Raw genomic sequence first — 239,317 nt, 5'->3', positions numbered from 1 at the left:
AGCAAAGTGCTGGCAAATGGAACTAAGTCATTTTGGGATGTTTGGTTAGCGTGGATGAGTTGGGGTGAAGGGCTGCTTCTGTGCTGAATGACTATGAATGTAGGAACTTGGGGGGTGGGCAACTAAAAATGTTCATAATTTGTCAAGGTTTTTTAAACTTTTCTTTCTCTCCTGCCCCCTCACTATTACTCAAACCATTTCAAGATGAATGGGTTTTGTCAATACCACATGGTATCCTGTGAGTTGGTCACTTTTTTTAATTGGTTATTTCTCTGTAGATGCATTCTTTCTAACTTTTTAGCACAATACTGCACTTCATAATGATCAGGCTGTCTGCTTCAAGAACTAAGGCAATTGTCAACTCATTCATCACTGTGGTCTGAATATAGATGGGTGAAGTACTGAGTTAAACAAATTTGAATAACTCTGCCTCTTCCTTAGGTAAACTTGAAAAATTTCCTCTGGTTGTTGCAGTGATGTAAAACTTTACACAATTCACACATACTATTTCTAATGTGGTTTTTAAGCCAATTCTGATTATCATCAATACTGTTTCAAAAAATATAGATCCAGGAAATCTTGCTACAGCTGCATTTCAGTAACACCTGATCATTACATTCACCTCCACTTAAGATTGATTTTTTTTTTCGTTTTTCACATTTGAGCAGTTTGCAGTATCAAAAGGACTATTGAATATAAACAAAACCTCTTACAAATTTTATAACTTCTCTAAACTCCAAGTTTTGTGGTTAGTTGCTTTATACGTTGTATTTTGAAGTATTGTTTAAAGGTCTGGTATTAATAACTGCTTTTCATTACTTCAAATCTTTCTTTGTCTATTTTGAATATGACATGATAACTCATGCTTGCAATATCTTTAAATACTTCATTCAAATTTTGTCTGAGGATATGATGATTGAACATGCTGCAGTATATCTGACTTGGAAAGGGAAGAGTCAAAATATGGTAAATTTTATCATGTCTTATCAAATGGACAAACATTTCTGCTCACACTAATTATCTTTTATCTTAAACCCTTGATCAGCTTTCAAATCCTGCATGTGGCTTGTCCTAAAGCAGCTGAGAATACGTTATTTCCAGATTTGTCTCGCAAAAAGCGTGAAAGTAAATTTGGAAATTTCAACAAATTGCTTATTTTTGCACTTAAGTGCTGCTGTAGTCATTGCAAATAACAGACTAAATAAGTACCTTGGATTATGGCCTCGGCCAAAATTGGAAGCCTGTTGCTCTGGTGTTAGTTAATTTGTTCTTCTCTCTATGCTGTTGTGCACCATTCGTTAGCCTACAGTTCTTCTGCCAGTTGTATTGTCTATTCACTTTATGCACTCGAAATGTGGGCATTATGGACACTGCCAATATAAATTGACTTCTAACTGAATGGCTTACTGTGCCATTTCAGAGGGCTATTGAGTCAACCAGATCTCAATGGGCTTGAAGTTGGTCAGATGAGGTAAGGACAGCAAATTTCCTCAAAGGAAACCAGTGAAACTGAATTTTGTGACTATTCAGTAGTTTCGTCATCATAATTGCAAATATTAACTTCTTTGTTTCAGATTTTTCTTAGAGTTTAAATTTTCTAGCTGCTATAGGATTTGAAGTCCAGTAATGTCAACTAGTATGCAAGTGTACCCACATCATTACTGCTGTAAAATTTGTATTTGAATGTTTACCTCCAACTAAGGTCATAATGGAATAGAATAGAAAAGTGGAATTAACATAGAAGCTTAATTGTAATGTTACTGAATAATGAAGTGGGTTTGAGGGCATTTATGATCTGCTCCTCTACATTCTGAAACATGGTAGTTGATACTGGTGACCAGCTACAGCTGTTTAACTGTGGTACTTCATTCAACACTTTTTAAAACAATGAGTGCTGGGTCAAAAATACAATTGATTAAATGCACTAACAGATAATTGCTGAAGAAATTCGGCAGGTCTGGCAGCATCTGTGAGAGAAACAGCATGAACATTGAGTTCTTCTCTTATCCAGTTTTAACTAAGACAGGAAGTATGATTAGTAAATTTGCAGCTTATACCAAAATTGGTGTAGTACACAGTGAAGAAAGTTATCTCAGTACAATGGGATATTGATCAGATGGGCTGAGAAATGGCAGATGGAGATTAATTTAGATAAATGTGAGGGGTTGCATTTTGGAAATGCAAATCCGGGTAGAACTTGGGGGTTCTGGGAAGTGTTGCCAAACAAAGGGATCATCGGGTGTAGGTTCATAGTTCCTAGAAGGTGAAGTCACCGTTTAAAACGGTAGGGAAGAAGGCATTTGGTATGCTTGCCTTTATTGGTCAGGACATTGAATACAGGAGTTGGGAGGTCATGTTGTGGCTGTACAGGACATTGGTTAGGCCACTTTTGGAATACAGCATTCAATTCCAGTCTTCATCCTACAGGAAGGATGTCATTTAAACTTAAGGATGCAGAAAAGACTTAAAAAGGTATTGCTGAGGTTGAAGGTTTTGAGCTATAGGGAGAGGTTGGTTGGGCTAAGGCTATTTTTTTTTTTCCTGGAGTGTCAGAGGTTTTAAGGGTGATCTTGTGGAGGGTCATTATAAAATTGAGGGGCAAGAAGGGTCTGTTTCCGTGCTGTACATCTCTGACTCTGATTAGAGTCTTTTTCCAGGTGTAGAAAAGACCAAAATTAGAGGGCCGAGGTTTAAGGTGAGCGGGGAAGGATATAAATGGGGCCTAAAGGGACAACTTTTTCATGCAGAGGGTGGTGCTTGTATGGAATGAGGTAAGGACAGCAAATTTCCTCAAAGGAAACCAGTGAAATTGAATTTTGTGACTATTCAGTAGTTTCGTCATCATAATTGCTATTACTAGCTTCTTTGTTTCAGAGGAAGTAGTGGAGTCTGGTACAATAATATTTCAAAGGCATCTGGATGGGCATATGAATGGGAAGGTTTTAGAGATTATGGGCCAAATGCTGGCAAATGGGACTAGATTAATTTACAATATCTGGGTGGTAGTGGTTAGCACTGTTGCCTCACAGCACCAGAGACCCGGGTTCAATTCCTGCCTCAGGCAACTGTTTGTGGGGAGTTTGCACATTCTCCCCGTGTCTGCGTGGGTTTCCTCCGGATGCTCCGGTTTCCTCCCACGGTCCAAAAATGTGCAGGTTAGGTGAATTGACGATGCTAAATTACCCGTAGTGTTAGATGTAGGGGAATGGGTCTGGGTGGGTTGCTCTTTAGAGGGTCGGTGTGGGCTTGTTGGGCTGAAGGGCCTGTTTCCGCACTAAGTAATCTAAGCATAGACAAGTTGGAACACAGGATCTGTTTCCATGATGTAAAACTCTGACTCTAAATTCATATCAGACTTAAAAATTATTAATTCTGTTACCTGCCCATGGATGCTACCAAATCTCCTGATTATCTTTTAGTGTTTTTCTATTTGTTCCAGATTTCTAGCATCTGCAGTACTATGCTCTCATGAGAATATGTACTATTTAATTATATACCCAATCCAACAGCTTTTGTACTGAGGTTCTGGGAGATCTGATGAATCCGTGAAAGTCACAAGTTTATTGCTAAAGTCTGAATTGCTGATAGATTACAGAAACCTTAGAAACATGCCTTCAGAATGAATCTAAGGTTTCTTAATTCAAATTTTTTTTTAAGAATAAAGTTAACTAACTTTTTTTATACTTAAGCTATTTATACATTTTAAAATTGAGCTCAACTTACATGGTGTCAACCACAGGTATTGAAGTTTGTTTTCAGTAACAAGTAGATACGTCCCATCTTTGCAGCTAATTCTCTGCAAATTTACATTACCAAACTGGGTTCTGTTCTCAAACATGTGGGCTGATAATAAAAATTAATTTGAAACCTGGGACCTTTATTATAAAAAGGCTAGTAACTGCTGACTATCTCCTGGGGGTTGGCTATTAATGTTCATTTGCTCAGCCAGTTCCACTTTCTCAGCATAGGGGAAAAATTAGGTTTGCTTCAATTTATAAACTTAAAACCACCTCTGAATATTCAGACAGTATTTTAACAGAATTAGTGTGAAAAAGTTCAGAGAACATAATATTACTGTACCCACATTCAGGTAAAAACAATGACTGCAGATGCTGGAAACCAGTTTCTGGATTAGTGGTGCTGGAAGAGCACAGCAGTTCAGGCAGCATCCAAGGAGCAGTAAAATCGACATTTTGGGCAAAAGCCCTTCATCAGGAATATAGGCAGAGAGCTTGAAGGGTGGAGAGATGAGCTAGAGGAGGGTGGGGTGGGGAGAAAGTAGCACAGAGTACAATAGGTGAGTGTGGGAGGGGATGAAGGTGATAGGTGGGGGGAGGGTGAAGTGGCTAGGTGGAGAAGATTGGCAGGTAGGACAAGTCATGGGGACCATGCTGAGCTGGAAGTTTGGAATTAGGGTGAGGTGGGGGAAGGGGAAATGAGGAAACTGTTGAAAGTCCCCATGGATGCCCTGGGGTTGAAGTGTTCCGAGGCGGAAGATGAGGCGTTCTTCCTGCAGGCGTCTGGTGGTGAGGGAGCGGTGGTGAAGGAGGCCCAGGACCTTCATGTCCTTGGCAGAGTGGGAGGGGGAGTTGAAATGTTGGGCCACAGGGCGGTGTGGTTGATTGGTGCGGGTGTCCCGGAGATGTTCCCTAAAGCGCTCTGCTAGGAGGCGTCCAGTCTCCCCAATGTAGAGGAGACCGCATCAGGAGCAACGGATACAATAAATGACATTAGTGGATGTGCAGGTAAAACTTTGGATGTGGAAGGCTCCTTTAGGGCCTTGGATGGAGGTGAGGGAGGAGGTGTGGGGGTAGGTTTTGCAGTTCCTGCGGTGGCAGGGGAAGGTGCCAGGATGGGAGGGTGGGTTGCAGGGGGGTGTGGACCTGACCAGGTAGTCACGGAGGGAACGGCTACCCACGTTAACCAAAGTCAGGAACAGAGGAATTTGTGTTCCTTACTGGCTATACAAATAATGCAATAGTTGAGTTGTTGACTGATCATGGCAATCAGTCTCTGTCAATTAATCCACAACACTCCTGGAACTGAACTAAGGAAAATCCCCTAGAGATTGCAAGTTCTAGGAACCACCCAAACTTGCTCTATTCCAATATATTCCATCTCAAATTACTCTTAAACTGTAGTCTAAAATATTACTTTCTAAAAAGGGTAATTATTATTTAACAGGTTGTATTTTCAGTTTTTCACTTTTCCCACAGAATATTTGAGTCTAGAGTACACCCACAACTTTCCAGAAGTCAGTCAAAGACCTGCATCATTCTTTAAAAGTAAGTTGAAATTATTTGCTTTGAGTACAGTGGTAAATTTGATATTAGAGTCAGACAGCATGGAAAACCATTCAGTCTAACTAGTCCACACTGACTGTGTTCCCAAACTAAACTAGTTCCACATACCTACATGGATAAGTTAGCAAAGATGAGTTGGAGAAGGTGAAACATTCACTTTGCTAGCTTCCAATAAAGAATATCAATCTGGCCAAAATGAAATAGAGAATTTGTTTCTGGGCAAGCTTGCCTAAGATCATCCTTGTAGACTTACAATCCAGGGTAGTTCATTCACTCACTGTTCAGAAAAAGTATAGACATAATACTCATTGACCTTATGATGAAGATACCTGTGTGTAGATCTGTAGGAATTGAAAGCAAATATATTTCCTTGGATATTATAAAAAGTAACTTTGTAGTACATTTATATCAGGATTTATAGTTGTGCCTTATTTACTGATTCATTTTTAAAAAAATTTCACTATCTCTATGGACTTAAATGTGGTGTGGGTGGAAAGTTCTTGTAAATCTGATTTTAGGGTTCAATCCTAAGACCATACCAAATGGGATATAGACCATTTAGCTCACAAGGTTTGTTCTGCCATTCAATGAGGTAATGGCTATCTGATGGTCCTTAACTCCACCTTACTGCCTTGTCACTTTGGTAGCAAAGGTGGAAGGCAGATCATTATCTAAACAGCAATACACTGGGAAAGGGGGAGGTACAATGAGACATGGGTGTCCTTGAACACCAGTCACTGAAAGTATGCATTCAGGTGCAGGAAGTAGTGAAGAAAGCATTTCCTGCAACTGTATAGGCCTTGAAGAGACCACATCCTGGAGTATTGTGTGCAGTTCTGATCTCCTTGTCTCAGGATGGATGTTCTGGCTATGGAGGGAGTCCAGACTGATTCCTGGGATAGCAGGATTGATGTATGAAGACAGGCATGATTGGTTAGAATTGCATTGATTGGAACTTAGAAGAATGAGGGGTCATGTGGAAACCTATAAACTTCTAAAGGACTATGTGTATGATTGATAAAGAAGAATGTTCCTGATGGGTGGAGTCACAGTTTAAGGACACTATAGATCTTAGGGCTAAAGGGATCAGAGGGTATGGGGAGAAAATGAGAGGAAGGCACAAGTTAGGAATTTTTTATTCGAAAACCTCTGGACCAAACGGTTTTCAGAGAAAGGATATTTTTGAATACACTTACCCTGTAATAAGTCTGTTTGAGGCACTTTGTGGGGGAGGGGGGACTTCTCTTTTAGGCTCATTTGAGCCCAGTCTTGATTTTAGGTCTTTTCAGTTTTTGGACTTGCGCACAGAGGATACCTATCCTGTACTGCATTTAATGATCAGCTATGACCAGATTGAAAGGCAGAGCAAGCTTGAAGGGCCAAATAACCTACTCTGGCTTTTATTTTCATGTTTGTCCCCATAATCCTGGATTCCGTTGCTGATTAAAATTCTGTCTATCCCAACCTTGTATATACTCCAAAAACTCAACTTCAGCAGCCCTCTGTGATAAATAATTTCACAGCTTCACTATCCTCAGGAGAGGTTTCTTGTCATCTGTCTTAAATGTGTGATGCCTTACTCTGAGGTTAAAGCTTCTGGTCCTCAACTGACCTACAAAGGGAAACTAACTTTCAAGAATTTTGTATGTTTTAATTAGTGCACTTAAACTTCCTTTTAAACTCCAATGAGTGGTCCCTCCATACCCAGGATCAACTTAGTGAACCTTCTTTGGAATGCCTTCAATACCAGTATATGTTTCCTTCACTAAGGTCAAGGGGTATGGGGAGAAAGTGGGAACAGGGTTACTGAGTTGGATGATCAGCCATGATCATGCTGAACAATGGAATAGGCTCAAGGGCGGAATGCCTGATTCTATTTTCAATGTTTCTGTTATATTGTGTTCTTGCCTATAGTTTTAGGAAGACCTCCATATCTTTATAACTATTTCCTTTGAAATAAAGGCCAACAGTCCATTTTTTTGTTTGCTGTTGCCTGCTGCACTTGGATGCTAGCTTTTCGTGGCTCATGCATGAGGATCTTCAAATCGATGTTGCATTTATCTGCAGTCTTCCTGTATTGAAATACTATTTAGGTCTTTTATTTTTACGGTTAAAATACATAAACACATTTTGCCACATTTTCCATTCAATCAACTATGTTTTTGCTGACTCATTTAACCTGTTTACATCCCTTTGTAGATTCTTTGTCATCCTTCCTTCTTGCCTTCTCACTCAATTTCTTTCATCTGCAAATTTAATGCATTCAGTTCCATCATCAAAGTTACCAATGTATATTGTAAGTAATTGTAATCCCAGCATTGATCCTTGTAATTACAGGCTGCTATCCTCAAAATGCCCCTTTATCTCAATTAGTTAATCAATTCCCTATCCATGCGAATGTATTACCGCGCCCCCCCCACCCTGCGCCCAACACAATGGACTCTATCTTAATAAGTAGGTTATATGCAGGACCTTAATGACCTTTTGGAAATCCACATTTGTGACATCTACTGGCTTCCCCTTTATTGCCATTACTTAAATGCTTTTGCTTTGCTAAATTCAGTAACTTTAAGAAAATTCAATAACTTTAATACAATCTTCTCATTTTAGTTCTGTTGTTTGAATGTTTACATTGAATCTGCACACATTCAGTTTTGTAATGAATCCTAATATTAATTTTATTAATGTTGCAATTGTGCAGTTTAGTTTCTCAGGAGGGAAGTCCATTTCCTTTTCAAACTTTGGTTTGCAAAGTCTCCTCAAATTGCATCAAATATAAAGACAGGCTTGTATGTATTTATATCTTTGTTTTAAAAGAAAACAGTAGAAATTGACTATTCAGTAGCAAGTGGGAGATTAAGAGCTGTAATCTAAATCTCACTATTACAGTTTAACATAAATAATATTAAATAGCTTAATGGCATAAAAATAAATAATATGGCCTGTTCTATTTGTACTGGTCATGTAGGTTTCAAAAAATAAGAAAAGTAAGCTCTACTGTTGCAAACATTATCTCTAAATTAATATTATTCTTGTATTTTACAGATGACGTCCAAATTTGATTTTGAAAGTAAATCTCTAATGTTACCTCGACTGGAAATATTCTATTTTTAACATTTTTGGAAATTTAAAACACTTGTGTGGATTTATAAACTAATCTTTTATACATAGATTTCAATAATCACAACTGAACTAAAGGTATGATTATGCAAGTTGGAGACCTATTGGTGTCACTAGGATTTGGAAGGATTACAATATATCTACCTCTTGGAGGTTTGCAGGTCAAACCTTCTGACCCTCACTGTTTAATTTAGTTTATTTGTTTGCGCACTATGCACTTTGAATCATTCTAGGTCTGGGTGGTGGTGTGTTGAGAAATTTTAACATTGAGGATCACAGGTTTAGGTGCAAATAGAAAATGTTTAACTTGTTGAAAATATTAGTGTCACTGAAAGGCCATGTCTGCATTCTGCTCCCAGTGAGATGAGCCATCAATTTAATAAAATATTTGCAATAGCCAAATTAGCCAATTTAAATTAACAGGCATTTAAAATTAGCAGTGTGTGCTGGACTCCATGAAACTCTGTCTTGAAATCAAGCTAAGAATAAGACAGGAATTTACATTCAAAGTAGTAGTAAGTACTCAGCCTTTGCTACCGCATTCTGACCTTGTACAGTGGGAAAGGATTTGTTCAGAATACTCATGGAAAGAGGTTGTTTTGTGCAATTTGGATACACTAAGTTCAAGATGGATGGTGATATGGCTAATGTGGATTAGACTTCTGATGAAAGCAGGATCACCATCAACAACAGCAACAATGGCCTTCACATGATCAGAGCAAGAAGCAGCAGAGGGAGAGACCTTGCATGAGGCACTGGCAATGTTAACAGGTATTCAGGTGAAGGCTTAGTTTTCTTGACTCAAGTTCAAATGCAGATGAAATATTGGGTGAAAGAAGACATTTGCAGCCTTGTAGAAGCAGACCTATTAGCAATGCATTACCAGGAGTTGTGAAATTGATCACTTTCCTCAACTTGTTTGCTTTCAAGATGTTATTGGAAAAACCTGCAGGATCTCTGATGTTGGTTGCATTTTAATGCATAAAGCAAATTATTAATGGATGTATTGCCAGGCAGAGAATGATGTCAGATTTGCTTGTGTTGATAACAGTCAAGATGAGCAAATACTCTGGTTTTTGGCTTTGTCCTGCTTCTAATCGGTCAGAGCATCATTGACTACACTTGACAATTGTTGCCATCCCAGATGAATCAGGCATATTTGTAAAACATGAGGGGATCTCTTCTATTAATATTTAACTAGTGTTCAAATGTTTTATTTATAAATGCACTAGATTCCCAGGAAGTTACCAATCTGCTTTCATCCTTTTTATTTGTTTATGGGATGAGAGTGTTGCTGGCTGGATTGGCATTTACTACCCATTGCTAATTACTCTTAAACAGGTGGTGGTGAGTTACTGCTTTGAACTGCTCAGTCCTTGGGGTGGAGGGACACCCACTGTACTATTTGGAAGGAGGTCCTAGGATTTTAACCCAGCAGCAGGGAAAGAAAGATAATACTGTTCCAAGTCAGGAGAGTGTGCAGAGGCAAACATGCCAGTTGTGTGGTATTGCCATTTATCTGATCTTTTCCTTCTAGGTGGTAGGGTCTGCAGGTTTGGAAAGTGTTGTTGAAGGAGCCTTTGAGTTATTTCAGTGTCTCTTGAAGATGGTATACACTACTGCCACCGTGATGAAGGGAGTGAATAAGTCCATATCATATTGGAGTAGAATTAGGCCATTCAGCCCATTGACCTGCCATTCAATCACAGCTTAAATGTTCCTCAACCCCATCCTCCTGACTTCTCTCCATAACCTTGGTCACCTTACTATCAAGAGCCTAAGTATCTCTTGTCTTAAAGACACTGCCACAGAGAGCTGTGGAGGTCAAGTTATTCAATCAGTTCCACAGATTGGCCACTCTCTAGCAGAAGAAATTCATCCTCTTTTCCGTTCGAAAGGTTCTCCCTTCACCCTGAGGCTGTGCTCTGGGTCCTTGTCTTTCGTATTAGTGGAAACATTTTCTCCATGTCCAATCTATCCAGGCCTCTTAGTATTTTATAAGTTTCATATAGATTTTCCCCTCAGCCTTCTGAAGTCTGAGTACCCAGGGTCCTTAACCACACTCATGACGAGAACTTCACTTATGGAATCATTCTTGTAAATGTCCTCTGGAGCCCCTTCCAAAACCAGCACATCTTGGATACGGGGCTCAAAACTGTTCACTATATTCTAAATGTGGTCTGACCATAGCCTTATACAGCTTCAGCAGTACATCTCTGCTCTTGTTTTTTTAGTCCTCTTGAAATGATTGCTAACATTACATTTACTTGCCTAACCACCAGTTGAACTTGCATTTGAACTTTAACAAAGTCTTGAACTAAGACTCCCAAGTCCCTTTGTACTCTGAAACCTTCCCAGTTTAGAAAATAGCCTACACCTATATCCTTCCTACCAAAATGTATCACCTCCACACTCCATCACATTGTGTTTAATCTGCCACTTCTTTGCCCATTTGCCTCACGTGTCCAAGTCCTTCTGCAGATTCCCACTTTCTCAACACTGTTGTGAGGCATGAGATGGGCTGTCAAACAAGTGGGCTGCTTTTTTCCTGGATGGTATCAAGCTTGTGTTGTTGGACTACACTCATTTAGACAAGTAGAGAATGTTCTTTCACACATGACCTGTGCCTTGTAGATGATGAACAGGTACTGGGGAGACAGGAGGTGAATTTCTTACTGCAGGATTCCTAGCCTCTGACCTGCTCTTGTATCCACAGCATGCTCCAGTTCAGTTTCTGCTTAACAGAATCCCCCACAATGTTGATGGTGGTGATTCAGCCATACAAGTGCTCTTGAGCAGCAAGGGGTAATGGCTAGATTTTTCTCCTGTGACAGACCAAGCTTGACCTCTTGAGACCAGCAGGCAAATTGAAGGGCTGCTAGCTCAGACAAAGGATACTCCATTCAATCTTGGTTAATGATACCTGTGTGGAATTTCACCAATGAAGACTAAGAGCCATACGACAACACCTGGATGTCCATTTGATGTCACTGAGCAAGTCAGGGGCAAGCTTCCAATGCACTTCAGTGTCTGGACATGTCATTTAGTAAGCATCTGTGAGTGTCCAATGTGATGACTAACAATTATTATGTTCAGGTCCTTGTAAAAAGCTTTATTTTTCATTTGCACTACTGCTTTTTATGTGTGGCATCCTTGTTGTGATATTTCAGATTCTCTAGGTTGCCATCCCCTTGGGATCACACTTTAAGACCCTGACACAGATTGCCCCGTCTGCATCTGTACAACACCATACATGGATATCAGGAGCTAAAGTAACAGGTTGGGAACTGAAGTAATGGAGGGGAAGGTAAGTCAACATGTGAAACTTGGGAGTGCTTTGAATGAATTTCTCTCTCCCATGTCCATTTCCACCATATTCCCCCTCATAGAACAGTGACGTTCATAAAGCATGGTACTGGAAAAAGCATAGCAGGTCAGGCAGCATCCGAAAATCAAGAGGCCGATGTTTCGAGCAGGACCCTTCTTCAGGATTTGGATCCTTTTCAGATGAAGAACAGCAGAGGTCCTTTGTACGTCTGGGAGAGTGAGGCCCTGAGCTGGGGAAGGGCCGACTGCAGAGTGTGTAGGTGCCGATGCATGGCTACGAGTGTGGAGCTGATGATTCAGAGCAAAAATCATTTCCAGAGGCTCTGGATTTGCTGTAGGTAGCAGTTGTCCTGGTGATGTACACAGGTACTGAGGAAGGAGACATGGCTACAGTAATAGAATTGTTTCAGAAAGTGGCTGAAGATATTCAAGGCGGGAGAAATGATCCAGGGGGTTGGAGAGAGACTTACTGAGATCTTTGCAGATGGAGGAGGAAATCTTCTTCAAGGTGGGCATCCTTCGAAGAGGCTTTGCAGTATGGTTTTCAACAACTAGGGGACAATGAGGACTGCAGATGCTGGGGAGTCAAAATTGATAAAGCGTAGCGCTGGAAAAAGCACAGCAGGTCGGGCAGCATCCAAGGAGCAATTGGATCCGAAGGGTGCTGTCTGCAAAGTCAACTCTTGCTCCTCGGATGCTGTCCGGCCTGCTGTGCTTTTTCCAGTGCCACACTTTGTCAACTCTGACTCTCCAGCATCCACAGTCCTTACTTTTTCCCTAGTCACAGGGCCATTTGTTCCCACCACCCTGCTAGACAGCATTACATGTTGATCAGGTATTCACTGTTAAGCCAAGATGTTTGCCATCCTAGCTAAGCCACCAAATACTTTGAAATGCAGGGTCTTCATATGCCCAAGGCCTACATAAGTTCACGTTGATCACTGATTCAGGTGATATTCCAGGGAGCTGCTGATCTTTTTGTGGAGGAGGATGATGTCCTTGTACATGCAAGTGCAATTCTCTCAAATTTGAACTAGCCTCCTCAATTGCTTCTGCCATTGTGGACAGTGTACAACATGTCAGTACATTACATTGCATACTATCTACTTTTGATTCCTTCTTCATCTATTTTTATCAGTAGCCCCTGGGTTATAACATCTGTATTTAACCAAACAGAACTTAAGGGAGAGTTGCCCTCCAATGTGCACTCTCCATACCTGTTTCTGCAACTTTTTGCACTTGCTCACTTATTAATTCTGATTCAACATGTGGATCCTAACTGTCTGTGTCTAACTGGACCTACAGGACTGAGAGTATCTCTACTGTTGTGCAGCAAACATGAATCCTGTGATGGTGCAATCCTGAAGAATTTGGCATCCAGGTGTGCCATTGACTGCTACTGAACGTGTGAAGGCTTGGGGAAAGAAAGATATGGAAGTTAGAATTTAGTGTTATCAAGATGATCACATTTCACTTGCTGGTGAAGTCAAGGTAACATGTCTGACATGGGTCACTAAGATTTATTTCTGTCACTAGTTAACTGCGAGACCATGCAGTTTGCCTTTTGACCAATGAGCAGATCTCCCATATCGATGCAGCCTCATGGTTCCTGAATGGCCTAAGCAGTGTCCATCTCTCAATTTGTTCTCCAAACCAGTAGCTTTAGGAGTTCAACTGTCAAACGTTGAGATGGTGGCAAATGCAAAGGTGGCTAATTAAGAGACTACACTGTAAGATTCTGCTGCTAATCTTGCTGCCAAAGTTCCAACTTGGGATAATTTCATTTTGGTTCTAACATTGGGATACCAAAACCCAGAGGAAAATCAGCTTAATGCTGCTGTTGACTACTTCAACATCTGCTTCCTTCCAAGATTTGGCCCATTGAGTCTGCACCAACAAAATATTATTCTAAATCTAATCCAACTTTCTAGCCTTTGGCCCTTGGCCTTGAATGTTATGACAATTCAAGTGCTCAATCAGTACTTTTTACAGATTGTGAGATTTCCCACCTCAATCCCCCTCCCAGGCAGTGCATTCCAGATTCCCACCAGCCTCTCGGTAAAAAACAATTTCATCAAGCCCCCTCTAAACCTCCTGCCTTTCATCATTTACTGACCATTCAGCTAAGAGGGACAGCTACTTTCTATCCATCCTGTCCAAGACCTTATAATCTTTTATACCTCAATCAAGTTGCCTCTTAGCCTTCTCTACTCCAGAGAAAACAACCTGAGCTGCTGCAGGCAACATCCTGGTGAATCTTCTCTGCATCCTCTCCAGTGCAATCACAGAACTGCACCCAGTACTTCAACTGTGGCCAAACCAAAGTCCTGTCCCACTCGAACATAACCTCACTGCTCTTATCTATGCAATGATCAACAAAGGTAAGTGTCCTGTAACTACCTTTATTAACCCATTTTGCCACCTCCAGGACTCTGTGGCTAAGCTTCCCAAGATTCCGCTGTTCTTCTGAGCTTCCTACCCTCATTTCTTACTCATTACTGAGGAAGAGCCTAATGCTCTCACTTGTTATCTATTTTTCTTCTACTGTATCCACAGTATATCAAGTAGTTCTTCAGTATGTTGAGACAGTCAATGACTGAATCCATGCGAAACTGCTAGTCTTCCAAATTCTACCTTTTGGATTGACCCTTGAAATATTCCAAATGAGACTGTGTTTCTCTCAGCTCTGCACTGAACCCAATAGTAAAGTTATAATTTGATTGCAGCATTAAAATGTGACAGACAGATTCATGGAGAGTTGTTTTGGATTTCCCACCTAGGGATCACCACCCCTGTTATGAACCCAACTCTGAGTTAACGTTGACGCCCAGGTCTCTCATTTCATATTTTAGGTCAAACAATATTTAGTGTGCTTGATATTTTATTCTGTGGTGAAAAATTGATTTTGTGTGAAAAGTTTTGTGTTCAACTTTGATTTTATATGCATAGTTTAGTTTGATCTATGCACTTTTATACTGATTGTGTTTAATTTTATGTTTTGTACCCTGTTTTGCAAGCAATCAAGTGAAAATAGAGCATTTCAGTTTTTTTTAAGGCACTGATCAATGCTGTAAAGCATGTTTATAATTCTGTATTTATCTTTGCTAATTAAAATTATTTTATAATGTTCATGACTAGTTTGGATCATTTCACATTTCCCACAAACCATGGGTAAAGGTGTGAAACAGAATATAATGTATTAAATATACTATTTATCATGGAGTTGATTCAATATGTATCATTAAATGAAATACTTTGGGGTCAATGTTATTCTGATAAGATGTGAAGACAATGAAATCAATTAAATTTCTTGTTGCAGCCTGTGAATAAAAATTCATAGCATTTTCTTAGTATGTTCTTATCTTCTGCAAATGAACGATATTTGATCCCAAATTCAGTGTGGGTTAATAGAGCTGATAATCTGCATTTGATGCAATTCCAATTCAATTCTGACAATACATTATCAGAAGTAGTGTCACATAATTTAATAGCATGATTTGTTATATTAAGCAAAGGATTCTACCATGTTGATGGTATCACTGCCTCCAGTTTGAGTTGGGATGAAAAACTATTTAAACAGATTAGTGGGCTAAGCACTTATTGCATCTGTTTGAGTTCACTTTTATATATTGGTGAAATATTGGAATATGGTCTCCAAATGGAATGGAAGATAGTTTATTTTTTAATAAATGTGAGGTATTACATTCTGGTAAGACAAACCAAGGCAGAGTTGAAAAGTGTGGCACCAGAAAAGCACAGCAGGTCAGGCAACATCCAAGAAGCAGAAGAATCGATGTTTTGGGGATGAGCCCTTCATCAGGAACCAAGACAGACTTGCACAGTTAATGATAGGGTGCTGGGAGTGTTGTCAAATTGAGAGACATAAGGGTACATGTACATAGTTCCTTGAAAGAGTTATCACAGGTAGACAGGGTGGTGAAGATGATGTTTGGCATGCTTGCCTTCATCGGTTAGAGCATTGAGTACAGGGGTTGTTATAGCTGTACAAGAGATTTAAAGGCCACATTTTGAGTACTATGTGAATATCCAAGGTCCTTTTCCCAGAGTAGGGGAGTCCAAAACTAGAGGGCATAGGTTTAAGATGAGAGTGGAAAGATTTAAAAGGGATCTGAGGGGCAACATTTTCACAGAGGGTGGTGCATGTATGGAATGAACTGCCTGAGGAAATGGTAGAGGTGGACACAATTTCAACGTTTAAAAGATATTTGGACAGTTATGTGGATAGGAACAGTTTAGAGGGATATGGGACAAATGGGACTCGTTCAGTTTAGGAAACATGGTTGGCATGGATGAGTTGGGCCAAAGGGCCTGTTTTCATGCTGTATGACTCTATAATTCTACAAAGACAGGTTGGGTGATCATTTTGTTGAACACCTCTGCTCACTCCACAACTGCCCTTGAGCTTCCTGTTTCTTTCTATTTTAATAACACCGCCTTGCTGTGATGCTTTCAGTTCTAACCTTAGCCTGCTATAGTTTTCCTGTGAAGTTCAATGTGCCTTTAAGGAACTGTATGTCATTTTCCGTTAGGGTGCTTTACAGTGTTTTAGACTCAATATTGAGTTCAACAACCTCCAACCATGAACTCTGCTATCTGTTTTAGGTTTTTTGCTTTGTCAAATTGTTGCTCTGAGAGAGAACTATTCAATATCCTGCTATTAATAGTCACTCTAGGTCATTGCTTTGTTCCTTTACCACAACCTTTTTTTTGTTGATTTACTCATGAGGGCATTGCTGGCTAGGCCAGTATTTATTGCCCATCTCTAATTGACCAGAGGGCACTGAAGAGTCAACCACATTGCTATGGGTTTGGAGTCACATGTAGGTGAGACCAGGTAAGGATGGCAGTTTTTCTCCCTGAACACCATTAGTGAACCAGATGAGGTTTTCTGACAATTGACTCATGACCATCATTAGATTCTAATTCCAGATGTTTACTGAATTCAAACTCCAACTGCCATGGTAGGATTTGAAACTGGGTCTCTGGATTGATAGTCTCACGATAATACCACTAGGCCATTGCCTCTCTTTAATACAACCTTTGTCCATATTTGTTACTTAATCTCTCTCAACCCTCCTCTAGGCCATCTCTTTTGTTCCAATCCCCTTCTTTCAACATCTACCACATTTCTCATCCCTTCAATTTTGAATAAAAATCATATTTATCCCACTCTGGATGCTGTCAGACCTGCTCGGTATTTCTAGCATTTTTTCATTTCAGATTTCCAGTATCTGCAGTATTTTGCTTTTCATTATATTGGAATTTTATTTTCATTTTCCATTTAAAATGAGAATGCATTATATCATTTGCACCATGCTCTCGGTAGCACATACTTTTGTAAATTTTCTAATAACTTATGATTCATGTAGGATACATAGCCCAGATTTTGCCCTGTACAGGAAAGGTAGGAATCTGAATACGAGGTTACAATCAGATCAACTATGATTTTATTAAATGGTAGAAGCAGTCAAGGGCTGTGCATGTTGACTCTGGGTGGATGTGTGATGGAGTGAAACTTTGTAGAAGTCAGGCCTAGGCTATTTTACATCATGGACCAGAATAATATTGCCACCGATTCACTCCCACCTTTTTGAGGCAAAAGTCAGCAGGAATTAAGGCAGCCATGTAGCAGAAATCAGAGCATTTTGTTCAAGGCTTTGTTCTCTGAGGTGGCAGAAGGAGTCTGGGGTAACCGATGCCTGACCATGTAGATCCTAAATGAGCATTCTTTGCTCCTCAAAAGGAAGAAAAACATCAATCCTTTTGAGATTTTCTGGGCCTATTTTATTGGAATAGCCTGTTAAGCCCTAGCATGTATACGTGATGAGGATCAATCAAGTATCCTTGCTAGGTGCAAGTGAGGACTGCAGATGCTGGAGATTAGAGACAAGACGAGAGACAAGATTAGAGTGGGGCTGGAAAAGCACAGCAGGTCAGGCAGCATCCGAGGAGCAGGAGAATCAATGTTTTGGGCAGGAGTCCTTCATCAGGAGTGAGGGTGGAGAGATAAACTGGGGCTGGGGAGAAGGTAGTTGAAAGTGCAACAGGTGGATGGAGGATGGTGGTAGGTCGGAGAGGAGGGTGGAGCAGATAGGTGGGAAGGAAGATTGACAGGTGGGACAGGCCATGAGGATGGTGCTGGGCTGGAAGTTTGGAACTGGGGTAAGGTGGGGGGAGGGGAAATGAGGAAACTGGTGAAGTCCACATTGATGCCCTGGGGTTGAAGGGTTCTGAGGCAGAAGATGACGTGTTTTTCCTTCAGGCATCAGGTGGTGAGGGAGTGGCAGTGGAGGAGGCCCAGGACCTGCATGTCCTCGGCAGAGTGGGAGGGGAGTCATAAAGTCATAGAATCATAGAGATGTACAGCATGGAAACAGACCCTTCAGTCCAACCTGTCCATACTGACCAGATATCCCAACCCAATCTAGTTCCACCTGCCAGCACCCAGCCCATATCCCTCCAAACCCTTCCTATTCATATATCCATCCAAATGCCTCTTAAATGTTGCAATTTTACCAGCCTCCACCACATCCTCTGGCAGCTCATTCCATACACATACCACCCTCTGCGCGAAAAATTGCCCTTAGGTCTCTTTTATATCTTTCCCCTCTCACCCAAAACTTATGCCCTCTAGATCTGGACTCCCCGACCCCAGGGAAAAGACTTTGCCTATTTATCCCCTCATAATTTTGTAAACCTCTATAAGGTCACCCCTCAGCCTCCGACACTCCAGGGAAAACAGCACCAGCCTGTTCAGCCTCTCCCTGTAGCTCAGATCCTCCAACCCTGGCAACATCCTTGTAAATCTTTTCTGAACCCTTTCAAGTTTCACAACATCTTTCCGATAGGAAGGAGACCAAAATTACATGCCATATTCCAACGGTGGCCTAACCAATGTCCTGTACAGCTGCAACATGACATCCCAACTCCTGTACTCAATACTCTGACCAATAAAGGAAAGCATACCAAATGCCGCCTTCACTATCCTATCCACCTGCGACTCCACTTTCAAGGAGCTATGAACCTGCACTCCAAGATCTCTTTGTTCTGCAACATTCCCTAGGATCTTACCATTAAGTGTGTAAGTCCTGCTAAGATTTGCTTTCCCAAAATGCAGCACCTCACATTTACCTGAATTAAACTCCATCTGCCACTTCTCAGCCCATTGGCCCATCTGGTCCTGATCCTGTTGTAATCTGAGGTAACCCTCTTCGCTGTCCACTACACCTCCAATTTTGGTGTCATCTGCAAACTTACTAACTATACCTCTTATACTTTCATCCAAATAATTTATATAAATGACAAAAAGTAGAGGACCCAGCACCGATCCTCGTGGCACTCCACTGGTCACAGGCCTCCAGTCTGAAAAACAACCCTCCAACAACACCCTCTGTCTTCTACCTTTGAGCCAGTTCTGTATCCAAATGCCTAGTTCTCCCTGTATTCCATGAGATCTAACCTTGCTAATCAGTCTCCCATAGGGAACCTTGTCGACCGCCTTACTGAAGTCCATATAGATCACATCTACTGCTCTGCCCTCATCAATCTTCTTTGTTGCTTCTTCAAAAAACTCAATCAAGTTTGTGAGACATGATTTCCCACGCACAAAGCCATGTTGACTATCCCAAATCAGTCCTTGTCTTTCCAAATACATGTACATCCTGTCCCTCAGGATTCCCTCCAGCAACTTGCCCACCATTGATGTCAGGCTCACTGGTCTATAGTTCCCTGGCTTGTCTTTACCGCCCTTCTTAAACAGTGGCACCACATTTGCCAACCTCCAGTCTTCTGGCACCTCACCTGTGACTATCGATGATACAAATATCTCAGCAAGAGGCCCAGCAATCACTTCTCTAGCTTCCCACAGAGTTCTTGGGTATACCTGATCAGGTCCTGGGATTTATCCACCTTTAACCATTTCAAGACATCCAGCACTTCCTCCTCTGTAATTTGGACATTTTACAAGATGTCACCATCTATTTCCCTACAGTCTATATCTTGCATATCCTTTTCCACAGTAAATACTGATGCAAATATTCATTTAGTATCTCCCCCATTTTCTGTGGCTCCACACAAAGGCCGCCTTGCTGATCTTTGAGGGGCCCTATTCTCTCCCTAGTTACTCTAATTGAAATTTTCAGCCATGGGGCTGTGGGGTTGATTGGTGCGGGAGATGTTCCCTGAAATGCTTTGCAAGAAGGCGTCCAGTCTCCCCAATGTAAAGGAGACAGCATCGGGAGCAATGGATACAATAAATGACATTTGTGGAAGTGCTGGTGAAACTTTGGATATAGACGGCTCCTTTGGGGTCTTGGATGGAGGCTGGGGGGATGGCGTGGGCGTAGGCTTTGCAATTCCTGCAGTGGCAGTGGACCGTAATTTCCACTCCCACAAGGTTGATGATGCCCTCCAACGCATCTCATTTACGTATCAGACCTCCGTTCTCAAACCCCACCCATCCAACCATAACAAGGACAGAACTCCCTGGTCCTCACGTTCCACCCCACCAACCTCTGCATAAACTGCATCATCCACTGACATTTCTGCCACCTACAAACAGACCCCACCATCAGGGATATATTTCCTTCCCCACCCCTATCCGCTTTCCGCAAAGACCGTTCCCTCCATGACTATCTGGTCAGGTCCATGCCTTCCAACAACCCACCCTCTCCTCCTGGCACATTCCCCTGCCTTGGAATTTGGAGACTTCAGAACCAATTCATTTATTTGGGGATTATTAACTGCCTGCCTGCCCAGTCTTAACAGGGACATTAGGTTTAAAAATGCCTCCTAATTGTGGTTGTAACATTGCTTTATCACAAAAGGGGGAGGAAGATCTGATTATGATGTCTTTAGCATGAATATTGTTGTCATGACAGTGCACAGAGGAAATGCTCTGAGCTTGCAGTGACTCAGACGGACTGTTTGCCCATCTGTTTCAATTAGTTTGAGATTCATAATAGAGGTTAAGATAATACCACCAAGAAACTATTGAGCAGATGTGTGCAGTGTATCAAGGGATCTATGATATTAAATTAGGTTCTAAATTCTGAGCATCAGTTGATACTACACCTGTGGGACAGTCACGTGGAGATGGTGCCACATCTAACAATTTAGAGAATTAAATGATTTCTTCCCATGTAATCACCAAAAGATAAGCTATATATAATTAAAGTTTGGATTGGATTGGATTGAAGGATTTAAGTTTTTTATTTGTTTGCATTAGTTTACAGGATATGAGCTCCACTGTCTAGGTCACCCGTCATTAATTATCCTCGAGTGTGGTGGTGATCCAGTTTGAACCACTACAGTCTAAGTTATTAGTTTCAGGATTTTGAGGCATTGGCAGTGAAGGAACACTGAAGTGGGCAGTCAGGATGATGTGTATTTGGAAAGGAATTTACAAAGATGTTTCTGTACCCTTTGTTCTTCTACATGATAAAGAAACCAGTTGGAAGGTGCTGCTAAAGGAGACTTAGTGAGATGCTGCAATGCCCCTTTGTAGGTAGTACCCACTTTCACTGCAAGTTAATATTTAAAGTATTAGTGCAAGGTAACATTTAATGAGGTGGATAGGATGTCACTTAAGCAGCTGTTTTGTCTTGGATAGTATTGATTCTCTTGAGTGATGTTGGAGCTGTGCACATTCAGGCAAGTAGACAGCATTCCATGACACTCCTGACTTATGCCTGGCTTTTGGGGAGTCAGAAGGTGAGTTCGTCAATGTAGAATTCCTGACCTCTGACCTATTCTTGTAAACACAGTATATTGCTATCAAAGCATAATATCAAAACTTATAAAACTTACCTAATGGATTCCCAAATATGTATTCAATTATATTGGTGCACTTCTTAAAGAATTGGTCCATTAAGTTTCTGGTCAAAGATAACTTGCAGGAGTTTATTGAAGGATATGCTTAAAATAATGGAATTGGATGACAAAGGAAGATGCTTAAATTCTCTATGTTGGAGGTGGTCATTGCCAGGCTTTCAGTGGCACAGATATTATTTGCTACTTCAGAGTCCAAGCCAGATTGTTATTCAGGTCTTGTTGTGTGCAGTAATGGATTGCTTTAGTACCTGAGAAGTTGCAAATAGTATGGAACACTGCAAATCATCAGTGAGCACCTCATTTCTAATTGATCTTAGAGCAAAGGTGCTCAAAACAGTTATGCTTTAGCCACCAAATTCTCACAGAATGAATTAGGCCAGGAAGGAATTTAAATGTAAGCATAAGAATTTAAAATGTTGAGGCAATGACCTATATTGCATTCAAGCTGAAGCTTTGAGCATTCAAGAAAGAAATCCCTTGACCCTAACCTCTACATTTAAAAAGAGCATATGCCCTCAGGCAATGATACTGGTCTTACAAACGTTATGGAAAATTGTACAACAATGTTGTGAATCAGGGAAATCTGGATAGGATAACATGAGACTAAATAATGAGCTTGATGGATTTGATCTACAGTGCATGCTAACAGTGACTGTCATCTTTTAAAATGCTAATTAAAGATTGCAAATTTCAAGTATCATATTGTAAAACACTTCTTCAGTAATGGAAAAAATGGGCCAAGAGTTTAGATTCAGGATCCCACCATGAGGAATATATCCTGGTCCCAGCCATGCAGGACACCTGAAGCCTGACACAGTTTTCACGAAGATAGTGCATTCACTATCCACATTAGGTTATGCCCAGGCTTCTGAGCTTGGAGGGCTGATACAAGGCTGCCCAGTACAAATGAATTAGCAAACGCAAAGCAGAGATTGGAAATACTGAAGTAGGAAGTCACAATGGCAGCTACAGGCATTTAAAAAGCAAAAGAGTACAGTCAGTTCTCTATTGAATAAAACTGAGATGTTAACAGTAGATAATAAGGAAATAGCAGATAAAATAAATTAAGTATTTTGCTTCTGATTTCACTATGGAGATTCAGGAAATATTCCAGTCATTGCTATATAACAGGAGGTAGAAAGGAGAGAGGAACAATCAAGGGTCTCCAGTTCCAGATGGACTTTATTCCAGTTTCTGAAGTATGGTGGCTAATGAGGGGGTTGATGCATTGGTGTTAATTTTCTAAAATTCCTTCAATTCAGAAAAGGTTCCATTGGACTGGAAAGAAGCAAACATAATCTTTCCGTTCAAGAGAGGAAGGAGACAGAAATCTAGAAACATTATTCTTCATAACATTATTTAACAGATAAGCTCCTGATTTGAGGTCTACTCAATGCACCAGTAAGAAAATGTAATTGAATTTGAGAGACTGCCCATTAGTTAATCCCTCAAGGAGCTTAACTAGTTATTTGCTTAATTAAAGATTGCAGATTCAACGATCTGGGTGGCAACATACCAAAGCTGCTGGGCTCTTTGGTTGCAGGAATTGTATTTCCACCTCTAAGTCAGTGGGTCTGGGTTCCATTCTGAATTGTTCCACGGTAATGTTATAACACATGTGAACCGGTTGATTAACATTTCTATAGAAATTGTTACCTTTTCCTTTTCCAAACAAAAAAAATTGTCATGTTGCTGGCTTTAAAAAAAGGTTTGTTGGAAGTTATCCTGAAGAGACCACATTGTGAGTACATGAAATGCACATATATAGTATTGTAGTTTTTAATGCACCAAAAAGTTAAAATGCATTAAAATAAATAAAAGACACTTTGTACAATAGTTAAGTAGGATTGGGTAAATTTTAACAGAAAAAAATTTGTTTTCACTTTTTTTACAATCAGGAAACACATTGAATATAAAATTGCTGAGCATAATAAAGAACTTTTAAAGTATATGTGCTGATGAAGGAATGTATAGTCCACTTAAAAATTAATTCTGGGATCTTGGAATCTGGCTCGCTTTCATACTTACGGAGGAAGGTCAATGATCTAACGATATCAGACTTTCAGAATAGAAGAGGATTTACCCAATGCACAATTATTAAAGGATATTTAAGATTGCAAGGGTTGTGCTACAGACAACATACGCAAATTAGATTTCAAGGATAAGGGAACTAAAATACTGAAACTTTGGTGCCATTTTATAAATTCAGAAAGCTTGGTAGAAGGAGCAAATTAATCAAACTGACATGAAGTTTGTTTGCGAAATACTATTATGGATTATTGTTTTGTTGTAGTATTGCTAGTCTTGACCTTTGATAAACAGGAATATCTAATATGATTTAATTTTAAGAGGAGCAAAAAGACAGCACTTAGATAACTGTAGTTTGGAAGCAAAGCAAATTGGAATTTTCAGATTCTAATAGCAGAATGATAGCTTTAATTAAAATAGAACTTAAATTCTGTTCACCTCCTTATAGGAAGGACATTATTGCTGTACAGATAATCACTGAAAATGATTTCACCTATCTGCACTTTGTTATGATGAAAAACTAGGCAAATTAAAGTTACCCTCTTTGGAAGAGAGATATTAAAATGACCTTGCTAATGGTTTTGATTTAAAGAAAAGGAAAATTAAATAAAACAATAGGAAAAGTAACTGAAGCAAGCAGTGCAAATCTTCTTTTAAGAGCAATCAGAACTGCTTCACAAAAAAAAGAAAAAGATTGAGGAAAAGATATTGCATTTTGGTACAACAAACAAGGGCAGGGTTTACACAATTAATGGTAGGCCTTGGATAGTGTTGTAGAACAGAGGGACCTAGGGGTGCAGGTACATAATTGTTTGAGTTTTTTTTGTCAGAGAGGGTGGTCAAAAAGACATTTAGCATGGTTGTCTTCATTACTCATTCCTTTGAGTATAGGAGTTGGGAAGTCATGGTGAGGTCATACATTCTGGAATATTGTGTGCAGTTCTGGTTGCCCAGTTATAGGAAGGATATTATTAAGCTGGAGAGGGTTGTATGGAAGGTTTGAGTTATGAAGAAAGGTTGGATAGGCTGAGACTTTTCCACTGGAGTGTGGGGGATTGAGAGGTCACCTTATATAAAACAATGAGCTGTATAGATAGAGTTAATAGCAGTTGTCTTTTCCCCAGGATGGGAGATTTCAAGATTAGGGGGCACATTTTTAAAGTGAGAGGAGAAAGATTTTAAAAAAGACATGAGGGGCAAATTTCTTACACAGAGGGTAGTTCATGTATGGAATGAACTTCCAGAGGAAGTGGTAGATGCAGGTACAATTGTAATCTTTAAACGATATTTGGCTAAGTACATGAACAGAAAAGATTTGGGATATGGGCCAGGAGCAGGCAGGTGGGACTAGTTTAGATTGGGATTATGTTCGGCACGGATCAAAGTGTCTGTTTCCATGCTGCATGAATCTATGACTCTATAAGAGTAAAGAGGATGTGTGAAAACAGAAAATATTCAAGATACTCAGCATCTGTGGAGAGAAAAACAGAATTGATGGGCTGAATTTTTTGAGCCTTACAATGTTGGTGATAAAGGAAATAAAGAGCCCAAACAGTGAGACTGCTGGGAATGCCAGATTCCTTGCTCTGTTCTGGACACTAGCCATTTTGAGTGACATGGGAATGTCGATTCCTTCTCAAGGCATACCTTCTTCAGTCTCATTTGGAAGCTTGTTGAGCAGGGATTACGGAAGATGATTTGGTTTTGATTTTCAGTCAATTTCCAGTGTCCTGACACACGTGCAGATCAAGGTGGGTACCCGGTGGCAGGCTGTGGTGCCAATGCCGTCTCTGCTTTCCAGGATGAGGATACACAATGCTGGGTTGGCAGCTTTTTGTATTTTTTATTCACTTTTAAAAAGTGGCTGAACACACCTTTTATGTTGGGTAAATCCACCCAATTCCATACCTTGCAGCTGGCTGTTCCTTTGAAGCTGTAAGGTCCCCGGTCCTCCAACTCAGAGAGCCTGTGGGCCACACTTCAGGCCAATTAAGAGATAATCACATGAAAATCTTGACCTCAACCCATATCTCACTGGAGGAGGGAGTTCAGAACACAGAAACAGTCCCACCTTCTGTTTCTTGCCTCTGGTGGGAAATTCCTTCCCAATATTTCAGGCTGAAAATTGAAAGATGTCATCAAGCTAAAATGTTAACACCATTTTTTTCTCTCTCTCTGTCTCTCTATGTCTCTGTCTCCCCCAATTTCGGATTTTCAGCATCTACAGTCGTTTGGACTTATTTAGAAAGCATGTTTTTGTAACATTTAATCTTTTTCTGCCCCTTCTAAAACCTTGCTTTTTGACATTCCACTGACATTCATTTAGAATGATGAAGCTGGAACAATCCTGAAAAAGCACCACAGAAATAAAGCAAATATATTTCAAGTACTGGAACCATCAAATAGGAGAGGATTGAATTTTAAACTAAGAGCAGTAATTGCTTCCTGCCTCAGGCGACTTGCCTGTGTGGAGTTTGCACATTCTCCCTGTGTCTGCGTGGGTTTCCTCCAGGTGCTCCGGTTTCCTCCCACAGTCCAAAAATGTGCAGGTCAGGTGAATTGACCATGCTAAATTGCCCATAGTGTTGGGTGAAGGGGTAAATGTAGGGGAATGGGTCTGGGTGGGTTGCCCTCCAGAGGGTTGGTGTGGACTTGTTGGGCCGAAGGGCCTGTTTCCACACTAAGTAATCTAATCTAATCTAATCTAATCTTGTATGATAGTATTACATGATTTCAGTGTTTTTACATTGTAATGACTGTGATGGGAGGAATGGTCCAATGATAGATGTTGTTACTCCACTCAACATCACCTCTACTATCTGTAAAATTGTAGTAGTGTGGGTGGGCCATTCATACCTCTGTATGGCCTATAAAAGTCGGTCCATAAAGTCAAAAGGTACACATGGCAAATTCACTGTAAGGTTTCAGATTCAGGCCCGGAAATTCTCATCAGCCGGAAGAATCCAGAATTACATCACCGCTGGCACTAGATATTTAGTTTCCTTTAACAATTAAGTCCTGTTAATCTGTAACATAATTTTTTTTATATCGCATTTGCAATGTGGAATCTAGGTTACTTTGGTCATATAGCAGTGGACTTTGAAAGATGCTGCATCATTTTTATATGGTGTGTGATATTATGTAGTAATTACCCTGTTGTGAAACTAGGGAAATGGTAAGAATCAATGCAGTTATAGTCACTCTCAAATAGTCTGTCTATGATTTCTGAATTCATGATAACATGATTGAGCGTCTACTTCAAAGAAGGTGTTGCTTTATTACTACAAGAATAAACTTTGATATAAATAAGAGTTTTGTTTAAAATTTCTTCCTAAATTATTCGAGCTAAGAAGTAATGGAACTTAGTTGGTAATAAATTTTAATGAATGTGCTACTCCTCTTTTAAATGGGGATGAAGCAATTTAACAAGCTTTGAAAACTTAAGTTAAACTCATCCTGAACTATTATTCAAACCTGATTGGTTGCTATGGGAACAAAGGCTTACAGGCAACATTGGGATTTCTTGGACATTGTTCTAAAAACTGGGAGCTGCCTCTTTTCCGGCTTCAAATGGAGTTTTGGATGACAGCACAGATTAAGCTATATAGGATCGTCATATGAATAATCCATCAAAACCTTGGAATGCGAAAGCTCCGAATTGTGCACAACTTAATTTGAAAGAGAGTTGCCTTAATACTGAAAAATTACTAATTTTGATAATGGATTTGTGGGAGGCTGGGAGGGCGCACAGTAAGCAAAATGTTATGAGATTCTATAATAGTGTATTTCAACATGATTTATATTGGTATGTCTCATGTTTCCAGATAAATCAGGTAAGATTTACGAAGCACTTTTCTTGGTGGATTTCATGTTTTTTTAATGGAAAATATTTCTCACTACCTCAGAGAAGTCTAATGCTGCATTTTCACAGCCATCACCACCTAGTTACTTTCAAATGATTTTGTTCAGTTCAGTGCACTGCCTGCTCAGAATTTCCCAATAGAAATTAATGCTTGGTATTTAATAGAGGTAATGGGTCTCACCACCATCTATCTCCACTACCCAGCTGGTGAGTTGGCAAGAATCCCCATATCAATGGTAATAAGACACTTAACTAGGCAGTGGCAGGCCTGCCTTAGGGTCAAGGACCCCGAGGTTGGAAATCTTCCGCAATGAGAGCTGTCTGCCAGTTGGCCTCAAGTTGCTTCTATAGGCAGCACTCTATTTAACATCAGTGGCAATGAAAGGGCTAGTGGTCTCTGCCAGAACACATCCACCCAAGAGCTAGTGTTGTTGCTGGATCCCAGACTACAACTAATCAGTACAGGGTGAATGGAGGAGGGAGCTGTAAGCAGGGACCACCACTTTCTTATGCTGAGTCAGGCACAGACTCCCTTTGAATGCAAGATCCCCTGGAAGCCTGCAAGTAACTTTATTTGCTTTGCTGCTTATATGCCATTTCATGGCAAGCTTCTTCCCCCACTGCTGGTTTAATATCTGTGGCAGTGATAATGGACTGTCAGGGCTCTGTTACAAACTTCATTGTGATAGAAGAAAAAACAGGAGAAATCAGAAACACAAACAGAATCTGCTTCTTGCAGCATCACTAGACCCCAAAAGTTAAGTCTGTGGATACTGCCAGTCCTGCTGAGTTTTTCCAGCATTTTCTATTTGTGCTTTTTGGGCTGGTGGCTGAAATGAATGAGATCTCCACCTGCCAACCTTCTGCCTGATTAAATGCCCCATTGCCATCACTGGCAGAGGGGGTTACATCCCATCCAATTAGTGCAATTCAACCTTGGTACTGTTTAACAACCATTTTTATATCTTTTCATTTTTTTTTTCTATGATACCCTTCCTAAATTCTACTTTTCTGAGGCAGTGATAAATGTTGGATATAATTTTCCAAACAGGAATAGCCTCCTGGACCTCATGTGAATTTGTTCGGTATTATTTCCCCATGGAAATCACAACTAAGTCCATTCCCGACATGCTATAAAGCTCACTGGACAGCAATTGAAGTGGGACCCATGGCTGATTCTGTTTTGTTCTGTTGTACTGGAACTAATTGTAGCACGTGACTACTGTCTCTACTGAGACTACATACACCAAAACCTATTAAGCAATAAGCTATAAGTTTCCGGCATTATATAATTCACTGGCACAAAATGCAGTTCAAATTCTCACAGAGTCCTACCAATAATGTTTTTAGTATAAAGGCAATTCCTTTTCAAAGTAAGTTCTGTACAATACAGAGCTTTTGCAATCCTAGGTTTTGATGGATGATACATAAAAATATCATCTACAATATAGTTTTCTCTGTGCTGCCTATCTTGCTGGCATGGTGACATGTGTACCTCCTTATATAAGGTATAGCTCTTTCACAACATATTCAGTATTACCTTTTTTAATACTTTGTAGTTTTTGGTAAACACCGGTTGCAAATTACTAAATAAATCAGTAGTTATGTATGAAACTTTGATCATTTTTCTACTCTTACAGAAAAGATTTCACATATATTTAATTACTTGAGAGTCCATTAAAGAATAATCATCCATTAGGTTAATCGTTAACTACATGAACAGGTTAACTCTTGCCTTCTTTATCTGTGACCAAAGACTAGTGAAACAGTTGCTAGGAAACATAAATAGATGCAAATCAAGAACCAAGATTCAATTTCACAAAGGCTTCCTTCTGTGCTCGATCACTCCTTTCACCTCTTGTTCTTTGGGAGACCAGCTTTAAGGTCAAATTAATGACTTTCAAATGCTAATGGTTTGCTGTATGTTAAACCTTTTCATTTCATAAACTTGGAATAGTAAGCAATTTAAATCAATTATTTAATAAAATAAGAATATTCCTGTTTCTGCAAAGATTTACTTGAGGTAAATCAAGAGACAAGAGATGAGGAATTCCAAAAGTGGAAAATCCTGTTTTTAAAATTCAATTAATGATTCAGTAGACCAACCAGTCAGAACTGGTTCTTTTCTGATTCTAACTGGGCCGTAAATACAATACTTAACACCGGATAGTTACACATACTGCAATCTAATAAAGAAAGATCCCAAAACTGAAATTTCAGGCATTTAAAATGGAAATTTCATAATTGCCATTTGTACAGAAGAAGATGTCCACTTTTGCAAGAATGTGATTTACAAGGATGATACTGGGACTGGAAAGGTTGAGTTATAAGGAGAGACTGGATAGGCTGGGGCTTTTTTCCCTGGAGTGTAGGAGGCTAAGGGTGAACTTCTAGCAGTTTATAAAATTTTGAAGGTCATAGGTTTAAGGTGAATAGCCAAGGTCTTTTTCCCCAGAGTAGGGGAATCCAAAAGAGGGCATAGGTTTAAGGTGAGAGTGGAAAGATTTAAAATGGACCTGAGGGGCAACTTTTTCACATAGAGGATGGTGTGTGTATGGAATGAGCTGTGAGAGAAAGTGTTAGAGGCGGATACAATTTCAACATTTAAAAGATATTTTGATAGTTACATGGATCGGAAAGGGTTTCGAGGGATATGGGCCAATTGGAGACAAATGGGACTAGTTCAGTTTAGGAAACTTGGTCGGCATGGATGAGTTGGGCTGAAGGGCCAGGCTGTATGAGGACTGTATGATACAAAGACTTCCATGGAAATAAAAATCATGTGGGAAATAAAAATGAGTGGCTGGTTTGCTGCTGCCATCATAAAGTATTAAAATGACCGTACTGAATACAACTGAATATTTGGCAAAACCCTGAAATTTGTTATACAAATAAACAGACAGAAGGAAATTGGAACAGTCAGTTCAATGGCATGCTGGTGAGTTCAGTTGGCTTTCTGATCAATAACTCTCAAGATGTTGATACTGGGGTATTCAGTGATGGTAACACCTTTTGAATGTCAAGGAGTGGTGATTAGATTGTCTTTTGTTGGTAATGGTCATAGCCTGGCATCTGTGTGGCATGAATGTTACTTGCCACTTGTCAGCCCAATCCTAGATATTGTCCGGGTCTTATTGCACTTGAACATGGACTACTTTAGTGTCTGAGGAGTCACAAGTGGTGCTGAACATTGTGCAATCATCTGTGAATATCCTCACTTCTGACATTATGATGGAGGAAAGGTCACTGATGAAGCAGCTGAAGATCATTGGGCCTGGGACATTACCCTGAGGAACTCGTGCAGAAATGTCCTGGAGCTAAGATGACTGACCTCCAATAACCATGACCATCTTCCTATGTGTCAGGTATTAGATTACTAAGATTACTTACAGTGTGGAAACAGGCCCTTTGGCCTAACAAGTCCACACCGACCCGCCGAAGCACAACCCACCCAGACCCATTCCCCTACATTTACCCCTTCACCTAACACTACGGGCAATTTAGCGTGGCCAATGCACATTTTTGGATTGTGGGAGGAAACCGGAGCACCCGGAGGAAACCCACGCAGACACTGGGAGAATGTGCAAACTCCACACAGAGAGTCACCTGAGGCGGGAATTGAACCTGGGTCTCTGGCGCTGTGAGGCAGCAGTGCTAACCGCTGTGCCACCATGCTGCCCACAGATATGAATCTAATCTCTGAAGAATTTGCCTTTGAATACCCATTGATTCCAGTTTTGTTAGGATTTCATGATGCTACACTGAGTAGAACGCAGCCTTGATATCAAGGGTTGTCACTCTCACCTCACCTCTGGAATTCAGCTCTTTTGTCTATGTTTGAATCAAGGCTGTAATGTTTGATTGGGAATATGCTGGGCCATTAGGTTACAGATTGTACTGCAGTACAGTTCTGCTGCTGTTGATGTCTCACAGCACCTCATGGATGCCCAGTCTTGAGTTGCTAGATCTGTTTCAAGTCTGTCCCACTTAGCATGGTGATTGACCTACACAATATGATGGAGGTTATTCTCAATATGAAAGTGGGACTTTGACTCCACAAAGACTGTGCGGTGGTCATTGTTACCGATACTGTCATGGACAGATAAATCTACAGCTGGCAGATTGGTAAGGATGAGGTCAAGTATATTTTGCCCTCTTGTTGGTTCCCTCATCATCTGTTGCAGACCCAGTTTAGCAGCTGTATCCTTTAGGACCCGACCAGCGTGATCTGTGATACTGCAGCTGAGTCATTCTTGGTGTTGGACATTGAATTCCCCCACCCAGTGTATATTTTGTGCCCTTGCCATCCTCAGTGCTTCCTCTAAGTGTTGTTCAACATGGAGGAGTTACTAATTTATCAGCTGAGGGAGGACAGTACATGGTTAATCAGAAAGTTTCCTTGCCCATGTTTAACCTGGAGCCATGAGACTTCATGGAGTCCAGAGTCAACGGTGAGGACTCCCAGAGCAACTCCCTCTGGATTGTATACCACTATGCCGCCACCTGCTGGGTCTGTCCTGCTGGTGGGACAGGACATACCCAGGGATGGTGATGGTGGTGTCTGCCACATTGTCTGTAAGGTACTATTCTGTGAGTATGACTATATCGGGTTGTTGCTTGACTAGTCTGTGAGACAGCTTTCCCAATTTTGGCACTAATGTAGTGGCTGAGGAAGGCAGCCATCTCCTTCTGAAAGGTTATTATGGCTGGTCTAGCCAACGATGTTCCTATCCTATGCATGAATAATGAGAAAAAGGCTGTAGTCACAAGGATGCTATGTGTGTTTTTGACCAGCAAAGTCATGATGCATAGATTGAGAGTAAAGGTAAGGGATTTAGAAACAGGAAGTGGCTGAGGATATGGTCGTTGATTTGGATAAATCTGACCTGTGCATGGCCTTATAAAGGAAAAGAAGAATGAAGATACAATAAATGAGCCATGACAGCTAAGTTCTTCAACTCCCTGACATCAGTTAGCCAGTGATATAGAGCACCTGGAACAGGTGGAAAAAATATTGTGTTTGAGTTCCTAATGCTATTTACTTTATTTTGCCTGCTTTACTTGGTCCTAGTTTATTTGCTGGCCGCCAATAATGGTAATGTAAATGAGCTGCTTTAGGCAGGATATCAGGGGTCTAGGAACGCCTGGACCATTTGTAAAAAAATCTATTTCCGATCACTCTTTATAGACTATATGCTAATGTCATGATGTTCATTCACTATACATCTAACCATTGAAGCAGTTTTAGTTTTAATTGGTTGTTTACTCAGAAAGGATACAAAACTTTCAGCATCATACAACACAGAAACAGACCCTTTGGCCCAACAAGTCCATGCCAAACATAATCCCAAACTAAACTAGTCCCACCTCCTTCCAAACTTTTCCTATTCATATAATTATGCAAATGTCTTTTAAATGTTGCAATTGTACCCACATCCACCACTTCCTCAGGAAGTTCATTTCACATATGAACCCCCATGCATGTATAAAATGTACCCCTCCTGTCTTTTTTAAAGCTCTCTCTTCTCACCTTAAAATTGTGCACCCCAGTCTTGAAATTCGCCCATTCTAGGGAAAAGACATGCAGTCCAAGATCTATGTTTAAAAAAGTTTAAGACAATAAAGCAGCTTAATACAGTTCAAGGTGGAAATAAAAATAATTCATTGACAAGATCAGAAATTAAACACAACGTAGTTTATGGCACCCCCTTATGGAGAACAGTGTAAATATAATAGCAGGTTGAGAATGATTGCATCCAACACTCTGAATTTGTTTGGTGTTTTTAGCATTTGGTCAACTTAAAATGAGAATGCTGATACTTTTGGAGGTGACCTTTGGAACTGGATCCATTTCTACCCAGTAATATCTGCGCAATAGTTTGGGTTGCATTTCCAGGGCCCTTCCGTAGTTTGCTGGGAAATAAATATCACAAATTATAATTGTAAGGAACCATGTTGCAAACTCCAAATCCAAAGACTTACTGCCCAGTTCCACTTGTTATTAGTGTAAAGGTACAAATTATATAGATTTTAGTGAGTTTTGAGAAGATTTGTAGCTCAGGTTGAAGTTCTGGATGTAGATTTGCTCGCTGAGCTGGAAGATTCATTTCCAGATACTTCATCACCCTACTAGGTAACATCTTCAGTGGGCTTCAGGCAAAGCACTGCTGATAATTCCTGCTTTCTATTTATATGTTTGGGTTTCTTTGGGTTGGTGATGCAGCAGGTTTTGTATTCGAACCTCTGGAGTGGAACTTGAACCCACAACCCAGTGCACTGGGCTTTAATTGCAATGAATAAATTTTATAAGCTACATTTATGCATGCATCGAATAAGTTTAAATTTCCCCAAAGTTACTTCATAATTTTTAAACTGATACTTAAAATCAAATCACCATCTCCTTTCTTCTACAGAAAAAAGGAGGAAGAAAAAAATCCAAGGTGCTATTTCATATGGCCCTCTCTTTAGCAAAACAGCATAACAGTTTAGAAACTATAAATTAATTTGTGAATTAGATTGTTTTGTTATGTTCTGTACACAAAAGAAGCAGAAATCCAATCCAGCCAATTACCACACCATCAGTCTACCCTCAGTCATTAGTAAAGTGATGGGACGTGTCATCAACAATGCTATCAATAACCCGCTCAATGATGCCCAGTTTGGGTTCTGCCAGGGCCACTCAGAGACATACAGCACGGGAACAACCCTTAAGTCCAACTCATCCGTGCTGACCATAATCCCAAACTAAACTAGTCTCACCTGCCTGTGCCTGGTCCACATCCCTCCAAATATTTCTTATTCATGTCTAAATGTCTTTTAAACATTATAACTGTACCCACATCCACTACTTCCTCTGGTAGTTCATTCCAAACATGACTACTCATGTCTTTTTTAAAATCTTTCTCCTCTCACCTTAAAAATATGCTCCCTAGTCTTAAAATACCCCCACCCAAGGGAAAAGACACCTGCCATTCACCTTATCTATACTCCTCCTGATTTTATAAACCTCTATAAAGTCACCCCTCAACCTCCTATGCACCAGTTAAGAAGTCCCGGTCTATGCAGCCTCTCCTTATAATTCAAACCTTCCATGCCCAGCAACATCCTGGTAAATCTCTTCTGAACCCTCTCCAGCTTAATAATGTCCTAATAACAGGACAACCAGAACTGGACACAATACTCCAGAAGAGGCTTCTGACCTCACTGCAGCCTTGATTCAAATCTGGACAAAAGAGCTGAATTCCAGATGTGATGTGAGAGTGACATCAAGGCTGCTTTTGACTGAGTGTGGAATCAAGGACCCATAGTTAAACTGGAATCAACAGGACTTAGGAGAAACTCTCTTTTGATTGGAGTTATACCTGGCATGTGGGAAGATAGTTGTTATCAATGGACGTTAGTCATCTCAGCTCTAAGACATGTCTATTGGAGTTCATCAGAAATGTGTTGTAAGTCCTCAGTTGCCTCATCAATGACCTTCCTCCATCATAAGGTCAAAAGTGGGGCTTTTCACTGATGATTGCACAATGTTCATCACCATTTGAGACTCCTTAGATATTGAAGCAGACTATGTTTAAATGCAATTAGACTTGGACATTATCCAGGCTTGGGCTGACAAGTGTGAATTAACATTTGTGCCACACAAGGGCTGAGCAATGACCATTCTCCAATATGAGACAATCTGACCACCATCTCTTGACATCCAATGGTGGTACCATTATTGAATCATCAACTATTAATGCCCTGGGTTAAGATTGATTAGAAATTCAAGTGGACTTGCCATGTAAATACAATGGTTACAAAAGCAGTTTGGAGGCTAGGAATACTGCAGCCAGTAACTCGCTTCCTGACTTCCCAAAGTTTGTTCACCTTCCACAAAGCACAAGTCACGAAGTGAAGGAATAACTCTCTGCTTGTCTGAATAGATCCCTAGGGTGGGGGGGTTCAAAACTAAGGTGGAATATCTTTAAAGTGAGAGGAGAAACATTTAAATGGGATCAGAGGGGCAATCCTTTCCACACAGAAGGTAGTTCATATGTGGAATGAACTGCCAATAGAAGCGATAGATGCAGGTACAGTTGCAACAATTAAAAGATTGGTACATGAATAAGAAAGGTTTAGAGGGATATGTGCCAAACACAGGCAAATGGGACTAGCTTAGTTTGGGAAACTTGATTGGCATGGACAAGTTGGACTGAAAGGTCTGATTCTGTACTGTATGCTTATGACTCAGTAACAATACTCAAGAAGCTTGACACCATCCAAGACAAAGCAACTCGATTGGTTGGTACCATCTCCATAAACTTTCGGTCTTTCCATCACTGATGTTCCATTGCAGTACTAAGTACTACAAAGTGCACCACAGAAATTCACCAAAGATCTTTAGAGAGCATCTTCCAAATCCACAACCACTTCAAGAAGCAGATACATGGTAACACCACTTGCAAGTCACCCTCCACATCATTCACCATGGAAATGAAAATATATCACCATTCCCTCATTGCTGGTGAGTCAAAATCTTGGAATTCCCTCCCTAAGGGCATTGTGGATTGCAGTATTTTAAAAAAGGAGCTCCCTCGCACCTTCTCAAGGGCAACTAGGGACGGCAATAAATGTTGGCCAAGCCAGCAACAGCCACATCAAATGAGTAAAAAAAAAATCTCAAAACGGGTATTTATTTAAAGGAAGTAATTGCATTTAAAATACTCAAAGAAAAAGATTGTATGATGTGGATAATTAGGAGAAAGTGAGGACTGCAGATGCTGGAGATCAGAGCTGAAAAATGAGTTGCTGGAAAAGCGCAGCAGGTCAGGCAACATCCTGAAGAAAGGCTTATGCCCGAAACGTCGATTCTCCTGCTCCTTGGATGCTGCCTGACCTGCTGCGCTTTTCCAGCAACACATTTTTCAGCTCTGATGTGGATAATTAAACAATATCAAAGCCAAAAGTTAAATAGATAACAATGCACCAAACTATACAATATCCTATATCCTAAATAAAAATAATTTATTTGAGTTGTTAACAGTTGAAGAAATTAATGCTAATCTCTACTTATGAATTTTCAATACAGAAATCAATATCTAAGGATAAGTGAACATGTTTTCATGTGGTTTTACAAACTAGGGTTTTCCTGCATTATAATTATAAAATAAATATATATTTTTCAAAACTAGATGAACTTATAATTTTCTTTAAATAAAATCCTGGTTGAATAAACTTATTTTTCTTGGCTTATTTAGTAAATGGGCTTGTGCTTTGTACTCTTTTATTAACATCAGCGATGCTACAGACGCAAAGGCAGAAGATAGAAGTATCACAGACAAGATAGAAAGGCAATTGAACTGTTTCCCATTGCCTATTCCTGTCCATAACAAGAGTTTAGATTTTAATATTTCCTGTACTTATTTTCTGTTCCCTTTTGAAAATAGGCAATGGCACGTTTCCACGAGTCCTATTTGTGAAGTCCAATTTAAAAGGAGTTAAAACAAAGTAAATTGTATTCAGTATCTAGGGAAATTGTTTGCATCATACATTCATACATACATATATGCATCCATGAAATGAAGGCAAGAGAAAAGAAAGGAGTTACAAATTACATCAAACCAAATATATCAAATTTAACTCATGAGAATTGGCAAGTCCAGAAAGTCAATGCTCAGTTGTCATTCTTTCATTTGGCTATGTTCAGATGTCCATCTTGCTGAATGTTGAATAGCATGTGCAACATTGTTTTTTTCCCAAAATTCAAACTTTGGAGATATTGAAATCAGAGGCAGACATTAGCTGAGCCTGAAGCTGCTTGTGAGGTGTTTTATTCTGGCATTATAAGCAGCCTGAAGAAAAACAATTAGAGCCACAAAATTAAAGGCGATTCAAATAAAACAGCAGTTTCAGTCACATGACAGGGAATTCAGGTTGGGAATGAGTTAGTTAATGCAGTGGATTTGATAACACTATATTTTCTAATGAAAGAACATGTAGTAAATAACAATGGAGTCATTTGTACCATAGTGAATTTGATAGTCTTCTTTGTTCAGAACTAACTGGACATATACAGGTCACCTATTAATCTTTTTTTGTATTGGCTTGGGTGGAATTTTCATATAATACCAGGATTGTCACATTCCAGTATACTTTTGTACTGATAACTTCCCAAGGCAATCATCTTGCTTATTCTGTGTTCAATGGCAACCATTATAAAATCTGGCAAAAGTCCATTCGAAAATTAAAATTTTAACAAGATAACGTTCCTTTTAAATGTACAGCTGACATCTCTGTTGTCCTGCCCTATGGGCAATACACAATGTATCATTGATATTCAACATGGGCGCAAGGAAAGATTCCCATCCATTTCAGGTAACACTCTATAACCAAAGAAACTTAAATAAATGTGAAAGACTTAAAAAAGATTATGATAACTGGAATTAAGTGACATTCCCATCAATCTCAAAGAATGTTTCATAAAGGTGCAGAAAAGGTAATGTAAAACATATCTGATTTAAGAAGAAATAAGACAATGTAATGGTCATGAGAGGAGTTTTATAGACATAGACATATATTCATATGCAAAAGTAAACCTGTAAGTTTTTTTATTGCTGCACAAAGACAATTTTATTGAAGCTTCCTAGCTTGCACTCAGGACAATTCACAATCAAGACTAAAATAAAGGGAGAACAATATGAAAAGAGAGTGCTGATCAGTTGTTAAGTAGACTCTGATTGGTAAACTTACTGTCATAGAGAACGCACCAGTTAATGTTATCTGATAGTTAATTGCAGAGCTTTATTTAATTATGGAACATGGCAGACAAACTCTGATTGGTCAAGGCATGGCTTGAGAACCAAACCAGAGAATGGTGATCATTTAGTTTTTTTGAGTTGAAACAGACAGTATGTGTGATGTTCTTTTCGCTTGAAAATAATAGGGAGCTACATATTAATATGTAGCTTCCAGCACTTTCCAATGCACCATACAGGGATTCCCATTGAAAATCCTAAATTGGTCATCAGAGTAGGTCTTCACACAATCAGGATTATTTAGCAATGTTGTCCAATCACACAATCACATCTAATATTGGACACTACTTTGAGTTTTACAAGTATTGAATGGCTGTCGAGTTTGTACTTTGCTGGGTGTGAACAGCTGTTTCACGTTGCTACTATGTAGATACAAGTGGTGTTCACCACCATTAGGATATTGTTATCAAGCCAAAATGACATTCTGCCTATCATACAACTGAATGATATGGTATATCTATATCAGTTCCAGCACAACGCATAATGTCAAAAGCACTGGTGGATTGAAAAAAAAAGCTTATACCTTTGGCTGTTCACAACAAGCAAGGTATTGACTGTACACAACAGCCCTGGATTTTATACACTTTGACATTCAGAACCCAATGCATCTCAGAGTTCTGCAATCTTTCATCATTTAGATAATATACTTCCTTGTTATTCTTCCTGCTGAAATGGACAACCCCTTCAAATTTTCTAACATTATGCTCTATTTGTCAGAACTTTGTCTGTCTAAATTCATTTGTGATTTTGGTCCCTTCATCCAATGTTAAGACTGCAGAATTGATTTCTATGGGAGACTACTCATTTTATCTTGCCAACCAGAAAATGACCTATTTACTCCTATCCTGGAAATCTAAGAATAATACTTCCACCTCTTTCCCTTTATCCACAGTATATTACATCCTTAAAGAACGCTATTAAATTCGTTAAACATGATTTCCCTTTCTCAAAACTGGGTTGATTATGCCCAAGTACCCTGAACTTTCGTAAGTGTTCTGCCTTATTTAATAATAGTTTATGACACCTCCACTATGATAGCTAATTGGCCTGTTGTTTCCTGCTTTAAACACCCTCCCATTTTGAATAAAGGAGAAATATTTGCTAATTTCTTTAACATTTACTGAAAAGTCTTTCCATCTGTTTTATTATCTTTCTCTTGTACTTTTAATTTTTACCTCCTGATTAATCTTTTTGACATTCACTACTCATTTTTATATTCTGTTCAATCTTCTGATCTGGCATCTATCTTTGTGCAATTATATGCGTTCTCTTTAAGTTTGATACTATAAATGGATGGGTCCACCCCTTGTAATTTTTTTTTCCTCAGAATATATCAATTCTGTCAATACACCTCTATTGGCTTGTTTGCTAGTTCACGTGAACTAGATCTGCTTTCATGCCTGCAGAATCAATTTAAATTTAAAATACTAATCTTGGACTCACGCTTCTCTTCATAATTCAGATTATCACTACTATATGGGGGTACCCTTACAATGAGGTTATTTAATTAATTTTATCTCATTGTACAATGAGGTCAAGCATAGGTTGCTCTCTAACTGGCTCCAGAACCTGCTGTTTTAAGAAACTATCCAGAAAACCTTCTATGAACATTACATCTAGGCTACCTTGGCCTATCTGATTTTTCTGGTCAATACCAGGCGGCACAGTGGCACTGCTGTCTCACAGCACCAGAGACCCGGGTTCAATGCCCGCTTCGGGCGACTGACTGTGTGGAATTTGCACATTCTCCCTGTGTCTGCGTGGGTTTCCTCCGGGTGCTCCAGTTTCCTCCCACAATCCAAAAATGTGCAGGTTAGGTGAATTGGCCATGCTAAATTGCCCATAGTATAAGGTGAAGGGGTAAATGTAGGGGGGTGGGTGGGTTGCTCTTCGGAGGGTCGGTGTGGGCTTGTTGGGCCGAAGGGCCTGTTTCCACACTGTAAGTAATCTAATGTAAATATGCTAAAATTGCTGGTGGTTATCATTGTATCTTCCGAACAAGTTGCAATCACATTTCTTCCTTTATACTTCAACCTACTGTGTGTTTATTGTTATGTAAGGGCTACAGGATCCTGAAGCAACAAAGCAGTGATGTCACAGAGTTGCATATCACTGAGTATAAATAACACAAAGTTAGATAAGAATATAATTCTCTCTTTGAATACTACCACTCTTCACTACATTCTAACAAGAGATAGAGTTTTGAAAGCACATGGACATGCACACATGAAGGTGGCAGATTAATACTTTCCTAATTCATGGGATATCTATGACGACCATTTATCTCTTTATTTGATATTAAAATGTAATAAATAGTGTTACTCTAAAGTCCAAACCTGCAGACTGTTCTTGTCTTTGCCTTCTCTTTTACTAGCCTGTTTTGGATCCAATCTCATTGTGAAGCATTATTTCACATGAATAAAGGATGGTGACAGCAATGAGATTCACTGCCAAGAAAAGTTGACCCAGAAGTGATCATCAAGAAATGGACCCAAGGTCCCCTATTGAAGAGAAGAATTAAAATAAAATTCAACAAATTGTCAGTCCAACTTTAAGACCAGCTAGCAGTCAGAAAGGCTACACGGTTTAATAGCTGCCATGAAGGGAACAGCTCTGAAGAGAAAACTGCTCCACAGAAACAACCAGGCTACCATAAGTTTCAAAGAGCTTTTTACAGTCAATAATTGTGGAAATGTGCCTTTAAAAAAAATAGCAAGAACTGTTACATTGCACTGGCAATAAATGGAGCTGACTACGAACCAAAGGAGGCGCATGACCAGATAACTAGGAGAAAGTGAGGACTGCAGATGCTAGAGAACATTCCTGATGAAGGGCTTATGTCCAAAACATTGACTCTCCTGCTCCTCGGATGCTACCTGATCTGCTGTGCTTATTCCAGCACCACACTTTTCAACTCATTACCAGATAACCAAAATAAATTTGAACCCTGAAAGGAAGGGACGAGAAGTTTTGTCTCCACCTGAAAAACTAGTTTGAACAACAGAGCAGACTTCTAACAACGAGTTAATACATTTCTGAATTGTTTATTCAACTGCAAAGTTAATGGAAAGTTAAGGTACTTCCTCAGGTACAGGCTTAAAAAAACTAATTTAAAAAATCAGGATTAAGTGTTATGATTGTAATTTGAATTATGAAAGTGCTAAATAAAGTTAGTAAAACTTTTTTTAATTTTGACAGTTTGAATGACAAAATCAAAGTTTTATTTGGCAATTCTGGTCTCCTTGCTATAGGAAGGATGTTGTGAAACTTGAAAAGGTTAAGAAAATACTTATGAGGATATTGCCAGGGTTGGAGGGTTTGAGTTATAGGGAGAGATTGAATAGAACATAGAACATAGAACAATACAGCACAGAACAGGCCCTTCGGCCCACGATGTTGTGCCGAACTTCTAACCTAGATTAAGCACCCATCCATGTACCCATCCAAATGCCGCTTAAAGGTCGCCAATGATTCTGACTCTACCACTCCCACGGGCAGCGCATTCCATGCCCCCACCACTCTCTGGGTAAAGAACCCACCCCTGACATCTCCCCTATACCTTCCACCCTTCACCTTAAATTTATGTCCCCTTGTAACACTCTGTTGTACCCGGGGAAAAAGTTTCTGACTGTCTACTCTATCTATTCCTCTGATCATCTTATAAACCTCTATCAAGTCACCCCTCATCCTTCGCCGTTCCAACGAGAAAAGGCTGAGAACTCTCAACCTATTCTCATACGACCTATTCTCCATTCCAGGCAACATCCTGGTAAATCTCCTCTGCACCCTCTCCAAAGCTTCCACATCTTTCCTAAAGTGAGGCGACCAGAACTGCACACAGTACTCCAACTGTGGCCTAACCAAAGCCCTGTACAGCTGCAACATCACTTCATGACTCTTGAATTCAATCCCTCTGCTAATGAACGATAATACTCCGTAGGCCTTCTTACAAACTCTATCCACCTGAGTGGCAACTTTCAAAGATCTATGTACATAGACCCCAAGATCCCGCTGTTCCTCCACCTGACTAAGAACCCTACCATTAACCCTGTATTCCGCATTCTTATTTGTTCTTCCAAAATGGACAACCTCACACTTGGCAGGGTTGAACTCCATCTGCCACTCCTCAGCCCAGCTCTGCAACATATCTAAGTCCCTTTGCAAACGACAAATGCCCTCCTCACTGTCCACAACTCCACCTATCTTTGTATCATCTGCAAATTTACTGACCCACCCTTCGACTCCCTCATCTAAGTCATTAATAAAAATTACAAACAGCAGAGGACCCAGAACTGATCCCTGCGGAACTCCACTTGTAACCGGGCTCCAGGCTGAATATTTACCATCTACCACCACTCTCTGACTTTGACCAGTTAGCCAGTTTTCTATCCAATTGGCCAAATTTCCCTCTATCCCATGCCACCTGACTTTCCGCATAAGCCTACCATGGAGAACCTTATCAAATGCCTTCCTAGACTAGGACTAGAATAGACTAGGACTATTTTCCCTGGAGTGTCAGAGGATGAAGGTGACCTTAGAGACGTTTATAAAACCATGAGGGACCTGGATAGGAGAAAAAGGCAAGGTCTTTTTCACAGGGTAGGGGAGTCCAAAACTAGAAGGCATAGTTTTAAGGTGAAGGGAGAAATTTAAAAGGGACCCAAGAGGCAACTTTTTCACACAGAGGGTGGTGTATGTATGGAATGAGCTGCCAGGGGAGGTGGTGAAGGTTGACATGATTACAACATTTAAAAGGCATCTGGATATGTATGTGAATAGCAAGTGTTTGGAGGGATATGGGATAAATACTGGTAAATGGGACTGGATATAATTTAAGATATCTGGCCGTCATGGGTGAGTTGGACTGAAGGGTCTGTTTCTGTGATATATATCTTCAGATTACTTTTCTATGAATATGCCATAATGGTACAGAAAAATGGAACTTTACATTGAAATTAGTGTTTAGAACAGTAGAAACTTCAACAGCTTTCAGTTTTAGTCCAATAATAAGAATCCTTACAACAAAGATTTTAAAAACGCTCATAAATTTGTACATGGTTCACGTAATTATCCACAGTTTGTTAGGTTCTACTTCCTAATTTGGTATCTTGAATCCACATTCCACCTTGTAAAACCTCTTTCCTCATCCTGCCTATGTTGTTGGTACCAATATGGTACATTACCATTGGATTATTTTCCTACTGTTCCCTACCCCCATTACATTCCTTTTTGCTCTCCTCTTTTGATTAGATTCCTCCATCATTCAGACAAGCAGAAAGAACTTCAGAACTGTTTGACATTTACAAAGTCTGATCCTTCTGAGCTTCTGCCCATGGGTCCCTTATCTCTTTACTCATTGACTCATCCTTCTTTTCTTGATGAGTGACCAAATAGAAGATCCTATCTGGGATCCTGAGCATGGAGGCAGAAAGGGGGTGGGGGTGGGGGGTTCAAAGGTAGAAATGAACGTCAGAAAACTAAGAAGCAAAAGTGGCAGAAACAACAAGGGTGAAAAACAAATGGAGTCATAGTGCAAAATAAAGCTGCCTAACAGAATTAAAAAGTCATCTAAAGGCATTGTCATAATACACAGAACATTCTAAAAAGGTGAAATGAATTAATAACACAAATGAAAGATTAAAGATGTGCCAGAAAGGGCACAACTGTGATCACTGGTGACTTTAACCTATATACAATTGAATAAAATCAACTAGCAATAATAGTGAGGAAAATTTCCTGGAACATTTACATGTTTGTTTTCTAGAGCAATATGTTGGAGGAATCAACTACAGAGCAGGCTTTCCCATACAGGATATTATGCAATGAGAAGGGATTAATGAATGATCTTGTTGTGCAGGATCCACTGGGGAAGAGCATCCAAAAATGATAGAGACATGTTGATCAAGACAGAATGAATAAATTGAATCCAAAACTAAGATCCTGAGTATTAATAAAGGGAGCAATTAGGATATGAGTGTGAGTTGACAACGATGGATTGGGGAACATTACTAAAAAGGTTGGCAGTGAATAGGCTAATATTTAAAGAATATATGCATAAATTACAATTATTCATTCAGTCTGATGCAAAAATAACACTAGAAAGGTGCCTCAGTCATGGCTTACAAAACAAATTAGGGATAGTATGACATTGTATTTCTGACAGAGCATCACTGACATGGTGGCTCTTAATGGTGTGTCTCTGTTGCTCTCTGCTTGTGGTAGTATCACTGGGCTAACAATCCAGAACCTCTGGCACGGAGACAGGCATTCAACTCCTACTATGGCAGATAGTGGAATTTGAATTCAATAAAACCTGGAATAAAGAGCTGACCTTAATGGTGATCATGTAACCACTGTCGATTGCTGTAAAAACACATCTAGTTCATTCATGACCTTTGAGGAAGAAAATGTGCTGTTCTCACCTGGTCTGGCCACATGAGTCTCCAGACCCCATAGCAACATGATTGACTTTGTCCAATTAGTGAGGCCTGGTCTGCGATGCCCACATCCTACAAATAAAATTAGCAGTTTTTGTTTGGTCAGAGGGTTGTGAATTGTTAGAATTCTCTGCACCAGATGGCTGTGGAAGGTCAGTACTTAAGTTATAGCTAATGCAAAAATTTTTGATTCCAGTGAAGTTCAGAGATTTGGGGATGGGGTGATTAAATGGCATTGAAGTGTTCAGTCAGCCATAACTGCATTGATTAGTGGGCCAGGCTCAACAGGTTGAATGACCTACTCCTACTAACTTCCTATCTGAGGTAGTGTTTTGCTTGATATCAGAAAAACCTCAGCATTTAAATAGAATGGATCAGAAGATCAGGTCAATAACTTTGCTCCATGCAATCAGAATCATCAAGATATACTGACGAGACAAGGAATGGATGACTTTATCTGCTTAGGAGGAAGAACTGCAAGTCTTCAACACATTTTAGTATCCATAAAAAACTTGATCATTCAATGGGCTAAATTTAACAAACAGACATAAAGAGATAGTCCATCGATCCCTTTTAGCAAGGACCTTTGCAGATTGGTAGTAAATAATGCATACAGCAGTCTAAAGAATGAACTGCCATGGGATCATATAGTCATTGGCGATAGATGAGGACTTGTCTCACCAATTGCAATCTTAAGAGGGAGGCCTTAAAAAGATGGTACACTTCATGAGAGAGACTGAGATCAGGAAGGAGAGTGATAGTATTCAAAGCTCCGTGGAAGAAGTTGAATAAGTCATGCATTTTGTAGACCAAAAGCAGGGAGCCCCCAAAACAAAAGCTCACCGAAATTAGTAAAAGTGAGCCAACTACCACTTTGAAATGGTTAAGATATAGTGGGAACAATGGTGCCTCTTGAAAGTCCCCCTCAATTCACTCACCATCCTGACTTGGAAATTACTTCCCTGTCATTGGGTTAAAATCCTGCAAATCCCTCCCTAACGACGACGATGAGGATGACGATGATGATTTCATTTATTGTCATGTGTACCTAAGTACAATGAAAAACTTTGTTTGTGCACAAGACAGGCAGATCATAGTAAGCAAAGACAGATAGATCATAGGATGAAAAAAAACTTGGACAGAATGAGGCATACAGATTACACCCCACAGGACGTGCACGAAGCAAGATCAACATTGTTTGAGGTTAGGGAGTCCATTCAGTCTAATAACAGCAGGGAAGAAGCTGTTTTTGAACCTGTTAGTGTTTGTGTTCAAGTTTCTGTATCTTCTGCCTAACAGAAGAGGTTGTAGGAGAGCATTACTGAAGAAGCTGGCAGCCTTTCTGCAGCAACAACAGGATGAAATGGAGTCCATGGGTGAAAGGTTAGCTTCCATGATGGTCTAGGCTGTGTACACAACCTTCTGTAGCTTCTTATGGCCCTGGGCAGAGCAGTTGCCATCCCAGGCTCTTATGCAACCAAATAGTATGTTTTCTATGGTGCATCTGTAGGGGTTGGTGGGGGTCCTTATGGACATGCACGGTGGCTCAGTGGTTAGCACTGCTGCCTCACAGCACCAGGGACTCGGGTTCAATTCCCACCTTGGGCAATTGTGTGGAGTTTGCACATTCTCCCCGTGTCTGTGTGGGTTTCCTCTGGGTGCCTCCCAGTCCAAAGATGTGCAGGTTAGGTGAATTAGCTATGCTAAATTGCCTGTAGTGTTAAGTGCATTAGTCAGGGATAGATATAGGGTAGGGTAATGGGTCTGGGTGGGTCGCTCTTCAGAGGGTCGGTGTGGACTTGTTGGGCTGAAGGGCATGTTTCCACACTGTAGGGAATCTAATCCAATCATGCCAAATTTCCTAAGCCACCTGAGGAAGAAGAGGTATTGTGCCTTCTTGACCATTGCATCTACATGGGAAGTCCAGGACAGACCGTTGGTTATCATTACTCCTAGGAACTCAACAATATCAACCTCCTCAACTTTGGCTTCATTATGTAGATGGGGGTGTATCTTCCTCTTTTCTTTCTGAAGTCAATGGTCAGATTAGTTTTGCCAACACTGGGAGGTTGTTATTATTGCACCATGTCACCTAGCCCTCTCTCCCCTTTCTGTACTCTGACTCATCTTTGTTTGATATCTGTCCTATCAAGTTGGTGTCATCAGCAAACTTGTAGCTGGCATTCATTCGGAATGTGACTACACAGTCGTGGGTGTATAGGGAGTATAGTAGAGGGCTGAAAACACATCCTTGGGGGTCTCCAGTATTGATGATTGTCATGGAGGAGGTGCTGTTGTCTATCTTGTGGTCTTTGGGTGAGGAAACTGAGGATCCAGTTTCAGAGGGCGAAGCTTAGACCTAAGAGTCTTAAGATCAGTCTGGAGGGGATAATAGTGTTGAAGGTGGAACTGTGGTCGATGAGCAGGAGTCTTATACAATCCAGGTGTTCCAGGGATAGAAGAAATGGCATCTGCTGTGGACCTGTTACATTGGTAGGCAAATTGTAGGGGATCAAGGCAGGCTGAGGCGAGAGTTGCTGTGGACCATGACCAGCTTCTCAAAGCACTTCATGATTATGGAGGTCAGAGCCACTGGACGGTAGACATTAAGGCATGCTGCACGTGCTTTCTTAGGGACTGGGATGATGATGGTCTTCTTAAAGCAGGTGGGAATTCAGCTGAAGATGTCAGTAAATACCTCTGCCTGCTGGTCTGAACTAGATCTAAGTACATGGCTGGGGACTCTGTCCTGCCCCGTTGCTTTTCTTGGGTTGACTCTCAGGAAGGTTGATCCGACATCTGCATGGAGACAGAGGGCACAGGTATTCCGGGGCTAGCAGAGCAGGTGACACCATCTTACTGACGTTCTGCTTAAACTGAGCATAGAAAGGATTGAGCATCAGGGAGGGATTTGTCTTTGCCCGCTATTTTACTCTGTGTCATTTTGTATTCCATCATGTTGTTTCAGCCTTGGCACATGTGGCTGCTGTCCATATGGTTGGTTTAGACACCTAACTTGGTCCAGTTGTGTCTCTTGGCATTTCTAATAACTTGTGGAGGTCATATCTGGATTTTCTTTGTAGGTCCGGGTCATCTGACTTGAACGTTACATGCCAGGTGTTCAGTAGTCAGCGGATTTCCTGGTTCATCCAGCGTCTACTTGCAGCACATGGGACTGCAGCAGTTCCACTCAACTAAGTAGTATAATGAAAAATCCATCCAACCTTATTAATTGATAACAGTCGAGCTAAATTGGCAAAGGCGACACAATGTTCACAAAATTATTAACAGTGGATACTGGACAAGCATTTTAATGACATTTATAATGCATTTTATTCACAATTGGTTCAACAGAATACTTTTTGGGAAAGTGTCTGTGCTGGAAATATTTCAGTTAACGAATCCCATTTACTTAGTCATAGAGATATACAGCATGGAAACAGACCTTTTGGTTCAATCCATCCATGCCAACCAGATATACCAACGCAATCTAGTCCCACCTGCCAGCACATGGCCCATATCCCTCCAATGCATATAACCATCCAAATGCCTCTTAAATGTTGCAATGTACCAGCCTCCACCACTTCCTCTGGCAGCTCATTCCATACACGTACCACCCTCTGTGTGAAAAAGATACGCTTAGGTATTGTTTATATCTTTCCCCACTCACCCGAAATCTATGCCCTCTAGTGCTGGACTCCTCGACCCCAGGAAAAAGACTTTGCCTATTTATCCTATCCATGCCCCTCATAATTTTGTAAACCTCTATAAGGTCACCCCTCAGCCTCCGACACTCCAGGGGAAAAAGGCCCAGCCTCTCCATATAGCTCAAATCCTCCAACCCAGGCAACATCCTTGTAAATCTTTTCTGAACCCTTTCAAGTTTCACAACATCTTTCCGATAGGAAAGAGACCAGAATTGCATGCAATATTCCAACAGTGGCCTAACCAATGTCCTGTACAGCTGCAACATGACCTCCCAACTCCTGTACTCAACACTCTGACCAATAAAGGAAAGCATACCAAATGCCTTCTTCACTATCCTATCTACCTGAGACTCCACTTTCAAGGAGCTAGGAACCTGCACTCTAAGGTCTTTTTATACAGAAACACACCATAGGACCTTACCATTAAGTGTATAAGTCCTGCTAAGATTTGCTTTCCCAAAATGCAGCACCTCGCACTTATCTGAATTAAACTCCATCTGCCACTTCTCAGCCCATTGGCCCAGATCCTGTTGTAATCTGAGGTAACCCTCTTTGATGTCCACTACACCTCCAATTTTGGTGTCATCTGTAAACTTACTAACTGTACCTCTTATGCTCACATCCAAATCATTTATATAAATGACAAAAAGTAGAGGACCCAGCACCGATCCTTGTGGCACTCCACTGGACCCAGGGCTCCAGTCTGATAAACAACTCTCCACCACCACCCTCTGTCTTCTACCTTCGAGCCAGTTCTGTATCCAAATGGCTAGATCTCCCTGTATTCTGTGGGATCTCCTTGCTAATCAGTCTCCCATGGGGAACCTTGCTGAATGCCTTACTAAAGTCCACATAGATCACATCTACTGCTCTGCCCTCATCAAACCCCTCTGTTACTTTTTCAAAAAACTCAACCAAGTTTGTGAGACATGATTTCCCACGCACAAAGCCATGTCAACTATCCCTAATCAGTCCTTGCCTTTCCAAATACATGTACATCCTGTCCCTCAGGATTCCCTCCAACAATGTGCCCACCACCGAGGTCAGGCTCACCGGTCTATAGTTCGCTGGCTTGTCCTTACCACCTTTCTTAAACAGTGGCACTACATTAGCCAACCTCCAGTCTTCCATCACCTCACCTGTGACTATCAATGATACAAATATCTCAGCAAGTGGCCCAGTCATCACTTCTCTAGCTTCCCACAGAGTTCTAGGGTACACCTGATCAGGTCCTGAGGATTTATCCACCTTTAGGCATTTCAAGACATCCAGTACTTCCTCCTCTGTAATATGGACATTTTTCAAGGTGTCACCATCTATTTCCCTACAGTCTATATCTTTCATATCCTTTTCCATAGTAAACATTGATGCAAAATACTCATTTGGTATCTCCCCATTTTCTGCTGCTCCACACAAAGGCCGCCTTGCTGATCTTTGAGGGGCCTTACTTTCTCCCTAGTTACCCTTTTGTCCTTAACGTATTTGTAAAAACCCTTTGTATTCTCCTTAATTCTATTTGCCAAAGCTATCTCATGTCCCCTTTTTGCCCTCCCGATTTCCCTCTTAAGTATACTCCTACTGTCTTTATACTCTTCTAAGGATTCACTCGATCTATCCTGTCTATACCTTACATATGCTTCCTTCTTTTTCTTAACCAAACCTTCAATTTCTTTAGTCATCCAGCATTCCCAATATTTACCAGCCTTTCCTTTCATTCTAACAGGAATATACGTTCTCTGGATTCTCGTTATCGCATTTCTGAAGGCTTCCCATTTTTCAGGCGTCCCTTTACCTTCGAACATCTGGCACCAAGCAGTTTTTGAAAGCTCTTGCCTAATACCGTCAAAATTGATCTTTCTCCAATTTAGAACCTCAACTTTTAGATCTGGTCTATCCTATTCCATCACTATTTTAAATCTAATAGAATTTAAGGGAATGACAGAATAACATGCCATGAATATTATTAAAGCACATGAGTGCTACATTTTAGATAAGATGCAAATGTAGAGAGTGCAGAAGCAAAGAAAAGAATGGTTCCTGGAATGGGAAATCTCAGTTGAGGAAAAATTGAAAATGTTCGGTCTGGTCCCCTTGGAAGGAAGGCGGCTGAAAAGAGATCTAATTGAGGCTTTCAAAGTCATGAGCTGGCTGGATAGAGTAAAGAGGAGAAAGCTTCCCGCTTGTAAAAGAAACAAGAAAGAGGGTATAAATGTAAAGAGATGTGTAAAAGAAGCAAGGATGATAGGAGAAAATACTTGTACACTCAGCAATTATTTAAGGTATGGAATGCATTGCCTAGAATTGTGGTGGAGGCAGATTCAATTGCAGCATTCAAGAGGACATTGGATGATTATTTGGATAGAAAGAATGTGCAAGGAGAGAAAGCAGTAAAACTTCCCTAGGGAACAATGCTCGTTTGAAGAGTGGTGTGAGTGCCATAGATCAAATGGCCTCTTCCTGTGCCATAACAATTCCGATTCTGAGATTTTAAAACCATAGACTGAGCCAGATTTGACCTGCAATCTGGAGGTTCCACAAAGTTAGCTTATATTATATTGGTAATCTGTCACTTTCAATAGATGAACAACAAATGGATAACTAGAAAGGGAAAGATTTACCCTTTTCAGAACTATTTAAGGGGGTTCCATTTAAAGTTATTAGCTTTCAGATTCTGTGCAAAGCCATCACATTTACCAGCTATAATTATCTATAGTCAAACGTCATTGCTTGAAGTACTTTTAAAATTATTGTTGCAAAAAGTGGCTACTTTTAAAATAACTCCGTTAGTGTGAAGAAATTTGTTCATAACTTGGGCTGAGTTCACAGTTTTGGAGGAGTTCTGCATTTACTCAGAAGTACTTAACAGGACGGAAAGCTGGAAACATATTTGATAAGAAACAATTTGGGGGGGGGGGGGGGGGGGGGGGGGGAAGGGAGGTGGAAAGAGAGGAATTCTCCCTCAGACAACCTATTCCATACCATGTAGATTAGAAAATTGTACTAATCCACCAGGTTTTCAATAAAATGAAATCCTTGTCCAAATTCTTATGTCAAAAACACAAATTGCTGGAAAAAGCTCAGGTGTGGCAGCACCAGTGTAGGGAAATCAGAGTTAGTTACTGTTTCAGGTCAAGTGACCCTTAGAACTGTTCCCTACTTCTGAGGAAGGTTCACTTGACCTGAAACATTAACTCTGATGTCTCTCTACAGATGCTGCAACACCTATTGAGCTTTTTCTGTAATGTTTCAGATTTACAGCATCCGGTCTTCTTCTGGCTTTTTTTTACGATTCCACATTCTTGGTGAACAGTTTAGATTTTCAGAGCTAAATAAAGGTTAAACTTTTCTGCAAGCCACTAGGATTATTCAATACTGAGGTGAAGGTGTATTTATGCTGGAGATGTATTTTGGTTTCACAAACTCTTTGTGCCACTTTGGTCTGTAAGGGAAATTATACTCTACAGGATGATATTTACAATGCATTTCCAGCAGCATTTGATAACCTTCATCAGTTTAAGTGTTTGGTTCTTGGAAGACTATTGCTTAGGGGTTCCAACTGTACAATGATAGCTCCTTCTGGTTATGAGTTACATGCTTGTTATGAAGGTGTAAGGGGTACTGTACCTTTAAGAGAGTTGAAGCACTTAGCAAGCAGAGTGCTGGAGAATTTACAACGTAACATTTGGTCCAACAGCTAGTAGTAATCAGGGTTGCAATGAGACAAAAACAAATTCAAATTTGGCCAGTTTAAATTGTGCCCCAATACTAAACCCCAATCAAGTTTCAATTTGGTATTTTGACAATATTAAAACCAATGAAATGATCCAATGCTTTGGAGTATAAGACTGGGAAAAATTGAACAGTTGGGGGAGAACTGTCAAGCCACCAACATATACAGACTGTAGACAGAATAGCTCTCTTAAAGGTACTTTTGGTGATCAACAACCTGTGAAACAGAAACCCTAAGTAGAAGACAGAAGAAGATATAAAAAGATGATTTGATAGCTGGCTGGTTTTGAAATTTGAATTTTCTGGTAAATCTTAATCGGGGGTTTTATCAGACCAGTATTAAAGAAGGGAAAGTAATAGATAGGTTAGAGAGAGGGGTTGTAAATTGTTAGTTAATTATTCTCTGTTAAACTTTAAAAAAATAAAGTTGTTCATATTTACTTTAAATAGTGACCTTTGGGATAGTGCTAGCCTCTCAAATTTTCACAATTACAGCATGGGGTGAAGATTTTCTGTGTGTCAGGTTTAAATTAGTAGAGGGGTTCACCCTGTGTTGTAACATGCTAGAGATCTCTTTGTCACTTTACAAACTTAGTGGCTGCCATCACTTAGTTTCATGAGGAGACTGTCTCTGAAAATACATTGATAAAATTCAGGTTGGTCCCTAGAAATGCTTTAAAGAAGACTCTTAGCTAGCAAGGATTTTCTTGCTATGAATCATCTTCAGCTTGCATCAATTGTTCTTACTTCAAGTGTTTCTTCTTTAACCCTTAGAGATAACATTCTGTACTTGTTACAGGTGAAAAGGTAATTTCCTGCAGGATGATAGGGGAGATATGGATGTGATCCTTGATAAATAAGAAAGTTTATACATTCTGAAGGATTTTGTTTCAACACTACAATGCAAATGTAAAAGACAATGTAAAATGTATTGATCCAAATGATCACAGAATTGAAGGACTAATAATGGCCCCTAGATGTAAGTTTTCAGCTGAACAAATAAAGATATTAAAAATTGTGTCATTCTAAAGAAGAACTCCACTATTGTCAGATTTGAGCAAAAGACTGAGCAGTAGTTTAGAATTATATTAAAGAACGTGAGGTGACTTGACTACAATATTTGTAAAAATACAGTGCTTTAGTGCATTATACATGGAGAAGAATTTATTTTCTGGTATTTGAATTACATGAGTGGTAAAACTTAGCAAAAAGGTTTGATCTTCCATTTCACTAGTTTTGATTTATGTCAATCCATGTGTATACTATTCTTAGTTGCTAGTGGACTAAACAGCAACATACTTGGACGGAATCATTGGTGTAAAATACAAGGAATTTATAGCTAATAGGCTGATAGACATTGTATATATGTGTATATATTTATGTGCATATTTGTCAGTGAGTAAACTGATATGTGACATTTCAGAAATACATTTTAGTTTCTTTTCCTTTAATGAAGAGTTGTGAACCTGAAATGTTGACAACTTACATTGATTTGTAACTCCTGGCTCATTACAGAACATTAAAAAAATGAAAAAAAAACTGTATAACAGTATGATACTGCCCGCAAACTAAGTTACATTATTTACATTCCAAAGGACAGTGCTGATAGTTTGGAAAAAAAACAAAAACTGCATACTTAAATGAATATTGTCCCATACTGCCAAATGTTAAATTACAGACTCAAGACATTTTTACTTAGCTAGTATGTGTGGAGGACAGACTGTATTCTTATTAACAATAATTACAGCTAAATAAAGTACGGCTGAACAAAACTGTTTCCAATCTAAGCTTTACTGTAAAGAAACTCAAACAATAAACATATAATTTTAAGTCCTAATTGATTAAGGAACAGTCTTAGATGGTGATATTTTCTACAATAAAGAGATCCTAAGTGTGGTTTAGCATCTGTGATCTACAGTACTTAAATCATTTCCAAATCACAGCACCCCTGGCTTAACACAGGTAATTTATATCATCACAGGCCTAAATACAGCTGAAAGGTTTCTTCCATTAGCAGAATTTCTTGCTTTATAATATATTTTACAGAAACAACTAGCTCATAGGTACACACCTCCATTGTCAGAAGGCCATTAAACACAACTGATGGAAAATGAGTTTATTTGTTTCTTACAATTCATTGTCTTTGAAAAGCTAAGCACCTGAATCAGTACTAACAGTGGAAGATATACAGGTTTGAAAACAGGTCTCTCATTCAACAACATTTTAAAGAGAAGGATTTTGTTGGAACTTTTTTTTGTACATACAGGGATCATACCTACACAGGATGAATCATTTCCAGTTTGTTTTACAAGCAACTGACTCTAAGCCAATTATAAACGTGAAGTAACTGAGATGAAGGGGCAAGCTGTTCAGTTATTAGGATACTGACTGCTGTAGTGCACTTTTATAAAAAGAAAATCTATTCTTTGATCAACTTCCCCATCCCCTCAGCAGCTTGTGAATTTCCACTGTTTTATAATACCATGATCTGAAACTGCAGTAGTTATTGCGTAAGCATTATCCTATACATTTTCTTCAATAAATTTCCACCAGTGTTCAGAAAAAAACACTCATGAAATGTCGCCTGAAACTACAGCTTAGCCATATTTTACAGCCTTAATTCATTGGCAATTTTGGAAGCAATATTTTTAAAAGCTATGGATGTTCCTGATATTCGCTTAAAACGAACTCCATTAAGTGACAGTCTTGGCAGTTTGCAGACCTCCATCTCCCATTGTACAAGGTTTTCTGCATGACCATCGCCATGGACACAAAAGAGCAAGAAACGCTCACGCTGTTCATAATCACAATTGTTTGCATCAAGAACCTTTCGGATCTCTCTCATCATGTCATTGGGATCCATGGAGCTGGTCGTTTTCATACTCCAGGTAAATCGGAGTGAACGGGGCTTTGCTTCTTTGATTTCGTCTTTTTGATCCCCAGATACATTGCGACTGCAGGAAACGAAAAGAAAATTCAGCAGCCAAATAATAAAACATGGAACTACACACTGCTGCTTCTATTTTTGTTCTCTGTTTTATAAATACATGCAGTCTGCCAAAAAGCATGCATGAAGTAGAACCTGTGTTGTTAGTTAGTTTCTCAATCTCTGCAGTGTGATATTTCTGAAAAATAATTTACCTGATCTCTTAAAACATGAACAGATACTTTATTTAACATGAAACTGAAATTTTAATTATGCTTTATTAATTTAGCATAATCTGCAATGTTACCTTTGGATTGCTGCATTTTTACTGCAAAAAGATTTTGGATAAATATTAAAAGTGGTGACATAACCTAAAGTCAGTGATCTGAGCATGCAAAAGCTAAGTGACGTGAGCCCAACTCAACGATCATCTGACACTACTTGAGCTCTGTGCGAGAATGTCAAACGCCAAAATGATGCAATGCCAATTTTATAAAAACTGCTGCAGCCATGGGAATATTATCAAACTTAGCATGGTGTGATTTTCCTGGGACAAAAAGTGAATGCTGCTTGCACATCCTAACATTAAAACATGAGGAAATGAATTCAAACGAAATACTTAGACGTGGAGCTATCTCTGCAGGATTGCAATGTAGAAACGTGTAACAAACTGCACACTTCAATCTGCAGATGCCCATCTTGGTTTTTATATATGCAGTATATCACCAATGTTTAATTTGCTAATGTAAAATTTAATGCAAAATCTCAGATTCATGTATAAAAAAATGGAATGCAGTTCTGCATCAATTGATTTGTAATATCCAACTGTCAACCAATAACCTTTCCAAACAAGTAACATTTTAGTTCTTTGTGTAAAGATTTTAAAAGCAAAAAATGACTAATCAGCTGTGCCCATAAGGTGGAATTGTGTTCTGAGTCACAGGTAAAACATATTAAAAAAAAAACTAGAAAGTTAGATGGAGCAAAAATTACATTAGCAAGTTTCAAATAGCAGTAAAATAAGGGCTTTTAATAATAAGATAAAGTTCCAAAATAATCTTTTTATCGTCACCATCGAAAATGTACAGAAACCCATAATAATCTTAGAACCTCTCCAAACCAAATTGTTGAGAAAGTCATAGAGATGTCAATTTTCATTTCAGGGATTCACCCTTTCTTAGCAAACATCAAAAGAATGGTATAAAGATAGTGTTAGGAAGAGAAAGTGAGGACTGCAGATGCTGGAGATCAGAGCTGAAAATATGTTGCTGGAAAAGCGCAGCAGGTCAGGCAGCATCCAAGGAGCAGGAGAATCGACGTTTCAGGCATGAGCCCTTCTTCAGAGCTGATTCCTGAAGAAGGACTCATGCTCGATACGTTGATTCTCCTGCTCCTTGGATGCTGCTTGACCTGCTGCGCTTTTCCAGCAACACATTTTCAGCTCAGATAAAGATAGTGTTAGTCAAGTGTGCAAGAATTTAACAAGCGAAAATTGTGCACCCTTCTTGCAGAGCACCCTTCTAGCCTTCCCACTGTTCATCCAGCTTACTCAAGCCTTACTTAGGGTTTCAGTTTGTAGAATTAAGTGGAACTGAGGTGAAGTGCCTACATGCTGGTGGCAAATCCACTTTTCAACATGTTGTTGAAAATCTAAGTTTGCTAGTCACTTGCTAATACTGCAATGGAGCAAGGCTTGACCGGTTTGACTCAGGTATTGGGCATTAGGTATGCATAGAGAAGATTCACTTGACTCCAATCTCCCATTGGCAGACAAGTCCTTGCTCCAAATTTCTCACTATCCTCCAAGGAGGATTGCTGGTTAGTGATCAGAAAACTGAAAATCGTGGTTTGAGCCCTTGTTCGGCAACCAACAAGTACCATAAACTGCTCCCAAACAGTAGTGATTCAGTATCGAGTCCACAGCGAGCAGTATACAGCTAATTAGGGGATGCATTACAATTGCTTGCTTTTTTCTGCAATCTAATTAGGTATGCATAAAATTCTGGATATATGACTGTGTTTAGGTCAAACTGTCAAGCAGCTAATGATCAATCTCCAATTTCATCCTCAACTATCTAGGGATAAGCACTCCTGTCTCACAACGCCAGGGACCAAGGTTAAATTCCAGCCTCGATTCCAGTCTATGTGGAGCTTGCACATTCTCCCCTTTCTGGTATGGGTTTCCTCCGGGGTGCTGGTTTTCTCCCACAGTGCAAGTTAGGTGAATTGGCCATGGTGATATTGTCTCTAGTATTCAGGGATGTATAGGCTCAGTGGATTAGCCATGGGCAGATGTGGGGTTACAGGATATGGTGGGGGTCTGGGTGGGATGCTCTTCAGAGTGTCGGCGTGGACCAAATGGGCTGAATGGCCTCTTTCTGCACTGCTGCAATTCTATTTAATAAACACTTACATTCATATGATGGAAGGACCTATTGTAATATTATAACAGATAGCTTGATGTTCTCAGCAGGCAAATCCTATGCCATGTACCATAAGAGTATTTTCAAAAATTAAATTTACGTCTTTCTGATTATTGCGTTGGCTGCATCCATCATGCAGTTATCTCACCTCTTGCTTATTTTTCACAGAAAATTTAACCTACTTTCTGTAAAAGAATTTTACAATGTATGTTGTGGGAGTGCTTGTTCTTTCTTGATCAATAAAAAGCTTATACATAAGATCAAAACTAATCAGCATCAGGATAAAGGTTTTCAAAATGGAAAACAGTATTTGGACAACTATATTGTTGGCGCATACATTGCCTAATATAGCATTGGTCAGCTGTACAGTTCTGCTACCCTTCCATAGTTTAAATACAAGTTTTTATACTTCATGCTCATTAGCATGATTGAAACATTACCATTTCTCTTTGAATAGATTGGCTCAGCGAGCCTCTCCCTTTTGAAATTGGCTAATTTGGTATAGGTTCCTGATAGCAAATGGATGAAAGACAACTTTCATCCGAAAAAATCAACCTAAAGTGAATTTGAATCTTGGGCTCAAGTGCTAAAAGGGACCCAAATTTTGGGCCAAAAGTATTAAACAAATTAACCAATGTTAACAATAAAATATTTAAAACCTACTGAGAGAACTATATTGTAATTTCAAAAGCTCTGTTGTTATTCTTACAATATTGCATATTACTATATATCAAATCTGAAACAACATTTCAACAACTTTATCAAAAGTATCGACACTCCCTGATATTATGTTTTCCAGGAATGAGACTACAAAACATTTTTGGTGGCGCAATATTTGGTCGCATTGACATAAACCTACTAAACATACAAGCATTCTCACCTTGAGCCCTCAAATCTCCCGTTTCTCTCAGGTTCAGTTGGGACCCTCAATGAAAGCAATCCGAAAGCACAAGGAATTAAAGAAAGAAGAAAATTCTTAAGCTTGTGTTATATAACCTACTGGACACAAGGACTAACCAATTCATCACTTATGTTGATGCAGACAGAAACATGCATTTCCTTACAATGGCAGAAGATTTTATCTAATTGCACTTTTATCATGAGCAGAGGCCACTTACAACAAAAGAAACCTTCTGAACTGTTTTCTACAAACCTCTACTGGTGTGGTTTGAAGAAGAAGTAATCATGTTTGTGTTTTGTAGGAAAGATGGTCTAAGGTAAACAAAATTGATGGGACTGTAAGTCTAAAATATTTGGACAGTAATTCATTGCTTAAAGTCCTTGCTGCATTTCTGCAAAGTGCAATGCTAAATGAAACACAAAGCAAATCAGATTTTCCGAGCAGAACCAATGTAAAAATCTGTAGTTAAGTTTTAGAAGATCTTTCCTGTCAGAAGAAAAAGCATTAAGATATAATATCGCTTTTCAGTTGAACAAATATGTATTCATACATTTCTACTCTTGCAAATGAAATAATATTTAAAATAATATAAATTTTAAAAAATAGACACAACATGCTAACTCTTTGTATAAAAATTAAATCCTGCTGGCCATGTCTTCCTGATCCTCCTGCTTGCTGACCCCCACCTCCCCAATCAACCCCATCCCTGGTTCTCTTTCGCCCACCATCTCCCACCTGTTTGATGTCTGAGATCTTGAGTGAGACAGTGAGAGGAGCTGCAAATAGGAATGTTAGGGGAAAAAACGATGAGCAGGGAGGTGATGAGCAAGATGATCAGTGAGCAAAACGGGCACCAAACAGGAGAGAGGCGGGAAGTGTGAGGGCTGTAGTCTTAATGCAGAACTGGAGGAAATCCCAGAAAGTGGGACAAAAAGTTGTCGATGATGGGTCAGGGAATGATGAATTTTGCAGCTAGAGTGCAGAAACAAAGTTACAGAGATGACCAGAAGCAATGCTGCATATACAAAATCATATTTGAGATTTGAACTTTCGTCACTGGGAAGTTGAGAGTAATGCTGGGCAGGGAACACGGTCAAGGATCACTTGCTTTTTATAATGGAAAAAAGTTGGGTCAAAGAGATTACAAGAATTCTGGTTTGACCAAAAAAAATTTTTACTTCTTCCACCTGTTGAAAAAGTAACCTATTTTAACAGACTTCTTGTCCACGTATGCTTGTAGAAGCATTGCTTTGACTTAGCACATAATTTAGAAGTTGGTACACCAAGAATAATATATTTGTATAGCTTCCAATCATACACACAGCATGCAAACAAATAACCTGTACAATTCAAAACTACACAATAGTGAGAAGTTTACTTAAGGTGAGCACCGGTAAAGTGCAAGAGAAGATAAAAGATCAAAGACACAAAACAAACTCGGTAGTTCTAATTAAAGCTTAAAACACATGCAAAACACTAATCGTTCAGGAACTAATTTTCTCTAAAAATCCATAGATTTCAAGGTAATGCATCACTCATATGGTGCTTCATTTCCAAAGTCTCCTCTTGAAAAATAAGCATGGATAAAAATGAATCAAAACATGTTGGTTCCAAAGTAAACTATTAAATCTTGGATATTTGGATTTCAGTGGTTTTAACACAGGAAATGAGAAAGAAATATAATTTTCCCAATGTCACTCAAATAATCCTTTCTGTAAATCATAACAACACGTCAGGAATTAAGACAATCACGGCAAATTCATTATTTGCTAATGTACAACTAACATGTTAAAACTTGATTTGCCATAGCAATGAAAAAGTTGCTGTAAAAAACCTGTTGCCTGATCTGTATGGTAATTAACTTAGAAGTCATCAGATCCAATGACATAATCTGTGCAACAACATATTATCCCAAATCCTCTCCATCCAAGCACAATGTTGAAATGAAAGCCCTGTTTCCAATATCTAATGTCACTATTATTCTTAACATTAAATAGAACCGGCTGCCAAAGCCAAACACAATTAAAACTCAAAGTTTAGAAGTCTAATAATTTTATCTAATTATGCACTTGGCTACTTTTAATTGATTGAATACAGTCATCTCAGAACTTAATAAGATAGTAATGTAAACAGAATACTTCTTGGAAAACTAGCTCAAATTTAATTAGAATTAAATAATACTATAAAATCTCTCAGATATCTTGCGGTCTCAGGGTACTATACAATCAAATCAATGACTAGGCTAATTAGATTTCTGCATACACTGAGATTCCATTTAAAATGACAAAATGCTTATTTTATCTGTGAAATCAACATGGTAAGATAAAATTATTTCAAAGCCTTTACCACTGAGATTTAGTGAGTAAATTTACACAAAGAATGAGGAATTCCCCCAGCTTTTTATGAAAAGACATTACAAGCCTTACTCTTTGTAACATCATCAGCAGCATCTTTTCTATCAGTAAAGCAACAGACAAAACTTTGCTACGGAGGTCGAGATGAAACTTGCTAACAAGCAGCCCCTGTAATCCAAATTTTAATTTGCCACATTCTAGGTTGGAACAAGAAAAGGATCATTTGATTTTAAAGCAATGTGGATTAATGTTATAGTGTGGAATTTCTGAAGTGTAATTTGGCTTGCACTTTTAACCTAAATACATTTTCAACAGGCTTAAATGAATACCATTTGTCAATGATCTTTTGAGGGAAGTGCATGTTATTATTTTTAAGAAAGGATACACTGTAGTCAATGCACAGGCTCATAGATAAAAATGCAAGGATTGCTGATATTCCTATAGACTCAATAAATCTGCACTGCAACTTAATATTATATTTGAATGCCAAAACTAATTTGAGAAACAAAAAAAAAATTTCAGGACATCCCACATACTCAGCCGATCTGAAATAGTCCATTCAATGATAAGATTTCTGTGTACTTCACAGTCATTTATTATTTCACATATGCAAGTCACTGAAAAACACAATGGAGTAGTCACCAGTTTTACACTGGGAAAATAGGAAATCTAAATCTTAACAGAAAACAAAAACTGAGATGAGTCATAAAGCCTGAAGTTCCTGTACAGTTTCTAGATGCACACAGCTACCTGTTTTACACGCAAAGTTGTTGCTTAATTTTGTGCTAACAATTTTCAAGTCACTTGATAGGTTACAGTATTTTTTTTCCTTCCAAAACAGATTACATGGGTCAGATTCTCTTCCAGTGCATGCATGGTAGAAGCGCATTTTTATAAGGAAACTAAAAGTAGACTCCTTAAATAAACACAGATTTCAGAAAGATTCCCTTAATAATTATAGAGTAATAGGAGATGTACAGCTTGGAAACAAACCCTTTGGACCAGATATCCTAAATAAATCTAGTCCCATTTGCCAGCATTTGGCCTATATCCCTCTAAACACTTCCTATTCATATAGGAAGGAACACATCCTTCCAATCTTTTAAATATTGTAATTGCACATCTCCACCAATTCTGGCAGCTCATTCCATACACGTACCACCCTCTGCGTGAAAAAAAAATGCCCCTTAGGTCCCTTTTATACTTTTCCCCTTTCACCTTAAACATATGCCCTCTAGTTTTGGATTCCCCCACCCCAGGTAAAAGATCTTATTTGTTTACCCTACCAGAGCCCTTCATGATTTAATAAACCTCTATAAAGGTCACCCCTCAGCCTCCAGGGAAAATAATCCCAGACAATTCAGCCTCTCCTGGTAGCTCAAAACCCCCAACCCTGACAATATCCTTGTAAACCTTTTCTGAGCCTTTTCAAGTTTCACAACATCCCACCCAAAGCAGGGAGACCAGAATTGCATGCAGTATTCCAAAAGTGGCCTAACCAATATCCTCTACAGCTGCAACATGACCACCCAACTCCTATGCTTAATGCACTGACCAATAGAGGCAAGCACACCAAATACCTTTTTCACTACCCTATCTACCATGAAGTTATTACTCAATTGCATTGAACTTACATTTCAATTAACAGCCGAACATAGACATCTTCCTTTAGTCCACATTCAGGACTAATAGTTTTTAAAATGTGCCAACAAACAATATATTGGAAGTTACATGGCTTCTCAACAGAGAAACATTCAATTCATCCTAAAGTGATATGTCAGCAAGGGAGAATTCCAGCTCTTTAAAACACGTCAAGGCTTTCAAATGTAAATGTTGTGATTATGTGTTAAATCTAACTGTTACAATATTCTAAAGCATAAATTTCTTAGTACTGTCTAAAACATTTCAATATAAATTACAGTGTCTAAAGTACTGATCTTTGACTTACTACTGTAAGTATTTTAATAGACAGTGGAAAAGTCCTTTGGATCTGAGATCTGGAAGAAAAAAGGAATTCTAAACGTAAAGAGTTTTATAAGTGTGCAAAGAAAGTATTTCAGAAATAAATGTCAAGAGGAGGAAAGATTTAGAGGCTGAAGACTTACTAACAGTCTTTGATCCTTGTGGAGGAGTATTTGCGGGCACTGATTTGTTCGAAGTCTGCCGTTTTGATGGGTCAATAGTGACCCTGAGAAGAGGAAAAATGTTGGAGAATTAAACTGCACATATAGATCAATCTACATATAGTCTGACATATGTTAGCACATTAAGTGCTGATGCTCCCACTTTGTTACCTACAACTGTAGCAACTTAGAACAAAATTAGAATAACAATTAACTCAACTTTCTCATCACTGACCAAAGATGAACACAACTACATAACTGCACTCTACCTCAGTAGCATCAAACTACTCATAACTAAATAATTGAGACAGAGAATATTAGGATAAATTCTACAGTTGCATGAAATGCATTGTACACATATTTAGCTATATATGATATACATGGTATAAAGAACATGGTGAGCCAATATGTGCATAAATCATTAAAGATGGAAAAACAGATGGAGGCGGTGGTTAATAAAGCACAAAATATTCAAGGATACATTTACAGCGGCATAGCATAAATGGGATGCTGAACCTATATAAAGATAGTTATACCACAAATTAAATACCCAGTTCTGGGTGCCAAATTTAGAAAGGATGTGATGTTTGGAAAGTGTGTGAGGGGTTTACAAAAATGGTTCCAAGGATGAGAAACTTCTGTCATGAAGATAGACTGGAAAAGTTGACACTGTTTCCTTGGAGAGGAGATTAGGTTGAAGTTGTCAAAATCATGAGAGGTCTGGACAGTGCAGACAGGCAGAAACTGTTCCTGCTCCTGCTCATAAGCAAGTCAAGAGTAACACAGCAATGCTATGATGATTTGCAAAAGAAGTCACTAATATGAGAAGGAACTTTTTCACACAGTTACTGGCTTGAATCTGCAATGTAATGTCTGGAAGTGTAGTGGAGGCAGATTCAATTGAGGCATTAAAGGTGGCAATAGTTGATTATTTAAATACAAACATAGAAGATTACAGGGAGCAGGTGGCAAAACAACACAAAGTCATTATATCATTTTGGAAACCTGATGTAGACATGTAACATTTTTAATGATTCTGCCATCAAGTGCAAATGATGATACAATTTTATCTTCATCCTTATAGAAAAGTTCAGAATTTTGCATACTGTTATTACTTTTCAACTCATTTGCATTTCACTCAGAACTTCTACTACCTCTCTGCCTCACTTTCATTTTAAATGGTTGAAAGGCAACGGATACCACCAAAAAACAGATTAACTAGTCGATGATTTCAGTGATGTTTGTGAGAAAATTGCCTAAATTTAAAATAATAAGACTGTGAAATAGTTTGGAGTATCCTGAGGACATGTGAAGTATTATATAAATACATTCCTTTTCCTTCCTTGTGGAAGACACGGTGTTTGATTGATTTTAAAAGAAACAAATACTTGATATGTGGGCACTGCCAACTAGGTCAGCATTTACTGCCCATCTTTACTTGCCTTGAGAAGAAAGTAATTGAACTCTTTAGTGGTTTGACGTAATTGAGTTTAACACTAGAATACTTAAGAATGCAGCCATGTTTGCATGGAATTGGATTTAAATATAGGTCAGAATGGATAAGGATGGTACACAATATGAAACAATATGAAAATATTGATACAATATGAAAATTTGATCATTTTCATTAATACAAGCCATTTCCATGATTTAAAAAAAAAATATGAATTCACATTCTCAACTGCCCTGATGAATTGGAACACATTATCTGGATTGCTCCTCAAAACAGTGGGGTGAGCTATGTTGGAATGCATGTATTTATATGAACTACATTAATGAGTTTTATCAGCATCAATCCTTTCCACTTTAGTACTTCTTTAAAACAGTAATAGCATCTAACTACTTTTTGTTGTTGGAGGGTATGGAAGGCTGACGGTTCTTGGCATAATGATGTAGGCTTTCAATTCTAATCAGTGGAATAACAATGAACGAAATAATTTACTGTCAGGTAAGAAATATTTGTATTGAAAACTAAATAATGGACACAACTGCAATATTTTGAAAGAGATTACCCAAATTTGCAGATGTTTTGCTGGTTCTAAGTCATTAAAAAAGAACAGACATATTTTAGAAACATTAAAAATTGGTTGCATATAATTTTTAGCATATTGTATAAGCTATTTCAAGGTACTGAGTCTATGATGGCAAAAACCTATTAAAATATTTAACATTTGATAGGATGACATATAATTTGCAAACCAGGATTGTTTTTTCCAAAGCAGAAAGGGATGGACAGGAGAATTTTTTTTAAACAAACTACAGATTGTAACAATTTAACAAATCTGATTTTTTGGGAGTGTGGAGAGGGAAGTAATGAGAAAAGAATCATGTGCTCAAAGTGGAAGATGAATATCCTAGAAAAGGCAGATATTTCCTATTTGTGTACTGTGTACTTTCCAGCACTCCGCAGAGCAACATGACCAGATATAGCATTGACTCCTCTCTTCAAAATACTCTAACCATGGACCATATCCCCATTTTCAAAATATAACCTTCTACTGTATCCGTTTCATTCTTTTTACTTTACATACCAGCTATTCTGAGTCAGGAGTCAAATTATGAGTAGTGCAGGGTAATGGAGTATAACAGGTTGGAATCGCTAAACTTATTTCCCTTGGGAAGTTAAGGGGGAGAGATTTTAGTGGAGAGACAGACTTTCAACTGATTAGTTTAGCCTAAATGTGTAAAGTGAAAATATAGTATAATAAGGGATTCAAATAATGGCAGCTAAACTTGCTGACGACACAAGGATAGGTAGGAAAGCGAGTTGTATAGAGGACATAAGGAGTCTATAAAGGAATATGAAATGTGTTAAGTGAGTGTGCAAAGATGAGAGAAATGGACTGCAATGTAGGAGTGTGTGAAATTGTCCATTTTGGCAGAAAGAATAAAGAAGAAGCAAGTTATCTAATTGGTAAAAGGTTGCAGTACTCTGAGATGCAGATAGATCTAGGTGTCCTTGTGCAAGAATCACAGGAAGTTAGTATGCCAGTTTAGCAAGTATTCAGGTAAGCCAAGAGAATGTCATGGTTTATTGGGAAGGAAATTGCATGCAAGAGTAGGGAGGTTATGCTTCAGATATACAAGACATTGATGAAACCTCATCTGGAGGACTGTGTACAATGCTGGTCACTATACATATGGAAGGATGTTATAGCAGTTATGAATGTTTACAAGACCAATACCTGGAATGAGTGAATTGACCTATGATAAAAGATTAGCTTTGATGAGTCAGAGGTGACTTAATTAAAACATAAAAGATTTTGAGGGGACTTGACCAGGTTGTTGTTGAAAGAATGCTTCCTCTTGTGGGAGAATCTACAACTAGGGGATGACAGTTTAAAAGGGGGGGGGGGGGGAAGGAAGGGAGGAACAAGGAAACACATTTTCTGAGGGTTGAGTGCCTTTAGAATTCCCTTCCTTTAAAGAAAGCTGATGCTTAATCTTTACATGTTTTTAAGCTGGAGGTAGACAGATTTTTGAACACCAAAGGGTTGAAAATTTATTGGACGTATGCAAGTGTTAAGGTTAAAATCAGATCAGCAAGGATTTTAACGAATAGTAGAGCAGGCTCAAAAGGCCAACTGCACTTTTATTCACTCATGGGATGTGGACTTTGCTATCTGACCAGTGTTTATTGTCCATTCCTAGTTGCCCTCAAGGTGGTGGTGGTGGTGAGTTGCCATGCTTTAGGGTGATTCCCTTCTGGAGGGAATTCCAGGATTTTGAACCAGTGATAGCAAAGGAATGACAATGATTTCCAAGTCAGAACGGTGAGTAACTTGGAAGGGAACTTCCAGTGGTGGTGTTTCCATGTATCTGCTGCCCTTCTTATTCTAGCTGGAAGTGGTTGCGTGTTTGGAAGGTACTGTCTAAGGATCTTTGGTGAATTTCTGCAGTGCATCTTATAGGTAGTATACACTGCTGCTACTCCTGAGCATTGGTGGTAGATGCACTGCCCATCAAGTGGGATGCTTTGTTCTGGATTGTGTTAAGCTACTTGAGTGTTGCACCATCAAGCAAGTGTGGAGTATTTCATCACACTTTTGTAGATTTTTAAAAAATCATTTACAGGATGAGGGCATCACTGGCTCGGCCAGCATTCATTGTCCATCTCTAATCGCCCAGAGGGCAGCTAAGAGTCAATCACATTGCCTTGGGTCTGAAGTCACATATAAACTAGACCAGGTAACGGTGGTAATTTCCTTCCCTAAAACATGTTAGTGAAGTAGATGAGTTTTTCCAGCAATTGACAATTGTTTCAAGGTCATCATTAGACTCTTAATTCTAGATTTTTTAAAAATTGAATTCAAATTCCACTTTCTACCATAGAGGCAATCGAACCCGGATTTCGGGAACATTACCTGGGTCACTGGATTAAGAACTCAGCAATCGTTTCATGAGGCCAATGCCTTCCTGAGATAGTGGGCAGGCTTTGGGGAGTCAAGAGAGGAGTTACTCACCATTATATTCCTAGCCTCTGACCTGCTCGTGTAATAACCAATTTTATGTGGCGGTGCAGTGAATTTCTGATCAATGGTAACTCCAACGATTTTGATTGTAGGGTTTTCAATGATGGTAACACTATTGAATGTCAAGGGGTGTGGTCAGATTGTCTCTTATTGGAGACAGTCATTGCCTGGCATTTGTGTGGCGCAAATGTTACTTTCCACTTGACAGCCCAGCTTGGATGTTGCCCAGATCTTGTTACATTTGAATATGGACTTCTTCAGTATTTGAAGAGTGGCAAATGGTGCTGAACATTGAGCAATCATCAGCGAACATCCCCATTTGTGACTTTATGATGGAGGGAAGGTCATTAATGAAACAGCTGAAGATGGTTGAACCTAGGACATTACCCTCAGGAACTCCTGCAACTATGTCCTGTAGCTAAAATGACTATCCTCCAACAACAAACCACAACTTGCAACTGTGTGCCAGGTATGATATCAACCAGCAGAGACTTTGCCCTATTGCCCATTAATTCCAGTTTTGCTAGGGCTCCTTGATGGCACACAATTGAATGTGACATGGATTTCAAGTGCTGTCACTCTCACCTCACCTCGAGAATTCAGCCCTTTTGTTTCCGTTTGTCCAAACCTGTAATGAGGTCAAGAGTTGAGTGATCCTGGAGGATCCCAAACGGGAAGTCACCAAGCAGGTTATTACTGGTCAGGTGCTGCTTGATAGCACAGTTAATGACATCTTCCACCACTTTATTGATGATCAAGAGTAAACTGGTGGTAGCAATTGGCCAGGTTGGATTTGTATACAGGACACACTTGGGCAATTCTTCATATTGTCTGGTGATCCCAGTGTTGTAACTGCACTGGAACATCTTGGCCAGGGGTGTGGCAAGTTCTAAAGCACAAGTTTTCAGTACTTTTGCTGGAATGTTGTCAGGGCCCATAGCCTTTGTGCAATCCATTGCCTCTAACCATGTCTTAATATCACTTGGAGTAAATCATAGGATCATCAAAATGGCTAAAGACTGGGATCTATAATACTGGGAACGTTTCAGGGGACTAAAGTGGATTATCCATTTGACAGTTCTGTAAATACTTCAGCCCCATCTTTTGCATCAATGAGTTGTGATATTCCATAATTGGAGGGTGAGGATATTTGTAGAACCACTTCCTCCAGTGAATTTAATTGTCCACTAGCACTCACGACAATGTGTGGAAAGACTGTAGAGCTTAGATCTGATCTATTAGATGTGTGATTGCTTAGCTCTGTTGTTCACTTGCTGATTATGGCCTACTCTTGTTCCTTGTTTGTATGTTCATAATGTAAAAAATATTCTTCAATGTATTGTTTTGCCTCATGTTTGGACTTCTAAATTTTAATGTATCAAGAAAATGAAATTAATTGTGGAAATGCACATTTTACTGAAGTATGCAAAAAATTACATTGTGTTTTAGAAAGTACAATTTACAAAAATACTGAAAATTTGAAGGTTATTTATGAAATTCTATAGTGACTTAGATGCAAGAGACAGGGATATAAAGAAATTCCTAATGCTGATGAACAAGAGTCTAGTCATTGGCTATAATGCTCTTAAGATTCCCGCCTCAGGCGACTGACTGTGTGGAGTTTGCACGTTCTCCCCATGTCTGTGTGGGTTTCCTCTGGGTGCTCCGGTTTCCTCCCACAGTCACAAAGATGTGCAGGTCAGATGAATTGGCCATGCCAAATTGCCCGTAGTGTTAGGTGAGGGATAATTGTAGGGGTATGGGTGGGTTGCGCTTCGGCGGGTCGGTGTGGACTTGTTGGGCCGAAGGGCCTGTTTCCACATTGTAATGTAATCTAATCTACTTTGGTCACCTTGAGAAAAGCTAACTCCCAAAATTTAAATATGAAAAATGCTAGTTCCCTTATTTTGTCAGTTCTAAGAAATTTTGGTCAGTGATAATGAAATAGTTTGTAGCGATTAAATAATATTTTTTTAAAATTTTGAGCATTAAAACATTATGGATATTTCTTCCAATGAAAGCAGACATGTTCTGAAATGTAGCTCTGACTGGTCTGTAAATCACTGAATCTGGATATTTTATAAATTGTTGACAGGTGATTAGGTTGGAGCAAGAATGGATGGGATCCTCCAGGGTCAGTCTTGTTGGGAATCTGGAACACATTGTCTGTAAGGGTGTAGAGACAGAACTCTCATAATATTTTAGAAGCATTTTAGATGTACACTTGTGATGTCAAGGCATACAAGGCTATGGACCAAGAGCTGGAAAACAGGATTAGAACAATTACGTGTTTGTTTTGACTACTGCAGACTTGATGGGTCAAAAGACCTTTTTCTGTGTTTTAGGTCTCTGACTATGACAACACATTATGTTCTGAAGGGAGACAGGGAAAAAATAACATTCCCTTAAGGTTCTAGTATTGAAGGGAACTAACAAAGAGCACCTTGTCACTTGATTCTTGATCCAAGAGCTAAAATGACAACTGATCAGACAGGTGATGATCTGTAGAGTAAATATATATTTACAGATGTTATATTTATTTACAGTGAAATGTTACAAGTGCCACCCGTGTCCTCGGAAGAACCTGAATCTCATCTTGAGAAGGCCTAGCATCTGTTCCAAAATGGACATGGCGAGAAAAAAATTGGCTGCAATAAATCTACATGCCATCAGTCAGGGGTGTGTGCAATGAAGTCATCAGCAAAAAGGATAGGCCTGTCCTTCGAGCAGCCATCCTTTTATAGTATTCCGCCCTTTGAAATAAGCAGGAATCAGACAGCTAACAAAGACATGGGTATCATAGCAGATTCTAGAGTACCTGTCAAAGAGCTTCAAGATGTGATAGCTATGATCAAAGATATCTTAGACATTGACCTATTAATGAATTCAGATGCACTATGACATGACATTCTCAACATGATGTATATACAGTCTATAGCACTGAGTCTGGGGAAAGTCAGTTATATTGACAAGGCCTACCTCTTGGGCTGTACCACTGACCTCACTACAAGAAAATAAGATGAAGAGGTGTGATCTTGCACAAAATGCCTCAGTAACAAGCCTTAACAGCCTTATGGGCAGAACGGTGGTACAGTGGTTAGTATTGTTGCCTCACGAGAATGAGGGTAGGTCCGATCAAGGACAGTAGTGGGAGACTGTGTATTGAGTTGGAAGAGATAGGAGAGGTCTTGAATGAGTACTTTTCTTCACTATTTACAAATGAGAGAGACCGTATTGTTGAAGAGGAGAGTATGAAACAGACTGGTAAGCTAGACGAAATACTTGTTAGGAAGGAAGATGTGTTGGGCATTTTGAAAAACTTGAGGATAGACAAGTCCCTCGGGCCTGACGGGATATATCCTAGGATTATGTGGGAAGCAAGAGAGGAAATTGCAGAGCCGTTGACAATGATCTTTTCGTGTTCACTGTTAACGGGGGTGGTACCAGGAGACTGGAGAGTGGCGAATGTTGTGCCCCTGTTCAAAAAAGGGAATAAGGATAACCCCAGGAATTACAGGCCAGTTAGTCTTACTTCGGTGGCAGGCAAAGTAATGGAAAGGGTACTGGGGGATAGGATTTATGAGTACCTGGAAAGACACTGCTTGATTAGGGACAGCCAGCAGATTTGAGAGGGGTAGGTCTTGCCTTACAAGTCTAATTGAATTCTTTGAGGAGGTGACCAAGCATGTGGATGAGGGTAGAGCAGTGGACGTAGTGTACATGGATTTTAGTAAGGCATTTGATAAGGTTCCCCATGGTAGGCTTATGCGCAAAGTCAGGAGGCATGGGATAGTGGGAAATTTGGCCAGTTGGATAGAGAACTGGCTAACCGGTCGAAGTCAGAGAGTGGCGGTAGATGGTAAATATTCAGCCTGGAGCCCAGTTACAAGTGGAGTTCTGCAGGGATCAGTTCTGGGTCCTCTGCTGTTTGTAATGTTTATTAATGACTTGGAAGAGGGAGTCGAAGGGTAGGTCAGTAAATTTGCAGACGATACGAAGATTGGTGGAGTTGTGGATAGTGAGGAGGGCTGTTGTCGGCTGCAAAGGGACTTAGATATGATGCAGAGCTGGGCTGAGGAGTGGCAGATGGAGTTCAACCCTATCAAGTGTGAGGTTGTCCATTTTGGAAGGACAAATAAGAATGTGGAATACAGGGTTAACAGTAGGGTTCTTAGTAAGGTGGAGGAGCAGAGGGATCTCGGGGTCTATGTTCATAGATCTTTGAAAGTTGCCACTCAGGTGGATAGAGCTTGTAAGAATGCCTATGGTGTATTAGCGTTCATTAGCAGAGGGACTGAATTCAAGAGTCGTGAGGTGATGTTGCAGCTGTACAAAACCTTGGTAAGGCCACATTTGGAGTACTGTGTGCAGTTCTGGTCGCCTCACTTTAGGAAAGATGTGGAAGCTTTGGAGAGGGTGCAGAGGAGATTTACCAGGATGTTGCCTGGAATGGAGAATAGGTCGTACAAGGAAAGTTTGAGAGTGCTAGGCCTTTTCTCATTGGAACGGCGAAGGATGAGGGGTGACTTGATAGAGGTTTATAAGGTGATCAGGGGAATAGACAGAGTAGACAGTCAGAGACTTTTTCCCCGGGTATAAGGGGACATAAATTTAAGGTGAAGGGTGGAAGGTATGGGGGGATGTCAGGGGTAGGTTCTTTACCCAGAGTGTGGTGGGGGCATGGAATGCGCTGCCTGTGGGAGTGGCAGAGTTAGAATCATTGGTGACCTTTAAGCGGCAATTGGATAGGTACATGGATAGGTGCTTAAGCTCGGACAAATGTTCGGCACAACATTGTGGGCCGAAGGGCCTGTTCTGTGCTGTATTGTTCTATGTTCTCACAGCACCAGAGACCTGGGTTCAATTCCCGCCTCAGGCGACTGGCTGTGTGGAGTTTGCACATTCTCCCAGTGTCTGCATGGGTTTTCTCCGGGTGCTCCAGTTTCCTCCAACAGTCCAAAAATGTGCAGGTTAGGTAAATTGGCCAGGCTAAATTGCCTGTAGTGTTAGGTGAAGGGGTAAAATGTAGGGGAGTGGGTCTGGGTGGGTTGCGCTTCGGCAGGTCAGTGTGGACTTGTTGGGCTGAAGGGCCTGTTTCCATACTGTAAGTAATCTAATCTAAAACACTTTTGTGGGTTGAGGACTGGGAGATTACACACATATTTCCAGTGGATCTTTGGAAGCAGCCAGTCACAAAAAGAAGAGGAGCAGTTGTTATCTTGATAACCATCAGTCACCACTCTCCATATTATAAAACCTGTTACACTGTCCTGGGACACTGTTATTCAGTGGCAGCCCCATTACTTGCTCATGTAGAAGAAACAGCAGTGAGGGTAACAGATTTTGGGCTTCCTAACCCCTTCTGCATTGTCAGAGAACCTTCAACCATGAATCTCCATGCAGAGGTTGTTTAGCACCACCTGAGGCTAGTGCTGAGCTTGCTGATGCCTTTGTTTCTCCTCAATTTCTCTACATCATCTCTGTATTACTACAACAGCAATGATAACAGCTGAGGTTGCTGGATCTATTTCTGATGGGTACAATGAACCTTTGGGGTGGGTGGGGGGTGGAACAAGTATCAGAAGCAAAACAGCTTCTCCATGGTGTGACTTGTCAGCAGTGGCAGAAGACAAATGAGACCTCAAAAAAATAAGACATGAAAGCTTCTGACAAGGAGGGTCATGAGATGCCGCTACATGGATGTCTGACATATTAGACCTTATTTTATACATAAGTCCATGTTCTCACATACTTACAGTTTAATTTGAGAGCTGAACATCTCTATGCCCTTGCACAGACCAAGAAACTTTTGAGAATGGTCAACTGCAGGTGGCACTTTAAAGGTCAGCTGTGAAAAGTCAGCTTTTGTCACAGAGTTTACTACAATTAATTTGTAATGATCAATGACATGGTCAGGATTGCTTGTGACCAGGACATGCAATATAGATTGTTGGTCAATGAATGAGTTCCATGTGCAGATTAATTTAATGACAGGTACATTTAAGCTCAAGTTTATTGGTCTTGATTAAGAGCCCTACCTACACGTAAAGCCTGCTCCACGAAACAAACCTAGTCTGGGTGTATTGGCAGTCATTTTTTTTTTATCATTAATCAAATCTCAACAGTGAAATAATGTTGGAAGAGTTCGGGCTCCTGAGAATGAGTTTTATGATCTGACTGATATTCTAGATATTGGAACTTTCATGTTCCAATCTGGATAGCAATTCTTGTCAACTCCGACATTATGGCCTTTTTAAAACAATTAATATTACTCTATTTCCATCCCCTCTTCTCCCTAAGCCCTAGGCGTACTCCCAAGACATTCACAACATTGTTATCCACTGGCCTCTATCGAAGCCAGGATGCTGGTAACTTTCAAACATGCCCATTCCCACACTCTCCTGTTAGTTAGCATACTACATTGGTTTCCATCCTTGTATCTGGAGTCGCCTATTGAATATTAATTGGTCCTCTGTATGCTAGTCTACTAGCTCTAATCCATACCCTTGAATTTCCAATATAGCATGCACTGCCCATTGATAACTTCCCTTGACTTTCACGAGCCAAACCCCAGGATCAACCATGGCCAATCCCCAGCTTTACCTGGGAGGACAGCCCCATCTGTGGATGACCCAGCCCCAATTGTTATCTATTCAGCTCCCCAACTGACTTACTGGTAATCCCTACACTGGTTGCACTTGACTTGCAAGATTCATCATGGTCTAATCCTCTGGACCCCGATTGCCACAGGTGAACAGTTGCCTCCTTATTCCCGCTTTTCTTTGAAAATAGCAGGTCATTCCAGAGGTGTGGGATGACTGAAACACCACCTGAATGAACTACTCCAAAATATACCCACAGGAAAATGAGAATCAAGCATAAGGGATCTAACCAAGAGCCTTTTGCTATTCTTTACTTCTTCATACTTTCTGTTTTTAATCCATGTTGCAGGCTAACTAGACAATTATGTAAATTTCACATTTACAAATCACATATCTGAAAGTCCAATCAATTTATATCCAATAAAATTACCTTATGTATCAACTCAGTTAACCCCTCAAAGAATTCCAATACAATTGTGAAGCATCACCTACTTCACAATGGTTTTTACTTAGTGATGCATTACAGTTTTTTTACATTATATAATTCTCATAGTATCAAGAGACTAAAGTGCTCCAATGAAGACCACAAAGACTGTGGTATTCCTCATAAAAATGCAGATCTTTTACAAAGTATCAATACAATTGCTTGATGCTACATATTCTAAAACCAGTTGCAATGCAGAAATGATACGTTTTGCAAAGTCCTTTAATCACTTAAATTAATCCATTAAATATAGCCCATCGTTAAAGCATATCCTTCTGACCCAAGGGTTCCATGACTCTATGACACAATCAGGACAATAACACCTGGAAAAGGCAGCCAAGATATGTATTAATAACTACTGTTTTTTTTAAAAAAAGTGTTTCTTGTCCATATAAAATACAGAAAATTTGAAGTTTCTGTAGTAATGACAGTTTCAGAAAGCATATGTATGTTTTAATAGAGCATGATGTTAGCCCTGAGCTGGAATGCTGCAGGCTTAAGTTGCATCTTCTAATTTTACTAAAACCTGTTTAAAATTTCAATCTTAGGAAGAAAAAAAATGACTCGACATAATAAAAGATTTCACAGAGACACATAGAGACTGTACACCACCCTCATTGTAGAAAGGGAATGAGTTAGATGGAGTCCTCCTACTCAAAGAAAAGCCTTCATAAAAGGGAAAAGCTCCTTAATCTAATATAAAGATCTTTTCCATAAGATATGGCAAATCAGCTCTGTTCTGAAAAAGATATTTCGAAGAAAGCATTATGCCATTTGCCACAGAAATCCAAATTGTTCCGCACTATTTGAATCCTAAATCATACTTCTAGCAAGAGAACTGCAATCAGGGAATTTGCTTCCCCAGCCCAACACTTTTTACATAACAAATGCTATTTTCAAAGTTTATAGTTGCTTTATAGCATGCTTTTTTTCCAACTAAGGAAACTTTAACATACACCCCAATCATGCTTGGTGTATTAGTAAAATAATGAAATGATCCCATCAAATATTTGGTTAATTGTAATGAATCTGACATGACAGTAAGTAGTTAGCATGCACAGCTGTAGATATGTTTAAAACAACCAGATTAGAACACTTCCCATCATCATTAATGGTTTAATAGTATACAATCTCCCAGGTAAGCCATGGGTAACCTTTTTATATAAGCAGGAAGTCATTGAGTTATCAAGGTTGTGAAACCAGGTTTCTGGTAATATTGCAGATCAAACCAATTATATTTTAAATCCTACCTTTTGGAAAACCTGAAAGACATGTTTCTAAATTAAAAAAAAAATGAGAAGCAAAAAATGTAAATAAAGCCCATATATGTTATACAAAAAATTGCATGTTTGATGGCTGTCACACAGTACTGATAAGAAAGATGTATGAGGAGAGGACATACCAAAATGACAATGCGCACGAGGCCTCGCTACAGCTGAAATTCCGAGTCCAGTCACAAAGAAATTTCTGACTGACCCAACAAACCAGTCAGGACCAGTTCAATTCTATTTGTTAAGATATATTTCTTGACCATAAATAACTCAGATCAAATTTGTGGCATGTAATATGACTCGATAACTGTGACAGGTGAAAGATGCAACAGTTCAAATATACCCACAATCATATGGACACATTAATTAAAACCCAACAGAGGAGACCTATTTTCATATTGTGCAAATTTTCTTCTGAAAGTCCTCCAAGATTACATGCATCAGTCATAAATAGTTTCTTGCAACTTCTATTTTATAAATGTCACCTTGGAAGATAGCTAAAAATGTAATACAAAGTAACTCATCCCAACAAAGAGGATATTCAAAATAACCTCCAGTATAGCTTTGAATTTCTCCAAATCATTTTGTTTTATTTATTCTATGTTGAGTTATATCACCAGGCAGAATATCTACTTCTGAATCTTATTTTCGTTGGACAGTTAAGAATACTTCACTATGATTCAGGGGGTATGTATCTTTTTTTTCTAACTTAAACGTATGCCTGCTTACATTGGTTTCCTGTCAAGAAAGCTTTATTGTATAATAATGGAAACTGAGATTGTACTTGCTCATAATTAATTCAAAAGGTACAAAAAATGATTAATAGGAGTTAAAAAAAATTGGAATTCAAAAGCAGCTTATTTTGTATTTAGGCCTGAGCACATATAAACATATTCAAAGACTAGAGTACCTATAAACCATAGTACAATAGAGCTTGAAAAATATTTATCAAATCACCCATTCAAGTTATTATGGTTTTTAAAGTTTACAGCAATGCAACAAAATATTATAATAGTGACCATAAAGCACATCTTGAGGTGCAAAAATAATTACAAACATACACATCTAGTTTGTTCTGCAATAATAAAAATCATTATGAAACTAATTGCATCTAAGCAGCAACTTGACACAGTATCAGCTTAATCCAGTGGTGCTCCTTCTGCTTCTGACTCAGATGGTTGTGGGGTTAAAAGGTCCAGGTCAAGGAATTTGAATACACAATGCCTAAATTGACACTTCAGTGCAGTACTGAAAGAGAGCTGTAATGTCACAAATTCCCATCTTAGGAGGAAACTTTGAACCAAAACCTATAATGTAGGGTAGCTTCTCTGAAATTCTAGCATACAGTTATTCTTCAATCACCAACATCAAAAATAGAAAATTATCTCAGGTGAGAATGCATTCAATTAAAGTATGGCCACAAAGTGTCATGTGAAGGGGAGATTTGAAAGGCTAAAGGGAAAATACAAGGGAATAGTGTAGGGTAATGATAAATAGAGTCTGACAGGAAAGTTGAGAGCACAGAAACACAAGTGTGCACCAGCAGAGGAAGCAGAAGCAGTTGAAGCTGTGTATTTTACTTGATCATAGCATTCATAATAGGATGAATGAATTCTTAACACAAATAGAAATAAATGAGCATGATATAAAAACTCATTACAAAGACGTGGTTGACAAGACTGGACTTGAATATTAAAGTGTATTTGACATTTTAAAAAATCATTTTGCATCTCTGGCGAGGCCAGTATTTATTGATCATCCTTAATTACTCAGAGGGCAGTAAAGAGTGAACCACATTGTGCCGGGCTGGAGTCACGTAGACTGCAGCAGTTCAAGGAGGCTGCTCTCACACCAATGTCCCACAATTGAATAAAATTGTAGAGCAGGCCAGATATGGATGGTGTATTTTCTTCCCTAGACAATCTAAGTTGAACTAGATGGGTTTTTTAAAATTACATGAGTAGCATTTAATTTCAGATTGTTTTATTAAATTCAAATTTCACCATTTGTCATAGTGATATTCAAAACTTTAACCAGGAATTCTGCATTACTAGTCCTATGACATTCTGGATTACTAGACCTATGACTACACCACTGTCTGCAGGGAAGGAAGAATGGAAAAGGAGGTGGGGTAGTTCTGTTAAAAGAGGATGAGACATTATTAAGAATAATCTTGGTTCAGAACGTCAAGGCATAATATCAGTTTGGGTGGAGATACAAAACAACAAAGGAAATAAGTCATTGGTGAGAGTTGTTTTATGCCCACTAGTACATACAACACAATAGGACAAGATTAACATCAAGAAACAACTGGGTCTTGGATGAAAAGTGCTGCAATAATTGTGGGTGACTTTAAGCCTTCACATTGTTTGGACTAGAGGATAGGCTCATAGTGTGTCTTCAAGACCGTTTTTTCCTACAATATGGTCTGGAACCGACCAGGACCAGACTATTTTGGATCTAATAATGTATAAAGAATCAACGTGAATGAAGGACCTTAAAGCAAAGTATCGTTTAGGCTGGAGTAAATATAACATGATAGAATTTTACATTGCTTGTGTGAGAGAAATGTATGTTCATAATTACACGTAAATAAAGGCAATTACAAGGTCTGAAGCAGAATGGGTAAATAGGTTAAAAAAGTCCAAGACAGTGGCAGACATTGAAATCTCAGTAAAGATATGTGCTATTGAGGAAGAAAAGCATACTGGCAGGCTTCAAAATCTATGGCTAACTAAGGAAGTTATGGGAGATATAAAATTGAAAGTGGTGTACAGTTCTGCAATGATTAGTGATGGGGCAGATGATTTGTAAATATTTTAGAAACATCAAAAGATGATCAAAAATTAATAGAGGAAGAAGTTGGAGTATAAGAGAAAACTAGCAATAAATTTAAACCACAGCCAGTAAAAGTCTACAACCATTCAAAAAGGAAAACAACAACTATTAGCAAACATGAGCATTTGTTCCATGGGGAAAGGCTGGAGAATTAATAATGGGAAACAAAGGAAATAGCATACATCTTGAACAAGTAGGTTATATGTATCTTAAAATGGTCAAAGAATTGATGAAATCAAGAAGCAAAATTGAGGGAGGAACTTGGAACTAACGATATTAGTATTACTTTGCCTCTAGTATAATAATGGGACTTATGGCTAACAAGTCCTTTGGAGCTGGGAGCCTTTATCCTAGAATATTAAAGTAATTGGTTAAATAGATAACGGAAGTATTAGTTGTAACCTTCCAAAATTCCCTACATTCTTCAAAGGTCCCAGCACGTTGGAAACCACAGAAAGAAACTATTCTATTTCTGAAAAGAGTAAAATAGAAAGCAAGAAACTAGTTGGTTCATCATCTGTCATGACAATGATAGAATCCATTATTAAAGAGGTAGCATAGGATATATAGAAAATCAAAATATAGTCAGGCAGAATCAACATGATTTTGTGAAAGGTTTATTGGAGTACTTTGAGTGTAACAAACAGGGCAAATAAAGGAGAACCAGCAAATTTAGTGCATTCACATTTCAAAAAGGTATTTGCGAAGCTAATGGTGTTGAGGGTAATATATAGCATGGATAAATGACTGGCTAATGAACAGGAACAGAGAGTGGGGATAAATGGGCCATCTGTAACTAGTGGAAAGATAAAAGGTGAAATTGCCATAGACTTATCAGGTCATACAGCTGCTCTCTTATTAGAGACAGAGACAACTGGGTGGTGGTTTAGCCCCAGAGTAACTATTCCTCAGGTGAGGAGAGGGGTTGAGGAGGACAGTCCTTCCTGACAATGTCAGCCATACTGGGAATTGAACCCATGCTATTGGCATAACTCTCTACCGCAAACTAGCTGTCCAGCCAACCGTGCTAAACAAAACCTGTGCTGGGCTTTCAATTATTTACAATGACGATTATGAAACTGACTATTGTAGCCATTTCTTTATTCGCTCATGGGATGAGTAACTTGCTATAGGCATTTGAAAGACATGCAAAAATCAATCAAATTGAAGTATCTGAAGTCACATTAGGCCGGATTAGGTAAGGACAATCAATTTCTTTCCAGAAAGGATAAGAGTGAACCAGATGGGTTTTTATGATATGGTCATCATTTCAGAGTCTAGCTTTATATTCCAGACTTAGTCATAGCATTAGCCTGTGCCTCTGAATTACTAATCTAGTGAAATTACCACCATGGCATCGTCTCCATAAATTTCCTGATGATAAGAAGACAGGGCAGAAAGCAAATTATGAGAAGTACACAAACAGTCTGCAAGAGGATACAATAGTTAAGTAGGCAGGCAAAAATTTAGGGGATAATGGGGAAAGTGTGATGTTTCGCATGTTAGCAGGAAGTGTAGAATATTACTTAAATGGGGAGAGACTGCAGATGGTGCGGTCAGAATTACAAAGGTCAGAATACGGATGCAGCAAGTAGGATAAGCTGGGGCCTTTTCCATTGGAACGTAGGAGGTTGAGGGGTGACCTTATAGACGTTTATAAAATAACAAAGGATATAGATAAGGTGAATGGCGGTGTCTTTTCCCTATGGTGTGGGAGTTCAAGGCCAGGGGTCATTTTTTAATGTGAGGGGAAAAAGATGTTAAAAAGACGAGAGCTGATTTTTCTTTATACAGTCAGTGGAAGTAACTTCCAAAGAGGTGGTGGATGCAGATACAGTTACAATGTTTAAAGGATGTGTGGATAAGTATACGAATAAGAAATGTTTGGAGGGAAATGGTCCCTTGCCCAAGCAGGTAGTTTTAGTTTAGTTGGGATTATGGTCGGCAAGCACGGTTAGACCGAAGGGTCTGTTTCCATACTGTATGACCCTAAGCATTTAAGAAATCAAATAGAATGTTGGTATTTATTGTAAAAGGGGATGAAGTATTGGAAAGTCTTGACGAGTCTTTTTTTATTGTATGTTGCTAATTCTGGAGATGAAAAGATTGTTTTAAGAGACAAGGTTGAGCAGATTAGATCTGAATGCATTGGTGGATACAGCTAGTGTTTGGAATTCATTCCTCCAGTAGTGGAAACAGGGTTATTGAATCAAGGTGAGTTAAGCAGAATTTTGATTTCAAGACAGTCAAGGGTCTACATCTGTGCTTTGGAAAATACTGGAGTCCATTGTTAAAGAAGAAATAGTAGGACATTTAGAAAAGTTAAACACAGTCAATGTGGTTTTGTGAAAGGGAAAACATGTTTGACAAATTTGTTAGAGTTCTTTGAGGATATAAAAGCAGAATTCATAAAAATGAATCAGATTTGGTTTATTTGGATTTTTCGTAAGCATTCAATAAGGCACCCATGAAAGGCTATTGCCCATGATATTAGGGGTAACGTGTTAGCATGGATTGAGGACTGCTTAACATGCAGAAGACAGAGTTGGGATTAATGGGTGTTTTTCAGATTGGAAAGAAGTAACAAGTCAAGTAGCACAGGATGATGTCCTAGGGCCTCAATTATTTACTATCTATAATAATGACTTGGAGGAATGGATAGAGCATAATGTATCCAAATTTGCTAAGAATACAAAAATATGTGGGAGACATGTTATGAGGTGGTCTTATGGAATCTGCAACAATGCAGAGATTGGTTCAATGAGCGGGCAAAAACCTGGCAGATGGAGTTTAGTGTAGGAAAGTGAGGTTACACGTTTTGATGGCAAACTGTTACTTTAGTGGAGAGAGAGATAGAGAGAGAGAAAGGCAGATTATTATTTAAATGGAGACTCAAAATGTGCAGTTCAGAGACATCTGGGTATTTCTGTGCATGAAACACAAAATGCTCGCACACAGGTGCAGCAGCTAATTAAGGCGGCAAATGGAATTTCGATCTTTATTGAAAATGGATTGGAGTTTATAGTTAGATAAGTGTTGTTGAGGCTACATCTGAAATATTATGTACTTTCTTTTAATATAGAATCCCTACAGTGTGGAAACAGGCCATTCAGCCCAATGAGCCCACACCGACTTAAGGACACGAGAGGTCACGCTATCAGGTGAAAGGTGAAAAGTTTAAGGGGGAATACACATGACAAGTACTTTACACAGAGGGTGGTGGGTGTCTGGAACGCATTTCCAGCAGAGGTGGTAGAGATGGGCACGGTAGATTCATTTAAGATGCATCTGGACAGATGCATGAGTAGGTGGGAAGCAGAGGGATACAGATGCTTAGGAGTTGGGCGACAGGTTTAGACCGTAGATTTGGATCAGCTCAGGCTTGGAAGACCGAATTACCTGTTCCTGGGCTGCAAATTTTCTGTGTTCTTTGACTCTCCAAAGAGCATCCCACCCAGACCCATTGCCCATACCCTATTCCATGGCTAACACACCTAACCCTGCACATCTCTGAGCACTATGGGTAATTTAGCCTGGCCAATTCACCTAACTTGCACATCTTTGGACTGTGGGTAAAAAAACAGAAAACCCAGCGGAAACCCATCAGACAAGAGGTGAACATGCAAACTTGACACAGTTTCCCAAGGGTGGAATAGAACCTGGGCCCCTGCACTGTGAAGCAACTGTGCTAAACACTGAGTCATGATGCCACCCACCAGTTTGTTCCAGTATTTAAAAAAAAGGATGTATAAAACCATACAGTGTAGGAGCAGGAGTAGGCCATTCTACCCATCAATACTGCCTTGCCATTCAATGAGATAATGACTCATCTGAATTTTGCTATATGATCCATAAGTGGAAACAGCATCTCTGCAGTGATCCTGTCAAATCCCCTCATAGCAGTATATATTTCAATAAGATCTCCTCTCATTCTTCTAAACTGCAATGGGCACAAGACCAGCCTACTCAATCTTGCATCCAGTAGACATTCTTCCATACCTGAAATCAACTCAGTAACTTTTCTGGGATCATAATATATCAGAGCAGGAGTAGGCCATTCGGTCCATCAAGAACACAGCAAGCCAGACAGTATCAGGAGGTGAAGTCAACGTTTCGGGTGTAACCCTTCTTTAGGGCTCGGCGGTGGGTGTAAGGGGAGGTGCAGATAAAAGGGGTGGCAGGACAGGGTGGTGAGTGGGGATAGGTGAAGGTATGATCTGGTTGGTCAATGGAAGGAATGAATCCAGTAGGGTGGCTGGGAGGAGTGGATGGGAGAGGGAGGGGCAGGGAAGGGAGTTGGGGGGAGAGAAGGGAGGTTAGCAAGTTTTGAAAACGAACCTTGCAGCTCAGCGAGCAAACCTACATTCGGACAGGAGGTTATTTGAAATTGGAGAACTCAATGTTGAGTCCTCTGGGCTGTAGGCTGCCCAGACGGAAGATGAGGTCTTGTTCCTCTAATCTGTAGTTTGCAATGGAGGAGGCCAAGGATGGTCATGTCGGAAAGGGAGTGGGGAAGGGGAATTGAAACAGGTGGTGACTGGGAGGTCTAGTCTGCCCCTGTGGACCTGGCTGCGATGCTCGGTGAAGCATTCCCTAAGTTTATGTTCGGTCTCCCCAAAGTGGAACAGACTACATTGGGAGCACTTGATGCAGTAAACTAGGTTGGAGGAGAGGCAGGTGAATCTCTGTCTCACCTGTAAAGACTGTTTGGGGCCCTGGATGGAGGCGAGGGGGATGGTTTGTTGACAGGGTTTGCATTTTTTCCAGTTGTAGAGGAAGGTACCTGGGGATTTGGGGGTTGATGGGAAGAGTGGCACAAATCTAGGACTGTTGAAGGGAACAGTCCTTGTGGAAGGCAGAGAGGGGTGGGGAGGGGGACTCTAGCCTTTCTGACCGTAACCAAAACTCTATTTTTATACTTCACCCCTTCATATTAAATAACAACTTGTCATTTGCCTTTATCACTTGCTATACTTGCATTCTAAAATTTCTGTGATTCATGCACCAGACACCCAGTTCAACCCAAATGCCCTAGTTCTGCAATAATATATTTTAATTATTCTTGTGAAAGTAGACATTTTATTACATCTGCCAATTTTTTGCCCACTTAATTTAAATATACTGTATCACAAAGTCCTTCTATGTCCTTTTCACAACATACTTTAGTATCCACTTTTGAATCATCATGAATTTAGCAATCGTACAGTGGATCCTTTCACTACTGAAATGATTATAATTAGTTGAGGCACTAGCACAGATCCCTGTGGGAGTCTACTCATCACACCTGAAGATGACCCATTTTTTCCTACTTCTCATTTCCTGTTAGCTGACCAATATTTTATCCAAGCTACTCAGTAAATTAAACATGATTGATCTTTCACATGCTGACAGATTGCATTCAGATTTAAGTGCCATGCTCTAACCTCTTTAAAGCTGAAAGTGTGTTGCTGGAAAAGCGCAGCAGGTCAGGCAGCATCCAAGGAACAGGAGAATCGACGTTTCTGGCATAAGCCCTTTTTCTGAAGAAGGGCTTATGCCTGAAACGTCGATTCTCCTGTTCCTTGGATGCTGCCTGACCTGCTGCGCTTTTCCAGCAATACATTTTCAGCTCTGATCTCCAGCATCTGCAGTCCTCACTTTCGCCTCTAGCCTCTTTAACAATGGATATCCTTATGTCAAATGTGAAGCTAACCAGCCTGTAATTTCCAGCTTTCTATACCCCTCCTTTCTTGAATCATATTCACTACTTCCTAATTTAATGGGATCTTTCCAGAATCCAGGCACTCTGGAAAATAAAACCAATGTCTCTACAATCTCAGCAGCCACTTTTTTTATGTTCACTTTATTTAATATTTCCTTTTTAAGTACTTGCAGAAACTCTTAATATCTATTTTTATATTTTTTTAACTAGCTTGCCCTCATTCTCTAATTTCTCCCATACCAACCTTGCAGCCATGCCTTTCACCCTCTAACATTATTTACCCTATACCAATTTGTTTGTGGCTGTGGTAGTAATCCCGAGATATTATCATTGAGACAATGTTTTTTAATTTAGCAACTAGCTGCTAGTATTCATTCAGCACACCTTCCTCCTAGGTCTATGTCTTTTGTATCTAACCGGGACACCACCACTGGATCCTGCCCCTTTAGCCGGCAGCAGACGTGCCAAGCCCTGGCATCAGGCTGGCAACAGACATTTGGACTCTTGTTCATAGATGCATATGTCCTTATGCCTGAGAGGGCAGTTCAGGCAGGAAGCCTCAACCTTTATGACTCCAGAAATGTTTCATCCCTTTGACTACACTGCTCCCTCCTAGCATTTCATCCCTATTAATTTGCCCTGTTTGAATGGCATACTGCACTGTGGTGTCTTAGTCAGTTTGATCATCTGTGTTGCAGAGCTTGCTTTCATCCACATATTAGGCTTGAAGTCCTTACAACCAAAAAAAATTGAAAAGGCTGAAGCTCATCCACTTCTGCCTATCGACCCTCATACTTGCCTCACTCACAATTGTACACTCACCTGTTCTTGACCAATAAGAAAATGCTATCTTAAGGCGTGTGGCTGAAGTCCGGAACAAAGCATCTATGTAACTTTCTTTGTCTCTGACGCAGCAGTGTCTGCAACTCAGCGTCTAGCTCATAACTGAGCCAAAGCTATTTAATTTGCAAAAACTTACTGCTGATATGGCTGACCTGGATCATATGGATAGACAGGATTGCTCACAATCTGCAGTCACATTGGGACAGGGAGGAAAGTAATTAAGGTCACATCAGATCAACTATCATGTTAATGGACCAGGTTCAAGGGACTAAATATCTTACTTCTGCCTTATTTCCTATGTTTTTTTTTCATTGTTGCATGTAGAATATTTCTTTGTACAAACTGATTGCCCCATTAACTACATGAGAGAGGTGACCACACTTGAAACTCAATTCATTGATAATGTGTGAAATACTGAGGACATAAAAAAATTAAATTGCAAGTTTTAGGTTTAATGCTAACAATATTGTGCAATAGGTAATTCTGGAAAATGAGCAAATTCAACCAACCAGAATATAACCCAACATCTCTGGACAATATTTGAGTGACACCAGTAATAATTATTTTTCACTACTATTCTGTAGTATGCTCAGGCTCAAGTAATGATTAAAACGTCAACCTAAATTTGTTAAGTATACAATCACTGGAATGGATGCCTGTTAAATATTTTTACAAGCTCTATCATTGTCAAATATACCTCTATATGTTTTATGTAAGTTACCACCTTGCAACTTTATTCAAAAGCCTACAATTACACTCACCTTCTTGTGAGCTTTGAGGTCAGTTTACTAAAGAGGTTTGTAGAACCTCGGCTTCGTGTTTGGGATAGGGGAGTGGCATCGTGAGACAGTGTTGGAGATGCAGGTGGTCCATTATACGTTGCATTTCGTCGTTCTCTAAGCTGGCCACCATGGAAAGTGCTGCGACTGGCAGTTCCTCTGGGGAAACGCAGGCGGTCAGGAGTGGTTGTGCTGCTGATACTATGGGTGGAGGTCACAGGTGTCCTCTGACCTGGAGCAGTGCTACAAGAACGCACAGTTTTTTAAAAAAAAACTGTTACTTGTATGTAATTAAGTAGTAGCAAAACATATTGGACATTAAAAGTATTCCTGAGTAGACTACCAGTTCTCAAAATTTCTTTCTAGAGAAATAAAATATTATCAACTAACATCAGAAAAACTACTCACCGAAACAACATAATAAGGAAAACTGTCTATTGTTGAAAATTTGACTTGGGTGAGAAAAATACCAAGTAACAATAATAGTTGTTTAATAGAACAGGACTTCAGTGTTAAAAAAAAAGCATTTCGTCTTGCACTCATCAGGAAAAGGTACAAGAAACACCAAAGTAAAGGGAAAGCAACACTGATACAATAGAATAAAGTAGCACTGATTGGCTGGTAAGTAGACTCCAATTGGTAGAGGTGTTGCCATGGAAAATGCACCAGTTAGTGACCACTGACATTTAACAGCCAAACCTGGTTTAATTTTTAAATCAGAAAGATTGACGCTAATTGGTCAAGGCACTAGAAAAATATAACAATTACTGGAAAAGTAATAAAGTATCTTTTATAACTACTGAAGCTCCAATATTATTGCAAACATATTGGGCATTAAAAATAGTCTCAAAAGACCACCTGGTCTCATAAGTTCTTTCTAATGAAATAAAGCTTTCAATTGACATACATGAGAAATCAACCAGAGACTGGTTGGGATCTACTTTATTGAATTGAAACAAGTGCAAGATAAGAACATTTTCTTTCTGCCTGAAAAGAACAGGGCCCTGCAAATGTTGTTCCCTGAGCACACAGTGTGCAATACTGTATGCCTGACTAACAATCCTAAATCAGTTGTCCATCTAATTCTTCTCACACTGAGGCTTATTTAGCAAATGTTGTCGAATCACAGAATTACATCTTATGTTGGACACTGCATTATGGGTTTTGTAAGCTCAGGCTGATTGGGTACTTTATTTCTTACAAATAGCTGAAGGGATAGTGTTTGATATGACCAACCACCAATTTTTGGGACATATGACCTAATCACCCTACACCACAATAGCATCAAAATTCATATACCATACTATTCCTTTGTAGAAGGCAAAATGTCTTTTTGGCAGCATCCTGTTGGGGGTGAATACCACTTGTGTTGCTACTCATAGTCGCATCATGAAAAGCTAGCTCCATCGACTGCTCAAACTTCTGAGATAGACAGGACATTTTTCAGGAACCAAAATAATTGTCCTCAGGAATTTGTGTTATTTAGTGAGAATGATCTGCACAGGATGACTTTGAGCATTATTTCAGCATCAAACTTGCATAATTGAATAAATGGCTTGGGCCCTAGTTATGAGGTTACCCTGGAATTCTAGGAAGCCGAATGCATATACTGACCAGTGAAGATAGGTTTGCAGGAAACAGTAGTAGAGAACCCCATGGCTGATTTCTCAACTAGAGCATCAAGAAAAGGGAGCAAATGTGTCTGCTCCATTTCAAATGTAAGTTGGAATGCAAGATGGAACCATTAAGACACGTAAGGAAGTTCTTACTTGCAGCTACAGTTTCACACATAGCAAACATAACACCTACAAACTGGAAATACGAAAGTGGTCGTGAGTTAGATATCATTCCATCGAAGATATATTTCTCACGGAATCCAACAAAAACATTTATGAAATCTGGGCCTACCAGGCATCCCATGGAAAACTATCTATTTAGGCACATGTAGCGTTGCTAAAATGGAACCCAACAAGGCAGGTTGAATTCATAAATTCATAAATTCAATGTTTACTGATTCACACAATGGTGACCGATCTATATGTTTCTGCAATGCAAACACATATGGCATCCTTGAATATGTAGATAACTAGGCTAACCATATCGAATATCTTGATGCTCTTGCTTTGCTATCAGAATGCAAGTCCAGCATGATCTTTGAAAATGTGAAATAATTCTTAACTAGGCATGTGGAAAACTTGATCAAAACTGGTTGTATCAAATAATCTAACCAGTGGGCCAGTTCATGCTGTGCAGAACCAATCAAATAATATAGCACATAAAGGTACATCACCTTAATAACCTTGGGCAGCCCATACACATACGGTTGCATTGTGCCATGAGGGTGAACCCTATTGCATCTAACGTATCATCCTGCAGCTCATTGCTCTTAGGGAAGTCCAGCAATGATGGGTCCAAATTTATACGCACTGGTCCTGTCGCTCAACCTGACCAGACAGCCTTACTTGAAAGCAAACTAAAAATTATTGTGTGGGAAAGGGACTATGCTGACAACAAATTCTTGATTGTCACTCAGGTTCACAGAGTGTTTACTGGAAAATATATATGACGACAGATAATTCTTTGAGGAGTTTGTCCAGTTCTGGTCTCCCTATTTTAGGAAGGATATTATTAAACTGCAGAGGATTGAAAAGAGATTTACCATGATGTTGCTGGGGATGGAAGGTTTGAGTTATAAAGAAAAGCTGGATAGGCTCAGACTTTTTTGACTGGAACATAGGAGGTTGAGAGGTGAACTTACAGAGATTTATAAAATAATGAGGGGTATAAATAAGGTGAATGACAGGTGTCTTTTCCCTAGGATGGGGGCGTTTCAAGACTGGGAACAAATTTTTAAGATGAGAGGAGAAAGATTTGGAAAAGTCACAAGGAGCTTATTTTTAAATAGTGTGGTTTGTGTGTGGAATGAACTTCCAGAGGAAGTGGTCTATGAAGGTACAGATACAATGTTTAAAAGACATTTAGATAAGTATATGAATAAGAAATGTTTGGAGGGATCTGGACCAAGCACAGGCAGGCGGGACTAGTTTAGTTTGGGATTATGGTTGGCATGGACTGGTTGGACCAAAGGGTCTGTTTCTATGCGGTATGACTCTATGACTAAGTCTGTGACTTTGACAGAAAGCATAGGCACACACACTGCATCTGTTTCAACTCAAGAAGTGACAATCATTCTCTGGTTTGTTTATTAGTGTAATGCTTTGGCCAGTCAGAGTAAATTAGCCTGTTTGAAAACTTAAGGTTTGACAGTTGACACTGAGTCATCCACTGGTGCCTTCTCGATGGTAATACGTCTACTAATCAGCGTCCACTTACCAACCAATCAGCACTCTCCACTCCCACAGCATAAACACTGTTTCCCCTTTGGTATTTCTTGCGAACCATCCTGATGAGTGCAAGCCGAAATGTATTGACCAAATTATTTTTAACACTGTGTGAATATCAAACTGCAAAATCAAATTCACAATTGCATAAAGATATGTATCCCTGGAAAGTATGCATGAACAATATAAATTACTGAAAGCGTTTCTATTTACTGAATTTGACTAGAATAACAGATGTGTGAAACGTATTAGATTGGAAACCTATTTCACAATCACCCAAATTCACTTCAGATGGCCAGAATGGTGTATGAAATTAAATAAATCTAGAAAAAGACAACATAACATTATAACTTTTGTGAACTGCTCATAGCTGAAAACACATGGATAGCTCCCTCAGATTAAGAGCTAAGAGAGAACCAGTCACTCAGAATTTTTATGACGCAGAAAGAGGCTATTTGGCCTCAATCCCCATTTTAACTATCACCATCTTAAGCATTATCCTGTGATATTTAAAAACTGTGGTCCTAATGAATAGTAATCACCTTCTTAAAGATAATTAATAATGGGCAATAAATGCTGGACTAGCCTGCAAAGCCCACATCGAGTAAATGGATTAAAAAATATAATTTCTGCTTTGCAACCTTAATAACAAAGTTAATTCAGATTTCTTATTTGCTTCTGAAGCTGATGAATTAGTTCAAATTATTCAGTGAAGCTTGAAACCATTTGCAATTTATAATAAGTGCAAACCAATGTTAAGTAGATATTTCAAGATTGAGTAAATATAGGCATTAAACCAGGTTGCAACTAAATCTGTGCAATTGTTTACAGATTTCAGAACATACATAGAGAAGTTAAATAAAAATAAAAGAAAGAAAATATCAGCACATTGATTTAGAGAATTATCCTCCTTTGCTTACTTAGGCCGGAAGTAATCTGCTTCATTGTCTATTGCAGGCATCATCTTGGTAGCATACCCTGAGCCTGACATGGACATTGACTTCTGATGTCGCAATCGGGCAGAAGTGGAAGATGTAGTAGAAGCGGATGTAGATGCAGGAGGAGATACATATGCAGACGCAGAACTAGTCGCACAAGCAGACATTTCTGTCAGGCTGTGATGAAGTGTGGTTGAGATAGAGGCAGAAGCAGACAGAAGTACAATATGGAGCACAATGTTGAACAAGTGCAAATTAAAAGAAAGCAAACACCATGCTGTTAAAGAAGCTAGCTGTGTTTTTACTTTTTAAATTAAAACAACAGAAAAGGCAGAAAAAAAGCAGTTTAAAAACTGCAAAGCAGTAAAGTACTTTACTGTTATTTCACTACTATGTCCATTATAATTTTTAGGCAACAACGCTATTCCAGCACATTAAAAAATCTATTTGAAGAGGTTTTTAAAGACATATCAAAGTTCTTTTTAAAAAACCTTCCATCATTGCAATACGGATATTATTGGTACAGATAAATTCTTCTAAAATAAAATCAAATCTGAACGATTATCAAACATTGTTGACCATCTAATTACCTGTTTTCCTTTCCATTCTGTAATACTGAATGCCTATCTACGTTTGTTCTTTCGCTGCAGACGTATGTATTTCGTCGGGTCATTCCTCCAGACACCATGTTATTCTGATAACAGACAAATAAGCATTGATTTTTTTCAAAATGCTTCTCTGCTGATTTAATAATTCAATTCTTTCCTTTTATGCTTCTGCTATGATTATGTGCACTCTGAAGTGCTGACCTCTAAGGTAGCAACCAGATACATTCAATAATGAACAAGAATGAGGTGGACTTCTCCCAGCAGATTCTGATGCATTCCACTTGATCTAGCAATCTGGCCTATAAACTGGCAAAGCTTACTTAAAAGTATTGGGCATTATTTGGAATTTTGATCTGTGACCCCTTGCATTCACTGCCCAATGCTCTATTGCCACAGGGTGTTTCATTAAAAATGTTTGTAATCATATAATTTGCAATACTGTTTTCAGCTCAGATTCAGTTATAGTACTGTAGCCTGAGAGTCAGAAGACTGTGGATTCAAAAAAGTATAAAGACTTGAGTACATTATCACCCATTTTTCCATCTTATTGAATATAAAGATGCTATAGCACAATTTGAAACAGAATAGGATTGTTCCTTTTGCTCTAGTCAAAGTTAATTTCTCAAATAATATCTCCAACTAGATTACTGTATATGGTTAGATATCTCATTGTCCCAGTGACTGCATTCCACAGATATCTAGAATTGGTTGTGGAAAGTTCAAGACATCCTGAGGATTTGAAAGTCACTTTATACACAGGTCTTTAATTCTCCCTTCTTTGCACATTACATCAGAACTAGTGATAAATATAATTTTACATTATAATTGGTATCAATATACTTACACTAGTTACAACAGAACTCTTTTTGCGATCAGGAATCTCTGCTTTGTTCGGGTTGTTAGCACTTCCCAACTTCGGGCTAGAAGGAGCAATTCCTCTTCCTCCTACAGCAGTGGTGCTGGACTTCCTTGACTGAACTTCTTCCTTTAAGTCACTATCTGCAGTGCTAGTTTGACTTCTCTTTGGATAGGATACCACAGGTGGAATAGAAGGTCCAGCTTCAAAAACAATAATTCTGATTAAGTCTTTCACAATCTGTAATTAGTCTTGCTCAGATATTTATTAAAATAATTTATTTGGATATGCAATGTCAAATATATACTATTTATCAGGTTTTGGTAAGATACTGTTGTGGATTTTTGGCAATGAAATGAGCACCTTCACCATTAGCTCTTATGATAATTTTTAGAATATGCTAGTTTTCATAGGTGCTATACATTTTCTGCTAATACAGTAAGGTAAGAATAAAATACAATACTTAGTTTAATATATAGAACAATCAAGCACCCATACAAAGATGATTCTGCACACTTACCATGATCACTGTACCGTCGTTGCTTTTGATTGGCTGATATACTTCTTTGGACCTTGTGGTGGGAAGGAGATTGTCCGGTACTATTATTGAGGTCACTGCTTGGCCTGATCTTAGCTAAGGAAAGGTTACTGCTGGAGCTTGAATCACTGACTTCCAACTGAGAGGGTAATGAAGCAAGTTTAGTTCAGAAGCAAGCAAAAGTGCCCTAAAAGTATTACTATGACAAAACTAAGTTCCGGTTTGGTGTATTTCAACCATATTCCCATCCACAATCTACAGCGACTACAAATGTACTAAAGGGATATTTAAGATGTGGATATTGAGGCCTACGTTAAAAAAAATCTGCACGCCTATTTTAACATGAAATCAAGATTACAATCATGGTTTGAGGAATATCATTTCAACATGAAACTTCAAGAATGAGGTTAAAATTTAAGCATCGCACCACACCAGATTATAGTCCCACAGGTTTATTTCAAAGTACAAGCTTTTAGAGCGCTGCTCCGTCATGTTGCTAGTGGGGCAGGATCATAAGACACAGAAATTATAATAAAAGATCAAAGTGTCATACAACTAACGCTATGTATTGCACAAGCCTAGATTGCTGTTAAGTCTTTAATCACTTAGAATGGAGATACAGGTTTCGATTCATTAATATGTAAATCCCAGAATTTCTCTCAAGTCACAGCCCCAAGACAACTTAAGGTTTTATCAGTATTTAAATAAAGATGACATCTCAGCTCAGACAATACATTAAAAGGTGTGAGATCAGAGTCTATCTGTATCCCAACCTTGAGTCAAACTGGTTCTATTTCCAAAGTAGGAATTTATAAAATGTCACATGGACTGACTGCCTAGAGATTGTGTGCTTTTTGAACAAAATAAATGTATCTGCAAGTGCAAATTCACCCCATAGACTTATAGGTGTGTGTACATGCATGTGAGAGTGAGGGGGGGGGAAAAAGAGGGAAAGCGTGTGCATTGTGCACGTGTGTGTGTGCATGGGAGAGAGAGAGAGAGAAAGTGTGTGAGTGTGCGTGTACACACTTGACAGTGTGTGCACGAGTGTGACAGAGTATATGCCTATGAGAGGGTGTGTGCGTGAGTGTGACAGAGAGAGACAGAGAGAGAAAGAGTGATTGTTAGAGAGTGAGAGAGAGAGATTATGAGAGAGGATAATGTATGAGTGTGCTTGTGTTTGAGACTGTATGGTGTGGTGGGGTCACCTGCAGTGTAACATGAACCCAAGATCCTGGTTTAGGCCATTCTCATGGGTATTGAACTTGGCTATCAGCCTCTGCGCGATGACTCTGCATTTTTGTGTATCCCAAAGTTCACCTTGACCGATCAAGGATCTTTGGGTGACTCTCCTCCAAGATGGGCGTCCAGATGCGCAACAATGCAAAGTTGCCGAGCAGAGATTGATAGCTAAGTTTGGTACCCATGAGGACGGCTTCAACCGGGATCTGGGGTTCATGTCACACTACAGGTGACCCCATCACACTATACACTCTCACACACCCTGTCTCATACACATGTTCTCTCTCACGCTCAGAGGCATATACTCTGTCACACTTGTGCACATATTCAATCAAGCATGCATAGTCTCTTACACACACACACATGGTGAATGTGCATTTGCAGATACATTCTATTTTGTTTCTCGAAATGCAGGAAGGTGACCAGTGGTGTTCCACAGGGATCGGTGTTGTTTGTGATATACATAAATGATCTGGAAGAGGGTACTGTTGGTATGATCAGCAAGTTCGCAGATGACACGAAGATTGGTGGAGTAGAGTAGCAGAAAGCATAAGGGACTGTCAAAGAATACAGGAGAATATAGATAAACTGGAGGGTTGGGTGGAAAAATGGCAGATGGCGTTCAATCCAGGCAAATGTGAGGTGATGCATTTAGGCAAGTCTCATTCTAGAGTGAATTATACAATGAACAAAAGAGCCTTGGGAAAAGTTGATGGGCAGAGAGATCTAGGAGTGCAGCTCCACTGTACCCTGAAGGTTGCTGCACAGGTGGATAGAGTGGTCAAGAAGGCATATGGTATGTTTGCCTTCATTGGATGGGGTATTGAGTACAAGAGCTGGCAGGTCGTGTTACAATTGTACAGGACATTGGTTTGGCCGCACTCGGAATACTGTGTACAGTTCTGGTTGCCACATTACCAAAAGGATGTGGATGCCTTGGAGAGGGTGCAGAGAAGGTTTACGAGGATATCGCCTGGTATGGAACGTGCTAGTTATGAACAGAGATTGAGTAGGTTCGGTTTGTTTTCATTAGAAAAAAGGAGATTGACGGGGAACTTGATTGAGATTTACAAAACGAAGGGTTTAGACAGGGTAGTTAGAGATATACTTTTTCCAGGGTGAAGGATTCAATAACAAGAGGTCACACTTTCAAGGTGAAAGGTGAAATGTTTAAGGGAGATACACGCAGCAAGTACTTTACACAGAGGGTGGTGGGTGTCTGGAACACGTTGCTAGCAGAGATGGTAGAGGCAGGCACGGTAGATTCATTTAAGATGCGTCTGGACAGATGCACGTGTAGGTGAGGAGCAGAGGAATACAAATGCTGAGGAATTGGGCGACAGTTTTAGACAGTAGATTTGGATCAACTCAGGCTTGGAGGGCCAAATGGCCTGTTCCTGGGCTGTAAATTTTCTTTGTTTTTTGTTCAAAAAGCCCACAATCTGTAGGCCATGTGACATTTTATAAATTCCTACTTTGGAAGTAGAACCAGTCTGACTCAAGGTTGGGATACAGACAGACTCTAACCCTCATACCTTTAATCATTGTCTGAGCTGTTTCTTTCATTTACTAATAAAACCTTAAATTATCAGAGGCTGAGACTTGAAAGAAATTCTGGGATTTACATACTAATCAATCGAAACCCGCATTCCCATTCTAGGTGAATAAAGACTTAACAGCAGTCTAGGTTTGTTCAATACATCACATCAGTTGTATGACATTTTGATCTTTTATGATAAATTCTGTGTCGTTTGATCCTGCTCCACTACCTACCTGAAAAAGTTGCAGTGCTCCAAAAGCTTGTACTTTCAAATAAACCTGTTGGACTATAACCTAGTGTGGTGCGATGTCTAACTTTGTCCACCCCAGTTCAACACTGGCACCTCTCCTTTAATGAGGGCTGAAAAATCAAATCTTATCCTCATAGCAGATCTCCAAATCTCCCTTTACCTTAGAAAGAAGAAAAGATAACTGCAATAATGTTCACAACAGTAATTCCACTGGACAAATTGAGGTCTTTCAATTCATTCTCACGTTAAGATCACACAAGATTTTCAAAAATGCCTATTACACTAGCAATTCAAATATGGCAAAGTAACTGAATTCAATCTCTACAATATCTGCACATACACGTGTCTAAGCCAGAATGTATTATAAATAGCTTTTGGTTAGAATTGTTATAAAAGCTGAAACACGAAAGCAGAACAAGAGATAGGCACTAATATGAAAATTAAGTATTACATAGTGTTTATTTCAGAATTTATTTTGAACTAGCAGTAGAAAATGGAATATTTTAATTTTAGCCATTCTATTCAAATTACTTTGAGCTAACCTTGATGAGAGACAATATTTTGAAAAAGTTTGGAATGCAGGAAACCTTGGTTAATAACTTAAAGGCATCTGACAAGAGAGAGGTGGTGACATAGTGGTATTGTAATGGACCAGTAATCCAATAACTCAGGCTAATGTTGTATGGAGATGGGTTCAAATTCCACTACAGATGATCATAGAATCCCTAGTGTGAAAGCAGGTTATTCGGTCCAACAGGTTGATACCAATCCTCTGAAGAGCATCCCACCCAGACCCAGCCCTCTACCTATCTCTTTGATCCTGCATTTCTCACAGCCAATCCACCAAAGCTACATATCTTGTGTGAGGAAACCAGAGCCCCAGGGGGAAACCCACGCAGGGAGAATACCTCTGTAGAGTTTGCATGGTCTTCCAAGGCTGGAATCAAAACAGGGTTCCTGGCGTTGTGAGGCAGCAGTGATAATTACTGAGCCACTGTGCTGCCCTTTGGTTCAATTTGAATTCAACTGATAAAAATTATAATGAAAAGCTAGTCTAACTGGGACCATGAAATCATACTTGATCATCATAAAAATGCATCAGGTTTACTAATGTCCTTTCGGGGTGGGTAGGGGGTGGAATTTGCCATTCTCACCTGGTATGGCCTACCTATAACTCAAGATCCACAGCAATTTTAAATATCTCTGAAATGGCCTAGCAAGCCACTGCATCTAGCTGCTTTAAAGTCTCACAAAAAGAATTAAATCAGTTGGATCATCTGGTATTAACAGCACTATGATGTACCTACATCACATAGACCTGCAACAGTTCACCACATGCCCTTGGGCAAATAAGGAGAATAAATGTTGGACCAGATAGCGATGTCCAAATCCCATGAATGAATTTTTTAAAAGTTCCATACAAAAGAGAATTAAAGTTGTAGAGAATCATGGTAAACGCCAAATGTATACTTTTTACAAGTTTAACCGTTGGCTGACAAGTAGGAAGTAACTGGTGTTTGTTAGACAGGTCATGTCAGAATTGGCAAGGTGGCTTAGGACTTGATCCTTTCACTAATATTGTAATTTACATGAATGCCTTGAATTCAAGAATTTAACGTAAAGAGGTCAAATTTACTGATGATATCAAGTTAGCATGAGGAGTGAATTCATGAGATAACTTATTGTGTAACTTATGAACTATGTTGTAGAATTACACAAAAACTGGCAGATCAAATTGAAAATAGATGTAAAGAGTATTGAACATTTTAGGAAAAATAAATTGCCTCTTTACTTCATGAATGTGTGCACTGAATCAGAGCAGCCATCAATAATATTTAGATGGACAGGAGGACACAAGACAAATATAGTCATGATTAAACTGAGTACATCTTCAGCAACTTAATGACACAGAGTCATTTCCAAATTTACTCAAAGAGGAGCCATGTGGTTACCATAAAAGGGTTGAAATTATGAGGAGAGGCTTGGGTATTTCAGCCTGGAATGGAAGCACCTGAGATGTGGTCTTAGCAAGTTAATATAGCTATGGAAATAGAATAGGTAAAACCACATCACTAATAGGAAAAGGGGACCCAATTTAAAATATACAACCATAACACTAGCATTTTATACCATAGTCTCAACTGAATTATTGCAACTTCTTTTTTAGAACGTTGATTTAATAATTATGCTCTTTGGAAGTATAGAACTTGAGAATTGCTTTAAAAAAGTCAATTTATTGAAGCTGTTTTGTCTTGCATTCGTCAGGACATTTCACAAGAACACCAATTCAAGGGGAAAATGAGTATTTAGACTGCATGAGAGCAGACTGCTGATTGGTTGGGGCATTCCTATAACGTACCCATTAATGTTGATTAACAGTTACCATCAGGCTTTATTTAAATTCTAAACCGGGCAGGTCATATCTTTCTCAAGAAGATTGCTAGTTTTTGCTTCTGAGATGTTTCAGGGTGGCACTGTGGCTCAGTGGTTAGCACTGTTGTCTCACAGCACCAGAGTCCCAGGTTTGATTCCAATGTTGGGCGACTGTCTGTGTGGAGTTTGCACATTCTCCCTTTGTCTGCATGGGTTTCCTCCGTGCGCTCCGGTTTCCTCCCACAGTCCAAAGATGTGCTGGTCAGGTGAATTGACTATGCTAAATTCTCCATAGTGTTAGGTGCATCAGTCAGAGGGAAATGGGTCTGGCTGGATTACTCTTCGGAAGGTTGGTGTGGACTTGTTGGGCTGAAGGGCCTGTTTCCACACTGTAGAGAATCTAATCTAATCGATCCTGACAAGGCCAGCATTTATTCTCTATTTTTAATTGTCTCTTGAGTCACCTTCTTGAACCACTATAGCAAATGTGGCAGGGAGACAATGAGCCACAAATATTTTAAAAATGCTGAATTCAATCGTTCACTCTTCTTAATTTCTGATTTCAGTTTTACTAAACTAACAGTTATCTAAAACTGTTGCATTCTCAATGTAAAATGGAAATTAGTTTGGGCAAGTGGGTCTATCCTGTATACCACACCATCATTGTTAGCTCACCTGTCTGCTTTCTATGCAGTGCAGTTGTGATTCTGGATAGCATGAAATATGGGAGGAATTTACAGGGCAAAGTAAATAGAAAAAGGAGGAAAATCAATATTATTTGGCCACGATTGATTGTAAAGGTGTTGGGTTGGTAAAAGTGTTAGCATTCTTGCGTTCGAGTCAGAAGGTTGGGGGCTCAAGCCCCATTCCAGAGATTCGAACAAATAGATCAGGCCAATAATTCAATGCAGTAATGAGGAAGACATGCATTTACTACCTTTCAGATGATATATTAGAACAGGTTAGGTCTCTCATCTGGGAGTTCAAAGTTCCATCTATTATTCCAGAGTAGCAGATATCAACATGCTGGCATTCTAAATATTTATCCCTCACTGACAACTGCTAATAAAATAGATTTTATCTGGAAACTTATTGTTGTTTGAGAGGCATTTGAGGCAAAGAGCCGATATAAATGAAACCTTGTTCTTCTCCTTTATCCTTACCTCATTGGACTTTCGACCCAACAGCAAATACGTTGCAGTTATTTCATCATATTTCATTTTGGCAAGGGATTCCTGAATTTCCTCACGGCTATAACCCATTCCAACCATTAGATCTGTGAAGTTGAGATCAGATAGTTTTCAAATACCATTAGTGCCAACTACCTTCTGATAAAGAATGGTATTTCCACTCCATTCTTTCAAATTTAATCTTATCCTCAAACTACATGTTCCCTTTGTAAGTTTGATTGCATTCCTCTCAACGGACAAATCTTAAAATGTTTGCACTTTCCTTCTCTTGCAAAACCTGTTTTTAGTTTCTACGCAAGACCAAAACATTTCTTCAATGCAAGTATGTGCTATTATGCTTTAATACAGCACCCATCTATCATTAAGATAGATGTCTGAAACTAGATAAGCATGTAAGCCTAAAAATGTATCAGCACGTTAAGGGTATTCACATTGTTGCTCAATATGGCGCACTTCAACAACTGTGATCAAGATTAACTGTTAGTAAAAAGACAAAATTCAGACCTGTATAAGTAAAATATCTCTGAAGTTGAGTTGAAGGTATGTATTGTGAGGGAGAAAAGCAGAAGTCTTACTTTGTATCTAAACAATGCTACACCTCACTTAGGAAGTGCTTAATGGTAACATTGGACAAGATGGGTCAGGTAGAGAAAAAGGTGCTCCCCAAATTTTACTAAAAGCATTTGAGACACTGCATGGAATAAAAATTAATACAAACAAGCTATTGGAAGAGCTACTGGCTCCAAGGAAACTGAGGGAAACAATAATGACCATTGTGAAAGCTCTGATGATAGCATGTATACTCGAGTAATAGCCGCATTTTCTTGACTACTTTTTAAGGTTAAATTTATGGGGTTGACTATTAGATGGATACTACTTTTGAAGGGCTGAAATTCATGCCTGTCAAAATTCATACTGTATCATCAGCAGAAGCCCAAATGATCTCTAACTGAATAAAAGAAAAAAAAGAATTATGGTAATTCTGAAATCCCGCAGCAGAACACAACAGCCAGTGGACTGGAAGACTGGCAGACTGGAAAGCTGGAACGGGACATGACAACCAGCACACTCATTCATATATGTTGATCTGTTATCTGTGAAGAACTAAGGGCAACTTTTACACAAGATATATGGAAAATTCCAGGTTATTTGGCTAAAAATAGATGAGACCGACTATTACTAGAGTATATACAGTAATTCTGCAATTCATCTTAGAAATATGTGTGGTGCTAGAGTATTGACGAATTTCAAATGTTATACCATTGATCAAAAAAAGGTGCAAAGGCTAAGGTTAACAACTACAGATTAGTTAATTTAATATCGTGGTGGGAAATATAAGTCTGGGACAAAATTAACAGACACTTGGACAAAGGAGGTTGATTATGAAAAGCCAGCATAGATTTCTAAAGACAAACAAAAACCGAAAGAACTTCAGATGCTGTAAATCAGTAACGAAAACAGAAATTGCTGGAAAAGCTCAGCAGGTCTGGCAGCATCTGTGAAGAGAAATTAATGCTTCGTGTCTGGTGACCCCTTCCTTAAAACCTTTCCTCAGTTCTGAGGAAGTCTCACTGAACCGAAGTGTTAGTTCTAATTTATCTTCATTAATGCTGCCAGACCTGCTGAGCTTGTCCAGCAATTTGTTTTTGTGTGTGTTTATTAATAGCAAATTGTGCTTAACTAATTTACTTGAGACTTTTGATGAGGTAATAGAGGGATGATGAGACTAATGCCGTTAATTTGTATACAGACTTTCAAAAGGCATTTGATAAAGTGCCACATATCAAGTCAGAAAAGTTAGAGTACATGGAATAAAACAGTCTGAAAGCAACAGGAATACAAATTTGGCTGAGCAACAGGAAACAGTGGTGGTGAACAATTTTTTTTAGATTGGAGGAAGATACAGCTTTCCTGGATAACACATTAATGACATACACAGAATACAGGGCACAATTTCAAAATTTGTCAATGATAAAACCTCATGCTGTGAGGAGGATTGAGAGGCCATAGATTAGATTACTTACAGTGTGGAAACAGGCCCTTCGGCCCAACAAGTCCACACCGCCCCGCCGAAGCGCAACCCACCCATACCCCTACATCTACCCCTTACCTAACACTATGGGCAATTTAGCATGGCCAATTCACCTGAACCTGCACATCTTTGGAGTGTGGGAGGAAACCCACGCAGACACGGGGAGAATGTGCAAACTCCACACAGAGAGTCGCCTGAGGCGGGAATTGAACCCGGGTCTCTGCCGCTGTGAGGCAGCAGTGCTAACCACTGTGCCACCGTGCCGCCCACAGGTTGCTGGATAGGTGGACAAGTAGGAGTAGCAGGAAGTAGGAGAAAAGGCAACATAAAATTAATCTGCAATTCTGAAGGATATGGAATTGCATAAGAAGATAAGAGTATTTAACTTTAAAAAAAATGCTAAACTTGGCATTAAACAGTTGTTTTGCTTGAGATTTTGCTTTAGTGTACTGTGCCCACTTCTAGATACTACACTTTACAAAGGACATGAAGGAAAAGGTACAGAAAATATTTACGAGAATAGTCCTAGAAATTAAAAACTTCGGTCATATGGATAGGCTGGAGAAGCTGGGTTGTTTTCCTGAGAGAAGATTAAGAGGTTTGATAGAGGTGTTCAAAATTATGAGGGATGTGGACAGGAAGTAATTATTTCCCATTAGTGGGAGGTTTGAGAACCAGAGGACACAGATTTAAGATGAATGGCATAGGGCAAAAGAAACACATGTGGCACATGACACTTCTTACTTCAGAAGTAACTAGAATCTGGAATGCACTATGATGGTGGCAGATTCAATTCAAGCCTTCAAAGGAAAACTAGATAATTATCTGGTGAGAAAGAATTTGCTTAAGCCATTTCTTATCAGATTATGCAAAGATTGCGACAAGAACAAACTGCAGTATCCAGTTAAATAAAAAACAAACATCCCGAGTGCTGGCAATCTGAAATAAAAACAGAAAATGATGGAAATACTCACTATCACAGAGCATCTGTGGAAATAGAAACAGGCTTTTCCAGTGAATGACCTTTTTATCAGTACTGGGAGAAGTCACAGATTTAAAAAAGTATTACCCTGTGCAGTGCCAGGGACAAGAATGAGTAAGGGTAGAGGCATGAACAAAGGGGAAAAGGTGTAGTAAATTGGAATATAGGTTTGACTTCAATGACAAAAGAGATTATGAAGCAAGGCAAAAGGAAGTAGCAACTGGACAACCAGTCCAAGGAATTGGGATCAATGGATAAGTTTTAAGTTATTAAAATTAAACTGTGACCATCATGTTGTAAACTGTCTAACTAAAAGATAAAGTGCTCATTCTTAAACTTTGCTGATTATCATATGAACAGTGCAGAAGAACTGAGGACAGAATAGTCAGAATAGGAATGTGGAAGTGAATTAGGATTGCAAGCCCCAGAAACTCTGTTGTGCTTGCAAATTTAAATGAGGAGTATGCAAGGCCAAGATAAACAGCAATATCAGGCAAAGTTTGCATGATCACTATCCTCAACACCTCTGATTTAACTGTAGATCATCCTGAAATCATTTAACTGTATTTAATAACAGACAATTAAGTTTAATGAAATCTGAACTTTGAATATTTCTTCAGTGCCATAATAAGATAAATAACAAACTCAACAGATTGGCTGTTTCACACTTACCTATTCTTTTAGAATCTGAGATATCCAGATCTGGCTCTACAAAAGGTCTAAGCTCATCATCATCATGACCCGCATTAATCCACCGATCCTTCATGATTTGCTGGTAACAAAAGATTACAGAATAAATTCAATTTAATGACATTGAAAACAAATCTCACTTAATCATCTGTGTGAAGAAATGCGGAACTAAAGGTGACCCATTGTTGCTGCGGCTCATCTTAATACATGTACAACCGACAGTTGCCTTTCAATCATTTCTCCTCATTGTATATAAAGGCAAAGATTCATGTTACATTGTGCTTTCATAGGCATTAGCTGTACATTAATAATATATTGGAACAGAAGTTGGCTCTGCATCTGTGAGCAAAGATAGTGAGTTTCAACTGGCTGCTTAGTCATGCCAGTGAGATTTGTTTTCTAAAATTCATGCCGAGTATAATTTCTAAAGGACTCTCTGAAGAACGAGCATCAAGGTTATGAATGCCAATCTTTTCTCCATGCTGCTGGCCCCTGAAACACAACCTGCAACTTTCTCCTGGCCAAAATCTCAGTCAAATTCCTCATTATCTGCATAAACACCACACAGGTTCTCAATAAAAAAGGCTTGTGCTAATAGCTCTCAACATAATAGTTCAGCCTATATTTGAAAAAATTTTGATTTTAGCTGTTCCCTAAGAAAACACCAGCATATTTACCTAAAATTGTTACACAGAATCAGATCACTATTTCATTAAACTATCTGATCTAAATTTCTGCGAGAACTCTTTAATTATTTCTTCTCATTCTATCCATGTATCCCTTTAATCCTGTATCCCAAACATAGGCAGCATGACCTTGTAGATATGGTGCCAACATTTGCAATGATACTAATTTGGGGGATGTAGCTAATAATATGGAAAACTGCATCAAAATCTAGTATTGTATAAGGGCAAAATATTGCATACGCTGGAAACCTGAAAAAAACAGCGTGCTGAAGAAACTCAGCAGGTCTCGCAACATCTGTAGAGAGAGAAACAGAGTTAATGCTTCAAGTCAGGTAACATCTTCAGCAATGAAGAGGAGTCCCACTTTCTCTACAGATGCTGCCCGACCTGGTGAGTTTCTCTAGCATTCTCTGTGTTTGTTATCGTAATGCATATTGAGGATTGCAACATAAATTTAATAAAGCCAAGTATGAGTTGTTGCATTTGGTTTGGAGGAGTATGGTCACTTACTCCATTTGAAGTTATAAAATTAAATGCAGAGAGAAACAAAGATATTTGTCAATAATTTGCTAAACAATACATAAAGGAAATTGAAATACTGGAGAAATTGAAGAAATAATCCAGTGAAGCAAGCAGAATTGTGATTTAAGGAAACTTTGAGCAACCGAGACTCATTTCCTTGAAAGGCAGAAGACTAAGAGGAAACCTGATAGACGTCTTTAACATTTTTTCAGACCAAGAGACAAAATAGATCTAATAGAAAAATTACACAGAGCTTGAGAATTTGGAACCCGCTGCAAAAACGAGTGTTGAAGGATGTGGAAACTTTAGAGAGGGTGCAGAGGAGATTTACCAGGAGGCTGCCTGGACTGGAGGGCTTGTCTGATGACGAAAGGTTGAGGGAGCTATTGCTTTTCTCATTGGAGTGAAGGAGGATGAGAAGTGACTTGATAGGGGTGTATAAGATGTTCAGAGGCATAGATAGTGTGAATAGCCAGAGACCCTTTCCCAGGGCAGAAATGGCTATCATGAGGGGTGATTCAAGAAAGGTGAATTTTAAGGTGATTCAAGAAAGGTTTAGGGGAGATGTCAGAGGTAGGTACTTTACACAGAGTGTTGGGTGAGTGGAATGCACTCCCAGCAGTGGTAGTAGAGTCAGATACATTAGGGATATTTAAACAACTCTTGGCTAGGCATATGGATGATAGTAAAGTGAAGGGTATGTAGATTAGTTTGATCTTAGAATCGAATAAAAGGTCAGAACAACATTGAGGGCCAAAGGGCCTGTACTGTGCTGTACTGATCTATGTTCTAAAACTCATGTGAAGTATGAACAGATAATTGGACCAATGGTCTGTATACAACAGTAGTCACATATGGATTTCTGCGGACACAGCTACCCAGTTCCTACTATTCAAAACTCTTGACATTTACTATTTTCTGTGTTGCAGCCATCTTTAAGTTCATTGTGCAACCTTGGCTCCACATGCCCTGATTGCTTCTCCCCTGACTCCACATTCCTTGGACAGTGGGCGGCACGGTGGCACAGTGGTTAGCACTGCTGCCTCACAGCGCCGGAGACCCGGGTTCAATTCCCGCCTCAGGCGACTGACTGTGTGGAGTTTGCACGTTCTCCCCGTGTCTGCGTGGGTTTCCTCCGGGTGCTCCGGTTTCCTCCCACAGTCCAAAGATGTGCAGGTCAGGTGAATTGGCCATGCTAAATTGCCCGTAGTGTTAGGTAAGGGGTAGATGTAGGTGTAGGGGTATGGGTGGGTTACGCTTCGGCGGGGCGGTGTGGACTTGTTGGGCCGAAGGGCCTGTTTCCACACTGTAAGTAATCTAATCTAATTATTTAACCTTACTGAAAGCCTTTAAAAAGTGTAGCACATTTGTCTGGTCCGTTACTACATTACAAAGACAATAAAGTTACTAACAATATTTCCTGTTAAAATATAGAAGCTTTTAGCAAAAGTTAGATGATCTTTCTACCAATGCATTTAAGTGACTATTCTACAGCTTGCTGGATCAGTTCGTATTCCCTTTCTGAAGATAGGGATTACATTTGCTGTTCCTCTGCACTGGCACAATTTCTGCCTTTAATGATTTTTTAAAAGATTTGATCCCAGGGCTTCTGATATTTCCTTGCTAATTTTTTTTTGAGTATCCATGATAAATCCATCTAGATTTGCAGATTTGCCTTCCTTCCTTACTAAAATAAAACAAAGAACTGCAGATGCTGAAGATCTGAAACAAAAACAGAAACAGCTGGTGAAACTAGCAGGTCAGGCAGTATCTGTAGCATCAGTTTTGAGGAAGAGTCATTGGACTTGAAATGTTAATTCTGCTTTCTTCCTACACATGTTGCCAGATCTGCGAAGTTTCACCTTGTCTCGCTTCCTTACATTTGGCTAGTTTATCTACTATGACATTTCTGCCTAGTTTAACAGTGGTTATGTTGCTTTGGAAGACTCTTGCAAATCAAATGTTACTTGCTCTCTATTCAGTTCTTGAAACTAAGGGTGGAATTTTCTCCTCGAGAGAAGTGGCAAGGAAGGTGGTGGAAAGAGAAGATAATTGGACAGATGAACTCCAGGGAGATATCCAGCACCTTCCCAACACCACTGGAACGAAATACTGGGAAGAAAAGCCTAACCTTCACCTTCCTGGCCAATGGCCAATATAGACCTTAAAAGCCTCTTCACTTCATCACCAAGAACAATTGTAATGCTGCGAATTGGTCAACTGGTAAAATGAAAAGACTTGCCTGCTAGATTTCTTTTTGGGCAGTGAAGGGGAGTGGTTGCTGGCCTGCTTCTCCCCCACTTGTAACCATGTTTCTAATATTAGAGTTATATTTTTGTCTAGTCTTTTATTGAACACTTTTCACTTACTTTCTTGCCTTGACTTGCAGCTTCTTTCTTGGCAGCAGTGAATTGCAATTAAGAGGGATAGCCACAACTCACCTCAATGATATTCAGCTGTCTATCATACCAAATCCAATGAACAAGCTGAACGCTAGATATCAAAAATTCCTGACATGGAAGTTAAGCAGGGATCTAGCAACTTCAGCCTACCACTTGGTCCAAAAGTTCTCCAAGTTGGACATCAGGCACCAAGATCTCTCAGCACGCTCCATAGACACCAACATGCGCATGCCATGTCCATGAGCATTGGCATCTGATTTGTAAGCTCCTGAGAACCGTCACAGCATATCATCTCTGATCGACTTCTGAACTTCAAAGCTTGACCAACTACACTGCAATGCTGCTGTCAGAACACAGTTTAGGTACATGAACCCAGCTCGCAGACTGGACTAGACTGTTTACCTGCTGTCGTACTACACACTTACTCTGAGCCTACATTAATGCTCAGTGTCCCTTTCTTGTCTACCATTATCTTGCCTTCCCGATCAACACTGCTGTACTGCCTTCCCAGTTAGAACAGACACAAAGCCAGGGAGCTTGACACGGTTGTCAGGAGTCGTCAGGAGTCATCAGAGTCAACAGAGATAGCCTTTAGTCAGGGCCTTCCAGCACAGTTAGCCAAGGGCAGCCTCTGACAGTGGTCTAGGGTTTTGGACAGAACAGGCTGCTTGGTCTGGTCAAGAGTCAGGATGCACTCCATTTAAGGCTTGTCATGACAAATGTTGAGCAGTTATGGAGCCATAGGGTCATACAGTATGGAAACAGACCTTTCAGTCCAACCAACCATGTTCCCAAATTAAACTAGTCCCACCTACCTGCACTTGGCCTATATCCCTCCAAACCTTTTCTATTCATGAACTTACCCAAATGTCTCAAACATCTAACTAAAACTGTATCCAGCACTCCCCTCTGTTCATTCCACATACGAACCCCTGTTAAAAAAAATTGCCTAAGTGTCCTTTTTAAATCTTTCATCTCTCACCTTAAAAATATGCCCCCTAGTTTTGAACTCCCCTAGAGAAAATTATCCTCATGATTTTATAAATCTCAATAAGGTCACCCCTCAACCTCCCATGCTCCAGTGAAAAAAGTCCCAGTCTTTTCAGTCGATTTTTATATCTCAAATTCTCTATTCCTGACTACGCCCTGGAATATCTTTTCTGAACCTGAAATATCTCCAGTTTAATATTATCCTTCCTATAACGGGGCAACCAGAACTGCACACATTACTCCAGAAGATGCCTCAGCAATGCCCTGTACAACCTCAACATGGTGAATATACCACCAGAATTCTCCCTAAATATTTTCTTTTTCGTGGATTTGTGAAGTCTATGCGCAGTACCAATTTCCATAATCAGAAGCCAATGCTGCAATCTGTGCTGGCACAAACCAATTGCTGCGTGCAAAATTTTGGAACAGCCGCACGCGTACAGCAGCACAATTCAAAGGAAACATTGCCCATCACCTATTCTGCCCGTTTTTAAAACCCGGGTCCTGCAATGAGAAAGATGCAGATATTAAGGGAGATGAAAATGTGTGATACAACTGTTACATTGTTGCAAGTGGGGGTGTTCTGAGTAAGTGAGAAGGCAGTGTGGAAGGCTTGCAGGGTTATTGGTGTTGGGGCTGGGGTAGCTGATAGCAAGTGGGGGGAATGTTGCAGGAAACAGCGAGAGGGCTAGAGCATATGCCCCCCCCTAGGATATAGGTACAGCCATAGTGAGTGTGAAGCATTGAATTGAAGATGTGGCACATATGCTGGCAGAGCAAAGAAGGTTATTGATCTACTTTCTACATCACTTTGCATCCTCCCAAACAGTCGAGACTGATCTGCACCAGGTGACAACCTCAGCATAGTCTAGCATGAGCTGATGTCATGGCCTCCTCTTCTAGTTCTGGGGGAATGAGGTGGCCCTCCACTGTTCCATCCCACACAGGATCCTGGCTGAAAAGTTGGGTCTCTTGTCTACCATGTCCAGGGCAATTGTTAGGAAACTGGAGGACAGCTCTAGATTGATTGTGCTTGTCAGAATGCACAGCAGCCTTTTAATAATGGAACAGGTACCAGGGAAGCTAGCCAACACTGGCACATCCCTGCTATGACAAATTATTCCGAAGTGGCTTGTGGTAAGATAGGACAGAATCAGATACAGGCGGCATGGTGGCACAGTGGTTAGCACTGTTGCCTCTCAGCGCCAGAGACCCGGGTTCAATTCTAGCCTCGGGTGACTGACTGTGTGGAGTTTGCACATTCTCCCAGTGTCTGTGTGGGTTTCCTCCGGATGCTCCGGTTTCCTCCCACAGTCCAACAATGTGCAGGAGAGGTGAATTGGTCATGCTAAATTGCCCATAGTGTTAGGTGAAGGGATAAAATGTAGGGGAATGGGTCTGGGTGGGTTGCGCTTTGGCAGGCCAGTGTGGACTTGTTGGGCCGAAGGGCCTGTTTCCACACTGTAAGTAATCTAATCTAATAATAAGAGGAATACGATATGGACAGAGTACGTGGTTAGGACAGAAATACGTTAGGTCTTGCAGCAGAAAACCCTCCCAAACTCTCGACACAATTGGTGCTTAGCAAAACAAAAAAAGAATCAGCCCAGGGAGTCTGGGTAGGGCACATAAGAGGAAATGGATTCCTAAGATTTGTTATGAAAAGAATATTAAGGAAAAAGAAGAGGAATGAAAAGAATATCAATGTTGGTTGCTTTGAGAATTGAAGGTGGTTATTAATAAATGAATAGAATGGCACAGGATGGATTTAAGACACCTTTGAGCCAAGGGTCTGCCTTCAGGCATGATAAAACTTAATGACTACATAATTTTTTAACATGAACTTTATAATTTATATTATTAAAACGTAGTAATATAATCAGCCAATATTTACACATAATTGCTTTAGTGTTGCAGAGTTTGTCTCAAGAATTTCTTAAGCAGCTATATTGGATGCTGCAAAGGCACAATGTGTATTTTAGATATTTAGATACTTCTTACACAAAAGAAAAATATGGACGTTATTTAATGTCAATTCTGTACTTTATAGTTAAAAGTAGAGGATCACAGAAAAATGGGTAAGGAAAAAAAGAGCAATTCCAAAGTTATCAAACTGCAAAAGATGATAAAGAGATTAATACATAAAGTTTTTGTCCTTCCAAAATACAAGGATCTAAAATTAAATGTAACATTTCATAGCATATGGTGTTCTGAGGCAGTACTATAATTAGCCACCTTGTTTGACAAGGCCAGCTAACAGTCTTTTTTAAATAGAAAGCAAACTTTAGTCTTCAGTGTAAAGTACTAATCAGAGATACTGTAAGATTGAAGAATTTTGCTTCATGAAGCAAAAGCAATTAATCATTAAGCCTGTCAGATTGCACTTTTGGCAGGATTATAGTTTTCATCTTTTATAAATAGAACGTCAGTGATGTATTTTTAAGTCTTTGCGCTATGTCAACAAATTCCCACCCACTAGGTTATGAAATCCATTATTAATCCCCTCAGCTTTCAAACTTAAGATAAAATAGCTCAATGTGTTAGACATAGAAGTATTGCTAAAAAATTTCAAGTGCTGACTCCTCACTTGGGTAATGCTCAGTAAGTATTAATTACCACCAGTACAAGATCCAAATAATTACCATCAATAAGTGATACTTATCGGTTGGGAGGCTACTTGACTAGAAATGCATTACCGCCAACCCCGAATCAGTCTTATCGAGCACATATATACATATATATTCTTGCAGTATCACTTTGAGGGAGTTGCTCCCAATGATTCTGAACAGAAATACTGGCTTCTCATCATAGGATGTTAAAGGAAACAACTACAGAGAATGAATGCATTGGTAATAATCTTCTCTGAGTCCTTAGATCTGAAAAAGACGCAGAGGAATGGAAAACCACCAATGGAACACATTTATTTAAAAAGGGAAGGAGACAAAGAAAATGGGAAACATAGGCCAGTTAGCATAATGTTTGTTGTTAGGAAAACGTTAAGAGTCTATTATAAAGGACGTAACTGCAGAGTATTTAAAAATAATGAAGTAGAGTCAGCATAGCTTCATGAAGCAGAAATCATATCTGACAGATTTACTAGGATTCTTTGAGGTAACAAGCAAGATAGATAAAGGGGAAAGAGTGGAAGCAATATATTTGGATTTTCAGAAAGCATTTTATAAGGTACCACACATTAGACTCCTTAATAAGGCAAGAGCCCCTGGTGTTGGTGTAGCATATTAGCATGGATAGAGGACTGGCTACCTAATAGAAGACAGAGTTGGGGTAAAGGAGGCACTTTAAAGCTGGCAATCTGTATATGGTATACCACAGGGATCAATACTGGGCAGCAATAATAGACAATACCATTAGTGATTTGAATTGAATTTAATTTAATCAAACTTACTTTAGTTTATTTGAATGTGGAAAATGAATATACTATAGCTAAGTTTGCGCACAACACAAAAATAAGTGAGAAGTAGTGAGGAGGTTACAGAGTATGTTCAAGGACCTGGACAGGTTAAGTCAGTTCGCCGATGAAATATAACACAGAAAATGTGAAGTTATGCATTTTGGCAGGAAGAATAAAAGAGCTGCGCATTATTTAAATGGGAAAACACCATTGGAGTGCAGGTTCATAGTTCTTTGAAAGTAGAGTCGCAGATTGATAGGACAGTGAAGACGACGTTTGGTATGCTTTCTTTTATTGGTCAGAGTATTGAGTATAAGATTCGGGAGGTCATATTGTGGCTGTACAGGATATTGGTTAAGCCACTTTTGGAAAATTGCATCCAATTCTAGTCTCCCTGCTACAGGAAGGATGTTGTGAAACTTGAAAGGGTTCTGAAAAAGTTTACAAGGATGTTGCCAGGGTTATAAGGTTTGAGCTATAGGGTGAGGTTGTATAGGCAGGAGCTATTTTTCTTGGAGTTTTGGAGGCTGAGGGGTGACCTTGTAGAGGGGCATGAGGGGCAAAGGTCTTTTCCCCAAGGTGTGGGAGTCCAAAACTAGAGGGAATAGGTTTAAGGTGAGAGAGGAAAGATTTAAAATGGACCTAAGGGGCAACATTTTCACCAGAGGGTGGTGCGTGTATGGAATGAGCTGCCAGAAGGAGTGGTGGAGGCTGGTACAATTACAACATTTAAAAGGCATCTAGGTGGGTATATAAATAGGAAGGGTTTAGAAGGATATGGCCAAACGCTGGCAAATGGGACTAGATTTATTTAGGATATCTGTTCCGCATGGACGAGTTGGACCGAAGGGTCTGTTTCTGTGCTGTACATCTCTGATTCTGTAAAAATAGGTAGTTTTTGCACAAACTGTGCAAGGCACTAGTCAGATCCTATCTTGAATAGTGTGAACAGTTTTGGATCCCTTGTTGAAGCAAAGATATACTGGCACTGGAGGCAATTCAAAGAAGGTTCATTAGGCTGATCCCAGGTATGGAGGGACTTATGAGGACTACTTGAGTAGAGTGGGCCTGGATTAATTGGAATCGAGAAGAATGAAAGATGATCTTATTGAAACATATAAGATTCTTAGAATACTTGACAGGGGTAGACGCAAAATGTTGTTCACCTTGTGGAAGAGTCTAGGATCGGACAGCAAAATCTCAGAACAAGAGGTTGCACATTGAAAATAGAAAAGAAGAATTTCTTCTCTCAGAGGGTAGAAAATCTGTGGGATTCTTTATCATAGAGGGCTGTTGAGGCTGGGTCATTAAGTACATTCAAGCTGAGATGGACCTATGTTTAATCAGTAAGGGTATCAGAGATTATGATGAAAAGGCAGGAAAGTAGATTTGAGGATCAGCCATAATCTCATTGAATGGCGGAGCAGACATAACAGGGTGAATGGCCTACTTCCGCTCTTATATCTCAAGGTCAAAAGGGTTATTCATTGTACTTGAGCCGAGATAGTGATAATTAGCATGTCTCAGTCCTAAAACTGAAGCCTCTAGTGACTCTACACCACTGTTCAAGTGCAGATCATTTAAGGCACCACAAAAAGATTCAAAGCTCAGGCACCCTTAATCCATTTGACTCAGTTGCTCACTTGATAAACCTTCTAAATTATTATGGATTTGAATGAAAGTAAAAGTCTGGATTTTACAGTCCTGGCGAAACACAGCTGTCACCTGTAACTTCAAAACAAACTGCCCACAAAAATCTAGTATTCTTAGCATTGTGGATGTCCCTCTGCAAAAAGTCAGTATGAATTTAAGCCAATCTTTTCATTCACTCATTCATTTGCCTTGGATGAAGCTGGCTTTGCCAGCATTTAATGCCCCTTTATAAGTGTTCTTGGCACTGAACTGCTATTTTGAACTACAGCAGTCCTTGGTGTGTTGGCACCAAGTGCTGCTGGGAGGGAATTCCATGATAATGTCCCAATGATAGAGATGCAATGGCAATACAGTTTCAATTCAGATTGTTGAGAGACTTGGAGAACCTACAGACTGTAGTATTCCCATACATCTGTTGCCTTTGTCATTCCAGGTGGTAGAGGTTGTGAGTTTGGAAGATGCTGTCTCAGGAGATTTGGAGAATTCCGTGCATATTGTAGGTAAACACTGCTAAGAATTGTGCATCAGTGGTGAAGGGAGTGAATGTTCAAGGTATGGGTTTTTTTTTGTTAAGTACTGAAGTTTTGTTTATTTATTTGGACACTTATAGGGATGTTCAGTCTTTGGATTAATTCTGCAGTGCTGTAGTCCTGTTGACCAGATGCATTAAATACATATTTTCTTCCTTTTCTGCTGCTCACCCTCACTGTAAGCTCTTCTATCTATAGGAATGCATCCATCTTGCATTCTAATTTTACACTTTTGCTTATGTACCTTGGCTAATTTTAAGTATGCCAGCAGAAAAACATTGAAGATGTATTTCCTTTAAAATAAAAGTGTGTCTACCTTACAACCAAGCTCAGCCTAAGTGAAGACATGATCACCAATGACAGTGCAGATGAGATTCTAGTGTTGTGAACTTTGAGCCAGTATTAGACAATAGACAATAGACAATAGGTGCAGGAATAGGCCATTCAGCCCTTCTAGCCTGCACCGCCATTCAATATGATCATGGCTGATCATTCCTAATCAGTATCCTCTTCCTGCCTTATCTCCATAACCCTTGATTCCACTATCTTTGAGAGCTCTATCCAACTCTTTCATAAATGAATCCAGAGACTGGGCTTCCACTGCCCTCTGGGGCAGAGCATTCCACACAGCCACCACTCTCTGGGTGAAGAAGTTTCTCCTCATCTCTGTCCTAAATGGTCTACCCCGTATTTTTAAGCTGTGTCCTCTGGTTTGGCACTCACCCATCAGCGGAAACATGTTTCCTGCTGCCAGAGCGTCCAATCCTTTCATAATCTTATGTGTCTCAATCAGATCCCCTCTCAGTCTTTTAAACTCAAGGGTATACAAGCCCAGTCGCTTCAGTCTTTCAGTGTAAGGTAATCCCGCCATTCCAGGAGTTGACCTCGTGAACCTACGCTGCACTTCCTCAATAGCCAGAATGTCTTTCCTCAAATTTGGAGACCAGAACTGCACACAGTACTCCAGGTGTGGTCTCACCAGGGCCCTGTACAGCTGCAGAAGCACCTTTTTGCTTCTGTACTCAATTCCTCTTGTTATGAAGGCCAGCATGCTATTAGCCTTCTTCACGACCTGCTGTATCTGCATACTTGCCTTCATTGACTGGTGTACAAGAACACCCAGATCTCTCTGTACTGCCCCTTTACCTAAATTGATTCCATTGAGGTAGTAATCTGCCTTCCTGTTCTTGCCACCAAAGTGGATAACCATACATTTATCCACATTAAACTGCATCTGCCATGCATCTGCCCACTCACCTAACTTGTCCAAGTCACCCTGTAATCTCCTAACATCCTCCTCACATTTCACCCTGCCACCCAGCTTTGTATCATCAGCAAATTTGCTAATGTTATTGCTGTTACCATCATATTAGTTGCTACGGAGGTCTGACTGAGTGTTAAAAGCCACAAGGCCTCTTTAAGACCTCATGGTCTTTGCAATGATGCCTGTGGCTAAACTCAATTTAAATGTTTTTTAAACAGTTATGGCTAGAACGCCACAAGAGGGAATGAAATGAATTATTTTTAGTAATTACCTTTCTGTAGACAGTTCAATGACAAATGTCGATCACAACCATTTGAGAAAAGGCTGCCCAGTTCACAAACCTTTAAAAATTCTACCAATATTTCATCTTATAATGATGATATTAATTTTCATAAATACATGAAAAATAAAAGACAAAATTTCACTATTCTGTGGAACAGTAAAATAATCTGAGTTTCTTACCTCCAGTGTACCTCTTTTTGAAGGATTAAGTACCAGAAAGCGTTTGAGGAGGTTTTCACAGTCTGTAGACATGTAAAAGGGAATCCGGTATTTCCCTCTGAGCACTCTTTCCCTTAGTTCCTTTAACACAAAATTCAATATAATTAATGCTTTCCTAGACATTGTAGGCACTTCCTGAATTTAGAAAAATCTCACAATGCTTCTGAATTATATTTCTGCTAATTTATTGCTTGGTGTTGTCATTTTTTCAATTCTCACTATAAAGGCATCAAGGTTCTTTTACTGACTAGGGATCAAATGTTGCATTTTCTAGTTTGTGTGTTCAGTAAAATACCAAGTTGCATATTTACCCAATACATCTTCAGGGATCTCCAACAATATTCAAAGAATTCAAACTAAATTAAGCATATATATTACTAATCCACTGTATAAAAAAGCTGCAGCAACATCCAAATCTGCTAAGACAATTAAAAGAGAATGAAGCACAACTCACAGAAACTGCACAATTTTCCATGTTCAAATTATTAAATACTCCAGTTAATCCAACAGGACGATTTTTTTTCTTTCAGTGGTAGCGATCATGCTCATTGATGACCTCCAAGAAAGCTTCCTAAAAAGACCTAGCAATCTCTGTGACAGGATTTCCCTTTTCTAGCCATATTTTTTTTAACAGGTTGGCCCAGTTCAGCATCTGGCCAATGGGGATCTCCAGGATGTTGAATTCAGGGACTTCAGTGATAGTAATACTTTTGAATGTCAAGGGAGATGGTTAGGTACTCTTGTTGTAGATGGACCTTTCTTGGGACTAGTCTGGTGCAAATGTTACTTCTCACTTATCACCCCAAATGTAAATATTGTCCAAATCTTATTGCAAATGGATATGGATTGCTTTGGTATCTGGGATGTCATGTAAGATGCTGAACATTGCATAATCAGTAAGTATGCCCAATTCTGATCTCACAATGGAGGGAAGGCCATTGAAAAAGCAGCTGAAAATGGTTGGGCCTTCCTGTGCTTGATCAGCTAACTTAGAAAATTCACTACATAAGTTTATCATTTTCCAACACTGTTACGAAACAGCTCAACTGAAGCTTGATGAACAGGAACTCATTTCTGCATTAGGCACTTTACAGCTTTATGAAATCAACTGATTTCCAGATCGGTCTCCATAACTTCTCTCATACGCAGACATATCTTTTCTCTTTTCTTTTGACCACTATCTTTTTTGTCATTTGATCTTACTTGTCTTCCACCCTATCTCAACCTTGTCTTTCATTCTTTGCTCCCATTCTCCTTTGCCTACCTATATACTTGAAATCTATTACATTTTTATCTTTTTCTAGTGGTACCACTCTGAAATTTTCTCTTTCTCCACAGATGCCGCCATGCCTGTTAAATATATATGTATAGTTTTTTTTTACATAACAACACATTGATAATTTTTCACCTTAAATTAAACTTTACATAATATGAAATAAATGACATGCTCATGGGATTACGATGAAATCTCAAAATCAAAAATTAAGGTTTAGAAAATATGCTGTAAACGCTGTGGAAATTTTGCTATAAAGGCAAATCAGGAATAATGGTAGTGAATGCTATAGTCTTTCTATCATACTACAGGCAAAATCTGACCCACAAGATGGCAAAGTTCATTAATTGACTGCATTTCTGCATCAGTCATTTATTTATATATTGCTTAGACCCAAAAGAAAAATCCCTGTCTATATACAAAATGTTAAAGAAGAATGCACTAAACAAAGGCATATTAATCACAATCTAAACATTTATAGTATCATTTACTATTAAATGATCAAGGGCTATTCCAAGATGCTCCATTTGTCTACTATATACATGTCTCTCCCATGTAACTTTGTGATCCAGTTTTGCACAGGACAATTATCCTTTGCTTGTTGAATGAAATGACCTACAACTACATCGCCACTTCCACAACTTTAGTAAAGCTAATAAGCCAACGGAGTACTTTTTAAAGTGAAGTTAGTATTGTAACACAGGAAGCCTGACAGCAAGATTTCAAACCAGAAATGAGATAATAAATATATAATCTGTTTCCATGATGTTGGTTGAGGAATAAGTGCTGGCCAAAAGAAGACCATCATGTGGTCATTTATTTAATAAAATGAGAGGTTTTGATCAAAGGAAACATGAGAGTTACCTTCAAGTTCTGTCCATCAAATGGTAATGAACCACTGACTAATGTGTAAAGTATAACACCTAAACTCCAAACATCAACTTCAGGCCCATCATATTTCTTCCCTTGGAAGAGTTCTGGAGCAGCATATGGTGGACTTCCACAGAACGTGTCCAGTTTATTACCAACTGTAAACTCATTGCTGAAGCCAAAATCTGCGATTTTAATATTCATATCTGCATCTAGCAGCAGATTTTCAGCCTAGGTTTAAAAACATAAAGCAAATGATCAAACTATAAATTAAAAACATGCATAGAAACATTCAATTTGCAATATCTCCCATTATATCCAATAAATTAAACTACTTTAACAAAAGTTCAACAAGGAAAAGACTTATTTCTTACTTTCTTGAAGTTAAATGAAAACAAGAGTCATATAGCAGAGAAACAGTCCCTTCAGTCCAACCAGTCCACGCTGACCATAATCGCAAACTAAACTATTCCCACCTGCCCAGTCCTGGCCCATATCCCTCCAAACCTTTCCTGTTCATATACTTATCTGAATGTCTTTTAAATGTTGTAATTGTGCTCACATCCACCACTTTCTCAGGATGCTCATTCCACGTGCGAACTCTCCTGTGTCTTTACTCCTATGTCTTTTTCAAAATCTCTCTCCACTCACCTTAAAAAGTACACCCCCAGTCATGAAATTCCCCATCGTAGGGTAAAGACAAGTACCATTAACTCAGTATATACCCCTCATGATTTTATAAACTTCGATAAGATAAACTCTCAAGCTCCTACGTTCCAGTGAAAAAAGTCCCAGCCTTTCTTTATAATTCACACTTTCCATACCCAGCAACATGCTGGTAAATCTCTTCAGAGTCCTCTCCAGCTTAATAATATCCTCCATATAAGTGGGTGACCAGAACTGGACACAGTACTCCAGAAGAGGCCTCACCAATGTCCTGTACAACCTCAAAGTGAACTCCCAACTCCTAAACTTAAATGCCACATTTTGACCTCAACCGAAGATGCTGCAAATCAAAGGAAATGGCATGCAAATAATGTATTTCCCCTGTGTACTTACAGAGAGCAGCATTTAGCAGAGAGGGAAAGAGTAATTTTAGTTAAAAATAATTTCACAGGTATAAAAATCAAAGAAAATGAAAAAAGACAGAATGTCTGCAATTTGAGACAAAGTTTACCCTTCTGTGACTATTATGCACCTTCAGAGAACCCACTGTCAAATCTTTTGGTCAAACAGGATTGGATAACATTTAACTACCCAAATTGTTTCTGTATACTATTAACCTAAATTAATATTGCATCCCTTTTAATCTTCAACATTACTTATGGCAGGACAAAATTCAAAAGACAAATGCATACAAAATCAAATTGCTTTTGAATTGAAGGTCGACTAGTTTGAGGTGTAACAGCTAAATGAGTTAGCTGAACGTGTATCTTCTGGACAGAGGAAGTACAGTGGAATTCATGAAAATAAGGTATGGCGACAGAATGTTTGGTTTTTGGGTAGAATCTATTGTGTGTGTCAAGGAGGATCATTGAGAGTTCAAGGTCATCCAATATTTACACCTGGCAAAGCAGCTCAAAAACGGGGCCTACTCTTTGTGGCAGAATTAGTCATTTGAAACTCAAAATAGGCAGCTCTGCACTACTCAAGAACACTGCTAATGATTGATCAGCTATTGTGGACAACTAATGGAAATTAAAGATGTAGAACTGTCACATAGGGCTGAGTATTCCCACTAAATTACAGAAAAGTTTGCAAGCCAAACTGGGCTTACAGTTTTAGCTGACAAGCAGAGAAAAGTAGCTCTGATAAGTGCGACTTGTTAGATGTCAGTAGCATACTTTATAATCCTTAAGACATGATTCTGCTATCTTGCACTCAATATTTCTGGACCTGTGCATCTCTCTGGTGAGAAAGAACGTACTGGGTAGAAATTCTGCAGATGGGTGCAAATTTCTCAGTATCTTCATTCAGAAATCAAAGACTACTTCTGTCTTTATAACAGGACATAAATGCCAAGCAAAACTGAAACTTTTCCCAGAATTATTATGCATATAAAACAAAATTAATAACACCCTCAAATACAATTTAATGAAATTACTGGAAGGTTAACATATTAAAATACAGAAAATGAATAGATTGCTAGCTAATACAGAGGAACCTCAATTATCCAAATATCAGATTATCTGAAGGAGATCTCGAGGTCCCGATAGAAACATTACGTGAAAGAGCTGTTTCAACCCTGATTGTGTCTTTTGTTTACAGGTACAATGATTAAAAACGAACTCAGCTCACTAAAATGCTGCCAAGAACAGTCCTGGGCAGTCCAGGCACAGTTTCCAAATGAATGACCTCCTGCCTTCTCTCTGCATTCCACCCCCCACCCCCCCACACTTGCCCTAACATTCTACACAGAGGTGTACCCTAACCCCACCTTCCCCAGATAATCTCTCCAACATTGGTTGAGCAAAGGTTGAACTCGTCAAAAAGTTACAGTAAAAGGTTGTATGCATATTGTGCGCGCTGTTTGGAGACTTGCCACACAAAGACAACAGCAGTCTTACTGTTGGTGTTCAGTCCGGCTGCTCTGGAGGTGGGTGGGTTGGCCAGGGTGCAGGAGTGTGGACTGGGGTTGGATGGTAGGTGGGGTGGACAGGGGAGTGGGTGGGGTTGGGGTGGGGCAGGGATGGGGGGGCAGGGGAGGTGATGTGGGGGGCAGGTGGGTTTGGGGCAGAAGTGGTGGACCAGGGTTTGGGGGCATTGTTGGACAGGGTTGGGCAGTGGGCAGGGACAGACTTCACAGGAAACTCTGAGCCCCACAGGAAATCAATCAATCGAACAATCAATTATCCAAACTGACATGAAGCCCACCCATGTTGTTCAGATAATCGAGGTTCCTCTGTACATTGCAACTTTGTATTCGAACTAAACATTGGGAGGACTTACCTTCAGATCTCTGTGTACAATTTGCTTTTGATGACAGTACTGCACTGCAGATACTATCTATTAAAATGAAAACACCAAAAGTTAGTGATGTCAAGTGTGACAACCCTGTAAGATCCTTTCACCAATTTATTTAACAGAAAGTTTCACACCCTATACATGCATATAATTCTTTCTACTTCAAACAATGCTCAGAATATGAATGGCTCCCAGGTGACAGGAAAACCAATAAAATGGAACTCTCTCAGGAGAGAACTATCTCAGGAGAGAACTATCTCAGCATACTGAGAGGTGGCTTGTTGGACTCCAAGGAAATAGGCAGCTGATTTGTATAGTTCTAGTCCATGTTAAAGGTCATTTCACGTGGTGACTGGCAGTTTCCTAATACCATTGAGACTTCATAGTTAAAATGAGAAGACCACGAGCAAGGGAGGACATCACTGTTGCACCAGCTAGCTAACAGGAGAGATTTTACCACCATTCAGTGTGGTCTATTGCTCTTGACCTTAAATTTTAATTTTTACATACCTGTAGGACAGAATCTCCATTTTGACATATCTCCAGGATGATGTCCATACCCCAGCAGCACTTATCTCTCTTTGCCTGCAGTATTTTGAATGGGACAGCAGCACTAGGAAACTTGTGCTGCCCTGAATTTTTGATTGGGTGGTCCTCTAATTTGTGCACATAGTAAAATCACTAACCCAGTCCTGCTGTCAGTAAGTGCAGGCTCAGAACCCATGTTCTGAATTTAGCCCCATGTATTATTTAGCCCAATATTTTTCTGAACAAGAAATTGAAAAGTCAGTCACTTTTGCTGGATGTCTATCACTGCCTTCACATCTATCGTAGTTGACTTACTTTTGGCAAGCCATGCAAGGAACACCTGCTGAGTAGTGGATATTCCCATTTCTATAAATTTTGAATTAGGTTCTTGAGATAAGGAACTGTGATGGATGAAAGTCATAGGGATCAGAAATGGAAAAGAACCATAAAAACAACCAAAAGTAAACAGAATATCAAAGACAAGAAACAAACTGTTACAGATAAAGAAGGTAAAAGCTAAGAAAGACCAATCTTATCCAGTAGCAAATTGCATCAATCACACAATTTAACCATACAATAGACTATTTTGTCACCTTTACAGCTGAACAGGAATGTATAAAATGTTGAAATGCATTTTCATATTCTCAGCATGGTTAGTAACAGGTCACAATAAAGCCACAGAGGAAAATATTATGCAAAGGATAATCTAAGTGCACCAAGTCTTATACACTGAATGTGGCAGAAATAAAAACTCAAGCAATTGAGTAGATAAATAAAATCAGGTACAGCAGGATAATCTGGGTGTTACCACAAAATTGTGTTATACACAGAAATATGCAATTTTACAAAATATTGTAACATATTGGCATACCAACAAAATAATAGAATAGAGATAGTGTGGAAAAGCATACTCACATGGACTATGTTACTACATTCAAAACCAAGGAAATTGAATTATTTTAACAGATTTTAAATACTGACACTTCATCTCAGAAATAACCCCAATTCTTTTCCTCCATTTAAGAGCCTTCTCAACCCAAATGACTCAGTCTGCTGCTGGTTGATTTTGACTTGTCTTTGTTCTCCAGTACTATTCCTCCTTTCAGCTAATCATACATCACCTCCACATCAGAACAACTCATCTTAAGATTTCACTAATTTCTCCAACTGCTGCTCAATTTTTGAGCTACAACACTGTTACACCTTTGTTTCTAGGATGCAGGTGTCACTGTCTAAAGCAACATTTATTGCCCATTCCTAACTGGCCTGGAGAAGGTGATGTTGAACCATTGTCTTGAACTGCCTTTGGGATGTAGGTGTACCACAGTACTATTAAGAAAGGAGTTCCAGAACTCTGACACAGTGACAGTTAAGAAACAACAATATACTTCCAAGTCAGGATGGTGTGTAGCTTGGAGGGGAACTACTTCTTGGTGGAGGAGTTCACTGTTTGGAAGGTGCTTTTGAAGGAGCTTTAATGAGATGCTGAAATGCAATTTGCAGATGATACACACTACTACCACGGCGAATCCCTGATGAAGTGAGTGAATGGAGATGCTGGTGGTTGGCATACCAACCAAGTTGGCTGCTTTCTTCTGGATTCTGTTTCTTGAGTTGGAGTTGCATTCATCCAGACAGGTTCAGAGTATTCCTTCACACGCTTGACTTATGCCTTGTAGGTTGTGGACAGGTGATGGAGAGACACGAGGAGAGCTACACATCACAGAATTCTTAGCCTATGACCTGCTCTTGTAGTCACAATCTGTATATGGCAGTTCAAGTTCAGTTTCTGGTCACTGGTATTCACCAGGATCTTGACAGTGGCAGAAGTCAACAGTGATGCTAATGCTAATGAATGGCAAGGGATGATGGCTAGATTCTCCATTGTTGGAGATGGCCATTCCTTGGCACATGTGTTATGATTGTTGCATGGTACTCATCAGTCAAGCTTGGATATTATCCAGGTCCTCTTCATTTGCACACAGGCTGTTTCATATGAGTCATGAATGGTGCCTATATTGTCCAAATATCCCACTCCTGACCTTAGGAAGGAGGAAAGGTCATTGATTAAGCAGTTGAAGATGTTGGGCATGGACACCACCAAGGAATTCTTCCAACAAACTCCTGGTGCTGAGGTAATTAACGTACAAGAAAAACAACCATCTTACTTTGTGCTAGGTACGACTCCAACCAGCTGAAACCTACCCCAACCCCCCACACCAGCCAATTCCTATTGACTCTAGGGCTAGCTAGTTTTGAAAAAAATTTGTAGGGCTCTTTGATGCCATACTAAATCAAATCTGCCTTAATGTCAACAGCTGGTGTTCAGCTCATTTGTCCAAGGCTGTAATAAGGTCAGGAACTGAATGGCTTTGGCTGAACACAAACTGAGTGTTAGTGAGCAGCTTATTGCTTTCTAAATACCATTGCTTAGCACTATTGTAGACTCCTTCAATCACCTTGCTGGTGGTCAAGAATAGATTGACAGTGTGGTAATTTGCCAGATTGGTTTGCCCTGGTTTTTAGTAGACAGGACACAACTGGGGAATTTTCTACATTGTCAGGTCGACTACAGGTGTAGCTAGTTCTCCAGCATAAGTCTTGAGTTCTACAGCTGGAATATTATCAGGGCCCATACTGCCCATTTGCAGTATCTGGTGCGTTTAGCTGTTTCCTGATATCATTTGGAATGAAATGAAATGGTTGAAGACTGGCATCTGTGATACTAGGGGCTTCAAGTAGAGGCTGAGATGTATCATTCATCATGTACTTTTGGCTGAAGATAGTCATAATTCTTCAGTTTTGTCTCTTGCATAGATGTGCTGGGTTCTCCGCATTTTACCTCCAGTTAGTTGTTTTATTCTTCAATACTTACTTAACTGGACGTGACAGTATTGCAAAGCTTAGATCTGATCTGCTGGTGGGGGAATAATTTGGCTCTATCACATGCTGCTTCCATTGTTTAGCATGTTGTAACTTTATCTGGTTGACACCTCATTTTTAGGTGATCCTTCCTGTAAACGTCTTTGAACCTGGGTTGATCCACTGGCATGATGGCAAAGTTAGAAAAGAGGATATGCCAGGCCACTAAGTTACAGATTATGTTTGAATAGAATTCTGCTGCTATCATGGCCCAAGGATTCCCAGTGTTGAGTTATTAGATCTGTCTTAAATCTATCCCATTTAATACTTTGGCAGTGCCATGCAACACTATGGAGAATATCCTTAACGTGAAGATGGGAATTCACAAGAACGGTGCAGTGGTCACTCCCAACAATACTGCCATGGACAGAAGCTTCTGTCATAGAAGAACAACTCTCCCAGTTTTGGGAATCATATATATGTCAGAGAGCAGATTTGAAAATCAACAATAATTTCATGGTCACCAATATACCAGTTTATAAAGATTTATTAACTGAACTCCAATTCCACCATCTGCTATTGTGGGATTCAAACTTATATCACTTGGTAGCTTGGGTCTCTGGATAACTGCAGTGCCATTATCACCACAAGTTGTCTCCCTCTCTTCTAATTCAAACTCTTCCATTCTGCATACTGTCATGTTCAGCACAGATTATGTTGTTGAGTTAAAAACAGCATTCCGTGTAAAGCAATTGTTATTTCATCCTTATCCTCTCTGCTGCATTTGATATTGGCAATATCACAAATATTTTATAATTTTATAGTGCTAACCACACAGAACAAATATGATAACACATAAAACCAGACAAACAATTTGTAAAAAATGCTATCAACAGTCAAAGATGTAGGTTATGAGGACAGTTTCAAATATAACTCCAAGGAGATTCCATTAAATTTAATCTGTCCTAACTGTAACAGTAAAATCATATTTTGGCAATAAAACTAAATGAAAGGTAATCTATACCACATTGACATCATGGAGTAATTTTATATTATTTTTGTTGTATATTTGGGTTAGACCTTCATAGTGCAACATTTTAGAAAATTGCAGTCATTTTTTTCAATGCCAATTTTGAAGACCCACTCTTTTTCTAAGAACCTAAATGTTCTAAAATGTTCAGTATATAATCATTAATTTTCAAAATACCCATGGCTTTGCACTACCTAAGCCAAATTGACAATTGCATGACAATTTTTCAAAGGCTTTGGATGGAATGGTAAAAAATGGAGAGGAGGCTCCAATAGATCAAACTATGACCTTATTGAATTGCGGAGTGAGCAAAAGAGGCCAAATAGCCTATTCTGGCTGCTGAATCAGATGGTTGGATCTACTTTGTACCTTATGTTCCCACTTCGGTGCTCTTTTCAGGGATTTACTTATGTCAAAGTGAAGGATAGAACAGAACTGTCATTTTTTTGTCAGATATACCTGCAAAGTCACAAGGCAGGCAGCTGACAAAAGAAATTTACACACCTGTTTTAAAAAAAATGAAAAGAAATCTTTGGTGCATGTAAATGAACTGTAAACTAAACAACAATAAATGCTGAAAATCTGAAGAAAAAATGGGAAAGAACAATTAGGTTTGGTAGTATCTTTATAGGGCACAGGCAAATTGATATTTCCGATCTGAACCATTCAGGAGCATGTTCTCATTAAGGGCCTGCACCTGAAATGTTGAACTGTCTCTTCTCGTCGCAAATGCTGTCTCACCTGAGAATTGTTTTTAAGATTTCCTCTTGCTTTCAATGGCTTCTGCCTCAAAGTAGGTGGATTTTATCAGCTTTTGGATCAAAGTGGCTGGATTTGCATATAAGCATGTCAAGAGTAATGCATTAGATATCCTCACTTTATTTCTACCATTAGTTCAAAATTATGAAATTTTCCACATTGTGTTCATAATTAATATGACAATATAATTAAACGGTGACATGCTATCCAACTCAAATAATAACTGTTAGAAGTTATGATCTATAATTAATATTTTATTCCTTCATCTGGTTATATTGAATTATCAAAAATTGTGTTCATTTCTGTAAGGTAGCAAATTTCTATTTATCCAACAGTTTTTAAGGCTCAGTCACCATGACATAGTTGCTATACTGGGTCTGTAAAAATTGGGAACCAACAAAACAAAAAATCATCTTAACCTTGTATTCGCCAATCTACTCTTTGCAGATACTACCATTCACAAGTGTTGGTAGCAGTGACCACCATACAGTCTTCTGGAAACACAACTTCCAATAGAGGATTCACTGCAAAGTGCTGTGTTACATTATCGCTGCGTAATATTCCCTCTAAATTTTTCTGGGCTGCACAGATCTCAGAGGTCCTAGAGCATGCAGGAGTGCAGTGGAAATGTTGCTACCTTTTAAATGGGTAAATGTTGCTATCTTGTACATCGCCCAATATATCTAGCAACTCAAAATTGGCATCCATGAGGCATTGTAGGGCCATCAGCAGGAGAATTATATTCAACCAGAACCTATAAATTCATGGCCCAGAATATCCCCACTCTATGGTTACTACTAAGTCAGAAGAACAACTCTTGTTGAAGGAGGCAGGAGAACACGCTAGGATCAGCACTAGGCATAACTAAAAATGTTAACTTGCTGAAGCTACAATAGAGAACTACTTACTTGCCAAACAGTGAAAATAAAATGCAATAGATAAACAGTTCCACAATCAACACGACCAAATCTAAGTTCTGGAATTCTTGGGAGAAGCAATCTCCCAAGTGCTATTATCTCTAGACTGTTAAACCAGAGACCCAGGTAACGTTCTAGGGTTCTGTGTTCAAATCCTGCCATGGCAGATGGTGGAATTTGAATTCAATAAATACCTGGAACTAAGAGTCTAATGACCATGGAACCATTGTTGATTGTCAGAAAAACCCATCTGGTTCACTAATGTCCTTTAGAGAAGGAAACTACCATCCTTATCAGGTCTGGCCTGCATGTGACTCCAGACACACAGTAATGTGGTTGACTCTTAAATGCCCTCTGGGCAATTAGGGATCAGCAATAAATGGCCTAGCCAGCAACATCCTCTTTTCCTGAATGAATAAAATAAAAACACAAGGTGGAGCTCCACAAATATCCACATCATCAGCAATGGATGGTTGCTGGACTCCTAGCATCACAGATGCTAGTTTTCAACGAATTAATTCAATTTATCCCACATGATATATAAAAAAACAGCTGGAGGTATTGGATACTGCAAAGACTACCAGGTCCTGACAACATTCCAGCAATTGTACTCAAGACTCTAGAACTGACAATACAGCTCAAGTACAGCTACAATACGCCATGTAGAAAACTGCCCAGATACATCCCAAATACAAAATGCAGGACAAATCCAACCTAGCCAAACATCATCTATCTTTAAAGAGATTTTGACAGTGCTTTCCAGCACTTGCTCATTGACACTCCATTTGGATTCTCCCAGGATCACTTGGGTCTTGAGTGTGTTACAGCCCCAATCCAAACATGAACAAAAGAGCTGAATTTCAGTGAAGAGGTGAGAGTTACTGCTTTTGACACCAAGGAAGTATTTAACCAAGTACTGAATCAAAGAATTTGAGCAAAATTGAAGTCAAAAGAAGTCATGGGAAACCTTTCTGCTGACTGGAGACATACATGGCACTAAGGAAGATGGTTATGATTATTAGAAGTTAATTGTTTCAGCCCTAGGTTAGCACTTACCCTCAGGATAGTGTCCTATGCCCAACCATCTTCAGCTACTTCAACAATGACCTCCCCTCCATATTAAAGTCAGAAGTGAGGATGCTTTCTAATGATTGCACAATGTTCAGAACCATTTGCATAATCTCAGGTACTGAAGCAGTCCATTCAAATTCAGCAAGGACTCGACAGCATCCAAATTTGGGCAGGAAAGTGGCAAGTAACATTTGTGCCATTTAAATGCCAGGCAAGAACACTTGCAACAAGAGAGAATCTAACCATTAGCCCTTGACGTTCAATGGCATTACCATCAGTGAATCCCCACAATCAACACCTTGAGGCTTATTATTGTCCAGAAACTGAACTGAAACAGCCATACAAATATGTGGTAGAACAGCAGGTCAGAGGTTAGGAGTTCTGTAGTGAATAACCCACTTCCTTTCTTCCCAATGTCTGTTCACAATCTACAAGGAACAAGTCAGAACGTGATGGAATACTCTCCACTTGCCAAAATGTATAGTTCCAAACAAATAACAGTATCTTGACTCCATCCAGCATAAGTTAGCCTGCTTGATTAGTACCTTATCCAACACCTTCAAATTTCACTCTCTTCATCACTGACATACAGGGGCAGGGTGTACTATCTACAAGGTGCACTGTAGTAAATCATCAAGGCTCCTCCAAAAGCACCTTTTATATTCACACAGCTAACACCTAGAAGGACAAGGGCAGCAAACACAAAGGAACAGCATCACCTGTAAGTTCCCTAGCAAGCCACATACCACCTGGTCGTGGAACAGTGTTCCTTCACTTTTGCTGGGTCAAAATGGAACCAGCATGATAGGCCATGTGGCCTCCTTCTCTAATGCAAAATTTTATGGTTCTACAAAATCCAGAATTCCCTTCTCCAAGGATTACACCAGAAGGCAGCTCATCGTCACCTTTTCAAGGGTAGTTAGGGTGGGCAATAAATGTTGGTCTAGCCAGTGATGCTCATGAATAAATTAAGTAAAAAACAGAATAGGATCAATTTCAAAATTTATTTGCTGACAACACACTAAAATTAAACAGTAGACTAAAGCGTATGCACCAATAATTTCTTGCCTGGACTTAAAAATTGCCTGTAATTTGCAGTTCTAATTTTAGATCAAACACTACAATTTTCAAAATGTGACCCTATTCATCTTTTGGGTATAATCAAATCTAAGTCAATGACCTAGATACTGAAATTTACATCAAAGTTAAACATAAATATCATATTTACTGTTTCTTTGTACATGATTATATATTGTGAAGAATTTATTTAAATCCCTTCTAATATTTGGTCTAGTCCTCAATTTTCTATGTCACCAGCAAAAAGTAGGAGTACATACCTGTCTGAATTTCGCTCTAGCCTCCTTTTCTTTCATTCTTCCATGAGCAACTAAGTAATCAAACACCTCTCCTATAAACAAAACAAAGTTCAACAATTGAAGCTGTAATTGATAAATTTAGTGATTAGTTATTTTGAGAATAAAATTAGAGTGTTGCACAGTGATAGATATTGCAGCATGGTTTTTAAAAATTGGTCTGACAACTCTGATGAAGTGGCCATAATCTTGCAGTGGTACAAGGGTTCTCAGCTGCCTGTTGGGGAGGTGATTGGAGCTCCGCATCATCCCTTTTAGGTAAAGCCTGTGGAATCTTGCTCCATTCAGGCACTTGACAGCCAGCCTTGCCCCGTGATCCAAGCCTCACTTACTGACTTACTAAGAAATGCCAGCCAATCAGCCTGATTTTAGGATTGTTGAATGGCAGCATGACGGAGGTGGTGATGATTGTTGCTGTCATAGCACCTTCCTGAAGCCTTGGATTCCTGGTTAAAGATTGAGTGATGGCAAGGGATTTAGAGAAACATGGATCAGTGGTAAGCGCAAAGAGGAGTCCATAGCTCCTCCTCCAGTGCAGGATACCTTGACAATGAGCATCTCTGAAAAGGAGGACAACTTGCTTTGGAGCTCTCACAAACTCCAGCAGGATTTGCTTATTCAGTTCAGTGAATTATTTGCTAGATTAACAACAGTAGTGGCTAGATTGGACTCTCCAACTGTCACTGAAGAGCCTCAGGTGGCAGCAGGACAGGCAGGCTTCCACCATTAGGTGGAAGCAGGAAAGTGTACAGGTGCCTACTAGCAACATTCTTGTCTGATTAAATGCCCTGCATCAAACCCATGATAGGGGAGGGCATAAAATTCAGTCCATTGTGCATATTTAATACATAACAGGAGAATTGTGTGCAGATTGAGCTGTATTTGTTAAATTTTTGCTCAGCACCATTTGATTGAAATCACTTGTTACTGGTAAAATACTGTTACTCAAATGTCAGGAACAGATTATTTACTGAGCTGCATATTCATAATTTATCAACTGGAAGGTCAAGGGCAGCAGGTGCATGGGAACACTATCTTCAAAGTTCCACTTCGAGAAATACCATCCTGATTGGGCTCAATTTACTGTTTGTTATCACATGGACTAAAGTGGCTCAAGCCAACACTGCACTACCATAAGTTTCAAAAGGAAAATAGGGAGAGGTATTTGTTTCAGTTTCCACAGTGAAGAATAGTAACACCATCCCAATAGTGACAGGTAATGAAGAGGTTATAAAAAGAGAGGAACTTAGAACAACCATCACCAGTAAGGGAAAAGTACTGAACCAATTATTGGGATTGAAGGTAGACAAGTCCCCTGGGCCTGATGGCCTACATCCTAGGATCTTAAAAGGAAGGGGGAGCAGAGATAGCGTATTCATTGGCTATAATATTCAAAAATTCTCTGGATGTGGGAATGGTTCCAGTGGATTTGCCAAATGCTAACATAACACACTTATTCAAAAAGGGAAGGAAGCAGAAAGTAGGAAACTATAGACCAGACAGGTGGTTGTAGATAAAGCATAATTTGTCATTGGGAAATTGTTAGAATGTATTATTAAGGAAATAACAGGAAATTTGCAAAGTCAAAACATAATCCACCAGAGTCAGCATGGCTGTATTAAGGGTCTTATGTTTGACAAAGTTGCTAGAGTTCTTCAAAGATTTAACAAGGAAGGTGGATAACTGGAATTCTGTAAATGTAGCACATGGAGACTTCCAGAAGGTATTTGATAAAGAAGTTGTACAAAAGGTTAATGCACAATGTAAGATTTCATGGGGTTAGGGGTAATTTATCAGCTTGGATGGAGAATTGGCTAAACCAACAAAGTAGAAAGTCAGGATAAATGGGTCTTTTCTTGGTTGGCAATATGTAACTAGTGGTGTGGATAAAAGCTTTAGTGGGAAACCAAAACTGCCAATTATAACAAATATATAAAATCTTGAAGGACTCCTAATGCCATTATTGGATGTTGGTTGGAACAGTCATACAATGACCTCAACAAGCAAAGACAATAAAAAATATTTTCAGGTCACTACAGCAATCTATGAAACCATCAATTCAGTGCTTGGCTATACCAAAACAGGTATGATTCTGACATCAGAAAAGGCTGCAACATTGCTGTAGAAAGCCTAGATCAGCATGTTTTCAAAACTATTGAACAATTCTTTTCACCTAAGCATTAAAGTATTGATAGCCTTGACAGTATATTCATATGACTAACGAACATAATTTAGATCCAAGTTCTAAGAAAAGATTGAGAAACTTTGCCATGAGTTCTCTAGCAAAATAAATTTTGGAGTAATTAAATTGAAGACTGATGTGGCAAATACCAGGAAGATGCAAAATCAAAGGCTAGGGCAGCAAGAGGAAAGGAAAGTGTGTCAACTCTGGAGGCAAAAAAAATACAGATTTTTAGAATAAATTATCAGGTAAAGCCCCTGAAACAAATATTAAAAATGGTTTCGACAGGAATCTAGATGTTCTTCTCGAAAGGGGAGGGGATATTAGTTCTTTCTTTAATATGGTGTTTTGAAGACAGTTACAGTTGCAAAGATACCTGTACCTTTTCCGATTTCTTGCCCAAATGTTCTTTAATAGCTAATGAATGCTGGTCACCTGTTAATCCATGAAAACCAACAAATCTATAGTCCTTGAATAGTCAAACATTTATAATGCATTAGAATATAACAACCAGCAAATTCCGGGTAGATATTTTCCTTTTGCAATCTTGAAAGAGACCGAGCAAAATTCATTCAGTCCCAGATTAGTTACTAATTTAATACAAGCTATGATTTGGAGACACCGGTGTTGGACCAGGGTGCAGAAAGTTAAAAAAACCACTCAACACCAGGTTATAGTCCAACAGGTTTGTTTGGAAGCACGAGCTTTCGGAGCGCTGCTCCTTCATCAGGTGATTGTGGAGAATAAGATTGTAAGACAGAATTTATAGCAAAAGTTTACAGTGTGATGTAACTGAAATTATATATTGAAAAAGACCTGGATTGTTTGTTAAGTCTCTCATCTTTTAGAATGATCGTGTGGTTTCTGCTCTTTCATATGTAAATAACATAACATTTTTTTTTAAAAACTTACATTCTCAAGTGAACGTTAACAATTGGTGTCATGTCGGCCCAGATAATGTATTGAAGGTGTTAGCTCCCTGTGTGAGGCTGTCTGTGCCACAATGGTTAGACTGATTCTAATCTAAAAAATGGATTTACAGAATCTTCCATGGATTTGTGCAGTTTTTGAGCAAAGTGAAATGTAATTCTGCAAGTACAAATTCTCCGTGTGCATATGTGTGCGTGCATGTGTGGGGGCGGGTATGAGTGCCTGAGAGAGAGTGTATGCATGTGTGTATGAGTGTGAGCGTAAAGGGGTATAAGTCTATGATAGGGTGTGTGCAGGAGTGTTTGTGAGAGTGTATGAGAGAGAGTCTGCATGAGTATCTCTCTCTGTAGAGAGTGTGCATGCCCATCTGTTCCTGTGTGTGTATAGTGCAATGGGGTCACCTGTAGCGTGATATTAAGATAACATCATTTTCACCACTTCGTTGGCTCAGTCGCCTTTTTGGCTCAATTTATTACACACTTGAACAGAAGGTTGTTGACCCAAACATATACCAGAGCCAGAGTATATAATTTAGAGTTGTCCAAACTTTTCACGAGGAGCCATATTTCAACTTTTTTTTCCTCACAAGCCAATAGGCAAATTTCATAAAAAGAAAGTTTGGCATAACATTAAACATAAAATAAAAAATAAAAAATGCAGTAATAAGTGTAGTGACTGTAACAGAGGTCAGCCAGGTGGGCTGTGTAGAGTAAGAGTCCCCTAATTAGACCAGATTAACAGCAGCAATCAGGGAGCCCTGGCTGACAGATAAGAACAGGAATGTCCGAAATCCTGTTCACTCAGAGCTAGCTCTGAGGGAGCTGGATCAGTGTCAAGCACTCTCCACATGTAAATAAAGGATCACTTTGTGGTGGCATTAAGACCGCCAAAGCCTGACACAAGACTCCACTAAGCGAGAGAGATAGTTTATTTCAGAGGATGATGTTTGGTGTATGAACCATGGTAATGGCCCAGCATGGATAAGAGGCATGGTCAATGTGAGGTCAAGTCCAGTGACGTACATAATTCTGTGAGGTGCGATGGTCCTCAACAAACACATGAACCATATAAAAGCTGCAAATTAATGAACATTATAGATACAAAACACTGCTAACTCCTTGACTGTCTTTCTGACTGTTCCACAACCAATGGGCTCTCCTTCTCCGTCAAGTGTTGAAGATACCTCAGAAACTGAGATGGACAGGGTGGATGTCATCACCTCAATACTTTTGCAGCCTGAGGAAGAGAATGAATTTCCTCCGAGACACACTGGGTGCAAGAGGCAAGCTACTGTGCATTACACACTGCCTTATCAGAGGCAGAGTTGGAGGAACCTGACCTGATGCTAAAATACCCCAGGAGGAGCTAAACAAAACCAGTCAAGGCCATCAGACCCAGAGGTGGAGGGTTGAAGTGATTGTAACAAGGTCAGCCAGATGGACCTCATAGAATGAGTTCCCTGATTGAGCTGTTAATATTGTCTAGTCAGGGAGTCCTGGCTGACAGATAAGAACAGGAGTATCAGACATCCTGTTCATTCGGAGAGTTGGCTCTGAGTGAGTCAGATCAGTGTCCAGGACGCTCCAAGTATCAATTAAAAAAGGTTACTCGGTGACAGGATATCAGCCTGTGGAGTTATTTTATGAAGAAAACAATTTGCTTCAACCGTTGATTACTTTCACTTCTTACAATTTCATATAGCCTGTTCACTGCTCATGAAGTGATCTGCCCTACACTGGTGAGACTAAATGGTGACTGGTGACCATTTTGTAGACCACCTCGATCCTGTCCCCAAATCTTGTTGCCTGTTGTTTTAATTCCTTGCCACGTAACCAACCTGACCTGTCTACCTTTTTGGACTGTTATCATGTTTCAATGAGGCTCAATGCATCCTCTTGGAACCACCTGATGTTTGATTGGGCATTTCACAACCTTCTGGAGTTCAGCAACTTTAGATCAAAACCTCTGCCCCCATTTTGTTTAGTGTCTTTTCACAAATGGTATGTAGGTTTGGTCTTGAATGGTTAACTTGCAGCTTTGGCAATGGCCAATGTGATTTCTTTCAAAACACAGTACAACAGACAGAATTCTGGAAAATAATGAGGTTTTGTTTGCATTGGGTGAATTTTATTAGCAGAAGTCACAAACAGTTGTGCAATAGATTTTTTTTTGATTCTGGAGGAATATCCAGTCTACCCTGTTGTTTCAGATTTGCAAAGGTCTTGTCTGAGGGGAATGTATAAAACAGTTGTATCTAATAAAAAGAGATGGCTTGAAACTATTTTAAAAATTGTTTTTCTTAAGGTAAGTAGTTAAGTTTGAAAGTTCCAGACCAAAAGTGTTCCACTAAAATCTTGAAAGGTTATTTGAAATGGAGAAAGTCTGAGATCTGTTGCATAAAGACTTAAGGAAGAGACTCAGATTCTCAGGACCAAGATTTGAAGCATCTGTTCTGTTAAATTAAACCCTTTAGATGTGACAGAGCAAGGATATAGTACTGGGAAGCAGTACTGTTCGGATCATTGAGAGTGTAGTTTACTATTCATTTTGAAATTTTTAAACTTGACAGCCAGCCTTGCCCCGTGATCCAAGCCTCACTTACTGACTTACTAAGAAATGCCAGCCAATCAGCCTGATTTTAGGATTGTTGAATGGCAGCATGACGGAGGTGGTGATGATTGTTGCTGTCATAGCACCTTCCTGAAGCCTTGGATTCCTGGTTAAAGATTGAGTGATGGCAAGGGATTTAGAGAAACATGGATCAGTGGTAAGCGCAAAGAGTCGTCCATAGCTCCTCCTCCAGTGCAGGATACCTTGACAATGAGCATCTCTGAAAAGGAGGACAACTTGCTTTGGAGCTCTCACAAACTCCAGCAGGATTTGCTTATTCAGTTCAGTGAATTATTTGCTAGATTAACAACAGTAGTGGCTAGATTGGACTCTCCAACTGTCACTGAAGACATGTAAATAGTTTGCTTATTCTATATTATTCTTCATTTCTTTTGTGTAATACACTAAATCTGTGGCATTGCATGTTGTGCTTCAGTCAAAGACTCGTTAAAACCAAAAAATAACAGAACACGATCCATCAAGCCAGATTTCAGTCCAGAGATCTGACTTGTCCAGGAATAGCATCTGCTGGGATCATTACTCTTGGTTCTTCTTTCCAGTGTAACTTACGCTTCATCAATCATTTTTATCTTTTCTCAGTTCATATGAAAGGCCTCAGAACTAAACTATTAACTGCTTCACTCTCTATAGATGCTGTCACCTGCTGAACGTTTCCAACATTCACCATCAGAAAACCGATCAACCTCTTATTCATCCCATCACAGTTTAGAAAGTTGTACCAGGTTGCTGACAAAATAATTAATACATTCCAATTCAATACAGTATCCACTGGAAAGGTGTGGCATAATAAAATACTGCACAAAACCAAATATTCTTCCTTAAGGGATCCAGAAAAATATTAGGTCCTCATTAAACCAAAAAAATTATCAATATTACTTTCAGATGAATTCCACTTACCTCCACTTGCATATTCCATCACTAAATAGAGAGTCTTCTCTGTTTCAATAACTTCAAATAATTTCACTGGAAAACAAAAATGAAAGATCTGGCATATTGATGAGGACAGATAAATATCTAATTCAACACATATATGAAAGATAGTTCAATTATGTTAACAGAGAGCTCAATTCCAGCTAATGTATGATTGAGCTATGTATGTTTTAAAAAATGCAATACAGTACATTTTGTATATTAAAAATAATGTAACTTCCCTTTTCCTGCATTTTTACTGTCTCTATCTTCTCAAAGAATTGGCTCCTTGCTAGAGTGATTGCCTTTTAGTACCTCACCTAAATGGGTATTTCTCATTTGTGGGTGTAGATAGCAAATTTTGTTAGGATTGTAGGAGTCATCACAGGCAAACCCAAGATAATACTCAATAGAAGCCCTACATTACAATAAAAAGTAGCAACATCAGTTGACTTTCACCTTATATAGCACGCAAAAAGAACATTTTTCATTGTATCTCTGTATATGTGACATTAATAAATCAAACAAACTCAAACTTTACTGAAGGACCAAGAGGATAACTGTAGTCAAATACCAGTGTCCAGGTAAGAACTGCTAAATCTGCATATGCTATGAATTAAACCTAGCACTTGGTCTTGCTCACTGGGTATGCACTAGTTAAAGTACTGGGAAAGCCTGCTTCATTTTTTTAAAGATTAAATTTATTTGAATTTAATTCTTTCATGGATAAGGGCATCACAGGGAAGTGAATAGGTATTATTACCTATTCCTGAATGCACCTAGAATCAGTGAAAGCAATGTCAGAGGCAGTTAAGAGTCAATCACATTACTGTGGGCCTGAAGTCACATCAAGGCCAGATCAGGTAAGGATTTCCCTCCTTTTAGGGCATTAGTGAACCAGACATGTTTTTATGACAAGAGAGAATACCCTGGTAGCTTCATGGTCCCCATTAAGACTAGATTTAAATTCTAAAATTTTAAATTAAATCGAATTCTATCAGCGGCTGTCATGGTTTAAACACATGGCTCCAAAATGGGATACTGCGTTATTAGGCAGAAGTGGGTACTGCAGATGCTGGAAATCAGAGTCTTAGATTAGAGTGGTGCTGGAAAAGCACAGCAGGTCAGGCAGCATCTGAAAATAAACATTTTGGGCAAAAGCCCTTGTCAGGAATGAGTTATTAGTCTGGTAAAATTACCACTGTCTCCTCCTCAAATTCACTAAGTAGAAAATAATGTGCTCTAGCACAATCTAAAATCTAGCTACTGTAACTTTGCAGTGGCAAAATTCCCAAATGCTTGAATAAACAGCAATGTCAATGCTCTTTTGTGTACTCACATAAAGATGATAAATATACTGTATAGCTTTTAGCTCCTGAATATACTCAAACATAAAACTCAACTCCATAGTCTTCTAAAATTAACTTGTAATTTGGCTGATTGTGGATAGCACATATTAAGAAAGATGTCAGTCAAAATATTTTGCAATGTTAAGTAATGGATTATATTCCTTTGGTCTATAAATCAATAATAAGTCAGTATAGATTTAAAATCATCACCTTAATAAAAAGAAAGTGTTAACGTTTGTTTTCTTTCACAAACGGTTACTGTGGCCTGGAATGTTCTAGCAGAGAAATCACTGGAAGCAAAATCCATAATTGCTTCTAAAAGCTAAGTGGTTAAACAGCTAAAACAAACCAAAAATACTTAAAAGCTTACAGTTCAAGAAACTATGTGGATAGCACTTTCAAAGAATGGCCACAGCAAACAAAGCCTAACTCCAGGCTGCAAAATTCTATTATATCTCTGTACATTCAAAATTAATTCAGACTGCACAACAGTCAGTCCTGACAATTAAGAATGAAGCAAAAATATAAACCATCTGGAGAAAGAGAGAAAAAGAAACAGGATGAGGTAGAAAGGTGAAGTGGGTACAGGCATAAGGGAAGGTAGACTAAAGAAGGAATAAACTTTAACAAATGAGTGGTAAAACAAGGTGATTAAGTGACTGTAGTGAATTAACCACCCCTCCAGGTTAGCTTTAAAATAAATGTTAATGATCAAAATAAATGTCCAGGAAATTCAACCATCATGGGACAGAAAGCATTGGCCCAGATCTTCTAATCAGTATAGGGAATGCTATTTCCAAACTTGATCACATAAAATACTACACACTTCAGTCAACTCAATTCACTTTGAGTGATACAAATAAGTAGCTGAAAGCACAGGATATTACAAGAGCTGACAGCATTCTAGCAATAGTATTCAGGAATAGGAGTCCCTCGCCATGCTGTTCATGTCCACAACACTGACATCTACCCAATAGTGTGAAAAATTGCCCAGTTATGTCCCATACACAATAAGTAGGACAAATCCAACCCAGCCAATTACTGCCCCATTGATGTATTCTTGATCATCAGCAAAGTGATGGAAGGGATCATCAATGCTATCTAGCGTAGCAATAATTTGCTTTCTGACACACAGTTTGGATTCTGCCAGGGCCACACAGTCTTGACCTTATTACAGCCTTAATTCAAACATGGACAAAAAAACTAATACCGGAGGGGAGATAAGTGTGATGTTAGAATATTCACTCATACCATTCATGACTCCTCAGATACCAAAGATGTCAGTGTCCAAATGTGGCAAGGCCTGAACAATGTCCAGGCTTGGGCCAGCAAGTGGCAACATTTGCATCACAGAAGTGTCAGTCAATGCCCATCAAGAACAAAAGAATCTTCCCATTGTTCTTTATATGTACCTTGACATGCAATGACATTATCATTAGGTGAGGTAAGCTGGACACTCTGATAAGTGGCACACCTGCTGAGTTCTCAAAAGCTCTATAAGGTTTAAGTTGTCAGGGTGATAGGGCACACAATGGGAGTGAATTTATTTTTAAAATGCCCACTTGTTAAAAATATTTGTTTTAACGAGAGGATAGTCACCAAAAAGTGGAACATTGGTCCGTGGTTTTTTTGTTTTGGAATAGTTCCAGTGTGAAAATGGATTCTCGGTTTTATTGAAGCAACTCTGCATTTAATTACGCTTGTATAGTTATCCAAATGGCTTACAGATGTTGTCATTAAACAAAGCATTCTTAATATCTTAATTACAAATTCCCTTACTTGCTTGCTTTATTCTAGCATTAGTGAATTAAATTAACTTTTCAAATGTAATTTTAAAACACAGCCAGGCTTCAGAAACTGTCACTCTCCAGACTCTCTCTCTCTCTCCCCACTCCCTCTCCCACCACCACCACCACCCCAAAACAGAGTATTGGCAGTGTGTCATCTACTAATGGTAATGCCACCAAATGCCTATGGACAGGTTTAGATTGTTTCTTAATGGTGATGGGCAATGCCTATCATTTTTGTGGCATGAATGTTACTTGCCACTTCTTAGTCCATGCCTAAATAATGTTCAGGTCAAGCTTCATTTAGACATGGACTGCTTTCATTTATGAAGAGTTGCGAATGGTGCTGAACATTACGTAATCATTGGCAAACCTTAGAATGAAGGGAAGGTCATTGATGAAGCAACTGAAGATGGTAGGGCCTAGGGCATCACTGCAAGGAATTTCTGCAGAGATGTCCTCAAGCTGAGATGATTGACTTTCAATAATCCCAACCATCGTATGAGCCAGGTATAGCTCCAACTGACACAAAGCATGATGCCACTCCTGGTCAAATGTGGTTATGATGTCACTCTCACTTCACCTCTGAAATTCAGCTCTTTTGTTCACATTTAAATTAAGATTGTAACGAGGTCAGAAGTTGAGTGACTGTGGCAGAACCCAAAATGGGCATCTATGAGCTGCATATTCCTGAGCAAGTGCTAGTTAATAGCACCTTTGATGATAACGTTTATCAATTTACCGATGATCAAGAGTAGGCTGAAGGAGTGTCAGTTATATATTGTGCATATGGTAATACTTCAATTTGGAGTCAGTGACGACTTATTTTAAAAAGTGGCGCTTAGTGTAGAGCATGACTCCTGGAGTCAGTTCGTGCTCAATTAAGTACTGACTGCACTTCAAACTGGATATCAATCCCTGCTTGGGTCAATGGCATTATTCCAGAGATATATAGTAGATTCACAAATGGATACTAAATGTGCAAGGTATAATTCAAGTCATGTCTGCTTAACATAGTGTAAAAATGATTAAACAAATTTTCTGACTTTTACATTATTATACTTTTGTTTTACAGTTAATTTAGATTGGGATTTATTACAGTGTTAATAACCAATTTACAGCTTGGCTAATGGCACATTTCCCAAGATTCAGTATCATCTGTATCTATGTTGCAATTCCAATTGATCTAACCTTGAAATTTTTTTTTAAACAATATTCTGCAAGCAGTGAGGTTGCCAGTGGGATTAGGTAGATTTTAAAAGCAAAATGAGAATCCTCTTTCATAATTTGAAAAATATTCTTGATCATTGGAAATTTGATGCATTTACTTTAGAAAATATCACAAATGATGTTATTTCCAAAATATCCTTTATGTCACTGTGAAAGTTAGTTCCCAGACATGTGAAGAATATGCAACACTGACACATGATAAATCCCGAGATCACTGGGTAGGTGCTGGAAAGGGAATAGATTGTCCACTCTTCAATCAGACTTCTCAAATAGATGAAAAATTCCAGAATAGGTTCCGGCAACAGCAAGATCACCAGATTGGCTCGTGTTACAAAAGGTTGCACAATGATGAGGAGTTGAGTAAACAGGTCCATAATTGAAGTTTACAGAAATAAGTGATCTAATCGAAACAGAAGATTCTGAAGGAATGTGACAAGACAGACAACAATATTAAAAATGAAAGAACTGTGGAAGCTGGATATCAGAAACAAAAACAAATTGTTGGAAAAGCTCAGGTTGTCGGGCAGCATCTGTGGAGATAAATCAGAGTTAATGTTCTGGGTCAAATGATCCTTCCTCAGAACTGATGGTAGTAAGAAAATGTTGTCTTCTAATGCAGAAAATAGGGTGGGGGGGGGAAGTAAAGAGTAAATGATAGGTGGGGATAGAGCCCAAAGAGAGAGAAGAACAGTTGGACAAAGGAGTGGTTAACAATCAGGCTGGATGAATAGCTATGAACGGGCACTGTTAGTGGCTAGGAGATAGTGAGGGCTGCAGATGCTGGAGAAGTCAGTTTTGATAAAGTGTGGCGCCAGAAAAAGCACAGCAAGTCAGGCAGCATCTGAGGAACATGAATGTCATCATTTCGGGCTTAACCTTGCCTCAGGACAGGGTTAAGCCCGAAACATGATTCTCTTGCTCCTCAGATGCTGCCTGATCTGCTGTGCTTTTTCAAGTGCCACACTTTATCGACACTGTTAGTGGTCAGCAATGGGTTGGATGTAATAGCAGATAATGTAATAACAAGAACTGAGGTGTGGGGATAGGGGTATGGTCATGGGATAGCTCAGGCCCTAAAGTTGTTGAACTTGATATTGAGCTCAGAAAGTTGTAGAATTTCCAAGTGGAAAACAAGGTGCTGTTCTTCCGTGTGGTGGTGGGGGTTTGGGAGTAAAGGAGTAGTGGACCAGGGTGTTCTGGAGGGAACAGTCCCGGCGTAAGGCTGACAACGCCGGGGAGGGGAATGTGTGTCTGGTGGGGGCATCCTGCTGGGGTGGCAGAAATGCCAGCTAATGATTTTCTGAATATGGAAGGTGGTAGAATGGTAGGTAAGGAAAAAGGGGGACACTATCACTGTTGTGGATGGAAAGGCAGGGGTGAGGGCTGAAGTGCGGGAGATGGGTTGGACCCGGCTGCGTCTCCCGTCAACTATGACGTTGGAGATCCTTAGTTGAGGAAGAAAGTGGACATTTTGGAGGCCCCCCCCCCCTTTCAAAGTTGGTATCACCAGACACAATTGCGATGGAGATGCAGGAACTGGGAGAACGGAATAGAGACTTTACATGACGCAGGGTGCGAGCATGTATAGTCAAGGTATCTGTGGGAGTTGGTGGGTTTGTAGTGCATATTGGTGGCTAGCCTACCCCCAAAAATAGAAACAGAGATGTCGAGGAAGGGAAAACAGGAGTTAGAGATGGACCAAGTGAAGGAGAGCATGTGGAAATTGAAAGCGAAACTGATAAGCTTTTCTAAATCTGGACAAGGGGGGAAAGCAGCACCAATGATATCATCGATGTGCTGGAGAAAGAGTTGTGGGTAGGGGCCAGAATAGGAATGGAAGAAGAGATGCTCCACATACCCTACAAAGACACGGGCTCAACTGTGGCCCATTCAGGTACCCATTGCACCTCTCTGTTCTGAAGAAAGTGAGGGGAGTTAAAAGATAAGTTGTTCAGAGTGAAGATGAGCTCAGCTAGGCAGAGGAGACACCAGATGAAATGAGGTTGGTGACCGTAGTTGATGCAATGGCCTGATGTTCCACATGGGGTCATGGTCCAGGAAGATAAGAGGAGGTGTTTGAGAACTGGTGTTCAGCCTGTTCAATATAAAGGTTAGTTTGCCAGACAACATCCCACAGATATAATTTCCTTTATCTAGGGTACCTAGAATATGGGAGCATAAACCTCAGGATAAGGGGTTGATCATTTAGGATTGAGTGGAGGAGAAATTTCTCCATTCAGATGTTTTAAATCTTCAGAGCTGTCTGCTCTAGTGGGTTGTAGATATTCCAATGTATTTAATGTTGGAATAAGCAGATCGTCGATATGTCATAGAATGAAGAGTAAAGCAGAGCAGGTGAGAAAGTGAAGTTAAGCTCAAAATCAACCATGATAGTAGTGAAAGGTAGAGACTGTTCAATAGACTTCTGGTTTTCCCCGTTCCTATTTTGTATATTCTTATGTTAACCCAAAGGACTGTGCATGTTCTGTCACATTGATTCAATACGGAGATAAAATATTCTTGATCTCTCAGGAAATCGAGGGATAGGGGAGCATGGAGGAAATTGGAGTCAAGATACAAGGTTAGCCTTGATCATATTGACATCACAAGGTCAATTCCTGGAATGGCAGGATTACCTTACACTGAAAGACTGGAGCGACTGGGCTTGTATACCCTTGAGTTTAGAAGACTGAGAGGGGATCTGATTGAGACATATAAGATTATTAAAAGGTTCGGACACTCTGGTGGCAGGAAACATGTTTCCGCTGATGGGTGAGTGCCGAACCAGAGGACACAGCTTAAAAATACGGGGTAGACCATTTAGGACAGAGATGAGGAGAAACTTCTTCACCCAGAGAGTGGTGGCTGTGTGGAATGCTCTTCCCCGGGGACAGTGGAGGCCCAGTCTCTGGATTCATTTAAGAAAGAGTTTGACAGAGCTCTCAAGGATAGTGGAATCAAGGGTTATGGAGATAAGGCAGGAACAGGATACTGATTAGGAATGATCAGCCATGATCATATTGAATGGTGGTGCAGGCTCGAAGGGCAGAATGGCCTACTCCTGCACCTATTGTCTACTGAATGGCGAGCCAGCTTGAATGATGGAATGGCCTACTTCTGCTCCCAAGCAAGTTTAATCAGTATGGAAACTGCAAGTCTGTAACTGTTCCCTTCACCTCAAAATGATACTTTTGAGTTGAAAATCTTTTGAAGAACAATGACAAAGGGAATATTTTATGTTTACATTGTTCTCACTACTGACCTGCACAAATGGTTAAATTGAGTGAACTGGTCTCAAACTTCGATATGAAGTGCCTCTCAAGCAGCTACTCACAAATACAAGATTTTTTTAAAAACTCAAAAGGCAAATGTCTTGCTATCATGAGATTGCTACTACATCAACCATTATACTACTCTCAATTAAAGTTATTTATTTTCACTAACTGGGTGTGAGAGGATTAGGCAAACAGTATTGTTTGTTTTGCTTCAGCCAGAGTGGGCAAACAAAGATCGATCTCCATACTTCAAAACCTCAGAATGCCCCTAAAATGTTCTGTTGTTGCACTGTTGCAGAGTAGATTGTGGCAGCCAACTTTGACATTGCAAGCTCCCATGAACAGCCATGTAATAGAGGGAGTATATTGGCATGGATAGAGGATTAAATAACTAATAGAAGATAGGGAAAGCTGGATTAAGGGCGGAATTTTCAGGATGGCAATCTGTAACTAGTACCATGCACAAGGATCAGTGTGATGATGGGAGTTTGTTTCCACAAGGGTATCTCCTACCACAGTACTGTCACAGATAAATCTTTCTACATCAGATAGACTGGTGAGGGTAAGGTCAAGTATGTTTTTCCCTCTGCTGGTTATTTCCACAGGTGTCGCAAACCCAGTCTAGCAGCAAAGGACTCAGCTAGTTTGTTTAGGAACCACACTTGGTGATGGACAGGTCCCTCACTCAGTGGATTGCATTGTTGTGGATTCAAGTTTCACATTAGAAAATCCCATTATGAATATTCGGGATAGCACATTTGCACAGCACTGGCTGTTTGGAAGTGTTGTGTTTGGATGAGACTTTAAACTAAGGCCGTGGCTGGTCTCAGGTGACAGTAAAAGTCCCTATGCCATTATTTTGAAGATGACCAGGGGACTTATTACAGTGGTCGAGACCAATATTTAACCCCCAATCAACACAGTTAAAGCAGGTTACCAGTAAGGTCATAAGATCACAAGATATAGGAGCAGTAGTGTGTAATTTAGTCCCTAAAGTCTGCTATACCATTCAATGAGATAATGGCTGACCTGATCATTCCCAACAGTACTTTCCTGCTTTATTTCCATAACCCCGATTAAAAAATCTGTCTCAGTGTTGAACATATGTATAAGACAGTAAGAAAAGGATTGAGAATATTCTTTGGATGTTTATATTTAGTTTAAAATTATGACCTTTACCAATTCAGTGTCTCAATCACAGTCCCCAGAAACCCGTTCCCAAACATTTCACAAAAAAAAATCTACAGGGCCTGCTCAGTCCAGCATGGTAGAAGACGACCACTTGGTAGCCCAAGGAGAAGAGGCTCTTGTCTTAAACAAGATGGAGGTTATTAGATGGGAGCAAATATGTTACATAAATGAAATAGACATTGTTATGGTCACAATGAGGAAGTTCTAGAGATCTTAATTTGTTTTTCCCATCAAGCCCACATGGCATCATCACACTGAAGGGCTGTTCAATTTCCCTCATTTATTAGCCTTTGCAGATCCTGACATCGTTACAAAGCTGTAATTTCTATTTCAGAATTGATTCCCGTTGCACCACTTGGAAAATGCAATTCTCAATCCACAAGCCAATTACTCACTCTCAATTAATGAATTTTCATTCCTCTTCATGTAAAACCCAAAGAAATAAGAACAGGTGTAGGCTATTCGATCCCTCCAATAGGATCATGGCTGATCTGACATGCCTCTCAACCACTTTTCTGCCCTTCCCTTTAACCCTTGATTTCTCAACTGATCAAGGATCTATGACAAAAATAGAAATTAAAGTTCTCTCCACAAATGCTGCCAGACCTGCTGAGCTTTTCCAGCAATTTTTATTCTTATCTTCAATTTACAGCATCAGCAGTTCTTTCTGTTTTTATTAAGGACTAATCTATCTCAGCCTTAAATATACACAAGAATTAGCCCCCCAACACCTATCTGCAGGAAGGAGCTCCAAAAACTCTCAACCGTCAGAGAATAAATTCCTTCTTGACACAGTCTTAAATTTGCGCTTCTTTATTCTGAGACTATGCCCTCTGGTCCTTGATTCTCCCATGAAGGGAAACATCATCTCAGCATTTACCTTATCAAGCTCCTTAATAATCCTCTATGTTATAATGAGCTCACTTCTCACTCTTCTGAATTTCAGTGAGTAGAGTCCCAAACTGTTTAGCCTTTGTTGATAAGACAATCCCCTCACACCTGGGATTATCCTAGTAAACCTTCTCTGAACTGCCTTCAATTAAATTATATATTTCCTTAAATAAGGGGACAAAAACTGCACAAAGTACTTCGGTTGTGGTCTCATCAACACATTATACAGCTACAATAAGACTTGCCTACTCATACTCCAACTCCCTTGAATAAGCACCAACATTCCACATTAGCTTTCCTGATTCTATCAAGTGCAGCAGGAAATCACAGAATCTTATGCACTAACTTTTCGTGTTTCGTATGCAAGTACTCTGACGTCCCTTTGTGTCACTGCTTCTGTAGTTTTTCTCCACTTAATTTTTTTGTCCTCCCATTCAAAATCAACTTCACATTTTCCCACATTATACTCCATTTGCCAAGTGCTTGCCCAGTTATTTAAACTTTCAATGTCTCTCAACAAACTGTCTTTATCCGTTTCGCAACCTACCTTTCCATACATTCATTTTCTTCCTCCACATTATTCAAGTACATTATAAACCACTGCAGTCACAGCATTGACCAGTTGGGTTTTACAGGGAACAAAGGTCACCAACCTGAAAAAGAACTCCTATCCCCATTCATTGTTTCTTGTCCTTCAGCCAATTCTCCATTTATGCAAATATACTTCATCCAACACCATTGGCACTGATCTGTTGACTTAAACTATTATGAGGTATCTTGTCGAATATCCTCTGGGAGTCCAAATACGCATCTATTGGTTCCCTGCTATCCACTCCAATGTAGTACAATTTCCCAGTCCAGCTACATCATTAGCACCTACCCGGGAACTGGGAAATTGTCCAGGTATGCCCTGTCCACAAAAAGCAGGAGAAATTCCATTCAGACAATTGTGGCTACGAATTTATTCTCCATCGTGAGCAAAGTGATCAACAGAGCCATCGCATAGCACTTACTCAGCAATATGCTGCTCACTGCATTCAGTTTGAATTCTGCCAGGACCACTCAGCTCCTCACTTTTTTATAACCTTTTTCCAAATATGGTCAAAATAAATGACCTAAGGGTTGCGATGAAAGTGATCGTCCTTTACCATAAAGGCAACACTAAATAGAAAAACCATCATGAAGCCCTAGAAAAATCAAAGTATTTGAAAATTGGGGAAAGTCTCTACTAGCTGGAGTCATACCTAGCACAAAGAAAGATGGAAGCAGTTGAATGGAGGATAATCATTTCATTTTGGGGGAATTCTGCAGGAGTTCCTTAAGGTGGTGTCCTTGGCCCAATCATTTTCAGTTACAATACTTATGACCTAAGCTTCTGTGACCTAATACAGAAGTAAGAATGCTCATTGATGATTGCATAATGTTAAGTACCACCTGCAACTCCTCAGATAATGAAACAGTTGGTGTCCATACACAGCAAGCCTTGGACAACATTCAGGTTTGTGCTGATAAATAAGTAACATTGAGTACATACAAGTGCCAGGCAATTACCATTTCCAACAAGAGAGAATTTAACCAGCTCACCTTGCCATTGGCATTGCTGAATCTCCCGCTATCAACATCCTGTATTATCACTGGCTAGATTTTAAACTGGACCAACCACTTAGATGCTAAGCAGAAAAGAGGCTGAGAATTCTGTGGTAGACAATCAACTTTCTGATTCCACAAATCTTGTTCACCATCTAAAAGTTAGAAGTGTGATGGAATACTCCCCATTTGCCTGGATGAGCACCACTTAAATTGAAGAAGTTTGACCTCATTCAAGACAAAGTAGCCTACTTGATAAGAACCCCATTCATCATCTTCAACAACTCTCTGAATAAAGAAGTTTCTCTGAATGAAGTAGTTTCTTCTCATCTCTGTCTCAGCTCTCTTGCTGACAATCCTGAAATTGTGACTTCCAGTTACTGACATACCAACCTGTTGAAACAGAATATCCTTCTTTGTCCTGTCAAAATTGTTCGTAATTTTGAACACTTCAGTATAGTCACCCCTTAATCTTCTCTGCTCTAAGGAGCATAAGCCCAATCGCTCCAATTCTTCCTCGTATCTAAAGTCCTTAATTCCTGGTGTCATTCCAGTAAATCTGGCTTGCACTTTCTCCAGTGTTTTAACATTTTTCTTAAATAAGGTACCTAGAACTGAACAAAACACTCCAAGTGTGGTCTGATCAATGATTTGTAGAAGTGCAACATCACTCACTTACCTTTATATTCTTATGCCTCTAATTATATACCCAACGGTCCTATAAGCCTTTTTAACAACACTTTCAACTTGCCTGCCATCTTCAGGGAACCATGTTCATGAACCCAGAGGTCCTTCTGCTTCTGTACTCCTCTCAAAATTGTATAACTGAGCCTGTACTGTACCTCAGTTTTCTTCTCCAAAATACATTACCTCTCAATTCTCTGTGTTGAAGTTCATTTGCCACATGTCTGTCCATTTGACAACTTGTCAATGTCTCTGAAGTCACTCAGCAACATCCTCACAATTCACTATTCTCCCTCAATGTCATCTGAAAATTTAGAGATTTTGTTTTCAACACCCATTTCCAAATCGTTTATTATATCAGGAAAAGCGAGAGTCCCTGGGGAACACCACTTTCAACTTGCCTCCAAACTAAGCCATGCCCATCTACACCTACCCTCTGTTTCTTGTCTTTTAGCCAATTCCTAATCCACGCTGCCAAGTACCCATCAGTCTGAAACATTTCTAATTTGCAAACCAACCTGCCATGTGACACACTATCAAATGCTTTATGTATATTGGAAAGTAGGTTTTAAAAAATGCTTTAAAGCTGAAGGGAAGAAGAAAAGCAGAGGGTCTTCAGGAAGTGACTCTAAAAACTTAGGTCAAGATTACTGAAGTCTAATGGTGGATCAATGGACAGAAGGCCAAAGTGAGTGGACTTAAGGGTGTGGAAAGAGACAGAATGTTGATGTAAATTACAGAAAAGGGCTTTACTGCAGCCAGTCATCTTGTGGCATGGTCTGTTAGCTATACTTTTTTTTGCATTTTTCAGTTCATAGAAATGTTTGCACTGTAATTTGCTGGACTTGCACGCTGGTAGTGGTTCAACGAGGACAACAAGACAGAAGGGGTTGAAGCCAATTGTAAGATGAGCAGTATAAATAAGTATGAGATTTGAGAATTGAGAAAAAGACAGGATAGCTGGGGACAAGTACAGAAAGGGAAATAATGAGGCAAAGAAAGTTTGGACTAAGATGAAAGGAAGACACACAAAGGAATAAAAGAAACAAAATAAAATTTAAGATTTGCCTTTTAAAAATCTCTAAGGACAACTTATCCTAAGAAAGGAGGTTCAGCAGCTTAAATTGTTCAATTTCTAGGTCAGGTAAATTAATTGGCATTATATTACCATCATGCTGTTTAAAAGGTAGTACTGCTAGAGCTAATTTTCTGTGGCAATTTGATTAGGCAATAATCGTTCAAAGTTGTAAAATAACAAGGAGGCTAAGAGCAAGGTTCTAGGTGCGCAAAACAAACACTGGAGCAGGGTTTGTCAACCAATAAATTCTAGATCTTCTAACTCATAACATATCTCTTAATTCCATGAATTTGCCCACTTATTTGTAAGTTACAAGTGACTAATGCTTTTTTTTTCCAGAACATCAAGCTGTGATGCTACGGATGGGGTTTAAGGTGACAAGGATTTTTCATTCAATGTTTTTAGCTCAGGAAAACAGTAGAGAATGCAAAATAGGACATGGGGCTCAAGTTTTGTGCATATTGATGTTGATGGACACAGGAAGGCCTACTGCATCAACTTACAGTCCAAAAATACCTCAAAGAAGGAAGAGTTTCCACTGACTACAGCATTATTGGAACATATATGTATGAAGAATGCTCTTCAGTGTTTTTCTGTGTTTAATGAACAAACCTCTTACTAGGATTGAACAGGGGAGTCATTGGTGAAATCATAAGTTCTTATTGAGCAGTTGGATGCCTAATCAACAATTCTATCTTAGGCCAGAAGATATTTGTCCAAGTCTATCATGGAAGCGTATCATTAGACTTAGTGTAGAGTTTATCAGTCCAGAGTTAAAGCAAAGCAGGTTTTCTCATTACTCTATGTGAGCATGTTTCAACAGGAGAAACTTTTTCAGTGCCTAATTTAGTCCTCAAAAATATGGAAAATTTACTCACCTATATTTGGATGGTTCAAACATTTCATTATTCTTACTTCCCTGAAAAGCTGCAAGAAAGAAGAAAATGCGATTAGAAGCTTATATTATTAATGCAGTCATTTGTATTCTCCTTTGACCATTTGATTTTATAATGTGTAACACAATTCAAGAAAGATGCAAGGTTTTCTTTTTTAATGTAACAGTGGAATCAGCTCAAATGTATTATTCACCCATCTTAATCACTATAAAATCCCCCTTCCTTCTCCCAATATCTCTTCTCCAAGCTCACGTAGCTGCTCAAGGAAAGCCAGTGATTTCATGGCAGTAGATTAGAAGCTACAAAATAAGTTGGATAAGAGGTAAGAAAGCAGAGTAATAGCACATTATCACTAGCACAGTGGAGCAGCAGAAATTCAGATGGAAAGTGCCATCGGTCTAGAAAGCTTTGAAGTCTGTACATGTACATCACTTATACAGTGTATCTAAGTAAAAGTATAGCTACTGTTGTAAGCATACTCAGCCACTGGATGGAGCTCTAGAATTTAGGAAGCAGGAAGAAATCCAATACCACATATATCATCAGGGACTCTAGTTCTGTAATTATAACAGAGTCATAGAGATCGACAGCACAGAAACAGACCTTTCAGTCCAACTCATCCATGCCGTCCAGATATCCAAAATTAATCTAGTCCTATTTTCCAGCACTTGGCCCATATTCATCTAACCCTTCCTATTCATGAATCCATCCAGATGGCTTTTAAATGTTGTAATTGTACCAGCCTCCGCCACTTCCTTGGCAGCTCATTCCATACACTGACATCTTAAAGCATAGGAGCACATTTAGTAAGTAATGCTGTGCCAGCTCATGGAAACAGCTGTCTGATTTTGTCCCACATTGCAGGTTTTTCCCACAATAACCCTGCAAATTTATCATCAGGTACATGCTCAAATACCTTTACAAATTTCTGAATGGAATCTGCTTCTACTACCCTTTTAAGTAGTGTAAATCAGAAAACTGTGTGGGGAAAGAAAATTTTTAAGTTTTTAGGAAGTTTTTGTGCCAATTATTGTCATGTATGACTTTTAATTACTGATTAACTTGCCGAAAGAAAAAATTTCTTCTTTCTGAAGAAAGTTCTAAAGAAGGGTCACTGGACCCGAAGTGTTAACTCTTCTTTCTCTCCATAGATGCAGCCAGATTTGTTGAATTTTTCCAGCTGTTTCTGTTTTGTGTCTGATTTCTAGCATCTGTAGTTCTTTGAATTTCTTCTTGTCTCTATATCATGAATTTACTTAATGACCAATTCTAGAGATTACAGATTCCCCAGAGTCAACTCTTTGTTCAAGTGCCTTTACAGAAGATTGCAGACCCAGGTCAGCTGGTAAGTGAAAAGTATGAGAAGTATGAAATGAATGGTGAAAATCAAGGGAAATTGGAAAACCGATGTCACTTGACGCAATTCATAATTAGAATAGCAGGTCAAATCGACACCTAAAACCGCATGATTGTTTTTCAGATGTTGCTGAACTTTTGTGCGTTTCCAATTTTGAGGTGTCACAGGAATTACTGAGCTTTAACTTAACCCTTGCTGTCTCTGTATAGAGAAGTAAAGTCAAACCAGCGACCTAGGTTTTGGAACCAGGTATAACGATACTGCTTCCACAATTCTCAAAAGTAACCTTCCAGTTTAGCAGTCTTCTACAGATTTTTAAAATATAATTTGAGTTTGCAATATCTCCCAAGTCCTCTACTACCTTGCTATCCAACTTAGTTGGATGATTCCCTGCCCTCAGTCCCTGATGAAGGAGCATCGCTCCGAAAGCTAGTGTGCTTCCAATTAAACCTGTTGGACTATAACCTGGTGTTGTGTGATTTTTAACTCAATAGGAACAGCTGACTAAATTTGGGGATTTTGAGTCCCAAATCTTTAATGGCAGCATTAAAGTACAGCAGACCCCAGGACAGCATTTACTGAAATGTTCATTGTTCAGGTCAGGTTCAATGGTTAAATATCAATCAAAATGGTAAGTAACCAAAGCAACTAATCTGGTGCAAACTACTCCAATAATGGATTAATATCAATGATTGCTGTTAGTCTGAACAACAAGAATTATTGACCCATTAGCATAAACTGGAATCAATTCCTTTCTGCCTTGTGCCGGGAACAGTTCCATCAGAGATTGCTGCAGCCAACTCCACCTGGTCAGTTTAAAGTAGCTGAAGATGATCCCTAATCATCCTTCCGCTGAGACTGCCTTCTCTCTGGCAGGAAATGGCTCTGTCCACCTAGTCCCCAATGCGATCTGGCTGCAAATGGCTCCTTTCCCTGCCCTCAGTCCCTGAGATTCACTCCACAGAGTAGCCTGGCTACAAGCGGTTCCCTTCCCCTGTGGTGTGAGAAGGAGATACAGGATGTGAGTAAATAAGTGAGTAATTGAGTGATTGAGTGTGATAGTGCATTAGTCATTGCTAATTAGTGACTGGGAAAGAATTACAGTGTGAATAAATCTTATATAATGTCATCACCAGCTTAAAAACTAATGACTGAACTACCCTATTCTCATAGATCATAAGACATAAGACCATAAGTCACAGGAGCAGAAATTAGGCCATTCAGCCCATTGAGTTTCCTGATAAGTTTCTCAACCCCATTCTCCTTTCTCCCCGTAACTCTTCATCAGCTTGATACTCAAGAATCTATCTCAATCTTAAATATACTCATTGACCCGGCCTCCACAGCCTTCTGTAGCAATGAATTCCCATGGATTCACCACTCTCTGGCTGAAGAAGTTTCTCCTTATCTCTATTCTAAAAGGTCTTGCCTTTATTCTAAGGCTGTGCCCTCACATCCTAGTCTCTCCTACCAATGAAAACACCTCCCCAACACTCACTCTGTCCAGGCTATTCAGTATTCTATATGCTTCAATTAGATCTTCCCTCATCCTTCTAAATGCCACTGGGTATATAGCCAGAGTCCTCAAACATTCCTCATGTTAATCTTTTCATTCCTAGGACCAATCTCGTAAACCTCCTTTGAACACGCTCCAGGTCCAGTATCCTTCCTGAGATATGGGGCCCAAAATTGCACACAATACTGCAAATGTGGTCTGAGCAGAGCATTACAGAGCCTCAGAAGTATATCCCTACTTTTGTATTCAAGTCCTCTCAAAATAAATACCATCATTGCATTTGCCTTCCTAACTACTAACTCAAGTTAGTAGTTTACCTTGAGACAATCCTGGACTAGAACTCCCAAGTCTTTCTGCATTTCAGACTTCTGAATTTTCTCCCCATTTAGAAAATAGTCCATGCCTCTATTCTTTCTATCAAAGTGCATGACCTCTCACTCTCCCACATTGTACTCCATCTGCCACTTCTTTGCCCACTTTCCTAACCTGTCCAAATCCTTCAGCAGCCTACCCACCTCCTCAAGCTACTTGTCCCTCTACCTATCTTTGTATCATCTGCAAACTTAGCCAGAATGCCCTCAGCCCCTTCATCTAGATCGTTAATGTATAAAGTAAAACGTTGTGGTCCCAATACTGCACCTTGCTGAACACGACTTGTAACACTGACTGCCATCCTGAGAAGGACCTTGTTATCCCCACACTCTGCATTCTGCCAGATAGCTGTGCTTTGGGAGGTCCCAACAATCTTAAACAGGGTCAAGGAGGAAGAAGTTTAGTAAACGGTTTTAAGTGTTTGGGCATATATTGGTTTTATAATGTTTGTAAGCTTCTGCAATTCTTAAATTTATAATGAAATCCCTTTCTGAAAGTTCATATTTTGAAACTGGGTAATCATGATATTCTGATTTGACAGGAATTGGTTTCTAACAATGTTAAGAAACTAAAAAATTTGAACACTGGGTCTATTATTGTTCAGTGAACTCAAGTAGTTTCTTACATATTACCACAAACACAACAAAGGGATCTATTTAATGGCATGCATTAAATATTTACCTAGTAATATAATAAAAAGGGCAGGAGTTGTCTATACAATCCTTCTAGCCTGCTCCATCATTCAAAGTGTTCATGTCTGATGTGATCTTGGATTCAAACTTCACTTTCCTGTCTGACCGTATAACCTTTATCTTATCGTCAAATATATGTGCAACACAACTTTGAATATATTCAATAATTCAATTGCCACAACTCCCTCAGACAGAAAATTCAATAGATTAGTCGTCAGCTTGAAGGAGAAATTCCTTTTCATCTCTGTTTAAATACTTGATTCCTTATTCAGCAACTATGTTCCCTTGCTCTAGAAACTCCCACAAGGAGAAATACCTTCTTAGCCTTTTCAAGCCTCTCTGGATCTTATGTTTCAGGAAGAATCTCTCTCATTGTTTAAATTCCAGTGAGGCACATGTAATATTATGTAATGAGCCCCCTCATTACATAAATCAACTTGAGTGAACTTTCATGCAATTGTCTCTAATGCAAGTACATTCCTTCTTACATAGAGATCAAAAATACATCTAATTCTACAGGCATGATCTCATAAATATCCTGTACAGTTGTAGCATGACTTCCTGACTTTTATAATCTATTCTCCTTTCAATAAAAGCTAATATTTCACTTGTCTTCCTAATCACTTACTATTCCTGAATGTCAACATTACTTTCCTGAGGATGCTTAGAGATCTCTCTGTACTAAAGCATTCTGTAATCACTCTTCACTTAAATAACATCCTCTTCAGAATGCACTTTATAGCATAACTTTGAGACAGCGTAAGCAAACCTCCTTGCGGTACACTCAGTCTCTTCACCCAAGCCTTTAGAGACTGTAAATAGTTTTGAGACCTCAACACTGTTCACTATGACACTCACCTACTTGAAAATAACCCATTTATTCAGACTCTCTATTTCTTCAGTCCCCTATTCCTTTCATTCTATCATGCCCACCACTAACTTGTGTAGTAAGCTTTTATGTGGCACTTTATCAACACCTTTTGGAAATCCAAACATGCCACACTTACTAATTCCTTTCTATTCACCCTGTTTCTTAAAGGAACTTTAATTAATTCGTCAAACCCAATTGCCCTTTCTGCTTGGCTGAATAATGAGTTTTATTTTGAAAAGGTTTTGTTACTACTTCTTTAATAAGAGATTCCACTGTTTTCCCAGCATCAAATTCTAGGCTTATTGGCCGAAGTTTCTGACTCCATCCTTTCTTGAATAATGTCATTCAAGTACAGCTTTCCAATTCACTATGATGTTTACAATATCTAGGGAATTTTAGAAGATTGAAACCAATGCATCCACTATCTCTGTAGTTACATCTTTTAAGACCCTCGATGCTGGCTGCTTAGGCCAGTTGCCAGGTGACTGTTAAGTCCTATTTGTTTACTTAGAAACTTTTTAAATTAGTATTTATTGTTGACAAAAAAGTTCGTCCCTCTTGTTCCCCTTCATTTCCTATTACAGTCTTTCTGTTATAATGTATGTTTTACCAATGCAAATTCACTGCAATGCAATTGACAAATTTGGGACTCTTAAAAAGTGTTGACTGTAATAGTGAAAATCACAATGTGCCAGAATAATAGTCAGCTCTTCTGCAACTCCACATTATAGAAAAATCACACTTTAGAAACATGGCCAACGCTTTAAGCGCAGTTTCTAAAGCATGAAATTTCTCTAACATGGAGTTGCAGAAGAACTGACTATTATTCTAACACTTTACGATTTTTGCTGTCAAACCAATTGGAAAATATTAAATATCCCATAAAATATTTGCAACTGTACTTTTAATGCTGTTCTGTTTAAGATTAGTTTCAATATCTAAGATTAGTGATAGACATACTATTATTAGAAACATTAACAGAGGAGAATTGAAAGTATAATTTAAACAACATTTATATTTTCATTTTGATGCTTTTCAGAATGACAGAATATTTTGTTCATTGATTTGTCAGTGCTCCATTCTATGTTTTATGGTGCTCAGAAGCTAACTTAAGCTTGATACAATAGCAGATAGAATTGTAAGCCAATTATCTCTATAAATTATATTGCCAGGTAAATTCCACCTTCTGTTACTGACTTGCAACTGGAGCTGTATTGATAACACGTAAACTATCAAACAAATTATTTTTGGTCCATCTAGCCGACCTATCAAAGTCTCCCTAGGAATATTAATAATAAAAACATTTGTCAGTCAGAATTGGTGTAGCCCTTTCTTGAAATGTATTAAACAGTTTTGTTCTACCACCTGTTGATCAAGATGCTGAAAGGTTAGAGACAAAAAAAAAACAGCAGATGCTGGAATCCAAAGTAGACAAGGAGGCGGCTGGAAGAACACAGCAAGCCAGGCAGCGACAGGAGGTGGCGAAGCCAATGTTTCGGATGTAACCCTTCTTCAGGGCTGATTTTGAAAAGGACAAGAAATAGGAGATACAACTATATCATAAGTTTTTAAAATGGAATATGTATAATAATGGGTTTTTGAACAAATAAAAACACCATAATTGTCTTTATCCCTTGACCTGCTACTTTCAATAATCATATCCAACAGATGCCTTTTTTGACTTCGGCTGTCCATTTCTATCCATGTGCTCCTCCCTTCTGATTCTGACTTTTAATTTTACTCAGGGTCCTTGATGCCATGCTCATCCAGTAAGATGGTGGCAGAGGAGGTCGCTCCAGTTGGAGCTCCTCTGTTTCGCCCGTTCTTTTTCTCCCTCTCTCCTCTCAGCCTTGGATACCAGGCCCCCAAAACTAGCAAGGCAGTGATGCAGAGACGGCAGTGACAGGAGCAAGGATGCCAGTGGCTGCAACAGGTTTGCCAGCAACCCGAGGCGGGGATGGAGCGAGGTGGCAGCCAGTGGTCAGACAACGTGCAGCCTCCCCGAGTTGGTCTGCTGCACACAGCCTTTGGAGAGGGACTGTGATCTTTGTCTTTTTGCTTTGCTTCTAGTTTCTCTGACTGGTTATACTGTGAATTGATTAGGTTCATCCTGCTTGTTTCAAACAAGAGATACTTGAACAGGTATTTGTCGGTGGGACACCAACCATCAGTCTTCAGCAGTATTGTTGGGATGCTGTTAGGAACCATTGCTGCTGCTGTATTTATTACACTTGATAGTTTTCTGATATCACATGGAGTGAATTAAAGTGGCTGAACCTTGGGGACCTCAGGAAGAGGCAAGAAATTGTTCAGATGGGAATTCTAGCTGAAGAAAGTTGCAAGTCAAGTGTGAGGCGATGTATTTTGGGAAGACTAAAAAGACAAGGGGAATACACAATGAATGGTAAGATATTAGGCAGCGCAGAGGATCAGTAGGACCTTTATGTACGTGCCCACAGTTCCTTGAAAGGAGCAGGAGGCACATGGGGTAACTGCCTTTATCAGTTGAGGGTTGAAATACAAGAGCAGGGAGGTCTGGATAGAACTGCACAAATATAAAGCAATAGTTATGCCACAGATGGAGTACTATGTGCAGTTCCGGTTGCCACAATGTAGGAAGGATGTGATGGCACAAGAGAGGGTACGTGGAATATTCACCAGGCTGGGCTTGTTTTCCTTAGAGCAGAGAAGGCTGAGAGGAAACCTGATTAAAGTTTACAGAAGAATGAGAGACAGAGATAGGACAACAACAAACTTTTAGTAGAGGGATAGTAGAGGGATTCAAGAGACATAGATTTATGGTCAGGGGCAGGATATTTAGTAGAGATTTGAAGAACCCTCATAACAATTAAGCATTATTTCAATGAACACTTGAAACACCATAGCATACAAGACTACAGGCACAGCGTTTGAAAATAGGATTCGAGTACACAGGCACTTGATAACTAACTTGGCCACAATGGGCCAAAGGGCCACTTTCCATGCTGTAAAACTCTAAGACTCTTATGACTTTTTCACTTATGCTTTCCTTGTTCAAGGAGTCTCGTCCTCTTGCTTCATCATACAAATGTCCACCTCTGCAATATCACATACCACCCGTCTACCGATTAAATTAGCTACAGACTTTACAATTCAAATGCTTTCCTGGCTAGCCTCCCATCCTCTAAACTACAGCTCATCCAAAACTCTACTGATCATGTACTATCCAGCACCAGGCTATGTTCACCTCTAATCTTGTTGCTGCTAAACTATATTGGTTCTTTGAACCTCAGAATCACCAGCTTACTAATATCATCCTCAGGAATAAATATCTTCAATACATTGGTCTATGTGTACATTTAACAAACCTACATGCCCACACTCAATTCCTCACGCTCACTCTAAAAACACCTTCATAAATGTTTCAATGATAATATTTGGTGTAAATATGATTATTTGTGAGGATCAGCAGCAAGTGTGGCTGTATTACCCATCTCTAATTGTATTTGAGAACATGGTGATTAGCTGCCTTGAACTGCTGGAGTTGTGATATTGATGTACCCACAATGCTGTTAGGTCGCGAGTTCCAGGATTTTGTCCCAGAGAGTGAACTAATGGTGATGTTACTGTAGTGTGCAGATTGGATGGGAACTTGCAGATGGTGATGATTCCATGAATCTGCTGCCTTTGTCATTCTAAGTGATGGAGGTTTTGGATTGGGCAAGTGCTGAGAGTTGTTGCAGTGCATCTTGTAAATAACACATATTGATACAACTAACTGGCCAGGGTGGACAGACAGAACTTTAAACACGACAAATCAAGCAGTTTGCTTTGTCTCAAATTATATGAAGTTCCTTCAGTATTTTGGGGCCGCACAAGTAGCTCTTACAAAGTCTTATTTTGAAGCTCTAAACTTGTTTATGTTTATCAAATTAGCAGAGTCCGTGCAAGCTACACCACATATTCGAACCACTTGTCTCGATTCTCCTTCTGACACTTCAAAGCTCACCCAACCATCTGTTATCTCCTACTTTTACCATCAAGCCAATACCAGATTTATTTCCAACACAGATTACATTTTGATTTTAATATGAATATGCTGCATCAAATTACACAATTTGAACTCATGATCAGTATGAAGGTAAATCAGTGAAGGGTTAGTTTCTCTGATCTGCAACATTGTAAAAGCCTTGTGTACAGTTCTGGTCACCGCATCATAGGAAGGATGTGGAAGTTTCAGAAACGGTTCAGAGGAGATTTACTAGGATGTTGCCTAGTATGGAGGGAAGGTCTTACGAGGAAAGGCTGAGGAACTTGAGGCTGTTTTCATTAGAGAGAAGGTTGAGAGGTGACTTAATTGAGACAGATAAGATAATCAGAGCCTTTTTCCTCAGATGGCTATGGCTAGCACAAGGGGATATAGCTTTAAATTCAGGGGTGATGGATATAGGTCAGACGTCAGAGGTAGTTTCTTTACTCAGAGAGTAGTAGAGGCGTGGAATGCATTGTCTGTAACAGTGGTAGACTCGCCAACTTCAAAGACTTTTAAATGGTCACTGGATAGGCATAAGGACGAGAATGGAAGAGTGTAGGTTAGATGGGCTTCAGATTGGTTCCATAGGTCAGCGCAACATAGAGGGCCAAAGGGTCTGTGTTACGCTGTAATGTTCTATGTTCATTCCAGCTGGTAAACTCTTCTTCTCAAAAAAAATCCTAACACATCCATTCTTTTGATTTTCAGTAACAACAATTTGTTATTTTAAGCCCCACAAGAAGCATTATAAATACTAAAAGGCTAACTTAATTAAAATACCTGTTGAACATGTGTTTAAGGAAAACCTGCTAACTCTTCATTACAGGAACACCTGTACCAATTTATGCGATACAGTGAATATGCAGCAGCCAAATCACTGCAGCAACCAAGAATGGAGCCACTGTTTATAAAACTAGGATAAGTTGATTCCCAATTAGAGAGTCAAGAGTGTGGTACTGGAAAAGCACAGCAGGTTAAGCAGCATCTGAGGAGCAGGAGAACTGATGCTTCTGGCAAAAGCCCTTCGTCAGAAATGTCTAGCCTGAGGCGTAACAACAAACTTCATATTAAGACTACAGGAATTTCATAAAAGCAATGCTGAAAATCTAAAGCAAAACCTTGCTTAGTCTGAAATTCTAACTTTCACTTTAAGTTACAGTCAGTATGGTTAGTGTATAAAAGTTCACGCAGTCCGTAACAGATGTGACTCAGTAATGACTATAATGTGGTGGACGGAATGTAACATAATTGACACTTTTCAGCAGAAACTCCAGAATTTCATCAACAATAAAACTCTTTAGAGAAACTGCTAATTATTTTTTCTTTGAAGCTACTGCACATCTTCAGGAGCTGCCTCTATAATCCTTTTATTCCCTAAATACAACCACAGTTTTCAAAACTTTGACAGCATGAAACAGGAATTGCGTTGTACTATTGCTATGTGATGCAATTACAGTATTGAATTTCACACTTGCAACAAGTTGACTAGCATTCTCAGTACATAGAATCTTCTTCCCTTTTGAAGTATTTTTCACTTTAAAGTTGTTTTTATTTAGTTAGGAGAGAGGGCATTTTAAAGTGCCACTCTCTGTTTTAAGATCCCTTACTACTTTGTTGCATCTTATTGTCATTTCTCGTCACTTTAAATTATTTTTAATGATTTAACTTTCACACTCGCATGCACACACACACCCTCTCACAGACTTATACCCCTTCACACTAACACACACATACTCTCTCACAGACAGTCACTGCGCGCGCGCGCACACACACACACACACACACACACACACACACACACACACAAAAGTTTGTGGGACGAATTTGTACTTGCAGAATTACATTTCATTTTGCTCAAAAACTGCATGAATCCATATAAGATTGTGTAAATCGCTTTCTTAGATTAGAATCAGTCTGAACATTGGGGCACTGACAGCCTCACACAGGGGCACCTCACACCTTCAATGCAGTACAGTATGTGGGCCAACATGGCATCTATTGTTAAAGTTTACTTGAGAATGTAACTTTTAAGTTCTGGGATTTACATAAAGAACTGAACCAACATGCCCATTCTAAAAGACAAGAGATTTAACAAACAATCCAGGTCTTTTCAATATATAATTTCAGTTACAGCACACTGTGAACCTTTGCTTTAAATTCTGTGTCCCACGATCTTATACTTCACAACCACCTGATGAAGGAGCAGCGCTCCAAAAGCTAGTGCTTCCAAATAAACCTGTTGGACTTTAACCTGGTGTTGAGTGATTTTTAAACTTTGTATACCCCAGTCCAACACTAGCACCTCCAAATCATCTCTCGAAACAAGCCTGCTGCCTGCTCAAAGGATGATGACAACTCCTTAATTGAAAGATTGTATTTCTGGTTGTGTGCTTCAGGTCATTTATAAAAATATACTTCAGCTCCAATACTTCACTACCAATCTGACTATTTTATCAGACTTGATGGAAAAGAAGAATTTATACTGCACTCTCACAACCACTGGGTATTTCAAAGTTCTTCAAAGAGAATGGAGTTAATTTTAAATGTAGCTGCTGTCATAATACAGGAAATGTGGCAATTAAATGCAGATAACAAGTTCCTACTAACAGCAGTGTGGTAATAACCCAGAGGGGTGATTTACAATCTATTTTAGCAATTTTGGTGGAGGGGTAAATAATGTCCAGGACTGAGGAGATCTTTCCTGCACTTCTGTAAATAGTGTCATGGTATCATTTACATTCAACGTATCCAGCAAATGGAGCTTTGGTTGAATGTGTCATTCAAAAAACAGTATCTCTGACAGGACTGCTTGTCCTCATTGAAGAGTCAACCTTCATCTTTGTACTCAAGCCCTGGAGTAGGACTAGAAACTAAAACCTTGTTACTCAGAAGTGAGAATGCTACTTACTTGACCCTCTATAGTAGGAAATCAACAAATCTCCACCTATTGGCTTCTGCATTCAGCAACAATACTTTGCGGCAATCACTATGTGAGGTCAGTGAAGTGCATTGGATTAGTGATGATATATGGGGCGGGGAAAGATTGAGTTCTCAAAGCACAACTAAAATACTGCTTTCTTTCAAAAATAAAATCATAACGGTCAGGGAAACAAATTTATATTACCCTCTAAACTAGAGAAAAGGCAGGAAAGTGGAGTTGAGGATTATCAGCTCAGCTATGCTGCTCTTAAAAACTGGCAAATACACCTGATGTGCTGAAAGACATGCCCTGTCTCTTATGGTCTTAAAGAATTAAATATTTAAATAAAATTACACAAAGAATCTGGCAAATTCAACCAATTAGTTGATACAGGTGTTAAACACAATACCGGTATTAAATTAGTTTTATTCAAATTGCCTCTCTGAACCCTGCCCTATTTCCTTCTTCCTTATGGATGAAATATCTCTAACTATGTAAATGCTATTTGCTTTAATCACTCAATGCAATAGTGAGTAGCACAATATTATTGATATAACTCAAATTATTTTCTTGATCCGTTAGTGATTATATCAAATTTAGGCCAATTTGTCTCAACTCTTTTCATGAGACTACAATACAAAATAACTTGAATGCTATAGCCATACACCATTCTAAATATATTGTCATTTGTTCAGAGTCTCTGGGTCAAATCCTGGTACTCCTTCCTAACAGTGTGTGGGTGCACCTAGCCTGAATGAAGTGTCAATTCTACTACATTCTACTGCCTTCTCAAGGATATTAAAGATGGTCAATAAATGCTGGCCTGGCCAGCAACACCCACATCCTATGAACAAATGAATGTAAAAATAAATGCCTTAGTCCATTATTCAGTGAAGGCTAACAGCCAGTCTCTTCCCTGCAATACCTTTCTCTACAAGCATGAAGTGGCAACACCAGGTGTTTTGCTCCTTTGTGGTATAGAACAAGGGCTAATGTTGAGGCTGCATTAAGCTTCACCCAATCTGCTAGCGTCAGACTTGGGTGGAGATGAAGCAATTTAGCATGACAGCATGAGATACTGATGGAGATAGACATGTCATCTGAGTCATGATAATCTTTATAATCATGGCTAACTAGCTGATGTAATGTGTACCTGTTGTTATCTTGTAATGTGCTATATCCTATTGTATAAGACAAATGTTCTTCTAATTAAAACTCAAAACGCGATTTATCTTCAACCCCTAATGTAAAAGCAGCGCTCCAAAAAGAAAACATTCACATCTGAGCTGGTGAAAGAAACAGAAAAATCAGTCAGATTCTAGGAAGCAAACATGATGTAGTCACATTCAGAGGTGAAAGAATCCTTAGAAAAGAAGGATCTGAGAACAATTCAGCGTTGTGTGTAAAGTCAGAAATTTCAAGGGGGGGAAAGCTTTGAAATAATAGTGGAAAAGACCAGGCTGGATAGTGAAAAGGAATACCTCCTATCATCATCCAGCTGGACAAGGGCCGCAGATTCATAGGAACACCACCACCTAAAGCTCTCCTTCAAGCTACTTACCATTCAGAAATATATCACCAGTCCTTCGGTGTTGCTGAGGCCAAGTCTGGGAGCTTCCTCCTAATAGCATTGTGGGTATATCTACACCAAATAAACTGCAGCAGTTCAAGGCGGCAGTTCACACAATCTTCTCAATGGTAACCAGGGATGGGCAATAAATGCTGGCCCAGCCAGTAAGAAACACATACATAGAATGATAGAATTTACATTATGGAAGGAGGTCATTTGGCCCCTTAAGCCCACACGGACCGTGCACGGAGCACCCCGTCCCTAACCCTATAACCATGCATTTCCCATGACTAACCCACCTACCCATTCCTGGACACAAAGGACAATTTAGCTTGGCCAACCCAGCTAACCTGCACATCATTGGACTGTGGGAGAACACTAGAGCTGCCAGAGGAAACCCATGCATGCATAGGAAGAACGTGCAAAACGCAGGTCTCTGATGCTTTAAGGCAGTAGTGATAACCACTGAGCCATCCTGAAAGAAACAATCTTACCACCGTAGAATAGCAGCACTTCTTTTTACATAAATATTTTTATTGAAAACCTTTTTAAATCTTTTACAAAGCACACACACATATATATATATACACACACACACACAAAGAAAAACAATAACACCATCAAAACAGAAAAAAAAGTACAAAAAAGGCCATAACACAGTACCATTGTTAATAAACAACTTACTATTCTACCAAAACAAACACATCTACTTAACTTAAACTACAAGCACATTAAATAAATACTAACTCAAACTAAATTCAAATAAATAATATTTCACTACTTTATTCTAACTCATTGATCACACCTCTACTGAGGCTCCCATCCCTGGGAGCACTATCTACTGCACCCATATATTCCCCCCCCCCACCCCCCCCACCGTCTCCTCCTCCCACGGCCCCACACCATACTGATTCCAATGGTTATACCACAGCCCTGATTAATATTGCAGATAAGTTAGCGTCAATATAATTTTAAAAGGGTTGCCACATTTTGTAGAACTGTTTTGTTTTGTGGTGCACCATATTTGTGAGGTAGTCTTGGGGGAGATGCTCCATTACCAAGCTATGCCACCCCATTACACCTGGTGGTTTTTCTGACGTCCAGTTCACTAGAATGTTCTTCCTCGCACAGTGGGTAAGAATATTACACAATCTCTTTCCCTGTTCCCCCAGAGAGGGCAAATTTGGCAACTCCAAAAGAAGAAATACCGGATCCACGTTAATTCCAATCCTCAGGAAAACCTTTAGCTCCCTTACTATAGCATTCCGGTATCTCTAGATCCTACAATAGGACCAGTAACAGTGTGTAAGAGTGCCTATACTAATGTTACATTTGGGACATCCTGATGATACTCCTCTCTTGAACTTAGCTAGCCTCTCTGGTGCCATATGAGTCCTGTGTAAGATCTTCAATTGCATCGCCTGCACTCTGTTACATACTTAGATTTTCCTTACATTCCCCCAGATGTCTTCCCATACCCCCGATGAAATATCCTCTCCTCTCAATTCCAGAGTCCTTTCATGTCTCCTAGGGCGTGACCTTTCTGTAAATGATATTAAGTACTGAGTCAAAGAGCACCCACACACCGGAGTACTCTTTTCTCCACGTCTGATTTGTAACACTGAACCAGGAGCGTGGTCTTCCTCTGTATATAGTCCCTTATCTGGAAATATCGGAAAAGTTCCCTATTAGACAATCTATATTTCTGACTTAACTGACTATATGACATCAGGATCTCCCCCTCAAATAAGTCTCCCAGACAGAAGATTCCCTTATTCTCCCATGCCTTAAAGCTGGAGTCCATTGTCCCAGGTTTAAGGTTTAAATCATTGGGCTCCCACCACGGAGGTAAATGGCAAAGTCTTAGATCAATTGCCCTCGTCTTGCCTCATTATCCTCCGGGTTTTTACTGTATTTAAAATAATTGGACTTGTGCACGGCTGGGTCACAGATTTCATCTTGTCCACGAATAATAAATTAATTAAAGGACATCTTGATTGCGAGGCCTCAATATCAAGCCAAATCGACTCCGAAATCCCCCATATCCCGTCACCAACATATGTTAACAGAACACTTATTTCTTCAAATCCTTAAGATCCACCACTCTCTCACCCTGCCAAAGTTGCAATTGAGCGAATTTAATTAGAGAACGCCTGTGGCATGAAATAAAGGACACTAGCCAACCATTGAGCCTTCATAACACTTATCTGGGTAACAACAACGGGAGCATTCTCATGGGGTACAGCAGGTGAGGAAGAACATTCATCTTAATCAGGGCTATCCGGCCCAACCAGGATAACGGTAATCCCTCCCACCGCTGCAAATCCTGTTTTATCCTCTCTAAGTTGTACATAGTTAGCTTTATACAGATGATGGAAGCAAGGGGTAATAAAAATTCCCAAATACAAAAGACTTTTTGGTGACCATCTAAACGGGAATTGCATTCCATCCTTCAGGTCAGGGACCTCCACTGATCCCCCTGCTGACATGGCTTCCGATTTTGTAAAATTGATCCTGTAACCCGAGAAACCACCATATGAATTAAATGTTTGGATCAGTCGAGGTCGTCAGCATATAGGGTGATCTTATGCTTCCCCCATTCCCACCTTTGGCGCTACCATTTCAGGATCCCTCCTGATAGTTTCATCTAACTGTTTAATCGCCAAGGTAAAAAAAAAACAGCGGTGATAAAGGACACCCCTATCAACTACCTCTTCCAAGATTAAAGTTATTTGACTTAATACAGTTTGTAATGACTGCCGCCTTAGGATCATTATACAGTACTGCTACCCATCTGACAAAGGATCCCCCCAAACCAAAGCGCTCAAATAGATACGGCCATTCTATCCGATCAAAACGCCTTTTCTGCATCCAGGGAGACTGCCAAACCCGGAATCAATCTTTGCTAGTATACCTGTACTGTGTTCAATACTCTCCTAAGCCTCCCTAAGAGCAGTTGGCAGACAATCTTGGGCATAAGAATATTCGTACATCTCCAGAAGTGGCTCCACTAACATGCTTATGAAATCCTTATAGAATTCAGTTGAGAATCCATCTGGCCCCAGTGCTTTGCCACCCTGGAGATGCCTTATTGCTTCCTGCACTCCCTGTACCATTAAAGGCGCATTCAAAAGGAAAGCCTGCTCCGTACTTATGTTGGGGAGGAAGACTTTCAGAAAAGGACTGCATTCCCATTGTATTGTGTTCGTACCCCTGCGACCGAAATAGCTCTTCAAAGTATTTCCTAAACCTAACACTGATCTTTTTCAATTCGCAGATAATCATACCAGCCTTCTCCCCAACAGAGGTAATAGACTGGGAAGCTTTTTTCCTCCTAGTCAAATAAGCCAGATATCTACCAGGCTTATCTCAGAATCCAAACAGTCTTTGTTTGGCAAAGGAGACCTCTTTTTTAGCCACTTGTGTGTGCATTGAGTCGAAAGCAACCCAAAGAGCTGTGACCCGCTGAAGCTTGACCAATGACGGCCTATTTTCATATGTTTTCTCAGCTACCTTCACCCAGGCCTCCAGCATCTGTTGCTGCTTCTCCCTCTGCCTCTTTCTAGTCATCGAATGTGAAATGATCAGACCTCTTAAATATGCCTTAGTGGCCTCCCAAAGCATTGCCAGATTACTAGCTGTACCTGAATTAATATCCCCAAAAGGCCCTGAACTCTCTTGTAATATATTCAATAAACTTGCCACCCCCTAACAAAATGGATCCATGCGCCAATGACGTGCATCCATTCCACTAACCTTGATTTTAACATCGAAATACACTGGTGCATGATCTGAAACAGCTATATTCCCAATTTCGCACGCCAATGTTCTGTCCAAACCATCAGTTGGCATTAAAAAAATGTCAATTTGCATATGGCACTTGTGGGGGTTGGAATAGAACGTGAAGTCTCTTCCATTAGGGAGGAGGTGCCTCCACACATCCACTAGTCCCAACTCATCGCACATGTCCACCAACTGTTTAGACTGCGCGGGCATACCTGTCAGGCCTTTTGGCACCCTGTCAATCTCTGGGTCTATTGAGCAATTAAAATCCCCACCTATAATCATACGGCAAACCCCGCGGTTCATTATTTTAGCCATTGCATCAATTAGAAATTTAAGGAGGTTGCACTGGGGGACAACATACATTCAAGCCATCGTAATCTTCTCCATGTATGAGCAATGATAAACCGTCCATGTTCATCCTTGATCTGCTCCATTACCTGGAAAGGGAGGTTCCTTCTTATCAGTATAGTCACTCCTCTACTCTTAGAACTGAAGAATGAGAAAAATATCCTGTCATAAGCCCCCCTGCTGCAGTTTCAGATGCTCCTTATCAGTTAGATGCATCTCCTGTAGCAGGCCAATGTCTACCCTTTCCTTCCTGAGGCTTGATAAGACCTTCTTTCTTTTAATAGGAGAATGGCTCCCTTTTATATTCCAGATGCATCACCTGAACAAATCACTAGCCGTGGTCATGTAGGGCAGCCCATGGCTTCCCAGGAGGAGGGAGTTTATCTGAGGCGTGACGCGTTCCAAAAATATTAACTCTATAAGATCTAAGAACTGTTCCTATGTAAACAACTACAACTTTAAAAACACACATTTAACTGAAACAGACACCCAAATAACCCCCAATTCGCTTGAGATCTTCCTTCTTGCCTATAGTGGGCACCCCTCCAAATCCTTACAACTATCTTAACTCCCTCTAGCTGAGGCCGTGCCCAAGCCCAAGTAAATTCACAAATGAGGAAAACCTGTTATTTACATTCTGAAAGTTAACAATGGATACCCATTCCCACCCCCACTCATCTTAGCAACAGGTATAGTCACCTCCAATGCAAAATCAAGGGGACAGTAGGAATAAAAAGGAACCCCAGATAATACCCAACTGACCGATATATAAAATAATTTCAATTTTACAACAAAACTGTACATATGAAACCAATAACCACAAAAAAAGGAAGGGGGAAGAGGGAAGTAAAGAAGGGGTAATAACAAAAATCATCCCAAACCATTGTCTGCAACGATGCCCCCTCCCGTCCCGCCTCGGCTCAGGTCCTTCATTTCAACGACATCACAAAGTCCTTCGCCTTTTCTGCGGAGTCAAAGTTATATATCGTTCCCCCCATGGGCAAAATGCAATGTTCAGGTCCCTTAATTCTTTTTTGACTTCATCAACTGTCCTTCTCTTCTTAATCAGGGCTCCTGAAAAGTCCTGAAAAAACATTATCTTTGAGCCTTTATACATTAAAGCTTGTGATTTCCTCCCCAATCTTCTTGCTGTTTCCACTATTAACTGTTTTTCTGTATAATACAGGAGTTGCACCAGGACCACGCGGGGGCACGGGTCCGGTCCGGACCTGCACATCGCGATCCATTGGGCCTGTTCCACGCTTACCAGGCCCAGCTCAGATTCCAACCTCAGGAACCTCAGGAGCCATCTCTGCAGAAAGCTGACGAGGTCCTCGCCTTCCTCAAGGCCCACAATCCATAAATTTTTCCTTTTAGTTTTGTTTTCCAGGTCATTGACTTGATCCTGAAGGATCCGAACCTGGTCATCCAGCGTTCGGATTCTTCCTCCCGGGACCTCCGCTACAGTCTCGGATGCCTCGGTCCTCTCCTCCACTGCCTCACATCTTCATTCCAGCAGCTGGAATTCCTGCTCATGCTTTTTTAGCATGGCAGCTAATGGCTCAACTGCTGCTTGAATCCACTCTCTGAGGCAAACTCAGAGAATAAATGCTGCTGTCCTGCTGGATCTAAAGGGGATATCCCAGGAGACTGAGCACTGGCTGCAGCAACCCTCCCCGCCCGCCCCCCCCCCCCCCCCCCCCACCCCCCCACCACTACCCTTCTGCCCACCCCCGCCCAGTCTGCTGTCTTCCTTTATTGGCCCTTTCTTTTACCAGACTTCATCCTGGCCTTCAAGCTGTCCCAGATGATTCAGCAGCTCCAAATAGTCAGTAAGTTTAAATTAACACTTTTTCTCCTGGGGTCGGTTGATGGGGGGAGGGGGGTAACTCTCCCCCTTGCCCGGGGGGTACGGCACAGAGCCCAGCACTGCAGACCACTCAGACTGTCGCCATCTTGGATCCGCAGAACAACAGACCTTATCCACTTTATAAGGTCTCAACACTCCACAGGTACACAAGACATCAACACAGAGTAAGCCATTCAACAGAAGCCACGAGTCAGTGTCAGTGCTGTGGAACAAAAAAAAAGTGTCTCCGGCTCCAGGTCTGAAAAAAATGCAAACTAAAAGGTCTTTTCCAGAAGATGTGCAGAAGTGAAACACAGTTTCAGAGCAAAATGAAGCCAAATAGTTACTTACGCAAACATTAATGCAATAGAACTACCACCAAAAAGATATCCAAAGCATTCCTAGGGGAAGTTTGTGATTCAACTGAGTATTTTTCTGAACTTATTTATGTCAATCGACATTTCATTAATTTTAAGCTTGATACAGGGCAAGTGTCATTATCTTATCACTTCAAATACCTTGGCTGAAGAAACAGCAGTTATAGGCTGCAAGCATGAAACTGTGTGTGTAGGATGCATAACTTTCTACATTAATAGGTATGCTGTAAGTAAAACTACAAAAAAATCAGATAGTAGAAAACACATCCATAATTCATACACAGGAAACATCACTTGACAATGACATGATTTTCCCTTAACCTGAATTCAAAGGGGTGAACAATACAAGTAAATTTTCCTTTAAGAAGGATTCCACTAAATTATTCACTGGATTAAACAAAATCAGTACTGAATACAGCATTTGATAACAAGGATGCTGTGCCAGTATGTCACCATACCCCAGGAAGATTCCCTAACTTAAAAAAAAATCAAGTTCAGAAAGACTCGAGGAAATGACCAAAATGGTTGTTATTGCCTAGTAACCAAACTAATGAGGTGGCATTCGGGTACGCTTGCTGTTCCCAAACCAAAGGGATTAATCAGGATAGTTAATCTAACAACTCAGCAAGATAGTAGTGAGGGGAATCCATCCTATGTGTACAGTGAAACTTTAGCCAAGTTGTCCAAAAGTTGAGATCTTACCAAACATTAGGCAAACAGCGGTTTTCGACAATTACCATTAGATGAACTAACAAGACCGCTTACTGCATTTATAATTCTATTTGGGAGATTTTGCTTCAATCGACTGCAATTCGGGATCACCACAGGCCAGGCAGCATCAGGAGGTGGAGAAGTCAAATGTCTTCAGGACTGGACACACCCGAAACGTCGACTTTGCCGCCTCCTGATGCTGCCTGGCTTGCTGCATTCTTCCAGCCTTCTACCTGAATACCTTGGATTCCAACTTCTGTTTTTTTTCTCTATTCAGGATCACTTCAGCACCAGAGATTTTCCAGTGGACTATATCCAATATATTGCAAGGCTTATAAAGGGTAATACCTGGGAAGATAGCTGAGGAGCACAACTACAGAGTCCATGTACCTATCATAAATAATAAAATTACATCTTATTGTGTAAGATAAGTGCTCTTCTCACTAAGACACAGTCACATTTTATCCTCAACCATCACTAACTAGATACTGCAACGTAAGAAACCTCTCACTGTCCAAACCAATTCTTCCAAGTGAAAAAATAATTTGCTGCAATTTCTTTCATTTTAGTGTGCTACATTCACTGCTCATGACATTCTCTGCACAGGGAGGTCACATCATGGAACATAGCTATCTGTCCAGTCTGCAAATACAAACATGGTTGCTTTTCACTTTAAAGTTTCCACCTTGCTCTCGTGCTGACCTATCATGGGATAAGTAAGTTCCAGTGAGGTTCATGGGGGATTTCAATATGCAGGTAGACTGGGAGAATCAGGATAGTATTGGACTTCAAGAAACAGACTTTGTGGATTGCCTCAGAGATGAATTATTAGAACAGCCGGTGCTGGAGCCTCCCAGGGAGAAGGCAATTATGGATCTAGTTTTGTGCAACGAACCAGCATTGATCAGGGACCTCAAAGTGAAGGAGCCATTGGGAAGTAGTGACCATAATACATTAAGCTTCAATCTGCAATTTGAGAGGGAGAGGGTACAATCGGAAGTGACAATATTTCAGTTGAATAAAGGGAACTATAGAGCTATGAGGGAGGAGCTGGCCAAAGTTCAATGTGGTAAAAACAATGACTGCAGATGCTGGAAACCAGATTCTGGATTAGTGGTGCTGGAAGAGCACAGCAGTTCAGGCAGCATCCAAGGAGTTTCGAAATCGACGTTTCGGGCAAAAGCACTTCATCAGGAATAAAGGCAGTGAGCCTGAAGCGTGGAGAGAAAGTAGCATAGAGTACAATGGGTGAGTGGGGGAGGGGATGAAGGTGATAGGTCAGGGAGGAGAGGGTGGAGTGGATAGGTGGAAAAGGAGATAGGCAGGTAGGACAAGTCCAGACAAGTCATGGGGGCAGTTACTGAGCTGGAAGTTTAGAACTAGGTTGAGGTGGGGGAAGGGGAAATGAGGAAACTGTTGAAGTCCACATTGATGCCCTGGGGTTGAAGTGTTCCGAGGCGGAAGATGAGGCGTTCTTCCTCCAGGCGTCTGGTGGTGAGGGAGCGGCGGTGAAGGAGGCCCAGGACCTCCATGTCCTCGGCAGAGTGGGAGGGGGAGTTGAAATGTTGGGCCACAGGGCGGTGTGGTTGATTGGTGCGGGTGTCCCGGAGATGTTCCCTAAAGTGCTCTGCTAGGAGGCGCCCAGTCTCCCCAATGTAGAGGAGACCGCATCGGGAGCAACGGATACAATAAATGATATTAGTGGATGTGCAAGTAAAACTTTGATGGATGTGGAAGGCTCCTTTAGGGCCTTGGATAGAGGTGAGGGAGGAGGTGTGGGCGCAGGTTTTACAGTTCCTGCGGTGGCAGGGGAAAGTGCCAGGATGGGACGGTGGGTTGTAGGGGGGTGTGGACCTGACCAGGTAGTCACGGAGGGAACGGTCTTTGCGGAAGGCGGAAAGGGGTGGGGAGGGAAATATATCCCTGATGGTGGGGTCTTTTTGGAGGTGGCAGAAATGTTGGCGGATGATTTGGTTTATGCGAAGGTTGGTAGGGTGGAAGGTGAGCACCAGAGGCGTTCTGTCCTTGTTACAGTTGGAGGGGTGGGGTCTTAGGGCGGAGGTGCGGGATGTGGACGAGATGTGTTGGAGGGTATCTTTAACCACGTGGGAAGGGAAATTGCGGTCTCTAAAGAAGGAGGCCATCTGGTGTGTTCTGTGGTGGAACTGGTCCTCCTGGGAGCAGATACGGCGGAGGCAGAGAAATTGGGAATACGGGATGGCATTTTTGCAAGAGGTAGGGTGGGAAGAGGTGTAATCCAGGTAGCTGTGGGAGTCGGTGGGTTTGTAAAAAATGTCAGTGTCAAGTCGGTCGTCATTAATGGAGATGGAGAGGTCCAGGAAGGGGAGGGAGGTGTCAGAGATGGTCCAGGTAAATTTAAGGTCAGGGTGGAATGTGTTGATGAATTGCTCAACCTCCTCGCGGGAGCACGAGGTGGCGCCAATGCAGTCATCAATGTAGTGGAGGAAGAAGTGGGGAGTGGTGCCGGTGTAATTACGGAAGATCAACTGTTCTACATAGCCAACAAAGAGGCAGGCATAGCTGGGGCCCATACGTGTGCCCATGGCTACCCCTTTGGTTTGGAGGAAGTGGGAGGATTCAAAGGAGAAATTGTTAAGGGTGAGGACCAGTTCGGCCAAACGAATGAGTGTGTCGGTGGAATGGTACTGTTGGGGATGTCTGGAGAGGAAAAAACGGAGGGCTTGGAGGCCCTGGTCATGGCGGATGGAGGTGTAGAGGGATTGGATATCCATGGTGAAGATGAGGCGTTGGGGACCGGAGAAATGGAAGTCTTGGAGGAGTGGACGGCATGGGTGGTGTCTCGAACGTATGTGGGGAGTCCCTGGACTAGGGGGGGATAGGACAGTGTCGAGGTAGGTAGAGATGAGTTCAGTGGGGCAGGAGCATGCTGAGACAATGGGTCAGCCAGGGTGGTCAGGCTTGTGGATCTTTGGAAGGAGGTAGAACCAGGCAGTACAGGGTTCCCGGACTATGAGGTTGGAAGCTGTGGGTGGGAGATCGCCTGAGGTGATGAGGTTCTGTATGGTCTGGGAGATGATGGTTTGGTGATGGGGGGTGGGGTCATGGTCGAGGGGGCAGTAGGAAGAGGTGTCCTTGAGTTGATGTTTGGCATCAGCGGTGTAGAGGTCAGTGCGCCAGACTACCACTGCGCCTCCTTTATCCGCTTACTTGATGGTGAGGTTGGGATTGGAGTAGAGGGATTGGAGGGCTGCGCGTTGTGAGGGTGAGAGGTTGGAGTGGGGGAGGGAGGCAGACAGGTTGAGGCAGTTAATGTCCCGGTGGCAGTTGGAAATGAAGGGGTCGAGAGCAGGTAATAGGCCAGCGCGGGTGTCCAGTGGATGCAGTGTGTTGGAGGTGGGCGAAGGGGTCCTCGGAAGGTGGGCGGGAGTCCTGTTTGTAAAAGTAAAAAATATAAAGGAGGATAGTAAAAGCTTTTTTAGGTATGTGAAAGGCAAAAAAATGGTTAAGACTAAAATTGGGCCCTTGAAGACAGAAACAGGGGAATATATTACGGGGAACAAAGAAATGGCAGAATTGAATTGGTACTTCAAATCTGTGTTCACTGGGGAAGACACAAGCAATCTCCCTGAGGTAACAGTGGCTGAAGGACCTGAACTGAAGGGAATTTATATTTGCCAGGAATTGGTGTTGGAGAGACTGTTAGGTCTGAAGGTTGATAAGTCCCCGGGGCCTGATGGTCTACATCCCCAGGGTACTGAAGGAGGTGGCTCAAGAAATCGTGGATGCGTTGGTGATTATCTTCCAGAGTTCGATAGATTCGGGATCGGTTCCTGCAGATTGGAGGGTGGCTAATGTTGTACCACTTTTTAAGAAAGGTGGGAGAGAGAAAGCAGGAAATTATAGACCAGTTAGTCTGATCTCAGTGGTGGGAAAGATGCTGGAGTCTATTATAAAGGATGAAATTACGGCACATCTGGATAGTATTAACAGGATAGGTCAGAGTCAGCATGGATTTATGAAGGGGAAATCATGCTTGACTAATCTTCTGGAATATTTTGAGGATGTAACTCTGAAGATGGACAAGGGGGATCCAGTAGATGTAGTGTACCTGGACTTTCAGAAAACTTTTGATAAAGTCCCACATAGGAAGTTAGTGAGCAAAATTATGGCGCATGGTACTGGGGGCAAGGTACTAACTTGGATTGAAAGTTGGTTGGCTGACAGGAAACAAAGAGTAGTGATAAACGGCTCCATTTCAGAATGGCAGGCAGTAACCAGTGGGGTACCGCAGGGATCAGTGCTGGGACCGCAGCTTTTCGCAATATGTATTAATGATATAGAAGATGGTATTAGTAATAACATTAGCAAATTTGCTGAAGATACTAAGCTGGGTGACAGGGTGAAAGGTGAGGAGGATGTTAGGAGATTACAGGGTGACCTGGATAGGTTAGGCGAGTGGTCAGATGCATGGCAGATGCAGTTTAATGTGGATAAATGTATGGTTATCCACTTTGGTGGCAAGAACAGGAAGGCAGATTACTACCTCAATGGAATCAATTTAGGTAAAGGGGCAGTACAGAGAGATCTGGGTGTTCTTGTACACCAGTCAATGAAGGTAAGCATGCAGGTACAGCAGGTAGTGAAGATGGCTAATAGCATGCTGGCCTTCATAACAAGAGGGATTGAGTATAGAAGCAAAGAGGTTCTTCTGCAGCTGTACAGGGCCCTGGTGAGACCACACCTGGAGTATTGTGTGCAGTTCTGGTCTCCAAATTTGAGGAAAGACATTCTGGCTATTGAAGGAGTGCAGCATAGGTTCATGAGGTCAATTCCTGGAATGGCAGGACTACCTTACGCTGAAAGACTGAAGCGACTGGGCTTGTATACCCTTGAGTTTAGAAGACTGAGAGGCGATCTGATTGAGACATAAGATTATTAAAGCATTGGACACTCTGGAGGCAGGAAACATGTTCCCGCTGATGGGTGAGTGCCGAACCAGAGGACACAGCTTAAAAGTACGGGGTAGACCATGTAGGACAGAGATGAAGAGAAACTACTTCACCCAGAGAGTGGTGGCTGTGTAGAATGCTCTGCCTCAGAGGGCAGTGGAGGCCCAATCTCTGGATTCGTTTAAGAAAGAGTTGTATAGAGCTCTCAAGGATAGTGGAATCAAGGGTTATGGAGATAAGGCAGGAACAGGATACTGATTAAGGATGATCAGCCATGATCATATTGAATGGTGGTGCAGACTCAAAGGGCAGAATGGCCTACTCCTGCACCTATTGTCTATTGTCTAACACAAGCTCAAGGAACAGCAACTTATTTTTCAGCTTGTTTTCTGTACTCAACACTAAGTTCAACAAATTCAGATCAAACCTCTGCCTCTACAGTGTGTTTTATTATCTTGCTGGATTGGTCTTTGCCTCATTTCTTTCTTTATCCCTTCATTTTGCATTCAGACACAACCTTTGTTCCCTTACTATATCCATTACCATGCTCTTTGGCTGGTGCATCATGAAATCTTTTGTTAATTAATCTCGCCAGGCCTCCACCCTTTCACAGACCTTCTCCTTTGTTCTTCCTGTCCCCACCACCAAATATATCTGCTTCAAATCTCGTGCACTTCTACCTTTCTTCAGTTCTGATATATTAAAAAAATTTAAAATGTTAACTCTTTCTCTCCACAGATGCTGCCTGACTTGTGAGTTCCTCGAGCCATTTTTGTTCTTATTTCATATTTTCAACATGTAATGGTTTGTTTTCGTAATACAATTTAATGATCAGCTAAGAGTGGTGAAATTTGGATCTGATAACAGAAGATGAAAAACAATCGGTGCCTTTTGCCTCCTGCTGCAGTGTTTTCAATAGTCTACGATTCTGCTGTGGTTTAAGGGATCTAGTTTCTTCAAAGTAAATATAACAAGCACTGATATGAAACCAAAACCATAACAGAGCCAATATAATAATGCTGATATATAAACTCACTAAAAATTAATCAAACTGAAAAGATCTACAGCTTAACTGAAAATTCACAACTTTCTGGTTGGAACTCAAAGCGCTCAATCACTTAAAACAATTTTGGGCTCATGCAGTTCGCAACAAATTTTGCATGCAATGGTTAATTCAACTTCTAAACTTTACAATAGTAAATTTGAACATTCAACACGCTTTAAAAATGGTATTCTTCCACAAATGAAATTGATTTAAAAATTAGCTAGCAGTATGCAAGCTCTTCAGAATTTGAAAAAAAATTGCAACTGCAAATGTAGAGGAAATATCAACATTAACAGAAAGGGTGGAGGCTGTGGTTTATGAATACTGCTGTTACCACAACTTTGTTCTGTGACTTGCATTACCAATTTGTTGCCTCACTGACACACAAAATTTCTGAACATTCTAAACATGTTTTAGAAGGCTACAACTAATGAGTGAAGAATATAAAGGAAAAATACTTTGAGGCAAAATAAAGTACATACTTTGTATAAACCTACTGAGGTAGAAAAGGTAAATTATGTATTAAAGCCTAAACTTATATCTTAGACATTATTGCACATTATGTAAATGCACTATTTTACATCAATATCTGTCAATTGTTATTAAGTGATAAAACTTATACTACAAGACCTTCAAGTAACCTTCAAGTATTCAGAATTAGGAGTATATTGGTCTATAAATTAGTTCTAAATATTGAGAAGTTAAACATAAATTCAGCCAGACAAATAGGAAAAGTGCATCTTGAAACAAATGAAAAGGCCTTTGTGGCTGTAAATGCCTTCACGTGGTTAAGCTAGACTTCCGCAGTAACTACCCCCATCTCCACTAAACAGGTTTAAAATTAATCTGGGCATCAAAAGAATATTTTCCATTTCAGAATCTACATCCACTAACTGCAATATGAATATACAAATATCAAAGAAAGTCACCACACACTGAGAGCTGGCTATGCTAAGAATATTAAAATTATAATGACTGCAGTTATTCATAACTAAACAAAACTACTTCATTCAAATTTCCTTCTATATGGATTTGACTTTAGTAGCAAAATAAACCAAATATTCAAAGATTTGCAATTTGACCACTTGATCAACGCACATTTACAAAGCTTTATTTAAAAATCTAAATTTATTGTGTCATCTGTTTACATTGTCAGGCTGCCCCTTCAAACTTCTTCCATTGTTTGTAGACACTCAGTTCAAAATAGGTGCTGTTAGTACCTTAGGTGTGGGCTGGATTTTACATGTCGCACCTTGCCAGGCATGTTGTTAGGAGGCAGATAAAATAAGTTGGAAGACAACTAACTAACCAACCCAAACCCACTCTCTTTTATATAAGATGGTAGGTAGGCAGCCAATTTTGGTTCCCACCCATATTTAAATAAATAATTAGAAGGCCAATTTGCCTTGTTAACATGCCTCTTGGCCTGAATATGCTGCCTACACCATAAGGCTGGTGTGGACAGTCTGGATTCACTGTCTTACAGATCTAAATGAATTAAGGTAGAATGTGCAGGGGTTACCTCATTCAAGGAGGGAATGTCCTGTATACAATGAGGGGCATCATGAAAACCTGAGCCCACAAGATTCCACCCCTATCCCCGCCTCCTTCTGCACTGCCTTACTGATGGAACTACACCTCCCTCAACTCCCTTTCCCTACGTTCGAGTGCCCAACCCCGAACTAAAACCCTGGACTTTAACATCTTTGATCTTCCTGAGACCCCATCTGGCAGTACTGGCAGTGTCTGTTACAGAGTTCTGGCACTGCTTGTCAAAACTGACTATCCGCTAATTTGGAATTTAGTCCTCCTGTGGTGCATTATTGTTGCACATGGCAGCCTTGTAATGGGCATGATGGCTTCAAAGTGACTTTTCATTGAAGAAATTGGACTCTCCTTGGCTTGGCTACCCCTGGAGTTCACCTCACTATTAATATAGTCCTTCTGCTCTTAAAGGGCTTGCAATGTCTTCAGCAACAGTTTCACCAGTACGCAAAATTTCTCCTCTAATTAATGTCTTCTTTACTGGTCAGGCAGCTTGGTCACTTACTTATGACACCCAAAAAAATCAAGGGAAACAATCTTCTGAATAGGACCACAATCCAACATAAAATGTAAGCTTTTTTCCCTATACAGTATGTTCATGGGTCAACACAGTATACAATAAATAAATAGTTCAATACATATTGAAAACCAAAAGATTCAATCTATTTATAATTACAATAGCATTGAGTGCACTCTCAGTTACACTGAAAGGTCATCTCATTCCAACCTTTAATCACACAGTCAACAGTTGAATATAAATACCACTTAGAATATAAATACTAGCTCAAAGGACTGTGCTAGCCTCTGACACCTGCCTAAATCATTAAATGGGACCTAGATGTTATTAAGTACTTCAGAGTATTACTTCAAATATTTCAAGAAAACAGCTGCATGGTGCTGTCACATCAGTTCTGCACATCATCTGGTGACTAGTGCCAAAACACAGCTAATATTAAGGTCACTTCTCTAATTTGATAATTTTTTTTTGAAAAAGAACTTATTTTATATCTTGTTAATCCAGTATGTTTTACAGGAATGTAGCTTTTGTATTTTAGTAAAACAGGAGTGAGAAAAGTACCCTTTGAAAATTATAATTTCAGATTACTTAAATGCACTAATGAAATTTAGTTGAAGTATTTTAAGCAAAATGGTATTATTAAAAATAAGTAGCAAAAGATTATTGAAATATCTTGTCAAAGCAGAGAAAAGAAAGACAACTTTTTGTCACCAATCTGCGCAGGTTCAAATCCAGATACATCTGAACCCAAAGTAATTCCCTAAAATATTATTGGCAGTACTGCCTTTGGAGCAGATTGAGAAACGTAATAGCAAATTTAACAGTTTACAAGTTTACAAAATATTTTGTCACAAGTCAGAAGTGCGAAGGAAAGCTCTATTTTTCTGAATGGGTGAACCTACGCCTTCCACCATGGTACTAGTCAATGCAGAGAATAACAAATTTTTTCACCATTGCGAAAAATTCATGACCCCCATGACCAAAAAGGATGGGGTAAGCAGTTGCATTCAAAAACCATTACCTTCAAGTTTTCCTCACTCTCTTATCACCTTGACTTAAACACAGAGTACTACTATTTCTGTGTCACTCAGTTAGATTAGATTAGATTCCCTTCAGTATGGAAACAGGCCCTTCGGCCCAACAAGCCCACATTGACCCTCCGAAGAGTAACCCACCCAGAACTATTCCCCTGTCCTATATTTACCCGACTAATACACCTAAAACTGTGGGCAATTAGCATGGCCAATTCACCTTTGGATTGCGGGAAGAAATTGGAGCACCCCTAAACACGGGGAGAACGTACAAACTCCACACAGACAGTTGTCCAAGGCGGGAATTGAGCTCGGGTCCCTGTCACTGTGGGGCAACAGTGCTAACCACTGAGCCACTTGCCACCCAAATTAGTCTTGGAACTCCCTACCTAGCATTGTGGGATTATATTCACCATATGCTCAATAATTCATCAAGAGTGGGGGCGGGGAAGAGAAATAACTATTAAGAAAACATGACCATAGTGGATCACATACATGTGAAGTGAAGCAAAGAATAACTGCAATGCCTTGAAAATTGTATTCCAACATGACAACTTTAACTTTACTGGGGATCTACTGTGGACTCCCAACAGGCAGGAAGGCTGAAGGAGACAGCAAATTACAGAAGTGTATAAAAATGATTGGGTAGTAATAGTAGGGGATTTCAACTTTCAATATTAACTGGAATAGACAAAATGTGAAAGACTTAGGGGGCCAAAATTCTTCAAGTATGTCAAGGACAAATGTTTAAGCCAGCATGCAGAACATCATATTACAAAAGGTGTGCTGCTTAACTTTAGGTACAGAAGACAGACAAGTGTTAGATGTGTCAGTGAGGAAGCATTTTTCCATTAGTGACTATAGTTCTGCAAGATTGGTACTTATACATAAGGGCAAAGATGAACTGGAAATAAAGGCACTTTGCAGGAAAACCACAGCAGAGTAGTAGGGGACATTCAAAAGGACAATGGAAAGTGCAGAGCCAATATGTTCCTGTGAAGGTGAAGGGGTGTGAAGAGAATCCTGAATGTCAAGGGGTGTATGTGATTAAGGGGGATAAAAAGGAAGTTTATGATAGATACCAAAGGTTCAAAACATTGGATGCTCTAGGAGTACAGAAAGTACAGGGATTTGCTTAAAAAAGAAATTAGGAAAGTGGGAACATGAAAAAAACAATGGCAGATAACATTAAGGAAAATTTAATGATACTTTATGCCAGGGCAAAAGAATAGCGAGTAAAGAGCAGAGCCCATAAGGGCCCAAAATGTCAATCCATATCTGGAGTCAGAAGATATAGCTGAAGCTTCCAATTAGTACTCTGCATCTGTTTTCACTGTAGAGAAGTAAAATGTAAAAATACAAATCAGGGAGGGTCTATGATATATTTGAACAAATTAGCTTTGGGAGAAAGGAGGTATTAGTGGTTTCAGCAGGTTTGAAAGTGGATAAACCCCCAAGCCCAAATGAGATGTAACTAAGGCTGCTGTCAGGTGTAAAGATATTAATTTTCAAATCCTCTGGCTACAAGAAGAGTGCCAGAGAACTAGAAGACAGCTACTGTGTAACCAGTATTCAAGAAGTGAAGTAGGGATAAACCAGGAAACTACAGGTCAGTGAGTCTAATGACTGTGGTAGGGAAACGATTGAAAAAAATTCTGAAGAGGCAAGAATTAATTTAAAATTGTCAGGAATATTTTCTAAGTAAGAGAGTGGACAGCGAAGAGGGTTACCTCAGATTACAACAGGATCTGGGCCAATGGGCTGAGAAGTGGCAAGATGGAGTTAAATTCAGATAAATGCGAGGTGCTGCATTTTGGGAAAGCAAATGTTAACAGGACTTATACACTTAATGGTAAAGTCCTAGGGAGTGTTCCTGAACAAAGAGACCTTGGAGTGCAGGTTCATAGCTCCTTGAAAGTGGAGTCGCAGGTAGATAGGATAGTGAAAAGGACATTTGGTATGCTTTCCTTTATTGGTCGGAGTATTGAGTACAGGAGTTGGGAGGTCATGTTGCGGCTGTACAGGACATTGGTTAGTCCACTGTTGGAATATGGCGTGCAATTCTGGCCTCCTACCTATCGGAAAGATGTTGTGAAACTTTGAAGGGTTCAGAAAAGATTCACAAGGATGTTGCCAGGGTTGGAGGATTTGAGCCATAGGGAGAGGCTGAACAGGCTGGGGTTGTTTTCCACGGAGCGTCAGAGGCTGTTTTCCCTGAAGAGTACAGCATGGAAACAGACCCTTCAGTCCAACCCATCCATGTCGACCAGATATCTCAACCCAATCTAGTCGCACCTGCCAGCACCCAGCCCATATCCCTCCAAACCCTTCCTATTCATATACCCACCAAATGCCTTTTAAATGTTGCAATTGTACTAGCCTCCACCACTTCCTCTGGCAGCTCATCCCATACACATATCACCGTATGTGTGAAAATGTTGCCCCTTAGGCCTCTTTTATATCTTTCCCCCCCTCACCCTAAACCTATACCCTCTAGTTCTGGACTCCCCCACCCCAGGGAAAAGACTTTGTCTATTTATCCTATCCATGCCCCTCAATTTTGTAAACCTCTATAAGGTCACCCCTCAGCCTCCAATGCTCAAGGGAAAACAGCTCTAGTCTACTCAACCTCTCTCTGATGTCAATTCTCCTGTTCCTTTGATGCTGCCTGACCTGCTGCGTTTTTCCAGCAACACATTTTTAAGCTCTGATCTCCAGCATCTGCAGTCCTCACTTTCTCCAAATCATTTATATAAAATGATGAAAAGTAGTGGACCCAGCACCAATCCTTGTGGCACTCCATTGGTCACAGACCTCCAGTTTGAAAAACAACCCCCCACCACCACCCTCTGTCTTCTACCTTTGAGCCAGTTCTGTACCCAAATGACTAGTTCTCCCTGTATTCCGTGAGATTTAACCTCGCTTACCAGTCTCCCATGGGCAACATTGTCAAATGCCTTACCAAAGTCCATATAGATCATGTCTGCCACTCTGCCCTCATCAATCCTCTTTGTTACTTCTTCAAAAAGCTCAATCAAGTTTGTGAGACATGAGTTCCCGTGCACAAAGCCATGTTCTCTATCCCTAATCAGGCCTTGCCATTCCAAATAAATGTACATAGTGTCCCTCAGGATTCCCTCCAACAACTTACCCACCACCGATGTCAGGCTCACTGGTCTATAGTTTCCTGGCTTGTTCTTACCACGTTAGCCAATCTCCAGTCTTCCAGCACCTCATGTGTGACTATCGATGATACAAATATCTCCACAAAGCCCAGCAATCACTTCCCTAGCTTCCCACAGAGTTCTAGGGTACACCTGATCAGGGTAAAAACAATGACTGCAGATGCTGAAAACCAAATACTGGATTAGTGGTGCTGGAAGAGCACAGCAGTTCAGGCAGCATCCAACGAGCAGCGAAATCGATGTTTCGGGCAAAAGCCCGCTTTTGCCCGAAACGTCGATTTCGCTGCTCGTTGGATGCTGCCTGAACTGCTGTGCTCTTCCAGCACCACTAATCCAGTACACCTGATCAGGTCCTGGGGATTTATTCACTTTTGTGTGTTTCAAGACATCCAGCACTTACTCCTCTGTAATATAGATATTTGTAGACTCCATAAATGTGATTATTTTGATTTATAGTTCTTTCATTAGGATCATAACCACACATTGGCATTTCTTGCAATTACCGTGGTGGTTTTAACCGACATACAAATACATGCAACGTACAGCATCATTTCAGCAGGGAAGAATAATAATAATTGCCATGAAATTGTAGGCCATTATCTTTTTAAGAGCAATTCTGTTTCAAGTTTAATTCTGCATCTAATTGGCTTCTGTTTTGAGCTATTTATGTTTTTAGTGTAGGATCTTATGAATAGTTATAACTGGAGGATGTGCGTAAAAGTGGTGGTCATGGAATACCTTCAGTTCTAATTAACAGACAAATGCACAATGGTGAGGTAAAATCCTGCACAAAGGAAATGTAATTCAGTGATGAAGCAGTCTCAATTCAAACACTCAGTGCCAAATTGACAAAGTTACATGAAAAGGGAGAAAACTCCTTGACAAATGCAGAGAATGCTTATTTGTTCCACTGTAATTCTCAATTGAGAAAGTTACTGAAACATGTGACTCCTTGCTTTGGCTTGACTCATTTGCAAGAACTCTCTCCTCCAACAGCCAGTAAATTGTGGGTTTGAGCCTCACAATTTAAACTGGCAATTCAATGCAGCATCGAAGAGCAACTTATTGTTGAAAATGTAATCTTTTGAATGAATATATTAAAAATACTGAATTAAGCACAATCTTACTTGGCTGTAAAACAAACTATTAGTATTCCAAGAGTATGAAGTCTTCCTGGATAATATTTAGGATAATATTCTTCAATCGACCGAATGCTATCAGCAAGTTTATTTAGTCATAAATTTATTTGCAGTTTGTGAGATTGTGTCACCAATAAATTGGCCATTGCGATTGCCTACTCAGGTGGTACAGCAAAAACAATCCACTTGTTTTGAGAATTTTGAGGATGAAAAACGTGGTACTATTGCTACGTAGACTATTGGCTACCTCCAAAGATTAAAACGTAGCTAGTACGCAGATACTAGTTAGCCGTCTCTGTACTGAGCCAGCTATGTGAAAGAAAGTTTGTTTAGAGATACACTTTCTCTGCATGAGACAACGCTGTCATTAATTCTCTAAGCCTGACAGTTTTATTTAAGTAGTTAAGGTTGAAGAAGGTACTGTACTGTGCTGGGATTACAACCTGGATGTTTTTTTCCACATTTAAGTTACTATATCAGTTGCAAGTTGCTGTTGTATATGATGACTTAAGAGCCTTATAATTTATTCTTTAGTCATTTATCTTCCCCATCACATCCTGAAACATTGACTTCTCAGAGATGTTTTCCAAGTCAGCCTTTGTGTAAATACCTAGGCACAGTACTAACATACTATCCAACAGGAAGCAACTTTGCTCACTTCATGCCCAAACTTCACCTGTGATTAATGGTCAACAATGGGGAGGGACACAGCTTTTTGCCCCAGAATGCCAAATACAGCATGCCTACTTCCAAAGTCAACTAACCCAGCAAAGGCTAAAATTTGAAATAGGAATCATCTTGCTTTATAGCCATAGTAAAAGACTGGCCTTAATAAATTAACCCACAGACATTTCTTGCCAATCCACAATAAACTTTACAATATCTGAATAATACTGAGGTTGTAAATATTAATGAGGAGTTTATACAGACAAATTAAAGATGATGCCATTATACTTAATGAGACAAATAATTCACTATTGAACTACTTGTTTTATTTTTGTCCTTCCACAGTTATTGCTACTATTATTGTTACTATTATTGCTTGTATAAATTATCAAAGATCTCTAACAGAACCCAACACTAAAAAGTTTCCTCTCTAAAATTATGTTGCCACCTCTACCAAGTAATGGACAATGATGGATACACTTTGTCACTACAGCTGCACATTTGTTTTCAAACTACTAAATTCAATCTGCGCTTATATACTTACAACCATTAGAGAAGGGACAACAGCTGTTTCATCTGAATAGATATCAAGTCAAGATTATATCAACTAGAAAACTAGGAAATACTTTTGTACGTAGTAACCGCAACTGCTACTTTTTTAAAGAATCCCTAGAGTGTGGAAACAGGTCATTCATCCTAAAGAGTCCACACCAACCCTTCAAACAGCATCCCATTCAGATCTAGCCCCCTACCCAATCCCTGTAACCCTGCAGTTCCCATGGCTAATGCACCTAACCTACACGTCCCTGAACACTATGGGTAATTTAACATGGCCAATCCACCTAACTTGCACATCTTTGAACTGCGGGAGGAAAACAGAATACCCGGTGGAAACCCATGCAGGCACCTATGGGTAAAATTGAACCCTGGTTCATGCTGCCATGAGGCAGCAGTGCTAACCACTGAGCTACCATGCCATCCAATAATAAATTCAACCACGTACAATACTGAAAGAGTCAGGATTATAAAAATAATATGTAATTGAATCAAAACGTTTTCTGTGCTGAACTTCTAGAATTCCAAACTCACATTTCTTCTCAAATCAAACTATTACTTCAAAAATTCAGAACCTTTCCAAGCAATCTTGTCTCAATACAATTTGTGATACCTTGTCATATGCAAATGGATTGCTGCATTCTCTAGATTTATGTCTATACTTCAAAACTTTACATTGGAAGACTTTGGGACATCCAGGGCACACAAGAGAACTGTGCAACTTTCTCAATTTCAATTAACTTTACTATTATTGAATTATATTTAAACTTAAAATGCAATACCACGCACCTGCTCAAAGACCTTATGTTTCTTCAATATTCTACACAACTAGCTTCTTACAAGTAGTCATAAATCTGGCAATCTGCACTACCATTTCCTTTATAGAAATTATAGAAGATTCCAATGTTTTTATTTCATCATCTAGTAATTCAACGTTCAAGCTAAGTAGTGAAATGGTATGCCTCTAGATCACTACCAATTGGTTTGAAGCCAATAACTAAAATATTGGGATAATACTATGGACTAACCTACCCATCAAGTTTTACTTGAATGAACTTTAAATACGAAGATTAATGTAATAATTCTCTCCACATGGATCCATCATACTGCCGTGTTCGAAGCGACTATAGCTACTTTTAAACAGCAGCTTAAAGTTTGAGAGAGTGACCTAAATGCATCTTTCTTCCATTTAAATCAGCCTTCTTATGAAGTGGAGATTACATGCATAGCTGACTTCAGTCACTGGTATTCACAGTACAACACTTGGAAATAAAACAAGTGCATAGTAAAATTGGCCTTTTAAATAATTAGTTGATGCAGGGGGGATAAATAGTGATAAGGTGAGTTAGGACAGTAGAGCTTTCTACTAACCCTATCCCCCCACCCCCCCATTTATCTCTCAGCCTCCTTTCCCCCTCCACATTGGTGATAAAGGGCCTAAGCCTGAAACATCAACTCTCCTGCTCCTTAGATGCGACATACTTTTCAACTCTGACTCAACTTTCTCAAGTTCTGACAAACTTAACTTCCTTTAGCACCCTGATTCAGGGAAAATGCATTATTACTGAAGGGCTTGCGATGTAGATTCACCAGAATAATGGCAGAGTTGAAAGGGTTATATTCTGAGGACTGGTTACAAGAGCATGTTGCCCCTTGAATATTGAAGAGTAGAATGTGATCTTAATTGAGATGTTTAAGAAAACTGAATTACCGAATAAGGAAAGGAGAGAGGATCAGATTGAGGTAAGGTACGAAGTAACTACAATCTAACCAAATGAAAGAACAAGCTTGAAGGAATAGATGAACATGTGTAGATCATCAAGTTCAGTTATTTATAATGCGTTGATACTTCCGTAAACGTGCTTACAATTATTGGCAAAAGACTCTTACAGCACACTGATAGTGTCCCTATCGCTGAGTCAGAAAGTCTAGGCTCAAGTTCCACCTGCCTCAGACATGTGTCATTACATATCTGAGCAGGCTAATTAGAAAATATCTACAACTATCAGCATTCATGTCATGGTCAGTGTTATAGACCAGACCAGACCAGACCCCTCAAAACATTTCAAGGAGATAGGTCAGATCCTAACTTGGTTAGTTTTTTTGAGCGAGTGTAAAGGGGATATTCCACAAGAAAATCAACTGAACAAACCACTTAGTTTTTAACAAATCAGAATTCAATTACAAGATTACTGACTTAAACAAAAACAACAAAAAACAGGATAACGAATAACTTATCCTATCTGAAAACACAAAGATGCTGTTCCAAATACTTGCAACACCCCTTGGTACAAAAGGTAAAATCAAACACAAGTTCTTACAGGAAAGAAGTCAGAAAGAGAGTGTACCAGCCTGGACCTGCATCTGGCTCCAGAAGCTTTACCATTCCTGCTTAAAATAAAAACTAAAGCAGAGAAAAGCTGAACTGGGAGAAATGGCCACACCCTTTTCATTGTACAAGTGTTTTATTTTAAAACTTGAAAGCCTTCTGCCTGAGGCTTACCTTTTAGATATAAACAAATTGGCCCCAAAACTCTTCACCTCCAGACTTTTGGAGTTTGTGTTTTTAAGACCTCTCAAAGAAAAAGCCAAGGATTGCATAACCTGGTTCAAGCAGCAGCTGTGTTACAGTCAGATAGTCAACTAGTTTAATTGGTAATGAATGTCTATGGAAACAAAGATATCATAAGAATCAAAAGACCTTAAGGAAGATGATCAGTTTCTAAGAGAAGAATTACAAATACAGTTAGCAACCAACCTGGAAAATCTTCACACATCCTTCTGAATTTCACAGCACTGGGAGCAAATAAGGTGATCTCTACTAGACACTGTGCTCAGACCTCTAGGTTTCAGCACTGTTGTCACAAGGGTTAGTTCAACAAAAATGATATAGAAGTATTTTTTGCAAGGTTTGTGAAGGTTTGTAGTTCAGGTTGAGGTTTAGGGTGTAGGTTTGCTAGCTGAGCTGTAAGTTTGATATCCAGACGTTTCATTACCTGGCTAAGTATCATCAGTGGTGACCTCCAAGTGCAGTGAAGCTGTTGTCTCCTGCTTTCTATTTATATCTTTCTCCTGAACAGAGAAAGATATAAATAGAAAGCAGGAGAAAACAGCTTCGCTTCACTTGGAGGTCGCCACTGATGATGTTACCTAGCCAGGTAATGAAACGTCTGGATATCAAACCTACAGCTCAGCGAACAAACCTACACCCTAAACGTCGAAGTATATCTCTTCCAAGAACAAAAACATGTAGGGGGTCACGGATGACAGAAGAACCCAAAGTTGCAACAGCATTCCAACAACTTAATTGGTTGAGGGTTGCTTTTCAGACTGGAGGCCTGTGACCAATTGGGCCAAGGAGAATACGATGGAGTTTAATTTTGAAATAACAGTGCTGTTTACAGGCCTCCAGTCAAAGAAAACAACCTTCCACCACCACCCTCCTTCTCCTGCCTTCAAGCCAATTTTGTATCCAAATGGCTAACTCTCCCTGGATTCCATGTGATCTAACCTGGTTAACCAGCCTACCATGTGGAACCTTGTTGAACTTCTGAAGTCCATACGTAAGACAACATCCACTGCTCTACCTTCATCAATCTTCTTTGTCACTTCTTCAAAAAGTTCAATGTTAGTGAGACAAATTCCTATGCACACAGTCATGTTGACTATCACTAATCACTCCTTGCCTTTCCAAATACATGTAAATTCTGTCCCTCCAACAACTTACCCACCACTGACCTCAGGCTCACCAGTCCATAGTTCCCTGGCTTTTCCTTACCATCTTTCTTAAATAGTGTCATATTTAACACCCTCTGTTTCCTGCACCTCACCTGTGGCTATCGATAGTATAAACATCTCAGCAAAGGGCCCAGCAATCACTTCGCTAGCCTCCCACAAAGCTTTGGGATACACCTGATCAGGTCCCAGGGATTTATGCATTTTAAGACATCCAGCACCACCTCCTCTGCAATATGAGCATTTTTCACGCTATCACTTAGATTAGATTAGATTAGATTTCTTACAGTGTGGAAACAGGCCCTTCGGCCCAACAAGTCCACACCGCCCCACTGAAGCGCAACTCACCCATACCCCTACATTTACTCCTTACCTAACACTACGGGCCTGCACATCTTTGGACTGTGGGAGGAAACCGGAGCACCCGGAGGAAACCCACACAGACACAGGGAGGAGGTGCAAACTCCACACAGTTAGTTGCCTGAGGCGGGAATTGAACCCGGGTCTCTGGCACTGTGAGGCAGCAGTGCTAACCACTGTGCCACCGTGCCGTCCATTTATTTCTCCAAGTTCTCTAGCTTCCATATCTTTCTCCACAGTATATACTGACACAAAATACTTGCATAGTATCTCAACCACCTCCTGCAGTTCCACATATAGACTGCCTTGTTGATCGTTAAGGGGCACTATTCTCTCCCTAGTTACTCTTTTCCCCTTGATCTATTTGTAGAATGTCTTCAGATTTAACCTGATTTGCTCAAGCTATCCCATGTATCTCATGTCCCCTTTTTGCCTTCCTGACTTTCATCTTGAGGAATTAAAGAAGAATGGAGAATCTTTAAAAAGACACAAAGTATGAAACCAGTTTATAGCCCCACGAGGAAAATGGCCCAGTTCACAGAAGAAAAACAGCTATGGACATCTAAAGAGATAAGGGACAGCATATAACTAAAGGAAAGAGCTCACAAAAATGCAAAACAGCAGCATACAGATCCTAATGAATGGGAGAGATACAAAGACCAACAAAGAGACACAAAGCAGCTAAATAGAGCTTTAATTGGATTTTCAAAGAAAACTTGCCAGGGACATCAAAATCAATATGAACAAATATTATAGTTACATAAAGGAGCAATGCTGGCTCACAAAAGACCTAAAGTGAAGACAATGTCAATGACTATGAGGAAATGGCAGGCAGAGTCGTGCAACACGGAAGATGACCCTTCGGTTCAACCAGTCTATGTCGAACATAATTCTAAACTAAACTAGTCCCAGCTGCCTGCTCCTGGCCCACATCCCTCCAAACCTTTCCTGTTCATGTACTCATCTAATTGTTGAATTTGTACCACGTCGACCACTTCCTCTGGAACTTCATTCCACATGCAAACCAACATGTGTGTGAAAAAATTGCCCTTGTGTCTTTTTAAAATCTCTCTCCTCCCAACTTAAAAAATGTGCCCCCTAGTCTTGAAATACCCCAACCTATGAAAAGGATAACTCTCATTTTTACCCCTCATTATTTTATAAACTTCAATAAGGTCAGTTGAATAACTTGGCCTCCATATTTAACAGTAGAAAGGAGCATATTTTGATGGAAATCCTGAAAAATTAATATTTTGATTTTATTTATTTGTTGTCATGTGTATTTTGTTACAACATATAGTGAGAAGTGTTGCATAGTGTCACCACTCCAGCACCATCTTAAAATACAGAAAAATAAATCAAAACATGAAATATAAAGATTAATAAAATAAAGAAATAAAGAAAATGTGTTCCCCTTTAAATGCTCTAAATGAGCCATGGGTCTGGTGGCCAGGCATGAATCCCCTTCAACATGCCTCTACCACTGGAATGAAAGTCACCACATTTTGACACCAACTTGCCTCCAACAATGGCCTTGCTACTATGAATCCTTGCTGGACCTTGCCAAAGCACCAACCCAAACTAGAGTCTGCTTCAGGCCCTCCTCCACTGATGCAACCACTGCTGATGCCACCAGGGCTGAAACCCATCTCTGTCTCTACCAATCTGCACTGGATACAGACACTACTGGGAATTCAAAGTTGCCTCTGCTGCAAGAGCCAGAATCGGTGATAGGGCTGTCTTATCAAAGCAGAAGCTGCCAGAAACCCAAACACACCTCCAATGCCGAGTCCATGCTGGGCTCACTGGTCACCAAAGCAGTAGCCGCAACCGAGCTCTTCAACAAGTGGTAAGTAAAATGGGGGGGGGTTGTGGTGGGAAGGGGAATGAGAAAAAAAAAAAAGAGAAGGACAGAAAAAGAAACAGAAACAAAAAAATGGCAGATGGAGCAGATGAGCCCCAAGCTCAGAAGCCCTACTCCACCGCCACCTTTCAATTAGAATTAAGTTTTCCTGTCACATGTACTCAAGTATAGAATGTATGAGTCCGGTGAAGAGTGTACAAAGTCATCATTTCCAGCACCATCTTAAGTATAAAGGTACCTAGGTACAAAATCTTAGGTATAAATTACAAAATAAAAGTTTAAAAATTCAGCATTACAGTCCTTCTAAAGTCGAGAAAGAAAGGAAAAACAAATGAAAAGCCAACGGAACAGATGAATCCACACTGAGCTTCACCTCTTACTGGCAGGAGTGAATAATAGTAGATCGTAACTTGGACAGAATAAAGTTAATGTAAGTAAAACATCGGTAAAGAAGAAATTAATGGAATTAAAGAGTGACAAGTCCCTGAGACTTGAGGGTTTGCATCTAAGGGTATTTAAACGAAGTAGTGTGATCTGGAGACATATGAGTCATCCTCCGGTTTGGAAAACTGTACGTGTCACTTTGCTTCCTAAGGCCACAAGAGAAAAACCAGGGAATTACGGACCAGTTAGCCTAACATCTGTGGTGGGGAACTTGTTGATGTCTGTAATCAAGGATGGAGTAACTGCAAACCTTGAAAATTCTCAGTTAATTAGGGAGAGCCATCACAGATTAATGACAAGTAGGTTATGCCTGACAAACCTCAATTTTTTTTGAAGAGTTGACTAAGGTAGTGGACACGGGAATGTTTACAGATGTTGCTTATATCGACTTCCAAAAGGCATTTGATAAAGTCCCATAGAAGAGACTTAACTAAGGTAAACCCCCACGGAATTGAGGACAAATTTCTAACATGGTTGGGAAACTGGTACAGTGGCACGTGACAGAAAGTAGGGATAATGGATAGGTACCCGAATTGGCAGGATGTGACCAATAGAGTTCCACACGGATCTGTGTACGGGTCTCAATTATTCACATTATTTATTAATGACTTGGATAATGGCATAAAATAATCAGATGTATACATCATTAAATTGTCATTAACAGGTGTAGAAGATAAACAAGAAAGCTAATGGAATACTTTTATATCTAGATGACTAGAATACAAGGATGAGACATTATGCTGCAGTTATACAAAACCCTGGGTCAACTTCACTTTGAGGACTGAGCACAAATCTGGGCACCACATATCAGGAAGGAGAATATTAGATTTGGAGGGAGTACCACCTAGGTTTAGAAGAATGATACCTAGACTTCAGGGGTTAGATTTGAAGAGAGGTTACCCACATTAGGCCAGTTTCCTTTCCAAATTAGACAGCCAAGGGAGGATCTTATCAAAGTCTTCAAGATACTAACAGGAAAAGACAGGGCAGATAAAGGTAAGCAATTTCACTGGCTGAGGATTCTACAGCTAGGGGCATAGTCTGAGAATTAGGGCCAGAACATTCAGGAGAAATCTTAGGAAGCAATTACACATACAAAGGGTGGTAGATTTTTGTAACTAAAACAGCAGTGGATGTTTGATCATGTTAATTTTTAAATGGACAGATTTTGTTAAGCAAAGGTATTAAGGAGATATGGGCCAAATGCAGGTACAGTAGTCCCCCCATACCGTGGGGGATATATTCCAAGACCTACCGTAGAAGCCCAAAACCACAGACAGGAGCAAACCCATTAATTTAAATGGGAAATTTATCTTCCCTGTAGCTCCCGGTCCCAGGTTCTGGAATGTTCCCTATAATATGTTCCAGCCGCGGTAAACCACGGGTAACTGAAACCGTGGAAAATGATTCCACAGATACAGCAGTTGCCCTGTATGTGGAGTTAGGCCACAGACTGGCCATGATCTCACTTAAGTAGCAGAATCGTCTCAAGGGGCTGAATGTTCTATGTTTCTATTTTATTAAATAGTAAACTCCAGGCAATGCAGTCTCCAATAAAAGACAAAATCTAAATATCACCATTCTTATTGCTGAACTCCCCCACTACCAGCATCCTAGGAGTTATCATTCACCAGAAACTGAGCTGGACCAGTCATATACAGTAGAATCTTGATTATCCAAGCAAGGTGGGGAGCATTTTGTTCGGATAATTGATCGTTCAGATAATCATAGAATCATGGAAATGTACAGCACGGAAACAGACCTTTCGGTCCAACTTGTCCATGCCGACCAGATATCCCAATGCAATCTAGTCCCACCTGCCAATACCCGGCCCATATCTCTCCAAACCCTTCCTATTCATATACCTATCCAGATGCCTTTTAAATGTTGCAATTGTACTAGCCTCCATCATTTCCTCTGACAGCTCATTCCATTCATGTGCCACCCTCTGCATGAAAAAGTTGCCCCTTAGGTCTCTTTTATATCTTTCTTCTCTCATCCTAAATCTATGCCTTCTAGTTCTGGACTCCCCCACCCCAGAAAAAAGACTTTGTCCATTTATCCTATCCATGCCCTTCATGATTTATAAACCTCTATAAGGTCACCCCTCAGCCTCCAATGCTCCAGGGAAAACAGCCCTAGCCCACCCAACTTCTCGAATGCCTTACCAAGTTCCACTGCTCTGCCCTCATCATTCCTCTTTGTTAATTCTTCAAAAAGCAAATCAAGTTTGTAAGACATGATTTCCCAAGCACAAAGCCATGTTGACTATCCCTAATCAGTCCTTGTCTTTGCAAATGCATGTACACCCTGTCCCTCAGGATTTCCTCCAACACCTTGCCCACCACTGACTTCAGGCTCACTGGCTTGTCCTTACCATCTTTTTTAAACAGTGGCACATTACCAAACCTCCAGTCTTCCAGCACCACACCTATGACTATCGATGACCCAATATCTCAGCAAGAGGCACAGCAATCACTTCCCTAGCTTCCCACAGAGTTCTAGGGTACACCTAATCAGGTCCTGGGAATTTATCCACCTTTATGTGTTTCAAGACATCCAGCACTTCCTCTGTAATATGGACATTTTTCAAGATGTCACCATCTACTTCCCTACATTCTATATCTTCCATGTCCTTTTCCACAGTAAATACTGATGTAAAATACGCGTTTAGTATCTTCCCCATTTTCTGCGGCTCCACACAAAGGCCACCTTGCTGATTTTTGAGGGGCCCTCTTCTCTCCCTAGTTACCCTTTTGTCCTTAATGTATTTGTAAAAACCCTTTGGATTCTCCTTAATTCTATTTGCCAAAGCTATCTCATGTCCACTTTCTGCCCTCCTGATTTCCCTCTTAAGTATGCGCATATTGCCTTTATACGCTTCTAAAGATTCACTTGATCTCTGCTGTCTATACCCGATATATATTTCCTTCTTTTTCATAAACAAAACCTCAATTTCTCTCGTCATCCAGCATTCTCTACAACTACCAGCCTTTCCTGACACCCTAACAGGAATATATGGTCTCCGGACTCTCGCTATCTCATTTCTGAAGGCTTCCCATTTTCCAGCCATCCCTTTACCTGCAAATATCTGCCCCCCCATCAGCTTTTGAAAGTTCTTGCCTAATACTGCCAAAATTGGCCTTCTTCCAATTTAGAACTTCAACTTTTACATCGAGTCTATCCTTTTCCATCACTATTTTAAAACTAATAGAATTATGGTCGCTGGCCCCAAAGTGTTCCCCCAATGACACCTCAGTCACCTGCCCTGCCTTATTTTTCAGGAGTAGGTCAAGCTTTGCACCTTCTCTAGCAGGTACATCACTAACTGAATCAGAAAATTTTCTTGTACACACTTAACACTATGGCAGTCCCAGTCTATGTTTGGAAAGTTAAAATCCTCTACAATAACCACCCTATTATTCAAAGTTTGGGAGAAGATTTGTAGCTCGGGTGCTCGTTGTTGTGGTTCTGCTCGCCGAGTTGGGAATTTGTCTTGCAAACGTTTTGTCCCTGTCTAGGTGACATCCTCAGTGCTTGGGAGCCTCCTGTGAAGTGCTTCTGGGCTGTTTCCTCCGGCATTTATAGTGGCCTGTCTCTGCCGCTTCCGGTTGTCAGTTCCAGCTATCCGCTGTAGTGGCTGGTATATGGGTCCAGGCCGATGTGTTTGTTGATAGAGTCTGTGGATGAGTGCCATGCCTCTAGGAATTCCCTGGCTGTTCTCTGTTTGGCTTGCCCTATAATGGTAGTGTTGTCCCAGTCGAATTCATGTTGCTTGTCATCTGTGTGTGGGGCTACTAAGGATAGCTGGTCGTGTAGTTTCGTGGCTAGTTGGTGTTCATGGATACGGATCGTTAGCTGTCTTCCTGTTTGTCCGATGTAGTGTTTTGTGCAGTCCTTGCATGGGATTTTGTACACTACATTGGTTTTGCTCATGTTGGGTATCGGGTCCTTTGTTCTGGTGAGTTGTTGTCTGAGAGTGGCTGTTGGTTTGTGTGCTGTTATGAGTCCTAGTGGTCGCAGTAGTCTGGCTGTCAGTTCGGAAATGCTCCTGATGTATGGGAGTGTGGCTAGTCCTTTGGGTTGCGACACGTCCTCGTTCCGTTGTCTTTCCCTTAAGCATCTGTTGATGAAATTGCGAGGGTATCCGTTTTTGGCGAATACCTTGTATAGGTGTTCCTCTTCCTTTTTTTTTGCAGTTCTGGTGTGCTGCAGTGTGTTGTGGCCCTTTTGAATAGTGTCTTGATGCAACTTCGTTTGTGTGTGTTGGGGTGGTTGCTTTCATAGTTTAGGACTTGGTCTGTGTGTGTGGCTTTCCTGTAAACCTTTGTGGTGAATTCTCTGTTCAGTGTTCTCTGTACCATCACATCTAGGAACGGGAGTTGGTTGTCCTTTTCTTCCTCTCTAGTGAATCGGATTCCTGTGAGTGTGGCGTTGATGATCTGGTGTGTGTTCTCTATTTCTGTGTTTTTAATTATTACAAAGGTGTCATCCACATATCTGACCCAGAGTTTGGGTTGAATTTGCGGTAAGACTGTTTGTTCTAACTTTTGCATTACTGCTTCTGCTATGAGTCCAGAGATCGGTGAGCCTATAGGTGTTCCGTTGATTTGTTCGTATATCTGGTTGTTGAATGTGAAGTGTGTTGTGAGGCACAAGTCCAGTAGTTTAAGTATGCCGTCTTTGTTGATAGGTTCAATGTCCTGTTGTCTGTTATGTCTGTCCAGCATGATGGCTATTGTTTCTCTGGCTAGGGTTTTGTCGACAGCCAGGGAATTCCTAGAGGCATGGCACTCATCCACAGACTCTATCAACAAACACATCGACCTGGACCCAATATACCGGCCACTACAGCAGACAGCCCGAACTGACAACCGGAAGCGGCAGAGACAGGCCACTATAAATGCCGGAGGAAACAGCAAAGAAGCGCTTCACAGGAGGCTCCCAAGCACTGAGGATGTCACCTAGACAGGGGACGAAATGTTTGCAAGACAAATTCCCAGCTTGGCGAACAGAACCACAACACCCTATTATTCTTATAGATAACTGAGATCTCCTTACAGATTTGTTTCTCAATTTCCTTCTGACTATTAAGAGGTCTATAGTACAATCCCAGCAAGGTGATCATCCTTTTCTTATTACTCACTTCCACCCAAATAACTTCCTTGGATGTATTCCCAGGAATATCCTCCCTCAGTCCAGCTGTAATTCTATTCTTTGTCAAAAACACCACCCCCCCCTCCCCTCCTCTCTTGCCTCCCTTTCTGTCCTTCCTCTAGCATTTGTATCCTGGAACATTAAGCTGTCAGTCCTGTCCATCCCTGAGCCATGTTTCTGTAATTACTGTGATGCCCCAGTCACATGTTCCGAACCATGCCCTAAGTTCATCTGCCTTCCCTGTTAGGCCTCTTGAATTGAAATATATGCCGTTTAATGTATCAGTTCTAACTTGTTCTCTGCTTTGTCCCTGCCTGCCCTGACTGTTTGACTCGCTTCTGTTCTCAACTGTACCAGTCTCAGATTGATCTCTTTCTGGGTAAAAACAATGACTGCAGATGCTGGAAACCAGATTCTGGATTAGTGGTGCTGGAAGAGCACAACATCTCTTTCTTCACTATCTCCCTGGGTTCACCATGCCCCACAACCACCTTACCAGTTTAAATCCTCCCGAGCAGCTCTCGCAAATCTCCCTGCCAAGACAGTATTCCCTTTCCAATTTAGGTGCAATCCGTCCTTCTTGTTCAGGTCAATTCTACCCTAAAAGAGATCCCAATGATCCAAAAATGTAAATCCTTCCCCCATACATCAGCTCCTCAGCCATGCACTTATCTGCTCTATCGCCCCATTCCTACCCTCACTAGTTCGTAGCACCGGGGGTAATCCAGATATTACTATCCTCGAGGACCTCCTTTTTAAATTCCTGCCTAACTCTCTGTAATCTCCCCTCAGAGTCTCAACCTTTTCCCCTTCCTATGTTGTTGGTTCCAATGTGGACAATGACCTCCTGCTGGCCAATTGAGAACATACTGCACCCACTCTGAGACATCCTTCATCTTGGCACCAGGGAAGCAACATACCATTCTGATTTCTCACTGCTGGCCACAGAAAAGTCTGTCTGTACGTCGGACTAGAGAATGCCCTAACACAATCGATCTCTTGGGACCCGACATACCCCTCATTGCATTTGGGCCACTCTCAATAGCAGAAACTTGGCTGTTTGTGCTATGTTCCCCTGAGAATCCATCACCCTCTACATTTTCCAAAACAGCATACTTGTTTGAAATGGGGATAGCCACAGAAGACTTCTGCACTATCTGTTTACCTCTTATCTTTTCTGGAGGTAACCCATTTATGTGACTATATCTCCGTCTTTTCCCCCTTCCTATAACTGCCATCCATCACATCTCCTTGCTCTTGTAAATTCCTTATCGCCTCTAATTGTCTCTCCAGTCGAACTGATAGGATTTGCAACCAACAGCATTTATTGCAGATATAATCCTCAGTAACCCGTAAACTCTCTCTAAACTCCCAGATCCGACAAGAAGAGCATATCACTCTACTAAAGGCCATTTTTGCTTCTTTCAATCTACAGACCCAGAAAATGGCATTGTCTTATTCTTCTACAAAACACTGCTCCAAGTTAAAGTAGTATTTATGGCTTATATTTTTAAGTTTAATCAAGAGACATATCTCTATAAAACATAATCAAGAAAGAACCCACTCCACTCACTACTGTAAACTTATTGTAAGGCCACGCTTAAAACGTTCACTTATCTGTTTCTGTGCTGTGACCTCTCCCAAACAGGTTCCTCCAAGATTAGTTGTGAATTTCACTGTTTGATGATTTTCCCAGATGCACTCCAATGTCCAGTGATACATGAATTCAAACAGCAAAGACAGTAACTATGCAGGTTCACTGCTGTGTCAGTTAGCAGTGTGGGTTTCTATCACCGTCTCTCTCTCTTGCACTGACCTCACCATGTGCTTCCTTTGTCTGTTCGTTTCCCTTTTAAAAGTGCTGTTGTTTTGAATTTTGTTTTTCTCCGAAGTTCCAAAACAATGCAACAGCATATAAAACAGTAATTGCTGCTGGTGGAATTCAAGGAAATCACCTCCAACATCTGAAATATCTCAAAAAAGGAGCAGTCTGTTAAAGCCAGAAATTTTTCCTGTCCTCCGTCCTGGGGATCATAAACAAGCTGTAATTTATGAGTGTCGGTTATCCAGCAACACACATCGTAATGTCGTTTAACTGATAACTGAATACTGAGTTGCCTGATGCCGTTTTTACTGGACCTTGAGATCTTGTTCAGATAATCCAAAATTCGGATAATTGATGTTTGGATAATCGAGGTTGTACTGTAAATACTGTGACTCCCAGAGAAGGTCAGAATTTAGGAATTCCATTGTGAGTAACTTGCCTCCTGCCTCCCCAGAACCTGTCCACCATGGACAAGGCATAAATCAAAATCGTCATGGAATATTCTCACTTGCCTGGATGAGTGAAGTTTCAACAACACTCAAGAAGCTTGACACCATCCAAGACAAAGCAGCCCTTGTAACAGTCACCCTATCAATCACCTTCAATATTTATGCTCTTTGCCACAGATGCATACTGGCAATAGTGTGTACCATCTACACTATGCAGCACAATAACTCATCAAGGCTCCATCGTTATCACCTTCCATCCTTGTGATTTCTACAGCCCAGAAGAACAAGAGATGAACACAATTATTTGCAAGTTGCCAATTAAATGGATAGCAAACTTCTCAAAGGAGAAGACTGGGCCTGTTTTCACTGCAGTTTTGAAGGTTGAGAGGGGATCTGATTAGGGATGGTCAGTATGGCTTTGTGCATGGGAAGTCATGTCTCACAAACCTGATTAAGTTTTTTGAAGACATAACCAAAAGGATTGATAAGGGTATAGAGGCAGACATTGCCTACGTGGATTTCAGTAAATTCTTTGACAAGGTTCAGCATGAAACCTGGAATTACTAAAGTCAGGTTGCATGGGATTCAGGGAAAGCTTGCCAATTGGACATAAAATTGGCTCGACAGTAGGAGACAGAGTGTGGTGGTGGTGGTGGAGAGTCTTTCTTCAGAGTAGAGGCCTGTGACCAGCAGTGTTTTGCTTGGATTGGTGTTGGGTCCACTTTTATTTATATAAATGATTTGGATGAGAACGTAAGAGGCTTGGTATGTTTGTGGATTATACCAAAACTGGTGGTATAGTCAACAGTGAAGAAGGTTATGAAAGATTACAAAGAGATCTTGATCAATTGGGCCAATGGACTGAGGAGTGGCAGATGGAGTTTAATTTGCATAAATTCAAGGTATTGCATTTTGGTAGAACAAAGACAGAACTTCTACAGTTAATGGTAAAGCCCTACGTAGTGTTATCAAATAAAGAAACCTAGGGGTTCAGGTACATAGTTCTTTGAAGGTTGTGTCACAGGTGTACAGAGTGTTTAAGGAGGCATTTAGCATTGCTTAGACCACTGAGTATAGAAAATGGAACATCATATTGAGGTTGAATAGAACACTGGAGAGGCCAATTTGGCGTACTGGGTACAGTTCTGGTCATCCTGCAAAAGTAAGTGCATTATTAAATTGGAGAAGATTTACAAAGATACGAAAGAAAGGACAACGGAGAACTACAAACCTGCGTATACAGAAAACCGACAATGACCAAATACTTAACTACACCAACAACCATCCCAACACACACAAACAAAGCTGTATCAGAACACTACTCCAACGAGCCATCACACACTGCAGCACAGACGAGCTTCGGAAAACAGAGGAGAACCGCCTATACAACGTATTCAAGAAGAACGGATACTCAAAAAATACAGTCCGCAGATTCCTCAAGAACAAACCACGACAAGCAGACCAAACACAGCCAGAAACCCTAACCACCTTACCATACATCAAAGAAGTCTCAGAAATGACAGCCAGACTACTAAGACCCCTCGGAATCCTAGTAGTACACGAACCCACCAACACTCTCAAACAAAAACTAACAAACTTAAAAGACCCAGTACATCCCATGGACAAAACCAACGTCATCTCCAAAATTCCATGCAAGGACTGCCACAAACACTGCGTAGGACAAAACAGGAAGAAAGTTAGCCACCAGGATACACGAACACCAGCTAGCCACAAAAAGACACGACCCTCTCTCCCTCGTAGCCCTACACATGGATGAAAAAAACCACCATTTCGACTGGGACAACACATCTATCCTAGGACAGGCTAAGCAAAGACATGCCAGAGAATTCCTAGAGGCCTGGCACTCCAACCACAACGCCATAAACAAACACATAGATCTAGACGCCATCTATCAACCCCTCAGAAAACGAACAGGAAATGACATCACCACAAACTCCAGGAACCCCATCCAGGAGAAAGATATAAATAAAAAGGAGACAACAGCTTCGCTTCACTTAGAGGTCACCACTGATGATGTTACCTAGCCAGGTAATGAAACGTCTGGATATCAAACCTACAGCTCAGTGAGAAAACCTACACCCTAAAAGATATTACCCCAACTGGAGGATTTGAATTATAACAAGAGACTGAGACATTTTTTCTGCTGGAGTTTAGGAGGCTGAGGGGTGAATCATGAGGGGTACAGATAAGGTGAATAGACAAGGTATTTTCCCCCAGGGTGGGGGCAGTCCAAAACTAGATGGCATAGGTTTAAGGTGAAAGTAGAAAGACGTAAAAGGGATTGGTAGGGCAACTCTTTCACACAAAGTGATGTGTGTATAGAATGAGCTGCCAGAGGAATTGGTGGAGGCAGGTACAATTACAACATTTAAAAGGCAGCTGGGATGGGTATCTGAATAGACCATAAGACATAGGAGTGGAAGTAAGGCCATTCGGCCCATCGAGTCCACTCCGCCATTCAATCATGGCTGATGCGCATTTCAGCTCCACTTGCCAGCGTTCTCCCCGTAGCCCTTAATAGGAAGGATTTATAGCAAAATAGAGCAAATGCTGACAAATGGGACTAGATTAATTCAGGACATCTGGACATGTTAGACCAAAGGGTCTGTTTCCGTGCTGTATGATTCCATTGACTCTAAAAGCATTATAGTAGATAAGTCAGAAGATTGGTGAATAATGAGTTTTATTTAAACTCAAACTAGGTTAATTGCTTCATATAATCAATTGGTAGTACAGAAATAACTTTCATATCATCAAATCAGTAATATAGAACTTGAGTATCGATGTAAAGAAAGAGATATGCTGCTGAAGTGTTTCATCTTGCATTCATCAGGACAACATTGCAAGGATACCAAATCTCAAAGGAACGATAATTTATACCGCATGTGAAATAACTGCTGAATGATTTGTGAGTGGAGTGACATTGGTACAGAGACTGCCATAGAAAACATACCAGCTAATTGCCAAGCTTCAGTTTTATTTCATCCAGTTCTCAATAAAGTCCCACATGGGAAACTAGCAAACAAAATAAAAGTGTACAGCACTGGGAGGAAATCTACTCTAATGGATTGAAAGTTGGTCAATAACCAGAAAGCAGAGAGTAAGATTGGATTGAACATTCTCAAATTGGCAGGCTGTTGCCTTTTGGGTATGTCAAAGGTCAGTGCTAGGTTTACAACTGTTCATGATTTGGTCATGAGGAACTATATAATATTTCCACACTTGATGGCAGCAGGTGGAATTAGATAGTGAGGTTATCCTTTTTGGTAAGTGAATAGTAAAGCAAAATATTTTTTAAGTGGAGACAGACTAGGGACAGAAGGGGGCACAGAGACCCAGGTGCTCTTCCACGCGAATCACAAAAGATTAGCACATAACTACAACATATCGTGTGAAACCAAATGGTGTGCTGGCCTCTATTGCAACAAGGAAGCATGCATAAAAGCAGGGAGCTCATGCTACAACTGTAGAGGGTACTGGTGAGACCACACCTCCAGTACTACGTACAATAGATTAGATTAGATTACTTACAGTGTGGAAACAGGCCCTTCGGCCCAACAAGTCCATACCGCCCCGCCGAAGCGCAACCCACCCATACCCCTACATTTACCCCTTACCTAACTCTACGGACAATTTAGCATGGCCAATTCACCTGACCTGCACATCTTTGGACTGTGGGAGGAAACCTGAGCACCCGGAGGAAACCCACGCAGACACGGGGAGAATGTGCAAACTCCACACAGTCAGTTGCCTGAGGCGGCAATACTGGTCTCCTTAAAAGTAAAACATATTTGTTTCATAGGTAGTTAGACTGGGTTCACTAGATTGAATCCTGGGATAAAGAGGTTGTCCTTAAGGAATGTTTGAGCAATTCGGGCCTATACTTATTGCAGTTTACAGGAATGAGGTGATCTTCCTGAAATAAAAGAGATCCTGAAGGAACTTGACAAGGCAGATACTCAGTGGATGTTTTTCCTTATGGGGGAAAATCTAGAACCAAAGGGCACAAGGCCAGAATAAAGTGGCTTCCCTTGAAGAAAGAGATTAAAAGGAATATTTAAAAAACTCTCTTAGCTGCACTGTTAATCTTGAGCATTTTCTTCCCCAGACAAATGTGGAGGTGGACTAATTGAATATGGTTAGATTTTTGATCTACAAGGTGATCAAGGTTAATGAGTGTGACTTGAAGCATTGTGCTAGCATTTTGGTGAGTAATCTCTTTCTAAGCAATTCAATTTCTATTTGTAGTTTACATTTATATTTTAACTGCAATTTACAGCTTAAATTCTAAATTTCACAATTGAAACAGAGATAGGGACGCTCACTACTTGAGTAACTTCAAATGCTATTAAGAAAACCAGCCAAAACTTGTCTTCCTGTAGCACACAAGTACAGACATCTTTAGTACTTGAGTGTAATTTGGAATACAATGCTAGCAGTTCGAAGAATAATTCAGGGGCAAAGTCAAAGCAGGATAGCAAAACCCTACTGGAAATGAAGGTCACAGGATGGCAGGTCAGGGCATGGTGCTTTCTTTGTGATTAAGCCTAACAGTTAAAACTAAATGCTATAAAGAAAATAAAAAGACTAAACTAAAAGGGTTTGTAGCTGAATGCACAAAATATTAGCAACAAAATAAACAAATGAATAGCTCTTCTAAAAGTGTGGTAAGTGTTTCCTTTGCCAGGTCGATGTTGGTGGAGGTTAATATTTACAAAATTACATATCTCCTAAGAAAATTACACAATTCCGGACAATTAAACAAGACGGAATTTCAGAAAACGCAACCAGACGGGTCCAACACCCCACAATTCTACGGAGTACCAACAATCCATAAACCAGGAGTCCCCCCTCAGACCCACAGTCTCACTTCCCGGAACACCAACTTACAGACTGGCCAAAGAACTACACACAAGACTGAAATACCTAGTAGAAGAGTCACAGCGCTCCATCCACGAATTCCTAAAAATCATCAAAAACACAAAAATAGAGGAAAACGAAACAATGATCTCATTCGACGTAACAGCACTGTTCACCTCCATCAACATCAACCTGGCAAAGGAAACACTTACCACACTTTTCGAAGAGACCATCACACACACTACCAATGAAAACTTCATGAAGCTAGTGGACCTGTGCCTCACCACCCACTTCACCTTCCATGACATAATCTACAAACAAACCAACAGCACACCCATGGGATCTCCGCTATCAGGATTCATAGCAGAAGCGGTAATGCAAAGACTAGAAAAAAAAGCCCTATCAACCATCAAACCAAAAATCTGGGTCCGCTATGTAGATGACACCTTTGTCATCAAAAAACGAAACAAGATAGAAGAGACATTTAACATCATCAACAACACCCTCACAGGCATAAAGTTCACCAAGGAGGAAGAAACCGACAACAACCTCTCATTCCTGGACGCCACAGTCGAAAGAAAGGACAACGGAGAACTACAAACCTGCATATACAGAAAACCGACAAACAATGAACAAATACTCAACTACACCAGCAACCATCTCAACATACACAAACGAAGCTGTATCAGAACACTATTCCAACGAGCCACCACACACTGCAGCACAGACGAACTTCGGAAAACAGAGGAGAACCACCTTATACAACGTATTCAAGAAGAACGGATACTCAAAAAATACAGTCCGCAGATTCCTCAAAAATAAACCACGACAAGCAGACCAAACACAGCCAGAAACCCTAACCACCTTACCATACATCAAAGAAGTCTCAGAAATGACAGCCAGACTACTAAGACCCCTCGGATTCCTGGTAGTACACAAACTCACCAACACTCTCAAACAAAAACTAACAAACTTAAAAGACCCAGTACAACCCATGGACAAAACCAACGTCATCTACAAAATTCCATGCAAGGACTGCCACAAACACTACGTAGGACAAACAGGAAGAAAGTTAGCCACCAGGATACACGAACACCAGCTAGCCACAAAAAGACACGACCCTCTCTCCCTCGTAGCCCTACACACGGATGAAAAAAACCACCATTTCGACTGGGACAACACATCTATCCTAGGACAGGCTAAGCAAAGACATGCCAGAGAATTCCTAGAGGCCTGGCACTCCAACTACAACGCCATAAACAAACACATAGATTTAGATATGGGCGGCACGGTGGCACAGTTGTTAGCACTGCTGCCTCACAGCGCCAGAGACCCGGGTTCAATTCCCGCCTCAGGCAACTGACTGTGTGGTGTTTGCACGTTCTCCCCGTGTTGGCGTGGGTTTCCTTCGGGTGCTCCGGTTTCCTTCCACAGTCCAAAGATGTGCAGGTCAGGTAAATTGGTCACGCTAAATTGCCCGTAGTGTTAAGTAAGGGGTAAATGTAGGGGTATGGGTGGGTTGTGCATCGGCAGGGCGGTGTGGTCTTGTTGGACTGAAGGGCCTGTTTCCACACTAAGTAATCTAATCTAGATGCCATCTATCAACCCCTCAGAAAACAAACAGGAAATGACATCACCACAAACCCCAGGAATCCCATCTAGGACAAACATATAAATAGAAAGCAGGAGACAACAGCTTCACTTCACTTGGAGGTCGCCACTGATGATATTACCTAGCCAGGTAATGAAACATCTGGATATCAAACCTACAGCTCAGCAAGCAAACCTACACCCCACAAAGATTGAATTTTACATCCAACATGAGAGAGGGGAGTTAAGTTTAAACTTAAATAAAGGCAGCTGTGTGGGTATGAAAACTAAGCCAGCTGAAGTGAACCGAGATAATGCGTTAGGGGATCAGAGAAACAGTAGCAGATAGAAACAGATAATTGAAATTACTTAAAGTTCTAATGGGAGTAACCGCTATCTGCGGTTGAATAAGTTAAAGAAAAGTACATAATTGTGCAAAGATGACTGGCAGATCAGGTTACTGGCAGAGAATGACTAAAAGATTAATCAGGAGAGAGAAATTAGTGTACAGAGGAAACTAGATAGAAATTTAAAACGGAAAGGTACAGGATATTTAACATAAAAGCAAATTGGGTGTTGGCCCTCTTGAGAGTGAGAGAATAGGAAGTTAACAGAAAATAAGGAAATAGCAGATAAAATTAACAAATATATTGCCTGACTTCACTACAGAGATACAAAAAACATCCATTAACAGTTATACAATCAGCAGTTAATGGAGAAACGACATGTAAAGTACTATTACAAAGGAATTGCTGCCTACCAAGGTGGGCTGACAAGAGCCACACCAACATCCTAAAAACAAACAGTACCCTAAATAGAAAAGACATACATTAGTGGTAATTTTCCAAAAATTTCTAGATTCTGGAAAGATTCCATCAGACTGGAAAACAGCAAGATATTCAAGATATGAGCAAAGCAGAAAATAGGAAACTGTAGGTCAGTTGGCTTCACGTCTGTTGTGGGTAAAAGGTAGGAATTAATCATTGAGGTGGTTATAGATGGGCACTTATCACAAAATGAAGGCTAGCAGAAATAATCAGAACAGTTTTAAGGGAAATTACGTACTAGCAATGTATTAGAGTTCTTTGAAGGATTAACATGTGCTGTGGATAAAGGGGGAGCTGTAGATGAATTGTGCTTCTATCTCCAGAAAGCATGAGACAAGGTGCCACACAAAAGATTAATGTGCAAAGTAGAAACTCATGATGTAGGGGTAACATATGAGCACCAATAGAAGATTAGCTGGCTGGCAGAAAACAGTAAGCAAAAATGGGTCTTTGATTAACAATATGGACTGAACAGAGTTCTGCAGGGGTTTGCTTTAGGGATTGAACTTTTTACAATTTATATCCATTTCATAGATGACAGAAGGCACAGTGGCTAAATGGGAAGGTGACAATGATAGGAAGGAAAGTGCGCAATGAAGAGGAGTTGAGGTTGCAAGCAGATATAGACAAGTTAAGTGAGCAGGCAAACAACTTGCAGATGAAGTGGGAAATAAGTAGAAAAATGAAATTGTTCACTTTGGCAGCAAGGACATTACTTAAATGGAGAAGGACTGGAGAATTCAGAGTTGTAGAACGATCCACGTTTTCTACTGCTTGAGCCACAAAGTTTTGGCACGCAGGTATGGAAAGTAATTAAGGCTAATGGAATGCCATCCATTATTAAAATTTCCAAATCATCTCCAAATCATTATTAAAATAGGAATTGAACATAAATTTGAGGATGATATGCTTCAATTATACATGGTGAGGCCATATCTTGAATACTGTGTCAAAACTACCAAGAGATGCAACTGACATCTAATCAGTTCATTGTATGCTTGCTTACACTAATTTTTTTGGGGTCTTCAGTGTTGGGTTAGCATAAACACAAGGTAGCTAAAGCCTAACCTTTGGCTTTTGATTTAGTATTTCCATATCATTCAAAAAAATTGGAATAAAAATTTAGAACAGATAGGCTAACAGATAGTGAAATGACTGTAATCATCATTGGAAGGGAGGGCTCTGAAGATGCCATAATATGTGAAGTTGTGGCAAATATCACAAGCTTCACTAATTGCACAAGTTTAACTTGATTGTGAGATTTATGGATAGGGTAAATAGACAAGGTATTTTTCCTGGTGTTGGGGAGTTCTGAACTAGAGGGCAAAGGTTTAGGAATAGAGGGGGAAAATTTAAAAGGGACGTAAGGGGCATCATTTTCATGCAGGGGGTGGTATGTGTATGGAATGAGCTGCCAAAAGAAGTGGAAGAGGCTGGGTTTATGAATAGGAAGGGTTTAGAGGGATATGGGCCAGGCACTGGCTTTCAGGACGAAATTAATTTAGGATATCTGGTTGGCACGGACAAGTTGGACTGAAGGGTCTGTTTCTGTGCTGTACATCGCTATGATTATTCAAGTGTTTAATCAACAAGGAGAAAACTTACTGAAGGAAAAGTGCTTTCCCATTATCTGTAACACCAAATAATATCATTGAAAAACCGTAAGAAATGTGTACTAATCTCCATACTGAGCAAATAATTTTGTTCCAATTTTATTTGGTACAAGATAGATTTTAACAGTCAACAGACTGATGTCCCCAGAATTTTGATGAGGTCATATATTGACTAAAAGGGGCTAGAATATTTCTGTTTGTAAAAAAAAACAGGAGCACATTTTTATTCTTCAAACAGGATAAAAAGATCAGTTTATTACGGAACTATAGTTGAAAGTAGTGATAAAAGTATAGAAATGTAATAACTTAGAGTAGGAAGTATAAGTGTTGTGTATGATGATGAAATCAAGACCAGATTCTCCCATCATTAGTAAAAGAATCTTTATGTTGACCAGGCCTCCAAAGTGAAGGGATCAAAAACTTGAAGTCAGAATCAGCAACTGTGATGACTTCTGCAACTGAATAAATAAAGGTGGATCCCACAGGTGGACTGAGCTGAATAACTTTTGGCAGTGAACAAAATCTTCCCCCACTTATAGGTGTGGCTGTTGGTAGTCTGGTTACTGCTCAGTTTTCCTATTGTTGGTGTTCAAATAATTCACCAGAGATACCTGCACACAATGGTTGCTCACAACTAAACTTTCATAGACTTCAATGTATAAAAATGGCTGTGTCTCAAACTATCAAATCAAGTTTCCATCGTAGGTGAAAACAAAATACTGATGCTGAAAATCTGAAATAAATATGAATGCTGGAGAAATTCAGCATTCTGGCAGCAACTGTGGAAGGAGAAACAAGAGTTAAATGTTTCCAGTCCAGTACAACACCTCTTCAGAACAGAACGATAATTATTTCAGAACAAATTTTGAAGATTTATACTGGACTTGAAATGCTAACTGTTTTTCCCTCTCCACAGATGCTGTCAGACCAGAGTTTTTACAGCATTGTGTTTATTTCAACAGCATTGTGTTTGTGTCTATAGTATGTATTCGGTTAATTTAGGTTTAGAACACAGACCCATCCGCTGTCTTTTCATGGAGGCAATTAACTTTTTAAATGGTCAACTATTAGCCTCGATGGCTTATTATAACTTTTTTTTAAAAAGTGAAATTGGAAGAGTCAGTAACACCGCCACAGTCATAGTTGTACAGCGCAGAAACAGACCCTTCAGCCCAACTCATCCATGCAAACCAGATATCCTAAATTAACTTCATCCCATTTGCCAGCAATTGCCCCCTAATCCTCTCAAGCCTGCCTACTCAAGTACCCATCCAGATGCCTTTTAAATGTTGAAATTGTAATTAATTCTCTTATTTATTGAGGCTGAGTAGCAGCAGTGTGTATCGTCTACATGATGCATTGCCACAAATCAAGTCTTCTAAACCCATGACCACATCCATCTAGAAGGACAAGGGCAGCATGTACATCACCAGCTCCAAGTCCCTTACCATCCATACTTGGAAATATATATCATTGATCCTTCAGTGTTGCTAGGTCAAAATACTGGAATTTGCTCCCCAAGGGTCAATCTACAGCACCTGGACTGCAGTGATTCAAGGAGGCAGCCCACCACCACCTTCTCAAGAACAACTCGAGATAGGCAATAAATACAGGCCCAGCCAGCAATGCCCACTTTCCATGACGAGTAAAAGGGAAGATCCTCATAATGATGTAACCTGGAAATTGTTGCAATAAACTATATTATGTTAACTGCAAGAGACATTTCCAGTTAAACCAGAAGTGGCTTGCTTCTGCCATGTTGGACCATACAGATCCTGCAATTTTCTACACTTTATAAAGAATGGTAGCAGCAACTTATACAGTGGAGGGAGCTGCAATGTCTAGAACAGGTGTCAGCAATGTACACTGAAAACTGATGTTGCTCTTTCCGATGAGGTCACAGAGGACAGCAAGGCAATGAAATATTGGAGGGGACGAGGACAGATCCAGTGACATATTTGGGGAAAGAGCTAGGGAGCAGGAAGGGAAACCATTGTCACTGTTAACCCAGAAACCAGGGTAACATTCTGGGTGGAACACAGCAGAGGGATGAAATTTGAATTCAAATAGAGAAGCCACCAAATTGTTTACCCTGGAAAATATCTAATGAATTTAAAATACACCGTCACATTTCTTTTTGCAAATCAGACTATGGTTCTAATACTAATCGAATGCACATGGGTAGCGATGTGGCTTCTGGGAGTCATTTTGTAAGACTACTTGCATACATCTTAAAGATCTGTTAGCTTTCGTTACAGGTTGGACCGAAGGGTCTGTTTCCATGCTGTACATCTCTATGACTCGATTTATTTCATGACATTCATTGCGGAGATTTATCCTCCTTATGCAATCTAAAAAAAGCAGGCCAATGGGAAAGTGAAAATACCTTAAAAGCTGCATGGCTGATGAGCCTAATCTTAAAAGATGATTTTTCAGCATCAAATGAGGAAATGAGCTGTTTATGAACAAGTGCCTGTGTATCAACAGAGCCCGGCAGCACGTGGCTGTGGGTTAGTCCCTGTTAATGGCAAAATGAACTATGCTGAAAAATTTCATAACTATCCAAGAGATGAGAAACAAATCAAAAATATTTAACTTAATTTGCAGGAAAGGTTGCTGAATTTGGTTGGTACACCAACCTTTGACACTGTAATTCAAATGCAGCCTCAAGCGTTGAACCTTTCCTTTCTAGTGGTTGAGGAGAAATTGAGGACTGCAGATGGTGGAGAGGAGAGTCAAAAAGTGTGGTGCTGGAAAAGCACAGCCGGTCAGGCAGCATCATTTACAAAATACCATGCAAGGACTGTAACAAATACTACATTGGACAAACAGGCAGAAAACTAGCCACCAGTATACATGAACACCAACTAGCCACAAAAAGATATGGCCCTCTCTCACTAGTATCCTTACATACAGATAATGAAGGACACCACTTCGACTGGGACAACACATCCATCCTAGGACAAGCCAAACAAAGACACGCACGAGGATTCCTAGAAGCATGGCACTCCAACCGGAACTCTATCAACAAACACATAGAGGTAGACCCCATCTACCACCCCCTGAAAAAAGGAACAGAAAGTGACTTCACCACAGGAAATAACATCACCACCGGAAATGACATCATCGACCAAAACAAATAAATAGAAAGCAGGAATTCTCAGCATTGCATCGCCTGAAGCCCACTGAAGATGTTACCTAGTAGGGTAAAAAAAACATCTGGAAATGATCCTTCCAGCTCAGTGAGCAAACCTACAATCACAACGCTGCAAAAACACTAACTAGGTTGATCCAGTGCCTGAGGATTAAACCTGTGGTTTCACCTTGCAAGAAGAAACGTGATCCTGGCAGATGCAAAGAAATATGCAAAAGTGCTTGAATAATTAAATTTAGAATAATATTCTCAAAAATTAATTGCATGATATGAGGGCATGGGTTAGATGTTGAGAAGGCCAAGGTCAAAATGTATTTTGATATATTGAAAGCTTAATTCAGAGCCTATTTCTCAAACCTATGTAGTTGTCTCAAAAGCTGAATTCATAAATAAAGATTAAGCCATGTAACTAGAGACTGCAATTTAACTTCAGAACTTTTGCATTGTCTTGTCAATGAAATAATCTCAAAAGGGACAACACTTAATTAAATGCATTTACCTAAATCCAGCAGCAGTACCAATGTTCCTCTACTTAGCCTGTTTAAAAGGTTGTCTCAAAGTATTCAGTTCAATAATTTTAGGGCCTGAGCATCTTCTCCCATGCCCTTACTTCAAACCCCACACAGATCTTATCACCACAAGGGCTGCTACCACAACCAACTCATTGTCAGCTACAAATGATCCCCATTCGCAGCTAATGATGCTCCCAATCTGATCTTTACCTATTGCTTTGTCTGTCCAATTGTTTCTCCCTTCCTCTGGTTTCATCTCCACCTATTGTTCAATCCTCTTCTTTCCTCTCTCTCTCTCCCTCCGTCTCTCTACCCCACCCACTTGAAAATACTACTTTGAAAATATTTCAAATAAATTAATTTTCGAGCTGTTTTGAATCACTAGATCAAAAAGCTCAAATTTTACTACACATGGAGAAACATAAATTTCCAAGTTTAACTAGATTGTGCTTAGAAATCAGGATTAATTCTCGCTTTGGCATTAAGAGAACTAGAGGCACAAGTGTAGTTGGTACAGGTTTTGTGCTGAGTGACAACTCTAGGAAAGGTACCAATAGCATTGACAAGTTTATGATGGGTTTGGGCTTATATGCACAAGCAAAAGTGTAAACAAAACTACAAGGCATAAATGACCAAGTTATAGGTAGGTTTAAATGTGTGAGTTAGAATCCTTACTCAAACCTTTCAATCAGATGAAGATTTTTTTGAAAACAAATATGAGCAATTTGATTGTTCAGAACACTGACCACAGGAACCAAAGGTTTGTTGTCATAATTGTCAGCATTCGTGGTATGGAATAAAAAAAAGCACATAGCAATTGCTGATACCCCCACACAGTTAAAATATGTACCTAGGTACTTGTATCTAACATGGCATCATAAGAGGCAGATATTGTAAAAGCTTTTCACTGTATATCTACAATGGATAAAATGTGACAATAAAAGGATATTCTATATTCTATTCGTAATGACCATCTTTGTATTTCTGTACTTATTGGCAGCGACATGCAAAATAATTGCAGTCAAACAGTACTATGTTAAATACAGGATTCAAAGTTTTTTTTAACCAAAGATGACAATAGAATGAAATGTATTCAAGAAAAATACATACAGAATGCTGTCTAATTATAAATTAGGTTTAGGAATATAGTTCATTGAGATTGTCATGCTGGAAAAGCACAGCAGGTCAGGCAGCATCCGAGGAGCAGGGGAATTGACGTTTCGGGTATAAGCCCTGCATCAGGACCTGAAACAGCGATTCTCCGGTTTCTCAGTTGCTGCCTGACCTGCTGTGCTTTTCCAGCACCACACTTTCAACTCTGATCTCCAGCATCTGCAGTCTTCACTTTCTCCTAAGAATATAAATATTTAAATTATAGAAATTCCTTACCACTTCTGTATACTCACTGAAGATCTACTTTTGAGCTTCCAAGTTAAAAATGCAGGTTTCTCCTCAATGAGCTCAATATTATTTGAGAATTGCAATTCCTTGAAATCTGCCAGCTATAGTTTCAGTATTCAAAGACAACAGCTTCCTAACAAACAAACTTGTTCTCTGACAAAATCTTTGCTTCAGATCAAAATTTCTTATCAACATTATAATTGTCCTTCTTTCAGTCTCAGTCTGTGTGATGGCATGCCTACTGCAGTTAGATTATGTTAAAAAAAACTCAAAGTGGTATATACAAGTCATTAGCTTTATCTCTAGAATCAATATCAATTTATTTTTAATTCACTTCAGCTTTAAAATTACAAATAATTGCCCTCAGCACTTTGCCACACTTAATCACCTCATTCATCTCCATTGTGCCATTTCACCTATCATTGCAAGGTTTTCAATGAAATTTATGTTTAACCAAAGAAATTAGAAACAAAACACAGCAATTTACAGTCATATGTAATCTTCCCAATTATGGCTTTATTGACCCTTTATTGAACTAACACAGGTTCAATAAACAGTCAATATGCGTAGATAACATTTATTTTTAAAAACAGGAGTGTTATTTAAAGCTTGAAAATGGAAAGGATCAATTCTTCCTGTCAGAAACTCAGCATGCTAGTGTCATGTTACTCTTTTCAATATATTTTGATAACATGGATATGTGTACAGGATATAATTTCAAAGTGTGGAGATGACAACATTTTAAAATGTATTAAACAACGGAGAGTTGCAGACTTCGAGGACTTCAGGCAGATGTGTTAAATTTCGTTAGTCACAAATGTGAAGGGATATATTTTGGTCGGAAGAATGACAGAATTAAATATAAATTAATAGCTACAATTTTCGAGGATAGGCAGGACAGAGACCTGACAGACCAATTAAGACAGCTGTTGAAAAAATGCACACATGATGTCTTTATTAATAGAAATAAGAGAATGCCAAGGCAAAATAGTTTTGCAAAAACTTACTTAAAAAAACTGGTTAGACCTCAGTTGATATAATGCTTGTTTCTGAGCACTACATAACATTTCAAGATATTAGGAAGTACAGGGGGGAAAAGTAGTGACTGTAATGATACCATGGATGAAGATTTCAGACAGAGACATTGAGAATAATTTGATGGATCTAAATTCATGAAGAGTTTTGATAGAATCATCACCTTACTACGTCACATGTCAGTAATCAAGATACAACAATATTAGATAACTTACAAAGGAACCAGAGGAAATTGACCTTTTATGCAAAAAGATGGTTATCTGAAAAACAATGACTGAAAAGGGTGCTACATTGAGATTCAAGTGCATCTTTGAAAAGGAAAAAAGGGATAAATAGTATACGGTCACAGAACAAAACACATGTGGAATTATACAGTACTCTCAAAAAGCAGAATGTCTCCTTCTGTACTAAATCGAAATACAATAAGTTAAGCTAGTATTGTTTTCAAGTCCTTGCAATTCTTTGTGCAAGCCTAAAAGTTCTAACTTAATGTGCTTAATAATCATACAATAATTATTGCTGAGTTCACAAATTCTTAGCCACAGCAAGAACATACCAACAAGGAAGAGGTCAAGCACTTCCTGTTCCTGCTGTATCATTGAATAACGTCATAGCTGACCTGATGGGAACATGATTTGATATAATAACCTACCCCAGAAACCTTGCATTCCCTCACTTAAGAACAGATTCACCTATACCTTAACAGTCAAGGCTCTGCTGTAACCAATGTTTCAGGAAGGAGCTCCAAAGACTTGCAGTCAGAATAAAAATGCCTCATCTCTAATTTAAGAGCAGAGCTTGCATTCTTAAAACAGCAAATCCTAGCTCTCAATCCACCCAGAAGAACAAGTATCGTCACCACATCTGCGAAGCTCCCTCAGGATGTTATATGTTTCAATCAAGTCACCAGATATAAACTTAGCTTGCCCAACTTTTCCTCAGATGGCAATCCATATATTCCAGCTATTGGTGTGGCAATCTTTCTGAAGTGCTTCTAGAGAATTTACATCCTTTCTTCAATAAGGTAATCAATACTGTGCACAGTAATCTAGGTCAAGAGTTGCATATGACCTTCCAATTAGGTACTGCAATAAGACATGACTACACACTTGCCAAAAATGGACAGCAGTATGCAACAAAGTCAAACAATCCCTCAGTCAACAGGTCAGATTGAAGCTCAACAAGGCTGTTGTATCCAGTCACGAATGCCATTGAACAACTAAACAAACAACTAATTGGAGAAAGCTGCACATTGGTAGGGAAGCCCAGCATGTCAACATAAAGAGTGTCAAGGCTGAAGCATCCACATCCATCTTCAGCCAGAACTACTGACTCAATGATACATCTTGGCCTCCTTTTTAGATCCCAAGCATCACAAATGTCACTCTTAAGCCAACTGAATTTTCTCTGGGACATCCAGAAATGGTTAGCGCAATAGATACAGCACAGATAAAGGACCATGACAGTATCTCAGTTGCAGTACTAAAAGCTAGATTGTTCTACTGTAGCTACAACACTGCTATCCAGCAATGTGAAAAATTTCTCAGGTATTGAGTTGTCTGCTTTTTGGGCAGGACAATCAGCCAATATCATGACAATTCGTTAGGAAACCCATGAAAGGACAGTACTATCAAGCAGCACTCACTCAGCAAAACTTGCTCACCAACATTCAGTTCGAGTTCCACTAAGGTTCACTCTGAACCAACTTCATTATAGCCTTCATCCAAATCTGGATTATACAGCTGATTTCAAGAAAGGTGAAAATGAGAGTACCTTTAAAGCATCTTAACAAAAATTGGTCAATGGTCAGATTTCCTCTTGATTTTCAGAGACCAGAGTATTATACAGTGCAGCCGAAAATGTTTATGGTTGTTGAAAGACCAATCGTCTCAGCTACCACCATATCACCTGGGCCCTAGATCTTCAGGGTAGATATTTTCTAAGTTAATCTGTTCATAAATATAATTACATGCCTCTGGATCAGAAATAAATCCAGGCCTCTACCGCTTCACTAGAAAGGGCTCAATCCTACCTTTTCCAATCAAATACTTCAAATAGGTAATGATAGTTTTGGAACGGGGAACTGGGACTCAGATCTCCCGAGTCACAGGCAGGAACAATACTATTATGTCACAAGAGTCCTAGGTCCTTACAGTAACATCTAAGGCCCAACCACTTTTAGATCCTTCAATAACCTTCCTCTATCATAAAGTCTGTGGAACAGTAGCTGATAATTGCACTATTTTTTGCCAATCACAACTCCTTAAATACTTAAACCATTTGTGACAGTGTGCAGCAAAATTGGGGCACTGTTATGGCTTAGGCAAAAGAAAAATATTAATGCCACAAGTGCTGGGCAGCAACTATTTCCAACAAAAGAATCTAAAGTTCCAACAATCAACATTTCTTTTTGGTGGTGGTGGTGGCGGTGGCAGAGGCATAGACTGACAACAAACTTAGCTGGACTGGACAAGCTTTTCAAATAAAAGGTGACTACAAAAGCAAGTCAGAGACTGAAATCCACAGTAGTAACTCACTACCTCACTCCACAAATCCTATCCATCAACTACAAGGCACAAAAGGTGTGAATGAATACTCTCCACTTCACTAGGTGATTGCAACTTTGAAATAATTTGAAGCTTGACACCATTCAGGACAAAGCAGTCCGCTTCATCAGTACTGCACCCTTCAATTCAAATATTTGCTCCCTCCAATGCTGATATATGGCAGTTGAGTGTGTAGCATCCACAAAATGTATTGCATTAACTAATTCCCCTCTAACAGCACCTTACAAACTAATCTCTACTATACAGAAAGGCAAGGACAGTAGATACACAAGAATACCTACCGCCTGCAAGTGGCTTTCCAATCATTGGAACATACATGTCAGCACCCATTCTCAGGAAAGGGTCATTCAATCCGAAACAGTAACTCTGACTTCTCTCCACAGATATTGCCAGACCTGCTGAGCTTTTCCAGAAATTTGTTTTCTGCAGCAGCAGGAACAGATCGTCTGGCTCTCTGAATGGTAGAGCAAGCTCAATGTGATCTGTGGACATAACCCAAAATTTGCTACTGCACCCCATAAACCCCAATTTCTCCTATATAAAAATTAACTCAATCTTGAATAATTCACTCATGCAGCATCCAATGCTTTCTGGGGAAGAGAGCTCCACAAACAAATGACCCTCAGAATAAAACTCCATATTATTCTTAATAAGGAGGTTTTTTATTCACAGATGTTTCCCCCCTCCAGTTCTAGTCTCTCCACCCTATACACAAAGAGGAAACATCCTCCTGATACCCACTTAAGATGTTATTTCAGTAAAATCACTTTTTATTCTTCTAGATTTCAGCTGGTGTAGACCCAACAACCCCACCTTCCTTCACAAGCCCTGCCCTTCAATGCAATTATATCTTCTTCCAATAAATAGGCCAAAACTTCCCAGATGTGGACTACCTAAGGCCCTGCATAGTAATAGTGAAACATTTCTATTTTTAGATTTCATTTCTCTTGCAATAGATGTCAATATTCCACTTACTTTCCTAATCACTAGCTGGAACTACAATGTTTGTGATTCATGTAACATCACTCCCAGGTGAGTCTGCAGAGCTTTAGTCCTTCTCCATTTAGGCGGCATACTGTTTTTCTAATTTTTCCTGTCAAAGTTGACATGTTCACAAATTCCAAAATTGCAGCATATGGGCCATGCTTCGTTCAGTAGGCTGGATGGCTGGTTTGAGATACAGAGTAAGACTGACAGTGTATGATCAATTCCCATACCAGCTGATGCTCCTTCTCAACCTCTTCTGAGGTATGGTGACCTTCAGGTTAAACCATCACCAGTCCTCTCTCGAATAGCACAGCAGTGTGGTCCAGTAGGACTATTGCATCTTTATCTTGCCTTTGTGTGTTGGCCAAATTTTTGCCTACTCACTTAGCTTATACATGTCCCTTTTAGAATCTCTACTTGCTCTAGACAACTTACTTTCCCACCTATCGCGGTATCATCAGCAAATTTACTCTCATATACTCAGTCACTTCATCCAAGTCATTGATACAGGATGAGGACCTAACAAAGATCCCTGCAACATTCCAACGGATACAATCTGGCTCCCTGAAAAAGGCCAATTTATCCCATACTGTTAATTAACCAATCTTTCATCCACGCTATAGGCTATTGCTTTCACCACTGTCCTCTTTTCAGGTAATAGAAACTTTTGATCTGGTACTCAGCAAATAAATTTTGAAAACCCAAGTGGACCTCATCATACAAGTTTTCCTCTATCCATTTTGCTTTTGTTATGATCCCAACTTAATGTTATATTGAACAAGTCAGATCCTAGACTGAAATCTGGCTTGATACATCACTTTAAAAAACAGCCTTTCACAGAAATACAAGCATGCAATGTTGCAGATCTGAGTTTTAACAACAGAAGTTCATTACATTAAAAAAATTCAAGTAACCTAAAATAAAGCAAGTTATTTACACTACTCAGTTTGATAGATTCAGACAAGGCAAAATACAATCCCATCTACGCCAACACCGTTACCTCAAAACGCCAGTAAGAATTTTCTTCTCAATCACACCTATAGGCTTGGCTTACTAGTCACTTCAAATTTCCAATCTTGAGAGTTTGATAGCCTTTTCCTTGATTACTCACACATAAGTTAGGCTTTCCCAGCTTTTAGTAACCCCTTCAGAGTTTGAACCAAACACTTCTCGTCTGGAGTTTTCAAACTAAAATCCTTGCACTGAGGTAATCATTTCCTGACTTGTTCTGAATTATCTGCTTTCTACAGGAGGAGACTGTCTTTACATCTAAATCCAACTAGGACTTCTGCAAAGTGAAACCAAAGATTTCCAAGCTATGCTCCACCCTCACCTCCCAATAAATAAAACAATTCTAACTGAAATGTTTACTCTACCCAATCATAAAACTCAATGCAAAAAATATCCATGATCAACCCCAGGATGACTCTATATGGATGTAAAAAAAGCTCCAAAAATATAGGCAAATTAATCATTAAACACTCTGACAGAGAAAAATTCAGATGTCACTAGTTCAAAATCCAAACTCTAAAATAAATGATTTGAGCACAAACATATACTGATTTGATTTTCCAGGTTACCTTTCCTAATTTGATCTGCTAATCCATATGTTGCTTAAAGAAAGACACACACACACACAAAACCCTGACTTGGAACTACATTGCCGCTTCATGACGATTACTGGTTAAAAAGTCTGAAACTACCTTCCTAACAGCACCAAGCATACTTCCATCAATTGAGCTGCACTGATTCAAGATGAGGAGTCACCAACATCATAAAAGGGCAATTACATGCTGGCAACAATAACTTGTGTTGCTGGCAATACTTACATGCTATTTGAACATAAAAAAACTAACACCTCATCACCTGTCATAGACAAAATAACCAACCACAAATACTTTACACATTATACCTTTCAAATATCTTCCTTTCCTGCAAAACACACCTGCTTTTAAACCTTGTATGATATAATTAGATGGCTGTCTCTGATGTATTCGGCCTTTTTTTGAACAACAATGCAAACTGGCCTACCAATATTAAAGTAGGCTTATGTTCACAGCTTCAGCTACATTCACAGATTCCTGAAGTCACATTAAATTAATGAATTACAAATACAGCTTAAAAAAAAGCAATTCAAAGAAAATATGCATATCCAAAAAGAATACAAAAAGTCTTTACCTTTTGCAGACTGGTGGGATTCAGCTGTGTTTTGTCTATAATTTTTATTGCAACCTAGTAATAAAAATGGTAATAAATTAAAAATTTGATTTTTAAAATCAAAATATTTTTGAATTATGTAACAAGAACCAAAGAACATGATAATTAGTTATTAATAACGTGTCTCAATTTTGGTTTTGAAATTGATTGCAAAGACATGACAGATTTTAGTAATAATCAGGTTCTTAATAAACAAATTTTAACCAAGATAAAACTTGAACATGAGTTCCAAGATAGTTTGATTCATTGTTTCATGATGCACAGGCACGTCTGAATGGTCACAGTGATGAGGTTATCAATTTTTAAAAAAACTAGACGAACAGCATATTTTGAGACTGGAAAAATTGTGTTAAGCATCAGAAAAAACAACTTTGCAGTTAAAAATTTGAAAAGGAATGCAATCACTTATATACTTGGAAAAAATAAAACCAGTAAAGTGAACAGTTACATTTAAAGCATTGAATATGGATCAAATAATCAGTGACAAATAACCAGAAAAACTGGTGGGAACTAAATACCAAAAATGAAAGAAATATTTATTGAAGTCATTTCAAAGTTTGTACAATATGCTAGTTAAACGCTCTAATATGACAGAGTTTTGGTTACCACAATGCAGAACAAAGTAGTAATCATCAAAATGAAGTCTCACAATTGAGAGGAGCTCTCCAGTCCGCTTTTCTAAATCGAAATCTATGCCTCTGAACCCATTAACTACTAAAATAAGTCTACTATTTTCTATCCTATTAGATTTTCAAACATTACTTCATCCTATAATCGCAGGCTTTATATCAGGCTTTTCTCATGACAGAAAGAGAAGCCTTCTTTACACTGACCGAGTACTGAATTTGTAACAAACAAAGAACGCTGGAGAACTCAACAGGGCTGGCAAAATCTGTGCAAAAAGAAACTGAGTATTTTGCCTCTCTCTTATGGAATCTGCTGTAGTCTTCAGAAGTGTTAAATATTTATCATAAATCATGCAGTCCAATACTCATCCAAGACACTCACTGTCCAACCTATCTAACCTTCTGATTATATGTCTCAATTAAGTCGCCTCCCAACTGCCTTCTAACGAAAACAGCCTCAAGTCACTCAGCCTTTCCTGATAAGACCTTCCCTCCATGACAGGCAACATTCTAGTAAATCTCCTCTGAACCCTCTCCAAAGCTTCCACATCCTTCCTATAATGCGGTGACCACAACTGTATGAAATACTCCCAATGTGGCCACACCAGAGGTTTGTACAGCTGCAATATGACCTCATGGCTCCAAAACTCAATCCCTCTACCAATAAAAGATAACACACTGTATGCCTTCTTAACAACCTTACCACTTGGGTGGCAACTTTCAAGAATCTACCTATCTGGACACGGAGATCGTTCTGCTCATCTACATTGCCAAGAATCCTACCATTAGCCCAGTACTCTGCATAACTGTTACTCCTTCCAATGTGACTCACCTCACACTTTTCCACATTAAAGTCCATTTGCCACGTCTCAGCCCAGCTCTACAGCTTATCTATGTCTCTCTGTAACCTACAACTCTGCCTATTTTAGTGTCATCCGCAAATATATTAACCCATCCTTCCGTGACCTCATCAAGGTCATTTATATAAATAACAAACAGTGGATCCAAAACAGATCCTTGTGGTACCCCACTAGTAAGTGAACTCCAGGATGAATATTTCCCATCAACCAACATCTTCTTTCAGCTAGCCAATCTCTGATCCAAACGGCGAAATCACCCTCAATCCCATTCCTCCGTATTTTCTGCAATAGCCTACCGTGGGGATCCTTATCAAACGCCTTACTGAAATCCATATACACCACATCAATTGCTTTAGCCTTATCCACCTGCTTTGTCACCTTCTCAAAGAACTCAATAAGGTTTCTGAGGCACGACCTACCTTTCACAAAACCGTGTTTATTATCCTAATGAACTTATTCCTCTCTAGATGTTTATAAAACCTCTCTCTTATAACCTTTTCCAACATTTTACCCACAACTGAAGTAAGGCTCACAGATCTATAATTTCCAGAGTTGTCTCTACTCGCTTTCTTGAACAAGGGAACAACATTTGCCATGCTCCAGTCTTCTGCCACTATTCCTGTAGACAATGATGACAAAGTTCAAAGCCAAAGGCTCTGCAATCTCCTCCCTGACTTCCCAGAGAATCCTTGGATAAATCCTATCTGGCCCAGGAGACTTATCCTTTTTTTACACTTTCCAGAATTGCTAACACCTTCTCCTTATGCACGTCAATCCCATCTAGTCTAGTAGCCTGTATCTCAGTATTCTCCTCAACCACATTGTCTTTTTCTAGTGTGAATACTGACAAAAAGTATTCATTTAGCGCTTCCCCTATCTCCATGCACTACTTCCCACTACTATGTCTGATTGGCCCTAATCTTACTCTAGTCATTCTTCTATTCCTGATAAAGCTATAAAAAGCCCTAGGACTTTCCTTGATCCTAGCCACCAATGACATCTCATGTCCCCTCCTGGCTCTTTTTAGTTCTCGCTTTAGGTCTTTCCTGGCAAACTTGTAACTCTCAAGCACCCTAACTGAGTCATCACATCTCGTCCTAACATAAGCATTCTTCTTCCGCCTGACAACAGACTTAACTTAGTTAGTAAACCACAGCTCCCGCGCTTGACATCTTTCTCTCTGCCTTACCGGTACATACTTATCAAGGACCCGCAATAGCTGGTCTTGGAAAAATTTCCACATTTCAATTGTGCCCATCGCCTGCAGTTTTCTTCCCCATCCTTCGCATCCTAAATCTTGCCTAGTTGCATCATGTTTGCCTTTCGCCCAGCAATAGCTCTTGCCCTGTGGTATATACCTATCCCTTCCATCACGAAAGCAAACATAACTTAATTATGGTAACTATCACCAAAGTGCTCACCTACCTTCAAATCTAACACCTGGATGGTTCATTACTCAGTATCAAACCTAATGTGGCCTTGTCCCTGTTGGTCTGTCTACATTCTATGTCAGTAAACCCTCCTGCACACATTAGATGGGTCAGTTTTTGCCCAATGTGTTTGAACTATAGTATTCCCAGTCAATATCTGGAACATTAAAGTTCCCCATAACAACTAACCTATCACATTCATTCCTATTGAGGATCATCTTTGCTATCCTATCCTCTACATCTCTGGAACTATTTGGAGGCCTACAGAAAACTCCCAACACAGTAACCTATCCTTTCTTGTTTCTAATCTCAGCCCATACTACTTCAGTAGATGAGTCCTCGAATGTCCTTTCTGCAACTGTAATACTGTCCTTGACTAACAGTGCCACACCACCCCGTCTTTTACTGTTTTCTTTGTTCTTACAGAAACATCTAAATCCCGGAACCTGCAATAACCATTCCTGTCCCTACTCTACCCATGTCTCTAAAATGGTCACAACATTGAAATCCCAAGTACCAACCCATGCTGCAAGTTCGAACTCTGGCCTATTCTTTCTTTCCAAGTCCAATAATCAAACAACCCAAATGAAAAGAAATTAACCAACACAGAGCCAGAGCTGGAGACCTTCCTTATCAGTATAGGTCAATTGTTCATTAGATTAATTCAGAGCCATCCAAGAAGAAAAAAGGGACCCTGATTTTAAATAATCAATTCAATGTGCATAAAGTGGGATTTATTGCTGAAAGATTGATAAATAGCTGGAGTAAATCAATGAGAAATATTTTTCACACTGGAAATATTTAACAGAAATGTGCATCAAGTAAAAGACTAAAAATAAGCATCAATCACAAAGACAGACTTGCAGTTACACAGCACCTTTCAAAGATCTCAGATTACCCCAAAGCACTTTACAGCTAATGAAATACATTTACAGTGTAACAACTGGTATTGCATCATATTATGTTAAGAAATGGTACATTCTGCCAAACTGTGATTGAAACAGAATTATACTTTCTAAACAGGGAAGCAGATTTTTTTTCCAAAAAACCCAAAAGTATGCAAAAAGACAGGTGAATGTAGCTTGTATACAGCCTGTAAATGTAGTTTGTACAGACAGCCAGGACCATTCAAGAGCTTCCTTATGTGCTGTAAAATACTATTATACCAGAAAGAAATAGCACAGACAGTGGAGTCAACTAAATTTTGAAAAATCAAACCAGTGGTTAAACAATATGGACTATTCAAAATAATATGCTTTTCTTATTATTACTATAGAACAGTTGGACTAAGTACCTGTTTCTATAGAGTTTAAATAAAATTGTATTAAAACACTAACTAGATAAGTCCTTTAGAAAATGAATCTAGGGAGACAGTTATGGGGAACAAGGGAATGGTAGTGGAATTGGCAGATATTGCGCATCAAACTTTATGGTGGAAGATTCTTTGAGCATCAAATTAATACTAAAGAATACAGGGAAGAATTAATTATTATCACTACAGAGGTGATGTGTCAAATTGATATGCAAAACACAAAGCTAGCATACAGGTGCATCGGGTAATCAGGAAACTTAATGGAATGTTGGTCCTTATTTCAAGGGGTTTGTAATACAACAGCAGGGAAGTCTGACTGGACTGTACAAGGTACAGGTGGGGCCTCATCTACTCCCCTCATCTAAGATATTGTTTCAGTGGAGGCAGATGGGAGAAGGTTGACTAGGATGATCCCCAGCATGGAGAGATTGCCATTGAGCAAAAGTTGAACAGATCAGAACTCTACCCATAGGCATTTAGAAGAATGAGAGGTGATCTCATTGAAAGATATTAGGTTCCAAACAGACTTGAAAGGATAAATGCTAAGGTTACATCCCAAACACCGCCCCCCTCCCCACCCAGCTAATGGGAGATTCCAGGACCAGAGGGCATAATCTCAGAATAAAGGCGTGCCAATTTAAGATTGAGAAGAGGAAGAATTTCTTCTCATGGGGTGCTGAGTATCTTCGGAAGTCCTGGCCGTAGACAGCTGTGGAGGCAGAATCCTTGCGTATATTTAAAGACTAAGATGGATAGATTCTTATTCAATCGGGAAATCAAGAATTTCAGGCAAAAAGCAGGAAAATGGATATGAGGAATGCTGGATCAGCCACAATCCGACTGATTGACAGAGTAGGCCTCAAGGGGCCAAATGCCCTGCTCTCATTCCTATTTCTTATGGTCATATGTTCCCAGAACATGAACCTGGAGTTTTAGCTCAGTGACATTTTCACTGTGCCACTAAATACTAAAAAGATGGCAGGCAGCATATAATTAAGAATACAAGCAAACTTTAAGCAATAGATACTACTAGGAAAGGAGGATAGACATTGGAGAAGTTGCTTTTGTTAGAGAAAAATGGAAACAATGGTTAGAGGTTTATATGCAGCATTTCTGGATTGTAGGCCATGATAGCTGAAGGATCTACAAATGGTAATGATCAGGAATGGGCAGAAAAATTAAGACAGGAGTAGAAAAGTAAAGCTCATTAAGTGGGATGCAAGATTGAAAGAACTTGCAGATATTAGGAATGATAAGACTATCGATTGGCCAAACTAGTAAAGGATGGCAGATTTGTTTTTCTAAAGAATATCAAATGAACCAGGTGGATTTTGATAACAATTCAGAAGTTCCATTTTACAATTATGGATGTTAGCTTGTTATCTCAGTTATTTAATATAACAGAATTAAATAGCCCACCTGTCAATGTAGGATTGAATTTCATACCTCAGGATCAACTGTCCAATCGCCATTATGTTATTGTACACTGGACTCTAAACATGATTTTCAAGATAATGTGTGGGGACATAGTAGGGACAATGAAGATAAACAAAGATGAGGACATTAAGTGCTTAATGTAGGATAGGATACAGGTAGTGCAGTTTAGGTTAAATTTGAGCTTATGGCATTGAAGTTAACAAAGATCATTTCGGAGAAGTTGAACTTGAAGGTTATAACAACACTGACAAGGGTTTCGTTGAGACAAAGGAGAGTTGGAAATGATAGCAAATGATGTTAGTGCTGTGAAAATATGCATTCTTGCTAATATCTAGAATAGGTGACTAGTACATCAGGTGAGAGTCTAGAAAGGATCAATTTAAATTTTTCTTTAATTAAACTGTTTTATGGCAATGACCTGGGGATACTCTACCTACAACCCATGAAGATAGAAACATAATTGAGTGAGTTTACTTAAAAAGTAAACAGGAAAATATTTCAGCTGGTTCATGTACAATATCACGTGGTGAGCTTCCTAAGCGAATCATAATGGAAGGTTCCAAGTGAAAAGGTACACATTTGCTCAAAAGCAAGAGGAATTATAAAAAGGCATATGAGAGAGCTCAGACAGATTTCCTAAAAGTTCAGAAATGTGTGTTATGGAGCCAGAGAAAAAACAATGTGTCAACTTAAGAATGAAAAGAAATTATAAACTGTAATAAAGAAAATTTGGTATGCTGATCTCCACGAACTGAATAAGTCATAAGACAATTACAGACCAACTTACTTCTCTTCCAGTAAGGATATGTCTAGCCAGCTTCACCTTGGCAAAGTTTCCTTTGCCAATAGTTTTCAGAAGTCTATAGTTTCCTATATGTGGCTGCTCATCGACGCAAGATGTAATTGAATTCCGGCATCGAGCGCCTCCAGAACGGGTTGACCGCGAAGAAACCTCTGAACGGCCATCCACATGCGAAGTGTGCTGAGGTGGAGGAAAACAAGGATATTAGTTGAAAAGCTTTAGAAGTTTTAGACAAAAAGGTTAAAGTAAACGAAGCCAGATATCTAGGTTTAAAATAAAGGAATGAAAAATTCAAGTATTTATTGTATCGACGTGTACTTGGAAAGCAATACCTTTCAGTTTAAACTAAGGCCAAAATGAAATCACCCTCCAGTCAAGATATGTCCTCCTCTTCAAGCAACATTTGAAAGTTCCATTGAAAACTTATAGGATTCTCAGATTTAAATTAAAAATGAAAAGCAAATAATATTCTAGGGTTCATTAATAGGAACACAAATCTAAGAATAGGAACTCTGTTGAACAATACAGGGCATGTTAGACCACAGCTGGAATTTGTGCACAGTTCTGGGCACCACTCTTTAGAAAGGTGGTGAATGTATTGTAGAGAGTGCAAAAGATATTTACAAGAATAGTTCCAGGGATGACATACTTCAGTTAATGGGACAGATCGGAGAAGTTAGAACTGTTTCTCTTTGACAGAAGGTGGAAGGAAATTGGATAAAAGTTTGCAAATTCATGAGGAGCTAATAGTAGATAGGAAGAAACAATCTTTCTCAAAAGGATCGAGAACCATGGTTCAGTTTTAAAATGTTTTACAAAAATCAGAAAAAAAAGGTGAGAAAAGTATCACACAGCAAAGTGGCCCATGTTTGGAATGGGCTGCCAGAAAGTGGCATTGTTTCTATTTAAATAATCAATGTGCATGGTTACAGGGAATAAACAGGAATTTGGCACCAAGTAAAAATGTTTTAAGAACTACTGGAGATGTGATGGGATGAACAGCCTCCTTCTGCACTGCATAATTCAGTGATTTTGTGATCTTCGCTAGAAATTAGAGACTTTTTTGAAGCTTAACTTAATTTATGTCCATGTTCTATTACTAAGTTTAATGCGCAAGTACGAAAAGGCAGTAAAGATAACTGGTTGCAGGGCTAATAGCTTTAGAATTTTCATTTTTATAGGAATCCCAGTATGAAGAGAGATATCTTCAAAACATTGTCTAGTATGGCAGATAACAAGTAAAGACTGAAGGAGCAAGTACTGAGAACAGTCTTAGTGGTATTAAGGGATGTGGTAGGACAGAGGGGCTGGGAGAAACAGCTCCTACATTCCTGTGGCTCAAGAAGCAGCTGTCAATGTGGAATGTGGAGTAAGCTGATGCTGGATTAGTTCACTGGAAAAAGTAATCTGGGTCAAAGCAATGGAGGATTTTAAAAGGAATATAATGAGAATCTTTTAACAACTTGCTTGACATAAGAGATTTGGCAAGTATAACATTGCTCAAAATGGAAATGACCAAGAATGATAAGTGTCTAGATGAAAATTTCAAATAGCAAAAAATAGCATCAATACAGGTGATAATTTGGCAGTAAAGAAATTGCCATTTCTCCCAAACGTACAACATTTTTCCATGCTCACGGCTATATACAGTTTTTATTCTTCCATGGTATGTGGGTGCATTGGAAATGCCTGCACTTGTTGCCTACCCTTTAAGTACCCTTGAACCAGTGGCTTGCTGGACTATCTCTGAGGCCAGTCAAGAATCCATCGTATTGCTGTAGGTCTGGAACCACAGGTAGACCAGATCAGGTAAGGATACAGATTTTCTTCCCTAAAAAGGAACACTAGTGAACTAGAGGGATTTGTACAGTGACAGTAAAAATGATTATGAAACAAACTAGCTTTCAATTTCATAAACGCTGGTAAATTTTGAATTCCAATAGTATGTCAAATTATTAGCCTATGTCTCTGGATTATTAGTCTATCGACATTACCATTATGTCCCCATTCCTTGCATAAACTGGCCAAATCTACAAACCAAAATTTGCATGTTTATATTTGCCAAGTGATGGACAGCACAGCCACATTCGCTACAGTAACTCAAAAATCACCAAGTAGTTTCTGGATAATCCAAGCATTCTTCTGTTGTCTCAGGCGACAGAAAAATGTCACATTACAGCTGAAAACTATAATTCAGTTTATTAAAATAAAAAAAAACTGACAAGAGATTTTGGATGCGACTGTGAAAATCTACAGCAACTTGAAGGGAAGGACTTACCACCTCCTGGCTAAACTTTGCAATTCAACCATCATTGCTAAAACAGCTCAACATATTTTACCTTTGTTGCTGTTGGGATCTTGTGACAAATAACAAGCATATTCCAAGTGTCTATATTTTAAAAAGTGAAGCACTTTGGAAAATCTAAAAGGCATCTCATATTAGCATATGTTCAGAACAGACTCCAATGCTACACAAGACTAGTTTCATGCAAAATCCTAATTGCTCTCCCCTTCCACAAGTAAAGCTAATGTTAAGCCATTACCTTTAAAAAAACACCAAACAAAAGAACTAACATCATCAGTAAAGGGGTCAACTCAAATTACTGCTGCCATTACCAGCGATGGAATATAACCTAACTTAACAACTGAACCTTACTTCTTATTCAGATGTTGAGGGATTGACTTCACTTTTTCCAAAGAGAGCCTCCAATGTCCTGGACAACATGAAATTCAACAACCCATTAGGTCTTAGATATAGTCATAGTCATAGTCATAGAGATGTACAGCATGGAAACAGACCCTTCGGTTCAACCCGTCCATGCCGACCAGATATCCCAACCCAATCCAGTCCCACCTGCCAGCATCCGGCCCATATCCCTCCAAACCCTTCCTCTTCACATACCCATCCAAATCCTCTTAATTTTGCAATTGTACCAACAACAACAACTTCCTCTGGCAGTCATTCCATACATGTACCAACCTTTGTGTGAAAAAGTTGCCCCTTAGGTCTCTTTAAATCTTTCCCCTCTCACCCGAAACCTATGCCCTCGAATACTGGACTCCCCGACCCCAGGGAAAAGACTTTGTCTATTTATCCTATCCATACCCCTCATGATTTTGTAAACCTCCATATGGTCACCTCTCAATCCCTGATGCTCCAGGGAAAACAGCCCCATCCTGATCAGCCTCTCCCTATAGCTCAAATCCTCCAACCCTGGCAACAACCTTGTAGATCTTTTCTGAACCCTTTCAAGTTTCCAACCATCGTTCCAAAACGAAGGAGATCAGAATTGCATGCAATATTCCAACAGTGGCCTAACCAATGTCAGCTGCAACATGACCTCCCAACTCCTGTACTCAATACTCTGACCAATAAAGGAAAGCATACCAAACGCCTTCTTCACTATCCTATCTACCTGCGACTCCACTTTCAAGGAGTTGTGAACCTGCACTCTAAGGTCTCTTTGTTCAGCAACACTCCCTACGACCTTACCATTAAGTGTATAAGTCCTGTTAAGGTTTGCTTTCCCAAAATGCAGCACCTTGCAGTTATCTGAATTAAACTCCATCTGCAATTCTGAGCCCATCTGGTCCAGATCCTGTTGTAATCTGAGGTAACCTTCTTCGCTGTCCACTACAATTCTAGTTTTGGTGTCATCTGCAAACTTACTAACTGTACCTCTTATGTTTGCATCCAAATCATTTATGTAAATGACAAACCGTAGTGGACCCAGCACCGATCCTTGTGGCATTCCACTGGTCACAGGCCTCCAGTCTGAAAAACAACTCTCCACCACCACCTTCTGTCTTCTACCTTTGAGCCAGTTCTGTATCCAAATGGCTAGTTTTCCCTGTATTCCGTGAGATCTAACCAAATCAGTCTCCCATGGGGAACCTTGTCGAACGCCTTACTGAAGTCCATACAGATCTCATCTACCGCTCTGCCCTCATCAATCCTCTTTGTTACTTTTTCAAAAAGCTCAATCAAGTTTGAGACATGATTTCCCACGCATAAAGCTATGTGGACTATCCCTAATCAGTCCTTGCCTTTCCAAATACATGTATATCCTGTCCCTCAGGATTCCCTCCCACAATTTGCCCACCACCGACGTCAGGCTCACTGGTCTGTAGTTCTCTGGCTTGTCCTTACCACCTTTCTTAAACAGTGGCACCACGTTAGCCAACCTCCAGTCTTCCAGCACCTCACCTGAGACTATTGATGATACAAATAGCTCAGCAAGAGGCCCAGCAATCACTTCTCTAGCTTCCCACAGAGTTAGGGTACACCTGATCAGGTCCTGGGGATTTATCCACCTTTACCAGTTTCAAAACATCCAGCACTTCCTCCACTGTAATATGGACATTTTGCAAGGTGTCACCATTTGTATTCCTACATTCTATACCTTCCATATCCTTTTCCACAGTAAATACTGATGCAAAATACTCACTTAGTATCTCCCCCATTTTCTGCGGCTCCCCACACAAAGGCCACCTTGCTTATCTTTGAGGGGCCCTATTCTCTCCCTAGTTACCCTTTTGTTCTTTAAGGTATTTGTAAAAACCCTTTGGATTCTCCTTAATTCTATTTGCCAAAGCTATCTCCCGTCCCCTTTTTGCCCTCCTGATTTCCTTAAGTATACTCCTACTTTCTTTATACTCTTCTAAGGATTCACTCGATCTATCCTGTCTATACCTTACATATGCTTTCTTCTTTTTGTTAACCAAACCCTCAATTTCTTTAGTCATCCAGCATTCCCTATACCTACCAACCTTTCCTTTCACCCTAACAGGAATATATTTTCTGTAGATTCTCGTTATCTCATTCCTGAAGGCTTCCCATTTTCCAGCCGTCCCTTTTACCTGCGAAAATAGCTTGCACACAGCAAGACGGCAAATGTGTCACAAAACTAGTGGGTACACTTCAAAAGTAATTCATTGGGTTTTTGGAATGAGATTACAGACATCAGAAATTGCTCAACTCTATCATTTCTCATTGCCTTCAGACGAGTTCAGTTTAAAGGGACAATACCTATATCAGTATTCACAGTTGAAATGAGTTACAAACACATTATAGTATGTTCAGTTCCTGGTGATAGTACAAGATTTTAATACATATTATACAGGTGTTATGTGAGCATTGGAACCAACAACATTTAGTGTCCCCCACGATCCTGAGTATAAAAACATATTTTCAATTAGTAGTAGAATTTCATAGAATCATAGAGATGTACAGCACGGAAACAGACCCTTCGGTCCAACTTGTCCATGCCAACTAGATATCCCAACCCAATCTCGTCCCACCTTCCAGAATCCAGCCCATATCCCTCCTAACCCTTCCTATTCACATACCCATCCAGGTGCCTTTTAAATGTTGCAATTGTGCTAGCCTCCACCACTTCCTCTAACAACTCATTCCATACACGCTCCACCCTCTGCATGAAAAAGTTGCCTCTTAGGTCTTTTTTATATCTTGCCCCTCTCATCCTAAACCTATGCCCTTTAGTTCTGAACTCCTATCCATGCCCCTCAGCCTCTTTAAGGTCACCCCTCAGCCTCCAATGTTTCAGGAAAAACAGCCCCAGCCTACTCAGTCTCTCCCCACAGCTCAAATCCTCCAACCCTGGCAACATCCTTGAAAATCTTTTCTGAACCATTTCAAGTTTCACAACATCTTTCCAATAGTTGTTTAGAAATAAAACTACTTTCTGCATAATGATGTGATCATTTTTAATCCTATAAGGCAATACAAAAAGTGAAGAATTCATGATACCTTCTGATCTTGCAAAAGGCATGCTAACCCATCTTAAAAGATTAAGTCTAGTAACAACTGTTGGGCTTTAAATGCTTAGGTCAACTTTTGTCCTTCCCTCAAAAGTATGATGTATTCTAAAACCACCACAACGAGACCTGTTATTAAATATACTCACTCCCTTTTTTTGAACATCAATTCCATGAACATGACATAGCGGCTCACGTGAAAACTAACTCGGTCAAACCTAACACCTCAGTGATGTGTCCTGACACCTGTCGGACCTCCTTGTGCCGTGTTGACATGGGCCGAGACGTGAAGGGAAGAAGCACAGCAAGAATTTTTTTTTAAGAATCCAAGCATCAGGAACATGCGAACGACTTAAAAGTGAACACCCCAAACTTCCAGAAAAGCCTTACAAACGAAACCAACACAAAGCATTTATTGAAGTTCACCGGCAATTCATTTCCAAACCATGGCAGGTTCACACGTTGACCAAGGCCAAGTTGGTCATTTTAGTCGCTCAAACAAGGAGTCCGATTATCTGTGCTCCCCTTCCAGGGGTCTCTTGAACCCCAATAAAGATTACTTACATGTTCTGTTTCACGTTCATTCACTGTAGGTAATGGCGTTCGAGTAGACATTTTGTTTCTTTTTTTTTTGCCCCTCCTGGTTCAACTTAGCACCGTTGCCCAAATAATTGCAGAAGACTCGACTCAACAGGACATTGAGTGGCGAAATGTTGAGAAGCGACGGGCTTCAACTGAAGTCGGCCCGGCGGATTGCAGCCGGAGACATCCAGCAGCCGTCCACCAAACACACACCGCCTAATGAAGCCGAATATCCTTTCGGTGCGTCCACATTTTCCCCACACACAACACACCAAAAAAAAAACAACAATCTAGACGATGTGCAAAGAGATATTGAAGCGGGGTCCGTTTCCAGGCGCTGGTCGGTTCGCGGACCTTTTCCCCCTCAGAGAAGCAGCTGCTGTTGCTGCAGTCCCACCACTTCACTGCCCTCAGCCTCGGTAACAAGGCCCGGCTTCAGCGGCCAGAGGAGAGAGCGCTCACCGGCCGCCGCTGCACCGCTTCCCGGCTCCAGACGTGAGAGACAGGACCTTTCGGACGCCACTCCTCACCCTCTAACATGGAGATCGCAGCGGAGGAGGGAGGTAGGTCGGTGGCTGGCTGACTGGGTGGAGAGAGATGGTGTTGGGGGAGGAGTGGGTGGACAGGACGAGGAGGGAGAGGGAGGTGCCGGGGGTTGGGGGGGTTGGGGGTGGAAGAGGGAAGGACCGGGTGAAAATGGCCGCCCCGGCTCCGACTACTCGCCAAGCCCAGCGCTGCGGCAGGAAACGCGTCAACCACCAGCTGCCGGGAGCGGAAAGGGGCGGCTGGAGGAGGAGGAGGAGGAGGAGGGGGTGGACTGCAGGCAGGCGAGCGAGGCGAGGGAGGAGGGAGGGAGGGAGGACAGGTGAGGGGGCTGGCTCTCATGGGTGGGTAGGAAGGGGGAAGGAGTGGAGGCTGGGTCTCGGGGGGGTGGGAGAGGGGTCGGAGTGGGTTGACGGTGGGGGTGGAGGGGATTGGGGGAGGAGGGGGGGAGGGGATTGGGGGAGGAGGGGGGGAGGGGGGGAGGGGATTGGGGAGGAGGGGGGAGGGGATTGGGGATTGGGGATTGGGGAAGGAGGGGGGAGGGAGAGGGGGAGGAGATGGGGAGATAGGGGGGAGGGGATGGGGAGATAGGGGGGAGGGGATGGGGAGGTAGGGACGGGGAGATGGGGGGGGTGGGGACGGGGAGATGGGGGGGGGGTGGGGACGGGGAGATGGGGGGGGGGGTGGGGACGGGGAGATGGGGGGGGTGGGGACGGGGAGATGGGGGGGGGGGGACGGGGAGATGGGGGGGGGGGGTGGGGACGGGGAGATGGGGGGGGGGGTGGGGACGGGGAGATGGGGGGGGGGGGTGGGGACGGGGAGATGGGGGGGGGGGGTGGGGACGGGGAGATGGGGGGGGGTGGGGACGGGGAGATGGGGGGGGGGGAGGGAGTTGGGGATGGGGGGATGGGGAGATGGGCGGGGGAGGGGGTTGGGGATGGGGAGATGGGCGGGGGGAGGGGGGTGGGGATGCGGAGATTGGGGGGAGGGGGGGTGGGGATGGGGAGATTGGGGGGAGGGGGGGGAGGGGGGGGAGGGGGGTGGGGATGGGGAGATTGGGGGGAGGGGGGTGGGGATGGGGAGATTGGGGGGAGGGGGGTGGGGATGGGGAGGGGGGGGGGAGGGGGGTGGGGATGGGGAGATGGGGGGGAGGGGGGTGGGGATGGGGAGATGGGGGGGAGGGGGATGGGGATGGGGTGGGGATGCGGAGATGGGGGGGAGGGGGATGGGGTGGGGATGCGGAGATGGGGGGGAGGGGGATGGGGTGGGGATGCGGAGATGGGGGGGAGGGGGATGGGGTGGGAATGCGGAGATGGGGGGGAGGGGGATGGGGTGGGGATGCGGAGATGGGGGGGAGGGGGGTGGGGATGCGGAGATGGGGGGGAGGGGGGTGGGGATGGGGAGATGGGGGGGAGGGGGATGGGGAGGGGGTGGGGATGGGGAGATGGGGGGGAGGGGGATGGGGAGGGGGAGATGGGGGGGAGGGGGAGGGGGTGGGGATGGGGAGATGGGGGGGAGGGGGATGGGGAGGGGGATGGGGAGGGGGTGGGGATGGGGAGATGGGGGGGAGGGGGTTGGGGATGGGGAGATGGGCGGGGGGGGAGGGGGTTGGGGATGGGGAGATGGGCGGGGGGGGAGGGGGTTGGGGATGGGGAGATGGGCGGGGGGGGAGGGGGTTGGGGATGGGGAGATGGGCGGGGGGGGGAGGGGGTTGGGGATGGGGAGATGGGCGAGGGGGGAGGGGGTTGGGGTTGGGGATGGGGAGATGGGCGGGGGGGGAGGGGGTTGGGGATGGGGAGATGGGCGGGGGGGGAGGGGGTTGGGGATGGGGAGATGGGGGGGAGGGGGATGGGGATGGGGTGGGGATGCGGAGATTGGGGGGAGGGGGGTGGGGATGCGGAGATTGGGGGGAGGGGGGTGGGGATGCGGAGATGGGGGGGAGGGGGGTGGGGATGGGGAGATGGGGGGGAGGGGGATGGGGAGGGGATGGGGAGGGGATGGGGAGATGGGGGGGGAGGGGATGGGGAGGGGGGGTGGGGATGGGAGATGGGGGGGAGGGGGATGGGGAGGGGGTGGGGATGGGGAGATGGGGGGGAGGGGGATGGGGAGGGGGTGGGGATGGGGAGATGGGGGGGAGGGGGATGGGGAGGGGGTGGGGATGGGGAGATGGGGGGGAGGGGGATGGGGAGGGGGTGGGGATGGGGAGATGGGGGGAAGGGGGTTGGGGATGGGGAGATGGGCGGGGGGGAAGGGGGTTGGGGATGGGGAGATGGGCGGGGGGGGAGGGGGTTGGGGATGGGGAGATGGGCGGTGGGGGGAGGGGGTTGGGGATGGGGAGATGGGCGGGGGGGGAGGGGGTTGGGGATGGGGAGATGGGCGGGGGGGGAGGGGGTTGGGGATGGGGAGATGGGCGGGGGGGGAGGGGGTTGGGGATGGGAGATGGGCGGGGGGGGAGGGGGTTGGGGATGGGGAGATGGGCGGGGGGGGAGGGGGTTGGGGATGGGGAGATGGGCGGGGGGGGAGGGGGTTGGGGATGGGGAGATGGGCGGGGGGGGAGGGGGATGGGGAGATGGGCGGGGGGGGAGGGGGTTGGGGATGGGGAGATGGGCGGGGGGGGAGGGGGTTGGGGATGGGGAGATGGGCGGGGGGGAGGGGGTTGGGGATGGGGAGATGGGCGGGGGGGGAGGGGGTTGGGGATGGGGAGATGGGCGGGGGGAGGGGGTTGGGGATGGGGAGATGGGCGGTGGGAGGGGGTTGGGGATGTGGAGATGGGCGGGGGGAGGGGGGTTGGGATGGGGATGGGGGGAGGGGGTGGGGATGGGGGGAGGGGGGAGGGGGTGGGGATGGGGGGTGGATGGGGGAGGGGGGATGGGGGTGGGGGAGGGGGGATGGGGGTGGGGGTGGGGGAGGGGGGGAGGGGGATGGGGAGGGGGGGAGGGGGATGGGGAGATGGGGGGGGGGGGATGGGGGGTGATGGGGGGAGGGGGGGTGGGGATGGATGGGGTTGGGGGAGTGGGGATTGGGGTGGGGGGTGGGGATGGGGGGGGAGGGGAGTGGGGATGGGGGGAGGGGGGTGGGGGTGGTGGGGAGCGGGGTGAGGGGGGGGAGGGGGGTGGGGATGGGGAGATGGGGGGGAGGGGTGGTGGGGATGGGGGGAGGGGGGTGTGGATGGGGGGGAGGGGGTTGGGATATGGGGATGGGGAGATGGGGATGGGGAGATGGGGGTGGGGATGGGGAGATGGGGGGGAGGGGGGTGGGGATGGGGAGATGGGGGGGAGGGGGGTGGGATGGGGATGGGGAGTGGGGTGGGGCGGGGGGTGGGATGGGGATGGGGAGTGGGGTGGGGCGGGGGGTGGGGATTGGGGGCGGGGGGTGAGGGGGTGGTGGGGAGGGGGTTGGTGGGGAGGGGATGAGGGGGTGGTGGGGAGGGGATGAGGGGGTGGTGGGGAGGGGATGAGGGGGTGGTGGGGAGGGGGGTGAGGGGGTGGTGGGGAGGGGATGAGGGGGTGGTGGGGAGGGGGGTGAGGGGGTGGTGGGGAGCGGGGTGAGGGGGTGGTGGGGAGGGGGGTGAGGGGGTGGTGGGGATGGGGGGGGAGGGGTGGGGGGTGGGGATGGGGGGGGGTGGGGATGGGGGGGGTGGGGAGGGGGGTGGGGAGGGGGGTGAGGGGGTGGTGGGGAGGGGTGGGGGGTGGGGATGGGGGGGTGGGGAGGGGGGTGAGGGGGTGGTGGGGAGGGGGGTGAGGGGGTGGTGGGGAGGGGGGTGAGGGGGTGGTGGGGATGGGGGGGGAGGGGTGGGGGGTGGGGATGGGGGGGGATGGGGATGGGTGTGGGGGGTGGGGATGGGGGGGGATGGGGATGGGTGTGGGGGGTGGGGATGGGGGGGGGGTGGGGATGGGTGTGGGGGGTGGGGGTGGGGATGGGGAGATGGGGGGGAGGGGGGTGGGGATGGGGAGATGGGGGGGAGGGGGGTGGGGATGGGGAGGGGGGGAGGGGGGTGGGGATAGGGAGATGGAGATGGGGGTGGGGATGGGGAGATGGGGGGTGGGGATGGGGAGATGGGGGGGAGGGGGGTGGCAATGGGGAGATGGGGGGGAGGGGGGTGGGATGGGGGGGAGGGGGGTGGGATGGGGAGTGGGGATGGGGCGGGGGGTGGGAATGGGGGGCGGGAGGTGAGGGGGTGGTGGGGAGGGGGTTGGTGGGGAGGGGGGTGAGGGGGTGGTGGGGAGGGGGGTGGGATGGGGATGGGGAGTGGGGATGGGGCGGGGGGTGGGGATGGGGGGGTGGTGGGGAGGGGGTTCGTGGGGAGGGGGGTGAGGGGGTGGTGGGGAGGCTGGTGGGGAGGGGGGTGAGGGGGTGGTGGGGAGGGGGGTGAGGAGGTGGTGGGGAGGGGGGTGAGGGGGTGGTGGGGAGGGGGGTGAGGGGGTGGTGGGGAGGGGGGTGAGGGGGTGGTGGGGAGGGGGGTGTTGGGGAGGGGGGTGAGGGGGTGGTGGGGAGGGGGGGGGAGGGGGGTGGTGGGGAGGGGGGTGTTGGGGAGGGGGGTGAGGGGGTGGTGGGGAGGGGGGTGAGGGGGGTGGTGGGGAGGGGGGGGAGGGGGGTGGTGGGGAGGTGGGGGATGGGCGGGGAGGTGGGGGAGGGGAGGTGGGGGATGGGCGGGTAGGTGGGGGAAGGGAGGTGGGGGATGGGGAGGGGAGGTGGGGGAGTGGGTGGGGAGGGGAGGTGGGAGGAGGGGGGTGGGGAGGGGAGGAGGGGGTGGGGTTGGGGAGGGGAGGTGGGGGAGGGGAGATGGGGTGGTGGGGTTGGGGAGGGGAGGTGGGGGAGGGGATGGGGAGGGGAGGTGGGGGAGGGGATGGGGAGGTGGTGGTGGGGATGGCGAGGGGAGGTGGGGGAGGGGATGGGGAGGGGATGGGGAGGTGGGGGAGGGGAGGTAGGGATGGGGAAGGGAGGTGGGGGAGGGGAGGTAGGGATGGGGAAGGGAGGTGGGGGAGGGGGTGGGGAGGGGAGAGGAGGAGGGGGGGTGGGGGTTATAGGAGGGGGAGGGTGTGAGGGGGCGGGGTTGGGGAGGCGTGGGGAGGGGGGCGCGGGGTGGGGAGGAGTGGGGAGGGGGGTGAGGAAGAGGGGGAGGGGGGTGGTGGGGTGGGGAGGTGGTGGAAGGAAGAGGTTGGGCCTGAGCCGCACTGCGTCAGGGAAGCCTCATACTGACAGACAAGTGAATCAAGCTGGCTCTGGCACTGACCCAAAGATTCCCTTCCAGTTGGTAAATTGACACACAAACATCCTTCTTCTCCCCAGATCCAAGGACACACTGTTAGCGACTTATAATTAGGTTATGATGTGGAGATGCCGTTGTTGGTCTCGGGTGTACAAAGTTAAAAATGTGTGATTTTTAACTTTATCATTAGATTAGGCCGTCTGCTTGAACTCACTGAAACAACTGTAGATTTACATGCCCAATTATGTGGAAATGCGACAGTTTATAAAGCTCTTCAAAACTGGTTACCTTTACTCTTCTATTGTCCCGCATACCTCCACTTGAGGCATCTTAATAGGCTCTGTCTCCTGTGTTGTCTTTTAATCATTATCTGTTCTTTATTTACAAAATAAAATGCGACGTATTGTAAATCCATTCAACATAGCTCTGTTGCATTCTCAGTAAAATGTTCATGGACCCTCTGCAAAAGCAAATTTAAGCTCACTGAATCGGACCAGATTAGCTTGTAACTTTTTTTTCTTTAAAGCTTCATTCGAATATGTAGGTCACCTCTGAAAAAATGCCTTTCAATCAGTTCGTATTTCTCCAATTTTCGTATTTCTCCAATTGGTCTGCATACCTGATTCCTCTGCCTCATTATATTATACCCAACAATAACAATAACAATATTTATTAAAGTTTTGATCTACGTGTTTTACAAAGGCTGAATGGGAAGGGGATTTTAGAAAGATTTACCCAAACCTTGGTAAAAGAACAGGTCTGAAAGAATAGAGTTGATTGAGAATAAAAGAGCCCATGGGAAGTTGACCACCAATTGAGAGAAGAGGGTGCACTAGAGGTCAGTTATATGAAGGGGACGTTTGGCGGGAGGTATTACTAGGACGGTGCAAGTTGAGGCCACAAAGAAATTAAATATGAGAGAAAGAGCTTTAAATTTAAGATATTGGGAGATATTGTCGCTCTCAAGGATAGGTGTGCTGGGTGAGTAGGAGAGGAGAATGGTGGGGATGCTTTGGGTGTACCGAGGTTTCTAGGTGATGGAGAATGGGAAGATGTTAAGGGACCAGTAGACTGAATCTGAGATGACAAAGGCTGCAGTATCTGCATGTTTGCCTTGTTGGCAGGGTGGCCAGAAATTACTCATGGTTTAGTCTGATCAGAATGTATAGGTTGAGCTTGTCTTTTTCAAATTTGCACTCCACTGTTTTAGCTATATCATTCACCATCTTCAGATTTAGTTTTCTGATTTATCTTGGTGTTACTATTCTTTTGTCATTGCTGGGTCACCTAGCATTCCCTAGCTAACACTATTGTGGACCTTCATTATCACAGGGAAGCCATTTGTTTAAGGAGGACAGCCACAGGCTTCTCAGGACAAATAGATAGGAATAATAAGCACACAATTAATAATATTAAGGACGGCTATATCTTGTTCAATGACATCCCTAGTTATGTCAATACCATTCATTGATCCTTAAATTGCCCATTTTTCTATTTTATACATTTCATAATATACATTTATTAGCAATTTATATTTTCATCAATTCCAAATTTGTCCATTCTGTACTAGCATCGGGAAAATTTGTCCAACAGATCACGTTTCTGTTTCCAACTTATTGATAGAAAACAGGTGGAGGTCATAATGTTAATTCTTTTACATGTTCTCACAGCTTTCCCATTTTGCTACATAACTTATTAACTATTGACCACAATTTTTAAAAAATATTATTCCAAATTTATCCTGAATTCCCACTACTTAAATGTGACCAATAACCTTTTATATCAAACTTCCTTAAATTCTTTTTAGAAGACTAGAACCACCTCATTATAGGGCAGTGCATTGTCTAGATAAATTATTTGGTCATAGAGTCATAGAGATGTACAGCATGGAAACAGACCCTTTGGTCCAACCCGTCCATGCCAACCAGATATCCCAACCAGATATCCCAACCCAATCTAGTCCCACCTGTCAGCACCTGGCCTATATCCCTCCAATCCTTTCCTATTCATATACCCATCCAAATGTCTTTTAAATGTTGAAATGTACCAGCCTCCACCACTTCTCTGGCAGCTCATTCCAAACATGTACCACTCTCTGTGAAACAGTTGCCCCATAGGTCTCTTTTATATCTTTCCCCTCTCGCCCTAACTCTATGCCCTCTAGTTCTGGACTCCCCCACCCCAGGGAAAAGACTTTGTCTATTTAACCTATCCATGCCCCTCATAATTTTGTAAATCTCTAAAAGGTCACCCCTCAGCCTCTGACGCTCCAGGGAAAACGGACCCAGCCTGTTCAGCCTCTCTCTTTGGCTCAAATCCTCCAACTCTGGCAACATCCTTGTAAATCTTTTCTGAACCCTTTCAAGTTTCCAACCATCTTTCCAATAGGAAGGACACCAGAATTGCACACAATATTCCAACAGTGGCCTAACCAATGTCC

At 40.6% G+C, this 239,317-nt stretch overlaps 1 protein-coding gene across 14 annotated transcripts; it reads right to left on the bottom strand.

Moving 5' to 3' along the window:
- Positions 1-53,587: 53,587 nt before the first annotated feature.
- Positions 53,588-231,895, bottom strand: mark3a (MAP/microtubule affinity-regulating kinase 3a). Of its 14 annotated transcripts, XM_072568576.1 has the most exons (20): positions 231,108-231,893; positions 224,751-224,945; positions 218,260-218,313; positions 148,668-148,716; positions 134,706-134,771; positions 128,030-128,100; positions 119,511-119,567; positions 116,556-116,792; positions 114,380-114,499; positions 102,441-102,540; positions 98,728-98,840; positions 92,142-92,298; positions 91,610-91,824; positions 90,748-90,851; positions 90,140-90,334; positions 85,861-86,121; positions 75,697-75,723; positions 62,871-62,953; positions 58,391-58,435; positions 54,889-55,115 (listed from the first exon to the last, which is right to left on the bottom strand). In XM_072568576.1, exons 1-20 carry the CDS (start codon positions 231,156-231,158, stop codon positions 55,039-55,041), a joined length of 2,277 nt encoding a protein of 758 aa, XP_072424677.1. In that variant the 5' UTR covers positions 231,159-231,893; the 3' UTR covers positions 54,889-55,038. The 14 variants fall into 14 exon arrangements, with proteins under 14 accessions (XP_072424676.1, XP_072424671.1, XP_072424673.1 ...); XM_072568575.1 differs by lacking the exon at positions 62,871-62,953 and having other exon boundaries at positions 53,588-55,115; positions 92,142-92,193; positions 231,108-231,895; XM_072568570.1 differs by lacking the exon at positions 62,871-62,953 and having other exon boundaries at positions 53,588-55,115; positions 231,108-231,891.
- Positions 231,896-239,317: the final 7,422 nt, after the last annotated feature.

The sequence above is a fragment of the Chiloscyllium punctatum genome, chromosome 4 (assembly GCF_047496795.1).
Source record: "Chiloscyllium punctatum isolate Juve2018m chromosome 4, sChiPun1.3, whole genome shotgun sequence".
NCBI lineage: Eukaryota > Metazoa > Chordata > Chondrichthyes > Orectolobiformes > Hemiscylliidae > Chiloscyllium > Chiloscyllium punctatum.
Note: the sequence above shows the minus strand (reverse complement) of the source record. Positions and strands in the feature narration are given on the sequence as shown.

What these genes read in the sequence shown, in the direction of transcription:
- mark3a (XM_072568570.1), bottom strand. Translation starts at nt 231,158, where the DNA reads ATGTCTACTCGAACGCCATTACCTACAGTGAATGAACGTGAAACAGAA. An exon ending in CAAAAAGAGGTACACTGGAG is followed by an intron (nt 102,541 to 114,379) that starts GTAAGAAACTCA and finishes TTTTGTTACCAG; the next exon opens with CAAATCATGAAGGATCGGTG. An exon ending in TCTTTCAGGTTTTCCAAAAG is followed by an intron (nt 58,436 to 75,696) that starts GTAGGATTTAAA and finishes GCTTTCATTGAG; the next exon opens with GGTCCCAACTGAACCTGAGA.